A 282004-nucleotide genomic window follows, 5' to 3' on the forward strand; every position below is an offset into this window, starting at 1 on the left:
TCTAATGTATATTCCTTCCTTTCCCCCACATGCTTGATTTGTATTTACTATATCATTTATATCTTTTTTTTTAACCCTGTTTGCTAAAATCCTGCTTACAATTTTATAGTCAATGTTAAGGAGGGAGATGGGCCTTCGATTTTTTAAATCTTCCATTTATGTATTAATGTTATTAAACCCTCCCTCACTGAATCTGATTTTGTGTCATTTCTTAGCAGAATGGTATTATATAAACTTTCAAGAATCGGCCTGGGGATTTGTAATCATCATCATTTACATTATAGACGTTTTCGCCCATACGGGCATGTACGTCTGGTTAACGTCCATAAGCGGACTATTTAATTGATCCCGGGGGAAGGAATTTGAGCTTCATCCCACAGGCATTAATGTGCATAAAAGGCACTATTTAACTAAGCCGTCAGGTCTTGGGTCAATATGAATGGCTTCATAGACCCTAGCGACCTGAATGTAAGGTTATACTCGAGTGGGGACAGACCCAGCACACGCTCGAGTTAAAGGTAGCAATTCAGTCTGCATTAGCTGCGCTAGATGTCAATCAGGCAGTATGTGACGCCAGTAGCAATCGGTCGTCACTATGACGTCACATCGGGACACCTAGGTGTTTAGTCTTGTGTGGAGGGTTAATTAATTGTTCATGAAGAGAGGAAAAAGTGCCCCTCCCTTCATGTATTTAATATGTGCTATGCACGTTTATTAATTTAGTGTCGTGCAGCGGGGCCTGATGGTCTTGGACTTTTTAGACCACCTTATATATTCTTGTTTTTTGGGTATTATCTAGGTGTTCTAATTGTTTGTAGTGCCTGGAGGGGAGACTGTGCCTTAGTGCAGTTGCGTTTGTTGTACTACATATAATCCGCGGTCACCTTGCGGTAGGAAAAGATATTAGTGTCCTTAATTTCATGTTGTAGGACTGTGGTGCCCTAGAAAAATATTTAATTATTTTCTTTTATAGATCAATGGTTGTTGCAGTGTGTTTCTTTCTATATGTGTGGGTTTAGTGTTGGGCTAAGTACTTGCTAATCTATCTTTATTTTTCATTTATGTTCCTTCTTTTTTGGATGAAGCTATTAGTATGCTATTATTTTATTTTCAGGCTGTCTATTTTATTAAGACAGATATCTTTGCCGAATACTCGGGTCGCAAAGACATGTCAAAGAGATCTGATCTTATTTATTCCCTAAGTTTAGGTTTATTAGCCTGTCTACTAGTCCCCCCCCCCCCTTCTCATATCCTTTTTTGTACAGTTCATCTGCTCTCTGTTTCAACGATTCCCACGTGTTCTCCTGCATTATGCATTATTACTTCACTACTCCTACCAAACCACAGTTGATTACGCCCCCCTCAATTTAAGTAATTAGATAAAGGGGTGTTATGTGATGCTATTTTGACACGTGGAATACGTCCATAAGATCCACGTATTAAGTTTCCACGGACGCATTCTAGTTTTCAAAGTATGTATTAAAATATAACATCCAGTTCACGTCCATCAGATGATAATCTTAAAGAAAGCTTTAAAGATTGCATCAATCCCCACCATGTTCCAAAGATCTTCCATCTTTTGTTCTATTTAGAATTGGGGTTCGTAACCTCTAATAAAAACCTACTCAATCAGTACATTTCTCTATATTCAAACACTTTTGGAGTGCAATATCCTATGCGTACATCTATGGGCTGCCATATATATATATATATATATATATATATATATATATATATAGAGAGAGAGAGAGAGAGAGAGAGAGAGAGAGAGAGAGAGAAAAAGAGAGAGAGAGAGAGAGAGAGAAAGGATTCTCTAAATTTGCAGATAACTGTCCAAGTCGAGAGCTGCGCAAATCGAACTCAAAACTTACTTCAACTAGAGAGCTCTAAAGATTATAGACGTCTCAAAATTAATTTATAATGTAACGTGGCCCTCTTAGTAAGAGTGGTGGTTAATTGGATTTGGCTGGCTTTATCTAGAGGATGACCTCCCTCGATATTATAGCCCGGCGGGAGTGAAGAAGAATGGAATTTCAACAGAGAACTGTGCGATAATACTGTGAAGAAATAAAGCAATACGAAGACCCCTTCGACAAGAAAATAAGAAATATAATTAGAACAAATTAATAACGGCGATTCCAATTCAAGTTAGATTATATCAATAGAATTTAAGAGGAGTGTCCAATGTGGATTTATTTCATCATCATCCATCCTTTTGACCTTATATCAACGTCTCCTAGTTCATTCTTCCTAAGCTCTATGCTTTGCCCCTTCCTTTTATTCTGACCTCGTCCTTCTTTTCCTCGGATTTTTGTATTCAGACTGTCCCGTCATTCCCAGAAAGCTGTTCCTTAAAGGACAAAATTACCCCATAATTTCTGTATACCCCACTCTCTAGAGTTACATACACATTCCTCACGTTACTCAGAGCATGTTGGCTATCCACACACTGCGTACATTCTGACATAGTACGGTAGGACATTGATCTCGCTTCCAGCGGCAGGTCTTAAATTACCAAGTGAGCGTCTATCGAATATTACTGTATTCTTTTACATGCCACTACATGTTAGATTACTATTGCATGAAATTCACAAATTGTAACTCGCAGCAATCCTTAACCTATAAGATTATTCAAACATTCAAAAATCAGATAAAATTAGGTAAGTATCGTTAACTCACGATAATCTGTTTCGTCCTAACAAACAAAGGAAGTTATTTCATATAACCCTATGAAATCCTACACATATGAACATTTCGATCGAATGCAATCAATTCTACCAATGAACTAATAACTAAAATTAAAAGGTAACTTGCATAACAATTCTAGCATCAACACTTTCCATGAAAGTGAATAAAACAAATTGAATAACAACTCTAGCATCAACACATTTCCATGAATTGAATAAACTATACATAATATGGAAACCTAGTCATAGCAAATATATTTGCATAAAACAAACAATCAAATTAAAGAATATTACGTGAAACTAAAATTACGTACCTTATTGCTGTTCTCCTTCAGAACTTGTGCATCCTAGCACTAAAACCTGTCTTTCTTTTCACAAGACGGTCACCTGGTCCCTTTCTTGTTTAACGAGGAAATCATTTTTCTTTAGGCCTCCCACGGAGTCAAGACTCTTATCCTCTTTTAGGAGATTTTCGGACTACGGAATTTCGACTAAGGTCGTCATTTTAAAGTCTGATTGCTTCTAAAGTGTACACCTTGATTGATTCTGCCCAATCGTAGGCAGCGGTCCCTAATTTTTCCCAAAGAAATAATTCCGTACATCAGATTTAGACAGCTCAAAATATGTGAACGACAGTGTGTAACAAGTTAAGTGGACATAGGTTCCTACCAAGCGGTTAGGGTTGGTAGCTCAAATGTTTACTTTCTAAGGACCGTGTTAAGATACCCCGGTCAATTTCACTGAATTGGAATTCTGCCCCTTTGAAGTTTACACTGCCATGGGGGAAGATGAACGAAGAACGATCTAAGTGACTCGTCACAAAGACTTTTCTGGCTTAAATGCGATAAAAGTTTAATGCTTAATGCATTCAACTTTAAAGTACACTGCCATTCAAATTTCGACACTTCACATATAGCTTCAATATTTTGCTCTGTTTTGTAGAAATCTAATAGAATTGTACACCTGTAATAAATGTTTGCCTCCTTCAAATCTGAACAATTGTTATTTACGTGACATTCTGTGTGGTTAATTAGCAGTGTTCAAAATGTGGTTTCCACTGCCATTTAAAGCATTTGGACACGATATATGAACGTCATTTCATACTGAAATATTTTACATTTTTACTACGTTTAATATTTTATTATAAACAAATTTTAAGAAAATATTACAGTCAGTAAAACTGTGACCTTTTTGCTTACGTCGACGTCTTGCTGAAGCCCTGGACTAAAATGGAGACGAACACCTGCTTCCTGGATTAATCAGAATATAATAAGCGTAACCAAGTGCAGGAAGGGCCGGAGTAACATGATATGGCTGTAGTCAGGAGCAGGAAGGGTCGGAGTAACAGGATCCGATTATAGTCAGGTGCAGGAAGGGTCGGATTAACAGGATACAACTGTAATCAGGTACAGAAGGGCCAGAGTAACAGGATCCGATTGCTTGTCACAATAGTAACACCATGCAACATGTTAAAGGCAGTCAATCAGATTCAAGGCAGGTTAGGGTTGGAGGTAGCGAAGGCACAGAAAGCAATGTCTTGAATGAGAGGTTTACTTATAATTTAATGAACGGTGAATGAATCTGGACACCATACCGGGAGCTCATAAAGTTCAATCACGGATCAAGATAATGATGAACACAGATTTAAAGAACTGAGGCAGGGAAATGATATTTTTCTAAAACGGAACTAGAAAATGAAAACTTCAACGAGTAAATAAACAATAATCAACGTATGGTACTTGTCAACAGATATTACTGGTACATGACTGTATCACTACGGATTATCAAAGTTTATAATTTATACACAAATATTAATATATAGGTATCAAACTTAATGTTTTATACACAAATATGAACAATGTACGATTAATATTACCAAGAGTGATCCAAGTAAAGAACTTGTAAAAAAAATATGAATAATGTTCTTTTGTCCATAAGTATGATGTATTTATTATTGATTATCGCTAGTAGAGCGATATTGAATAACGATTAAAAATTGATTATCGCTAGTAGAGCGATATTGAATAACGATTAAAACATTAACAACTTATCTCGTGTGGCGCTTGTACCTTTTACCTCTGTGAAACGTCACACTCAGTGACATCACTTTCTAATAGCCATTCGGACAAGGCGAACCGGCGTAATGGCTTTCAGTGATCTTTTCTGTGGTATTGTTCTTAATGAAAACCATGTACCAGCTGTTGCATTTGTTCATATGAATTTAGATGTGCAGTCCAATATTTAGTTAGTGGTAATTAAGCCTGCATATAGTATTAGTCATATAATCAGATTTGACGAATCTTTCTAGAACAGTATAATACACAAATTGCTTGCATTTCATCACCGATACATATACCTTGGATATTTTGAGATGAAATTTCCAAGGGAACTGCACCCCTACCTTAAATAATGTCGATGAAGTATTCTGATATGTAATACATGTTTTAACATATAAATAGAAGGGGTGTATGTCGGAAAGTGACTATTTCTTATATTTTGCTAAGCGCATACAGTTTCACTGCTTAGTTGATGTGATGTTATGCATATAGAATCTAGAAATGTTGCATAAATATTCCATATATTAAAAAAATATCAATGTATGTTGGTTTTCTTTTTGTTAGTTGTTTTTCTTCATTGTGCATTAGTGATTTTATTACCCTTTTCTCATTCTAATGTGTTAATCGGTAACAAAGTTAAGAAAAGAGGATATAAAATTTATATGTTTATTTCAATGTCAGATTTACAAACGATCATAATTTCGGATGACAGTTTAGAACATTTAAGAATGCAATATGTTCATTAGAGCTACGGTGTTGAAAAGAGCAACACTGGTTGATTATATCTATACTACATGGATAATACATTTCCTTAATTAAAAGATATACTACGATTACATTTTGTCGGGATTTATAATTGTATGCATGTATTGATGGAAACAGCAATTCAAAAACTGCTGTCCCTAATGACGACAGCTACCCTTATAATGATGCTCATTTTACAGCAAACAAAACTAACTAAAAAGGAAACAAAACAGATATAAATGAATATTATTGGTTTCAACGTATTCACGTGGGACACACACACACATACTCACACTCTCTCTCTTTCTCTCACACACACACACACATACTCACACTCTCTCTCTCTTTCTCTCTCTCTCTCTCTCTCTCTCTCTCTCACACACACACACACACACACACACACACACACACACACACATATATATATATATATATATATATATATATATATATATATATATATATATATATTCCTTTAATGAGTACATACAAGAGTTTTAGTCAACATAGATTTGAAAACATAATAAAAGGATGACAAAGAGATAAAATGTACAAAATTAGTTCTGTACACACTAGTATGTTATAGTTGATTAAATCAAAACATTACATAGTGAGGGAAGTGCAAATAAAAGCAACATTATTTTTGCCTATATGTGGTAAATTACTACGTGTTACTAAGCGTCTCTCGGTGCCTTGTCCGAAAACAATATGGAGGCAGCCGAGCACTGTGAAATCATCGTGTATTTTTAGCACAAGGTAGATTTCAGTAAAAGCACCATTGTCCCGTTGACGATTACGACGTATTTTCGGTTGGGCAGCTCTCGTCGAATTGCCAAGGAGCCACCAGGCATGGCCCGTCACTCCCAGACTGCCAAAAGATCCATCAAGAGTCTCCTTATTGCCTGCAGATCCACTGGTACCATAGGTTTGGTCTCTCACTGCAAGTCAACCCACATTGTCCTCTGCGTCAACGTCACCATCGATCGTATCATAAGGGTTTCACTAAACTCTGCGTTTTACATCTCTCCGTCACCAAAAAAAAAAAGATTAAACAATACTATGACTGAGCCGTGTAATACACGAGACGCTATAAAGTACGACTGCAATAATAATAATATATAGTAAGCATTCACGCACACGAATTGGCTTCGTTGCACATAAATTATTTCATCGGTACTAATGTACAGAGATTACTATCATAATAACAACATTCGTAAACGAATCTGTGTCCAACAAGAATAATCTCACTGAATTATAAGAACTCGAACATTGCTCATCATTTAATGTATGTAACGTATACATGAATTCAATTTGTCCAGTTATCAAAATGGGTAACTTGAAACGGACTATAGCCTGTCTAATAGCACGGCGTTATATATATATATATATATATATATATATATATATATATATATATATATATATGTGTGTGTGTGTGTGTGTGACAGTAGGACGTTTAGGTCCGCTCCGATAACCTAGTGGTTAGAGCGTCCGCTTCGAATGCGGTAGGTCGCGGGTTCGAACCCCAACCGAGTCATACCAAAGACTTACAAAAACGGTATTAACAGCTACCTCGCTTGGCGCTCAGCATTAAGAGGTTAGTGTTAGGACTGATCGGTCTGGTGTCAGGATAATGTGACTGAGTGGGACATCATGCTACATGTCTGCGGCATGATGCCCCAGTGCAAGACATCACTATAAACTGCCACGCTGCAGACATCGTAGCGATAGGACTGAAAAATTGTTAAAGCTACGTTACAAATCTAAATCGCACACACACACACAGGACGTTTATGATCATTTTGGATTTAATTCACAGTAGTGTAAGTTTTTCTTAAATTTCACTTTGTAACCTTGAAAATAAATAACTTGTTAATTTTACTCAAATAGTTGGAGTCACTTTCTTTCTATTGCATATTTTAAGGCATACAGTCACAACAATTGCTACTAGGTTACTATAGTATTCTGTACCATGTAAAATTATTTTTGTTACTTAAAAACATCTAAATAACAGGTAATTTTGATTACGTTTTCTCTTAACACAGAAAGCAGATACAATTTTAAAAAGCTACTTAATTTCCGTGTTACGAGTACGTACATTAATTGGATCATTAAATTGATTGAATATTAAATTTTGAGCCGTGGCATTTCCATTTAACAAACGATCGTTCCGTTTTATATTTTGATATTTTGTTATATTGTATCAACTTTAAATCTCGCTTTTTTTGTTCTAATTAATTTTTTCGCCTTTCTTTTATCTCTTTTTAAAAATATCTTTCTACATATCTTTTTACATATTTTCATTGAAAATTTCTTTTTTCTTTATTTACATCTTTCACCTACTCCCTCATTGTTCTCCTCGTGTTTTATATATCCTGGTTAAATGACAATGCTTAACAAAAAGACTTCACTGTTAAATAATTTAGCATTTTTGTCATTGAAACTTAATAACCTCCATCATATATTGTTATGTATTTAAAATTTTGTATCATAAAATGGAGGGAAAAAAACACATTGTCTTACGTTCTAATCCTTTACCTTCTACACTGTACCTCTTGTAATCTCCAACTAGTAAATTTTATAAACCATGTTTAAATAAAATCTTTATTAATTTAATTTGTTTGTAATTCTTGTTCCTTAAAGTTTCCTTCAACATTTTAGTAATTTAAATCATTCATTTCATACACAAGGTTTATATGCCTGATATTTTTTTTTATTTTAAACAATTCTTCTCTCCAGTTAGAAGGGACATTCCTTTCGAATTTTTATTTTTTTCAAGTGAAATTCTTACCATTTTACCAAGTTTGCATATTTGGTTTTCCTTCTCTTTCAAAAACATTTTGATCTAAGCAGAGCAAGCTATACATTTATAAAATCAAGTTTTTCAATTTATTCTTTTTTCTTGCCTCTTTAAGAGTCATTTTAATACTCCTGTGTTTTATGTTATTATTTTCATCTATCATTTCGGGTAAAACATCCAAATATTTATTTGTGTTGTTTGATGTGGAGTACTTCCACATTATATTTGTTAATGTTCAAGTAGTCTTTCAAGAGTCCTAATCATTAGCATGGCACATTTCACTAATGTTTTCATGCAACCATTTTTTAAAACAAATATAAAATTCACTGTCATGGTTGACTCATAATTGTTCAGGCTTCCTCACGTTTATGATTTTTTTTTTCTAAAGCATTGGTTACATCAGTTTCAGTTTAAGAAATGGTATACTCCATGCGTATTTAAAATACATGTATCAATAACGTTTGATAAATATTTATATCCATTATTTTATATACTAAATGTTTATTGGCTATACACTTCTTGGTCTGCTTAGACCAAACTTGTTGGTTTGCTTAGATGAAGCCATTTTGCTCTGCTTAGATCAAGCTTTATTGATTTACTTAGATCAAGCTTTACTGATTTACTTAGATCAAGCTTCTTTGGTTATCCTAGACCAAACGTTTTTGGTTATCCTAGACCAAGCTTTCTTTTGGCTTGCCTAGACCAAGCTTTTTTGGTTATCCTAGACCAAACTTTTTTGGTTATCCTAGACCAATCTTTTATTGGTTATCCTAGACCAAGCTTTTTATGGTTATCCTAGACCATGCTTTTTTTTGGCTTGCCTAGACCAAGCTTTTTTGGTTATCCTAGACCAAACGTTTTTGGTTATCCAGGACCAATCTATTTTGGGTTATCCTAGACCAAGCTTTTTTTGGTTATCCTAGACCAAACTTTTTGGGTTATCCTAGATCAATCTTTTTTGGTTATCCTAGACCAAGCTTTTTTGGTTATCATAGACCAAGCCTTTTGGTTATCCTAGACCAATCTTTTTTGGTTATCCTAGACCAAGCTTTTTTTTGGCTTGCCTAGACAAACCTTTTTGGTTATCATAGACCAAGCATTTTAGGTTATCCTAGACTAAACTTTTTGGGTTATCCTAGACCAAACTTTTTTGGTTATCCAAGACCAATCTTTTTTTGGTTATCCTAGACCAAGCTTTTTTGGTTATCCTAGACCAAACTCTTTTGGTTATCCTAGACCAATCTTTTTTGGTTATCCTAGACCAAGCTTTTTTGGTTATCCTAGACCAAACTCTTTTGGTTATCCTAGACCAATCTTTTTTGGTTATCCTAGACCAAGCTTTTTGGTTATCCTAGACCAAGCTTTTTTCTTGGCTTGCCGAGAACAAGCTTATGTTTTATACTAACAATAGGTCTTACAACAAACATTTTAATTATTTTGTTTCCATTTCCAGGACCACAGTAATTAGAAAGTAGCATCAAGCCTCTGTTGGTAACAATAGTAAAATTGATGTATGAAAATCTAAAATGTTTTTGATGGTAGAAATCTTATTTTTCTAATATTAAATATTACACAATCATATTTCATAATATTCCTACCAGTTTTAATTTGTGTAATTGCTTCAATATTTTTGATCAGATTATTTTCTGCATGTCAGGTAATTTGATTTTATATTTATATGATAAATAATATGGCATAGTTTCTTGCATATTGTTCTTTAAATGTTTATAAAAAAATTGGAACATATTGATTAACAGTGGACTATGTAATACAGACAATAATATCTAAACATAGCTGAATCAGTATGTTGTATATGTACACAATAATAATGCTTAAATATTTACATTGTATCATATACAGTTTAACATGAATTGGGGGACAGGCCAAATAAATTATAATATGCATTACATCTCTCATTGTGTTTAGGATCATTATACAAAGCAATGCGATATGTAATGTTTCGTTGATAACAGTCGTTGATATAAACAACCAAGCTTTCTTTTGGTTTTATATTTTTTGCAAGAAGTCTTTGCAAGCAACTTTTAAAATTGTTGTTTTTGATATTCTTTTTCTAATAATTCTATTATTCTGTAAATGTATCATTTGCTCCATCTTTGAAAAATATGGCCGTATTTTTCCAGGTAAACAAAAAGGATCTGCGACCTTTGTTTCCATCCGTTTCCATGTGTCTTTTTTTAATATTAATTCTTTGTCTATGCCTAATATACAGGTACTCGACTTCCAGCAAACAAGGGACCAATAAAACCACCTTGTTTGTTCTCTTTATTTAGTATCAAGTACATGATTACCAGTAATTAATTTTGCTTTCATTTAACTTTTTTGTATATTTAGCCTAAGTGCAAGATTTGAGGTGGTTTTGGTTGGCATACTCTAGTAATTATCTTTTGATGCTGTGACTCAATACAAATAAAATATATGGCATCTAACACTGTTATAATGTTTTCAATATAGTTAATTTTTAAGTGCCTTCTGCCCTGGCTTCTATCCAATACCAGACTCAGATGATATGAATTTTTGCATTGTCTAAGTTATCGCTCGAATAGCCTCTGCTAATCCTAGGGTTGGCAAACATTTGCCTAAAGCTGGCTATAACTCTGGCATTAGGGATTTGTCATATAAATGATAAAAAAAGAACTACTAAAACCTCCTTGTTCTGTAAGGTTGATTCATCGGTATTTTAAGCTTATATTCAAAATGGTAACGCCTTTTATGCTACATGGGACTTAGAAAATGTCTCAATATTAATGTTATTTCTCTTGGTCGATCTTTGCAAAAAGGCTCTGACAATAAAATCATATTGATACTGTATTAAATATAAACATGTGACTTTAATCATGATCTGATAAAACAATAATAATAATTTTACCATTAAAGCATTCCATACAATATATCTATCACTCAACACAACATAATATGTAATATGCTCCATTAACCCCATCAAACTGAAGTTTTCTCCAAGCTGCCATGTTATTTCAATTTTAGATGGAGAATTTATTATTTTCTTCATTAGTAATAATTCATTTGACAAGAAGAATCATGTCATCATCTTCAATATCAACACAACGGTTTATGGAATCTTTGTTTACCAAATAAAATGATGAGATCACCATTTTCTCAATTTTATGAAAATTGTTTATGGAATAAAAATTATTTTAATTCATATTTAAATCATTATATTCTTATTTCTTAAAACACTGTTTCTTTATATATAGCTAAATTATAATAAAAACCACCCATATCAATGGATCATAATCTTGCTAAGTTCAAGGTCATTTTCTTGCATATTTCTACTTCACTGAGCTTATTAACACATTGGCATATAGATATACAAATGAAATCTGAGCAAACGTTCTATTTAGTTATATTCCAATAAACAAGCTGATAGCATTATGACAAACCTTTAGATACAGGGTCTCATCTCATGTTTTTAGCTGTACTACTGAGCATACTGGGTCTGCATGAGACATCACAAGTATGAATGTAATTTTTTTAAACCCATTTTTGTAGAAATATGTGAAGAATAAATGAACTATTTCACTCAGCAATAATTTCTCATGATCCTCTTAAAGTACATGAAACTGAAGTAGAGCCAATCATTTCTCATGATCCTCCTAAAGTACAAGACACTGAAGCAAAGCCAACAATTTTTCATGATCCTCCCAAAGTAGAGGCAACTGAAGTAAAGCTAATCATGTCTCATGATCCTTCTAAAGTAGTGGCAACTGAAGCAAAGCCAATAATTTTTCATGATCCTCCCAAAGTAGAGGCAACTGAAGTAAAGCTAATCATGTCTCATGATCCTTCTAAAGTGGTGGCAACTGAAGTAGAGCCAACAATTTTTCATGATCCTCCCAAAGTAAAGGCAACTGAAGTAAAGCTAATCATGTCTCATGATTTTCCTAAAGGAGGACAATTTAAGTAGAAGTGCCTTGCCATATGTGAAAAATACATGAGCGTGAGTGAATTGGAGTTTTAAAGTAGCTTTAACAATTTTTCAGTCATACTGGTACAATGTCTGCAGTGTGACAGCTTATAGTGGTGTCTAGCACTGGGGCATCATGCCGTAGACATGTAGCATGATGTCCCACCCAGTCACATTATCCTGACACCAGGCCAACCAGTCCTAACACTAACCTCTTAACACTGAGCACCAAGCAAGGCAGCTGCTAGTATCATTTTTGTAAGTCTTTGGTATGACTCAGCCGGGGATCAAACCCACTAGGCCACCGGAGCAGTCCAAATTACTGAAGTGATCATTGACAGGATTAACATATTGTTTAGCGATTATTGATATATCATTAAAAGACTTTCTGAGTTACATCAATGTGATATATCACGACATTCCAAATAATTGTAATTCATTCTGATTATATATATATATATATATATATATATATATATATATATATACACACACACACACATGTAATAGTAGGACATTTAGGATTAAAAGAATAAATGAAGTATTTCATTTAGTAAAGCCAATGATTTCTCATGATCCTCATTATAGTTTGACCAAAATTCTGATCAGAAATAGAGCTGCTTGAGAATTGAAAAAATCAGCCAATCAGATGCCAGACCGCCTTATTAATATATGTGGGTCATGTTCATAAGCACTCAATTACAACCCTGATGATATAAGCCTACTGACCATTTCCGATCCAAATCCTCTCTTGATGATGTACGCATATTTACCAAGTTTAATCAAAATTCAATGAGAAGCACTGCCCCTAAAGGGAAAACAAGCTTGGTCAATGGGATTCATAATAATATCATCCAGGCATGTGGATCTTGCTTCTTATGCAACATGTCTGAGAGCTCCATGATATTCAAGTTAGTCTATATCTGATCAAAATTAGACCTGGAATTTGGCCTCCAAAGTAGTATTGTCCCTAGCCAATCAGATGCAAGATTGCCTCAATAATAAGAATGAATCTTGCTAAGTATCAAACCTGACCAAGGTCCTGATGATATAAACTTACATTCTATGTTTGATCAAAATCTTGCAAGAAATATAGCCTCCAGAGTGGTAACACGATCACTCAATTAATAAGCACAGATATCGCTCATTGTTCAACATGCCCATATCACAAGTTTTATCAAAATCTGATTAAAAATATGGCCTCTAGAGTGGCAGCAAGCTACTGTTGACAGACGGACAGATGCATGTCATTATCATAAGCTTCACTGGCCTTATGGCCCAATGAACTGGGAATGTGCAATATGTTGTCACAGATACTAATATATAAATGTCACAATGCAAATAATTTTAAAAATTATGTTTACTTTGCAACAGTTAATAGGTCAACTTCATAAATGACATACAAGATTAAACATTTTTTAAAAATTTTAATAAATGTTTACCACAAAATGTTCACATGAACAACACAAATATGAAAACTCATAGTACAGTCTAAAATTACATTTTAAGGTGCTCAAGACTGAGTATCGAACAATACTTTTCCTTAATTAACACAAAATTGTCAGTGGAAAACATAGAAAAGGCTTTAAATTTACAATCAACACTCTTAGATATGATTTATTCTCTTATAAAAAAAGAAGCTGTAATTGGTGCATTTTGTTTAGACTACAATCCTTATCATTAAAAAAATAATCAACAAATTTACATGCAAATTGTTTCAACACAGCTGAAGACATGTGAATGTCCTTTATCAAAACCTCTTCAGAGTTAGTTGTCTAAAACTATCAATTGCCTGTTAGTTTATATACCACATGTACTCATTTATAAGTCAAGTCCAACTGCAAACTGCACAGACCTAGATCTGCTATTGCATCATGCATTGGCAGATCTTGGTCTGTGCAGTTTGTTAGGAGTAATCTGTGGAACAAACAACATATACCCTATTGTGCAGGTGCATTATGCTATGGCAGATCAGGATCACTGTTGTTTGCAGTTTGACTGGACATATAAGCTAGTACAGATGGTACATGTTGTAGTTTACTGGGAATATTCCATGTACATCGATTAATGCAAGTTTTCTACCTATTCATAACGCTTTCCATATATTTATTCATATAGTGGAAAAACTGGTTTATGAGTTTGTATGATATTTGTGAATGGAGAAGTAAAAAAAAAAGAAACCATGTGGGCCTGAGATGATTGACCTTGCTTGTATCTACCTAAAAATCACATTTAAATCAGTTGGCCAAGAAATCTGAATTTGTTGGATGTATTCTGTCAACATTTATAAGTGTTCTGTTGACTGGCTATGGCTTTCTTTACTTGTATTAGCCTGAGCTCCATGCCATTTTTTTTCTTCTCCAAATTATAGCTAAGTTACAGGCAGTTAGTCTAAAAAATATAGGTAAAATATAGGAAATTTATTGGAGATCATAAAAACACAACATACAGATAATAATGTATAAATGTTACAATTAAATACCCTATTTTTAGGAACTTGAACAAAGTTATTAGCCTAATTTAATAACACAATGAATTGAAACAATTACTGAAACAGAATTCATATTTTACTGCTACTTTTTTCTCTACTATCTTGAGAAAATCAATCATGATTAATATTTTGCAAAAAGAGATTCTGAAGAACACAAAGGCCAGGGCCTGCATGTGGAACCACTGATCAAAAGCATTGCTAAAATACTTGATCTAAAAGCTTAGCAAATTGTTGATAATGCTGGTGTAAACATGAATGCGATGTCTAGCTTCCACTAATATGGGTTCCACAATACTATGCATTTGCTTCTCCCACAAAATATAGGGATTTGGAACAAAAATGTTTGGGGAAAATATCAGGATCCAAAATATATAGGAATATTGTATGGACTATAATCAAAGACAGGGTATGGCTGAGAGTCCAGCATATCTGATGGCATCAGCTGAATAAAATCAAAAGGTCTTTAAATGAGGATGATTCTTGTCAAATTTGTCAAATGATATTTGCGTAGTTTTTGAAAGAAATTCACTAAAAGAGCAGCGAACTTTGATTGGAGATCTACATTATTTATTATAATTTAAAAAAACTGTAAATGCTTCCAACTGTCTAAAATGCTTCCTGTCAGCTTCAATAAAATTAAATTGATCGTGTTTGAGAATAAATTGTTGCAAGTTGTAAAACATATATCATCTATGACCATACTGGATGGAAGATCACTATCATTTGTTCAGACTTAAAGGTCATTAAGCAAGGACGCCTTCTGTCAAATCTCATCAAGTTCTGTTAACCAGTATAAGATATCACAGTTTTTTTAATCAGTTTTAGGTAATGGCAGCCATAATGAATAATGGATCAGCATAATTTGTAATACATCTGATACCAGGATGCTTTTTGTTAAAAATCTGGTAAAAACTGTATTGGATAGTTATTGAAAAGAAGTCTACCGATACTTTATATTAGTAAAAACAGCCATAATAGGGAATGATTAGCATTATTTGTAAATTTTTAAAAATCTTTTCATGTTAGGATGCTTTTATGAAATTAAATTGAATTCTGCTCCGCAGTTTAGTAGATGCTATTTGCAGAGTTTTCTAATTTCAGTTAGGCAGGCCGTGTTCAGATGCTCAATCAGCATTATTTGTGCAGACTGAAAGGCTGTATGACCAGTATATTTTGTCAAAGTTGATTAAATTCTCTGGGGTGAATTTTGAAAATTGTCGAAAGCTCTTTTAATTGTCAGTAATTGCAACCCAGTGGGTTTATGGATTAGCATCATTTTCACAAATGTATCACTTTCAAGGCAAGAAGCTATCTGTCAAATTTGTCATCATTTGTACAAACTCTAAAGCCCTTGAAATGTGACATATGACCACAATACTGTCAATCTCTTAAAAACAAATATTAGTGGAGATGACATTTTGTGGATTTGTTATTTGGAAAACAAATCACTATAAAATATTATAATAATATAGTCATGTATATTTGTTTAAATGATTATACTGTCATTCACTTCCACACATTTCTGAGCAAAGAGGGTTAATCCCTACTGCAGTCATTGGGTTAATTTGGTAGTTATTCAATGCTAACACTTAGCATACAAAAATGAGGAGTGCTGAATCAAAGAAGATACTGATATCCTTCTGCATGTATAATTCCATTGCTGCAATTAAGGTTGCAATTAAGTTTATCAGTGTTCTTAAAGACTGGTATCAAAATACTATGGTTAAGACAGGAGACTTGAAGTAAAATTTCCTACTGTTGTGGATTTACTTCATTCTAAAGAGTCCTCTATTTGTTGACCATCATTCTGATACCATGTAAACTCCCTTAGTATTAAAAGAAGGTGGTAGCACTATGATGTTTTTGAGGCACATTACAGGGAGAAGCTGCTGTGTCATGTATAACACAGTTCCCTCAAATGGACCTATGCTTTACTGGCCACAAAAAATTTGATACATTTGGTTAAATTGGTCCACTTGTTTTTGAGAAGCACATATGCTGCCAGGATTTTATCAAAAGGAGGATGCTCCCCCCTTGTCCAAAAACATAACGGGGGAGGAGAACAGAAAGGAGGGTTAGGAGGAAACAATCAATATGCAATATTTTACCCAACACTTTAATATCTATCTCTTTCTTCCTGCTCAACTCTGTTAGAGCTACACTGAAATCAAAATCTTTAAAAGATGTCACCTCCAGTTGTATAAATATTAATTTGTTGATTGTTTCTCAGCTTAATCTGTTCATTACCCATATAAGAATATTATTTTGTGACGAGAACCCCCTTTCACAGTCTGATGTCTGAATGGGCATAAACATAGCTATCTTATCCTGCCGGAACAAGTTTGAAAACTGTTCTTTATGGTTGTTATGTATAATTTTCCACAGCTCATAGGTATTGTCTTTTGGATACTTCTACTCCAAAATAAGATTTTTCACTAATATAAGTTCTGCCAAAGTTTCACTTTCTTGAGTTGGCAATATACTGAGAACTATGCCAGATTTACTTTTCCGTAATGCTGTATTGATATTAAGTCCATTAATTTCATTGCATACTTTTTTCAGACAGAGGTATTTTATCAAATAAATATCTTTAGCTCTTAATATACTTTTCAGATTTTTAGTTATCAAATTCACATTAAACCTTGTACTATGGCTATATATTTTGCACAATTCACACAATCATGCATCCTGGCAGCATCTCTGGAGAAGATGGAAAGACCAAGTAATGGTGAGCAACAAATGACAGCCGATGATGCCACTGAAACACTGGACATGAGATCATACTATAAGGTCACTTGGTCTTAAGTCAAGGAATCACAATGCAAGTACAAAATATTTGTACTGTATTTGCCGGCCTACAAGACGATACTTTTTTACCAGAAAATCTTAGCTCCCTCTTATACTCCAAATCAACTTATATATATATATGGATTATGTCATCTGAATTGATTTATCATATTTTTCGTACAGAAAATATTTCTCCAAGAATACAAAAAATAATGTGCAAAAATATTTCATTTTGGGGAAGAGATCGTGTGTGAACAAATATAGGATCCCACAGTATTTTAAACAATTACATGATCATTGTATTAAAAATTAACATAGATCAGATGTAATTGCGCTAAAGCAGCATGAACCAGTAATGTATGTCTTTTGTAATATACATGTTTAAATTTAATTATATATGTGTGCATTAGAATTTACGTTAGAAGAAGAATAACCATGACAAAGACATATTCCATCACAATTTTCTTCTTGCACCGAATGATCAAATAATCTGTATGCCTCATTGAAAGAGAGAGAGACAGACAGACAGACAGAGAGATGTCTTCATGATTGTAACTCTGCATTATTCACTTACCTGATGACTTATTTTACTTGTGTACAAGTGTAGTACCATATTCCATTATCAATTAATACCATTAGTTAAGCGATTCCTTCTAAAAAAAAATCCACTTCCATTATTACAAGAATCACATGGCTTTGTAGTGGTATTTACATGCTAATTAAATATGCTATATTCAGTCATTCCAAGATAACACCTGTTTGAGGTCAATATTCTGCAGACCAGATTAGAGTATCAAGGATACTAATAAGTAAATGAGGCTACCCATGGATATTATGCATACCGTACCATATAGTTGAAGGAAATGCCAGGTGGTTACTATTGTAAATTTCTTAGCCAGTGACATTTTTGAACTTGCCGACAGAACCGACAGCAATTTAAAGTTCATCTATGATGAACAAAGATCAAAAACAGTTGCTGCCTAAGTACAGGAAGAGTACATGCACTTTAAAAAAATCTTACTTGTTGGGAATAGAGAGGTCATTATACTTGCAAAGAAAATTAGCATACAAAATGGTCATTCTTGGGATTTAACCTAATGGAGACTATATGGATATAACTATTGTGAATATTTAAACCCTGATAGTTTACATTTACAGTTTTCATTTACGGTTTACAGTTTCATTTATTAATGTTTTCTTTCTCTGACAAAAGCTTCAGCAACATGAGGGCAATAAATTAAAAAAAGAACCTAAAAAAAAGCCACAAAGAGCTGAACTTTCTCTCTCTCTCTCTCTCTCTCTCTCTTATATATCAGACCATATTTGATTTTGATCATGAACTGCAAAAATAAAAATGCGATTGAATACATATGCATCCTTCTCTCTGCATCTCTGTCCCCCCACCCACCCTAGGAAAATGCATTTTAATATTAGCGATGCAATTTCCTTATTGCTGGTAACCTGAAATACCATACAGTGATACTTTTAATATTTATGAAACCAGAAGTTATTATAATTTAATTCCACACAGAATTGCAAGTTTTATCCTATCTGTAACTCAATAAATTTTCTGGTCAGCATCATTATATATAGCTAAAAGTACATAATATGTTTCATATGCTTCTTGTGAAATAAAATAGGTATTATTAGTTACATTTAATGATCCTCACTGGAATGGTTATTGAGTTACAGGTAGGATAAAATTTGCAATGCTGTGTGGAAAGTGAAAACACAATCTGAGTTGTTGATCTGGCCTCGTCTTATACTCAGCATCGACCTATATAAGGATGAAGGATGGAAAATTTGCCAAATTTGCTGATTCGACTTATACTCCACATCGACTTATAGGCCTGTAAATAAGTTAATATTCACGTTGATTGTTTTGCCATAACATACCACAGGAAACCAACAAAATTAAGAGTTTAATATACCAAGAGACAATAACAAAATGCCAATATAAGCAACCGCTAAAATTCATCAATCCTAAACAAAGGCAAAAATCATTATGAACTAGCCTTAACTGGTGAATAAGTCTATCCAAAATTAAAAACAAAATACCACAAACAGAATTTGCTCTTTATATATTTCAACTAACTTCATATATACAGCTTACAATAAATAAATCTGACATTAAAATAATTGTATTAAAAAAATACTTGAATAAAAAAAAATATGTATGTTTCTTTCTCTTTCACCATCTCTCTCATCAGAAGGGTTGTATTACAGTATTAGAATGGATGGATACAGATGTGTTAGATTTTAAACAAACAGATTACAGTCAGACAGTCCATAAACTAAAAAAATTCAAAAGTCAACAGGGCATTCCTTAACAATGAAATAACTACTAAAATTCCAAAACACACCCTGGTCATAGATCACAATTTTTCTTTGCTCATTGAAAGAACTGTGTTTTTAAGAAAGGCCTGCAGATCAGCTGTCTCCAGATCCACCTCAAGAAATTTACTGACAATCATTACACACCTGCAAACAGGATAAAACCATCCATGAATTGAAGTGAGGGGTAAATGAAGAAGCAAAAATAGGGATAACTATCATAATAAGCAGCTAGATAGTTCATTTATTTATGTCATTTAAAATCATACTGATGAAACAGGAGACAGAATTTAAACCATAAAAAGCTCTAATTTAATTTAGTCACATTTTAAAATAAACACATTAAAAGGTACCTTTGATTTAAAAAAAAGGGTTTTCTGTATTAACCACAATTTTCAGAAATTAAATTATGTACAGAATTTATTGTGCCAACTTAATGAAAAAGGGCACTCAAGCTGGTTGGACTGTAATGATCACTGCAAACAACTGCAAAGCACACTGCTGTCTTTAAGGACACATACTAGTTAGTGAGATTTATAAACAAAGTGACCCTGTATTAACCACAATTTAAAGAAATTAACTTAATACATTTCATCCATTTAAAGAAAATGGCACTCAAGCAGGCTTGACTTTTATGATCATTACAAACAATTGTTAAACACATTACTTTCTTCTTGAAAAGCATTGTAAAAGGTTATCTTTAAGAGAAGCATGTGTTCTCTAAATATGTTTACCACAACATATGCACACAGATATGTTATGGCTAGCACTACATGTTATTGATTTTGTTAAAAATTGAAAGTTGTTTATCAATATTTAAAGCTTATTGAAAATTCATCATAGAGTCTTTAAGCCAATCAGTGGAGCAAGACATTTTCTAATAAATCAACTTATTTACCATTAAAGGAAAATAATCTCACCTTCAGTCAAAATTCATAGGCAAGAACTCATCAAAATATTCTTGCCCACTGCTTTTTATCTTCAGGTAGATTTTCTTTTTGTTGTTGTAGGATTTAATGCCAATTTTCAGAACAAGATAGACTATACATGGCAGCCTGTATAACTGGAGGAGGAAGAACCCTGGAAAACCCAGGGAAGAACCACCAACCCACAAAATGCTGCTGGCAGGCTTTCTCACGTTTCCACATTAGCCAAGCCTGAGACTCAAACCCACGCAGACATAGGTGAGATGGCAGTGATCTGGAACGGTGAGCACTTTAGACCACTCGGCCACTCAGGGTCCCTGATCTTCAAGTGGAACATTTATATTCCACATACATGCATACATAAACAAGTGATTATATCAATGCTATTTACCTTTTATACTGTGTCTCAGTACTTTCTGAATCTATTCTATGAACTGGTTTATTTTGTCTAATCATGTCAGATACCTACCAAAAGAAACAAAAGAGGTAATGTGTAACACAGTTTATTCTCAAAACCTTCTTTCTGCATGGCAGCAATGAGAATAGAATACAAATAACTCAGTTAATTCAATTTTTTTACATGTTGACACAATCATGCTAAACAAGTCAACCTTTTATATGTTCACACAATCATGCTTAACAATATGATACCATAAAGTCATTTACTTTCATGGGAATTTTCATGGTTTTGCATATTTCTTAAAAAACACATATTTTTCATCAATACTTAAATTTTCAGTTTGGGGAAGAGGTCTGATTGTTTACACTTTGGCATTATTGTTAAATCTTTCCATTTTTGGCTCAAAGTAAACACAGAATCCACAAACATTATTACCATGCAAAAACTGGTAACCCTTGAAAATCGGTTCCCCATCAAGAAATTAGTATCCTAAGAAGGTGAAATCAAACTAATCCCTGTTGAATTCTCAAGCTCTCTCTCCATTGCAGATTGAGTTCAGGCAACAAAAATAAAAGGCCAATAGATACATAGACAGATGCATAGACATAAATGATGAATAACAATAAATCCAACAATGTGTGATGAAAAAAGAGAATACATGGTATAAACCCTTTGAATAGCATTAAGCAGGCAAGACAACTCTTTGTGGTGTCAAGCCTGTGCATAGTATCAAGCAGGCAAGACACCAATTTGAGTGGTGTCAAGCATGTGAACAGCATTAAGGTGGCGCTCTACAGTTTTATATTTTGCATAGGGTTAGATTGTAAAGAAAATGAATTTCACTAGATTTCCTTACTGGTTATACTAGCTTTTTAAAAAAAGACCTTATATATTTTTGATATTGTTAAAAGAACTTTTAATTCCTTTCATTTTGGCGTATGACTAATTGGTATAGTATGGATTATAGAATATACACCTTAGCCTTACTTCAGATGTGCATGTATAGAAAAACTGCTAGCTCCTCTTGGTCATTTTCATTTCCTAGACTTTAGAGGTAAATTGTAAAAAAGAGCTGATAACTTTGTTTTACATTTTATATATTTGGAAATTCATTCATTGCACTTTTAGAAGCTGTACTGTCTAGTCTTGCAAAATTAATTTTCCCTATTTTATTAACTGTAAAGGTAAGAAAAAAGTGATATAAAGATAGTCTAGCATAGTGGGTATCAGGATATTTCTTTGCAGCTACAGCAATAATACATCTCTACATCTGTTTGACACAATACAATTGTAAGAATAAAAATTATACGCCAGCAATTTTCCTGCAAAAATGATTTGGCATGATTTAGAGTATGAAAATACATGAATGAAAAAAACACCCATACACAAACCTGAATATGTTTTATTTTACTTAGAAAGTTTAATTAACATGAAGGCACTGGGTAGCTTTCATTCAAGCTTGAATACTATGAGCAAACATTTACATTTGCTCCAAAATACTTGATAATATCACAAGAAAGTATGACATAAAGTATCAAGTACCATATTAAATTCTCTGAATGGAACCTGTGTTTAATTTGATAATGCATTCTTTTATTTTAGAACAAATTACAATTAATGTGCAAGTTTGTTATGTTTCTTTTTTAAATGTCTGAACTGCTAGGTACTTATTAATTACTAATACTGATCATGAGATAAATCAACAAGAAAGTTATTAACCAGAACAGGGTTGGATGTGACATTATTTCTTGCCCTTACCACCACTGATGTATGACATACCAAAATTGCAACATAAAAATTTAAAAATTTATGCTGAATCTGTCTTTATTACTTCCACTCCAGGAAAAGTGATACCCATATCTTGACCTGCAGACAAGACATATAAAGTATTTAAAGCATCAATGGCTTTGATGGCTGAAGTAATTTAAGCAAGATCATAAACAAACTTCTTGAATAAATATTTTAAACATTTCACTTTTTGGACCTGTCACTAGAGAATTTATGATAACATTTTGCACATTATGTAAGGAATTATTGTGATGATTTCCTTTTAAAAGCATTTTCAACTTTTGTTTCAAGTATTACCCAAATATGAGCTGCCTCCCTTGCAGAACTGCCAACCCTGACGAGTAAGACAGTTGATTTTTTCCGTAAGTTTTACCAGTTTTAAGTAAGGTGTAACAAAGTGTCAAACACTGCTATAATTGTAAAGCTGGAAAACGTAATTAAAAGTTCAGCATTTGAAACATGCAGCAACGATAAACATTATATTCTACTGTATTTACCACTAGTACAGTTGCGCAAACTTTAGTTCCAAACCCTATGCAGCTCAATGGCATGTTGCTGTCTCTCAACTTGACGTAATTTTTTTATATTTCACATGAAGATGGAAATCACATCTCCCACCATGAGTCACACTCAAATGGGCATGTGATGTCCAATACAATTAATTGTGTCCCTTCCAGCTTTTATCTGAATATTCCTTTTTATTTTTCTTTGTTGATTATTAATACTTTTCAAGAGGCTTATTTTCTCTTTCATATTAAACATGCATCGCTAGCTGGAAGCCATTTTAAAAAAATAAGACAAGCAACAGGTTAATCAAGCAGACACTTCGCATGAACAAATAGGTGCAGTTTAAAGCATCTGAGGAACTGCTGAAAAGTTAGTCTGGTTTCCTGACTAATTACACTAATTCTAATATGAAACCTAGATCCAAATCAAACACGGATAAAAAAAATTCCTTTTTTGTTGGCAATGATAATTTTACCCTAGTTTTTGCTTTTATGCCATTAAGTCCATATTTTAAGGTTAATTTTCATAAGACCTATGGTAAAATCATAAGAGTTGGCAGGTCTGCCCTAGTCCACTGACATAGAAAGGACCTGAAAGACAAATGTCTCTAATACTCTGTTACTATTTTTAATAATACCAAATGGTTTGAAACTATCATTATTAGCAACAGAAACTATATTTCCTAAATGAAAATAAATAATATTCCACAGACATAAAGGGATTTTAACAGCCCGCCCTGCAAACCAAAAATGTCATTGAAAGTATCAAGTGGAAAATGATTCTTCATTTAAATAAAATAAGCTGTAAGGAGATAAAAGTCAAGAGACATGACAAATCTAGCCTTGCAGCCAGGTGTCCCATTATACTAATCTTCCTAGGAACACTTTGTAATCATATACATTGTACAAGCATACATTGATAAAAAATAGTCCCTGAATACAACTGTTATCTTTAATGCAATTAGTAAACAGAGTACCAAGGTTAAAAAGGAAGCATGTTCAAAATGATATCATCAAAGTGAAACTGCGCATTTCTAAATTTGACAAAGGGCAATGTCCTCTTTAGGGTTTAATGGATTTTTTGTACAAAAACAAGTATCCTCTGTCCACATGACATGACTTTATTCAGAGGACAATTATTCAGGGATTTACATCGAGAATTCTTTAAACCATCTTTTATGGACTTGTGTCTCCCAAATAGCTATTATAGCGGCAAGTTTTGCTGTGTAGTAAAGACAATGTAGACCATACCGCAGATCCCCTCTGTACTATCTCTTTTGGAAGTCCTGCTTGGGCTGCAATATGGCTGGCATAACTTGAGCTGGTGTGTCCCTCCACCAGCTGATACAGAAAGACCAACTCTTCCCCATTGTGTAAAGATTCGAGGGTCTATCAAATGTAAAACAACATATATTATAGGCGTCCAGAAAACTACTAACATGTAAATGGAACAATATTTACCCCATAAAAATGCCTAAAACTTACCTAAACGCAAAAATGACTGGATAACAAAATGGATAAGAATACTCTATGTGCCTGACCCTAACACATTCATAGCAGGACATAAAAATAATATGTTTATCAAACTGATTTGGTTTACAAACTTTATAAATAATGTACATATACAATTACCCCACAGTATTTCAGCAGAATATTTCATTTAGTCAATGTTAGATCAGAAAACAGCGCATAAACAAGAAACTACCTTGATCATGTCATTTGAGGTCTTTATAGCCTCCCAAAATTATTAACCCTGTACCTCATAGAGTTTATGGTTCTTTAGCCCTTCTATACACATGTAGCAAAGTTACCCAGTGCAGTGTGCTATAAACAGAACACCTGTTACCTATTCGACTCCATACACACAGGCCTGCTTGTTAACTGTTAAACAGCATAGTGTATGTTACGTTTAACAGCAATTTTAACCATTTTACATTTTTGGTACACATCTATTATGTACCGAAAAATTTAAGAGTAAAGTCTGATCGTTATAGTTGTGTAATTATTTTTCACAGAAGAATTTTTATGTGCTTTAAAATCTTGACAAAACTCATCGCCAAGTCAGTGAAGCAGTATGACCGACCGTAGCTGCCATTTCTCATGTTCAAAATTTACAAGTTCTTTGTCTGTGTCTAAATCACTAAGTCATCTGAATTTGATAATTTATAAAAACTAATTGCTGCCTTCATCAATATCAGAGCCTTTACCTAAGTTATTAAAGCTTTCATAGTTGTGATTCTAATTGTGAAAACTCCGTCAGTACTGAACGAAATCCACGACCTCCATTTTGGAGAGTGGAGAATACGACCCAGTTACTTTAAATAGCAGATTTCGAACAGAGCATAAACAATGACCACGTGATCTGATGTAATGGTCATTCACAACAATGAATGTAGCATCTAACAGAGTGTTTCCCTTGAAGGTGGTGCTATGAAACCCCGCTCAAAATGGCTGAAGTTTAAAGCAGGAGTCAAAAGGCGCTTGTATGCAAATTGGGTAGAGGCATCCAAAGGTGCTTGCATGAGGTAAAGGGTTAAAATTATACCACTGATCTTTGTATTTGTTTACATAACAATCTGCATTCTTACATATCAAAGAACCCTGCAATCCAAAAGTCATTAATCTACATCTGTCCCATTCAAGACCCTTTAGCAAAGATGCACCGTCATTCACAGTTAACAATTTTTAAAAAAATATTTGCTATTTTCATGTGAAATAATCAGACAGGTTGATTAAATTCAAGCTATATTTTGCACAAGCCTGTAAACATTGGCATTACTCAGAGATGCCAATCAATCTGATTTAAGCTCAACAATTTCTGCTTTTAAATTCAAATTAAGCCCTTATCATCACTGCTGTCAGTTTATAATTTTCAGTATATCTTAAATGGCTAAAGGTTATTTTCCACAATTTTTCAATACCGAAGGCAATCACTTGCAATGTCTGATTGTAATTCTTAAGTCCAGCAACTTATTGAAAGAACTTGTCTCAGAAATCATGCCAACTTAGCACCCTGATTCACCTGAGTATGTCAAGAAAGATTTAAAACCAAAAGTGGTCAATGAGGAATTTACTTGGATTAAAAATCTTGTGCTATTGACATTCATTCTAAATGAAATATGTAAGGCCAATATGATGCCTTTGCAGTCTTTTTTTCAATGGACTGCAGTTTATCACATGGTTGGACACATGCCTGCTGGAAGCACTCGGCAAACTATAACCAAATTGAATCAGGCAAATTTAATGCTTCCAATAAATTACTCTACAAAAACATTTGAAATGTTTCCATTTTTTTAATCTTCAGATTCTGGTTTTCCTGGCATTTCCATTTCACATTGACAGGGGCTGGCAGCTCTGATTAACTTATAACTTTCATACAATTAATATGCTGTCAAAAATCACATCATCCTCTACTGCCACAAACCATGTATTTTAAGAAGGGAGATGATGGAAGTAGATGCTGGTGGATGAGACTGTGGAAGTGAGTAGAAACAAACACATGTGGGCAACTGTCCATGCCTAGCCAGTAGGTCAAACTGGAACTAAGGAGAGCAAGGCCATCAACCTGAAAAGATAAATCAACATGTCACAGCTAAGCCTAGTCTTCGTGATTTTCTATTTTAAACAACCCCCAATCTAACCCCTTGGGATTGGATGACACTATTCCAAACTACGATTAACATCAATAAAGACCTCACTCTTTTTAATCTCAAGATTTCAAGCATCCAGCTTTATTGATGACAAATAGTTGTTCCATATCATGCAAGCACAAATTCATGCTTGCTTGCATGGTAATGTCATCACCGCAACCCACCTACCCGACCAGACCAATGAAGGAGAGTGGGATAATCAAATACAATAATATATTAAGCACTGTTGACAGTGCTAAAGATGCTTTAATTAATTTTGTCATCTTTTATTTTATTACAGCTTTTGGAAGTCTGAAGTGTATCAGTGTAAGGTAAAACTTTAGTGAGTTTATCAAAATGCATATTAAGCAATAGAAATGGTTCAGCATCTATGAGTACCATACCAGCGCCTTTTATAAGATCAGGAGTCTGAATGCAGTTCATACTGACTTACATTGGTTTGGTGGAGAGGTGCTTGAGGCACTATCTTCCCTAAGCAAAGACACACACACACACACACACACAAACACACGGATGCAAAAAAAAATCCCTACACACACTCAATCTCCAATGCAATGATTAACAAATGAATGTTACAACAAAGTACCAGATCTTCAAACAAAAATGTGGGAAAAAATCTGAAAATTGTGTCAACTTAAATACAAAATAATGACAATGGTTAGTGGTTACCATATCTGTCCCTTTTCCAAACTCATCCACTACAACCAGAGATCTTTCTGTTGCATTTTGAAGGGCTGCAGCCATCTGAAATTAAACCAAATTAAATTCAGGGACAAATGTTTTATGGAATAAAATTCAATCTTACGTGAATATCAGGCTTAGTTTAAGTGTGGAAAAATATGTCAGTAGAGCTTATATTATCCCACCTCAGATGACAAGCCCAAAGGAGGAGACCCCATGACACCCACACAAGTGAGTGTTGTATGTTGAGTTAACCCTAGCAAACTAATTACATAAAACAATTTATTTCATATGTGAACCTAATTTGCTATAAAAAAAGCTACAATTTCATGCATTTCCTATTTAGTCACTACATATGAGAAATCCATTAATGGATTAACACTCACTACTATTTCTGTGTCTGAAGTGAGTAAATAAATTATTGTGTTTCAGTGCTGATATGGCAAAATTACGATCTTCGTAATATATATATGAATTGCTTTTGATGGTTATGAAAATGTTGCTATAGGTAAATGAAGTTGTGGATTCGATAATCGATTTGAACATAATGAGGTCCACAATAGGTTGACCCCATTAGGTGCTGATTTGAATGAAGACCCAGTAGTGAATAGAACATTCTGCATGAATCAGTTGATTCTGTCTGGATAGCAAATCCACAGGATATTCCGACTTGGGCTTGAGATGACACAGACTTGAACAGGGATTTGTCAACACCGCCTATAAGAATCATGGTCAAAGCATGACACTGGAGAAAATAACTGTTATCTGACTTTCATATCTGCCTCTTAGCAAAACTTGACTGCCCTTACAAGGTTGCATCATGTATTTGGGTAGCATGTTTCAAATGTAATATAGAGGTGGAACTTATCTCAATATGTTTTATGAAAAATTTCTTTCATATTTTAAGTCTATTACAATTTGATAGCATGACCAGTTTTTTCTTAACTTAGACAGTTTCCCTGCCTCAAGAAAAACAGTGAAATAGAAAAGTCAAGATAAGGTACCAATCTAATTCCAAGCCTAGAAATATTATGGGATATATCAGCACATGAATATTTCTGGACAATCCATACTTTTGCTACAGTATATATTTATATATAATTAGGAACATGGGGAAAATAGGCAGGATGAGCATAGGTGTAATCAGAAGGATTGTTTTATGGAATTTGTTCATTTTTCCTTAAAACATTCAGTGAGAAATTAGGATATTTAATGACTGGTTGTTACCACTGTCTCAAATTAAAGGTAAGAAAAGCAACTTGTTCATTTTTTCTGCACCACTTTAGTTGTATTGAATTTCTATTATTGATAGACATGGATTGCTAATCCCATATGGGAGCATCATGGCTGAAACACAGGTGTGTGAGTCCGGTAGAAGGCAAGATTGAAGTTAAATGGGAGTTGTGGAAAAAAGGTCCACTAATGTCTGAAGCACTTGCAAGGCATCAGCAACTCAACAAGACTGAAAGAACAGGAGGAGGCAGACGGACATACAGAGGCACAAGTGGGAAGACTTCTTTAATGGATGCAAGGAAGACCAAGTCTTCCCTGGATACCATCTGACTGAGCAGAAGAGATGGGAATTTCAAGGATAAATCTCGGAAGTCAGGGGTGTTGGGTAACAAAATGACAGCCAACAACTGAGCTTCAAGGAATGTAGTAAGGGACAATTAACACTACTGGGTCGCGATGAAGCCAGGCCTGGTGATGGACCTCATTGATCTAATACAGACCTCTGAGTATGCATATCAGGAATCCAAGAGTCAATTTTGCAGAACGTAGGCAACTGATAACTCAAAAACTATAATATCTTCAGATTTTGTCAAATAAATTAAATATTAATAAAATTATGGTGCTTGTATTTTTTTTTTTATTCAGTAAAGATCTGTTGGGATCAAACTGGTTATTTCTTTAATTCTTTTCTAAATGACTGCATCCAGAGTGTTCTCAAAATGAAAGTCAGTCTGCATATATAAATTGTATAAAGCTGCTAAAATAGACAACGCATTATTTTCTGTAAAGTCTTCGGTCTCAAATGTATACATAGCATGTTACTCTGTCACTGGCGGAAACAGGTGCTCTTCTAAGAAAAAGGAAACTTCTTTTTTCAGCCACACGCTGTGTCACTAGAAGCAACCTATATAAACAAGCCACCCGCACGAAGTATCTCATAGTTATTCTGGCATTGTAGCCGAGTGGTAAGTTCAATAATAGGTACGTCATTGGCATTAAGGATGGTGTTGTATTCAGCTTAGGACATGGTCCAAGCTATCAGTGTTACCTGTAATAGTTTCTTTTTGTTTATTTGTAATGTCTACTGAAAAGGATGAAGCTCTCTCAATTACCGACCTTGAAGCCAACTCAGAATTTTTGGGTTTTGGGCCTGAGGATATTTGCAGCCTTTTGTGAAGTTGAGGCAACTTCCTCCAAATATAGAGGAGTTAAAAAGCCACAGAAACAAAACTAAAGAGAAAAAATTGAAGTTGGTTGCGACTTAAAGTTCAGAAAGTGGCAAAATGCAAGCCTGTTATGGTACCAAAAAGATGAAAATGTCAGAAAGTCAAGGATGTCCAGTCTCATAGACGTAATGAAACAGATATTCAGTTTTGGAAGAAAAAATTGGGCCTAAATGAAATGCAGCCTGTTATGGCAGATGACAATGAAACTGATGCCCTTTACTGTGAATGCTTACCTGAATTACATGTAGAAGTTGAAAATGAAGGGCCATATAGCAATCTTGATGTTACCCCAGCAGAGGGTAATACAAGTAGACCACTCAAGTAAATTTATTGAGTGGAAAAATAAATGGGGTATTGTTTGATGTTTTACAACCTGATTACAACTGTATTTCTACTAGCAATGTTGATAATATGTGGCAGTTATCCAAACTGAGAACTCCCCAAAAAGGAGAGCCAATACCTAAATCCTAGGCAGAGCTGATTAATACTGCATGCAATTCATTATGTGTAACAGATGATATTGTCCAGAAGTACAAAATCTCAGAAAACTGTGATAAGGTGGGTCCCCCATTTGTCAATCAAGAAATTTGGAATGACCTTATCAAAAGAGTTCACTCCTATGACAAAGCCTTTAGGGATATACAAAATCTTGTTGCTACAGGCATTATGCCAATTGTCCAATTAGCAGAATTACTAAAGTCTCAGATTGCCACTAATGAAAAAGCAAAGACTCCTAATTTCAGATGCTATTACCCTTATGGGTCAGGTGCAATATCATGTCTCCCTCAGAGAAAGATATATAATTCGACCACGTTTAAGAAGGAAATATTCCAATATTTGTAATCTGCATACCCTCATAACATCCATGGTTCTGGGGGATGATGCGGCTAAGGAAGTAAAAAGATGTGACACTGGGTTTGCACTTAAAAAAGAAAATTTTGCCCAGACTTAGAGATTTCAATGGAGGTTGTGGTGCTAGAGGCAGTGGACCCATAAGAGGTCCAGGTTTCAATCAGAGGTCAAGATTTCGATCTCAACCTTATAGCGCTCAAAATATGTACAGGTATCAATACCAAAATTCCAATAGAGGAAGGAGACCTGCTTATACTAGTCCCCCAAACAAACCCACAAATAAAAATCTATAGAAGTAAGTTCTGTGGGAAAGCATAAACACTACTGCTCTATGGAATAATTTCAATCATGATCCATGGATTTTGCAAACAGTTTTGGGGTACAAATTAGAGTTTGATTCCATGCCTTTTGAGTCCTTTTTTCCAAAAGAAATTCCCTTTTCTGATGAGCAGAGAACCATTATTTCCAATGAAATAACTTAACTTCTAAACAAAGGAGCTATACATCCACATGCAAGGTAATCAATTTCTTTTGAACATTTTTATTTGTTACCAAACCTAATGGAAAATTTCAGCCAATTAAGCTGAAACAATTGAATAAATTTGTTCATTATGAATATTTCAAGCAAGAAACATTTCAAATTGCTTTAGATCTCATCCAGAAAAATGATTTCCTTACTTGTATTGATCTGAAGGATGCTTTGCTTTTTTTAGTATTCCAATACATATAGATGATTAAAAGTTTCTAAAGTTTATTTGGAATGGTCAACTTTTTCAGTTTGTATGTTTACCATTTGGGCTTTCCTCTGCTCCAAGAGTTTTTACGAAGATCCTAAACCCATGTATACATGGTTTAGACATCAGTGCCTTAGGTGTTCCTATTACATTGATGACTCTGAATGTGGATGGTGGCAGTCACATTTGCTTACAAAATGCAAGGACTATTATTGAAACATTAAAATCTCTTGGCTTCACTATCAATCTCGAAAAATCAGTGCGTATTCCATCTCAATGAATTACCTTTTTTGGTTTTGTTTTAGACTCTGTACAGTTTAAGGTTTTTCTTATGGAGGAAAAAGTGGAAAAAATACATGTTCTTGCCAAGGAGCACATTGATAGAAAGTATGTTACAGTACAAGAGTTGGCATCATTTATTGGTATGCTTATTAATGACTTTTATGCAATCCTGGAAGCCCCAATGCACTACAGATATTTGGAACATGATAAAATAAAAGGTCTTTGTAAAAACAAAAATTTTGATAATACAGTACAGTTATCTCCAAAAAGGATCCAGGAACTTAAATGGTGGTAACTAAATGTTGCATACAAGAATGGAAAATTTATCAGACAAGACATGATTGCTTTTACTATTCAAACTGATGCATCACCCTTGGGGTGGGGAGCTTATAAACTTGATTTAGACAGATCAATCTCTTGTAGATGGGAAAAGAGTCAGACCATTTTTTCCATAAATTACCTTGAGTTGTTATCAATTTATTAAAGTAACTTGTGTATCATTTTGCATCATTTCTTCACCTCATGAATCAATAGGAGAATCAACAGTAAAAATACTTGTCTGAGTACTCTTAAAGTTGCACTGGGATATCTAAGGTCTGGTGGAATTTAAACATGCTCACTCATAATACAGTACATAAATAAATTCAGTGGATGCAAATGTAAACATGCTTCTGCAATAATTTTTTATATTTAAATGTTTTAAATGGAGTTAAAGGCAACTGTATATTTTAAAACTAGTAATGTTTGTGAGCTGAAAATATATTAAATTATTTAAGAATAAGGTTCATATGCTGCTGCAGTCTGAAACAGAAACTGGAACCCTCATACTTGTAAATCTTCACTCATATAACAGTCAACCACTACATGACCTCTGAATTATGGTATGTTTATAGAAACACTAACTAGTGTCAGATAAACAGCCAACAAATAAAGGTCAGATTGTTGTTGTTGAGTTTAAGTATAGTGGCGTGCGCACAATTGTGCATGCGCCACTTTTTTCTGACTGCACCACAGCTAGCTAGTTGTTCCTGGGGAAGGGAATGGTGTCTAATGATTTGTCAAACAATAACATTAGCTAAGTATTTTTAAACACTGACGGCTTGGAGGCTTTAGCCAAAATGGTAAATAAAACAGGATCAAACTAAAAGAACATAAATTGCAAGAAACATGATTCTATTCCATTTTGATGATCAAAAGCAAATACCACTATGCCTCTAAATGCATGTAATCAAATCATGTCTGTATTTATTAACTGAGAATTGTTTAACAAAAATCATAAAATATTTGGACAGAATATATTTAAACAACTACATTTATGATTATTTGGTATAAATATGGTTCTGTATTGAGTACTACAGAGAAGAGGTAAAAAATATGGAGAGGTAACCACTCTGAGTCTAATCCTTTCATCTTAGGATTAGACTTTGAGTTTTGCCCCTTTACATTGCTGAACCAGCTTTTCAAGGCCTAAAGGTCATTAGACATAAATACTGAAAGCGCCACATTAATTCAAACATTATCTATTCTTAGTGACAGTAAAGCTGACAACATACCACTATCATCTAATGGACTTAAAACTCTTCAAGACAAATAAATTTATTGAGGGTTTTTTTCCTGTGACCCTGTAACACTACTAATAGAACCCTATGACCATGACATCTGGTTGACCACCCTAATGCAAGAGATATTTCATTTCCTGATTAAATTTAATTGTAAAATCTTAAAACAATTTCTTGTTGCAAACAGAAAATCATATAGCCATTTCATAAATTTTTAATAATTTACCTCTAAAGCTCTAGAAATGAATCTGTTGTAAAATATCAAAACTAAAACATATGCCTATCATGATAGACTTCTGACCAATACCTGTGCAATTGTGTGGCATTATGTAATATGGGGCACTCAAAACCTGCCAGGCATTCACATTTAGAGTCTGTCATCTACATGACTCACTATACATCATATAAATTTCAAAAGGTCAATACTATCCATCCAATTTTCATGAAATTTTCCGTTTATGCTAATTATTTCTTTTAATTCATGTTGGGACTGTTGGAAAAAACAAATGTCCTAGTTTAATAACTATCGGCATGATGCTAATTGCGGAGACATAATTATTTTGTACTCTAGAGACAAGCTGATTTACCTGTGACCTTGATCTCTGTCATCCATAACACCTATGAATGTTCCATGTACACTGTTCCATTTACTTCAAAAAGTCTGATGCCCTATCCAGGTTACATTATGCTAGAGGTAATTTCAAACTCAATAAAACATCAACAAATGGAGCAATGTGACCTTGAAATTTCACTCTTTTTTTAATCCAGATCCCCAAGAGACATTTTATATTCCAGAGTAAATTTCTTTGGAATATCTGATTACTTTTAATCCATGGCAACAGATGGTAATACTACAACCCTATGTACCATGTGAATACTTGACAAGGTGGCCTTCACTTTATGACTTCTTTGAGCTGTTTTTTTTACTAGACCCATATGTACCATGTCAACAGTTAGCAAAGCGGCTGCCACTTTTGGCCTCTTTGATCTCAATACATGTTCCTTATTCCCTAATGAAATTGTTCACCATGTTCATTGATGATGCAATAATGAATACTGGAGACGTCATCCTTAACACATTAACCCCTGGAGACAAGTTTACGTGACAGGAGGTGGTTGCCTACTGCCAAGCTCTGTAATGTCAAGGTCATGTAAGATACACTAAAGTGGGTGGTATTATAGAAAGGTAGACAGATGTAGCTCTTCAATGATACCAAATAATCTGGAAGTTCTAGTTGCACTACAAAATACAGAGGGAAAAACCTCATTTTTATGGACCTGATTGTTTTCCACCCAAAATTCACCCGATGAAAAAAGATGTTTCTAACGCAACTAGGCATTAGGTTATTGGAAAGTCACCTGGAAGTTGATTATTAGAATGTATTCAGAAATAGCTTTCAAAATGTGTTCCCTACTTTGAATTTCTTGCGAAAACAACAAAAACCTACAGGGGTTAATGTGTTAACAAAAACTAAAAAGCAATGGTAGATGCTGGACAGATGGACAATAAGATGGGTGATTGTATGAACACTTTGACAGCTAGCCTTACTCTTTGCAACATCAGTACATGGTGAGCACAAAAACATGGAGTAAAATTATCCATTTCTGTGCTAATAATTGTATCATAAGAATTGCATATGGGATGATCAAATAGTAAATTGGGCTGGCATAAATATGTGTATTTGTGGTCATTGTTACCTTTAAGCAGCTACTGTCCCTTACATTAGTCAGCATTCAAACATACCATCTACCCTGAATTTGAACCTGCCATTTACCCAGCAGCCCAAACCCAACAAATTTCAAAGCAAATCAGCAGTAACTTTTGAAGAAAATTGGCTATTTATGTCAACAGTTGATAGCCTGATGTCCAGAAGGTTTAATGAGTTCATATCAACAATGTGACATGCATTCAATACACATTTCTGCACTCCTTAATATTCCATACCCAGAGGTTGCAAATGATGATATTAGGTGACATTGTTTTCTGGTTTCCTCCATAATAAGGGATACTTAAAACCACCTGACCACTAAGATAACTAACTATAAGCAGATATTGTGCAACTGACATTAAATACAACTAGAAATTTGTTGATAAAACATGCTCTATCACAGACCCTGAAGATTGATCCAACTGTAAAACTTGACTGAAAAGACAAATATGATGGAATAGGGTAACACCATATGTCTGTTCCCCATTTATGGCTGGGCATAAACATTTAATGCAATCCTTCTGATACCTGATTGATATCTATCATGAATGTTGAGAGACCAACAGAAACACTCTCAAGGGAGTGGATCCTTGTGAATATCCGGTCGATGGGTCCAATCTTGGCACTTTCAGCTGGGACAAAACATCCAATGTGAGCCATATATACGATGAGTCCAACCTGTAAGATATTAAATCAGTCATGTTTACGATAAAAATAATCAAAACATTCTATAAAATGGGAAACCTGGAAACTGGTTAACTCATCCCTTTCAGATCTTTTTCTATGTTTCTACATACATAGCGAATCTATGGATCATAAATGGTTTAAAGTTGATTAATTATATTCAGTCATTGGTTGCATTACTACTGCTTACTACTTGATTAATTTTAGCTGATATTGCTATATTATCATTATATCTTCACCAACAGCTATTGGTAAAGTGGGATGCAAAACATACATCAGCAATGGGATCAACTTGATGTTTTGCTTTTTTTTCAGTTATGGGCCCACTCAAATAACTTTAATGTTTGCTCAAGCAAACACTAAAGTTATCTGAGTAGGTCAAAAACTCCAAAAAAGGTAAAACAGTTTTCAATAAATCCCTTGTTTGTAAGTTGGCAGATACAATTCTACATGTTTACATCAGCAAACAATATAGATTTGATAGAAGACATACATTTAATGACAAAAGCTATAACAATCACTCTAGAACTATATGTCAAATAGTTCCACTTGAATCCCTTTTACTAGAATACATTTTAATACAGTCATGAAACTAAGAATCATTGTATGATAAAGACAATTAAAGGATTCATAAAAGATTCTTTTTTCCATTTAATATGTAAAATTATAAATTGTAGAGTGCTTTAGGTAAATAGGAAAAATGGGGCATTCATCACTTCTCAAAAGGACATTCCCTTGTCTCTTGGTTATGTGCCTCTGTCCATATGAAGAAATCTCTAAATAAACTGATAAATACTCTGTTAGTTTTGCTAATGCTTTACAATTTTATATTTTTTAAATACCTAGAATGTTAAATTAAATGACTACCTCTTTCTTACAAGTGGTCTAAAACGTATAAAATGTGATGTCTCTGTGTTACTGCATTCTTGCAGCTCCATCAGCCCAATCATCATACCTTGGATACACAAGGAATAGATGAAGTTACTACAAGAAATGTTTTAATCACAGAATAAAGACTTCTGGAGGTAAATAACTCTATCTTTTTTACTCTACAAAGAAATCCTAGCTAATGCACTAATACATTAAATGCAACTTACTTGTTTCAGATAGACACTTTTGCCACACGCATTTGGCCCTGTAAGAACTTTGATCTTCCCATAGTTGTTATTACTGACTGTGTCATTAGGCACAAAGGGACTACAGCATACCTCCTGGAGTGGGTGTCTGCAAATCAATTATAAGTGCTGTTTAAAACTCAAACCAGCATTAATAAAGGTTCTATCTCCAGTGGAGCATTGCAACATGTTGTTTTTTTTAAAACCACTATTCAGCATGCTTGAATACTAGACAAGGGATCTAACTTTTATATAGACAAATAGCTGGAAAATAAAATTTGAATAAAAGAAGAAGAAAAAATTCATTTCTCTTAAGCATTTAATGCATTTTCAATTGGAAAACACTGGTAGAGTTAGCATTGTCAAATATCACCAGACACACATGATCACAACCACAGAAACATTAAGGAAATAATACACAAAGCTTTTCTCTTTATTAAATCCATAGGAAAGTGAAATACAGTCAAGAATTGAAACAAGATTAAGTTTTTGCTGCTCCCAATAGATCAGTTGGGGTGGAAGGGGTGTTGAACTGGTCATCACAATGTCATTAGGGTTATCTATGCACTCATCAGAAACCTGATGATATTATCAAACTTTCCAAAAGATCTTGTTGAATTTCTCAGCACATAAAATGATCTCCAACTGCACTGCTGTGTGGGAGCATTGAACATGCAATGGCCATACTAGTTTGAATGTTTAAATGTTTGTTATGTTTGGGATTAAGATCTGCATTCATGCACTGTCCTGATGCTGGATGGTGTTACTGTGTGACTGTGAATGGATGTTATCTACTCTAGAATGACTAATGTCAATATGTAGCTGGCGCCATAGCAATGGGACCCAGAGATAAAATGCTTGCACTCTGTTGTGCTAATGAGTGAAAGTAAAAGGAGGAGAAGGTATTACGGGAGTGCCAAAAGGCTGCTTTCATAATATCCTCCAGAGAAGAATGATTAAAGTAGGCCCATGAGGTAGCAATGACTCAAACCTCATGGGCTTTAAGTTTCATAAAGGTGAGGTCTCAACCGGTGAGAGACTCGTAGGCTCGTTTGATTGACAACATTATCCACCAGGAGATCGTGGCAGCTGAAATGTCTATGGAGCCCTTAATAAGTAGAAAGAGATGTTGCCAATCATTTCTTTTTGCTTTGGAGACATTAAGATAGAAGAGAAGAGCACAAATGGGGCATGAAAGTCTATATTGATCATCCCCTGCACATATTTTTTACTGAGACTGAGAATCTCTATGGGTAAGGGGGCTACTGATGCTAAATGATTTTTTGCAAGAAAACCAGGTTGGCAGAGAAGGGAAACAGTCATAGTTCCCATTAAACCTAAGACAGCCAGAGTCAATGGACAAGGCATGAATTTCACTTCGTCATCTCGCTGAGTCATGGGTGAGAAGGACTACAGTTTTGAGAGTGAGATCCAAAAATGAAGCTTCACTCAATGGTTCATAAGGTGCTTTTGTTAATGACCAAAGAACGAAGGAAAGATTCCATCTGGGTACAAGGGAGTGAGAGACAAGTCTCTGAAGCTCAAAAAACTTAATAAGATCAGCAAGATGCAGATCTGAACCGATGTCTGTGCCCTGCAAGAATTTAAATATGTTGGAGATTGCAGCTTAATAGCCTTTGATTGTGGATTGTGGATAATGAACATCTTTTGGTCTCAAAGAGAAACAAAAGGAAATCAGCAATGGAAGTTAAAGAAGGTGGATAGAATCAATGTGTTTCCTACTATACCGATCACAGAAGATTCTCCACCTGAAATCATAAACTTTGGATGAAGAAGCTCTCCTGGCTTGAATGATGCAACTGATGACTCTGTCTGAAAACTTGTTCTGGCAGATAGATCATTTGAGATGAGCCAGGTGTGAGTGGAGAATGTCTGGGTAGTTGTAAAGAAGGGATCCCCAGTGTTTTGACAGGAGACCCCTCCAGTGTGGTAGAGACCTTGGTCAATCTATCAAGGGGTCTTGGGGATCATTGAACCATGGTTGTTGGGGCCACAATGGGGCAATGAGAATGATCCGAGCAGTGGAAGTTCATACTCTTTGCAGAACTTGTGGTAGCAGATGGAAAGGATGGAAGGCTTATGCGAATAGGCGATCCCATTGGAAGATGAATGCATCGACTACCCATGCTTTCTGGTCCAGGACAGAAGGTACATAAAAGGGAAGTTGTTGTTGAGCTTGGTTGCAAACAGGTCCACTAGAGGTCTTCCCCCAAGTGAAAACTGGGACTCTGTTACTGCGTGGTGGAGAGACCATTCTGTGAGGATGGCTTGGTCTGTTCTGGACAGGCATAATCCGCTAATACATTCATCTTGCCCAGAATGTGGCAAACTGAGATTTTGACATTCTCTAAGGCTGCTCAGAGGAAATGCTTCCAGACCTCTACACAAGAGAAGCGGCATGTGTACTTCCTTGATGTCCTATGTAGGCTATGACAGACGTGTTGTCTGAGGAGACCATAACACATTGGCCCCTTATTAGGTCGATGCACTCTTGCAATGCTAGAAATACACTAGGTTGTTGATGTGAAGAGACAATTTGGCCGGAGTCCAGGCACCATGGAGAATTATGCCCTCCAGCTCTAAACTGGCTCCCCAGCCTGAATCTGATGCATCTATGAACAGACAGGAATGGGGATCGGATGCATGCATGGGTACTCCCTTCAGCAATCTGTCTCAATTCATCTACCAAAGCAAATGGTGGTTGAAAACTGGTTCTAGAGGGATTGGGGTTGACAGAGAATCTCTGTGAGGTTTCCACCTTGCCTGAAGGAGGAAATGCAGAGAATGCATGTGAAGACATCCTAAAAGAACCAATTAGAGAGAGACGTTCAAGGTTCCGAGTAAGGAAAGATAAAGGCAAGCAGATAAATTGGTTTTCACTTGTAGTGTCTCTAGGAGAACCAGGATTTGATCTACATGATCTAAGGGAACCCGGGCCAAATTTTGATTTGTGAGGAAGTTCCTCCCCACATAAACAAAGGACTGTGATGGGTGTTGTGGACCTGATGGGGGAGGAGGTGAATTAACAATTTGTGGATTGGACTGAGGTTGTGCCTGCTTGAAAAATATTTGGCAGATGGTCCCTGAGAATGATTTGCCTGACATTATTTCCTGGTTGATTGTGATGGACCAGGAGTGGAGTTAAAAGATTGATCTTGGTGATCGAGTAAGTCTTGAGAAGCCACAGTAGGAATGATGCCCACAGAGAGGGTCTCTGCTTCTAGAGGAGCAGCCCTTAGAAGGTATTTACTGTGGTTAAGCAAGACCCTCGAGGAGTCCAATGCAGCATCATGGCAGATGTGCAGAAATTCTGCTGATAATGCCATGGCAACAGACAGAGCATGCTGGGACATTTTGGCCACAGCCTCCAGCACATGTTATAATGTGGCTGGATTCAGGGAGGCTTGTTTCAGCATACCAAAGGAAGTAGCTGAGAAAAGGTTGGCATGTGAAGCTATAGTTACAAGTAACCTGGTTTTCTGTTCCAAGTCATCAATTATTTTGATGGGAAGGTGTGCCCAGGATCCCTAAGAAATACCCCAGTTGGCTGCATCAGTGTCCAAAGGAGTTGGTTTAATTGGCCACTTCAGAAAATGTACCTGGTAGCTTGAAGAAGAGATAAGGGGTCTCAACGTAGAGGGAGGAACAGACCTCCCTCTACATTGTCTAGCAATATTTTGGCCTTGTGAAAACCTCTCTGATATTTCCTCAATCGCAGATGAATGTGGGAGAAGTAACAGGTTCAGTTGAGGTGGCACACAAAGATCTTTTCCAAACAGGAAAAGATCTTTTTGGGTGTGTGCCAGATGGTTTGGTGCACAAGTCGGTGGGTAACAAATGGTAAACCTTGTTTACTGCCTTATCAAAGGACCAGACCTCCTCTTCTTCTTCATCCACCTAAGATGAGGGAGTGGGCCTGAGAGAAGGTGCCAATGCCACAGCTTCTGTCTCAAACTCGTTGGAGTCAATGAGGATGGAGAGACCACTGTCATCCTCACAGTCAAGGACACTGAGTTGGAGAGTGGCTGGGCATCACTATGTCCTTTGATGGAATGGGCATAGGAGTACTATGTAATGCAGTCCCTGGTTGATCAGGAGGCACAGAGGGTAGACAAGAACATATATCTACCCATGATGTCTTCAACATTTGAATGTGACCTGTTATTATTCCTAGAACATAGGGACTTACCCGTACTAATCAGTTTATATTTTAAGTAAAAGTGTCTACCACCACAGGTAGAACACAACGTAGATTCCGAATTCCTGCAAAGAACAAAGTTCTAAGGGGGCTAAAACAAATAACTACAATACAGTTTTTAGAAACAAACGGACAGTAGTAACACAGAGAATTATTAAACACTGTAGAGAAAGAGAGACTACTAACTGCAATATATTAGTTGTCCACATGCATAATTTCTCACAATGGCTTCAAACATCTGTACAGCATGGCATCCATGAAAAGAATGACATATAGGTACATCTACCTACTGTGCATGACCTGTGACAGAGTGGTGTGCAAATGGATACAATTTGTAGTGATATCAGTTAAAGGAGAGAAAAGTAATTTTTATTTTGTTGGCTATCTTCAACATTTTTGTCCAGACTCAAGCATTTCAAACTTGATTTCTATCATTTGCCTTCCAACTTATAAAAGGCATCATCTAGTAATTGCTAATTCTGTAACATAAAATTGCTCAGGCTGTTGCTTTTCATCAAGTTTTCTAGACAAGCTCTAGTTTATTGTATTTCTTTGGAAAAATGAAAGCTTATGACATATTTGTCTTAAACAGTTAATACCATAAATTTATCTTCTACCAAACTACTTGAAGAGGTAGGCTAAAATTATTATAATTTTAAAGAACCTGAAATACAGTGCACTAAAAGTGTAAATTTAAGGGCAGAATATAATCAAGTAGAAAATATGTGACTTGTATTATCAACACTATTTTCTAAAAAAAATTGTATATCTGAAAAACTTGTGCAATGGTAAAAAAAATTGGGTGAGGTTGGTAGTGGTTTGGAGCAATAAAAGGATCACCTTGTTAATAATCTAATCAGAAATATGAATGCCCAATTTGACAGGAACTGGCAGTTGCCAGGATTAAAATCCATAAGTTTCACTGTACTTGACATTTGCGTTAACAAACAGCTATAATTCGGGATCTGGCTGTGCAACTGACATATAAATACAAAAAATCAAATGAATATTTTGTTCCAAGGAAGAACGAGTTTGATATGACATGAAGGTTGTAGAAATTAATGCCACCCGACAAAATGGAAACCAGCGAAAATGGTGACATTTTTCACACCCGTGACAGAATGTTGATGAGATTATTGGCCCATAGGACAAAATGGGTGATATCATATTTTCAGATTAGCAATAAAAGTTTATGGAAAATAAAGTGCATTAAATTTGTTGTACTTATATTGCTTACAATTAGGTGTCAAAAGCTTTATTTGATAAAATTATGAACAAGACTTTAATGATATCTTTCCCTCTGTTTGGTCTCATTAATATCTGTAATGCAAATGTATATGTAACGAAAATGATATAATTAACCCTTAGGCCGATGAAAGCAAATATAGTAATGTATGCAAGTAAATGGCCAGAAATGCTGATACCACAACAAACATGTAATGACAATAGCAGTGTTTCCTTCACCTATGAATACAATGAAGCCAGGCCATCCTTATTGTGGGAAAGAAAAACACCTCGTGTATAATAAGTATGGTCGGTGTCATGCCTTTAAATTGCATGTTTTTGTAAACATGTACTTTGGCCAGAATTCAGATACCACAACAAACATGCAAAGACATGTTCTTGCGAGAAGTGAGCTTCAACCGATATACATTTTAAGGGATTTTCTGTCACAATCCAATTTACAGAATACTTTTTATTTGTGAATTTAGTTCCATTTAATGAATGGTTTAATTAACATTTTAAGCCATTTTCTGCTGTAATCCAATTAACAGATTACTTATGGTTTAATGAACTTTAATTTCTTAAAACTTTACAATCTGAAAATACGATATCAATATTTTGTCCTATGGCAATATAATCTCATTATCATTTTGTCTGGGGCATGAAGAGTATCGTCATTTTGTCTGGCACTATTTTATCAGTTTACTGGCATAGGGTTATGTAAAGGCATCAAGGAGAGATGTATTCATGCACCTTAAAAACAAAGTACCTTCCCTTACTCAGTGAACACATGAATGTAATTCTGTATACATTACATACAACCTTCTATTGTTTTCCAAATATCTTCCACTAAATAGTATGAATGGAACTTGAAACATATTTGAAATTTAAAAGTTCAATCGAGTGTACTAAATCATATCAATATGTTAACAATAGCTTCGTAGCCCTACCTTCCTCCTTTAATTTCTACGACATTTTCATCTGTCAGTGATGGTCTAACATAACCAAACTCACGTGTACACGCTGCCAAAGCCAACAAACTAAAAGAAATAAAAACATAATGTACATGAATAATGCATGCTTTATGAAAATCTCTGAATCTTTCCCTACCTTTAATATTTTTTAATCCTGAGTTTCATATTAGAGTGGTTCCACCTCTAAAAACATTCAACAAGAACATCTCAGACCTTTCTGTGTGTTTGTCTCCATGAGATGGTTGTGCATGAAAGCGACTTTCAGTGTGATTTCAGATGAAAAATGTATTTGCATCTTTGAGTATTTCATTAAATATACAGTGTAAAACTTTACCAAAAATATATGGGATGTGTGTGCAATTTACAAAATAAGCACAAGAACCAGATAGAAATACAAAACATTTGGTGGATTTGTTCATTCATTTTGCTCCAGCCTACTTATCAATGCTGAAATATCCCAAACCAATGCCAATAGAAAAATATTCTCAATATAACAGAGAGGTACTCTTGTTTAAGCTACCAGTAATGGTATATTACAAGCCTACCCCATGTTTAATAGTTTGCTATGAAGTTGGGCATGGCTCACTTGGGAAATTATTGACCAGCAGGTCTAGATGACCTGGCCTTTTGGTCAAGGTATGAATTCTTGAACAAAATTTGCTGTGTAGAAACCATCTTTTTCTTATTTGACTTAACAATAACTATTACCTGTGATCTTTAAAGCCCAGCATATATAGGTTTCTTTATAACCCATTAACAATGTCTAGTCAAAGAACTTACATTAGGACAAAAGTTACACTGCAAAACCCATTGTTCTATGAGACACAATGACCATGACTGTTGACCTCATGACCCTAAAATGTATCTGTAAGACCTTAAGTGCAAGCCCTACAGAAACACTGGTCAAGATGCATAGTCTAGAACTAAAGTTGGTATGCACCCGTCTACTTTCAGTCAGTGACCTTGACCTTTGGCCTGAAAATCAATAAGCTTCTTCCACACATAATGTGCAAGTCATCCATACATTTTTGTGAAAGTACAGTCAAGAACTGTACATCTGTATGTCTGTATGTATATATGTATAAAAGTATCCATATATGTATTAGTGTTTATTGGCACCTCAGCTCAATAATGATTATACACTGCTATTCAAAAGTAAAATTCTAAATATTTGAAAATGAAAAATTGCACAAAAACTTTGTGCAGGGGGCTAACATTATTGTGCAGAATCCATTTTTCTTCCTTCAGTCACATTCACCTCAACTCCTAATTCGATACTCTAATTCCTAACTTCATGTGTAAAACTGGTCCTAATGTAATTGTGTGAAAAAACTCTTCAACTTTCAGATGGAAAATATAAGACAACATCTTCTGCAACATGGCTGGCATATAAAAAACATCTTTATGTCAATTCTGTTGAATATCTACTAAATCTGAAACTCTTTACCAATCAAGTTCAGCAGTGTAATCCATCACTGCCATAAGAATCTGTGATTCCTGTAGAATTCTGTTTTGCAATTTATGCATGATGGTCGTTTCCATGTCTGTTAAAGAGGAAAATAATATTTTAATATTTTTCTTGGAGATTATGTAACTAATAATGCAATGCAAAGTGATTAATTTATTCAGGTCCTCTGTATGATACAGTATTGATAAATAATAATTGCCTTGTTAAAGCAATTAATGGGTGACACCTCCTACAGGTGTTTCTCCTTCAAGACTCAGGCCACTAATTCATGTCCTACAGAAACAATGTTAACATGTGAAGAAAGAAAAAAAACAACGCATAATACACTTTTGTTCTCTAGACGGATTAGTACACAACACATCTGCTTTATAATTGATGTTAGTGCAAACTTTCTAAACAATCAAATTGTATGCTTGTGGATAATGGTTTGGTAGGGGGGATTAAGTTCCTTCTGCAGGTTAGCGATAAAAGCTACCTTAATCAAGAGTTTCACATCGGACAGACACATGATAATTTTGGCCTGCTATGGTGGCGCTCACCAGATAATATGTACTTTTGAGAGAGTGACGTATGTAAGGTGAAGTAGTTCGCATTTAAAACATGCACAGTGGAGAGAATGTTTGCATACCTCTATGCTACATTAATGTAATGTGGATGATATTTCTTTTGGATATTGTACTTTTGGAAATTTTACATGATTTAAGCACACTGCTAACTAAAATGACTGCTCCCTTGTGTTAAAAAATCAGTCTGAATTAGTCTAAAGTACACTATACATAGCAGCTATTAAAATAGGGAAAATGAATTTTGCCAGACTAGACAATACCAGCTTCTGAAAGTGCAATGAATGAATTACCAAATATATAAAATGTAAAATAAGTTATCAGCTCTTTTTTATACAAATGACCTCTGAAGTTCAGGAAGTGAAAATGACCAAGTAGAGCTAGCACTTTTTTGAAAGGTGCACATTTGAAGTAAGGCCAAGCTGTATACTCTATAACCCATAGTACACCCATCAATCATACACCAAAATAAAGGGAATTAAAGGTTCTTTGCATTATACCTAAGATATACAAGGTCTTTTTTAAATAGCCAGTATAACCAGTGAGGAAAGCCGGGGACATTCTTTTTCTTTAAATTCCTAACCCTATGCAAAATGCGAAACTGTATAGCGCCACCTTAAAGAAAATAAAAAAATGTTTGCAATTATTTTTTTTTATTTTCATATAATTATGCATGATGTTCTGAATAAAATGGTACATTCATATTGCATTTAAGCATGAAAATAAGCTAATTATGATCATTTTTCTCTTGCTTACATAATTTGCCATGAGGTATGTTTGTGTGAGTAGTGACCTTAATTATGGGGAAATTAGAAGACTTAGAATATAGGAATAGAGTCAACTTAAATTTAAAACTGTTGCAATAAGTGACAGAAATATATGTTGAAAATGTTTCTTTTCATTTATTTGCAATGAAATAAAAAATAAATGAAGAGAAAGTGAATTCGCTTCTTCCATATTAAACAATAGGCAAATATTTTACATTTTGACCTTTGACCTTTATGAAGCTGATGAGTTACCTCCCTTTTCTAATTGTAAAATTCATTGTTGATATCTCAGAAATAATTCTGGCTAGTTTCATGTTCCTGTCATTCAGCATAACATTGGTTGCTATGTTTACAAAATGTAATGTGCATTCTTAAAATAGCTCACTTTTATCATGGGGGCGGGGAGGCTGGACTTGTTAGAGACTCTGACACTCATAAATACTGTTCTGTGGGGAAAAAAGCAGGAGAATTATTCATAAGGATTGTTTTGATGCTTGCGACTTAAATGTTTCAGCCATATAAACATAATTAAATCATAAAAAATAATACCTACATCTTCTTTATGGTGGCGCTCACCAGATAATATGTACTTTTGAGAGAGTGACGTATGTAAGGTGAAGTAGTTCACATTTTAAACATGCACAGTGGAGAGAATGTTTGCATACCTCTATGCTACATTAATGTAATGTGGATGATATTTCTTTTGGATATTGTACTTTTGGAAATTTTACATGATTTAAGCACACTGCTAACTAAAATGACTGCTCCCTTGTGTTAAAAAATCAGTCTGAATTAGTCTAAAGTACACTATACATAGCAGCTATTAAAATAGGGAAAATAAATTTTGCCAGACTAGACAATACCAGCTTCTGAAAGTGCAATGAATGAATTACCAAATATATAAAATGTAAAAAAAGTTATCGGCTCTTTTTTATACAAATGACCTCTGAAGTTCAGGAAGTGAAAATGACCAAGTAGAGCTAGCACTTTTTTGAAAGGTGCGCATTTGAAGTAAGGCCAAGCTGTATACTCTATAACCCATAGTACACCCATCAATCATACACCAAAATAAAGGGAATTAAAGGTTCTTTGCATTATACCTAAGATATACAAGGTCTTTTTTAAATAGCCAGTATAACCAGTGAGGAAAGCCGGGGACATTCTTTTTCTTTAAATTCCTAACCCTATGCAAAATGCGAAACTGTATAGCGCCACCTTAAAGAAAATAAAAAAATGTTTGCAATTATTTTTTTTTATTTTCATATAATTATGCATGATGTTCTGAATAAAATGGTACATTCATATTGCATTTAAGCATGAAAATAAGCTAATTATGATCATTTTTCTCTTGCTTACATAATTTGCCATGAGGTATGTTTGTGTGAGTAGTGACCTTAATTATGGGGAAATTAGAAGACTTAGAATATAGGAATAGAGTCAACTTAAATTTAAAACTGTTGCAATAAGTGACAGAAATATATGTTGAAAATGTTTCTTTTCATTTATTTGCAATGAAATAAAAAATAAATGAAGAGAAAGTGAATTCGCTTCTTCCATATTAAACAATAGGCAAATATTTTACATTTTGACCTTTGACCTTTATGAAGCTGATGAGTTACCTCCCTTTTCTAATTGTAAAATTCATTGTTGATATCTCAGAAATAATTCTGGCTAGTTTCATGTTCCTGTCATTCAGCATAACATTGGTTGCTATGTTTACAAAATGTAATGTGCATTCTTAAAATAGCTCACTTTTATCATGGGGGGGGGAGGCTGGACTTGTTAGAGACTCTGACACTCATAAATACTGTTCTGTGGGGAAAAAAGCAGGAGAATTATTCATAAGGATTGTTTTGATGCTTGCGACTTAAATGTTTCAGCCATATAAACATAATTAAATCATAAAAAATAATACCTACATCTTCTTTATGGTGGCGCTCACCAGATAATATGTACTTTTGAGAGAGTGACGTATGTAAGGTGAAGTAGTTCACATTTTAAACATGCACAGTGGAGAGAATGTTTGCATACCTCTATGCTACATTAATGTAATGTGGATGATATTTCTTTTGGATATTGTACTTTTGGAAATTTTACATGATTTAAGCACACTGCTAACTAAAATGACTGCTCCCTTGTGTTAAAAAATCAGTCTGAATTAGTCTAAAGTACACTATACATAGCAGCTATTAAAATAGGGAAAATGAATTTTGCCAGACTAGACAATACCAGCTTCTGAAAGTGCAATGAATGAATTACCAAATATATAAAATGTAAAAAAAGTTATCGGCTCTTTTTTATACAAATGACCTCTGAAGTTCAGGAAGTGAAAATGACCAAGTAGAGCTAGCACTTTTTTGAAAGGTGCGCATTTGAAGTAAGGCCAAGCTGTATACTCTATAACCCATAGTACACCCATCAATCATACACCAAAATAAAGGGAATTAAAGGTTCTTTGCATTATACCTAAGATATACAAGGTCTTTTTTAAATAGCCAGTATAACCAGTGAGGAAAGCCGGGGACATTCTTTTTCTTTAAATTCCTAACCCTATGCAAAATGCGAAACTGTATAGCGCCACCTAAATGAATTTAAAATCCTGTAGATACACAGACACAATCTATACAAAGTTGAAGGCACTAATAATAGACTTACAAAGGATATTTTACAATCTGATATTATAGCCAATGGTTTGATCTCAAAGTAGAAGGAACTGTATTCAATGTTTATGCACTTTGAGACCAAAAATTTGATTTTTCATTAATTAGTCAAATTAAAAAATATGTTACATGCAAACTCTGCACAAATGTAATTGTGTTTCAGTCCAAGTTTTCATGAATTTTTAAATTTAAAATCTATGCAATTTTTGGGCTCCATTAAAGTGATCAGTTTAAAAATCAACACCTCTCCCTCAATAGCTTGTGCAAAATGGGGTTAAAAAACACTGACAGCACTTTAAGCGAGGGTGTGATTTTCTGAGGGACCTCTAAAACATAAGAACGGGTTGCATTCCTGGCTAGACATTGAGAAGACTGAGGAAGGGGGGAGTTTCACTGTATAGTGGCTGAATATTCATTTTATAACTGCACTGGGAAAAATTGTTCATAAAAAGCTGTTCTAATGAACAGCTAATGAAATTATTTACTTTTCAGTTTAAATCACCTTTATTTTAAAGATAACCCATCTCTGAAAGATCATGAAAACCTTAACTCCAATAGGTTTCAACACATTACACATACGTGGTCTTTGTTGTGCACTTGCAAAACATTATGCATTGCATCACTGCCTTTTGCACAAGTAAAAACAAGATTCCTTTTATTCAAAAAGTAGAGACATTCGTTTCATGAAAAAAATGTCAACTTTGAAACTCAAGTTTCTAAAATTGTTTTATTAGTGAATGATGCTGTGAATTCATTGCATTTCATTTCAGCAAATCTCTGAGTGACAATTCGTTAAGTTTACTGCAAACTATCTAACTTGGTTCTATATAATGAACTGGATATATCAAACAAATCAGTACTTTCTAAAAACAAATTATCTCCTACATCAACACCAATCAGATTTTTTATTAAACCTTGAGATACTGTGCATATCAAGAAAACTGATAAATGACTTGACACTGATTATAGTAACATAAGGTGATCAATGTTTTGTTTAGATTAAAAAAAAGACATTTAACCATGCTGACTTAAAGTTACTTATTAGAAAGCTTATTTATTGCAATTTCAATATTAATAAAAATTCTGAATACAATAAAACTTAGTGACAGACCCCTACGCATGAAGCAGAAAAGTACTCTGTCAAGTCCTGGTCCCATAAAAGGACCTATTTTTAAATCTGTTATATATTAATGACCTGCCACTGTATCAAGAAAACAAAACTGAAACTGATAAGCGTGCACGTGATGCAATATATTCCACCAATTATGTTAAAAAAGTAAGAACAGCTGTAGCAAAATTATTAAAATTTTCCCTTACTCAGAACATAAATATCTTATGTATCTAAGAATTTTAAATTTTTGGAAATATCACAATGCCTTCATCAACAACTTTTGTTGATCACATAACTTATAATAGTCATGTGATATGAGGAGACTAGAATAGATGCCTGGTAATTCAAGCCCATTGTCTCTATTTAGTATTGGCCTCCACTGTTGAATTTCAAGCCTCCTTTCACCTTCATCTTCCTCAGATGATGGAATGTCCCATGACTACAATGCTCATGCATTACAGATGACTCTCTACAGATATGTTCCCTTAATCCTTGTTTCTAACACTCTGCCTGTTCCACCAATATAGGCATTCTCACAATCACTACATTTGATATGATAGCATCATCTTAATGATATCAGTAAATGGAAACAAGGCAATGGAATGTATACAAATACCAAAGAGATGATATCAAACAGTTTATCCAAATAAAACCCATCTGATTGTCTGTAAATGATGAATATATTTGATGTTGAATAGCCATAGATTACTTAAGGAGTATGTGATGATGATAAACTAAGAATCATCACATAGATCATATGTGTAACGTTATAGTCTCAAACACTGCTGGAAAGACTGAAGAAATATCTACCAATTCATGCAAGGAAACTACTATATTTCATTTGCATTATGGACTACTGTTGCACAGTATATGATTCATGTATATAAGCTAATATCAAATGTATAAATAAACTTAAAAACATGCAGTTTGAATTATGCAAAATGTTAATCCAATGACACCACCTGCTGACATGTTCAAGCCTTTAAACAGTTCCCTTTGGATAAAAGAATTTCATATCATAGATCTATTTTGATTTAAAAAGCCCTTCATAATTTAACATTTCTTTACCTGAATATGTTTGTAAAGTCATAAATGCATTTTATAACGCCTTTCATAATTTAACACCTAATTAGCGTGAGTATGTGGGAAAGCCTGCCAGAAGCTTCTCATGGGTCGGTGGTTCTTTCCTGGGTTTTCCAAGGTTCTTCCTCCACCAGTTATAGCCTATCCTGTGCTGAAAAATGGCATTCAACCCTAAAACAACAACAACCTGAATGATACGCATGTCCAAACCACAATACTGCCTGTGTACTCTATAAGATCAGCATCAAACCTGTGCTTAAAGCTACCAAGATCAAGAACTAATGCACTGAAAATATATTTGCATATACTGAATCCTTCTGAATGGAATCAGCTATCACTTGAACAAAATTTATTTCTTTTTTTTTTCAGTTACTGTGATACTGGTCAATTCAGCTTTTGGAAATTGTTAGGAATCTTCCTTACTCCAAATGCAAGTCATCCACCACATATATTGAATGTAGATCTTGGATAATTCAAATTATTGTGCAGAAATGAAATTTGTAAGAGACAGATGGTGTGTGTGTGATTTAGATTTTTAACATAGCATTAACAATTTTTCAGTCATATCACTAGGATGTCTGCAGTGTGACACAGTTTATAGTTATGTCTAGCACTGGGGCATCATGTCACAGACATACAGCATGATGTCCCACCCAATCACATTATGCTGACACCAGGCCAACCAGTCCTAACACTAACCTCTTAATGCTGAGTGCCAAGCGAGGAAGCTGTTAGTACTATTTTTGTAAGTCTTTGATATGACTCAGCTGGGATTGAACCCATGACCTCTCGCATCCGAGACAGACTCTCTAACCACCAGGCCACTGAAGCAGTCAAGAGACAGATGGACAGACAGACAACATCATACATAACAGGCTCTGCATTATGTTGGTCATATAAAAACATCTTTTCCAAGATGTGGAAGAGTATGGTTGTTAGACTGTTCAATGTGCCTATGATACAGAATATAAGGGCTCTGTGCTAGCCATAACAACTGAGGTATGTTGTTCCTCCATTACCATTTGTTTGTATTAAACAATGCACGGGTGCCCTATCATCACAGTACAGGCATTAGTTGTCTGGGAAGTGACAACATACTTAGCATTGTTCATGCCACCATCTACTGCACAATGGCTTAGACTGATCACACAATGAAAGGAAATACAACTCCACATCATCAACTTCATCTCCCTTCCAGGGCAGAAATTTAAGTAATCATGCCACTGCTCATTCATCAGACATTAAATGCAATCTTTCTCCTGCACAAGGTGACACATATTTTTTCTTAATGATCTCTTGCACACCAATTTTTTAACAATTCCACAGAATGCAAAAAACACTGCTGGATTGTAATCCTGGCCAAACTCTGAGATATATATTCATTAAATAAGTTGGTAATTTCCTGCAAAGATTGCCTCTGAGTCAATTTAATGATCAAGTTTGTTCCAGCCCAACTGTCACCAGTGCAGGTCTACTGGACCAGGTGCTATGTATGTTTTCTGCATGATCTCTTTCAGGTGGGGCCCTGAGTGGCCAAGTGGTCTAAAGCGCTCTCCGTTACGGATCACTGCCATCACACCTATGTCTGCTTGGGATCAAGTCTTGGATTCGGTCAACATGGGTATGTGAGAAAGCTTGCCTGCAGCTTCTCGAGGGTCGGTGGTTCTTTCCAGGGATTTCCTGGGTTCTTCCTCCACCATTAATACTGGCCACCATGTATAGTCTATCGTGTGCTGAAAAATGGCATTAAACCCTACAACCACCACAACCTCATCTCTTTCAGTAAATTTGTTTGTAAACCTTTCTTACAAACTATAGATGGGTCAGTTCCCAATGCACTTGACACTTCACTAGATTTGGTCCTTCTTGAATCACAGACATGATGTTCTGTTCTGTTTTGACAATATTCTTTTCTGAAACCTCCCGTACTGTATTGTATTGTATAAACAAAGTGCAGATAAAACTAATTCCTGAAAAGTACTTATGCTTAAAAAAGACACTCTCTAACCTAACATCTAACAGGCACACTTTCATGGGGACATCGTCAGCCATCTTGAAAACTGAAACAACCCAATTCCTGAAATTGATACCCCTGATTTTCACTGGCCTCATTAACATTAAACGGCCGATAGCATTCTGGTGAATTCCAACAATAATTAAGGGAGTTACTTTGTGGAAATAAAAGCATGACAATCATGGCTTTGTTAAACACTGAAGAATGCTGACAATCAAATATCGTTAACATCTAATTAATAACTAGCTGCACATTGAATTGGGTTGAAATATAATAATAAACAAGGAATTTAATGTGTGTAAACAAGAGTGGGTGAATCAGACAATTTAGGGGCTACGACTCAGCTAAAAAATAATGTAGAATGCTGAAAAATGATTACAGCCCAAAGCTCATCTTATCTAGATGCACACCAACTTTGGATGAAATCCAATAATAATTAAGAGTCAATATGCAGAAACAAAAGTTAGTGGATCCAGTAATGAGGGACAATAACTGTGCTAAATGGTGATATAGGAAACAGAGAATCAAACTCAGCCAAGGCCTCATAAATATCTATAGTAAAAGTCATACAGGTCATGGAGGCATTCAACTGTGACTATTGCAGTAATGGGTGTAATTTTTTAGAATTTGATTCAAAATACCTTTAAATAGCAATTATTCACTTTGTTTGGGTATTCATTCATCCACATTTCATTGGAAGTTTATTATTTTTATTCCTGAGAAATACATATGGCAAAATCAATGTTAAAGCACAAAGACATTATTAGACAAACCAATCAAAAAGTGTGATCTGGTACAATCTGGATTGAATGTCATGCGCTGTGATGTCAATATGAAAGCTACACATGTTTACAAAAATTCATACAACTCTATATTGCTATGATTAAACTCAACATGCTCTTTTCTTGACACAGTCTAGTACCTGGTCACCACTACAAAGGTTTATAGCGATCAATAATTTTCATCTGATGACAATTATGGTGCAGAGCTTTCAATAATCATTACTGAAAAGACTTTAGTTAAACAAAATTAGTATTAAATTTTAAAACATCAATTTATATTTATGTTGAGTAAGTGTATATACATGATCGGTATGACTTTTACTATAACTGCATACCAAATCTGGTGGAAATACAATAATGTGTAAGCACAGAGAGATGGATGGAAAGACAGAAATATGGACAGGCATAATTTAATATCAACATTTTCTATGAAAGTAGGGAACAATTATGTCATCTAAGTTTACATGTTCTTCAGTTAAATCTGTGATGAAGATATTTTTTTCAAAGCCATTAACAACTTTATGTGGATATTGATCAATGATGAAAATTCATCAAATTTTTAATTCTAATAGTGATGATGTGTCATGTTAATATTGGTAAACTAGCAACAATTACCTATTATATCACACTGTATGTCACCAAATATAGCATCCAGCTCTGAAATAAAGAATTTGGTTTAATTAGTGACTGGTATGGTAAGAGGAGATGCAAATCAAGTTAGAAGTCTTTTTTTTGTGGAAACATGGCAGAAAAATATATCCTAACATCCAAGTTCCAAACTGAACAATGCACTGAAACACTAAATGTATTACTAGAAACCAATATAGCAGTATTAAAGTTTATATAACTGTATAAATAATTTAACTGTATTGAAATAATATAACTTTGTGTATTGTTCTGTATATTTAATCATGTACTTTACTTTTGTCCATTATTTTAAGTTGCAAACAGAATGTTTACATAGCTAACCTTTGTCCATGATTATAATTTGTAAAATAGATAAAATAGAATGTTTACATAGCATTTTAGTTAATGGCCAGTCTAGTTTACAATTAAACTTTGACTTTCCTTTGGAGTGCTATTACAACTTAGGTCAAGTGAAAAACATGCTTAAACAGGGATTTGGTAAACAAATAAATCAATTCATTCAAGATACTTAAACAGGGATTTGGTAAACAAATAAATCAATTCATTCAAGATACTTAAACAGGGATTTGGTAAACAAATAAATCAATTCCTTCAAGATACTTCTTAACTGCATTGTATCTGGGAGGAAAATAATAAAGAATGTTTTTTTCTTCTTAACACTTTTGACTTTGAAGAAACAAGAATGATTACTCCTGAATAAAGACAGTGATATCAGCAACAAGGGCTGTTCCATTTACCAAATACTTCAGATATTTACATCACTGAAATGATCAAGTTAAAATGCAAGTGTTCTACTTTGGCTGGCTCATTGAAATCTAACATAAAAAGGACCGTAAGCACTGCAATTTCAGATATTCTACCTCTCATCTTAATTAATGAAGAATATATGCATTTACAAGGTTACAGCAATAGAATACAAATATATAAAAGTCTGGCCAAAAGTTGTATAGGCATTTAAAACACACTGACAATTTCAGTTTAAGGTCTAAAATTAGTATCAGCAGAAGACAGTGCTTCGGGGTGGGGGGATATCAAATCAAAGTTTAATAACAGCAGATGGCCCACATATAAAGTTAACGGGAAATGCAACATTCAAAAACTAAAATTAATCTTCATTTTTTTTTACTTTCACAGATACAAACATGCTTTGAAATAGCGACTTTACAATGAACCTTACATCAAAGGTTTACCACTTTATAAAATGGAAATTGTAAAACTTTGCCCCATGTACTGTTCCTAGAACCAATGCCAGAGAGTTCCTGGCTAGGCAGGACAATATCCCTCCTTTCCCTAATGTTACTAACATTACATGTGTTGTTTCTGATGTGTGTTATGGACAACATGGGCAGTTTCCCAAATATTTGTGATTTTTGTTAAATTGGCCCTGGTACAGACTTTGACTTGCATGTGCCAAAGTTATCAATACAGCAACTGTACAAGTATATCAACTGACTGATCAGTTCCAAAACTTCCAAACATACAAATAATTTCAACAGAACAATTTAATTCATTTATAAATTAAACTACAGCTTATATTTCAATTTTGTATTCAACTGATCTATCTTGAGTGGCAGATGAGCAATCTTGGTTTACCACCTGCTTTGATCCACTGTTACAAAATACTTGATATTTCCAAGTCTGAGGAATAAACTTATTCTTTTTTTAGACTATTGCCATTTTCCTAGTATCAATGGAAACCTCTTTTTAACAGAAGCTGTAGTCATGGAATATATTTACAATATTGGTTATATCTTCATGGCCAATCAAATCCCATAGCCCAACATCTCAGACTTTTCATTTTCAAAATCGGGGAAGTAGAATGTTCTAAATCAATTGTCCAAGGTAAGTCTATTTTTGCATTCTTTGATCACTTTATCTATCTTTATCTGGCCATTTATGTCCTCAAAGGATACTGAATCCTTGATTATAGCCCTTTCCATGTATAACATTAACATCAGGTGGTCATTGATGAACTGTTCCATGTGTTAATATTCTATTAGTGCTTAACTGCATTTTGGACATAGTGATAAAATTAATGACAAAACATGCCAAAGAAAACAAACCAGGTATCATTAATTAGCAGTGTTTTAAGCGGTTTTATTGTATCATGTTTACTCAAACCAGTTCCTCACAAACAGCGCAGCCTGATTTTAATCCAGTCAGTCAGTGTAATTAAATGAATGAAAGGAACTTTACTTATGTTAGTGTCTGTGTCCTTTATGAACTGATTAAATGACAGTAATAATTCTTTTATTATTAATTGATTATAATGAGGATTAACTTCCATGTGTGACACTGTGTTTGAAGCAAAATAATTATGCTAATTAATCAGCTGTCTCTGTTCAGATTTAAACAACCAAATGTATGTCATGATTACTAAGTGCAACTGTCAAGCAAGCTGAAATTTACTCCACTGATAAAACTAGTTTATTTTTGCATGGATATGCCAATAAGGAAGATTCAGAGAAAGGAAATGTGGAGGGATAACAGGTAAGACTGCCACTGAATATGGGGTAACTTTTTCTCCCAAGGGACATAACCAGAATCTGCGACAGTAGAAAATGTCCAATCTAACATAACTAAAAGTCAGAAATTCTCAGCTGCACTTGGTTAATTGTTATCTCTGGCTTGAATTTACTGACCTATCAGGAAAGATGTTTTGTAGTTATTGTAAACAATAACTCAAACTGGCACAGGATCAAAATTCAACCAATGTATTTGCCAGCAGCTCTGATGAAATATAGGAGGGAAGATTTTTACATTCTTCTAAATTATCTCAAAGTTATTTTCAAACTGAAAGACCATCCTGCCATTCATTAGCCATTCATCAGCAGTATTTAGAGTTCAAAGTGGACAGCATATAATCAATCACCAAATCCACCTGATGAAATTCTTAGAACACACTGAATGAACACACCACCTTTCTCAGTCTGTTATGCAAACTTTTAGAAATCAGATTTATTATAAGCCTGTTCACTGCCAAGTGTGAACAAGGATTTAGTTCAAGGAACTTAATCAAGACTTCATTAAAGAATTTCTTAGACCATAAGACTATACAAATTCTAATGAACATTTCAACAAAGGGACCAGAGCTTGAGGACTTTAACCCAGACTCATATCTCAGCTGTGTCCTTAGCACTAGTCTTGGTGGCATACCTGTAAAGGGACATTTTTTTCAAATCCAGTAGCTACAGTATATATACCACGTTGCCAAATGTGTAGTTTCAAGCAATATTTGTGAAAAATTGGATTCTTTCAATAAATAATTATGTTGTACATTATTTTATTTATTATTTCTATGAATTAAAAGCACATACAGGAGCCCCGAGTAGCCAAGTGGTCTAAAGAGCTCACTGTTACTGCCATCTCACCTCTGTCTGCGTGGGTTTGAGTCTCGGGTTCGGCTAATGTGGGCATGTGAGTAAGCTTGCTAGTGGGTCGGTGGTTCTTTCCAGGGCTTTCCCAGGTTCTTCCTCCACCATTTATACTGGCCACCATGAATAACCTATCTTGTGCTGAAAAATGGCATTAAACTCTAAAACAACAACAACAACAACAACAACAAATGTACATAGATATCTTCAAATCTTGACAAGTGATAACAATTTTGTGACAATAAAAAGTAAGGCAGGACAAGTGAATTTTCTGAAACCACTTGTCCTGGTGGAGAGGGTGAAAACAAAATCTGATCCTTCTTAATTCCATTCACTTAATTTTAGTTTTAGCTAATCAGAACTAATTATCTTGTAAATTAACATCATTTAAAATTCTATTTCAAGGTTTATTTGCACTAATACAACAAATCCTCGCTGAAAATACTTCTGTATAAAGTATTCCCAATTACAATACAGGTCATATTCTATAGTCAATGACCATACATGAAGCAGAGATCCTAAAATTGCTGCATAATTTTCCAGATATGACCAACAAACGAACTTGAATGTCTATCTGCTAACTTAACATGCTGGACATTGGCCATTTTATGTAAATAATTATCACATGCAACTGTTTGGTCATTTTGTTTTCCCAATTGTTTAAATACTTTGTAGCCTCAAAGCACAAGACAAAAGAAGTGTGCAAGTTTATCTTCTGTACTAATATCAAAAGCCTACAATTGAACAATTGCCACAGGGTTTGTACTACAGGCATTACATCATCCCCTTTACACCATGTGCTTTTCAGCTACATAGTGTTGCCATGTGGCAAAAAATATGAGACCTTTTCACACAAAAAACTGTAGCCTAGGCCTTAATTGAACAGAAAAAAAATTAAACAACAAAGATACTAGTGACAAACTCTAATTTCATTATTATCCTCCAAGATTAATGTGTGGACCTGATCAAATAAAAGCTGCATCAGACTTAAACATCAATTAAATATTGTGTATTTTCAAAGTGGAAAGTCTACTTGTTGTCAATTTAGTCATTTTTAAAAGCAGCGGAATGACACAAAATGTTGATAAGTGCAATTCTAAAGCATAGTTTTGTTAAAGAAAAAAAATTTTTTTTTATAACCACAGACATGTAACGAAAAAGTGGTCAAAGCAAGACAGATCAAGAGATCAATGTGGTCAGGAATTTATTATTTCGACCTAAAATCAGGAAGACTATCATCAACCCAATTTTAAGCATGCAAAAGGACAAAAATTACAAACTTAAAAAAAGATTTCCCTTTTCTATTTTAAAACATGCACATCATCTGAACGAACAACTCGTTTCACAGTAACCTGTTGCCATTCATACTGTTGATATATACAGCAAACAGAATTTTAGTCTTTCTTAGTATATATGCCTGGATTATAATTATAGTGGCAACTGTCATCACTCTTGATCTCAACACTTGAGAAATAATTTATTATTTCCTCTGGAGTAAGCCTGATTTTCCTCAGGACAGAAAGTGGCCTCTCACTGTTGTACTGGAATGAATCAAATTACTATTACAACTCTATCAAGTCCACTAAGAAGTTTAAATTGTTCTCTGCCATGAGTAAATTCAGGTTGCTGACTGCCTGATTGATTTGAGGAAGTTCTTCTTAAAACTGAATTTACTGGGGCTGGCAGAATATTCATGTCACTTTGACCTTGTTTCCAATTCCACTAAAATTCCAGTTTTCATCCTTTTTTGAAGTTAGTATGATATTTTAGTTTCTTTAGACTTTGGTGTTTTAGCATTGGGAGGTAACACATGCTTAGATATTTCTTCAAACTTTAAACACCATATCTAAACTGACCTCTTTTATGAGCTCTGTAATACTGACTAATCTAGCCATAATCTATTAATGTCTTTAATCCTCACTCATTATTTCTTATCATATATAGTATAATCCATCTTGATAAACTGTAAACACCAGAGACAAAACATAGACTCACAAAAGAATCTAAGTAATGTTAAGTATTTTATGCTGAAAATACTACAATGAAAATAAGGTGTGACCAGAAATTTTCAATTCTGGAATATTTTAAATAATGATTCTGAGCACGCAGGAAATTTCAATTAGTATTGAGAAACACCCCTCATCCTGGCCAGTAGAATCACCTGTATAAAATCAGCAGTTTGAGAGATTTCTAATAAAGTCTGAAAAGATAATTCCTGAAACTGAAGCAACAGTAAATCTGGAACTAAAAATGACATATTTTTCAGTCTGTTCAATAATTAAAAAAAATCAATATCTTCTTTCTTATTACAAGTTTTTTTCTAATCCTTAAAATGTTATATTAGATTTTACAAATATAAGGATGCCACATTATTTTGGGGAACAAATGTTTTGCAAAAGAAATTAGAATTTTGTGATCCCTGACATGCAACTGTAACTAGTTTTACATGTACAAACATGCATATTTGTACGTAAACTTTAATGTTGGGAGTGCCAAGGAAGAATAGTGTCAACAGAGTTACAATTGTCAAAGAATATCTTTTAGTAAATTATGTTTCTCCTTGAATACTTATGTGATCAAATTAACATTAGGAATATAAGCACTACTACCTTCCAAATCCAGCCCATCCCAAAACACATAAATTTATCTGTCTAGAATATACAAAGAGCAATAACTCTTGCCCATTCCCTCCCTTTGCCACATACTGGTGATACTAGTTTAAGCTAACGGAACATAGGTAAAAGGCAGAGGGAATGTTGAGCATTCAATCTATACCCAAGGTAACCTCTAAAAGGAGAATAATGGATTCCTCATATGAAGATTAACCCACTCTCTTAATTGCAAACAGCAAGCATAACTGGATGCAATGTGGTTACATCTGGAAAGAGGAAATAATGTAATCTTCATACCACATACAATTTCCAAAAGAATCCAGCAAAGCTGCACAGGTGCTCATCCACAGGTTGTTCTAATGTCAAATGGGTCTGATAGCGGTTTGTGTGACTGAGTCTACCAGATCCAGAGTTTGTTCCTGAGGAGCCAAGTATTGTAGATAAAAATCTAGAAGGTCAACTGTGCACACCAACTGATGGCTTTGACAGCATTTTTGATAGAGATTTGATGGTCATAGTATTAAGGCTCACAGAGATTACTTTTATTTCATCAACAGAGATCTTCAAGGCAATTCTAGTGAAACGTCTGAGTATGATGTGCATTTTACCCACTTCAATCACGATGAGAGGGTTTGAGGGGTCATGTCCTCTTTCCCTGAGGTTTAACTGAGAGCAAGAGGCATCTTTGAGCTCAACAAACTCGCCCAAACTGCTTCAGATAAAGTTTAAGCAAATATACCAGGTCCGTTTTGAAAGCCTCTTGGGTTGTGTAAATACAGGAGAATGGTCATATGATGAGTTTTTGAATGCCCACGACATCAACAATTCCTGGTGATCAGACTTGATTGCATCATGAGGACAACCAAGCCATCTGATTGAAACTGAAGGTCAACAGCGAAGGAATGTAATTCACCGAGTTAAAAATGCCTGTACTCCCATTTAGACTAAGATGTTAATCCCTACTGGCTGTAGAGTATGTAATTGGTACATCAAATAAAGTTCTCTATCTTTTCTAAAACTAGTGCTACTGGAGAGCTCTGGATCAGATTAAAGAATTTCTATTATCTGATATTTAATACAAGCTATGTTGTGGTCAGATCAATTAAAATGCTTAGACACCGGGGAATCTTTATGATTATGGACATCCCTCGAGTGCTCTTTTATTCTCACTTGGAATTCCCTTTTAGTCTCACCAACATATATTTCGTGCAGGTGAGTAAATAGATGACATTGTCTGTGGTACAGTGTATTCCTAATTTTGATGCTTCTTGGAGGATTGTGTTCCAAGCATTGCTGAAATTGGGAGAATTAGTGAATTTTGGACGTAGATTAATTTCTAACCCTCGAGCAATTTTCCTTTTAAGGCCACACTCTTGGAGGTAGTCAGATACCTTTTTAATTTCACATATTTGGAAAGAAGTTTTCTTGCTTCTTTATAAAGTGGAATTGATTGGGATGGTAGAAGCAAATGCTTCGCTTCTGGGCACTCTGTAACTGGTTCTTCCAGTTTTCTCTTTTTCTTCAAAATCTCATTTCTCCTGAAAACTGTATGTGTAGAAGAGCCGGACAAGAGTACTGATGCACTCTTGTATAGAATCAATAGAATCATTGGGCTCTCATTGATTTTGGGATCTTGTAGATTGGACTCCTGCAGAGGGTCACCTTTACTCCCAGTAGAATATAAACTTAGGGAAGATAATGACTGTTTGGACATGGAAATGAATCCTCCTGTCTGCCGGGGTGTCCTAGTCACCCCCTGTCCTTAACTGGTTTTGTTACTATTCTAACTCAGCATAGGACATAATATGGGTTGATTCGTTTGTTCAACTGATCACTTTGTTATGTCAGTGTGTGGCTTATATACCCCTTTGTCTCCAGTGCAGCCAGTATAGATACCTATAAAGTCATGTGACTAGTATTGCTGTGACTTACAGTTAAGGGACCACTATTTTAATTAAGGGACCACTTTTTTACCTAAGGGACCACTATTTAAAATTCTATGAAAGAGACAGCACTGTTTAGCAATATAACTGCTGTGTTTTCATCCCCAGTGAGGTTAAACCTTGGACTTTTGGCATCAGAGACCAGCTGATAATAATGAAGTTCATGGCATAGGGGTTCACAGTACAAAAAGAATCTACTTAACTTATATTTGCAATTTGTTTTCTTAAATTATCTAACAGCAAGATATCTAATACAACCATACATGTGATAATTTCTGGGCATTATTTTGTGAATATACAGCAAAATATTTAACAAAGTTACACATGTGATAATTTCTAGTCATCTGACTGTGAAGTACTAAAAAAAATTTAATAGTCAAACATGAAATAATCTACAGATATCAATCAGACTGTGAAATACAGTAAATGTTTAATATGGTCACACATGCAATAATTTCCATGAATCAGACTGTAAACTACTGCAAAATATTTAACACGTTCATGCAATTTAACATTCCAGGCCTCAGAGTGTGATGTACTGCAAAAAATTCTGAGTTACTTGAGTGTGCTCTGTTAAATTTTTATTTCTCAGATTACTTTTAAGCTCAAGGATAAAAAATGTATACAATGTTATTTTGGAAATTAATTTTACCAGGCATGAAAAAGCTACAGTTTGCCTGCATCAATAGCTGAAATTACTTTTCTCTGATTTATGCCTCTCAGTAATACTTATATCTGACTGTTGGCAGTAAAGAGCAGAATCAAAATGATCTATGTCGTATTCATCATTACAGTCTGCATATGGAATAGGACACTGCATAATCATTACTTTATTAGACTGGATTTTTGAGCTACAGATATATATTGTGCCTTACCATTAGTGTTTATTTTGTACTGTTAAATTTTTATTAAAAAAATACTGCACATTGTTGGAATAAGTAAAAATCCTTAGGCAACTGATTCCATGTAGTAGCTGGTGCAGACCCTCTACACATTATTTAGGCATTATTCAAACTTAATTTACTGTTCACCAAAATGTTCAATAAAAAAAGAGAAAGATAAAATTTAGCACATGAAAGTTATTCTCTGTGCGAATCATTATTAAGGAGCAGGACTTTAAGATTTGTTGCACTCATTAATAGAACAGGTATAAAACTTTGGCTGTTTGCAATAGTACATGTATACACAATTCAGCTCTAGTTCCTTGCATAATGGTTAATCTACATTCATCATTCGGTTAAATCTACCAATTTTTTTTAATTAAACCTTGCAAATACTATAATCATCAATGACTTAGAACAGTTACATTCAGACTAAAAGCACTTGAGACATTCGCGTCAAATTTTCACAAATCAAAACTGAACACAACTCAGTTAAAAAATAGTTCTTCAGTTAAAAGTTAATTCAACAAGAGGCAAATGAACAAATAAATTTACTGACAATTGCAATGTCAGTTTGCCCTTTTCACATTTACTAATGACTGCTCTGTCAGACAGCCCATTTGTCACATTTATTAATGACTGCAATTTTAGACAGACTTTTTCACATTTACTAATGACTGTGATGTCAGACAGCCCTTTTTTCACATTTACTAATGATTGCGACGTCAGACAGCCCTTTCACATTTTACTAATGACTGCGGTGTCAATTAACCCTTGTCAGATTTACTAACAATTGCAATGTCAGTTAGCCCTTTTCACAACAGCAACCAAGCATTGAAATGTTGTTCTTACCTCTTGTACTTGCACTCTTATAGTGTAACATATTGTTGGAGAGAAACTATCAAGGAAGAAAGAAGCAAGATACAATCATTTCTACACATGGTCTTAACATTACATTTTTAATACAGTGAAACCCTCATTTGCTGTGGATATCTTCATATAAAAACACCTGCTCATAAAAATATTGAGAAACTGCTTTTTTTGATCTGTGTTACATATTACACCTCTATACAAAATCATGTACAAGTCAGATCCAACTGCAGACAACACAGACCCTGAACCATCATTGCATAATGTGCTTGCAGATCAAGGTCTAGGCTGTGTGCTCTGCAGATTAGTCAAACTGCTGAGACCAAGATCTGCCAGAGCATTATGTGATGGCAGATCTCTGGACCTATTTTTGCACTTGGATATTACTTGTATGTGAGCATATATGTGTCCACAAAGGACAAAATTTGTGGTCTCTTTTGATCCCTTTTAAGGCAGGTTTTACTAATTCCAGATTGATGCATAAAATTATATACACTTCACAGTACCAGTTAGAAACAACATCAAACTTGCATTTACACAAAGAAAATGGTCACATGGAATTCTGTATTTAAAAAGTTATTGATAATTTTTCAAACAAAAGGCCAACATTTGCCTAAGAGCCAAATGCAAGAACAGTTGGCCAAACTATCTGCATCATTAGGGTGCTTTCTACAAAAATTCTTCCAATTCAATTGGTTGCACATTATAAAAACAGTTTCTTTAAGGTTTCTCTATTCTGTTACCTTCATCCATAGTCAACGGAACATCAACATCATTTGTACAATACTGAAAAGCCTTAATGCCTGAATGCTTTCTGTGAATGTTGGTCAAATTATGTTAAACAGTTATCTGAGATAAAAATCGCATAAATAGTTTTCTAGTTTAAGTAATAGCAGCTATATTTGATGGCAGACTAATATCATTTACATCAATTTAAAGGTCTTCAAGCCAGGATGCTGTCAAATTCTCTTTAGTGGTCTTTCAAAAGTGGTTCTTTTTTCTATTTTTAGTAATAGCAGCCATATTTGCTGGCCAATCATCATCATTTTCAAATATTTTCAAGCAATTCATGCCAGAATGCTTTCTGCCAATTCAGCCAAATTCTGTTCAGTAGTTTTTGAGAAGTCATTTAAAGGTTTTCTAGTTTTAATAATGGTAACTATATCTGAATATGAATTGATAGTATGTGCACAAAAGCCCTTCCTGACAATATTGTTTCTGTCACAATTATTCAAATTATATTCAGTGGTTTTAAAAGGTCATTTAATGGTTTTCACTTTTACTAATGACAGCCATATCTGATGGCATCTCAGATTTATTTGTACATACCTGCAAGGCTTTCATGCCAATTATGGTCAAATTTTAGTTATTAGCTTGTGAGAAGTAGTTTCATAAAGGGGTTTTCTATGTATCAGTAATGATGCTTATATTTGACAGTATAGTGTTATCTTTGCATACTACTTGAAACAGCTATATGGTGGAACTGGAGCAGTGATTTATGAGAAGAATTTAGAAAGAACAAAACATCATGGATGGTCCATGTCAGACACAAGACATTATCATCAGCTCACCTGGCCTTTCCACCAGGTGAGCTAAGAACAACATTTTCTCTCTACAATAATGAGTTGAGTTTTGATGAAATTAATATTTATACAAAATATATGCCTGATTTCCCTAAAACAGTGGTTCCCAACCCCCAGTTGTGACCTAAATCAGGGTCAACAGGATGTTCTGAAGGACTGTGGATGGTCTCCAGGATTTTGTTCTGAGGGTGGCAAAACTTATCAAAATGTGGAAATGGGGTCATGAGGCTCAGAAAAACTAAAATTTAGGGTCACAACTAAAACAGGCTGGGAGCCACTACCATACAAACTATCACGTGGAGAAAAGATATCAACATACACTTTCAAAGTTTAATGTTTCCTTATTTTGATGCATTTATATACTGATGAAGCTAAACTTAAGAGATCAAGGCTCAAACACTGACATTAGTGTTCATTTTGTTGCAGTGAGTGGCATTTTGTGTTATTCAGTTAGTTATTGCCATTATTATTCTTATTCATAAATTTCATGTTAAATAAAGAGGAGCTTCAGATTCTATTTATCACATAATGTGAAGAACTTTGCACAGCTGAATGACATTAGTGTGTAGATGGCAGTGTTATGAACAATATATGAAATTGTGATGCTAATACAGGTGGATGTTATGTGTGGTATTGCATAGTGTTATAGGACAAAGTGTGGTAAACAATTTTCATGACATGTAGTCATGATGCTAATACAGGTGGATGTTATGTGTGGTATTGCATAGTGTTATAGGACAAAGTGTGGTAAACGGTTTTTATGACATGGTCATGATGCTAATACAGGTGGATGCTATGTGTGGTATTGCATAGTGTTATAGGACAAAGTGTGGTAAACGGTTTTTATGACATGTAGTCATGATGCTAATACAGGTGGATGCTATGTGTGGTATTGCATAGTGTTATAGGACAAAGTGTGGTAAACGGTTTTTATGACATGGTCATGATGCTAATACAGGTGGATGTTATGTGTGGTATTGCATAGTGTTATAGGACAAAGTGTGGTAAACAATTTTCATGACATGTAGTCATGATGCTAATACAGGTGGATGCTATGTGTGGTATTGCATGGTGTTATAGGACAAAGTGTGGTAAACGGTTTTTATGACATGGTCATGATGCTAATACAGGTGGATGCTATGTGTGGTATTGCATAGTGTTATAGGACAAAGTGTGGTAAACAATTTTCATGACATGTAGTCATGATGCTAATACAGGTGGATGCTATGTGTGGTATTGCATGGTGTTATAGGACAAAGTGTGGTAAACGGTTTTTATGACATGGTCATGATGCTAATACAGGTGGATGTTATGTGTGGTATTGCATAGTGTTATAGGACAAAGTGTGGTAAACAATTTTCATGACATGTAGTCATGATGCTAATACAGGTGGATGCTATGTGTGGTATTGCATGGTGTTATAGGACAAAGTGTGGTAAACGGTTTTTATGACATGGTCATGATGCTAATACAGGTGGATGCTATGTGTGCTATTGTGCTGTGTTATGACACAAAGTGTGGTAAACAATTTTCATGACATGTAGTCATGATGCTGCTTATGTAGAGGGATGTGTGGTATTGCATGGTGTTATAGGACAAAGTGTGGTAAACGGTTTTAATGACATGGTCATTATGCTAATACAGGTGGATGTTATATGAAAACACTATTTCCGTGTTGTTATCTTTTGATCTTTTTCACAGCTCTGCAAACATTTTTATACAATTACTTGAAATACACATATCAGAAGGTGAGTAAACCTTTTCCCTTACCATGAAAGTCAAACCTTCTATTTCATAATTCTCTAACATTTGACCTTCTGGCTTAGGAATGGCCAACAGATATCCCAACTGAAAAAAGATAATGATGAACAGATAAACATAAGAAAGATCAACAGCATACAATTTTACATCAAGAAATGTGAGAGGAAAAAAACTTACAACTCAAGGCTTCAAAAGGTTTCAACTAATCAATTTTGATGAAATAGTTTTATCTACAAAGTCATATTGGTGCTGCCCTCCTGTGAAATTCTGAACAAAGCTAATAAACTTTTCAATGTATTAAAATAATAATTCTGATAAAGCAATCATTGTGCCATTATTTAATAAATAAAACAATAAAATGTCTAATTAATCAAACTCAACACTAGTCCATATGGTTTATTTAACACAATGTGAATAAATTAATTTGTATTTTCCAATTTATCATTCAAAAGGATAAAAGTTCAACAAATTTAAAATCAGATGGTAGTCCATTTGGCTATGGGAGAAACACCAAATATATAAGCTGGGTGAACAAATAAACAAAACATATCTACCTTGGAGGTGAGCTAACAAAAACAAACCCCACATAAATTTCAAACTAGTTTACCTGTGGTAGATACAATACAATGCACTCTGTTATATTTTCACTCAATTTCTCCAACTCCTTTTTGGCTACCTGAGTCATGAAGTCAGGTAACCCAGCATATGTTCGCTTTTCTGTAATTATTACCAAAAAAAGAAAATCAAAAAGGGCTTAAGTTTATATTACTGTGGATCTATTTCTTAAATTTTAATGATTTTCCAAATAATCATTTTTTTGCACTTAAATCTGAATACTAGGAAAATTATCTCTTATTGTTTCGACAAAAGGATAATGATTCACTGGATCTTTAGATATAAAAAAAACACTGAAATGGACTGAAACAACATCCGCATCAAAGAATACAGTTACAAAACCCCAGAACTAGAGGTTTAAATCACCAAAATGGACTTAAATACTGAGACAGAAGCTGAAATTACTGAAATGGAGTTGCACATGACCTAAAGGGCTTAAAATCACCAAAATGAACTTTTAAATCACTGAAACACACTCCAAAACAGCCAACATTGAACTGTACATAACCAAAATGGGCTTCAGCATCACTGAAACACACTCCAAAACAACCAACATTGAACTATACATAACCAAAATGGGCTTCAGCATTACTGAAACACAGTTGCAAATCACCAAATGGTCACAATATTCAAAGATGTCTAGGACTATTAAAAAATCCCATCCTAAACAGAATTGTATACATGATGTAAAAGCCAAGGATGCTATATGTACATGACTGCATCTGAAAAAGTAAAATTAACCATTAGTGTGTATGTTTGTGTTATCTTATGTGTGTTATCTTATGTATGACTAAATGACTCGGTTAGTAAAAGATGTTACAGTACTCATTTACTTGTGTACCCTGGTAACTGCTGCGAAGTGATGTTGCCCAGCAATATTAAAATAAAACACAGCTATTTTACTGGTTATGACATCAGTGGGTATTTTAAGAGTTACATTATAGAATGTGCTTATAGATTTATGGATAACATGTTGTAAACAGGAAGGTCAGAAGTTTCCATATGGTAATGTGTGATTTTGAGTTTCGTTATTGTACAAAAGTAATTTTCTTCTTTTAGTGACCTTTTAAACCCCAAATTATGAGACATTCTGTTGCTTTTTTAAATTGCATGTGGCAGCAGAAATCGTTGCTGCCATCATGAGCAATACTCAAACCAGCATGACAATAATGTCCAATAAATTTACTGAACTAACTCTCCTGTATTTTTCCAATTTCTCTGAATATTCATTTTATATGCTTTGCTCACTATTTGAACTTTTCAAGAGGTTGATTGTCTCTTTCACTGTTAATGTGTTTTCATTTGTTAGACAAGATTTATGGATTATGTTACAAGTAAAATCTTGATCATGCAGGTGTTTTGCAGATGGATTGGCTTTTTGACTGGCAAAGGAGAATTTTGTAAAGTAACTGGGGTGGTCATCAGTGTAAACATTCAAAATCTGAAAACAATTTAAGGTGGTTATGGCCACCCCAGTTACCCCAGTACTAATGCTCTTGAATCCTAGTAGATAAACAAGAGTCCCTTGAAGGGATTGATGTACTGCATTTTGTGGCCACATTGAACATCAGATGGACACCATTTTCATTTTGAACCAACCAGACATTTTAACAAGTTTTCTGGTATAAACCCCAAGGCAATATTTTTTTCATTCAGGAGGATTAGCGATAACAAGATTTTCAAGATGGCCACCATGGTACCCATATTGGATATCATAATATCATTTAGGACCAACTAGAAATCTTCTGGTGAAAACCCCCATGTCAATACTTTCCATCCACGAAAGGTAGAGATATGATTTTCAAGATGGTCACTATGTCTGCCATATTAGGCATCAGATTGGCAATATTTTCACTTAGGACCAACTAGACACATCTAGTCTTTCAGTGAAAACCCAATATTGTTTGTGTGATTTGGATTTTTAATGCAGCTTTAACAATGTTTAGTCATATCGCTATGTTTGCAGTGTGACAGTTTACTGTTATGTCTAGCATTGGGGTTTCATGCCACCAACATGTAGCAGGATGTCCCACCCGGACACATTATCCGGACACCAGGCTGATTAGTCTAAACACTAACCTCTTAATGCTGAGCGCCTAGCGAGGAAGCTGTTAGTACCATTTTTATAAGTCTTTGGTATCACTTGGCCAGGTTTCGATCCCATGAGCTCCCGCACCCAAGGCAGATGCTCTAACCACTAGGCCACTGGAGCAGTTCCCAATACTGATATGACCATGCTAGAAGTCTGAGTGACAGCATCTTCATTTAGAATCAACTATACTAAGCATGTGCAACTTCCTCTGGGGAGCAGGCTGGAAAAGGTAATTTTAAAGCCACGCTCTATGATGCAAATAGGCAGATAAAACCAAGTCATGGGCCAGATCTGACCCATAGACTACTCATGCCTGAACTAGACCATGGGATGAGTATGTATGTCAAGTTTCATGGCAACCTTTAAAGTAGTTTAGGCGAAGTGATAACAAATTTGGGTTAATGGATGGTTTGACAATGAGATGACAGACATCAGACAACAGATCATACCATAAGTTCTCCTGGCTTATGAGTTTCTGCTCTAAAACAATCTGATCCAATGAGGAGAATTTCTATATCCTGCATCAATATGTATTTCACTGAATCAACTTTTATGGATTACATTTACAATTACAATTACATGGATGAAAGACTGGAAAAAACACAAAACTGAAAAGCTGGCCAGGGGCCAAGGGGGCCACTGTGGCCCCATCGTGGGTCAAGGGAAAAGCCTTTGGGAGTATAGGGGAAACTAAAAAAAGAGTAATTTTAACACTACATATTTGCTCAATATTTTTTAATTGAAAATGCAACTTCTGATTATTTAATATCATGCATACAGTCACTGAATTATTAATACATAAATTTCTCATTGTAAATTTTGAAACAAAACTCTGTTTCCTTTATCTTAACACAGTTTTTCACTTATAAATGTAAATATGAAAATTCAGGGGCTGAACATGGAAACATCTGATGCATTATAAATCAGTGTTTACTTCAATATATATATATATATATATATATATATATATATATATATATATATATATATATATATATATATATATATATATATATATGCAACTGTACTGAATTGGTGATAGAATGGATCCCAAGATTTTCCAGGTATTTCCAGGATGAAATTAATTTTTTCAAGGTTTACATATGACCATTACTGAATGGAATCAAAAAACATTTCAGATTATAAAACATGCATTTTCTAAATCTAAAGATGGTTCTCTTTCAAGACTCTCCAAAACATGAAATCAATAGGAAAATGATTTATTTTCTCAGAAATAGCAAGTATTATAACCATTATGTCTTTAATCCACTGACGGACTAGACGTAACTTCGGCACTGATGAAACCTGACCCAGTACTAGCCATATGCATTACCAGTCACTTCACAAATCTCAAACGATGACATCAGAAGTTCATTAGTCAGGTGATATCAACAGCAAACTCCATTTTAATGTTGTTGTAGAAAAACTCAATTATATTAAATGAAAGTCAGATACTTTTTGTAAAAACCAGGAATCTGGTCAGCCTTATTTATGAAGCAGAAAGCACATGTCACTGTGGTAGTCCTGTGATACAACAAAACTCCAGAAGTTGTTCTCAGAATATATAAAATTTGGAAAACTGAAGCACAATGACTAAATCAAACAAAGGGTCATAACTTGCTAAAATTTTGCCGGAAAAAGGTGAAAATCACATATAACCTAGGTCTTCTTTATGTAAAGCTCATACTGATTTTGATTTTTATCTATTAAATTGTTAAAAAAATTACAAAGCATACAGAAAACTGAAAGGCAATGTCCAAGTCAAACAGGGGCCATACTCAATTCTGTTTTGCCAGAAATTAGAAAAAACATAAGTTAACTTAGATTGTCTTTCTATAAAGTCTCATATGAAATTTTATTTTGATCTATTACATCCTTCAAAAGATATAGAGCAGAAATGAAACTTGTGAAGGGATATGATAGGATGAACTGACATAGGTAACACTGCATGCCCCCTCCATACATATTGCACTAGCAAAAAAAAAATGTTTTATGCAGATATTGATGTTGAACCATTGCAGTATATTCACATTTGTTCTGAAGAAATGAACATCTCTTAGCTACTTGCTGTATATGAGCTGAAACAGTCACATGAAATAAATTACCAATTCATTTCAAAATGAAAAAGGAGTAAGGACAGACAACTTTCATGCTTAAGGATAAGAACCATAAAAGCAGTTGCTCCTGTTCTAATTCTCAATTTTTCATTCTGTACTGATGATAATGTTATTCACACATATTAAGATATATATATATATATATATATATATATATATATATATATATATATATATATATATATATGTTTAAACCAATATATGTCTCATACATTCCATTGTGTATTATATTCATCATCTTTTTATCTGTTGTATTTAGGTCAGCTAAGAAAAATGTTTTACATATCAATCTTCACTGCTATAGTTCATATATTGTATATGTGTGCATCTTAACAGTTTATCTTATTTCATGCTTGTTTTGTGGCACGCCTCCCATCTGCATGGCATAATTTACAGAGCCCTGTGGTAAGTTGATACAACCCACTTTTTTTATTTAGCCAAAATCATGTTTTCCTTTCTTCTTTGCTGACAAGTGATTACTGCACATGACCATTATCAATCAGGCACAAAAGAAAGTGAAAATAATGTATGGTTCTGTTAGAAGGTGACTAAATTCATAACACATGCACTTCCAATAATGCTAAATCACTTGTTTCACAGATGCTTAATCCACTGCAATTTCAGGGTGATGCTGAATCTGAAAAAGTCTCTTCTCGACTGTGACATGTATCAAATGGCATGTATAAATAGGGTTTAACTTCACATCAGCATAAACCGGACTACACAGTGCCAAGCATAAAATGCAAAAGTCTTGCCAAATCATAAAGAGGCTGATTCAACCCTTCCAAAACCTGAAATTAATATGTACCCTAAAAAGACATATAAAACAAAGGTAAAGACCAAAAATTGTCTAATATCCTAAAATCTTTTATATAAATCACACTCTTTTAAATCATCCAGACCTCATTTGGAACATTATCAATGGATGCATACCAGAACACAACAGGTTGCCTCCATTAGTTGCCTCTTACAATATGCTGCGGTCACATCAGGTATAATCTCATCCCCAAGCCTGCAAGGGGTGGGCTTGGGAGGGTGGGTGTGTATCCAACGGAAGAAGATACTAATCTTAATTGGATGAATGATCTAATGGAATACAACCAAGATTAACAAGTTTTACATGACCTTTCAAAAATTCTGGAATGGAAGAATTGATGCTAGCAGTTCCATTAAAACTAATAGGTAAATCTGCACCATCTAATGGCTTCTATTTAAATATTTGTAGGTAATGACATAACGTAATTTTACTTTCATCTAACTCTGCATCCACATTGGGTTTGACAACAAATCTTCTCTGAAGGCTGGACCATTCAAAATCAACCTGGAATTATCAAAGAAAATTCATTAAATGTCATTCTAAAGCTAATAAATCATGCTATACTAAATAATGCATTGATTCAAATAAAGGACATTAATGAAACCAATTATAAGAACAAATTAAAACTTATGTTTTACTGAAGACTATGTCTTGCCAAGGAAAAGCCTCGAGATGTATTACCGTATTACATGTATTTTTTCATACCCTTTAATTTTTCGTACATAATCCAGTTATCAAAATCATAATTACTTAAATGTATCATAATTTTTCGTAAATATCACTTTGTATTTTTGAAAAATCCATTAAATTATCGGACATAAAATTTATACTAAGAAGATTTACATTTGTAAAAAAGATCAATAATACCGTATTGCCATTTTGTTTTTACAAAAATTAATAATTGTTGGTGAGAAATTCAATGATTGATGCATAAGCTCTCTTATTGTCATTACAACATCTACTGGTTTATTAACAAATGGACAAAGGATTTCACAGACCATACCTTTAAATATTATTGTTAATTAGTTCTCCTTATGAAGTCCGTCACCGTAACAAAACACCACGTGCATTTTAAAATGGAGTTCTGAAGCCCTTTGATATTTTTTATCCAACAAAAATTACATCTCAGTACATGTTAAAGTGAAGACCATGGACCTTTGGTCAACTAGTCTTCTTGTATCATTATAGTCATATAAATGTAAAATATAAAAACTTTGTCATTTTCTGTCATAAATTTGAAAGTTACAGACTCCGTTAAATCGATTTGTATATATACATATACTATTTTTTAAGTACTTGTTCTGTTTTGACTTGGATATAATTAATATTTTATTGCAAATCTATTCAACAATATACCCCTCTATTATCTTTATTGGCGAGTTCGAATAATAAGTAATGCGTATGATCACTTGTCCTTAAAACAAATTTTGTATGGACAATGGCTTCAAGAGCATACTGACAGATTTTCATTTTCCTAAAGAGAGCCTTATTTCCCTACTGGCAGCCTCGCTGATCTGACCAATTCTGTCGATTCTTGCTTTCAATCTGGTTTCAACTTGAATAACCAAAATGCTAAGCATGTTTATTTACCATGTAAATAACACTGCATAGCCATGTGGTTGTAGTGACAATGTACATCGTAATTAAAACAAGAATGAATTGTTGATTCAGCGGTGTTTATTGATAATGGACTATAGTAGGGTCATAATACCTGAGGATTATCACAATCGTCAGGTAACTCAAAATACAGTCTTTTTTCTCTTTGCAAAAGCTGCAAATAAAAACCGCCCTGAATAAATACTTTCTTGTACATGGACAAATTTTTTTTCATCTCTCTCTTGCACGCATACACACACACACACTCATGCTCATCTGCATTAACTAAAACATGATTTCAAGTTCTTTTTTTTTTATTGCAATTTGATAATGAGATTTTTGCTGCTGTAAAAATACAAGTTGCACTTTATTTCTTGACAATGTGCACTCGTATGGTACTATTTACCAATAAGTAATACCCTTAGCTAATACATGTTCAAACCATCTTAATCATTTTGCTAGACCTACATGTAAGACCTTGAAGCTGATATTTATGTTTGACTTTTGTGCACAATAAAACATAATAATATGTGATATGTCTCATATGTAGGACTATCATTTTGCCAACATTACACAACATAACAGCTACATGTGCTCTAAATGCAGACGAACTTTCACATTGAGACATAATCCTCTCCCTCTTGTTCACTAACAACAACAAAAATCTTTTTGAGTACTTTTATTTTTATTGTTTGCAATTTGATTCTTGAGTTGGGAGCAGAATGAGACAGAAAATATACGTTTACTTTGTACATTTGTACCGTTAGGTTGTGGAATAGCGTGTGTTCCATAGAATTTGTTCAGGCATGATCCCTTTATTTTTCATACACGGTCAGAACTGCAAAATGATAATTATTTATTTTACATACAATTTTTTGTACACTGAAATTAATAATCATTTTTTTTGGTGTGCCAAAAATTACATGAAATACGGTATGAATTCATTGATGCCAACCCAAAAGCATGTTTATTTGGACTGCTAGCATCAATTTTGGGAATCAATGCAGGTCATCTAGAATAGATAAGACATTAATGAAAAGTAAAAACCTTGTACAAATTCATATTGCCTCTCATGATGAGCCTATACATGGTAGAGTCAGTAACAATAAAGATCTTTTGTGAATAATGGTGCATTCATTCCTTCTAATTTCAGAACCCTGAATTCCATCAACATTCTTAGCCAAAATAATAGTACTGTAAACATTAGCTTTTTCATGAATTAGCTGTATTTTATTTTTCTCTTTAGATTTCTGCTGATTTTCACCTAAATTTACAATCTAACTGATTGATTTCTTCTTATCTAGTGGATGCTTTTCACAATGAGAAAGTAGATTCTACATATTAGTCAATCATACTGGTGATTAAGTACTTTTCTCCTAAATGTATCCACAAAGAAAACTCCAAATCAAAATTTTATCTTGGATTTTCTGGAATTTATTCCTAATAATTTGGAATGTGGAATTTTCACTAAATTTTGTTATAATTTTGCATTAACTAGAATGGTTGGCCTCTCTGCATGAACTCTTTGTACTAAGAACGACTTTTCACTGGTACTTCAATTCGAGAAAGTTCTTGAGACTTAAAAAATAGAATTTATGGCCCAGACAGTTTGTGTTTGTTATAATAAATGTGTGGTTTAAAGCATTGAAGAAATCCACTAAAATATGTATCCTACAAACAGAAGTAATTCAGTGGGGCTATTCCTGGATGTGTGATGACATAATTCATGCTAATTTAAAAAAACCTACAACAATTGGTCTATCAAACATGCAGAAGTCCTATCTTTATTTACTTAAATAAATTTCCACTTTTCAGAATAGGAAATTTTGTAGAAAATTGTTTTTTAAACTTACCGAATCAAATTAACATTAGGAAATAAACTACACTATCTCCCAAATCCCTGAATCCAGCCCTCCCAGAAAGACAAAAAATGTGTCTTCCTGTTCTATATTCAATATAGGCACTTAAAAAAGTACCTATATGAAATAACTCTTCTAGGATAACATTATAACCTCCCCTTGCAACTGCCACACTACCCATCTCCCAGATGTTCTCCAGTTCAAACCTATGCAAAACAACAAGGATGTTTACACTACCAAGGATGGGCAGGTGGGTTTAATAGTAATGTCATCAGGAAGTATTCTCTGAGAAACATAACACACCATAAATATTTTCCTTTCCTGTTGAATACATTACCCAGTCATATTAACTTTAAGAGAATAGGTATAAGAAGAAAATGCATCGTCATCCATACTTATCCTATAAAAAGCAATATTACTGCAACCTAATGAGAAGGATAAAGTCCTCTCCTAATGTGAAGGCAGCACAATCAGAATGATAACAGAACAATATTATGAGGAAAGTCCCTTTAGGTCACATAATGAAGATGTTGCCTTAATGATGTCTGGGAGATTCCAACAAAAGCAAAAAGACCACACCCAGAATCCTAACTGTGCTCACATGAACACAACCAGGTGATCTAAGGCCCCACCTAAACCACAAGGTCAATTCTTTTAAGGTTATATCGTGGTCTGCTTAAGGAAGAGTCACAGATGAAACTTTTACAGATGCCTTAAAAAATACCTTGAGTACACAAACCAGGTCCTGCAGCTTTGCCTGCCCTGATGGAACTTATGGCAGAAAATGGCCAAGGATATCAAGAAAAGCAGCAATGTTTCTGATTGACTCTGCCATAGAGGCAGGCATATTTACTGCTGATGTCTTTTGACCAAACTTCCAATGTCAGTCTACACAACATTATTCATGTCCTTTCTGAGATTTGTGAGCATGACAACTTGATGTGATTTGTTGCAAACCCAATGCCAGCTTCACATGACTTTGTTTTTACTTTGGCCGATCCACAAGGTGAAGCCATCTCCTACTTTATTGAGTTGTCCTTCCTTAGTTTGGAGAGTTTCACTCAGGGGTATCTAGAAGCTGAATCTGGCCAGTTATCTACCATCTAGAGCTGTTCTTCTCTCGAGTCTCTCTGCTGATGTACTGTCCAGGCACAGATAGTGAGCTGCATCCCAATCAGCTGTGGCATGCTAACCAGGGATCAGATGAAGCATGCAATGGTTAAGGCACCTTTTCTACACCTTCCTTATGCTACAGTGGTAAGCAGTGTGATCCTAAAAAGGGCTGCTCAGTTACCCAGGTGACTGCCGAATTCCACTGCTGCTTCAATCCAATGAAAAGTGAGCCTCTGCCTGTGTGCAGGTCTGCAGATAAAGCTCCAATGTATACCTGTTGATTTGCCACTCGCATATTTCCATAGGAATTGAAAATATCTAGTATGGGGAGAGGAATTATGTCACGACTTGTATGAGATTTGGATTTAAGTGTGGGAAAGTTGCACAATGTCACTCTTACTCTCTTATCCAGACCTATTTGAATCCAGTGGTACAACAATGTTGGGACATCTGGAGACAATTCCAGTTGCAGAGGATGGCCATCAGGTCCTAATGATCCTGAGCTAATGCCTTGTGATATCCACACAGCTCTTGCCATCTGCCTTCATGGCTGGGAAGATCAGCATATCTGCTTGGCCACCTGATCTGTGAGAGAGGATTTTCCAGAGGAAGCCAAGTGTAGCTGTCATCTCTGGGTCAACAGTCACTGGTAGTACCTTCTACTGTTACTTATGGCAGAAATCATAGCCTGACCTGACACACTTATAAGTACTCTATGCAGTCATCTTTCAGTGATATGATATAGTGTGATCTATTGCCCATTATTTTTATCTCTTTGAAACCAAATTTACTAACTTCGCTTTCAACAAAATCCAAAAACGAGTTTCTCAAAGTACTGATGCTTAGTCATTCCAGGAATTCAAGATATGACCATTCTTCTATTTAATTCCAGAGTGTTGAAAACATCTCTGATATTCTTGAGTAAAAATATTTTTAAATTAGCAACTGTGAAAGCCAAACTGAATGTAAAATTGGCACTCTTTTCATTAATAGTACAAATATGACTTTTTGTGAAGACCCAAAGATATTGAGATGACAGATTGTCCATTCTGGAAAAATAGTGACAAGATTGTCAATATATTCATTGTGGCAGCCATATTTTTGATGTCAGATTGGCACCAGTTTCATTCAGGACCAGCTAGATATCATAATTAGTCATCTATTTAAAACTCCACATCGAAAAGTGTTGGTAGACTTGGGTCCCTGTGTGCATGACCTAGTATGAAATATTCTATGGCTCAGTTCAACATTATGGGCTCAAGCAAAAAATACTGGAAGATTCGTAAGACAACTGCAGCATACTAGCATTCAGTTTACTGGTGGTACTACATATCACTCTAATCACACTGAATCTGTCTTGTCCAAAAGAAGCACTGACAGGGTCATTTAGTATCTTATGATCTATTACTTCTTGTTAGAAATCTTTTTAATTATTTTATTAATGTTTGCAATCACTGAATTTTTCTTTAAAAAAATCTGATGTTCTTCTTAGGGCTGTTCCATTTAAACATACCCTGGGAAGGCAGTGTTTTAAAAATATATGCGCCATCTATATACAAGTGCCTTCCCTGGGACCCAAGTGTTTTACGGGTCCAGTCCTTAAATCAAATGTTGCAATCTTTTATTCAGGGGTTGCAATGTACTGCAATGTGATTTTCAATTCAATACCCAATCTAAATTTCAGGATGTAGGAAATGTAGGCAACAAGGTGAAAACCACAAATGGAAAACTTTTAACGTTTCAGGCTATCGTATGTACTCTCTTATAAGTTGAGTCAAATAACAAACAAGAAAGATCCTGATCTGCCATAGTAGGGTCTATATTGCTTGCTCTACTGATTCCTACTAACTGCAATGACCCTGATCTGCCAGTGTATTATACAACAGCAGATCAGAGTCAGTGCAGTATGCAGTTCATTGGACTGAAGATTTATCACCTGTTTATATACTCAAAAAATTACCTAATTTCTTAAATTACATAATGTAAGTCCTAAACTAAATTCTCAACTGTATCTCAATCATTTCTAAATCAAGCATGTACTAATACTGTATATTATTACTGACGAATTCATGCTGTTTGAGATGTAATTCTTTGAAGAAAATGATATTACCACTTGGCTGATGAAAGCAGCTAAACTGTGAAGTCTGTCACTGAATGCCACTGATATCTGTAATAACACCAATAATAAGGTTAATGAAAAAGTTACAGAATAGATTTAATAGTTTCGAGATATATCTTGGTAATCTCTCCTGTGTATTAGAGAGTGGTATGAAACATCACAACAATATAAGTCAAAATTTGTGTGGGTAGTGCAGTGAAATCAATATTGTTGAAGTTCCTCACTACAAATTCTAACCTTCATGGGTGGAATATCTCATCTTTAATGAATGTATAGTGCAATTCCCATTCTCTATGTTCCAATTTTGAATTGCTGTGACCAGTCCAGATCTGGTTTCATTTGTTTGTTTTAGTACTATTGAACATCATTATCACCATGGTCCTAATCTTTTAAACCCTGCTTATAAAGTGTTTGATAGACATAGACTAGACATGCCTAATCAATAAAATGACTATATGCAGCACATAATATGCTGCAACTAATCAGTCTTCTTTAAATCCATCATATAAAAGCAAAATTATTAAGCTCCCTATCAAATACAAAAATAACATCTGTTCAAGACTACCCAATTGTGCTAAAATAATACAGTAGTGCAACAATCTTTCAAAAGCAAACCTGGTTGTTTGCCTTGGATTCTCATTCAAAACAGTTACTTCTGCAATTCAAATAAGAAACGAAAATGTAAAAAAAACTTTCCAGCTGACCTTCATTTTTTCAGTATGAAACTTGAACATAAATCTGTACAAATTTTTTCATACCTTCTAAATAATCAAGCATAATCAATACATAAAAATTGTACTTATTTTCTGCATTCTAATTTTTAAGATAAAAAAATGCATTTTCATAATAAAAAAGAGCAAACACTGATGCCCAAGAATCAGGTGAAAACTGTGATTTACCTTTTCGACTTGTAATTAAAAAAACTAATTAAAAATGTTGACCTAACACAACCCAAGATTCTAAAACTCCAGATGTCATTTGTAAACTGGTGGCTTCAACAAAACGTGCTGTATCCAATTTCAAACAAAGTGTTTTCTTGTAAAACACAAATCCCCTTGCTAACAGAGTATCCCACAAAATAGACTGGTATGATGGATTGATCCTGTGACTACTGAAGTTAAGGGCCTTTCAAAGAGATATACCGTGAATGCCAATTCAGGCTGGTCTGGACAGCATTCCAACCCAGTTCAATTTGGTTGCAAGACTAAGCTAAGGACTAAGCCACATTGTGTAGGAAAAATAATATTACTGCAATATTATGTAAATTTCATTTGTAATGCATACTGGCTTTTATCCATGATTATATGCTATGTATATTTCATTTGTATTGTGTGGTTAATCTTGGTCACTAATTGTGGGTAAAGGCCTACCTGACTCTTATTTACCATATATATTGGGACACCATATTTACAGAGACATCATAAATTAATTTTTGAAGTACTTTTCGTGTGCACTGTATGTTCTAGGACACATCATTTTTTTGTTTCTTTTAGTCATAAATTGTGTGACATCTTATAAATCAATTGAAAATTACATGTCAGAAAATGCACACATAATTAAATATATATAAAAAATATTTGACTGTGTACTTGAGATAAAACTATTTGATCCACTGCAGCATTATCTCATAAACCCAACCCTTCTCCTGTACAAGTACAATCCATCCATTTGGTGTATGAACATTTCTTAGCTCTCTCATGCCATAAAAAATTATCATTGTAGGCATCACATATCCTGTTTCAGAAATTGCAAGGAGTAAAGTTAAGATTTTTTATCTGCACCAGTGGTGCTGATTCTCATTTTTAACCCACTACTTATCGACAGTCTATACAGGAATAAAATCAATGTACACTGGAGTTTCATCCATGTTAATGACCATATTGTCCCCAAAATCTTTTCTTCTGGCCTTCACAAATTCATTGAATCATTTTATTTTCTCCTCCAAATCTTCTGGGAGATGCTGGGTCATTGATGTCTGTGCAAGAAGTACTAGATTGTGTCACTGTAAAACCTGGGCTTCTATTTGTTTGCCATCTGTAATCATAACTGATATAAATGGGCAATGATGTCTACAGGGTAAATAGTATTCACAGCATTAACTTGCTTTAATGTACTTTTTGTAACCTACGCAAGCAAAAGATTGTCATTTGCACTCACAGTGAATGTATTTTATAATAATGATTTTTATTTGCAAGATAATGACATATTGTTAACCTGGATATAATACACTCTTGGTTATTTTGGACTTAGCACCGTGTGATGCATGAACAGCAGGTGCCTTCGAGCAATGGGTTGATATTTTTCTATCTCTCTCTCTCATTTGTGATTTCAGTTTTCAGTCTGATAACATTCAAACCTTCGAGAACAACCCAACACGATTTGTTCATCGATATTCATATCAATGACCAACATATCACATTACCTGACAAAAGCGATATACACTATGGATGCATAAGCTACTTATACACAGAATGTTGATATATTTTTGCCTTTAATAAATTGCTCAGGAAGAACAAAAAAGTAAATAAATGCTACAATACAAGGTTAGTTTCTTTCATTTTATTATCAAATAAGCATTTTACTTATCTATTTTATTGTAGCATGCAGTGAGTGTGTGTGCGTGTGTGTGTCTGTGTGTGTGTGTATGTGTGATTGTGGAGAAATCTGGGCAAGGAAACAAATTATTTTATTGTGTCCCAATATATATATATGGTAAATATAGTACTCATATCTTTAGAGTTTATTAATTAACATACTACATAGCTAATACATGTCTATGATTTTTAGATGATATTTTATGATCAATAATACTCAAAGGTAAACATGTTTACAGATGATGCATTCAAGGTCAAGCTTTATATTGAAATTAAGAATTGTCTAGAAGCATGTTGTTTATGAATTTGAGGAAAATTCTATTAAGATGACAGAGTATTTCCAGAAAATTGTTACTATGACATAAGTAGAGTGGAGCAGTATACAAATTTGTCTACTTTGGAATTAATAATTCCTATCTTAACATTAGTCTTTAGAGGAATCAATTTTAGTTGTGTTTTAGTTAATATTTAAGAGGATTTATTTAAATTATTCATTGGAATTAAAAAGCACTCTTTGACTTTGCAGACTAAATCAATATTTTGAGATTAATGTGAGTTCAATCATGGATATTTTGGATTATATCATTCCGATACACCCAGACTGTTGGCAGATTAACACATTCAAGACTACTGGAACACAGCACATTCTGAACCAGAATTCATTTAGAACATGACTGGAATTCATTCAGAATATTCTATACTTCTGGACATGTAATAATACTTTTAAGATTATTTGTGATTTAATTCATAATAGTTCTTTTTATATTTTCACTTTGTTTTCTTGCAAAATAAATTATTTGCTGAATTTTAATAAACTTGTTGGTTTTCGTTCTTTCCGTTACTTAGTTTAATACCATAGAGTCATAACATACAAGTTATTAAGCTGCATGAACAAGTTTCATTAGTGAAAGGCGGAAATAAAGTTTGATTAGAAATAATATGAGTAGATTCATTGAGGATATAACAGACATATCATTAAGATGAAAATGTTATTCAAGGATGAAAATTTGGTCAGAATGACATCGTTTTGATATAAGTGAGTTACTCTCATGAAGATGTACACAAATATAAAAGTTCACAGATGTCAGTAAAGAAGAGCAAAGAAATTGGGGTGTAACATATGAACAGATCAAAATATAAACTAAAACATATTAGATAACAGTGCCTGACTTTTGGTATGGTTGAGTTACTCTCCTTATGATGCATCCACATAAAATTTCATGGGTGTAGGGAAAATATTTTCCAAGATATTGAGGGAGTAATCAATGAATAGTTGACAATTAACAAGTCACTCAAGTTTAAAAATGAGCTCACACTGATCAAGCTTTTAAAAGTTAAGTTGCTCTCTGAGACACATCTACATCTCAATTTTATGAATACAGATGAAACAGGGTAGAAGGTATTGAGAGTGTAATGAATTATTAACTGAGAATGTGCAAGTCACTCAAGCACAAAAGTTAGTTGAACCCACTGTGATGCAGCCACATACCAGCTTTAGTGAGACTAAATGGAATAGGATCTAAGATATTAACAGTTTAACATATAAATGATTAAAATAATTTAAGTCACAAAATCAGGAACTTAGGTCAGTGACCTAATTTTACTTGGTTTAATACTTTAAGATGCATTAATCAGAGGTCGTTACAAATAAATAGCTTAAAATACGAAATCACTTAAGTGTGAAAATTACATCACAGCAACCTAGTTTTGGCATGGCTGAGTTACTCATTCTGACATGCATCTATATACCAAATTTTTATAAGTGTAAATGAAAAACATGGTCCAAGATGATGATGGTGTAACAAATGAAAAGTTAGCAATAAAAAAGTCACTAAAACATGACAATTATTGACCTAGTTTTGGTATGGCTGAGTTACTCTTGTTGAGATGCATCCACCTATCTGTTTTTATGAGTGTAGGTGAAATAGATCAAAAAAATTGAGGATGTAATGAACGAATGCCTGAAAATATAAAAATCACACTAGCATGAACATTAGAGATCACAGTAAAACCTGTTCTGATATGGCTGAGTTAATCTTCCAAAAATGCATCCACATGCCAATTTTCATGAGTGAAATTAAGTAAGGTCCAAGATATTGACAGAATAACAAATGAACAGCTGAAAATAATTAAGTCACTCAAGCATGAAATACAAGTAGAAGTGGCCTTGTTTAGTACAGCTCACTGACATTTCTGGAGATGGATCCATATACAAATTGTAATGAGTGTAGGTGAAGTTGGGTCCAAGATACTGAAGGAATAATGAAGAAACACACAATCGAACATACAAACAAGTCAACAAACAGACAAAATACCATATCCTCTTAACTCCTATTGTGAGGGAATTATAAACATGTAATCAAAATTTAAACATTTTTCTTGACTCACCTTTCTGAAAATTTCAATATTCTGAGGCTGTGCTCGGCAGATGTCACCAATATAAATGGCATGATAAGCTGTCTGAAATATCATTAATTATAACAATGATAATAATGAACACAGATGAAAAACATCATGAAAATGATTATAGCTATTAAAATTTGATTACAATTAACTTAAATAATAAGGCTGCAATGTTTACCAAAATGTTGAAATATATACTCAGTTTATTATAACCAAAACTATATTTTATTTAAATGATCGGAAACTTTCAGCCTCTCCACTATCTACTAACTAAACTTAACGAGTCTGCTAAGCTTACTGAATAGCTGATGTGTTATAATGAATATGCCACACTTCACTCAGTTTGTAATTGTTTCATTTTCTGTACATGTATTTCCTTTACCTCTTATTATGATAGGATATGGTTGGTAGACGTGTCTATGTTTCATATATTAAAGTTTCAGCAAGACAACCCTGGGATTGTAGCGATATTATTTCCTACTTTACATATATGTACAATACGAAAAACTTATCATAGAACCATCTGTACTGGGCATATTCATTTAAATGCCTACCAAGTTTGTAAATCTTTACAGACATTGAACTAAAGTATTTACATGTGTAAATGTTGCAGCCTTAAAGGTTTAATAGAGTGTAAAGCACACTATGTATCAGAATGTTCATTTTTCACTAAACAACTCAGAAATGTGCATTAAAAATGCATATTTTAACTCACAGAGAAGAAAACAAAGATAATGTGTGCATTTATCAATGTTTTACAGAAAACGCTCTGGAAATATTTGTATACTTCTGGTGATTATATGATTTTTGGAAGTGATGTACTGTACAAGGCGATACACTCTATGGCTCTCATCAACATTATAATGAGGGAGTACTGTATCATGTACTTCATTATAAGGTGGTTTCTATACAAGGTGGTACTCTATGGCTACCTACATCATTATAATGAGGGAGTACTGTATCATGTACTTCATTATAAGGTGGTTTCTCTACAAGGTGGTACTCTATGGCTACCATCAACATCATTATAATGAGGGAGTACTGTATCATGTACTTCATTATAAGGTGGTTTCTCTACAAGGTGATACACTATGACTACTATCAACATCATTATAATGAGGGAGTACCGTATCATGTAATTCATTATAAGGTGGTTTCTGAACAAGGTGGTACTCTATGGCTACCTACAACATCATTATAATGAGGGAGTGCTATATCATGTACTTCATTATAAGGTGGTTTCTGAACAAGGTGGTACTCTATGGCTACCTACATCATTATAATGAGGGAGTACTGTATCATGTACTTCATTATAAGGTGGTTTCTATACAATGTAGTACTCTATGGCTACCTACAACATCATTATAATGAGGGAGTACTGTATCATGTACTTCATTATAAGGTAGTTTCTATACAAGGTGGTACTCTACGGCTACCTACAACATCATTATAATGAGGGAGTACTGTATCATGTACCTCATTATAAGGTAGTTTCTGAACAAGGTAGTACTCTATGGCTCCCATCAACATCAATATAATGAGGGAGTACTGTATCATGTAATTCATTATATTGATTTCACTATAAGGTGATAAAATCTATGTCTCTCATGGATGGCATTTTAGTGAAATAATACTGTATCCTTAATTTTATCACTACTGTAAGTTGTGGTGCTCAGCAATTAGAATTTGTTTTTTTGTTCATTTCAAGAGAAGCTGATTTACAAAGTATGTCTCTTTATAGCTGCTTACATCAAATTATAACAAGAGCACGGAGTCATCTAAATCAAATTTCTTTTTTGTCTGGACTTTCACGGACTGCTAAGGACAAGTGCTGTATCTTTCGAACACTGGAGTTGCATCATCAATATCCAATCAGACATCCAATTGGTGCTTTTGTGCTCAAGCAAGTGGTTTAGAAAACTGGGTTCCACTGTTGCTATTATACCACCATGCTAAACAGGTGATATTAGAATTTCCATGTTATGTGATCATAGTAGGCATGTAATTGTCTGTGAACTGAGATACACGAAATCTGACTGGACATCAGTTTATGAAAGGCAAGTGTTGTTATGATACAGTACAACTCCTATGTGAGCTGTAAAAAGTCCCAAAAGAAAAAAATTTATGGATATCCACTGCTGTGAAAAAATGTCAGTGTTCAAAGACTGAAGGATTTGGTAAAGATGTCATACATTGGCATTTGTATTTACAAATAATAAAGTAAGTAATGGGCATCACAAGTTTTGCTCTGAAAACAGATGTGTTGGTAATGTAAGGATGAATAGACAAATATAAAGATAAAAATACTGAGAATGATGAATAGAAGAAAATGTTTATCTGGACCACTATTATGTGTACAAAGTTTAATAGAGATATCTTGCATTAAGATTTAGGTATCCAGCATGCTCAGGAAATATAAGTGTAAATGATGGATGTATGCCAAATTTAACAGACATATCCTAAATTATAGTATTACAGTCTGGCCAGGGAGGGAGGGAGGGAGGGATAAAAATCATTCAAAAAATTAAAACTGGAGAAATGTGAACAGCTGAAAGGTCATTTGGACTACTAGTCTAATATGTGTACCAATGTTTCATAATGACATCTTGAACCATTATGGAGTTATGCTCCTGAAACAAATGTGTGGCAGTTGGACAGGTGAAAGCACCTAATTAGTTTATATTTTCCCAACCAACTTTATTCTTGGAGGGATGAAAACAATCCTAAAATACTAGATCATTGCTCTAGGCAATACCTACATGATGTGAAGAATGGCAGCATTAATTCACATGATTCATGGATCTAACATACAGTAGTCACTTTTATGAGGGGTACCTCTTTAAAGAGGCCACCACCTTGCCAGATAAAAAAAATTATATATATTTGCCATGTTGTCCACCTAAAGGGAGGCCACTCCCTTTAAAAGACTGAGCATGTCAGTGCAGAAGAGATGGCCTTATAAGATGGGGGCTATTGTGTAATCTTATCATGATGATAATAAAGACAATAATAAATGCAACTACCTTATAGAGTACCTGCCAGTCTCCAAATGAAGCTTGTGACTGGGTCATGCGCATCAAAATTCTCTGAAAGAATTACAACATTATATCTTAATTATGGACTTGCACACCATCTTCACTAACCAAGAGCAGTTGATCCACTTTATTCAACATCAACTATTTATGCATGTCAAGAGTCAATATGGAACTAACTAAGCTATATATGCCAAGGGTCAATATGGAACAAACTAAAGCTACATATGCCAAAGGTCAAAATGTAACAAACTAAAGCTACATATGCCAAGGGTCAATATGGAACAAACTAAAGCTATATATGCCAAGGGTCAATATGGAACAAACGAAAGCTGCTACATATGCTGAGGGTCAAAATGTAACAAACTAAAGCTGCTACATATGTCAAGGATCAATATGTAACAACCTAAAGCTGCTACATATGCCAAGGATCAATATGTAACAACCTAAAGCTGCTACATATGCTGAGGGTCAATATGGAACAAACTAAAGCTATATATGCGAAGGGTCAATATGGAATAAATTAAAGCTGCTATATATTCCAAGGGTCAATATGGAAGAAAGTGGATCAAATATACTTGGCTAGTGAAGATGTTAACACACATGTAGAACATAGTTCACTATTATTCTTGGATTACCAAAATACTTTGCAGACTCAAAAAAAATTTATAAATCATAGAAAACATACATCTTATGTGATCCTTCCCCAATCACTGAATACAGAAATGGGTGAAATGTGATTTTTTTTGGTAAAGCCATGAAAACTGATGTCCACACAAATAAATGATTTTTTTTAAATTAAAAAGAAACGAAAAGAAACTTGAGCAATTATGGAAAAATAAATGGCATCAAGTTAATTTTAACCAATACCCAGGCTGCTCTATCAAATGACATGGTGTATCTTTGACTCTTGGAGTGAGTTCCCTTATGAAATGTTCGTAAGAAGTTTTCAATCTCATATTAATACCTCAATGTAGTTTTCTCCAGAACCCTTAAAACTTGTACACGATCTAGATGTGACTAAACATGACCCTTATCACTAAAGAAAAATGGATAAAAATGATTCACTTCCTTTAAAGTTTTTAGACTTTTAAACCAATCATTTTATCTTGGTGGAAACACTGCTGTATTCATTTCTATTTTAAATAAAAGGATTTCTGAATGTCACACCTGTGCCATTTTAGTCCTGATGATTTTGATGTTTGCTGATTATCATGACCCATCACGTTTCTTTTTTTCAACAAGTGAATCAGTTTGAGCTGACAACAGTGAGCTGTTTCATACTAACTAGCTTCAGATACTGCTTTAAGTGGCCATTTTGCAAAATGGGCTTTAATGTAATGTTTGATGGAATTTTGTATTGTTATTGTGATCTTGGACAGTGTGATGCAATATATATTAGAAAAATTTATAAAAAGCACAAAGTAATATTATATAGTGAGGAAGATGTTTGATACAACTTTAATTTGTTTAAAATCTCTTTCAATGAACAGTGACAGTTTTAAAATTGCAACATTCAACAATTAACATACACACAGCAAATTCATCTACTGTAAGGTACTGCCCATATAATTATTGGGGCGATGGGGTCTGTGATTTTCACTTGAGCTGAATTCAATATATTTTCTGTTCTTTTATCTTAAAATAATTAACATTTGTTCCTAATAATATCATGGATATAATATGACTGTATTTTGCTATAAATCAGAGAAAGATATTTTTTCCAGCTATTTAATGACAGAAATTTAACAAAAAAGTGTCAGGCAGCTGCCCCAGAACACTGAATTGTTGGTCTCTAATACAATTGCAGTATACCACAGTACACTGGAAATACCACTTTATATCACAGTATAAACGTTAGCCAGAACCCAGTTCTAGTATAAGCTATCTAAGCATAAATGTCATATGCTGTCATGAGTACTGAGTACTGAGTATTAGCTGTTAAGAGAAACAGTAGGAGCTGTCAAGAGTAAATAGAATGCACTGCCAAGACTATATGGTATGAGATGTTGAGTTCATGCCATGAACTGTATGAACTGTGAAGAGTATATGGTAGGATCTGTTAAGAATGTATTGCACGAACTGTCAGAAATACATACTATGAGCCATAAACAGTACACGGCATTGACTTCATGACCTATCATAAGCACATGGTATAAGCTGTTGTCATGAGTAATATTGTGAGCTGTCAAGAGTACACAGTATGAATTGTTATTTCATAAGAGCTGTGTGAGTTGTCAAGAGCAAATAGTACAAGCTGTCAAGAGTACATGGCATGAACTGTCAAGAGAACATGGTATGACCTGTAAGAGTTGCCAACAGTATGCTAAAGAATGCATGTCTAACATTTTGGAACTTGTTGGACAAAAAAAATTAAGTTTAAGCTTTAGTACACAGGAAACTGAAAGTACTGACCGAGACATTCTTGATATTCTTCAGATTATCTTGATAGCTTGACACAACCTCAATATTTCTTGGATTAACAAAGAAAGAAATAGCATCATATCTCTGCTTAAGGACAGTCTGGTCTCTTGAAGGTCTCAAAAACCAAAGTCTGAAATTGAAATAAATTAATTTCTGTACAAGTCTGTGAGGGCTGCAGATATAATTAGAAACCAGCAAACATTTTTTCATTGTTGCTATCACAACCTAAAATGGTGCTCAAGCAAAGTATTATGTTGGAAATTTTAAGATACTTCTGACTATAAACTATATGGTAATGGGCACCCCACTGATGCCTCTATCTTTTTATCAATATATATTATTACACCTAAGTTTAAAAATCCATGTCAGTTGTTGAAACTCAAAGCCACAAATTGTCATATTGCAAAAGAGAAAAAAAAAAGAAATGAAATATCCACAGATGTGCATATATCAAACTTAAGGTCACATCACACTACCCATAACTGTAAGCCATATTACTCTCACATTACTGTCGTATCACCCTAATATAGTTCACAATGATATTTCACAACTCAAAAGAAATTCCTCAGGGTCTACTATTTTTCTCTCACTCAAACGGTTTTCTTCAGTATTATTAAACACTTATTGCCATTGGTTTTGAACTAAATGACACAGTGTCCATTATCAACATGTCAGCTACCTTAATTTGTGTAAAGCCCTCTGATAACTTAATATATGCTCTATATAGTTAATTCATCATAACCTAAAAACAAGGGTGCAGATGCAAGTAGGAGAGACTGACTGTTTTTTACTGTCAACAAATGTAAAATTATATAGTTTTACATGATATTTTGATGGTTTTGCGCTGCATGTTTATATATTTATGTGAATAAATTTAATTATATGGAACCACTACCACACTCTTCATATATGGTATAAATACCAATTTGTTCCAGTAAAATATATTTCTTCGTTAATAGTTACCTATCATAATACCTAAGGAGAACTACTAGTACCACAAATCCAGTCTCACCCAGATTAAATCTTTTTAGCTAAAAAGCTAACAGTTTCTGCCAACCTATGAGGGAGTTAGAGTGATCTCCCCTTGATACAGGGATTTTGCACAAAATCCAGCAAATTCTTCATTTACTATCAGAGCAGATGGCATGCTCTCCATATGGATGTAACTGTGGGGAGGCTGGGAGGGTTTATTATAACCAGGTAAATATTATTGAAGAAACATTTTTCTAGAAAAAATTGGTTTCTTCTTCAGTTATGTTACCCAACCATAATACCTTAGGATAATGGGTAAGGGTTGAAGCGAGATATATCCCCTTACCCCAGAGAGACCATCTCTGGTCCCATAAGGTAGGTGAATATATGCCATTGTTTTCATACACCTTTATGATGGAAGGCTATGTTGCTTAAGTGATTTGTCCAGCATTGGTTGTGAGAACTGTTTGCTCCTGAGGGTATATTTTTTAATAAGATCCAGTCAATCAGGTTCAGCAATTTTGGCCCTGTCGCCAAGAGGTCCATCATAGGTCAATCCCATCAGCCACCCATTGAATGAAAATCACAGGATGAAAAGACCATTCCATTTGTATAAGTTAGATCTTGCAGGAAAAGTCTGCTAATAGGTTTTCCAGCCACCAATGAAAAGCTTCAGAACTGTCTATATCTCGAGAATGTTGATGTGTAAATAATGGTCCTGAAGTGGCCAATACTCCATTGCTATCTCATGATGATAGAAGGAGACTTGTTCCCACCAGTGTTCTGTTCGCATAAATACAGATCATGACTGCCAGATGTTGTACTTAATGCAGAAGTGTCCCTGGTGGCTTGTTTGCAGATTCTATCAGCCTGATCAGGTTGCAAGCATAGCTTGGTCTGTTTATGTTCTTAGGAAAGGTAGAGGTAGGGTGCATTGAATCTCATTCCAAAAGTTGTAAGTTTGTAGCTATTGTTACTGTGATGGCCATGTTATGATGGGCCTCTATGTTTAAGAAGTGGGCCATTTTATACACAGGCTCTGATACATGTCTGGTTAGATTTGGGATGAGAGAATGTAAGCTGTATTCTGCCTATTGAACGATCACCATAGATAAAAGCTCCAACTTTGAGCCCAAAATTACAATGTTATGCATCAACTGCTGGGTATCCCCAAAAGGAAAACCACTGTGCGAGGATTCAATAATCACCAACTCTGATTTGATGTAAAGCATTGGTGAGATTTGTTATTGACCATATAAGCAGCCCAAAGTCACAACTGAGAGTAGATTCTTCCTTAGTCAATGATCACCTGATGTCAGAAATGTAGACCAGGCAGATATTGTAGAGGAATTAATGGGACAGACCTCCAATGGGAGTAGATGAAAAACTTCTTCAGTCTTCAGACATCAGAGTAATATCTAATAATGATGAGGGAACTTAAGAGCCAGTTTTGTTGCTTTTAGATAAAAGTGGTGAAGCCGATGTCTCTTGTTCCACCCGCAAAGCTAAGTAGCTGGAGAAGAATGTTGAGGATAGTGGCTCACTACACTTGCAGCACATCATGAGTTAGATCCCATTACTTCCAAACTGTTGCCAAGCAAAGGCTCCATTGGGGTGGCAATGGCTGGAGTACAAGTAAAAAGACCTCATGGAAACAGGCACCAAACAGGACATTCTGGAAGTGTCTTGTGGCATTATAAGGGTTAAACTTGACCAATAAGAGTGACTATATAAACTGGACATTGTCTGCTGGACATTGTCTGCAGGAAGTGCTTGGCAGCACTATGATGGTTAAAGACTGATCCTGTATAAACTGGACATCATCTGCAGAAAGTGTCTAGCAGCTCTATGTGGGTTACACTGCTGTACAACTGGCTTCATGAACTGAGTTCTTGGGTAATGAGGCACTAAAATGAGCATCATGTGCAGGAAGTGCCTAATGGCACTATGTAAGTCATGAAACTGGTCAAAGTTTTTTCTGGTAGCTGATAATGTAAGATTGATTGTGGTCATGGCCAACTGCAATCAGAGGTATACGGCTGAGTCTGGTCGAGAAGTTGGGACTGGGTACAGGATATTGATTCATGTAGCCAGTCCAAAATTCTGATTGCAAGATGGTAACAGAGATTGTTATTGCTTTCTATGCCCAACCCAAGTAAATTATATGGTTTTGAACCATTGTATGCAAGTTGAAGACGTCTTGATCCCTCAAGAAATGCTTCTGTGCTTTCCTCAGAAGTACTCACAGAATTGCTGATCTTCGACTTCTGTCAATAATATGCAAGTTTAATAAGTACTCAAAGAATGACAACAAGACTAAGCTACTACCCATAGTCTAAACCTTTAAGACAAAAACTGTGGAGCAGATAACTATACAGGTGCAGTGCAGCTCACATCTCTTGCTTTATGACTGTCCATGCCTTGCACATACTACAACAATTACAGGTAAATGGGCATAAGTGGCCTGTACAGGTAGAGAATTAGAGCATCACTATTATGAAGTGGGTACTAAATTATCAATTTTGGTAACAAGTTACCTGTTGGAAGGCAAAGTTTTGACTGCCGATATAGTTAAAATCACTGAAGTTTTGTTTCTAGTAACTATGCAATGGATTCTGTGAATAAAGCACATATACAAAACTTATCTGTATCTTTATATGTGCCATAACACACTATGTCACATGAAAAACACAATCCTGAACAACCAAAACCCCGCCACATTCATGTTTCGAAAAACACAATTTTCAGGAATCTTGACCACTACGATCTATAAATGTAATCTGTAGTATATATATGAACAGTGAACAGTCCTCTCAAAGCTCATGTATCTCTAGGGCATACAGTTGATATTAGGCAATTAAAAGTTAAGGTGGTCAAGGATAAACAACCACCTTTCAGATATTAGCTAATTCACTGACAATAGCTAGGGTGATGTGTCATGTCAAATTCTGTTGTGGGTGAGTCCTTTTAGCTAATGTGCATAGTTAAAGTACACAAAGTAGAACAACCCAATTCACCTGAAATTGATATGAAAGAGGTGTGCTAAGAACATACTTCACGTCACTGTACTGAATATAATAATATATATAAAATGAAAAACACGATTATTTCTATTGTTGGAATAGTGTTAAAGTGTGATTCTGGAAGCAATATACTATCAGAAAAACCTAGCACAAATAAATTTCAAAACTCCAGGCTGATGGAGCTAAATTTACTTTGTCAAGCACATCAGAATTAGAGAACATTTGGTTCTTCGACATATTGCAAACATATTGACACCAGTATACAACATCCACCAAAATAGAAGCACTAGCTATATGTAGCATATCTGACATGTGAACCAAACATTTTCATTACCATTATTCATTATCTTAATCTTGTTAAAATGCCAACTGTTACTGACACTATGATGATGCTTTTCAGGATGATTTTAGAGATGAAATAGATTGATTGAAAGACAAAAATAAGGACACACTCATGTTTGCACAGTTTAGTTGAGTTGATAAATTGTTAACACCTGTACTAGACAAAGGCAATTATTACAGCTGTATTACCTGTAAGGCCCCATTAAACATGAAAATATTATGTTACCACCTTCCCCCAGTGAAATGGTCAGTCCTAAATGTAACAAATATTCATTTTTCTATAGAGACAAGCCTATCTTGTGGTCAAACTGCATCAGATACAGTTCTGACAATGCTCAAGTCATGGTTGTCATGAAAAACTCTGTTCTGACAAGGATTCACTCAGAGAATCCAGCTGGTGAGTTTGGACAACAGGACTATCCAGTCTCTAGTGAGTGCAAAGTGAACACTTCCATTATCTTCAAACCCCCTATTGAACTATTAAAAGTAGCAAAGACTGCATCAAACTAAGCATATGTTTTGCCATCCAATAGATTTTAAAGATGGAAACTTGATGTATGTTTCAATTTAATATCAGTGTGGTTTTGATTACGTTAGTGTTTGCGAGTGGCCGAGTGGTCTAAAGCGCTCTTCGTTACGGATCACTGCCATCTCACCTCTGTCTGCGGCGGTTCGAGTCTAAGATTCAGCCAATGTGGGCATGTGAGAAAGCTTGCCAGTAGCTTCTCGTGGGTCGGTGGTTCTTTCCGGGGTTTTCCGGGTTCTTCCTCCACCATTAATACTGGCCGCCATGTATAGCCTATCATGCTGAAAAATGGCGTTAAACCCCACAACAACAACAACAACAACGTTAGTGTTTGCACACATGTATGTGTATGGCATTGATATCTGACAATGCTATGTCTACCAACGATATCTTTCTTAATTTAACTGTATTAAATGCTTTGGAAAAAAACTGAACAAGTTGACTGTTTGTATTCAGATTTGAATTTCCAATTGTTTTAATGGGCTTATGTAAAAAGGTGGCTTATTCTCAATTCAATGACACCAACTGTTTTGGTCAACAGCACTGACCCCCTTGGGATCTCAAAACGAAGATTTTTAGTCTTAAAAAAACCCCAACAGCATTATAAATGTCTTTTCTGTAGTATGCACCATACCTGCACATAAAAAAGGCACTGAAGAAACATTATTGATACTTACATAGTGATGTTCTATTTAGGTAAAATCAGTAAAGCATAAAGTATATAACTATGAAGTGGATGCAAAGATTAGATAATACAGAAAACATATTGTTGTTGTTGTTATGGGGTTTAATGCCATTTTTCAGCACATGATAGTCTATGCATGGCAACCAGTATTAATGGTGGAGGAAGAACCTGGAAAACCCCTGGGAAAAACCACCGACCCAGGAGAAGCTACTGGCAAGCTTTCTCACATACCGACATTGGCCGAATCCTAGACTCGAACCCACACAGAGGCAGAAAACATATCTGTATGTATCTGGATGTAGCAGAATTTATACAGTAATACTAAATGAGCTTTCTATATCATGCACTTGACCTGCACTTATTAATACAGTTATGGCAATATGAAAGGACACCATTTCAACCAATGCAGTGATGCACTAAGGGCACCTATGTGTGTGAAGACAGCAAAGTGATAACACTGTAAAGTCAGAAACTTTGTTGTCAATGAAAGAAAGAACAAAAAATTTAATTTATAGATGGAGTATACTTCCCTTTCAAGATTAAACTCTTTTGACATGTTTAACCCTGAGACAACAGCTAGGCATTCCAGTACAGCGTACATACAGAAGGATCACATAGACAGTGTTAGCCTTACCAGTTCCTGTATCCCTAAGACTCACTGACAGCACCTGACTAGCTGATTTTTAAAGAGGGGGATACTTGCAATAAATTAGTTTTTTGGCTTTGTATTCATTCAATTAAACTGAAATTTGTCACAGATGTTCTCAGTAAAATTATGTACATAATGGTACAAATTTCATGCAACATCAGAAATGAAATTCAGGCATACAGGTAAAATTAATGATTTACTTACCAATTTGCTCCTTGTATCATTAATAATCCCTAAAATCCATTAGGAATTCACACTGAATTATTCGAACCTTCAACACATCAAATAATTCTATTTTATGTTGACCGAAATTCCACTTGTCATGTCTCTTGCAACCTTTAACCTCATGTGAAAACTGCAAACAGACAGGCATATTTTTTTTGCCCTTTTTAAGTACCTTTCTTCCTTATGATTCTTTCCTAACATTTGAACATTAACAGAACACTTTAAGCAAACTCAGAAATATGTTGAATTATGCTAACTAACTTCATTTTCACAAACATTTGCCCAGTCTTCAAAAGATCTAGAAAATTCTCCATCAGTCTGCAGATAACATTTTACTCCTTGTAGCTGATTCTCATCATCTTGCATTATTTTCTAATCTAAATAATTCCACTATTTCTGGTGCTACTGAAGTCCAATTTTTTCCCCTTTGTGCTGCAGTGTTTCTTGTATCTAATGTAAGCTAAAATTTAACTGGTTAAACTGCCTGCATAATGAAGAATTCACTTGAAATCATTCAATGGTTTGTGTCACTTTAACTCATTGTGCGGGATACAGACATAAACTAATACTGCCAATTAAAAGTGGCACCTAGGATACAAAGTAAACTCCACCACAGTATTGAACATTCACAGGAATTGGTGCCAATCCCAATGTCAAGGGGAGATCACTCTAACTGCCACCTAGGGCAGATAATTTTTAGCTTTTTAGCTAAACAGTTGTAATCTGGGAGGCATTGATTTGCAAGGTAATAGTAGTTCTACAAAAGTAATATGATAGGGTTTTAAAGAAAAATTACATATTTTCTTCATGCCAAAAATTTTACATGACCATATTTGTGTACAACTGTCTAAGCAAGACGAGTTTTTCACCCACAAGATGAAATTACTATTTTGTTGCAAGCAAATTTTCTATTTAATTTATGCTTAAATGTATTGGATATCAAGATGTAATGTGTGAAGTCTTTGTAACAGATTAAAGTAGCAGTACTGAATCCAATGTGATGTCTGAGGTTTACCTTGATTTATGTGTTGCTACATCTTGTGATTATTCACACAGAAAATGTAAATAGTTACATAATTCTTCCAAATATCACATTAAGGAAAACAAAAACATTCGTGTCTTGTTAGGTTTGCACTGAGTCAGCTTTGAAGCGAGGCAGCCAGTCAACAACACAGTCAAGTAAGCTTCAAAGAATGCTCATCTTATAATTGATGTGGCAGTGAAATTATTTATCATAATTTATTTCAGTGAAATATCACTTTTAATTCGAAATTCCATTAAAACATGGCCTAGCATAAAATAATTAAGTTAACCGTACCAAGACATTTTGCATCACTATACTTGACAGTGTATTCATGTAGTAGCTGTAACTTTACATGATCCTTATAATGATCAAATGTTGTGTTAATGATTTCAAATTTAATCAGTGATTTGAAATGAGCAACCTTAGAAAACCATTGGTGTTGTTTCAAAGTTGCAGTCTATATTGCCTGATATGGATCTAAATGTGTTTATGCATCTTCAAATACCTTATACATATGGACTATTATATGGTACCATTGATATTTATACACTAATCCTGCCTATCTTGATACTGACTTTCAGCAAGTAGTGTCCAAATATGTGAACATAATACTCTTGTTAATAAAAAAACTGGAAAGAAATTATCAAACTCTTTAACCTAATACAATGTAACAATTCAGAAAAACATATTAGAGGATATCAATTTAATAGGAATGTGGATATGTAGATTTGAAGAATAATGAAAATATCACAGAACAATGGTTACACAGGCAGTGATGTTCTGGCGTTTCCTCAAACATTCACTTTGAGTTTTTCAAATAACAAAAGGGAAACATTTGCAATGACAATCTGAGGGCTAACACAAGATACTGCAGATCAGTGGCCTCTGAGATTGCTACAGCAGAGCTGAGGACCAAAAAGGAGTAACTTAGGGACAACAATGATCTCTCAAAACTAATTTTAAAAATCTGAAAGGCAAACTAAATGATCTAATTGTCTTTACAGATGTTGCATTTCTCTTAGAATATTGTGGAATACTGGAGAGGAAATTAACAAAATTATGATGGACATTGCAAAGGAGCTAAATGAACATTATGACAGTGATACTGATAGATTATATTGTCTCAGAAGGTAAGACCCGGCAAATAATAATAAAATTTGCAACAAGACTTTCAAACTCATAAATCCTTGAAAGTAAGAAACAAGCATAAATCAATGAAGAATAAATGAATACAGGTAGTAATGTTATGTTTGAAGACACAACTCATCAAGTATGGTAAACGGCATGCAGCATAGTGATCTAACAGAAAGCAGTAAGTTGTTTATCATGAACAATGCAAAGTAAAAACCTGGATGACCTAGTACCTTAAGGTTAATCTTTTGTCTGCATTCATGTCTTGTTGGTCAAGATTTTATTATCATTTTCTAACTGTTGTAATATATAAATGAAAATGAATAGGATTCTTATAGCTTTCTGTTAATTTAAAAGTAGACATTCAATTAAATGAATACTAAACATAATGTTGTTTTGGGGTACATCTATTATATATTTGTTTCCATTAATGCAAACACTTTACTACTTTGGTGATTACATATTCAACTATCTTCGATGAGACATATCCATGTATCTATTGTGTCATGCTCTATTATAAGCAGGAGATCTAATCTAATCCTGACATCAGTTACAATCTTATTGCTTTCGACAAATTGAAGTATCTCTGACATAAAAGATTCTACAAAAAATCTGTTGTTGATTCTGTATCACATCACTCATAAGACAGACTTAATACAAGAAGAATGAAATATTTTGACATAATGATGTTTACTTGATCTTGGCTAGACAATGATATTAGTAATGATGATATTCAGCTTGCAGGATCCAAGGAACCATATAGGTGTATATGATGGTCTGGGAGGGGAGTAACTAGAAGGGTTCCTCATATCATTCAAGTTACTCCCTGCAATGACTGACCATCTTCATGACATGTATAAGGCTTATTGTATCCTTCATGGCGTATCCTTATATGTGTGATTGAGATGGCCATGGTAGGGAGTAACTTTTCTTGGACTGAGTATTGTTACATAATAACAGTTGCTATAACTACCCAATCTGACCGTAGATGTTAGATGCTATGGTGTGCAAAGCTAGAGAATAGAACCAAAGCAACTAAACAAAATGCAGTTTCTTCAGGTTACTTAGATACAAAAAGATATAGTGATATACATGAGATGATATATTGACATACACGGCATGATATGGTGATGTACACAGCATGATAAAGTGATGTACATGGCATGATATTGTCATGTACAGGCATGGTACAGTTATGTACATGGCATGATATAGTGATGTACATGGCATGATAAAGTGATGTACATGGCATGATATTGTGATGTACAGGCATGGTACAGTGATGTACATGGCATGATATAGTGATGTACATGGCATCATGATGTACATGGCATGATATTGTGATGTACATGGCATGATATTGTCATGTACAGGCATGGTACAGTGATGTACATGGCATGATAAAGTGATGCACATGGCATGACAATGTGATGTACAGGCATGGTACAGTGATGTACATGGCATGATATAGTGATGTACATGGCATCATGATGTACATGGCATGATATTGTGATGTACATGGCATGATATTGTCATGTACAGGCATGGTACAGTGATGTACATGGCATGATAAAGTGATGCATATGGCATGACAATGTAATGTACAGGCATGGTACAGTGATGTACATGGCATGATATAGTGATGTACATGGAATGATATAGTGATGTACACCTCTCCCTTGATAACCTGCACACAACAAAGTAAAAAAGATATAGATCACACAATAAACAAGGTTGCAAGTTACCAAGGGACCCCCAAAACATAAGTGATCCCATCCCTGCTGGACAGTGAGAAAACTGCAGCAAAACAAAGCACATGAAACAACCTACTCTGCAAACTGGCTGGCTCAACCTGGGGCGCTATTGTTCAGACACTCAAGACATCAGCAAAGGCCCTCTGTTATTTGACAGCCAAATACTGCACTCCTGTCTGGGCTCAATCATCTCACACTAAGTTAATTGATGTCCAGTTCAGCACAACAATATGCATAATCTCTGGAACACTACATCCTACACCTTTATCATGGCTAATGGTACTCAGCAACATTCCTCCTCCACATCTTCATTGAAAGGAAGCAACCACAAAAGTGTTGGCTAAGGTCTATGCCAGTGAGAAACTTCCACTGTACATGGACATCACCTCACAGCCAGCAGTCTGCTTAAATCTGAGATGCCCAATCTGGTTAGGTCCACTGCCAGAGGATATGACAGCTATTTCAGCATAGAGTGTAGAGGGGTCTTTAACAGAAGTTGTAAACTGCTCCCTCATAGCTGAGCCATCTGTATGCCCTCCTGGCTTCAACCTTCCATGTCATCTGTGGACCACACTGAACCACTTTCAGACAGGACAGGGTCATTGTGCAGTCAACCTTGTCCGATGGGGACAGGCCACTAACTCTTCCTGCTACTGTGGAGCTCTTCAGACCATGTCATACATTATGAAAAACTGTTAAAATACATAGTTCCCCAGTGGACTGCTGGCTCTGCACCTTGCTGCTGCTGTTGTTAAATGGCTGAACATGCATTGCACATGATAATAATAATAATAGAGAAAACTGCATAATAGAGAAAACTGCAGTAGGAGTGTGGGGCGTGTGGGGTAAATGTACCGTTTAATGGTTAGTAACTTGTTTTATAATGAAGTTATTCGTTATTCTGTATAAATTATATTTGTTTTCAAGATGCCCAACATCTGAAAGATTAATATTATCATTCCAACCAGTTTCAGACTACATTCACATATACACGAGAACACGTGTTACATCACTGCTTTCTTGTTGTTGATTAGTCTGGTTTCCTGCTTCATATATGGCTACAAAATATATTTAATACAGGGCACCTATGAAACAAAGACCAGACTAACTACTAATACACCAGAAAACAAGATTCCTTTTTCTAAAAACTAGCAACATTTATTTCATGAAACAATCGTCTACCTCAAAACTAAATTTTTCTATTGCTCAATTAGTAAAATAATGATGCCATGATTTCATTGCAAATATTAGTGATAGTTATCATCCTTGAGAATAACTCAAAGTACCAACTCAGGAATTCTCTGAAACTTCCTTCTCCACAATAATCGACAAAGTATTCATTTCACTTGGCTGCCTTGTTATCTTTGATCACATTTATGAATGAGTAGGTTAACTTAGGGTAGTTTAATTATATTACATACACAATAATATTTATAACTGTGTTCAATTGATCAATTGGAATGAGTTCAACCAATTTATAACCAGGTTTGCTAGATCTTATGCATGTATGATTTGCATGTCTTTTGACTTTTATTTTACTCAACCTCTCTTATTTGATACAAAAGATGTGAGTGTGTGTGATTTGGATTTTCAACATAGCTTTAACAATTTTTCAGTCATATCGCTACAATGTCTGCAGTGTGACAGTTTATAGTGATGTCTAGCACTGGGGCATCATGCCACAGACATGTAGCATGATGTCCCACCCAGTCACATTATCCTGACACCAGGCCGACCAGTCCTAACGCTAACCTCTTAATTCTGAGTGCCAAGCGAGGCAGCTGTTAGTACCATTTTTGTAAGTCTTTGGTATGACTTGGCTGAGTTCAATGTCACTAATGGAATCATCTCCTTCTTCTTACCGTCTTCCTTTTCAACCTTTTTCTTCATGGTGGCCACTGTTGCAGTAAAGTTACTAAAGAACAGTCACTACACTTGGACACAAAATAAAAAAATGCTTTATGCACACACACGTGGTGACAATACTATAGTAAACAGTATACGCTCACACGAGTGTTGACCATACGCGTGAGGCATGCTGACTGAGACCAAGCATGGGAGACGATTACCCACAATCCTGCAGCGAGAGAGAGAGAAGAACCATCGGCTCAGTTGTGATCATGTGACGCTTGACAAAGCGTATACGTACACTCGTATTGCAAGACCTCGCTCATTTATCAGTTAAAATTAAGTAAAAAGTTTTGCTCATCTTGCAAAACACTCGCAGACCACAATACTTGCAATCCAAGGTTTTACTGTATCTTCTTATCAACAGCATTAAACAATGAAGAGAACCTTTTTCATCCATTACTAATGTTAGCTAATGATTTAGTTATCACGGTTACACACACACACACATGACTTCATGGTGGATCTTTGTTCTCTAATTGAAATGTGAGATTGCTCAAGATTTCTAAAAAATAACTTTTTTAAATTATAAAATATATGGAGTCTGTCTTACCTCAACAGTTTGCTACCATTCTGACATTTACATCTGTTCAGAATACCTGAAGAAGAAAAAACATTCACAAAATAGTCATACAAATGTCCCTCTCCCAGCTTGTGAATCAATTACCATAACACAAAACTTACCCAAAATGTAGCTTACCAAGGGTGAAACAATTTGAATTATCCATTACTACCTGCTATATCTTTACTCTGTGTCTGTCTAAGGCATTATTCCCTCCTCCAATTAGTAACTGGAGGATTCGAATTAACACAAGTCTCTCAAAGGGACCAATGCTCAGTGAAAATAATATCAAGGAATTCAGGATAGGCAATTTCTTCATTTTACCTGTCATGCGTTGAAACCATCTCTGATATTCTTCAGTGATAACAAAATTGTCAAATTAACTGCTGTGGTACAAATACTGGATGACAGCTTAGTACCATTTTCATTTAGGACCAACTAGACGTTATAAGCCATACTGAAATGCACAAGAGGCAGCCATGGTGGCAACATTAGGTGCCACATAGGTTACATTTTCATTTAAGACTAGCATCATAAGAAGTCTTCTGGTGAAAAACCCACTAATATAACTCTATGTTAAAATTGTTAAGATGGCTTCCGATGTGGCCATATTGGACATCAGATCTGCACCATTTTCATTTAAGGCCAGCTAGCCATGATAAGAAGCCTTTTATTGGAAACCCCATTTCAAGATGATCATCCATGTAGCACAAGTAGCAATGGACATAATGGATGTAAGATCAGCATCATTTCCATTTAAGACCCATTGTAAAAAGTCATTTAGTGAAAACCCCATGTTGATATGACCATCCATTCTGGAGGAGTAGCAATAACAAGATTTTCATGATGCATTCATGGTGGCCATATTGGATGTCTGAGCAGCACCCTTTTCATTTAGGACCAATCAGACCATGAAATGAAGACATGTTGAGTCTCATGCCAATCTTTCAAGTAGTATAGGAGGAGTAGCGATAACAAACTTGTGTTAATGGACAAAAGGATGATCGATAAATGATGATAGATGACAGAGCATCCTATAAGCCCTTCTGGTCTATGACTATTAGAGCTTAAAAAATGATCCCAGTCTTTCATCCTAGTCTACTTCTGGCAATTGTCTTGCTTAGTGTATGTTGGACATCTGAGTGAGAAAGAAGAAGAGAAACATGCAATAATAACAGGTAAGTATTAAATAATTTAAATTAGTTTTACCCTGCACAAAAAGTATATTTTAACAGCAGCAATTGCTGATTTTGCCAGCCTGATGGGAGGCAGATGGCCTGAAATAAGCTGTAAGTTAAACTTACCATTGTTGTCAGTAGGATGCTCTACTGCTAGTGTTCCATTTATCAAAGGTAAAATGACTAAAAAGGGGAGAGAGAACACCAGAAAATGGCTCTCATAAAAAGATTATCCAAACAAGAATCATTCAAAACGGACCAAGATGCAACTATAGCCCTTAATTCAAAGGCTTTGATTTTCATGAAAGAGACATATATTTCAGTGGGAGATTAATAAACATTTTTAAAAGTCTGAATAATTTTTTACCAAGATGGTGACTGCCAAATATTAGAAGTACATTGTAAAGGGAAGAAAAGATGGTTACTTTTAACTTTACATTTTTCTTTTCATTTAAATAGAATTGCAAATATCTACCTGGGCAAAGGAGTCTATCTTGATCATCACCAGTACAGATAACGACTGAATTTGGCAATTTCAATAGAAATAGGAGCTAACAAAGATGCCAGATGACACGTGTTCAGTGGCAACCTTGAATAGATTTCACAAATTTTACGATCAAAATGTTACTTACAAAGCTCAAGCTCTGCTTCTAAATAAGCATCCACATATGACTGTGAGGAAAAGGAAGTCAGACGACTGACAGGTATCTGGTAGAAGTTTTCAAAATTTTTGAAACCTTTACTGGCAGCAAAGAAGGACTGAATCATAGTTATGTGGTACAAAAGAAACATAAACAACCTGATCACACAAAGTATGAATTTCACTCCTTCTCCTCCTGGATGGTAGGGACAGAAGACTGATTTACAGGTAAGGTTCACAAAGGATGCTTCATACAGAAATTCATGAGGTTGAGAATGTAACCTAAGGTAACATCTGAGATTCCACCTCAACATTATCAAGTGAGAGACTGGTCTCTGGAGCTCAAAGTACCCAATCAATTTGCAAAGATACAAATCCAACCTACAGTAGAGCCCATGGAGATCTTAAGAGTAATACTGTAGAGAAGGCTGCTTTAAAACCCTTAATGGTGCCTATTGAGCATTATTTTTATCTGAAGCGAAAAGGATAATTTTTAACTGCAGTTAAAGTGAGGCAGATAGGATCAAATCTGCTCCTAATGTACTGATTACTGAAAGTGATCTCCTCTAAAGCTGTATGATGGATATGGTTTTAAATATCCAAGCAGAGTGAAGGGGTGAGTGTCCCCTTGGTGTCTGAGATATGCACTGACCAATGTTTTGTCTGTAGTGACCATGATGCAGTGATATCTGACGTAGTTGATGCACCCTTGAAATACTGGAAAAACCCACATTTCAAAATTGTTGATGTGAAGAGAAGCTTTCCCCCCCCCCCCCCCCGAGTCCACAGGCCCTGCTGGACTACTCTCACTTGGGCTCTTGCACAGTCCCTTGGCCTGAATCTGAGATGACTGCATAATGGAAGCAGTAAGGATCCAGAACATAAATTGGAACTCCAGCCAGAAATGTGTCCTAATTGCTTCAGCAACTCAGATGGTGATGAAATCTGGATCCTAAGGAGATCCAAGCAGATAAGGGTCCTTGTGAGGTCTCCAGTTCACACCAAGTGAACAGCATGCAAAACGCTTTTACTGTGATCTAGCAAAACCAACAAAACTTGAATGTCTCCAAGGCCACAACCAAACAGAAGTGAAGGAGCTTTAGACAAAGTGCTATAGGCATGGAAAGCTTGTGTCTCAATGTCTTGACCATGATCTCTAACAGTCTCTGCAAGACAGTCGGAAACAGATTTTTCCTCAAACAGACAGAATGAGGCATTTGATCAAAATTAGCATGGTAAGGATGTGCTAACTAGTATCTGTGCCATCAGTTTCAAAGCCAAGGAGCCTAGATAGGGAGACTGACACAGGTTGCCACTAAAATTCCAAAGTCAAAGGTGGGGGACTTAAGGGTCCAAATGGGCAAATGGATCCAGATGCTATTTGCTGAGACCAAGGGCCAAATCACAGATGAGGAAACAGAAAAACCCTTCTGCTGTCAGGCCCCACCCTGGTCTTCAGACAATATTTGAGGCAGCTTCCTCACTACTGCTGAGGAGAAAAAGAAGGTCCAACATGGACTATGTGATGGACAGTTCCTCCATAAGTGAAGAAGTTTCTAGCCTCTGATGAAACTGAAGGCTTGGGACACAAATATGGGGAAGCAGGTGGTAAACCACATTTATCCCCTTGTCAAAAGTCCACACCTTTTTCTCCTTAATCATCTGACCCATTGAGTGGAGCAAAGAAGGCAAAGCCAATAGATGAGAAGGACCTTGTGTGATAGGTTCTTCCTGCAACTCATCTGCATCCACAAAATTAATAGTTCATCATCCTGTGTTTATTATTTTGTCTCATCTCCTTCCTGGGAAAAGGGGACTTTTGATTTGAGATAAATCATTCATGTCTGCTCATTGGAGAGAGGACAAGCATGCTGGTCATCTCTCCAGGCAAAAGTGATCAGCAATTCCCTCTCAGCACAAAAGACAACAAGCTATAGTTTCCTTTCCTTCCCTTGAAAACAAGGCTGGAGGTGGGGCAGATCTTGAGGATGCCCAGTCTGCCGATCTATGTCAAAATTGCTGGCTTTCGACATGTTTACTGAAAACAAAACATCTGGTCAAAATTAATTTGAATATGTACAAGTCATTTAGTTCATTTGCTCAGTAACGTACAAAACTACAAGCAACAATCATGGACTTGAGCCTAAGATCAAGTAGGTTTGAATTTTCAAACTTATTCATAACTGTGCAGATGCTGCTGGTTAGATCTAAACCATTCTGAATGAGGACCATTTACATATTGCAAGGTGTTTTAGCAAACATCCCATATTAATGCCAGCATTCTTTCAAGAGGAGTAGTGATATCAATATTTTGAGCCATCATAGTCACTGCAGGGCTGGATCTGGTCAAGTGTTGGGTGGTTTCTCCAAAATTTCAAAAGGGCCCTGTCTTCCCTCGAAAAGGCACCAAAGCAAAAGCATGTGTATATTTATTCAAAGTATGCACAATACCCAATAAACATGCACAAGTATAAAACAATGATCGAATTTATGTGACAAGTGTTTGGGGGAAGTGTAACCTTAGGGGTCTGGAAACCGTGGAAATCTATACTGCTTTTGTTGATTTGGAAAAATTCGCATTTAGAAGTGTGATCAGAACCTGATGCAGCAAAGGCAAACATTGTGTTCAACTGAAAAGTTTGTTAATTACATTTAGACCTTAATTACTGCCAGCAGTTTCAGGAACTGCAGCTCAAACCCCATGTAGCTCAAAGACTTCCTTGAAATAATCTCTGGGTTAATTTTGAATTGCACATCGTGATGGCTATTATCTTTCTCACCATGACAGTTCCTCAAATCAATATAGTCTCAGCAAATGATGGTATGTGAGAAAGCTTGCAAATATATTTTAAAATTGTCTACTATGGCAACTGTACTGAATGTCTGATGTGTGCCATTTAATTCAGGCCAACCAGACACCCCAGTAAGTCTTATAGTGAAAACCCGATGTTAACAAGACCATATATTATGGAGGGGTAGTAATAACAATATTTTCAAAAAAATAACTACCATAACACCCATACTGGATTTCCAAGGGACACCATTTTCATTTAGGACCAACCAGACATCAGACCAAGTCTTTCATTAACAACCCAATGTCAACATGACCAACCATTAAAGAGCTGCAAAAACAACATTTTCAAGATGGCCATCTTGCCCACCATACTGGACATCAGATCAGTATCATTTTCATTATGGACCAACTGAACATAAGAAGTCTAAAAAGACCAACAGCACCTTGGGTCATGGCAATCCTCCTAGTAGTTTAGGAAGAGCAGTGTTAATAAACCTGTCCTGAAAATGAGTATGTAAAACAGGCCATTACATAGGCTCTTCCACATAGCTAAATTCTCCCTGGATTTATCAGTGAAGAAATATAGTACCCAAAGAAAAGGCAGAAAACTCATGATTTAAAGAAAAGTCACAAGGAAATACAACATGCACTAATGCTTTAAATATGGGTCATATCTATATCACTAGGAAAATTAAACGAAAACTGTAAAAATTAATGTTAGATGACGTTGCTTGACATTACATTTTTGTGGTACATTTTTGCAAAATCAGGTTTTGCTGTACAATATATTATTTTGCTTGGATTTACCAAACAGGCTGAGACCCTCCCGGACACTACTACTTGTTCCAACTTTGTAGGCTGATGGGTGAAACTCCTTCTGGAAGATCTGCAATGCACTTAAAATGAAAAAAAAAGAAAGGGTAATTAAAATGGCTAACTCAGTGGTTATTTTAAACAAGTACTATACAGCTGAAGCAAAATGAAAACCGAGGAAATGAAATAATTATACCAAACAAAAAAATACACAACCCAGAGCTGTATTTGAAACACACATTTGAATTCTACTAAGGCACCATCTTGTGTATAATTTATATTTCAGTGTTTAAAAGTTAAAGGACAAAATATGATTTGAGTTTGTAAAACACATCTTCACTGCAGTCAAAGTTTCATTCCAAGGCATAGTTAAACTTAAAAATTTCATTTAGAAAGTACAGAAATCAAATTAGATAATTTACATTAGACACACCCTGACCCTGACCTAGTCATCTTTATAATGTTTTTGGTATCCCTGGTCAATGTTCCCATCTTTCTCGTTAAAATGTTTTGAATATTTTTTCAGAGGCCAGGTGGTTTCTGAATAATCATGCCAGCAGGGTTTTACACTCATATGTATAATGAGAAAAGATATCAAAATCAGTGCCTTGACATGGATTTAAAGTGATGCTGAAAAAAAAGGGCTGAGCAACTTTTTTGAGAGCCACATGTCTAGGACAAGTGTAAAATGTCAAATATCCATAAATCTATTATCTTGTCAGATTGTTACCTTACATGTGCTGCTGTGTTATGTGTACCTGTGCACCAAATTAGTTCCACATTGGACTAATATGAATGAACCAATAATTACCATCATTACAAAACTATAATTTGTAGGATAGCTGGGTTTATTAATAAGAAAAACCAACAAGTAGATTTACTGACGTGTAATTCTTTTCTTATTAGTGCATAAGAAAATATTTTTCAAAATCATTAAACCAAAGTAAAACTGGCAAGATGCCATATTTGAACATTTAAACCAATGTGAAAGACATGAGAATGAAGCCATTTCTGGATAAAATGACAAAAATATATGAACATTAAAAAAAATGTTTAAGCGTGTATACAAGATTTAATGTACATTTCAAGCATATTTTATCACTATTGGTGTCACTTGAAATAATATGCCTTCATTTCCTCTTCAATGAAGACACACTCCTGTTGCCCTTTGCATGTATACCATTAATGTACTGTGCAGTTGGTGAAAGCAACTGAGACTGACTTCTGTTTTGAAGACATACATATTTGCAGTCATGGATCATTGGATTTGTTGGAAAAAAAAACAACAACAGAGAATTCATAGAAAGGATTTGATTGTCATTCTCTTGCAAAAGAACTAATGGTTGCTGGTGGGACTATATTACTTGTGGCAGGCTGGAGGACAGATGATAATGCTGGTGCATTGGACAAATTGTTTGAAATATTCCTAATTTGCTTAGGGTTCAAGTTGTCATAATTATTTATTCAGTTGCTATTCTTATGTCCTGACTGTTATGGTTATTTATTTTAATTGTTTGTTCGTTAGTTTTATTTTTTTTAATTCCATTACATATTATTGTAGTGTAACATTGTTTTGCTGGACTTAACCTTGTCCAAAATTTAGTTCATTTCTGTTTGACTTACTTGAAGTTTTTACCTTTTTTTATTTCATTTATGTAAACAGCTAATAATATCTTCATTATTCTCCATGTGTATGAGCTTATTATCAGGATTATTATTCAGGCAAACAAAGAAGGAGTAAATATGTTGATCAGGGTCAGAGTTTTGGAGACTCCTAAGTGAATTTTGTAGCTATTGTGTTGTAAATAAACAAGGCTCATTAGTTCGCTCTATAAAGTTATTTTCCATTAGGTAATGGTTGTTTTTAGAAAATGCTAATTGTGAACTGAGGTCAAGCAGAGAACTATATTACCTTGTGACTGTGAGGATTTTACCAGTCGTGTTTTAATATATAGCACTTTAAGTTGTATTATGTGCTGACCAGTTTGGGCTCAATTTTATTTTAATCAAATTACTGAATTCAAGTGATTATTTTCTCTGGATTAACAAAAGTGTTCTGACAAAATTCTTGGATAAAGAAATTCATTGGAATTTATACTGAATTCAAACCTGGAATAATATTTCTGTGATTTCAACAAGAGACAGCTGACACATCAGCACTTCACAGGCATAACAGACATGTCATCACCTTCAATTTTAGTTCTCTTCAGGACTTGAACTGAGTTTTAATCGGGACTTTTAATTACTAGGACTTGTGTATTTAATTCTTGGATTATTTTTGGATTTAATTTGCAATACCTTACATTCTTTTTTCTCATTTTTCACTTTTGTATTCTAGGGAAATAATTTATTTGTTAAATTTTACAAAGCTTGCTGTCTTCACTCTTTTCTGTTACTTATTTTAAGAGCATAGACTAATAACACTGATATTTAAATTATTTGATTTGGGAGAATACCTTTATTATTTAGCTTCTGGATTATGTGTTTTTAAACACCATAAATAGAAATTGTAAACACTTGACATTTGTCAGTCACATGTACATACTGGTGTTCATGCTTACACTACAGATGATTTAGCTTTTTTTCATTCTTACAGTTATTCCCATGTACCTGCCATGATAATGGTATAATGCATTATTACTGCATTTATTACATTATTGGAAATGTATCGCTTCATATTATGCTAAAGTTCTGATGACAGTTTCAGGTTAGGAAAGACTATCTTACATATTTTGAATTCAAGGATTACTTTGATGAGGTTACTTCTTTTAAAATGTCAAGAACTTTACATATGATCTATAAGTATTTCGAATTTATCTGTAAGGAAATATATACTTAACACTGAGAAAAAGACCTGCATCAGCCATCTTTTCACTAATGATACCATATAACTTGTTGATCTTCATGGGTATATTTTTGCATCAGCACTATCCAGGTTTAGGGTTTGCCACATTTATTTAGAGGAAAAATGGACTGTTATTATCATTCATCCCTTCAGGTCACATGCTTTGTTTTTAAGACCTAGAGGATCTTTCTGAGGGTTTTTTGGGTATGGCATATGGTCTTTGTTTCTTTTAGTCTGAGAAATAGAGTTATGGATTTTATCAAATTCTGTTTCTTTGTGCACAAGTAGGATGAGTCGGACTAATGACAACTTAAAATCTTTGTTGATTAAAGTTTCATTTTTAAGATTATGATGCATAATTTTTTTTTTCCAGATCTGTATTCAATTTTGTCATCTTTTAAAAGATATGAAACTGAAACCAATGCTTGCTAACTTGAGTTTCTTTCAGGTACTTTGCTTTTTGATTTAAGTATACCAGGAACTCAGTAACAGTATAGTATTCAATGTGCAGCATTGTTGATGAGTTTAATTCTTTATGCACTGGAGTGACAAAAGAAAACTAAAGGTTATTTTTTCAAGCAGGTAAAACCTTTTTTAAAAAACTTGCTTACTTTCTACTCTAAGAAAAACCATAGAAATGTATAATATTCTGTTTTACATCCAGCACTTATTTATGTTGATTTTGTTTGAAATATTTCAACATTATTCAAAGTGTTTGCAATAATCCATTACCTTGCATTTCTTTCATTAACCCAAGTTCTTGTTTTTCTGTGTCTTTCAGTATTATAAACAATGTGAAATTTGAAAATCAATATCTTGAAAATTTTCAATATCATTTGTTACAGCTGACAGTCATAGTTTTACTGCAGTTTCACCAGCACTCAGTTTTTCCATTATTATTTTTGACTGATGATGCCATAGACAGGACAGGGACTTATAGATCAGGAAAAAGTAGTTGAAAATGAAAGGGAGGTAAGTATGATCTTACCAAAAAAAATAGTTCCATCAGTGAAACAATATGAATGATCATTCATTCCAGTGAATTATAAAAATTATTTTTTTACAAAATTGAGTAATCCATTGCCTAGTATCAAATAATTGCAGTATCAAATCACACATAACACAAATGCCTGTTAACAATAAGGGATATTAAACCAACACCTAAACCTATACTCAACCTGTCTGTGTGAGTAAACATCATAAATATATTTTCATGGCAAAACTTCAAGGACAAAAAGGTTTGAACAACACCTCGTTTGCATACTAAATTCTCTACAATTTTAAGTTCACTTATTTACAGTACTTTTTTGTTATAATTCAATAATTTTATTTCTTATAATAAAATAGCCTCAGCAAAACAAGGTTTATCAATTTTTTTCCTGCAAATAGTATTTTTAAAATGATATTTTTTTGTGTAATACAACTGATCTATATCTATAATACTGGAACAGAATTAAAAATTGAATTTATCCTTTTTTTATCATTATGTTAAATTTATAATATTTATGTATTCATGATAATGGAAATATTGCACTTTTGCTCTCTGATAAAGTTGTACAAATTGGTGACTAAATTCACAATCATAAACAAGATCCCTCATAATACTATGAATAATCAGGTTTACAGGACTGAATACATTAGTTGTTTTATGCACAGGATAGCTTCCAAAGATCCAATTAACCACTTTATTTGCTATTATCACAAAAACCCTTGGTCAGCATGTTTTTAATACGTATGAACAGCATTGTATAGCTGAGATCAGGTCTATTTATCCTCACAGATGTCTTTCAGTACTCACCCTACCCCTAAGTCCAATCTATAATTTAACCATTTGTCAATAGTTTTCCTTTAGTACAAACACTGATAGCTACTCTTACATAAACAGTTTTGAAGAAGTTCTGGAAGAATAGTAAGCATGTGGCATTGAGTGCTATCACAGCAGTAGATAGGCTGGCTGATGGCAAGTAAAAACAGAGGTTTACTGAAATATGATATTTTGTTAATTGGTTTTGTGCTATATAACAAGAGTACATTATTTGGTGATGAGGCAATTGGAGTGAAGTGACTTGCCCAAGGACACACCACAATCAGTGACCTGGACTGACCCAATGGTAAGATTCAAACCTGCACCCTTTTTGTTTTGAGTCTGGCACATTAACCACTGAGCCATTAACATTCCTCTGCATCCTTTAGTCAACTCTTGTGACATACAGGTCACCAAACCTATTCTAAATACCCTAGCCTATAAGGGACATCAGAATTACTACTGTGACTGTCGTCACAATAAATTTGTCCAACTCCCTCTATTTGGAACAAACTAACTTGCACCAAGACAAGCACCTATGAAAGTACCATTAGCACAACTATAAATATGCCTTATCCTGAAGATCAAGCTACATTATTTGCTTAACCCTGTTTCAACAACAAAGGGAATCTAATAAGCCTATTACTTCTAGACTTCAAGTAGTTTTTGATTTAGTCAATCATGGTGTTCTCTCAACTAAGTTAACAATGCTATAAACTGTATACTAATGCCTTAAACTAGTTCTCATCCTATCTATGCAATGGAGTGCAAAAAAACACTAATGGAATTATTCAATCTATCTCAATGTAAATTAATCATGGTGTTACCCAGGAGTCTACTTTAGGCTCACTGATTGTTTCTTTTTTTTTCTTTTTTTTTCATAAATGACCTTTCTCTGTAGACAAAGCACTGAAACACAGACTTATTTGATGCAACTATAACAGCTTTATGTAGTGATGTGATTACTGTTGAAGCTCTTCTAGATTCTGATAAAAGAAATATTGAGATGTGGTCAAAACAAATAAAATGGTTATAAATGAAACAAAAACAAAAAGTATGGTAGTAGTCTCATCAAAGAAACATTCCACTTCTGAGAAACTGCTAAATCTGATAATAATTAGGCAATTCATTGAAAATTTTGTTGAAGAAAAACTCTTAGGAGTGATGGTTGAAAATGACTTCCAGTGGGACAAACATATTGGCTATGTCTGTGGAGCTCTATCAAGCAAAATAACTCTATGTGCTAAAATTAAGAAATACATTCCCATACAAGCTAGCAAAATGTACTACAATGCCTACAATTTCCCAGGTATTGACTATTGTTTAACAATATGGGGAAACTGACCCAAGAGACAGTTAGAAAGAATTAACAAGATACAAAAGAGAGTAGCTCGCCTAATTCTGGATGCTCCTTTCGACACACTGTCCAAGACTATTTTCCATTAACTGAAATGGCTTCAAATAAATAACAGAATAAACTTTGAAAAGACAGAACTTGTCTATAAATGTATAAACTGTAATATGGGAAATATTCTTTATGGTCAATCTTACATTGCCACTTGAACTAACCAAAGCACCAAGACCAAACAATACTGATGTTGTCTTAAATATTCTGAAACAAATATATGGAAGTTTTTCCCCACATCTGTTAGATCAGCCACTTCTATTGCAAGTTGTAAAGAAATATACCTCAAATACTTGAAACAATATTTAACTAATTTCTATATGTCACTATATCTGGTAAAGTCTCCTGTCTCTACTCAACTGTCGTGCATCTGTGCATGCTAATCTGTCTTTTGTTTCAGTATAACTGATATGTCCAAAGTAATGTTAAGTTGCATCACCTGATCATTTCTCTTTGAATGTTGTGAATATACATTTTCTAAACATTTTATTAGTAAGATTCATGCATGCAGACTGTTAGAAAATGCCAACGGGCCTCAAGGGAGACTAGATACATATGCATTCTTACTGGGCTACCCTATTTAAATAAAGAATTATTATTATTATTATTATTATTATTATTATTATTATTATTATTATTATTATTAAACATGGAACATGACCCAGTTTTTGGTACTGTGAATGCATTTATCTGTGGGTATCAATTTTTGTGGTTTTGCATCAAAAATAGAGATATTATTATCATTACTTAAATTTGTGAATTGGATAAGGGGCAACAGTTTCCACAGAGATATGAAAAGGTACTACAGTTTGGACAGAAAGAAGTGATAAGGTAAATTAGTTTCCACTGATAAATCATTATTGGAGTCTTAGGTCAATTATAGATGCAATAATTTCTATAATATCATGCCGAAAAATCAAATGAATTCACAAATACTGTACATAATTTTGTCAAGGCCTACCTTGCTTACTTCATCAGATCTCCCCTACATTAAGAAAACTTCCCCCTTATTTCAAATCATAAGGGAAATTTAAAGAGCTGGGTCTTGAAATCCCCCCAAAGTTGGTACACAACAATAAATAGTGAAATTGCAGCAGGCATTTGCAACTTCTTCCAGGGCCAGATAGTGATTTTTAAAATGTAACCGGATAAAACCAGGTCATGCGCCAAATGTGACCTCTTGGCCACAGGATGCAATTGCTCGATTTACAGTATGCAACACCCTTTCATTCTAAGACTCAGCCACAAACATGTAATGCTACTGGTGGTAGGCCAAAAATACCATTTTAAAAACCATCTACTGCATAGAATCTTTCAAATGTGGAATGTTTTTTGAGGTGTTGCAAGTAATAAAGGAATAACAGGTGGTCACAATGTCTTCTGGCCCTTTGATGAAAATTGGCAGACCTTTCACAGAGTGAGATAAGATGGAGACCAACACTAAGATATTTTTGGCAAATATACTAGTTTAAGAGTAAGTGGTTTGAATTTTTGTCATGTTCAATTTTTATTGTATTTTTCAAGATGTTTTGACAGGAATATTTAAGGGCAGCTCTCACATATGTTGTTCAATTCATGGCAAAAGACTGAAATGTATACTTTCCCCAAATGCTAAGAAACCTCTGACTAAAAAATATTACAAATTTAAGAATGCATGAATATCAGAATTTAAACAAACATGTGCAGGTGAGTAGTAAAGGTCCTGAGTTTACACTGTATCTTCAAAAGGTATGCATCGTTTGTATTTCATAAATGTTTGAAGTTTTCATGCACATAAATAAAAATCAATCCCTACAGTGGATAAAATATATATTAAGAACATATTAGAAAATAATTAAATTGGGGATAAATTATTCAAAAAACCATAAATTCACAATGTATTTTTTTCATTTATTTCAAATCTAAATCAATCTTTATATTTTCTTTTTCTTTCTTTCTTTATTTTTTACCGCTCTGATGGCCAAGTGCTTAGAGCGTCTGCCTCGGATGTGGGTTTGATCCCCGGCCGAGTCATATCAAAGATTTACAAAAATGGTACTAACAGCTGCCTCACTTGGCACTTAGCATTAATAGGTTAGTGCTAGGACTGGTTGGCCTGTTGTCAGGATAATGTAACTGAGTGGGACATCATGCTACATGTCTGCAGCATGATGCCCCAATGCTAGACATCACGATAAACTGCCACACTGCAGACAGCATAGCGATATGACTGAAAAATTGTTAAAGCTACGTTAAAAATCCAAGTCACACACACACACACACACTTTCTTTATTTACAGTAGTGAAACATGCCAGCACGTTTTTGGATCTGAGCCAAGAAGAGAAAGACAATTTGAGGACGAGACTCCAAAATACATATTAAGTCCAGGTCGGAACATCCTCAATGGGATCAATGTAACTTGGATGATTATTGTAGAGCAGTCAGTGACCTTACAAATCCAGCAACAAGAAAACTAAAGTCAGAACATCTTTGAAGATTGAGCAAAGTCATCCTGTCATTCAATCCAAAATATAAATCGATTCTGGGGCAAATCTGGACCAGAAAATCATTTAGAGCCCAATTTGTAAATACATATTATGACTAAAATGCACTTGTTTTGTTTTCAGTCTTCCTAAAGAATGTATAAGTCATGCCAATAAAAGATCTACTGGTTTTGAAGTCAATCTACTGATAAAAATTTATATATCTACTGGTTTGAAATTCTGGTCATGTCACAGATCAAGTCTGATCTCAATATGTGTACTGCAAAAAGACCTACTGGCTGGACATGGATGGCAGATGGAAGACAGTTGAGAGCAAATGACAAACATAAGACTCACCTGAAGGCTGTATCATCCATTATCAACTGATTTTCTCTAAAACAGAAAATAAATCTCTGTTAGTTACATGTAAATTCAATATACCCCTTTGTGATCAAGAAAAGGTAAGAAGCTTTCAAAAACAGCAAACTTTGGAGTAAAAATAGGAGAAAATACTTCTGCAGGAGTGACAAAGAAAAAAATCTGGAACCTTTTTCATAAAGATCATAAACGATGTTAGCAAAACTTATTTTCTCTGTTTCTTACCATCTCTAATCACTTATAAGTCAGTCAAACTGCAAACATCAAAGATCCTGATCTGCTGTAGCATAATGTGCCTGCAGATCAGAGTCTATGTTGTTTGTTCTACTGATTACTCCTAACCATCTGCAATGACACAGAAATGCTGGTGCATTATGCAACAGCAGATCTGGTTCCATGCAGTTTGCAGTAGGACTTGTCTTATAAACAAGTACATATTGTAATGTAAGCCTCATTATTTCAAAATAAAAGCTTATTAGTGTTGTAATATTTGGTATATGATAAATATACAAAGATAATATGTCTGCGCATCAATTAAGCTGAATAATTCATTAGCATGCCAAAGATCATGGAAGTCACAAACGAAGGCAGTGAATGGGTTACTCGATCTTAGACACGAGTCTAGCATGTATAATTCTTTCATATATAATGTATCAGGAGGCAAATTACTTCACACCCGTCTGTTCGGAGTCAAGAAAAATATAAAATATGTGCAGATCATTTCAATGTTAAGTAAATGAATTTACTGTGGCAACCATTAAAAATAAAATTATGACTGAACCATGATCTCACAACAGCAGACGTATGAAAGAGCAGATGTCATGTCATCATATGACAAAGTTGTTAACAAGCCTCTCACATTTCATCTAGTTCTAACAGAACTTGACAGATAATTCCCAAGTGAACCTATTTTAATAATTCAATGAATGATGTAATGAGAATGAGCAAAGATAAATTTTGCAGTAAAGTGACATCATGTATATAATGAGGATAATTGATCTTTGCATAGCAATCATGCTTAATGTTTCATGAGTGCCTAAAGATCACAAAACTCTATAGCGAAATGCAGTGAACGAGGGAAATCCTTAATCCTAGGCATGAGTGAATTTTTCAACATAATCACATTACTAAAATGTGTAATTCAATTTAATAGTATTATTATTACTACTGTTATTATTATCATTATTAATATATCTATAGGTGGTCAACTGGTCCAAAGTACTCACCTTTATCGATCAATGCCAGCAACTGTCTGCATATGTTTGAGTCTAAGGCACAATCAATGTGTGTATGTGATAAAGCTTGTGAGAAGCTTCCCATGAGTAGGTGGTTCTTAATGGGGTTTTCCTCTACCAGTTATATTGGTCACAATGTATAACATATTGTGCTCTGCAAAATGGCATTAAACCCCAAACAACAACAGATTCTTTTTAACACACCGAGATGCATTACTTTGGCCATTATTCAGTTCAACTGGATATACATTTTCAAGTTTGACCACAGCTAATTTAGGTGCTCTTTTTAGTCTACTGCAAATCTGGAAGTACCTGTACTATGCAAACTTTAAAAGATTTAAATTTTGGAGGCACCTATGTGAGAGGTTTCAGCACTCATATATTCACAAGTAAAATGATTGAGGTGCTAAATGATGACAACTACAGAACTACATTGCATGCATTACTTGATTCTTCAGAGCATTAAAAATCCAACTCCTTTTTGTTTATTTATTAGCTTATTCCTTGTGTTCAATATACTTGAAATAATGCCATCCAAGTTTCATGTCAGCACACTATCATGACAATATCTACTGCTTTAGCTGAATAACTTGGCTTTATTAAAGGGGTAATCAAGTTCCACTTGTTCCTTTAATAAATGCTGGGGGTAGTTACAATCAATTGTTCCAAACTTTTAACTTTCCATGCACTACGAAACCTGACAGAAAGTACATGCTGCCACATGTTTAAAAAACTTCAAATGGAATGGTACCAACTTTGGAGTGGTACCATAATCAGAATAAACATGTTAGCTTTTTATTTTGAAATTGGTAGAATTAGACCTTTTCTGGCCATTTTAAAAAAGAAGAGATCTCTCAGTAAGCTGCAGATAAAGCTTATTAATTTCAAAGAATGAAAAAATGGTTACAACCCTTTCTTTTTCCTCCTGCTTTAGACAGCCAGAATAATAAATTTCTAACTCAGCAAAAGGGTTTATCTTAATCATCCTCAGCACAAATATAACTAAGACTGGAGATTTTAATAAGAATAGGAACTAACAAAGGTAGCTGATTCTGCGACAGTATCCCCAGTTGGCAAAGAAGAGAAAATGCATGTGCTGCTAGAAACATATAAAGAGAAAGCTTTTTGTTCAGCTTCATTATAAACAAGTCTACTATTGGCCTTCTGCACAGATGAAAAAGCATCTCTACTACCAACTGGCATAGAGACCATTTTGTGAGGACTGATCACTCGTGTGTTCTCAAGCTGTCCACCAAAATATTCAATATTTCCCAGAAATTCTGTGAGAAATATGCTCCAAAGCTGTCCAACATAGGTTCCAATTTAAAGAGTAGAGGAAGAGCATAAGTGCCCTCTTGGTGTCTGAGGTACACTAAGACCTATGTGTCGTCTGTAGCAACCACAGACATTGCAATGCCTTATGCAGTTGACAACACCCTTGAAGTCTTAAGTACTAGAAAACAGCCTGTATTTCTAAATCACTGATGTGGAAGAAACCTTCTTCCTCAGACCATCAGCCCTGCAGAACTACTCCTTTGGGCTCTAAATTAGCCCCCCTGCCTGAATCTAAGATGTGGGTAAAAAGGAAAGAGTGAGATTCCAAAGCAAGAATTGGAACTCAGGTCAGAAACCTGTCCTGATTTTTCCACCAACACAGAAGGTGATGAAAAATCCTAAGTGATCCTAGCAGAAAGGGGTCCTTGTGATGTCATCAGTTCACATTAGGGGCCACATATAAAACCTTCCATCAGGAACTAAGTCTGCTGCTACATTCAGAGTCACCTGAAGAGAGATGAAGAGTTGAGATGAGATCTTCTCATCCAGTCATACTAAGAAGGCAAGTATCTGTAAGACTATGTCAAGCCATGTAAAGAAAATTCTGAAAAGGGATAAGATCTGACTTCTGATTGTGGATTAGGCCTAGTCAAGTAACCATCTCCCAAAAGAGAAGCAGATACCTCAAACGTGTACGTCCAAGGGCATTGCACATCAACCAGTCATCAGAGCACTGGAAGATAAGAAACCTTAAAGACTTTAAATAAGTTGCTATTATATCCATCACAATGGTGAATGCTCTAGAAGTGGAAGCTATGCCAAAATGAAGAGCCCAATACTGAAAAACTTCCTTTGCCAGACAAAACTGCAGAAATTCCCTGAGAAGTGGGAATACAGAAATGTGGAGATAAGCATCCTGGAGATTAATGATGGGTTTTGTTGGATCAAGCAAAACCATGGATATCTCCAAAATTGTAACACTTCAGAGGTGAAGTAGCTCTGCACTGACATTGAGAGTGTGGGTCTCAAAGTCTTGGCTGCAGCCTCTAAAAGTTGCTGCAAGGCCACCGAAGACAAAGATCCCTCCTTCAACATACTGAATGAAGCAAAACAACAACATGGCATACAAGGCTATGTTAACATGTGTCCTTGCCTTCAGTTCCAGATAGGTAGCTGTGTCCAAGTCCCTGCTGAAATCAAAACCTGGGAGGCAACATAATCCAAAGTGGTGGGTTTAAGTGCCAGTCAGATAACACTGGTCAACAGTGAAATCATTACTGACTTGAAAAGGCCCTAATCTGTAGTATTTTGGTGTGCCGAACACGAATATAACCGTGAAAAATTTGTATTGGCTCTCGTTTTGAAGATATTCATATACCTCATTTTCTATGTTTCACTGTGTAAATTTCTCCAGTAGGACTGCAGCAACATCCGGAATAATGATGTAACATTGCATAATAAGATCATCATCACATCATCCACAGTTGATTGCATCATTTTCTGATGCAATGCAATACTAATGCCATGCGGCTGCTGAAGTAAGTTGACGTCAGCAGTGTACTATACATGTGTAGGCCTATTATACTAATGCCAGGCGGCTGCTGAAGCTGACGTAAGCAGTGTACTATATAAAGCCCAATCAGATAGGTTCAGCATTTAAAATATTTTAGACGTTGTGTGAGACAGTTCAAGCTACTGTTACATAAAACTTATTATTTTATCCATTTACGTACAATAAAGAACAGTAATGCCTCGAAAGTGTGTTAATACCGCGGACAATTTTTGCTATATTTGTGGGGAAGTGACATTTGCCAACCAGAAGAAAAGTATCAATTCTCAAGTGAAGAAGGCATATCATCTTTACTTCGGATGCAAGGTTGGTGACCAAGACAAGCCTTGGGCTCCGCATATATGCTGTGCTACATGTACAACACAGCTTTCACAGTGGTTGAATTGCAAAAGGTCATCAATGCCGTTTGCAGTCCCAATGGTGTGGAGAGAGCCAAGCAACCACCTAAATGACTGTTACTTCTGCTTGGTTCCTCCTCTTTCCGGCGGAATAACGAAGCGAAAGAAGTCGAGAATAGTCTACCCAAACATTCCGTCTGCATTGAGACCAGTTCCACATGGTGAGGGACTTCCTATTCCAGAACCTCCAGCAGAATATTCTCTTGATTCATCTGACGAAGACAAAGGTGAGTCGACCTGTTCTTCTCCTGGTCCATCAGCATGCAGTGATCCAGATTTTCACTGTGGTGCATCATCAACCCCACACAGAATAACACAGGAAGAACTAAATGACCTGATTCGTGATTTGGACTTATCAAAGAACAAGGCAGAATTGCTAGGATCAAGACTCCAACAATGGAATCTTCTAGAAGAAGATGTCACAATTACTGCATATCGAAAGCGCCACCAGCAATTGGAGCCTTTCTTCAGAAAGGAAAGTAATCTGATATTCTGTTCCGATATTGAGGGCCTCATGAATGCTTTAAAAATCACTCATGACCCACAAGAATGGAGACTATTTGTGGACTCTTCGAAACTGAGTCTCAAGGCTGTGCTTTTGCGCAATGGAAACATTCTTCCATCTATTCCAGTAGCGTATGCTGTCCACATGAAAGAGACATACGATAACTTAAGGCAGCTACTGAATTCCATTGAGTATAACAAGTACAGCTGGCACCTCTGTGGTGATTTGAAGGTAGTTGCCCTTTTAATGGGACTGCAGCAAGGATATACAAAATACATGTGTTTCTTATGTGAGTGGGATAGCCGAGCAAGGGAAATGCACTACATGAGGAAGGAATGGACTCACAGGCAGAATGTAGCCATTGGAGAGAAGAATATCCAACACCCAGCTCTGGTTGAGGCTCAGAAAATCTTGCTACCACCCCTTCACATCAAACTAGGTTTGATGAAGAACTTCGTGAAAGCCATTGACCGGACTTTGCCAGCATTCCGATACCTGCATGAAAAATTCCCTCGACTCAGCGAAGCAAAGATTAAAGAGGGAGTTTTTGTGGGTCCTCAGATTCGAGAGCTTTTCAAAGATGACCGGTTCAACAACTTGCTGGAAGGTGACGCGAAACAAGCATGGAATGCTTTTCGCCTAGTTTCTACAAACTTCCTCGGAAATGTTAGGGCAGAAAACTATAAGGAACTAGTAGAAGACATGTTGATGAAGTATAAGAAACTTGGCTGCAATATGTCTCTAAAGATTCACTTCCTTCATTCCCATTTGGATTTCTTTCCTAGCAACTGTGGTATTGTTAGTGATGAACACGGCGAACGTTTTCATCAAGATATCGCAACAGTGGAACAAAGATACCAGGGAAAATGGTCCACTACAATGCTGGCTGACTACTGCTGGACACTCCTCAGAGATGCTCCCGAACAGCTGTACAAGAGACAGGCGAAGAAATCTAAGATGTAGTCAATGACTTGATTTTTTATAGGTAGGCTATTACAGTTGACCTTTTACTGTTGGAATGCATTTCGTTATGTAAACATTAATTTCTTGCAGATTACAAAAAAAACTAGAGCCAATTTTGCAATTTGACTGTCATATTCGTGTTCAGCACATAAAAATTGATAAGAATTGACTAATTTTATTTCAGTAACATGACTTTTGTAAAAATTTGTTGTCCAGTGTAAATGGACCATGTAGCTGATGCAGAGACCAATGAAGGAGCAACAACAGATTCAAACTGAAGGAGATCCAAACCTCTGAAGATCCTGCAGTTTGGGACATGTATGTTGGGGAAGCAGGGAGTACTGTATTTACTGCTTTATAAAAAAAACCAGACCTGACCTAGTGGGTTCAATGAAAATGGGGAACCCAATGATAAGATGGACAAAGTGTGTCAGGTTCTTCCAATAACTAATCTGCATTCATAAAGATTAACAGTTTGTCATCCTGTTTTGTCTCATTTCCTTCCTAGAACTGGATACAGGACTAGCTTTTACCCTCTCTCTTTCAAGTAACGGAGTGGCAAATCCCACTCTACACTGGAAGTTGCGAGTTGTATGTGGGAAAACCTAGATTGTGGATGTCTCCAATTAGCTTTGTAGGTGTTGAACAGAAACATGGAAAAGGAAAAGGAAGGAGCACTGACCCAATTCCGTCTTTCAGATCAGTTTTATAGATAAGAAGGTCATTTCCCCTAGGAACTGAAAGGTAGCATACAGTAATGGTTGTTATCAAATTGATCCCTCTTCCTGCTGTCTGGTGGTCAAAATTTAGTACCTGGTGCAAAGACTGATGTATGATGCCTGGTGTATGTAGATGAATGCTTGATACCTTGTGATCCATGACTGGTGCTCAGTGATTCGTGACCAAAACAGAAGATTGGTACCATCCATTATATTCAGTGACGGGGACATGGTGCCTTGTAGAAGCTGCCTGGTGTCCAATTACAAATTCAGTCAATTACATCTTGGACAATGCCTGGTGATCAGTGTCCAAACCCTGGTGTCATAGTGACTATTACTGTCTAATGGTGGACCTTCTATAAACGTCACTAAGCATTAACATGACCAGTGTCAGGCACCTGATGTCTAGTGCCCCAGTGCTCAGCAACACATGTTCCATGACTCGTCTGCAACAATACTTGGTGACAGTGCCCAGTAACTAGTGGCCTTTCACTGGGCAATGATCCATCCAATGATGTAGAACTAAACGCAGTGTTTCTATTTGGGAAACTCAACTCTGAAGAACAAGATCTTGCTTTAATTTGAGATGATGATGGTGCTTCCTTTGCATTGGGCAGGCAAGGGGCTTGTTTTTTGCTCTTAAAGGTCTTGCCTTATATTACTTCCAAACTCTGACACCTTTCTCATTGAATCAGGTGAAGAACCATTTTAGAAACAGGCTACTTCTGTACAATGGAAAAAAAACTATACCTGCAGGTAGCTTCTGTACACAAGTAAATGCCACAGCAAATTCTCTGAGTCAGATGACTTCTGCACACTAGGAAGTGCAGTCACACAAGATTGTTCTGTACCTCTGGAAGTGTCATATCTGCAGGCATCTTCAATAGACTGATCAATCTGCATATCGCCCTTGCCACAGTACTGAAACTACTCTTCTAAAAGTAGTTAATGACATTCTCTCTGCATTGGATAGCAGAAAGATTAGTCCTCACCCTCCTTGATTTGTCTGCAGCATTTGACACAACAGACCATGATATATTACTTCACCATCTCCAGCATGTATTTGGCATTCATGATACAGCCTTACTGTGGTTCAAGTCCTACTTGGTCAACAGGACACAAATTGTATCTGCAAATGGAATACACTCCAGCCCAGTTGATCTATGTTGTGGTGTTCCACAGGGGTCTGTTCTCGGACCTGTTCTCTTCGTTCTGTACACTCAGCCGGTCTCTAGTGTCATAGATCATCATCCAGTGTCTCACCAGTTGTACGCTGATGACACCCAAATATACAAATCTAGCCCCCCAACTGAAGCTGATGCTACCATCCAAGGTGTAGAGATGTGCATTTCTGATGTGAAATCATGGATGACATGGAACAAGCTGCAGATGAATGCTGATAAAATTGAGGCCATTCTGATCACAACACAAAGACTTTCTCATTCACATCCTTTATCTCAAACAAAAAATATCAGCAACACTAACATTAAATTCACACAATCAGTACAAAACCTAGGTGTTACTCTGGACAGTACTCTCACATTGCACCAACATGTCATGAACATATGCAAGGCTGCATATCTTGAGCTGAGATGCATCAGCTCAGTTCGCAAATATCTTTCAGTTGATGCCACTAAACACTTGTGTGTTCATTGGTACTTTCAAGACTGAACTATTGTAACTCAATTCTGTCTGGTTCATCTCAATATCTACTCCAGAAACTTCAAAAAGTTCAAAACACAGCTGCTCGGATCATAATTAGAGTACCACGATCAGAGCACACCTCCCTGCTGCTCTTTACCCTACACTGGTTATCGATTTGAAAAAATTCAAACACAAAATTTGTTCTCTGTGCTACGTTTCACTGTCAGACTCTAGTCCAACATACCTATCCGATCTCACCCATGTGTACACACCAGCAAGATACTTACGCTCCTCTTCTGACAATCGTATACTCATTATTCCCACTATTAAAACAAAGTCATATGGACAGCGTTCTTTTGCATACCAAGGCCCAGCAACATGGAATGAATTGCCCACTGAACTTAGACACAAAGACACAGTGATCACATTCAAGAGGGCTCTCAAAACTCACTTATTTTGACTGCAAGAACAAACTTAAAGACGTAATAATGTTTCCTACCTGAAATATTCTCAGCATGTTTTTTTTATTTTTGATTGTTTTTCTAATTTCATGGTGTTTGTTTTTGTAATAATATTATTATATGTTTTATATCTTATAGGTGTTGTCTAATGTTGTAAAGTGCTTAGAGCTTCTAAAGATTAGGCGCTATACAAAGTCCTAATTATTATTATTATTATTATTATTATATAAAAAAGATGGATGAGATAGTCCCAGCGACTTTCCACCAAATCCCAAACTTCTTTGGGACACAAACAATAATGGAGTAACCATCCATGCCAACACATCCTGTGCATGCACAACATATATTAGGAGTGTATCATGCTCCTTTCTATGCCCAAATTTTCCAAGACATGAAAAGACAAGAAATAATTAAAATAATTACCTTGATTATGTTTACTTTACTTTCTAACTTTGCCACTAAATAATAATAAATTCATAAAAATAATTCACTTCAATACATTCAAGGACAAAATTTTCAAATGCAAAACTGGATAATTATGGAAGTTTCAACAATGAGAACAAATCTTTGTCTAGTTAGATGAAAAAATACACATAGAAGAGCTTATGGTCAAGGATTGGAAACTTGAACATTGCAAGGGCAAGCCTGTCAATGTGGATTTATTAATTAATAAAACTAAACTTGTAGGTATATACTTAAATATATACTGAAAACCTACAGAGAGAAGATTTTGAGTTCCAGGATGGGAACCCTGACACTCTGTTCCTCCAGCTGGACACCGATCCGCTTTCTCTCCAGATATTTAATTAATCCTCCTACAGCTCGCACCTGAAAAATTCATGTTAGACAAATGCACTGAATATTATGCTTAATCAATTGTAAATTTGTATGAAAATAGCTGCTCTGTAAAATTTGCTTATTTACTGAGAAAATCATTATTTCCATGTGACACTGATGATGACACCGAAGATGATAAAGATAACACCAGTATTACAAAAAGTTTGGCTCTGATAGGAGACTAAGGTGGACTCAATATAGCAAGAAAGAAATAACCAAGAAAGGAAAAAAGTGCTAAACTACCTTTAAGACATATAAAATGCATAATAAACACAAATGATTTTTTATAATTATGTTTCAGAGCAAACTTTGCTTTAACATAGCTCATTTATCTGACTGACTACATCACACAGGTCAAACATGCACATCTAAAAGTGAGTTGTCTCCCTTGCACTATTATTCCAACCAATTTGTTCAAATTCTTGTTTTCTGTACAGCTAAAATTTTAAGTCAAGACAGATGACCTAGAACAATTTAAAACAAGTCAGTGCTGACTATCAACTAGTTCCCTGGAATAAAACTAAATAACAAGTCTGGTCAAACATCATAAGTATATGTACAAGTTATTGTTCATAAGCTGAGTGCTGGGAGAGCAGGTGTTTCCTCTGAGGTAATCTTCTGGACTCATGTGCCAACAGGATGTGTAGATCATTGAACACGGCAGCTGTGACAATAGCGCGGCTAACAGGTTAATCCATCCATGAAATTCTGACTTAGTGTAGAGCTTTGAAATTATTTTAAAGTTGGAAGGAGTAAGCGTACCAAAGATCCCACTTCAGACACAAAGCATCCGACATCCAGGCTCCCTGATCTGGCAAAGGAGAGACACAAAGACGGAGCTTGCTGTTCAGTCTTGTAGCAATCAAGTCACTATTGGCCTCCTCCATGGTTAAAAAAAAGTGCCTCTGTGAACAAGAGGTGCAGGAATCATTCTGTGAGGACCAGAAGGCCCCATCTGGACAGGGTGCCCACCAGTATATTTCTTTTGTCCAAAATATGGCAGTGATCTATTCTGACACTGCCCATCAATACTTGCCCTAACACTGGTGCTAAAAAGGTGAACAGCAGAAGCACCAATTCTTTGCATAAATCATTCAAAATTACAAGAAAAATGTAAGAAACCACTCAAATTTTTTACGCAAGAACTGGGGATTAAAAAAAGCTCAGTCAATACAAAAAGTGCAATGCCTAACCAAAAATGCAGTTAACAACAACAGCAGTGGTTACATTCATTGGAGCATCTTGACATGCAAAATTTGCAATGACTGCAAAACAACTGAAATACTCATTAAACTTTATTAAAATAGTAAACAGTTATTTATCTGATTCAGTAAATTTGTCATTTGTCCAACACATTAAAATTGTTATTTGTCTGATTCATTAAAATAGTTGTACAACTATGTTATTTTAAAAGATGATAACCTCAAAATTCAGTTACTGTTAGAATCAGGTGACACATATCGAGGTACAACTTCAACTTTGATAAACTGAAATACAAAATAAACTTATTTACTTCTGCACACAATCGGCCAATAAGTCTCCACAGAAGAGTATTTGCTCTTGATTGTTGAACTACAAATGTATAGAATTTCACTCACTTCAGCATGCTTCACTTGTAAATATTAAGTGGAATCTTGTGGATTAAAACATTAATGCATGTATAACTATTCATTGAAATAGAACAAAAGTTTTAAAAATGTGCAAAATATGATGTTTCAACTGTTTTGCATTGGTTATTAAACAGAAAAAAGACACAATAGAAGGTGATTTTGCACCTAGAAAACTTATGCACTCACTGGCATGAAAAAAAAATGTAGTGGGGACATCAACTTGAGAAAAGAAAAAGTCAACTTCTTTTCTACAGTATATCGGGGCAAAAACACTGGCTTCTTCCTAGCAATTCCACATTTTATGCAAAAATCATTCATCATTTAAGAAAAAATCTTACTAAACAGTGTTCTTAAGAAATGATTTAGAAATATATGATTTAAACTGAATGGGTAGTTCCTGCAACAGTGACAACCATGTGCATGTTCATTTACACAGTAACCAAATTTGAAGCATTTACTGGTAGCAAACTAAAATAAGCAATTTACAAGCATAAATCTTGCAGCCCTACTAATCAACCAACACAAGCCTCCTGCTCCCCTCCCGTACCAAACATAGTTTGCATGATTGGCTGATGCTGGTCAGAATTGTTGGTGCACATATTCATTACTATTCGGACCGTCTTTGCCACAGCCACACTTACAGGCTTGACCTCATGCTTGACTAAACTTAGTGCCATAGTGTAGTCTCCACAACTTCACTTATAGAGCTGAAGAGCTAAATAAATAAACAGAACTGTGTTAAGAAAAGACTTACCCTACAAAACAGATACCTTAAACTGATGCCAATATTTTGATGATATTTATCTTAAAAACTATTGTGAAATAAATGCAGTCCTTAGCTCTGATTAGAGGCATTTGAGTCCAAGTGGAAAACAAATGAAGAAGATTCTTTGATATGGGTTTCATATACTAATCATTATGAAATGGCATGTTTAAGGCCAATTATTCATTCAATTAGCAAAGCAACAGATTTAATTTACCATGCATGCATTCTCAAAAGGCACAAGGGATGACATGTAGAGAGTCCGCTCTGTGACAGTGTAGTGTGATGGTATTGAAGGCAAATCCAGTGATAGGATACGTCTTTTACACATCTCCAGGGCTGAAAATAGAATATAAATGGTTGGGTCTTTTTTTAACTTTAAAAAATACTTCCAGAAACATACCTGAAAATCACACAAAAGAAAATGAACAGTATTTCTTCAACAGCTTTGACCGAGCATACTGGCAGCATGGTTAAAAAATACACAAAAATCCACTTACCTAGTAGGAAAGTACCAAATTTTTTTCATTGCCCAGAAAATACCCTAACTTGATCAACTAGTAATTATTAAAAAATAAAACTTGACAAAATTGTTCTTCATAATACTAATACCCGGTGTAAGTACCATATATACTTGTGTTATGTATATGTAATTTAATTGTTGTTTGTTTTTTAATTTTTTTTATTCCATTATATGTTATTGTAATGTAGCACTTTTTGCTGGGACTGACCTTGTCCAAAATTTAGTTCATTTCTGCTTGACCTGACTGACATTTTTTTATTTTTTTTATTTAATTTATGGAAACAACTAATAGCTTCATTATTCTCTATGTGTATGAGCTTATTATCAGGATTATTATTCAGGTAAACAAGGAAAGAGTAAATATGTTGATCATGGTCAGGGTTTTGGAGATTCCTAAGTGAATTCTATAGGCTATTGTGTTGTAAATAAACAAGGTTCATTAGATCATTCTATAAGGTCATTTTCCATTAGGTAATGGTTGTTTTTAGAAAATGCTAATTGTGACCTGAGGTCAAGCAAAGACTATATTATCTCATAATTGTGAGGATTTACCAGTCGTGATTTAACATCTAGCTCTTTAAGTTGTATTATGTGGTGACCAATTTGGGCTGAATTTTATTTTATTCAAATTACTGAATTCAAGTGATTATTTTCTCTGGAAATATAGAAGTGCTCTGATAAAATTCTTGGATAAAGACATTCATTGGAATTTATACTGAATTCAAACCTGGTATAATATTTCTGTGATTCAACAAGAATCTGTTGACACATCAGTATTTTGCAAGCTATAAGAGACATATCATTGCCTTCAATTATGGAACTCTTTGGTACTTGAGCTGAGTTTTATTCAGGACTTTTTATTAATAGGATTTGTGTCTTTAATTATTGGATTATTTTTGGATTTAATTCGCAATACCTTATGTCCTTTTTTCTCATTTTTCACTTTGTATTTTAGGGAAATAAATTATTTTGTTAAATTTTACAAAGCTTGTTGTCTTCACTCTTTTCTGTTACTTATATTAAGAGCATAGACTCGAAACACTCACTTATAAGTTGAGTCCAACTGCACACTGCACTAACCTAGATCTGCCATCATATAATGTGCCAGCAGATCTGGGTCTCACTGCAGTTTATTACGAGTAATTACTAGAACAAAAAACATGTACCCTTGTCTGCAGGTGCATTATGCTATTGCAAATCAGGATCTTTGTTGTTTGCAATTTGACTCATCTTATATGCAAGTACATGTGGTAATTATAAATTTAGATCAGTCTTTTCTACCTCTGGTAAGTATGTTAGATTTGAAGAGTGAGAGTGAAGTTTTTGTATAAGCTTGACCAAAAACAAATGGAAAACAAACTTGAATCAACAATGAACCATTTTAAAAATTCATTTCACTTCAATTTTTATTTATCATTTCAAGCTGCATGAGTGAAGTTTCAACCTCTATGTCTACTTACAATTTTTGAACAGAAATAGCCATATGCAAGTATCAAGTTGACAGATAAAGTTTACTCTAAGTAAAATTTATAAGTTACCTAGTGTTTTTTTCTTTTTCAGATCATTTTTTAATTTTAAAAATTATTTTCATATTGTTTTGTTCCTTACACATGGAGCTTTTTATTCTAATATAACTATATAGGGTTTCCAAAGCAAGAAACTGAGTGCCTTAGCTTAACAGAGCATGCTGTTTATTTAAGAAAATGAAAAGGGCAGAAAACAGTGGAGTGGAACTTAATGGCTGGACAAATGCTATAAATGTGTAATTTCTGCAGAATAACACTTGTAAATCTGAAACCTATAGGCATTTTTCAGAATGATTATCATGTATTTTTCCACAGAAAAATATTCATAGAACCAAAGTCTCAAACAGTATATGTCTACAAGACCTCCACCAGTGTTATGCCAGAGTAAAAACGGGTCACTTCTCTGGATGTACACTTGATTTTCTCAACATATTAATTTATGTCATCATCAAAGGATTGGTTTCGATTTTTACAGTACATCAATACAAACTGGCCATTAACTGCTATGACAATAGGGGTAAAGTGGCTTGCCAATGGATACACCATGGTAGTCAACTGTAGCCAATTGATTGTATGATTCAATAAGTCCAGCACATTGACCACTGACTGCCATGGCTGGAACCTGACAGCTTTAACATTTAGTTTTGAGATGTGTAAATAAATTCCAGGCAGGGGCGTATTAACCATTAAGCAGACTAAGCACGTGCTTAGGGCACCAGGGCCAAAGGGGGCACACAAAGTTGAGAAAAGGATGAAAAGAAAAAAAACGAATGAAGATTTGTAAAAAAAACTGATAAAACTGTGCAAATTGATGATAATGTTCTGTTTCTTGATCATGGTGCACCCTAGGGTTATCTTCCCAGGTGTACCTGGAAAGGAGGGGGGCACCAAGATTTGTCAGTGCTTAGGGCACCAGTGAGCCTTAATCCGCCCCTGATTCCAGAATTTAATGACGGATGACTAAGGTCAATGTCAGTAGAGTCAGAGGTCACAAATGTTAGGATGCTACAAAACCTGCAAAAGATGATAAATTAACCTTGTTTATCATCAGGCTTATTTTAAATGCAAACTATCTATTTACATCTCCAGTGTGGATATCTACGTTCTTCACAGAATAAAGAAAAGTAACAATCATGCAGTACCTGGTAACTTGCACCAACTGGTGCAGACCCTCTTTTTTTGTTGAAATAACTGTTATTGACATAGATATAAATACTAAATGCATGAGGGGCCCCAAGTGGCTGAGTGGTCTAAAGTACTCACAGCTACAGATCACTGCTATCTCACCTCGTTCTGCGGGGGTTCAAGTCTCAGATTTGGCCAATGTGGGTATGTGAGAAAGCTTGCCAGTAGCTTCTTATGGGTCAGTGGTTCTTTCTGGGGTTTTCTCGGGTTCTTCCTCCACCATTTATACTGGCCACTATGTATAGCCTATCTTGTGCTGAAAAATGGCATTAAACCCTACAACAACAACAACAATATGGATTTTAAAGTTAAAAGACACCTCAGGAAATATTATTGCTCCTGACATAGAAGATAAGAATCACCTAATAACACTTATAAATATGTATTGCCCTAATGAATGTAACATAAACATGTATTGCCCTAATAAATGTAACATAAATATGTATTGCCCTAATGATCGTAATATAAATATGTATTGCCCTAATGAATGTAATATAAATATTACCCTAATGAATGTAATATAAATATGCATTGCCCTAATGAATGTAATATAAATATGTATTGCCCTAATGAATGTAATATAAATATGTATTGCCCAAATGAATGTAATATAAATATGTACTGTCGAAATGAATGTAATATAAATATGTATTGCCCTAATGAATGTAATATAAATATGTATTGTCCAAATGAATGTAATATAAATATGTATTGTCCAAATGAATGTAATATAAATATGTATTGCCCTAAAGAATGTAATATAAATATGTATTGCCCTAATGAATGTAATATAAATATGTTGCCCTAATAAAGTTTTTCCAGCTTATTTGTTGTAGTTGATTTAGTTATCAAGTACAAAAATCCCACCACCATCATCTGTGCAGACTGGAACTTATTTCAAAACTGTGATATAGATGTGTATAACTATAGAACATTAAATAATATAAAAGCAAGAAAGAGAGTTACTAGACCTGAAAAAAAAATTGCATCTTTGTGATCATGGAGACTTTATAACTCTGATATAATTCGATTCAAAAAAGCTATTAAAAATGGCATGTTTAGATGTTTTCATGATAAACAAAGAGAATTTAAGTTTTATTTATATCAAGAATATGCAAATATGTCCCAGTTATAGGTCTGACCATTTACTGATAGTGCTCACCTTTCAATGTACCAGTACCCAATTTAAAAAAGGGACCAAGCTTTTGGAAATTCAGGTGTTGCTAAAAGACAAAGTATACATAGAAAAGGTAAAAAAGAAATTAGAAGAAATACAGTTACTGTTTGCTACTATTACTACTATGACTCTGCCAATGTGGGTATGTGAGAAAGCTTGCCAGTCTCATGGGTCAGTGATTCTTTCTGGAGTTTTCCTGGATTCTTCCTCCATTATTTATACTGGCCACCATGTATAGCCTATCTTGTGCTGAATAATATCTTGGTACATTATTTAAACCATAAGACAAGCAAGCAGAAGATAAAAGGAAAGAGGGTAATAAAGATAATATATCAATATATATATATGAAAATATTAACATTTCTTCACAAAAAAAGGACAGCATGCATTAACAGTCATATTCATGAGCCAAAAACAGTAATACTGTATACGCATACATACACATTAAATTTTATAATACACACATGCATATGCAGATATGTGCCTACCTGCCCATATACATATGAGAAAGAGAGTGAAAGAAAAAGGTTATTTTCTCAGAGTCAACACTTCATTCAGTAATTATATTATTCAACTTTCACAGGCACTACTCTATTTCCCTATAAAATATGTTTTCACATGATTCCATTTGGTAAATAACTTTTGTACTTTTGGATCTCCCTGGTCAGACTTACTAGCTGTAAGTTTAAAATGAAATATCAATTCAAAGAAGAACTTTTGCAGGTTTGGTTTTTGTTTTGAAAGTTTCAACTACATATATTTTGCTAGTAGTAATACCAGATTTATAAACTTTGACTGGCAAGATTCATTTAAATCTCCAAATAAAATAAGATTTTCAAAACTATCAAAATTCACTCCAATCTCTCATTCTATCAAAATGTGAAACCCAACCCAAAAAATGTTTCACAATAACACAATTGAAAAATAAATGTTTCATCGTTTCTTCCTCACTATTACTGAAAAAACAACTTTTAACAGCTTTAAAAAAAATCAATTTTGAATAATAAAAACTATCAGTAGTCATTATGTTATGGTTAATTCTAAACTGGAGCCAACATAATTTTGTATCCAAAGTAATTTTACACAGAGACAAATTTACCCGTTTCCACCAATTCTTGTCTTTTGGAAAGCTGAATTTAATTTTTAAAAAAACATCCTTTTTAATTCCCCAGTTGAACTTCAATATTCTTCTGGAAAAAGGGTGCAATTTTTTTTTCTCATGCTGCAAATTTAATCTTTTTAAATATAGTCTGATTGCACTTATAATACCGTAATATTGTGCAATCTGGGGTGAAAAATCATATAGATCACAGAACCCTTCATATGATAAGTATAGACCTTGTTCATGCAATAAATGATAAATAAACTTCACCCTGTAGGATAGCCATAATCAGTACAAAACTGGTCTGTTGTAAATCAGTATATTGTTATTTTTCAAGACACCCTCCTGTGAAATTTCAAGGCTGTATCTATCTTTCTCTATTGTTATAAATTCTGCCCATGTTAAAAAACATCCTTCCAAACAAATTTTTTATATTTCTGGATAATCTCAATATTTGCAAAATCATTTAATTGAAAAAAGTTTAATGTGACAAATGATATTTGTTTAGAAAGTAGTCTATCATATTTTGCCATTCAGAATGATTAGTTAAGCAAACACTTTATCTAAGATATTTTTAAAGATTTGTTAAACAACGATAGTTGTTTCATCCACAATTCCCTTTCTTCTAGATTATTAATAAATGTTGTCCTACTTATTTTATCAGGACTGTTATTCACATAAATTCACATAAATCTATATATAAAAAAATCATTTCAGAGCACATGCTGTTGGATCTGGTAACATTAAGAATAAATGTGTCAGTTTAGATAAGGCTATTGATTTTAGAACAACAATTTTCCTATATATTGTTAATTTTCTTTGATTCCATTTCCCTAACAGTATTTGTACATCTTGAATTTTGTTTTCAAAATTCATTTCCACATTATCTTCTACATTCACAGATAACTCCTAATAGTGAGAAATTTGAAATCCAACAAGCAACAATACTATCTAAGTGATCTGTGAATGTGTTTTAGTTCTTATTTCAAATAAACATCGGGGTTAATCTTTGCTTTTTCCTACGAAATTACATCAAATTTTAAAGCTTTACTGCCTTTTTCTTTTTCAATCATCTGATTTTAACGATAATTTTCATACTGCTGTGTTCCTTGAACATGAATGTTTTTTATACGTACACACACAGGTGAGGTTGCTAGATAGAGAGTATCTGAGCTTAGAGGAACATGCTGTTTAAGACCATGGAAACTAAAATGAAGCCTCAAGTATTGCTATAAATAAGCAGAAAAACAAACTTTATATTACCATACTGCATTTCAACTTTGATGTATTATTTTCCTTTCAATGTAATTATTCATGGCTAATACTCTCCCCAAACCCTGATTAATACAGTTCCCAACCACAATTAATACACAATACATTTAAACATCGGACATATTCCCTCTGATACATGAAAGTGTTTCTAGGATGAATCTACTTCGAGTTGTATCTGCATGCAAATTGTTTCCTGTTTCCTACCCATCTCTAAACAATGTGTTTTTATGTTCAAAAATAAACAGAACAAATGTTCAACAAGTGACCAACGGGAACTTTGGCATTGTCAAGAATTTACTGATGAAAGATTACAATTTCTATGATCAAGACCTTTCAAAAGGGTGACAAGCAAAAATGTGTAAAAAGGCACATGTACCTAGATAAGACAATATAAATATTAACCTCATGACTTTATGCTGAATGACTGAACTGTGTTGATTTAAACAAACTGCAAATTAATGCTGAACACACCAACTCATTGCCAGACATGATAAAAACTGTAAAAATGAAAAAGACCTGGGAATATAAAACCGCTGAAACCCTAAAAAGGAAGATTATTAATGACTTGTGCCAAGTCTTATACTGTTATCCTGTTAAAAACATGAAATGCTCTCAAAATATCTTACACTATTACTTTTAGCAATGAAACTGATGTACCTCCCACCAGTCTAACATTTTTCACTAATTCAAAATGATATTTGTACAACCTGAGAACACATAAATATACATGCAGTGGTGCACCTAGGACCACAAGGGAAGAGGGGACACAGTGTCCTCATATCCTCCAAAATTGGTAACATAAAATTTCAAAGGGAAACAAAACTAGACTAGATCTATGTTTGTAAAACACGGATGCCCCATACTGCAGACATGCAGAATATAAAGTCAAAATCAAAACCATTCAAAAATTTACAAAATGTAAAATGATGCTGTGAATGAATGAATGAAAATTGTAATTAGGTTATCTACCCGTATGCATATCAAGGATTTGTCTAAGATTCTAAGTCTTTATAAAGGATTCAAAATTGTGTTTAAAAAATTTAAAAACTTCATGCAATGGCCTGAAAATGCAATCAGTAATCTGTTATAAAAACAACAATCCTAACAAATATCATATATGTACCTCAAGTGGTTTTCACTTAAATGTTCAAACAAAGATATTGTCAGAAAGGTATCATTTTTGCTCCCCAAAAAGTAACTTTTACAAGATTTGTGGCCATAACATGAAATTCAAAATTACATACTGTATGTCAGCTCAGCATCATTTCCTTTATTACCAAATGGACATAATAAGAGTTCTCTGGTGAAAACTACATGTAGCTATAGCCATGTAACAATAAAATGATTTGGGAGATCTAATGTCACCATTTTCATTTATAAGTTTGTTTGAATCATATGTATTTTACTGAAAACCATATATGATCAATATGATCATCCATTCTGGAAGAATGCTATGAACAAGATTTTTTATGACTGGATGTCTGAAGGCATGTTCAACAGGCACCATTTTCATCTTGGACCAACAGGACTTCATAAGAAGTTCTTTAGTGAAAACCCGATGTCAATAAGACCATCCATTCAGGATAAGAAGCGATAACAGAATTTTCAAGATGGATGACACGGTGACCATACTGGATATCAGATTAAAACTTGTATAAATAAAACCATCTGTTCAGGAGAAATCATGATAAAAAGATTTTCAAAATGGCCACCATGGCATCCATTTTGGATGTCAGAATGGCACAATTTTCATTTAGGACCTTCTGAACATCATAAGTCTTCAAGTGAAAATTTGATGCCAGATATATAGTTTAAGTAGTGAAAGGTGTACATATATCTAATGAACCTATATCACAGATCTGATATGCAAGCATCTATCAGACTGGAACAGATAAAGATAGATGACACAAATGGTGTGATTTAAATTTTGTGTTGGCCTTTGTTTCTAAAGAATGGAATATTTCAGCAAAAAAGTCTAGTAATTATTACAAACAAGTACTAAGACAAAATAGTGTGAAATTAAAATTAGTTTTGTGCATCTTTCACGATAATGCAACCAAATAATGTTGGCCCTGTTGAAAAATAATGCATAATGGTTCTCTGCAGAAAAACTGAGGACTATGAACCCAATAAGGGCATTACTGCAAACTTGCCAACCCTGACATATGCAAGATCTTGTCAAAAAGCAGGCAAAATGTTTCCATTAGACTTATTTTAAGTAAAATGCAATGAAATACCAAGTACTGCTATCAATGACATGAAAAACATGCATTTGAAATGATTAGAAGTGTGATCTTGTGCATCTGAAATGATTAGAAGTGTAATCTTGTCCATTTGAAATGATCAAAAGTGTGAGCTGATGCATATGAAATGATTAGAAGTGTGATCTTGTGCATTGGAAATGATCAGAAGTGTAGTCTGATATATCTAAACTAATGTTGCATCCCAATGTAATGGTAGTCAATCTTCTCCATTCAGCCATGAAAGACTGGAGTCAACTTCCTACCAAGATCTGAGATAAGGGTAGAATGTGGGGCCTGTATATAAGTAATCTACAAAAAGATGGTCTCGTGGAAACTCTGCTGGAAACGATGGACATCCCTCTGACGGGGCCCCGAGTGGCCGAGTGGTCTAAAGCGCTCTCCGTTACGGCTCACTGCCATCTCACCTCTGTCTGCGTAGGTTCGAGTCTAGGATTCCGCTAACGTGGGTATGTGAGAAAGCTTGCCAGTAGCTTCTCGTGGGTCGGTGGTTCTTCCCGGGGTTTTTCCTCCACCATTAATACTGGCCGCCATGCATAGCCTATCATGTGCTGAAATATGGTGTTAAACCCCACAACAACCAACCAACCAACATCCCTCTGACTCTTCAACTTAGTTTAGGACTAGTAGGACTGTTTCCCAGAGGTATGCACTCTAGGGGGGATGTCCCTGCAACCTTGTGGGTTGCTATGTAAATCCCTCTGCTATTACAATGATTGAGAGGTATTGTGGTTTGTCGCAAATTCTGTCAACCTGATCATTAAAAAGGAGATGTCTGGAGGATGTGAGCATTCCTTGGGTGAAGATTGGTCTGTAAGGTGGGGTTAGAGAGCTAAATCTCTTTCAGCTGTTTTAAGTTCACAATTGCTATTATGGCTTTAGTAAGGTATTATGAAGTGGACAATCCTGTGAATATACACCCACTTATTCCATTGAGATCTGTAGTAGAAGGACATAAGCTCAAGTCTGCATATCAAAGATCATCAAATTATTCAATACAAAGTTGATCCTATAGTCATGACATTGTGAATCAATTCATGAATATTCAAATGGAAAGCAGGAGGTATTTGGGATAAAATACATCCATAGATGTTTGGAACTCATAATTGATGATGTACTCAGTTTCAAAATGTCAATAACTGTTCAGATTGTGCAAGCACTTGAAAGCAGAGTCTTTATGTAAACCTGGCAGGTGATGTAGAAAAACAAGGACAAAACTAATGACCAGGGAACCTGAATGCCAATTTGTCATCTACTGATTGAGGAAGTGTAGTCGACATCTCCTGCACTACCTGTTAAGTACTTGAAGAATAATGTTGATGATGGTGGCCCACTATACTTACAGCATGTACAGTCAGATGATGTTACTTCTAATGTGTCACTAAGTAGAGTCTCTTTGGGTGGCAGGGGCTGGAGGGGAATGAAGAGACATCATTTGAAAATAGAGGCCCCGAGATGGAAATAGTATGCCAGAAGTATTCTGAGGTGCTATTGTATGTAAGATTGATCCATGAAGATGTCTATATAAACTGTACATCTTCCACAGGAAGTGCCTAGCAGCACTATGTGGTTAGTCTGATCCATCAGAGTGCCTGTATAGATTGGGCATCATCCGTAATAAGTGCCTAGCAGCACACTACAAGTTAGATTAATCTATGTATAACTGGTTTCATGAAGTGGGTTCATTGGTATAAATGGCACTAAATGGGGCATCATACCTGGTAAGAACTTGTCAGTACTATGCAAGCCATGGAAGTGGTTAATTTTGTTTTCTGGTGACTGATAATGTGTGACTGATTGTGGTCATGGCCCAATGTGGTCAATTATATGGCCAAGTCTGGACAATAATGAACATGACCATCTTGACTGGCATGATGTAGTCCAGTTCTTGAGGCTGTGACAGAGTACAAGACATTATTCCACATGTCCAGTTCATAATTCTGATGTGTGAGACTGTAAATGAAGCTTGTTCCAGCTCTCCATCTCACTGCCCAGGAATGATATGGTGCAAACCCTTGTGTGCAAGCAGTGTTTTTGTCCCTCAAGCCATGACTGACTTCTGTACATAATATGCAACTCTGACATATACTGCAGGAATGACAAACAGAGAAAATTACACATGATAAATGGTTGTCAGACAGATCTCACCCATGGTCTAAATCTGCAAGACAAAACTGAGCAGACCCTATATACTTTTAGTGTACTGAGTGTCCTGCTTTGAACTTGTAAGAAACTATGCAGGGTTACTCACTTTGACAAACATCTGTAAAGGGGTGCATGTGACCTATACAGGTAAAATAATATCCTCAGTATTAATAATTAAAAGTGGATGCTAAATAAACAATCTGATTCACAAATGACCTGTAGGCAAGTGAATTTGACACCCTGTGCAGGTAGAATCACTGGAGCATTGCTTATAGTACAGTACTTACATGTACCAATTTGAAAGCAAGCAATCAATTCTAGTAACAGCTTACCCATGAGAAGGCCAATTACTGAGATGCCTATACAGATAAAAATAAATCAAGCATCACTTATAGTAATACTGCATGAGCTGGACACTACTGGGTAAACCATGTATAGAAAACTGACCTGTACTTATCTGACCAAAGATGGAAGCTATATAGTAATATAAGCAAGTTTTCTATATCACACACAAAAGCCTGCACATAAAAAAAGGAACTGAAGCAACAGCAGGGAGGTTGAACAGACCATTTTTGGAGCAAGTCTTCTTTGAAAATAAAGCTTCATACTAAAAACATGAAAATACAAGTTCAATAACATCAAAATGAAGCCTATAACGGACTGAGATTTTCTCTTAACTGGGTTAGCTCATTTTGTTACACTATCTTTGTTGCTCGTGTTTTCAAATTTTTATGTGTGTTTGTTTACCCACCCGCCCACTCACTGTTGGTTGTCACCCTTCCTGCTGCTGTTTCTTAACCAAAATTTTTATCAAGACCTAGACGATCATGACTGAGGATCATGTAAATTTATCATGATAAATCTATGAGGGATAGCTTGCACACATGAAAAGAAGTTTTTGAACTTAATCATATCCATATCCCCATAACACCAAATCTGATGAATATTTTGCAGAGTATGTGTATCAAGTTCATTAAACACAACTAAAATATTGCAGTTATCTCTGATCACTTTAGGTATTTGTGTATATCCCTGAGTAACATAAATCACATCCGTGTTTTTGTGTCTGCCTCAAGAAAATATCCGAGCTGGATTTGATTGTTTGTTCAGCATCACATCATCATATACTACTAGATTGTTAATAAATCCATTGAGGTCATCTACAGATGGGGCTTCATCAATATCGGTGATAAAATCAATAATATCATTACCATCCTCATCCAACAATTTTGCATTTTTATTAAAATCTTTAAACACATTGTAGCATCATTCATCATCTACGGATGGTGCTACTAAATATAATTTATCCCACTTGAGCCATCTCATTATCAGATCAAGCAGCAACTGTGTCTTACCAGACCCTGATGGACCTATGATAATTGCTCTGATAGAATTTGGTATCACTGAATGATGCTTTAGTGTCGCTGAGAAATAAATGATATCCATGTTGTACAAATGTAATAAATAATATGAATTTATATTGTGTTGAATGCAGCCCATAAACCCCTACAAGTGGATTAACAACAGTAGTAACAAAAAATAAAAAGCATGCGCTTACGGGCAAGTGTGTGAAATGTGGTACAAAAAAATACAAATTTATCTCCCTTGATAATTCAAGGAAAACAGGTGGTGATATTGCTGCTTCATTAGGAAAATTACCAGAAGCTCCATGAGCTAAGCATCCAGGAGAAAAATATCTTCCTGTATATAATTATTGTGGTCCTGGAACCTGACTTGATATCCGATTTGATGAGAAAGATCAACCAAGACCTGGAGAGTGTCCAATAAATGTGATTGATCAAGCATGTCACATTCATGATGTAGCATATAAAAATAAGGATTTTACAACAAAAACATATTGCAGATGTGAAGTTGATTCACTGATTAAATTCAAAAAAAATAAATCTCTCAGAGAAAAACTTGCTAGCTTCCTAGTAAACTCTGCGATGAAAGTTAACTAGTATTAGGGGCTGGTAATTAATCAACTGATTATTATTATAATGGAATCAATTTATTATAGCCCAACTATACAACAGAGGTGCTACAATATCCATTGTGAGACAGCTTACCTTTAGGAATATGCCCAATAGGTTCTATACAGGTAAAGTTAATAAAGTGCTAGCAGACAGCCTAATGAGGGCAGTGTAGATAAACATTCAATGCACTGCACTAATTATAATTGGAAAGATGTGGAAGATTCTGCAAGGTGTGAAGGACTCACAGTAATGATTCAGTTCCCATAATAAATCTACGCAAACACCATGATATTAAAAATTCAATAACTTTAACTTTCTAAGTGCTCATGATCGATCCTATATTTATCAGACTGAGTATAGATGAAACCTGGATGTCAGCTTCTGTTTAGAGGAAAGGATATGAGCCGTTGCATTTTCTGGACCTGCATGTGTTAGAGTCAGTGCAAATTTTAGTAAGAAGTGTTCCAAATTCAAGACTGTTAAAGGACTGAAATTCCATCAATAAAACAATGTCTCTACTTTTTTCAATTACAACTAGGATAAGCTCTAAAAAGATTCTTTTTTCTAAAATATAACTTAAATTATTAAGCAATCTTGGACAGCCAAACCCATATAAATACTCTATTTTATGTGCACCCATTTCCAGGCTGGTTCCCATTTTTCCATCAATTAGTACTGTGTGTCCTGAAGCTGCCACCAAAACATCATGCACAAATCAGATGATGACAAGACAAAGAGTTATCATAATATGATCAAAAGAGAGAAAGAAAGTACCAGAAAATGCTGGGAAAATGCATCTGATGGCTTATGTATGACCCAGGAAAAGCCGTGGTGTTGTGCTCTTTCTGCACTGAGTATTCACAGAGATATGAAAGTCTGTCATGTACTCAATCCAATCATGGGTGTAAAAATTTCATAAATTATCCCTGGAAACACACAAATGATGGCATTTCTCAATATAAAAACAAAGGACATGACAGACAATAAGACCTCTGACCATGGCATATTTGGCCTCCTGTGTGGGTTTAAATAAAAGTAACATTAATAAGCAAACAAGAATAGAGACTTTACAATAACTACAGCATTACCTCATCTGGTAAAAGCAAATAACTTACTGAGAGAAAGAAACAAAAGACCTCATTCAGTCTGATCAATGCATACTATAACTCCACAGACAATTGATTTAAGGCAGTACCCATCAGACTACAATGTACCACATTTCATACAGGGTAATAAATAACTCATGATATTATCTGCGTTGCATGGGTTTTACAAACAAACAAACAATGCAAGCTAATGAACTGTGTCCATCACTCCTAATCCCTTAAAAACAAAATGGTTAATTGTAATAGGAATCTTGATGACTATGATAAAAAAATGTGGTTTTTTTTGTGACCCATATCTAAGTCTGGTTTATGGTCTTTTTTGACATTCAAATTTATCTTATAAATCCAATGAAACTGATAATCACACTCAACTTCTTGCCTCATTCTTTGTGCATCATGGTTCAGAAAATCAACATTCCCCCATAAAACTCTACTCAGCAATTTTGGTTACAAAGGATTAAAAAAAGGTCTTTAGAGTTAGTTGTTCATGGCAAACTTGAAATATATATTTTGCCGCAATATCATCACTAATGTAACATTTAGCATTTAGTTGCTCCAACCAGTGCATTATACAGTAAAATCAATCCATACATGACAGCTGAGATTGTAAATGACAGGTATTCACTCATAATAGAATTCACTCAGATCAGGTTTCACTATTCAGTAATGACATATCATATACCAGCTATATTTGGTTAAATCCATAATTAACATATATAAAAAATTTAAGGACTTACTGAACTGGCATCATTCAAGGTATTCTTCAGATATATCCACAAACTGGGTTGGACAACATCTATTTTTTTTAATCATGCATACAATGCATTACAGAAAAACTCAAGACCTTAAACTTTGAAATTTAGGGAGTGATTACAGAGCAGCTTTGGCTGATTTATCTGCCTCTTTATTAACCTTAATAACAAAGTGATTAAAGCACAAAACTGTACAAAATACGTTTCAGATTTTATGAGCAAATCATGTTTCTGAAAGATATGGGATATAAACAGATTGTCAAATATTATGTTTTGTAAATTTTTCTTTGTAAAAAGGGACTCTCAGATGATGAAATGTACTATCTGAAAGGTTTCATTGCAGTTCAAAAGATTTTAATGTGGATGTAATTTCTGCAGTAAAAAAGAAAGTTTTATCTGGTAACTGCCTCAAGGTCATGCCTTGGGTGTTTTTTGAATGACATTTGCAAACCATCTGTATACAGGGAATTATAGCTAAAGCAGGAGTCCCAGATTCCATTGACAGTACTCTGAAAAACAGGATGATTGGTTGAATACTTTTGAAAAGGAAGAAGAAAAAAATCAAATTTGGGGGTGGGGGGTGGAGTGGCAACAACTAAAATAGTGTTTTGGGAACAAAGAATTTTGAAGTGCTGGCAAGATTGATTTTTGTTGTTTCTAGAGGTTGAATTCATGCATAACTTTACACTTACAACAACTAATTATTGCATCAAGTGTTTTAGTGGGGGAAAAAACATTGACAATATTACCATCTGTTCTTCAAATTTTTTTTACAATGGCCTCCATGGCAGTCATCTCATTAGGTCAGATCAACACCATTTTGGGCAAAGTACATACTGTAAGAAATGTACCTACAGGAAGTAACACTGTTGCCATTTTTATTTTGGGCAAACTACATATTACATGTACAAGTGTTTTTGTGAAAATCCCATGTCATTAAGACCATACATTCAATAATAATTTCAACATGGTTTCTGTCTTGTGAGGTCAGATTGTCTTCATTTTCAAACTGGGTCAACTAAACAACAGAAGTGATTTAGTGATAAACTCCATTTTAAAAATGACTATCCATTCAACAAGAGAAGCATTAAAATTCGAAAATGGCTGTCATGCCATGTGGACATTAGTACAGTACCTTTTTGTTTAGAACAAATTAAATATCATAAGATCTGAAATAGTTTGTTGAAAATTACATGCTGATGTGACAATCTGTTCAAACACAGCAGCAATATCAGAATTTTCAAACCAGCCACCATGGTGACCATGTGGGACATCTGAATATCAAAAGAGGTTTTTTAATGCAAACTTCATACTGATATGGCCATCTGTTCAGGGGGAGTAGCAATAATATTTTTCAGGATGCCATCATGGTGGCCATAAAAGATGTCAGAGGGACACCATTTTAATTTAGCACCAATTAGACCTCAGGATGAAAATGTCTATGAAGTATCATGACTTCCTTCAAGCAGTTTTGGACAAGTAGTGACAGACAGATATCAGACCATCACATAAACTGTTCTGGTCTTCAACCACTTCAACCACTAGAATTAAAACCCAACATGGTCTTACATAAGTCTATACTGGGCAGGAATTGAAGTCTTCCATTCCCTGCATTATCTTCACTAAAACCATCTGAAAAAAACCAAAGAACTGCAGTTTTATTATTTAATACTATTATGTTCCAATATAATCATAGAATACCAAAAACACAGATATTGTTTTCTGTCCAAATACATTGGAACCAATTCAGTTTATTTTCCAATGATCTAATATGTGCTGATCTTCACAATTTCATTTCATGTTGTCTCACCATGATGTTTCATTATTTGAGGCATTGTTATTTTTCAAGAAAAATAAACTTTCAATGCAAAAATTAATATAGATGTGTTCACTGAAAGCACACACAAAGCAAATTTTTTAAGTAAATTATGTTTCTCTAAGAATACTTACCCAATCACATTACGTTACGAATATTAGCCTGCTACTTCATGAATCCAGCCCTAATAAAAGACGAAAATCGTTTTATTGTCATTTTTCAGATAGACAAAGGGCAGTAACTCTTTAATTGAGAGGGATTTTAAGTAATGTGGTTGGGTACATATTCTCAGAGAAACGTAATTTAATTTAAAAATTTGCTTTCTCCTTCTAATACATTCCCCAATCACATTACATTAGGACAATAAGTAATAGGAGGAGGGGATGCTAAGCATGCAGCCTCTACCTTGGGTATCCTTCTGGAGATGAAAGGCTGGATTCCCCATATGAAAGATACCCCGTACCAAAATATTCACTGGCAAATCCAGTGAAGCTAATGGGCTGTGTTGATTGGTCTTGTTGGGTCTGGTGACTGTCTGTGCTGCTGCCACCGGCCCGACCAGATCCATTGTTTGTCTCTGCAATGATAAATTTCTGAGGTAAAAACTCGAGAAGGTTGACTCTCCATGCCAGCCAACAGATTCTATAATATCTCGGACCTAAACACTGCAATCGAAAGCAAGGCTCGCAAAAATGGCTCTAATCTCTTGATTTTTAATCCTCATAAGGTGACTCTGATCTTGAGATATCTCAGAGTATGCCGAGCATTTAACCCACTTCAACCACGAAGCAAGGGCTTGAGGGGTGATGCTTTGTTTTCTGACCTTGACCGGGAGGAAGTGATATCTGTGCAGTTCACGACTTGTCCCTGTGTCTCAAGTAGTGTTTGAGGATGCAGACATAAGTCTACTCTGATCAGGTGAGATGTCAAGGTACACCAAGCATATGACCCTCTTCAGCCATGAATAAAGGGTTTGAAGCAAGATATCCTGTGTTCTGTATCACATAGATTGCTTGAAACTTCAGAGCAATAAGCCAAATGAGAAGAGACATTGCTCGTGTCACGACTTGTCTCTGCAACTCCTATAGCACTTGAAGGTGCAGACAGGATCATGCATGGCTGCCTCTTTAGACTTGTCTATGGAAAAGGGAGGATGAATGATGATTTGTTAGTTACCTACGGACTGCAACTGATTCTTGGCAACTAAACCTGGTTGTGTAAGGAGGACTACAGAACAATCCAAACTGAAAAGAAGATAGTTCCGGTCGACTGAAAGGGCATGTAGCTCACTGATCCTGCATGTGAAAGCTAAAGCTATCAGGAAGCTTGTCTTGTATGACTGGAAACTTTAGCGAAGCATGAGCAAGAGGTTCAAACTTGCTCGAGTTAAGCCAAGTTAGAACCAAAGACATTTAATTCCACTTTGGAAACAAAGTTATGGATTTTGGTTGCTGGATATTACATTGACAAACAGAGAGATCTTTACCATCCCCAATGTCACATCTGCCATGATGTTGGAATGTATCCAAGATCATTGATCCCTGAAGGCATGAACAGAATCTTGCATGGCTGCTGTTCTTGACCTGGCTATGGAAGAAAGCGAGCAGGGACAATGGATGACTACCAACAGATGGTAATCTGTCCTGGGCTATGAATCCTGATGGTATCTTGTGAACCACCGAACCCTCCAATCTGAACTGAAGAGAATTTCAGTGAACATAAAGGGGGATGCAGATCTCTTACCCTGCATGCTGAAGCTAAAGCTATCTGTAAACATAGTCTGTATGTTAGTGTGTATAGGCTAAAAGTTTGAAGGGGTTCAAATCTAGCCATGTTAAAAAAGACCTGATAGGATCCCTTTGGAGACAAATAAGGGATTTTGTTCAAGGAGACCAATATTGTTGAAAAGATCCAATAGGTCTCTATGTCACACAAACATGTTGCCATGATCCCAGAATTTGTCCAATATCATAGGACAGTAGCCTTTGGTAATGATTGGGGTCCAACTGTTTCTCCTCCAAGAACAGAGCCAGAGAAAGTCTGCCATTTGAGGGATAGAGACAAGCAGATGGGTGATATAAATGGTCACTCTCGAGATTCTCTCCACAAAAGAATGTATGAATTGCCTGACTCACAAGGCTGTATTGGTAAAAACTGAGCATTTAGAAGAAGAGGGCAGTTGATTCAGGTTGGCCAGAATCTTCCTGGCTGTATTATCATTGGGAAAAATAGATCAGTGTTACAGGGCTTGTGCCCTCAAAGAAAGGCTATCAGAGTCATCTTGCCATTCTGACCCCATAACTGTAGCAACATAGGAGGGGTGGCACAGGCACACAACCCCTCCCAGATGGCTGAAACTGCATCTCACGGCCCAAGCTGCTGGTCTGGAACTGGGGGGACGAAGGTGGGTAGCTGTTGATTCTACCTTGTTGCCAAGCGATTGATCATCGGATGCCCTTGAAGTGTGAATCAGAATGACGACCAACTGATACAGGGGACATTCCATGTTAAGGACATGACCCCTTCTGTACTGATTCTCAGCAAAGCCACTGTTGCAACCAGAAGGTGTCTGAATTGTAGGCTGATGTGGAGATTTTTGCACCCATGTAGAAAAATGTCATCAGAACACAGGACAAGTGGTCTGGTACCTCTCTGTTTGAGGATATAGATCACCACCACAATAATGTCAAATCAAAAGAGGACCGTTTCATCCCCAGGATGGATCTTTACAGAAATGAAAGGTATTGATGACAGTTTTCCTTTCTAGGATACTAATGCATACAGGCCATTCCCCAGGTACCAGTAACGGTAGTGAAGGACAGCAACAGGTGGGTACTCCCACCATGTGTGCTGGCAGCAATACTTTGTTATTTCTGCCCAAGGTTCTTCAGCAGGATTCCAATAGTTAGCAAGCCTGGATTGCTCCACTGACATGGGAATTATTAAATTTCGGGTGTGCTCATGACTGCTTGATTAAGACGACATACAAGTCCACTGCCATATAATAGCCAAGGAGTTGCAAGAACTCTCCTGATGAAATTCAAGTCTTGATGGAAACAGACTCGATGAGTTCAATGATTCTGAACACAAGGGGACCTGCGAGATTTCAGCTGATTAAGAAGTCCATGCCAAAATGGATGAAATTCTGAGATGTATGGAGGTCTGAAATTCTCCAGTTCATGAAAAGGCCTCAATGATCCAGCAGAGACGGGAGATCGTTCTGCCTTGGAGCAGGATAGAACTTACCATGTGTTTCTTTAAGATGCTACCCAGGTACAGTGCTGTCTATGTAGATGACGATGCCCGGAACAGGGAGATGGCAGATTCCCTCGTGTGAGTGAAAGCCCAGGGGTTGATGATGGCTGAAGAGAAGAATGGTGAGTTGATAATGGTGTGGTAGTAAATGTGGAAACTAGCAGAAGACAGGGTGGATAGGGACATGGAAGTATACATCTGTCAGATCAAGACTAACAGCATACTCACCATGTCTGATGGGGAGGATGAATGACATTGCCTTCCCTGTCTTGAACATGATGAGGAGACTCCAGTCGATGATGAGCCTCCACCTGCTGTTTGCATGCCAAATGCATGTCTTGTGTAACTCATTGTGGAATATGTTCTTAGCACAAGCTCCAATGCCTTTTATGTGTGAACATATCCTCTGTTATCGAAAGGCACCCATCTCCCCCTCTGACATTGAATCGTATGGAGGGGCAAGGGGATTATTGATGAACAAAACCTGAAGCCCATCTGATTGACCTGGATCAGCCCCCCCTCCCCCTTCTTAGGGAACAGGGAGGTCAAGTAAGCTCAAATTGGTTTCATACAGCCACAGTACTATTGCATGATAGAGGTCAATGTGGTTGCACATGTGAGTATCCATAACTTGTCACCCTTACTGTGCACCAGGTTTTCATCTGGCTCAGCTTCAAGCTCAGCATAAGACATGCTGAGTGACCCTGACAACTCCGCTCAGTCGTATCTTTGCAAGGCATGAGATCTCCTTTGAGTATAAGCAACAGTAACATGCACCCCGACTTACCGGCCTGAAAGCCATGCTCTAACATATGTGGATGCTTACCCCATCTGTGTTGCCTAAAAATGTGGAATATTCTCCATATGTTTTGCTCAGATTGAAGATAGTGCAGCTTTGACTGCTGTACCGCCTGACGCATCTTATCCAGTGATGGATGGTCCCCTCTTTTATCCCCTCCATCCCCTGATGTCATGGAGTTTGCTGGTTCCATGTGCCAAACATTAGCCTGGGAGTGGGGTGGATTACAGCGACCGCCACATGGCTTGCCACTGAGGCTGATTTAGGGTGGAGACTAAAGATGTCACAGGTATCCTGCTGTGACCGCGACTGTCCCTCTTTCTTCTTTGCCGCTTTCTGAAGTACAGTAGTGCACGTATTTTCCAACCAAACACTGCATATTTAGCTCCTTTCCCTCAATGCCGAAAAGGACGATCTTTGTATGTCATGCATGTAGTAAACATTCCTCCGGAAACAGCACAAGATGAGAGAAAATAAAGCATAGATCAGCAAATTAGTATGTGACTAACTAGCTAATAGTATAAATCATCTAACTTGGCAGCCCATACTACATATTAAAGATGCTGTATATCAGAAACAATATATACATAACACAGCAAAGCTGGAGTCACGGTGGACTTAAATGCTTTGAAATTTCATATAGATTGATTAAATAAATATTCTGTGGAAACAACACAAAAGACACAGACAAAAGCAGAATCTAGCAAAGGGTTGAAATTACTAGGTTGCTAAAACACTGCCATAACAAACCGACCCATAAGTGGGTTGTATCATAAATGTATGTCCTATATAATGCTTAAGCACAATGCATAGTAAATAGAGAAGGGACAATGTGTACATACTATAATTGAACCGGAGTCATGGTAGGCTTTCATGCTCTGAAAAAAGAAACACACCTAAGCAGAAACTAGTAATATGCTGAAATTACTAGGTTGCTGAAAGAAAACACTGTCATAACCACATGTTATGGATGCTGTGTAACAGAAACCATGTATACATAACATAAACAAAACAAGAGACATGGTAAACTTGTGTGCTCTGAAGTGGCCTGTAGAAAGTTTAATTTATATATGCAAAAATGACACAAGACACATAAACTAAAGCAGAAACTAGTAATGTGTGAAATTACTAGGTCGCTAAAAACTCGTAACTAACAGATTGGTGAAGTGTCATATCAGAAACATATGGCCCTGTTTAAAACTTATGCTGCACGCTTGGTTAATAATAATTCTATCAAAACAGCATGAAATACGAATAAATTAAGCTTCATTATTAAGCAGCACTTCAGAAGTCGCTATTAAGAGCTCCGTAGTGGATGGAGTAAGCGAATAAAATCAAATGTATGCTAACCCATAATGACCTTGTGTAAGGTCAACAATAGCATAGTGGGACAGTGGTCCTACAAAACAAAGTCCCAACAAGTGACAACTCTCTCAAAATATTGGCGGAAATTGTAAAATAAAGCATTCAACCTGCAGTAGATCGATAAATCCACATCATAAAAGCAAAATGAACGTTGGACACAAAAAAGGGCTGGATTGTCGAAGGCCATTGCACTGCATGTGTCTCAGGACACAGTGAAGCTAAATCCTGGTGACACCTGATGGTATCAATTGGAGTTAATGGATAAGAGTTACTGCCCTTTGTCTATCTAAAAATAGACAAATAGACGGTTTTCGTCTTTTAGTAAGGCTGGATTCGCAAGGTAGCAGGCTAATATTCCTAACGTAATGTGATTGGGGAACGTATTCAAAGAAGTAATGCATGGTGATGTGTTTTGTTAAAATGATGATAATGATTTATATCAATCACTTATAAAGCTACCTCAACTGTAAATGCTACACCAAGAAAACTGCAAATGAAATCTTGCTGGACTGCAGATTGCCTTTTTTACTACTCACAACACAAGTATGTATCAAAGTGTGCATTAATCTGTGAACATTAGTATCAGTGAAACCCTGTAAAAGCTAATAGACAAATTACTCTGCTTGATATATCAGACAAATATCCTAGGATATTCTGACAATCTGATTAAAATCAGATCTTCACTGTTATACATGAAGATCTGACAGCAACAGCTTAGGGGTCTTGTTCTGCTGTATTACCATAATCGCTAATTTTATCAATCAATCAGATGAAGTCTTATATCTTCACGTTTGGAAACTGAACAGTGTGGATAAACAGCATGAATGTGTACTGAATGATCTGATTCACTTTCAGACATTTCAAAGCTGCATTTCCATTGGCTATTTCAAAGGTCACCAGGCCATGACTGTTAAGCGGTCATTGTCAGATCTTCACGTAGGACAGCGGAGATCTGATTTTAATCAGCTTGGATATTATGAAGGTGTTAGTACTCTTACTAATGAGAAGCCTTAGTAATTCAGTGGTTAAGGCACTGGAACTGTGGCCAGAAGGGTGCAAGTTCAATTCCTACCACTGGATCATTCTGGATCTGCCACAACAAGATCTTAACTCTGCTTGCTCTCAACAACAGAACCTTCATGTGTTGCAGTACCATGAAACACCAATCAAAACCAAACTAAAGCAAATATTATTAATGCATCTACATTTTAAGTCAACATTGAAGAAACTGAGCTAAATGCAAGCTCTATCCAAAGCACTGATACCAGATGGACACATAGGGATAGACGAACAAACAAGCATTATCAATCCATTAGCAGGAGTTTTGAAACACAGATAAATATAAAAGTAGATGATGACTAGCTATAATGTCAGAATCTCTATCACTAACGAAAATTTTAAACAACATTCATGATGTGTATAAAACTTGTAAATTAACAAATTCTGTTATTTGTGACTGATTATGACAGGATATTTCAAGCATATAATACAAGAACAAGTTCTGGAATTTGTATAGTCATCCCATATTACCTTGTCCCCACATGCAACTCCCACTTCACTTCACCTTGGCTTTTATGCCCTGAATTACTTTTTTTTAAAAGTTCTCCATTGATGCTATATAGTGATTCACATATTAGCTATTACCATTTAAACACAATGAAAGCAGTGAAAAAAATCACAAACTAAAAAACTACAAGGAAATTTTGCAGCAAATTATGTTTCTCCAAAACTACTTATCCAATCACATAAACATTAGGAAATAAGCCCACCTACATCTCAATTCCAACCCTAACAAAAGGACTAAAATTTCTATCTTTCTAGTGTATATATCATACAATGAAATATAATTACCTCCCCTTGCCACTGTTAATTGACCACCCATAGTGAGATTTATTCAGTTTAAATTTGAGCAAAATATCAACAAGGATTCTTGGATTTATAGGTCAGTGGGAGAAGGCTTTCATAGTAATGTGACAGAGTAAGTATCCTCAGAGAAACAATCTTCTATAATGTTACATTTACATTAATACAGTGTATCAGGAGAATAATAGGAGCAGGAAATGCATGAGTAACCAACGTTCAAAGAACATATGACTAGGCTCCCTGTGTGAAGGAAAACACTGTTGCCACAACATAAAGACAATACATATGAAGGTCACATGACACGTAACATTGACACAACGGTAGTTGGAAATGAAATAATTTTCTTACGGAGGAAAAACTCGGGCCAAATTCAATGAAATCGATAAACCCATACATGTGCAGAGAATGTGCTGTCATATCTGCTTGATCACCTGGGCAGCAGCCACTGGACCCACTAGAATAGTGAATACAAGCCTACCTCTTCAATGCTATTGTGGATCAAAAAGGTATGCATTCAACTGCAAGGCTAAAGATACGACTCAAATCTCATGTGCTGAAATCTTTGTGAAGCATATATGGTTTCGTGAAATGTCAGAGTTTGCAGAGTGGATTTCTGACTTTAAACTAGATACCAAGCTTTGAGGGATCATGTCATGCTTCCAGACCTCTACCAGAAAGAAATGTTATAAGGCCACACAGATGTTTTCCATGCATTCCATGTAGTGCCTGACAACACAGGTCAAGTCTTGCAGACCTATATTACTGATCTAGGAGAAAGACCATCTCCTGATTACCTGCAGATGGCAACCTGTTCCTGGCTATAAAGCTATCATTGGAATAAATGAACCATCTGACTGGAACTGGAGATAGCAATTCACTTGCCCTGTTGACCAAAAACTAAGGCTATGCAAAAGCATTTTTTTTAAGACAGATGCTTAAGAGAGGTTCTAGTCAGAGACCCAAACTTGTCAGACTTGAGCATAAGAGAAATTGACCAGAAGTCCAACAGGTTTTTGTCATGGCCCATATTCCACCTCCCATGTCAGAGTGTATAAGAAATCATGGAGAGGTAACTCTTGACAACAATCAAAGCAAACTTCCCCTTACAGAATCAGAGAAAAGGTTAGAGAGATTGCAGCTTGTAATGGGACAATGATGCCTTTGCAACAGTTAAAGATGTGTCAATTGCCCTTGTACATCTTCAAATTGCCTTCTACCTGGCACAATCATCAACACAATTTAAGAGCTGAACTTATTTCTACACAAGACTCTCCTGCAAGAGTTAGGCATGTATTGTCCAGGCTGGGATGGAAAGCCAATGACAGTTAATGGAGGCTTGGAGAAGGAGGAACTCATCTTTCTCTCCCCTTTATTAAGATGTTTAAAAAACATGTGTGCATCTTTCCACCTAAATTTGTTTTATTGGTCAGTTGCTGAAACTGCTGTGTTGAATGGGATTCTGCCTCCTATTATTTTGCCATGATCAGATCTCTGTTGTGGCTGAGACTGAAGCAAATGAAACACCAGAAAAGGGGGTAAGGAGAGCTGGCAAGGCATCTCATGTACTGCCTACTTCCACACATCCTCAATTTGACTGCCAAAACAACAGTGGAGAACTGAAAGGTATTGAACACAGAGCAAGTGAGTGATGCAGTTTCAATGACAAAAAGCAGAGAAAGGTGTCTTGTCTCTCTAAGTGAAGGTTACAAGATGCCTTCAGGGGGAGTGGTCATTGAGTGGTGGGCATTCGATTTGCTGATAAAATAAGTTGATTCCTGTGCATATTCATTACCAGATTTTTCAGCCAGATGAAAAAAATCACAAAAGATGCCTGGTCAAGCATTGAAAACATGTTCTATATAGGTTTGGATGTCACGTGAAAAATATTTTAAAATGGTGGGGTGGTCATATTAGAGTTCCCTAGTCTTGCATTTTGTCTGACATACAATTGGAGATCTCCTTAATCTTCACTGTGTTAGTTGATGGAAGGAGAGGTGCTCATCTTTATCATCAGAATCAATCATGGTCTTGACCATGTAGACCTAGCTTGCCGACAGTAGCAGAGGGCACTTGACTGATGATATAATGCAGAATTCATCTCAACTGTAAAACTAAACTCTGTATATTCTATCATTGGTTTGGAGTGGGCCAACTGATCCAGGTTAACCCCACCATCATTCATTGCAGGTGGGGATATCCTATTCCAGCACAAATTCAATGTTTACAAATATCGAAACCATGTTCACATACATCATATCCAATGGAATGAAAAGACATGGCATCATCCTTGAGTACAATGTGGTATCTATCCACACAGGATATGCCATCAACTTCAGACCCACTGACATAATTGGCAGACCAGCAACCAACATAGTTTGTATCACTGGACAAACACCAGGATGGATGGAAGGGCAGCAATGCAGATGGACCAGTTGTGCAGGTCCTCATAACATGTTATACACAACTGGACAGTTTGTAGCACAATTTGTCAAAACATCTGACTTCAGGCTGCTAACAATTATAGCAGGCCAGCTGAATTGGCTGGTTGGAAATGTTTTGGGCAAATTCTGTTCAGCATTTCTTGCAAAGTAATTTAAAACTATTTATATTTTTAGCAATGGCAGCCCATTTTAAGAAGAATCAGTATCAGCTGTATGAATTTGAAAGCCCTCTATGCCATGATGCTTTCTGCTAATTTTAGTCTCATTCCGTTGAGTGGTTTTTCAGAAGTCTTTTAAAACTGTTTCTATATTTTTTGCAGTGGTGTCCATATTTGATGACATATTGTCATATTTTGTATGACTTGAAAGGTCTTCATGCCAGGATGTTTCCTATCAAGTCTTGTCCAACCTTATTCAATTGTTTTGGACAAAAAGTTATTTAAAATTTTTTAAATTTTTATAATAACAGTGGCCATATTTAATGGCATACTGGCATTGTGCATAAAAATTGGAAAGGTGTTCTTTCAGTCAAATTCTACTCAGCAGCTTCTGAAGTCATTAAAAAAATAGTTTTAGCAATTGTGGCCATAACTCAGCAGACTGGCATAAGTTGTAGAAATCTGATGAACAGACATATCTTTGCTCAAGTGAGCTTAAAATAAAAAAGACCAAAGTTACCATTGTCTTTAAGTAAACATAAATATCAATACTAGACCAAGGATGCATGGAAATAAAAGATGAATTTTTAAGGGATGTTGTGATGCAAGAGCAATGCATTACTGATCATATCGCATAAAAACTGTAAACTGAATAACATCCAGTATATGGGCTGCCACCTAGCAGTGGCAAGGTGAGACAATTATGATCTCATGAAGAGAGTTTTCTTCCCTAAGATGCTACTTTCATACCTACATAATGTACAGACTGGAAAGACAAACAAAACTGCATTCAAGGTACAATTCAATTTGAAGGGAGAGGAGCATAATTCCTAACATTAATGTGTCTGTATTCAACACATACCTTATAAACTGACCTGAAATCATCATTTAAATGACATATTTCGATGGATGGATGTTTAGGCAGACAAGGTTAACACAATGTTAATCCTACTATTGTTTTGATAGGGCATAAACTCAACAAAAGATGCAAAAGATGTTAAACTTAATTAAAATCCTGTATGTTATACAGCAAAGACCTCATAAGTCACTATAAGTGGACTCCTGTCTAATCATGTAACCTGGAGTTCAATGCAAGGAATGTTGGTGATCAACAGTCATGAAGCTTGGGAGTTTTATCTCCTTTTGTCTCACATTTTGCACAAACAACACAGAAATATACTAATTTATCATTCTTCTTTCCCTTTTTCAGTACAACTGCAGTTGTTTACACTTAGATGAACAACTGCCACAGGCCTTGAACTTAAATACCTACAATGTACCATCTGTTTTAGTATTTAACACACCCAAGTGCATGCATTGTTAGACTGAAACCTGCTAATGCATCATTAAAATTATCAATGATAGACTCTAATCTGCTGGCACATTATGCAACAACAGATCTGGGTCTATGCTCTTTGTAGTTAGATGTATATTATACACAAGCAAATAATGTATGTATATACTTACAGAAGCTTTTAATCCTATTCAAAAGTCTCTCTTCCTGTTTAGTACTTAGTATCACTTGTGAGGGTCCCACTTGCTTCAGGACTACAAACAAAAATCCCATTGTTATTAAACACTTGTGAGGGTCCCACTTGCTTCAGGACTACAAACAGAAATCGCATTATTAATAACATTTGTGAGAGTCCCAATTGCTTCAGGACCACAACAGGAATCCTATTATTAACAAACGCTTGTGAGGGTCCCACTTGTTTCAGCACAACAAACAAAAATCCCATTATTGATAAAAATTTGTGAGGGTCCAACCTGCTTTGAGAGTGCAAGAAGAAATCCCATTATTACCAATAATAAACACATGCGAGGTTCCCACTTGCTTCAGGACTACAAACTGAAAACCCATTATTATTTTTGCTTCAGGACTACAAACAGAAATCCCATTATTATTAAACCATTTGTGAGGGTCTCACTTGCTTCCAGACTACAAACAGTATTCACATTATTATTAAACACTTGTGAGGGTCCCACTTGCTTCTGGTCTACAAACAGAAATCCCGTTATTAATAGACACTTGTGAGGCTCCCACTTGTTACAGGACTGCAAACAAAAATCCCATTATTAATAAACACTTGTGAGAGTCCCACTTCAGGACTGCAACAAAAATCCCATTATTAATAAAACTTGTGAGGGTTCCACTTGCTTCAAGACTACAAATATAAAAAAACAGTATTAATAAAACTTGTAAGTGTTCAACTTGCTTCAGGACTACAAACAAAAATCCCATAATTAATAACACTTCTGAGTGTCCCACTTGCTTCATGACTTCAAACAAAATTTCATTATTAATAAAACTTGTGAGGGGAACAATTGCTCCAAAACTACAACCAAAATTCCTAATTTTAATAAACACCTGTTTAGGAATACAATCCACAATAAAATTATTCCAAAACTGTCACCAATTTATATTTAAAAAGTTAGTACTATTAGCAATTGCATCTGCTGTGGGAAAATAAGACTTTTGCTATTGCAACTGTAACTAAGAATTATTAAATGGGGGGAGGGGGAAAACTTCCTACTGAGACAAGAAAAACCAAAGTTTGCCCCAAAGTATTACTAAATCATTGATCCCTCACTAAGTGCAAATTCTAATAAAAAGTGTATCACAAGCTTTCTCTACAATGCAACTATATCAGTTCACTTCAAACTCAATAACAAATATGAATTTTTGCAAACACAATTTCTAGCACATGAGCTTGAAATGTCCACATGCATGCTATTGTTATGGTATTATGTATTATCAATACTTTTTGTAACTCTTGGTCCATGACTGTATCTATATTATGTGTAGTTTTTATTCATGTCTTAAATCAAGATATTAGAGAGCTAAATTTTTGTACTTGGGTATAAACTTATATTTAAAGACATTACAAGTGTGGATTGCATAGGATCTATAAATAGATGTCATGTTTCCAATAATAAAACCTGCTGACAACTTTGGGATAATATCTTATTGGCTGGAGGGTTTTAGAAAAATTAAGTTATTTCCCATGGGAGGAGTTAGGTCACATGAATAGTTATTTTGAAATATTAAATTGAGTAGTGTCATGTGGGGTATATTGCAACATATATAATCAACTCTTGAAGGTGTATATAAGGACAGAACTGAGCAATCAGATTCATTTCTACTTCAGATTCTTATTCCATTTGTTGAAATCAGTCTGCAGATGTGTTCGATGTGTTTAGATAATTTGTGAGGAGACATCTGCTAGGATTATTTATTGGAGCTACAAAGTGCTCAATGGACTAGAGTATTATTCTGAAACAATTGTGAATTATTCAAAGGTGTTCTGGACAATACTGTTGTGATATGTATATTTGAGGATCTGAAATTTTCTCGAAACTTAATTTCTTCGGGACTTGATTAGAACCTTTTGAGATTATATTTTTTTCAATTTATAATACTCATTTTATAACATTTATATAATTAAATTGTTTGTTAAGTTTTACAAAGCTTGTTGGTTTGGCTTCTTTCTGTTACTTAGTTTATGACCACTGAGTTGTAACACTGTATTAAAATAGATGTAACAGTAAGAAGTCACCCAGAAACAATAGCCTCACAATCAAAGTGAAGACTGCTGACCTGTGGCTGTACGTTTAAAGATCTGACTTAAAATCATGCATGAAGCAGCCTTGAAATATTAGGGTACATATCAATCTTAAATGAAACAGGTATGTAATTTTTAGGGAAGTAAATTAATTTTATTTATGCAATACTTGCCCATCGCTATTGTTTACTCTTTTATGCCAAAAAACCCATCATCCATTGATATGAATACAACCTCTACAAGAGTGAAACATTGTCAGTATGATGTAATGCATGCCAAGTGTGAGCCCACTGGATAGACTCCCAATGTTGCTCATAATGAGGTGGTTAAGGTTTAAGAAGGGGATCTTGGCCCAAACCCTATTCCCATACCATGAAGCCACAGTATGATGACAGTGTGATGATCAGAGGATAAAGGTTTGTCAACAGATGGATCACTCAAAACGGTGTTGTGGTGATCTCTCCCATAGGGAGTGTGTGGCTCTACCTCTGAAGGGATGCAACAATATTTTCCTTGTGCATTTTGAACATTTAATAAAGTCTGGTTAAGTATCCCAAGAAGATTTTTTTTGCGGCCACATTTTCCCACTGAATTTATTGACATTATTCTGTTACCAATGAAGACTGACAATAAATAATTTCGTAGCTTCCAATGATATCACAGGTTCTTTCGTACCATGGTATTCAATGTTTTCTGTAACTTTCTGCACAGCACCACCTATCATGTACTTATCTTATATACAATGGATAAACATAAGTTACTAGTTCTGCATCACAAGTTTTATTTTGGGAAAATGTTGGAACTGCAGGCAAGTGCACTATTTTATAAATGCACCCCGAATTTCACTTTTTCAAAAATTGGTTATACCCATTGTTCTAAAATAATATCTATCAAGTCCAGAAGAAATTAAGTTTCGAGCAAATTTTAGATCCTCAAATTTCACAACGGTATTCTCCAGAACTCCTTCACAATTGTTCCAGAATAATATTCTAAAATCTGTATCTTCTTAAAATCGATGCTACTGTAACAATGATTTTATGTAAGACTCTGATCACATGATTACCATGTGATCTACAAATCAAGAGACCGAAACTATGGTAGCAAATATGAGTCAAAATGTGAAGGATGTTAATGTTGTTTTCCAGTGGCTTTCACAATTGACAGGTGTTGACTTAAAAACTTTGTTGTACACAATTTATTACTTTGGGTTGAAACACCTGGTTTTGTTTAAACAGTCTGGTCAACATATAGTTTCATGCTCATGTTGATGTGCCCACTGACAAGCTCGTACCCCCTCCCCAACAAATGGTTGTACATATGCATTGTTATAATTCTCTCAGTTAAGATTTTGTTGTTGGACGTGACAGAATGAGAGCCACAGAAGCAGCATCCAATTTTCAAACCAATTTACAATTTGTGTAGCATATACAACATGAACCTAACATTAGTACAAGCATAGAACATCGTAAAGATATTTATTTGGTATCAATGCAATATCAGAGTGATGCCCCTTGCATAACCTGGAATCTACATGGCATCTATTTATCGATGTTTCCGCACAAACATCTGATTTAAACTGGAAATTAAATTGAATGTCCTAGATGTCCTTAACAAACCGAGTAATCAGCTAGGACTCCGGTCCTAGATGTCCTTAACGAACCATGTAATCGGCAAAGACTCCGGTATCTTGCTAAATAAAGTATAAATAACATTCAATCTCTAAAAACATTAATAAATAAATAACTTAAAGAGGCAATATCTAAAAACTTATAAATAACATAACGTAGGAAGCACACCCTAAACACCTCGACTAGCAATACCATAATAACCTTGAAAATCTCTTCATACATGATTTCTACTAAAAACCTCTATAAACAGCATAGAACACCCATCCCTTTTTGGAACATTTTGAGAAGAAGAAAAAAAAAGAAAAAACCCACCCAAGAAACACCAGGAAAATGCAACAAGAAACCAGTGATGTGAAGCAACCAGGACCATTCCCGAGCTCTCCTTCCCACTAATGACAGCCAACCATTCAACTGTAAGGGACCTTTATGGACCCACAGATTGAGGCAAAACTATCAGGGTTCCTTGAACCCATAAAAGCCTGGGGGAGGTGGCACCATTCCTTTCCCCAGGAACAACTAGCAGGCTGCGGTGCTATCAGAAAAAAGTGGCACATGCACAATTGTGCGCACGCCACTATAATTAAACTCAACAACAACAACAACAAATTTACATATTCCCTGAATGCTAACTTTAAGACCTGTGCCATATCACTCCAGTACATATATTTAATGTCAGGTGTAACGTGCCTGTTTGTATGTAGTGTGTACAGAGAACACCCCTATGTTCTTTTTCTGTGTAAGATAGAGATGTGTGTGTGTGCATGTGTGTGTGTGTGTGTGTGTAAAAGGCATGAAACGGGGACATTAGTGTGAATACACACCAACAGACCGGCGACATAACTCGAAACGGGAACATCTCCGTTTTGTAATGTCGGCTTCAATGAAATGCAAAGGCCTTATTTAATGATACAAACATTAAAATAAGTGTATCTGAGCATGTCCCCATTTTGTTGGTATTTTTTCACATCATGCTATATACAACAATACACACATCCCACTTGACTCAAAACCTAGTGTGTATCAGTCGGAAAACTGCGTCCCCGTTTACACGGTAAAAATTCACACTGTTATGCTGTCGGCTTGCACATATTGCTTGTTTCCAAATTACTGTCGAAAGATGGTATCAAGAAGAGCTAACAGGATTTAAATCATTTATATAAACATAGTCACATATATATCATATATTTTCTATTTCAACACATGGGTAGTCCAATGCTCACAACACATTTCACCAAATTAGATCGGGAACCAAGAAAGCTGAATAAAAGGTTTCATGCAGATATTATGCACAATTTTTAAGATGGACAAGAGATTCTAGCAATTCATCTGTGCTTGTAAATTTTATTTCCTATTTAACTCTGAGCCATGAATATATGGATAAGAAATACACTGGAAAATATCAACATAGATTTAAGTTCATTCAAATGTGGTTAGAAGCATAATAACAAAAAGTCTACATGGTAACCACAACAGAATACCATTTCTTTCCTACAATTAACCGCATTAGAGGTAAATCCGACAAGTCAAGATTGAGCCAATAGGAAAAAAAAACAACTTTTCTAAGTCCTTGTACATGGCGCCAGTCATAACACTGAAAATACCAGCCTTTATACTCAAATTTAGTGTTTCTCGATGTATCATAAATGTGCATGCTGGCTGAAGCATAAATAATGTGAAAGAAAACAATCTGATAAATTTTTTTTGACTCGGAGGTAAATTATAAAATATGTCACATTCTGTTCTCGTTTAGTCAGTACCTTTTTATATTCTCTCTCCCTATCTCTCTCTCTCTCTCTGCTTCATTACTTCTGTCTGTCGTTCTTCCTTCTTGCCAGTTTCATTTCTTTCTGGCTGTACGTCCCTTGTTTTCCCCTTTTTCTAAGGATCTGATGATAACAGTTGTCAATTTTTCTCCAATCAATCAATGACAACAAATACGCAACATTAAAGTTACAACTGACTTCACTAAGCGAAAGGCAGAACATTAATAATGTTACATACAGAGGTCTCTTTAGTGAACAAATCAAACAAACTAGAATAATTTTCCTCTAATTAATGCATGACCACCAACAGCACAACTACACATTTACATCACAATTTCACAATTGCCTGCCTACCTCACAAATGCATTGTTTCTCCTTAATACATTTCCGTAACATAGAGCCGGTACTTAACTACCATAAAATACAAATCACAACTCAAACACCAAATACCAGGAACTATTTTTTCAATCGCAACCTAAGTCAGTCAAATCATGATTTTAAGCCTCATTTCGCCTGTAACTCTACACTATATTTACCATCATAGTAAGAATAAAAGGCGTCTCCAGATAATGGGGCAATCCCTTCTTGATCATTCAACTGTATGGTTTACCAGTCACTATCATGAATACTGCACATGGCGTCACACAATCGATCCACACAATTAGATTTTAATAGGGACTATTTGGCTCCAGGGATTATGCGGCTCTGACCTGAGCTCACTAAAACTAAACCCTGCCATCATACAAAATAAACGTTTGGTGTGTTTCATATTGAAGAGATCTTATCAAGCATGGGCTTATTAATGAAGGGATTGCACTAAAATGGAAAAATTTTGTACACCTAAGATAAAAATGTGTTACTGTGTGGGACATTTTAAATTCTAAACCGTAGTCTTGTCAATAATATTATTTTAACTGAAGACTGCCATGCAGATCTTTGATTATTTCATTTTAGAAAAAGGGACACATTCTTTGTATTTTCACACAATTCTGACAATTCAACTTCTTCAAACTCCTGGACACCATTTTTACTTATATATCCAACCAGGGCCGGCGCTACCATATAGGCAAACTAGGCAGCCGCCTAGGGCGCTGATTTCAGGGGGCGCATTTCTCCAAATCAACAACAGTTTTGAAAAATAAATAAATAAATTTCAGTTTTATTGAGGATTGTTTTTTTATCCTGGTTTATTTCATACAGGGACAAATAATCAGGTATCAAGTAGTGCTTTTTTGGGGATGTCCGAACATTTGAGCGAAAAAAAATTACCCTTGGTCTGTGCTCAAATGATGAAATTTTTAAAAAATTTTTTTATTGTTTATAAATTTTGAAATTGGTATTTTCCTTGGGGGTGGGGGGGCACCAAAATCTAACCTTGCCTAGGGTGCCAGATAGTCTGGCGCCGGCCCTGTATCCAACAAACATTAATATATAAAGATTCAACATGATAAGTTTAATTTAGTTTATTAATATGGATGGGAACTACATGTATCAAGCGAAATTACTGCAGTATTTAGATTGAATTGATTTCTATTTAGAATCAAAACACATACTTATTGAATGTCCCCTATTTGATTGTATAATTTCTAACACTGTGTATATGTGTGTGTCCCCATTCTGATGGCAAAGATTCTCATAGCGTTTCTTCGAAATTAGAAATGATATGTATGTATCAAATGCATATTAAAATAGATCTTTATCGCTTATAATTTGTTAAAATAAAAATGTCCCTGTTTTGATGGTAAAACTCATATGTCCCCATTTTGTAGGTTTTTCAAGAATGTGTGTGTGTGTGTGTGCGTGTGTGTGTGTGTGTGTGTGTGTGTGTGTGTGTGTAATTTGGATTTTTAATGTAGCTTTAACAATTTTTCAGTCATACTGCTACAATGTCTGCAGTGTGGCAGTTTAGAGTCATGTCTAGCACCGGGGGATCATGCCACAGACATGTAGCATCATGTCCCACCCAGTTACATTATCCTGACACCAGGCCAACTAGTCCTACCACTAACCTCCCAATGCTGAGCGCCAAGTGAGGTAGCTGCTACAGTAAAACCTGTTTTGAGAGACCACTGCTATGAGAGACCACCTGTCTAGCACTGGGGGATCATGCCACAGACATGTAGCATCATGTCCCACCCAGTTACATTATCCTGACACCAGGCCAACTAGTCCTACCACTAACCTCCTAATGCTGAGCGCCAAGTGAGGTAGCTGCTACAGTAAAACCTGTTTTGAGAGACCACTGCTATGAGAGACCACCTGTCTTCAGAGACCAGGTTCTCCATGTACAGATTTAGAGATTATATAGTGTTATAACCTGTTATGAGAGACCAACTGTCATGAGAGACCATTATGTTTTGGCAGAAGGGGTGGTCTTTCAATACAGTTTCCACTGTAGTACCATTTTTATAAGTCTCTGGTATGATTTGGCCATGGTTCGAACTCATGAACTCAAGCATCCAAGGCAAATGCTCTAACCACTTAGGCCACTGGAGCAGTCTGAAACTTTTAGTGATTAAAAGTAATAGACTCCCGTACAAAAGCAATGAGAAGTGTGGACATCAGAAGGAAAATTCAACATATGGAATAAAACAACACAAAAAAAACAAACTGTATTAATACTTTATTCCATTATCAATCTAAACCAAAGAAATACAACTTTTTCTACTTTAGCAGGCTGTCATTTTCCCATTTTCACATGACTTATCGTTACCTAGATAAATGAGATAAAGATAGAAAAGTGTAACCAACTCTATGGTGTGGTAAACAAAGCAAACCATGACCCTAAATGGAACCAAATTCCAGAGGGAAAAAAGATTACCTAATATGATTTGTAACAGCAAACAGATAGCATAACACTATTAGAGAGAAATAATTGTAGAGGCCCCGTCGTAAAAGCAGATAAAAAACACTGCTACATGCAAATATTTTCTGTTGAATCATGGCATCAACACAACATCCCTAAAAAATATAAACTATCTGCATTCTTTCTGCACATGACCATACCAAGGGCCAACAAGTTGCACAAGTGGACTGCATCATTCTGACAATTCTACACTCTAGAGGAGGATATATTCAAATCAAATGCATAGTGGTTTGTAAACAATATCAATGAACAAGCAACTGCTGCTATGAAATTTTGTTTTTGTTGGTTTTAATGGTACTTTTAACACATTATTGGTGCAACTTGAAAATATTTTCACTTTTTTTTAACTTTACCTTTAGTTTGGAAACATATAGCTACTATTGTGCTGAGGTGCCATAAAATAAAATGCTAATAAAGATATATATATATATATATATATATATATATATATATATATATATACAATAAAAATAACATGGCATTTAAAGTGTTGGTATAAAGCAAATTAATTGATATATCAATACTACTGGCATATCAAATTGAGACCAGCCCATGGTGCAATAATACAAATATATAAACATTCTTTCAACCGCAGGTCTATAGATCAATGATGAATTTCTACTCATTCATTTATCATAGATGACATATAAAAATAACAAAAAAAAGTATTAGTAGTCCCAGTTTTCTAAATGATATTAAAATGGTACATAATTTCATCGGGATCCTTTCTTTTTTCCATTCCACTCTCATGCGTAAATGACAAAATATGCGCAAATCTGGAGTGTGAGAGTAAAACATTGCGCTGGAAGAAAACATTAAAACTGAACTTATACCAAGTAACCTACATTAATTTGGATCATCGTAACGGTATGTTTACGCTTTCCTTGGGATCTATCTACAGTGTTCATAATATCAATGATACATAGTTGCAATAGCCAGTGACACTAGGCCTATATGTTAAATTTGTCAACTACAAGGCCCATATACTGTATTGTGTTTTAATACCTTGTTGTTGTTTCTTAATACAATGTTCTAAAAATCGATTATTAATTATTAAATATAAAAATGTCCAAATGGTTGCCCCTCCTGTCTCTCTTTGAGGGTTTGGGGATTTTCGCTTGTGTCATACGACGATGTCTCTGGACCTATGAATGATGGTAATGTTAGTCAAGCCATCCAAAGAATAAGAGACAGAGAGAGAATTTATAGTCTTTAGAAATGTTAATTAAAGCAGAATAATGACTTAGATGAACTGTCAATCTATTAAAATATTTTAATTACCTCTTGTTGGTTCATCATTTCACTTAGTTTCTATTCCATGCTAACTTCCATATGCCAGTATGTGAATGCCTGACAGTACAGGTTCAGTGTACAAGAAACTAACCATGTTTGCAGTGCACTACTTTCTTCACAAAAACCCTATTTCAAGTTTAAATCATGAGTGTGTCTTATATTGATTTAATAAATGTGAATAAAAATAGAAAATGAAAATGAAAACAATCAACTTATCAATTTGTACATGTCATTGTGAATAAGAAGAAAAATCGTAGAACTACATTTTGTAGTAGACACACTCGCAGGGACGTGAGTTGTTCATTCACTCTGTCAATACACAGTTGCCAGGAGCATATCTTAACCCCATTCAAAGTGCAAATATGTGTATTTGTATGTAATATAAATAAACCCTAGTTAACTTTTAATGAAAAATTTATACATCTCGTGGTATATCACTGATACAGCATATATACTATATGTACATTCTATATATATATACACACGCACACACTCTCCTACTGTCGACATAAAATACACTGAATATTTATCAATAAAGATATAGTTATTCAATATAATTTTTAAAAGTTAGTTGTTGAGACAGCCATCACAGCCTTTTCCTGTTGACCAATACCAGCCTGATAGCTTTTTCTTTTTTCTTTTTTTTTATAATCCATACTGAAATTTGTGTTTAGGGCCTGTACACAACACTAGTTTCATATATGAGGACTGTCTTGAGAATAATCACCCTAATTTACTTAATGTATGGAATAACACCTGTCCTTTTCCATCAGAAGATTGGGGCCCGAGTGTCCGATTGGTCTAAAGCGCTCTCCGTTACAGATCACTGCCATCTCACCTCTGCCTGCGTGGGTTCAAGTCTCGGATTTCACTAATTGGGTATGTGAGAAAGCTTGCCAGTAGCTTCTCGTGGGTCGGTGGTTCTTTCCGGGGTTTTCCCAGGTTCTTCCTCCACCATTAATACTGGCTGCCATGTATAGCCTATCGTGTGCTGAAAAATGGCGCTAAACCCTACAACAACAACCATCAGAAGATTTGTTGTACTATGTCAAGTTAAACAGATCAAACAAACATTAAAGGGAATCTTGTCATGTTTCAATTGTTACATCTGATAAAAGAACACTTGTTAAGCCCTATGAGAGCAACCATGAGAATTTTCAATGTTCCAAAAGAATAGTAATGGCTGTGGTCTTAGTGATTTGTCATCAAAATCACTAACCTCATGTTCATGGATTAATAGTAATTTCAAGTCATCCAATGACCAAATGACAAAGGAAAAACCTTGCCAATGATGTAATGAAGAACACATACATTTGTGAACAAGTTGATGATTATTCATTTTGAGAATCTTCTAATGTGTTTTCCAATACTGATTTTAATATTAAATATACAGGTAAGATTGGTTCTTTGGTGTCCCTGCTATCACAGTTGGATATTTTAAATGATGTTGCAAAAAGTTTAAGACATTAGCTCCCACTGGTGTCTCATGATCTTTTGCTGAATGAGAAAGAGGTTTTTTTGGCATAATACCCATATGGAACCATCTCCATTCACACAAATAAACTGTCTCTAATCTGGTGTTTCAAAATAAAGTAACATGGGCAACTTATAATAACTATGAAATGTTTGGAAAACACAGAGTTTAGTATGAATTTTATCATATAATCTTTTTTATCATGTCTTGAGAGACAACCCTTTCTGCCAACAAAAGCATTCTCTCATGACAGGTGGTTTCTCAAAACAGCTTTGAGAAAGGACCAGTTTTCAAGGTCAAAATTCAACACTGTTTGAAAAAGATTTCTCATCATAACATTATTGCCATTGTGTGGGTTTTCACAAAAGATCCGTCTATCCAGTAGCCAGACTCATCTTTTCCATTGTGGTTTACAAAAGTCTTTACTTTTTAAGCACTCTAGGTTACAAAAAGTTAAATAAAAGTTGTTCATCTCTGTTCTTGTGATCTGCACATTCTTGTTTAAAACAATCTTCACACTGCTTGCAGACCCATATAAGCAGTCATTTTTACAAATGATTAAATCACAATCAGTGGCTTTTATAACGGTTTTTGTGATGTGGTTATTCACAGCAGTAACAAAATTCATATTCTGCCTAAAAATCATGTTAACCTGTTGCATTCTGCAGGCTGTCACTAATGACATAGTATTTAAATAATAAAATCGATCCATGCAAAACATTTGTGGTAATAAATGACAGGTGGTCGCTCATAACAGAGGTCACTTAAGACTGGATTTACTCTACTATATATACCAAATGCAAGCAATGAAAGTGTACAGTTGATCTGAATACAAAGGATCTCACTGACTCAAGTTGTTAGCACTCTAATACTTGAGACCACTTATTAACCAGAATACTTTCCAGTTCTTATCAAATCTGTATAAATCAAAAGCAAATTCTACAGTTGGATAAATGACTTTTTGCTCGCGCTTCAGAATTACAAGTAAAACATGCCGTATCTGGCATGGTCATTAATAACAAAATCAGAAATTACATTTATGTTTGCCCAATAAGCATCATAAATCCATTGCCAAAACGATACGGCTCCAGGCCCCAACAAGGTAAGGAAAAGTATGTAGAACACCACTTAGTTTTAATTCAGTTTTACCTCTTTCAAGGAGTTTGAATTCATCATTTTCTAGTGCATCGAGCATCATGAACATCTGTGTTGTATCCACATCATAGTATGCCACACCTAGCTTCCCACCATGCCACATCACTGACATATACACCTGAAATAAATTTTATTTTACATGGATATGAAAGTACCTACATAAAAATAGTCTCTTAAAAACACCTAGACAATACCAAAGAATTCATTGAATGCTAAATCTCATCCAGCATGAACCCAATTCCTGTACCATCCAATACAGCAAGGGTGATTATCAGTTCAACTTATTCTTTGCATGTCTGGAATTCAAAAAACAATAGGAAGTATACAATGATTGCTACCTACTGTAAACTCTGGAAGCTAAATGTCTTTACAAGTTGTTTTTTTCTTCTTGCAAAAGTATATTAGTCTGAAAGCAGAGGAAATTCTAGAAATTACCCAAAATTTGGCACACCACTATCATCTATGACATAATCAAATCAACATTTTGCTCAGTCACAAAGATGTTGTAAATAGTTTTAATTATGTAAATATCAGAAATGTCAACAGCCTGAATTTTCTCCAACTGATATTCTTAGTAGCAAAACCTTGCGAGCATCTTGTTTACCAAATAGCATAAGCACAAACAAACAGCCATACTGCTAACTGCAACTGATTATTTTGAACCCTGTTTAGATATGCAATAGTGTCACAAAAACAATGCTAAATGCAAAAAGCTGACGTCATCACTAAAGAGAAAAATATATTTGTATGACCTACATTAACTAATACAGTGATACTAAGACCTCTCAAAACTAAAGCCTCAGTAAACAAAACTTCCTTGTAAGATGAACTGAAATCTTTTCTTGTTCCTGAATTTGTAATCTATTTAATTTCAATGAAATTAACTTGGTAAAACGCAACCCTCTGCTCTGAAAACTGACAGAACACTTTTGTCAAAAGTGTCATTTTAACAAACTGAAATGAAACCTGCAAGACTGAAACTTAATGTGTCTGTTCAATATACCAAATTTAGCAAAAGACTATAAATGTAGTGATATATGGCTAGTGAAAACAATAGGTAATTAACAATCTTTAGTCGATATCTAGTTGAAATGCCAGCTTTCAAAGTAACTGCATAATTTATATGTAAGCACACACAAAAAAATAAGTGAAACACCAATGCACATGAACTGTAATAGAAAAATTATGTTGGACATAAATAATAACAAAGCATTAATACACGCTTTTCATATAAGGAGCTTTAAAATGATGACATCTAATCTCTGGATGAAAATCAAAGAACCCTAAGTAAACCGAAAGTACCTGAGCTGCAAAATTAATAAACTGTAAAAGAAACTATTTTTAGTAACAGCAGCCTTATTTGATTGTGGATCAGCAACATATGTACAAATATTAAAAAAGCCTCTCGTGCCATGATGCCTTCTATCAAACTTGGTGGAAGGTGGGTGGGTTTGGAAGTCATTTCAATATTTATCTTAGTAAGGCAATATTTGATGGTGGATTGTCATCAACTGCACAAAACTTACAGCCTCCACTACAAGAATACTTTAGGTTATTCTAGTCTTATTATTTTCAGCAGTTTTTGAGAAAAAAGTTCAACTGCTTGTTTATAATTTGTAGTAATGGTGGCCATAATGTATAGCAGATTGGTGTCAGATATTCAAATTTTGAAAGTTATTCATGCCAGTAGGATGTCAGATTTGGTCACATTCTGATAAGCAGTTTTTGAAAGGAAGTCATTTAAGTGTTTCTCTAGAATTATCAATGGTGGCCACAACTGATGACTGATTGACTACATTTGTAGAAAACTGAAAGCCCTTCATAAAATAATGCTCTCAGCCAAATCAGTCTAAATTTCCCTGGCGGGTTTTAAAAAGGTAAAACAACAAATACAGATGGGTGGTGCATGGTGCACAACACATGCAGGGCCATAACATATAATCACTTTGCTTTATGGCCATGAGAACTAATAAAATTAAAAGTCATTGTTCGTACTGAAATTTCAACTGACTATATTGTTATGATCATGCACTTTTTCCTGATCCCGGTATGATTAATTTACAATATACAATATGGATTTCAGACTGATATGCTGGTAGATGCACATGTTTTAGTTGCAAAAAGAATAGTTCTTTAAATAAAGAATCCTCTTAGTGGCTGTTTTATTAACTTATGGCTCAAATACCTTACAGACCCTGTTATCAGTAAGTCAGTATAATAATTACTGTATTTACTCACAAGTTAAGCTGCAAATAACAAAGATCCTGTTCTGCTGTAGCATAATGTGCTTGCAGATCAGGGTCTGTTGTTTGTTCCACTGAATACTCAGAACAAACTACACAGTCTCAGATCTGCAGAGCATTATGCAATGGCAGATCTGGGTCTGTGCAGTTTGTAGTTGGACTCATAAGCGAGTATATATCACACATTAAGGTAATATCATATCTGGCAATCTGACATTACTTATGACTAACAATTAACAATTAGTGAATATAAACATATGATGAATTGTTCGTTTGTCACTGTTTAGATGACAAACAAAAAATATATGCCACATGTATATTCACTTACAACTGCTTAACACTAGAACACAAGAAATTTAGTCTCAGTAAATGCAATGAGTTTCTGTACTGATGGGAAATTGATAACAGATGAAGAGACTGGCAGGCACATGAATTAACAAAATACACTCAATATACCATCTATTTCTCAAAACTGGGTATATAACATGAGTACTGTGATTGGTACATTGTAATGCCTGCCATGTTTTATAACAGTCTATGTTGATGAACTTACATATCTGTGCAGAACCTGCTTTTCTTCTTTCAGCCAATGACCTTTACCCTTAAACTTACGGGCTTCTTTTCTCCATGAGTAAGCCATCCTCAAGATTTGGTCCAGGTATATTATGTAGAAGTAATGTTATTGTGCAGAAGGGGCCCCGAGTGGCCGAGTGGTCTAAAGCGCTCTCCGTTACGGGTCACTGCTATCTCACCTCTGTCTGCATGTGTTCGAGTCTCGGATTCAGTTGATGTAGGTATATGAGACAGCTTGCCAGCAGCTTCTCGTGGGTCGGTGGTTCTTTCCAGGGTTTTCCTGGGTTCTTCCTCCACCATTAATACTGGCCGCCATGTAAAGCCTATCATGTGCTGAAAAATGGCGTTAAACCCTACAACAACAACAACTACACCATGTGCATACCATCCATAAAATTTGGTAGCTGCAGATGAAGAAGAACTGATGTTATTGGGTGGAAACCATTTTTCTACTTTGATCTTTAGAATTTTGAAATCAACAGGCTTCTTCCTTACCAAAAGTGCAAACCACTCACAAAGTCTTGTAAGCGTTGACAGAGAACTCAAATTATTGAGTGGAAACCATCTTTCAGCGACAGAGACCATGACTTTTGAGTTGGTAAAAGACAAATGGATGGATGTAAGGACAGAGAGACATCAGTACATAATATGTTCTGCCTTATGACTGGCATTTAAATTTTTTTAAACAAATTACTTATTTGATATAATTGTATTAATGTCTTTAATAATCTGGATAACTTATATAAATTCATTATAACCATAAATAATACATCTCTAAGCTACACAGTTATATAGCTAAAACACCAACAGCTGTCCCCAAGTGAGTAATCTGTAAAATAAAGTGTCATTTCCTATCTCATCATTGTTTCCTTGGCCCCTACTTGAACCATTCATTTTCCCATTCAACATTTTATAAAACGAAATACCTTATTGCCATATAGATTCATGCCTTGACGTATTCAGCATGTACAATACTTTTTTCTACACGCATCTGCATGCCTCAAAAAGTTATTATGACTTTATGGACTTACAAAAAGTACTAGAGCAAACAACTATAAGTTTTGTAAAATTTAACAAATAATTTATTTCCATAGAGAATAAGAATTGAAAAATTTAAAACTAACTAGTATTGCAAATTAATCCCAAAGAATCCTCAAATTTCTAACAAAAGTCCTAATGAATAAATACTGAATCAACTTGAGTGGTATTCCAAATAATTTCCAACAATGAAGGTGCTGATGTGTCTGTAGTGGCATGTAGTCTCTGATGTACTAATGTTCCAATGGCTTGAACTGTAATAATGTGTCAACAGTCTTCCGTTGAACCACAGTAACATAATCCAAGGATTGCTTGTCTGAATTCACTTTAATTCCCAGATAAAGTCTCTTTCCAAGAATATTACAGAGCACCTTGTATTTCCAGAGATAAAAAATTTGAATTAAATAATTTCACCCAAATCAAACAGTGAACACAACAAATGATTCTACCTCAAGATCTTGTAGCATGAATAAATAATTTTCCCAGTAAACAAGATCATAAAGCACAATACATGGCCTATTGCACAATTAGCATTTTCGATTTTAAATAAACACTAATAATGAAAATGTCAGTTCAAGTAGATTTGGTTACAATAACTATAATGAAGAACATGGTAAACACAATGTCCTTGACCCAGATAAAAATAAATATGTTTACTTCTATTCATAATGATCCTAATACTAAACCTAACCTATACTCGCTGAGAAAATATTAGCTAAGTATTAGTTGTTTACAGAATTTTTAAAAACTCAATGATTCTGGTCAGGTAGACAGAGAACTCAATTTTGAACACGGTCAGCTACAAAATACAAATTTACATAACCCATAGCATATAATGAATAAAATAAACTAACAAACAATGCAGATTAAATATATAGATCAAAGTGCACACCCCTCTTTGTGAAAATCCAAATAAAAATATTCCTAATTTATAAATGCATGTCTCAGTCCTTGCATTCCTCAAACACATGGTATCATTACACTCTCCATTCACCCATCCACCTGTCCATTAAACTCATGGCCGTCCATCTGCCTGTCCATGTCTGTAAATTTATCTTTTCCAAAACTGCTCAGTGGAAATTCATAAAACAGGGCACATTGGGTGCCTACATGGTATCCATCTGCAAAAGGGGTTTTAGGACCTTTCCCATGGGTTCCTGGGCAGTGTCAAAGGTCAACTATATGAAATCTGCAATTACTGTTACATTTCTGAATACAGTTTTGTAAAATGACACAAGCATGTAGAGACTAACAAAAAGCACTTCAAGAAATCTGTATGGATGGACAGAATACACAATTCTAGCATGTTATTCAATATGCAAGGAGACAATTACCTGAGCATCAGTGGAAATGTCCAATTCATCTGGTTCTGCTGTATTATTCATGTTGGGAACACTTCGTATATGGGTAATATTAATATCATCTTCCTCTGTCTGCACATCTAATGTCTGATGTCCCCTAGCTGAGGTGGAAGCATAGCTTCTCATCCCTTCCATGCATGTTGTAACCTGCCCATTCCGCCTCACAGTTACTGAGGATGGGGTTTTCAAAGAGTTGATCATTTTAACTGAGTCTAACTGGAAAAATCGGGAGGTAGAAGACCCTTTTGATCTGGATGGTGTGCTTTGAGAACTAAGGAGGGGTTTCTCTGTTAACGTCGTGGATACCCTATTTGAAAAAAGATTTTGGGGCCCTGAGGATGTGTCTGTGCCTATGACATCACCAAATCCTGATGTAGTATTTTTGCCTTGAGGACATGGTGTTTCCAATCTAGCTGAAGACTCCTTGTTTGATGAGAGATCTTTTCTTCCTACTGGTGTGCTCCTGTTAGGTAGCAACGTCTTTGACTTGGTTAATAGGCTTTCATCTTTTGAAGAGTCAATTTGTTCAAATGAAGTGCCTCTAATAACAGGACAAGCACCCTCAGAGAGAAATGAATGCAAGTTGTTGGTCGAAAGATCCTTTAATCCAGATTGATAACTTCTGCTGGATGGGAAGGGTTTCTCTGAAAGCCTTTTCACTGAAATGCCTGTGGGTCCATAACGAGTATCTCCACTAGGAGAATGCAGTTTCTCATACAAGTTTGAAGGTATTTTCTTGTGAGGAAGGGAGGGATTTATGTCAATGGATGCACATCTCTTTTGTCCAATACTACTTGACTCCAAAAGACCTTTCTTGCTTGATGGACAATATGGGGTTGAGTTCACAGATGAAATTGGATACTCCCTCAATGAAAAACCTTCAATGCTTTCTGTACAATCTGACCTGATGGGATCATAACATTTGCTCCAACTGCCATTCTGAAGAGTCAAATTTTTTTCCAAACAACTTTCCCAACCAGTAGATGATCCCCTTATATCATCAGTCCAAATCCCTGAAGGAGCAGATGGTGAACTAGTTGGTCTAGTTGGATTTTCTCTATGATGCGGATGAAGAGAGTGAGTCGTTTCAGAGACAAATGATCTACTGAAAGGTGTTTCTCTTTTCTCACTGCCAAATCCATAACCACCTGATCTTGTACAAGATGGGCTGCTAGAGGAAGATGAACTTAAAGCCGAGTTTATATGGAGAACCTTCCCCATGATCTCCATAGTACATCTACCTCTGGAAGGTTGAGGAGTTTTGATGGTAACCTGGTCTCTTTCAGACAGGTCACAATTAAGGGGCTGACCTTGATCCATGATAGTTTTTCCATTACCAGCCCATTGTCATTTCCAAGATGCCTGTTAATTCCATGAAAACTGCTTTAAATCCTGTCAGATTCAATTTCACACAAAAAAGTTAAATGTAACTAAAGTCAGTCTCCTACAGAGTAGCTGAGATTACTTCTTCATGTTTTGCAAGAGACAGACTTCAGCTTTGTCATGTTGGACGATAAATGAAAAGCTCACTCTTAGCACAGATTTTCCAAAGACATGTGGGCAACTTTGAATGTCCTCAAATATGTATCCTGTAAAAGAAATAAATGCTATCAAATTATCACAAATGACTCTTTCAATCCAACTTTATAAAAATTTTGAGTAACCTATATCGGAAAGATAGTGGTCAAGTTTTAACTTTATGGGTGCATGCATATTAATTTTATAATATCATTAGTATGGTATGATTTAGCCCGTTTTATAGTTTGATACATAATGTGCAAACATATTTAGTTATGGAATAACAAAATGATGTCATTATGTCACAGACTGGAGAGATGTAAAATTTAAAACATCAAAAGACATATGTTTACATCTACATACAATTCATTTCTTCACGCTAATCTGTGGATTTTATTGACAAAAACTTTTCATCTTCTTTCATGAAACACTGAATGATTTCACCAATCCTTACAGAAGACAAAAATCATTAAATTTACTTAACTACATGCTTCATCTGAAATAAGCACTCAGATGATATCTTCCATTAAGTAACAACTTCAAATAACATTATGTAATGATGACTCAGATTTTGACAACAGGTGATCTCTAAAGTTGGTGACATTATGGCAAATCTAATGGAGACCAGACTCAATGCCTACCCCTTAGGGCATGCCAATGCTTGGGTCTACTGCTTGTTCACTTTTGATTGTTTATGTCTGCTGAATGAAAAGCCAATTAACAAGACTTTAAAGCATTTAATTATAGTATTTGGGGCTAAGAATCCATTCAAAGATTAAGATCTTTTGTGACATGGTCAATACTAACATGTTTAAGGATCTAAAATCTGAGTACGGACTAAGCTAAACTGCTGACTCAGTGATCCATAATAAGTTTCCGTTGTATTTTTTGCACAGCATGAAGCAATGGATACATTTCAGAGGTATTTAAGCTTTCCACGAAATCTTTTCTTCTCCTAAGCAGGACTGTAAAACAACATTGTAGCATCTTCATATATACATGCAAGGGTGCTACAAGGTTCTACACCATACACTTTCTCAGAGAATCAAACAAATGTCAATGAAATGAAAGCTTTTCAGTTAGAGTATGCAAGTGCTAGACTATACATCATGTATCACTTATGAGCTACTCCATTTTCTTTCTTGTATAACTCTGTCTATTCATTAGGCTGTCCCCCCTTTCATCTGTTCTTACATTTATTAGAAACAAATGCTTTAGTACTGAAAATTATTGAGTGAGAAAGAAATATTTATAACGTTTACATTATCTTTCTTTTTGTTTATTATTTATCATTCCCATAATTTAGAAGAAACAGTGGATTAGTGGTTAGTATGCTGGACTCATGACTTAAAAGGTGTGGGTTCAAATCCCACCACTGGATCAGCCTAGTAGGTAGGTTAACATTAGAGCCTGGTACCATGAAAACTTGTGTACCATGGTATATTGGTATTTAAGAATGTACCACAATAAATACCATGTCATGCTGCAATTATAATAACAACCAACACTTTTTATTTAATTTCTATGTCAGTACCTGAAGAAAAAAAAATTATTTTAGTGTGATTTATTACAAAACCACACCATATTATATCAATGTTATTATTTGGAAAAAATATTAATTATCTTGAGTTAAAAGATAAAAAATTCAGCAAGAAAATCACAGGTCCCACTCACTGAAATTAAATGGGCAGTATCATAGATGAATTTGCTATGTGTATGTGTTATGGATATCTGTATCATCTATTTAATTTATAATATAGTTTCATTTAAGTCATTTGAGTTTGTGACATTTATATTTTAAATTCTATAATTCAGTGGCTGGCGAGCACTATAGTAAAGTACATATACACTACTGTACATTGTAGGAATCTTATTCATAAACCAAAGCCGATTGTTTAGGACAAGTCAACAACTATTTAGGTTAAATACACTATGCATTAATTTGAATGGAAGTAATGTAAACATCACGTGAAATTAGAAGCGCATTTGCCCTGTTGAGCTATCATGTTGATTAGTTCAATAGTTTGAGAAGGTCATAACATGCCTGTTTAAGTTACTTCAAAATGATGCAATTTAATTATTTGAGAATCTCTAATAAATCAGATTCTGTTGATCTGATGCATATATAGAGACTAAATAATGTGAATACATGCACCACATATTATATTCTTCAGCCTATGCCAGTTCTGCAAGAGTCTTTGAGAAGAAATTGTGACTTATCTATGTTCATTGCATTTAGAAGAGTGAAAAATCTTTAATGTAAACAGTCAGTATATATTGGTTCATGTGAATTTATTCAAGGACTTGAATATTTCAATAATTCAGGTGGATTATGTTAAACTTTCAAGGTCTTCAGTGATATTCTACATTCACAGGATTACCTTGAAGTAAAACCCTTTGGATTTATAACTGTGATTTTTCAGTGATGATAGCACATATGTACAAAAACACATTAGAACAATCATTCGGAATACCTTTGGACAGTTTCTGGATTTTGAGAAATCAGTGAGATATTCACAGTGCAATTTAGTCAAGGAACTCATACCGTGTAAGTTATTTTTAATTCTTTCACTTTGATTTTATATTTTATTTAAATACATTTATATTTTGGAAAATTGAATACTTGCTGGGTTTACATAATGTCTTGTTACTCAAGTTTAAGCCCCTAGACATAACAGTATGTAAATTATTGCACAAGTTGCAATCTAAAAGCTGTAACTAAAGTTGGTTGATTAAACTTACACTCAAGCTAATACTGTGAGAGCTTACTAATAAAAACAGAAGTGCTGATACTGAAGCATACAATTTACGAGCTACACTACAGATGTAATAGGCAGGGAAACTTTGAGTGTGATGCCAACACCCAGGCAAGATATTCATCAGTAAGGGCCAGCAAACATAAAACACTTGCTCAGCAAATGAGAAAATAATGGACTTGAGAAATTACATAAAGTTCAGACAGAAAACAAGTGTGCTCCTGAAAATCAAAGGATGATTCACAGTCATACCATGGAATACATATATTTAACACATTCACATGATAGCAAATAAATAAAACATGACGTGTTGTTTTCTAATTTGGTTTTTTATTTAATCCAAATATTTTTCCAACAGTTGGATCTGGACTGAATATATTTCACAACATATTCCATTAGTCACAGCATTGGCACATGTGATCCATATAAATCATGTGATTAAAAAGGATCATAAATATAACTACATTTGTAATATTATTCATTAATTTGTGACAGATACAACTGTTTTGTAGAGATCATTTTTTTAAACTACCGTGTCATGAAAAATCACTATTAATATAAAAGTTCTAACACGTTTCCTCAGGAATTTCCATACATTCCTTACTGACAGAAACAACCAACATACTGATAGTGAAATAGTACCTTGATATGTACTACTGGAAAAAGGTACTGCAGTAAACCTGTATACTGCTCACCTTTAATTACTCTGGCACATGATGTTAAGGCATTTTTCTTCAGTTGCTAAAGCACTAAATCACCTAGTAGTGATGCTTTGCAGTAATACACCACAGAAAACCACACCATCCAATAACTAAAATTATAATTACTACCTTACAATACTGAATCAACTGATTGGAGGAAGGAATATTTACCTTGGATTGGGGATTCTAAGTCCCAGAAAAAAAAACAATGCAGTAGTAGCTGGAAATCCATTACTATTAAAATGTTGGTACATGTATATCACTTGTATTATAAAGCAATATGAAATTGTTTTTTTCAAATGATGAAATTTTTTATCAACCACAGAAAAATTATAATCACTAGAGGTTTGAGGTACACAGTATTACTGATATACCAGTTTGCCATATTTTTTTTCCAGTGGTACATATCACAGCACCTTTCAATTTTACCACTATTTTTGAAGTTTCTGTCTGGATGAACCATTTAGAAATTCCAGAAGAATTTTGCTAATAATTTAATTATATGAAAATAAACACATTTCCTTTTTCATTAAAAAAATAATTTTTGGATTGCAAATTAAATTATATTTATTATCCTTTATACAAGTCACTTCATGGCCTGGGATGTTGTGAAAAATATATGGGCACGTACAACTTCTGAATAAATTTTGGATTGAAAAAATATTTCATTATTTAGTTATTTACTTGAGTATGTTCATGTGTTAAGTATATGTATTCCTTGCAAAACTGCAAATCACCCTAAGATTTTCAAGACAGCAGTTGTTTTCCATTTAAATTTTATATAATTTCTTTAGTCCACTAAATATTGTCTTGTTTCTTGAGTTAGTGTATTTTATGTTTATGGTCCTATTTGATAAATATCTTTACAGAATTGGGAGTGGCTGCAATTTTCTTTTGAGCTGAGATATTTAATTTTTATTTTATCTCAAGATAAATTTTTTCTAAGATATTATAATGGGTATAATGTTGTTTTATTTTGCTATAAAAATCAGAATGAGATATTTTTCCAGCTATTGACAAATGGAAATTATTTTTTTTTTAAAGTCCTAGGCCTCCGCCATTGAACATTAAATTGTTGTGTTCATCCCTAATATAATTGTGATATACAGTGGTATGTATCACAGTATGTTCAGCATGCTATGGAACAAACTTTTTTCTGGTATGCAGCACTATTGTGAACCTCATCAATCAGTAACAAATTGTGCAATGGGCAAAAGGTACTGAATTACTGCGGCTGACATGTATTGGACAAAGTGTATCAGTTTCATAAAAAAACAAGTCTGCTGAACTGAATCGAGACCCAAAACCATCCATCAGTATCAATACAGGCTTGGGGATTGATTTATATGAACAGACTTTTACAGGTCGTTTGGAATAAAGCTTGGGCCAACATTTTTTAAAATTCAGAACTTGATCTGCATGATTTTAAACAAGAACAATTTGGGGAATTGGGGTCTCAGACAATATTTGGGACTGGTTACTTTTTTTTCATACAAGAACCCCTTTAAAATCCTATATGCAATCCTTGGTAGTAAGTATGTTCACTTCATTGATTAACTTTTACATTACTGGTAGAAGTGTAATCATATCAGATTCCACACACACACACACACCATAAACTGAAGTCTATTTTATGTTAAAAAAAATATTCTCCAAACCAGCCATAATTCATTTTTATCATAAATGCCACTCATCCCCATTACTTACATTTGTCTGAAAACCATTCTCTTAACATATGATTTTCTGAAGTCAGGGTAGGGGGATGGGGTCCAAAGACAGAATTTCAAAATAAGCTTGTTTCTAACCACTAACTGATGTGACTTTTCCCCCATTAATATATATTAAAAAAATTGCTGAATATTTAATTAAGTTTACTACAATACAAAGGGTGCAATATGTGGGTTCGCTCTTTGAAAGAATCTATAAGACTTTAACCTATGTGTACCAAAAGTAAGCTGTGTACACAATACAAATTTTACAACAAACTCTAAACTACACCTGTTCCTATGATCCTTTATTATCCCGAAGCCACTGTGGCTTAGTGGTTAGCCTGCTGGACTGATCAGAGGAGGGTGGGTTTGAATCCACAAATCAAACCAGGTTGGCTGCCATAGTGTATCCCTGAGCAAAACACTTTACCCCATTTGCATAGCACTAAATAACCCTCCTGTTGCTGTGCTCTAAAAAACCCAAATCAAACCATTTACTCAACCCACATATACACTACTGTAATACTAGTACATTTATTGTGCTAATCTTCACTTGAACAAACGTGACTCTGGAAAGATCCTACCCATGATAACAATCAGCACTGTCAATATTTTGTGTCCCATGGCCAGGCCATTCATTCCATTAACTTCAGCACTAAATAACCCTCCTGTGCTGCCATGCTATGGAAAAACTAAACCAAAATATGTACTGAATTCAGGTATGCAATACTGTTATACTGGTATATATATATATATATATATATATATATATATATATATATATATATATATATAGTCTTCACCTGAACAAATACCACCCATGGGAAAGATGTACATGCATGTTGAAAATGTATTTAGGACACATGACTGGTTGTATACATGTACATATTCCCACAACGTTTGATGTATAAATCAGCATAGATCAGACACCCTATTCACTATGTCTACTGAGAAAAGTTAGTATAGTACTATAATAAACTGTAAAATCATCAGGTTTTGGTCCATTGGTCAATAATTTAATCATAACACAGCCAAATATATCATTATTAGCTATTGTAAATCATGATAGTATTATACCAGGAGGCTAAGTCAGCATTCTTTGGGCAAGCATTGGTTATAAACACCTTAGTAGTGTTCATTCAACAGTAACCTAACCCAAACAGAAATGCTCTCCTCTCTGACTAGATTGATACTATCACACAGACTACTGAATATGATCTGACCTATGTCTCTGTACTTGAATTCTATTATGTTGCAGTGACATTGAATGTACTATGAACTTTGCAGTATTCGCTCTGGATCTTGTTTATATTTCTAAATTTTTAATTTATATGTATCTTATATCACAAGATTTGTATTCACTAAACAATCACAAAAGGAAATTGTGTGAACTGCATGAAACATTAAAAGTCTGATCACCAGATAAAACTGACAATATACAAATACACTAGATAGTTATCTACGATCTCATTACACATCAAATGACAAATCACATTTTCAGCTGATACTGAAATTCTCAAACAAACTGACTCAACAAAATCAACCATTGTTTTCAAAATTTAACTGATACATGTAATACAGTGTCAACTGTCAAAGTGTCAGACCATCTAGGACAGGCATGTACAACTTCTTCCAGGCGTGGGTGGGATAAGTGATTTTTAAAGACACTCCCTTTGATCTGAAATAAGCAGATAAAAACAAGTTGCAGGGCCGGATCCAGCCCCACATGACTGATCTGGGATAAACTAAATAAAACTGGTGCCATTACATCAATGAAATGGATGCATAGTAATTTTTGTAGCATAAAACATGACTCTGAATTCGGAAGTTAAAACTACAGCATGTCCTCAAAGCATTATATCAGGAATAAATATAAAAAAATCTGCATTAGTACTGGAAACATCAACTATCCAAATACCTCATACAATCTGAAAAACCTCATACAATCTGAAAAACCTGGCAGAGAGTGTAATTCTCCATAAGCATACCCAGCTGATAAATCATGTTTTTCTGATGAAATATTTGCATTAACTTTCTTTCTGTACAACATCTGTGATTGTCCGCATACTCCCTGCAGGTTCTGGCATGTAGCAGAGACCTGATCTACCATACTGTATGTCATCCGAGGCAACTAATGGAGACAAGCGCTATAGTGGCACAATGGTTTGCATGCCAAACTTGCAACAGAAATGGTACAGGTTCAAATTCTACCACAGAATCAGCCCTGGCCACAAGTTCCAGTTTATTTTAAAGCCAATCACTTTTATTTAAGCATTATGGGATTGTGAACTACAAGCAATATTTACTTACCTCTGAAATTAAAGAGCTTTACAATGCACAAAACTTAACACACCTCTGAAAATGAAGATTTGACAACAGAAGCGCTCCAATAAACACAATTTTACACTTTGCAAAAACACATATTAACACTTTCTTTAAAAGAATTGTGCTTAGTTAAAAATTACTTTCAAGAGATGTGTTAGATTGGCTTCATAAGGTCATGAAAATTAACAAAGTAATGGGACCATGTGTTTCAAACTAATTTGTTGCTCTTAATATAATGACGTGACCTCAGAGTTGTTTGTTAATATCAGAACTGGACAGTAAATCACCAGATAACAGAGTCACTTATTTTGTGACTATGGTGCACTGCAGTCCTTGGGCAAGCCACATTTCAATAAATTTGCCTTGACACTAAATAACCTACTTTGTTGCTGTACCATAAAGCACAAACCAAGCCAAACACTTCAGTATTAGTAATCCACATATTGCAATAAGATTCTTTTAATTTCAGTAATCATTCTAACCAACAAGTGAGTTTTTCATACAACCTGACAAGTTCATGTTATAAAGAACTGGTTGTACTGAAAGTTTCAAAGTACCACATTTATATTGCTGAAAAAAATAAAACTGTTGGATGTATGCTAACACTAGATCATGTAATCTGGGGCAACATTTTCATCAACTGAATATAAGAGGAATAAATCTTTTATTCGCTAGAAAATGTGGGCCATGTTCAGCAAAGGCTCATGCTTTTGCACTGTTGGTGCATAAGAAAATTTGGCACTAATGAACAACCCATCTCTATGGAGGTATTAACATGGTGGATAAATGCCCTCAGATGAGTTGGCACAGTAATCAATTTTTCAATTTTTATGGTCTTAAAAAACGAATCAACAAGAATAGTGAGCAATTTGTTGATATAAATATACCCTTGACCTCAAGCTCAGTGATGTATTATAGGACCCATGGTGCTAATGGTATGGAATATGAGAACCAGTCTAGAAATGGGTTAAGATAAAAATAGAGTATATATGGGTTTGGCTGGAAAGGATTGGTTGACAATGAAAGTTTTTAATAAGGAAAATCTTTAGAAAGCTTATAGACCTTGTAACTGTAAAAAAATAATACATGTTTAATTGATGAAATTTCAGTTTGGAATACTCATTACTGAAATTAACACCTGACTCTTTGGTGCATAATTTAAAACCACTCAGGTGGCCTTGTGGTTAGAGCATCTGCCTCAGATGCAGGTTCGAACCCCGGCCAAGTCATACCAAAGACTTACAAAAATGGTACTAACAGCTGAGTGCCTCACTTGGCGCTCAGCATTAAGAGGTTATAAGTGTTAGGACTGGTCGGCCTGGTGTCAGGATAATGTGACTGGGTGGGACATCATGCTACATGTCTGCGGCATGATGCCCCAGTGTTAGATATTACTATAAAATGTCACACTGCAGACATCCTAGCGATATGACTGAAAAATTGTTAAAGCTACGTTAAAAATCTAAACCACACACACACACACACGCATAATTTAAAGAACATGTTTCAAACACACATAAATCCAGAAAATGCCACAGTTCAAATGGTTTTCTCCTGATAGAAGCTGTCATTAAGGATGTGTCTATACTGATAAATATAAGTTTTATCACGAGGCCTCAGAAATTCAAAGTTACTGAAATTTTTTATATCATGGTGTTTGCATAGGCAGTGCTCAAAGCAAACAATTTTTAAACACAGGCCCCGGGCTGGTGACAAATAAACTCACAAGCCCTGACTGAAATTCCACGAGCCCAGACTCCAGTTTTCAGGTGCCAAAATGTCCCCTTTTGTAATATTGTCACACAAATTGTAATAGCTCCAATTCAAATATAAAACCAATCGGGTTCAAAGGAATTTGAAGGTAACGCAAGTGTCATTAGTATTCATCACTATGCTGGTGTGCTTCCCAAAAACAAAATCCAAGAGTTCTGAAATTTTTGTTGTGTTTTCATGATAGCTAATTGCTTCATAAATTGGTTTAAAAAATAAATTACACAACTGAAATGATCATGCTTTGAATTAGATAGTAAAATCCGACTTCAAAGAAACATTGCCACAGTTCATAAACATGTCAAAATATAATACATATGGCTTAAACATTCTAATTCCAGGCCACAATATGTTATAACTTTTGTTCTTGTACATGCATCTAGTATGTCTTCGATTTACCTATCATGAGTTATTCCACTTCCCAATCCTACCTATGCAATTCAGCACAATGGGCTCACCCACTCCAGCATTCAAACACATCTCACTAGCTACTGTCAGCCAATTAAGTGATTTATGAAATGGTGGTTTATACCTGACCTCTTTGCCTTTAATTGCCGCAATTGAAACTGTCCACGGGATAGTTTGGCATCAGATCCATCATGACTGTTTACCGTTTATACATGCAACTTTCTTTTTTTTTTTATTTTTTAAGATTACTGAATTTTGTGTTTTCTTTAAACATGCCTGTGTCAGGGGGTTTGGGAGTACAAAATTGTAATTGTCGCATGACATGCCATGCTTCAATCTGATTAAAATCATATCTCAATTTCATGTAGGAGAGTGGTGATCTTATTTAGATTGCACTGTGTTATAGCAGGTATGTCAGCATCTTGAAAATACATTTACACATTTCATCAGCACGATCAAAGTTTCATCAGGCAAATAATAATGTATTTTTGACAAACCCGATACCTCACTTAGGATACAAGATGGGTTTGGTCTAAAATAACAGGGGCCCCAGGCATCTGGCTATCCAATTTTTTGAGCACTGACAGGTTTACTATTGTAACTGAATTAGTACTGTAAGTCCTATGCACCTGATGCACCTTTCTGCATGTTGTAAGAGGCCATTAAAGGACAAAAACATTTTGTCCTGAGCTGATGTTCCATCTGAGGTCTTAAACTTTTTGAAAGAGTGCAGTATATATCAATAACCTCCCTCTGCATTTTAAGGATAATGTTAGCTGTCTAGGGTAGGCAGCAGCTACATTGGGTAATTAGCTGGTAAAGCAAATAAGCAAATGTCAAGGCTACATATTTCTTCATGCAAATTAATATATTTTATTGGTGTGGTCCCTCTCAGACTTGCATCACAGAAGGGATCCCCTAGTGCTGAAATTTAAAGGATTTGATGTGTTTTTGTTTTCCCCCATCATGTAAGTTTGGTTTGTATTATGTTTATTAGAATTTCGATTTAATTAATTTTGTTCTAGGGTTTATACACCACCTTGTGACTCTAGTGTTCAGAATCTCCTTGACTCTGGCAGATCCTGGAGTTTTAATACAAACAGCAACCCTTGCCAGGGATCAGTGTTGTCCAGTTTTTGCTATATGTGTGTGCTATTTGTTTTGTAAATTATCCTTTGTTTTTTGTGCAGACTGGTTATTAGAGATCAAATTCTTTAAGTTGTTACTTGATTAATGGTTCTGTACTGGGGCTTGGGTAGTTCAGCAGTGACACTTGTGAGCTTTTTGTGTTGGTACCGTCCTTCCCGGTCTTTTTGGTTTCTTTTCACTGTACCAAATTCAAATTCAAAAGCTCCCACTAACTATTTATGCCTCTGTATATATATATATATATATATATATATATATATATATATATATATATATATATATATATATATATAAGCCTAGTGGACTTCACAGGAGACATCCTGATATCATATTTCTATAACTAGCTTGATTGTTCTGGTACACAGATCTGTGTTTCCTACATAGTAAACTAAACATTTGATATCTCACTAATGAGTTGTCAGGAAGTTGATTTGAAAAGATAGAAGTGATCATATCTGATCAAACTCACGCTCACTTTAAACCTCTCCCTCAAAATATAAACACTAAATAAATGTAGTTTATGTGTAACAGCTGGCAAAGATTGTCAGAGTTAAGTATAAAATATCTATATCTTTTAAATCTATAACTAAGTTACTCTTGCTAATTAGAGAAACTTAATCTAGTATCTTGTCTCTAATATCATCAGCATTTTCAAAATCTAAAACTTATTTTAAGTCCTGTAAATAATCATTTAATTAATTAGCATAAAGACAAATGCCTATTGTTCTCATTTACTACATAGACCAAAGAGCTAGACCTGCTAAACCAAATGATTAATGCCCGTAAGGCAATGGGATGAGTGTGCTGTAAAGATTCTGCTTGTATTGTTTTAGACTGCAGAATGCAGAACATTTCTTGTTGTTGTTGTTGTTGTTGTTATTGTAGGGTTTAATGCCATTTTTCAGCACACGACAGGCTATACATTGCGGCCAGTAATAATGACAGAGGTGAGATGGCAGTGATCCGTAACGGAGAGCGAGTTAGACCACTCGGCCACTGAACATTTCTTGAATTGTGGATTCTATCCAATATGGCTATGTACAAGACAAGTAAATTGGAAAACAGTTCAATCATATCAAATGTCCCTAGTACAGAAACCCATTTTTTGCCTTATCTTTGTTCTGTATGCCTTTTTGAGGATATATAAACTTGCTTTACACTATAAACCCAGGACTATGCTGTTTAATAGTATAAATATAGATCTGCCACATCCTACACCTACCCTTATGATGGACACAAGTCTATGAACAAAAAAATAATGCACAACTATTCTGACAATATTGTGAGTGCAATGATTGGTCAATTAGATGATGACCATAACTGTTTCACATAAATCCATGGAAAATTGCAAGAACAGTTGCATTCACATAATTTTGTCATGTGTTCTATTGATCTGTATGTCAGATCAGCACAATTTTTATTCATGACCAGATGCCATAAGAAGTCTTCCAAAGAAACCCCATGCTGATATGGCCATTAATTCAGGAAGAGTAGAGATAACAAGATTTTCAAGGTGGCCACCATGGCAGACATTGGATGTCCAAGTGGAACCTTTTTCATTTTGGACCAACTAGACATCATAAAAGTCTTCTGGTGAAAACTCCATGTTTATAATCACTTTGCATTCCTCCAGAGGAACGATAATAAGATTTTAAAAATTGATTCCTTATTGGCCAAACTGGATGTCAAAGCAACACAAATTTTATTTATGACCAATTACACCTTGGGATGAATGTGTCTGCATGGATTTCATGGCAATCCACTATGTATTTTAAATGAAGAAGCAATAACAAACTTGTGCTGCTAGACAGAGAGTCATCAAGTTACAGGCAGGTCCTTTCTATATATCTCTTCTGGTCTATAACCAGCAGAGTTAAACAGGAGCAAAATAATTTGCTAATATAAGCATCTTCAGATGACGACTGCATTTAACAACTTTCATGGCATTCCATCAAAAATAGCAGGACAATTTGTGCTGATAAGACTGTGTCACACTTTGTTACAACTCTATGGTCTTAAACTAAGTAATATAAAAGTGCGAAATCAACAAGTTTTTAAAAAAAATCTACAAATAATTTATTTTCCCCTGAATACAAAGAGAAAATTTAAAAAGAACTTACAGTATTGTGAATTAAATCTCATATAGTCCTAAATGTTTTATCACCAATAATAACAAGAACTGGGTTAAAAATCAGGAAATAATCAGTTCTATAATCCTTCCTAATATTGCAAACTTTAGTAATATCATGTGTGTACTCACCTGATTATTACATCTAAAAAGCTTCACTCTGTACAATATCTAACTTAAAATCATGTGAAGTTCATGCCTTAAAACTGAAACATTCACAAATTTTCAAAATAATGGTTCTCATAAGTTTGAAGTTTAGATTTGAGAAAAAAGAAAATAATATAAGAATCTATGTACTTATTTGGTTTAAAAAAAAGTCATTAAGTACAAAATGATTTTAGCTTAACAAGTGACTTGTTGCTGGACAAAACTATTCTTACTTGTCTAATGTCAGCGCATGAAGAAAAAAAGCTGTTTTTCCAGCTAATTGTATATATATCTACTGGTCAAAAATGTATAATATCTCTTTTTAATAAAATTTATATATATTCAGGAATTTCCAAGTAAATTTCAAAATCTTTCTACTGCCACACCCTTGTATAGCTAATATTACAAGCAGTGTGTTTGTGCTAACTCTGGGGTGTGAGGAAGACCTCTGTGACAGTGGCTGATACCTCCTCTTCCTTTAAATACAACAAAAGAGATCTTTTATCTGCAAAGAATAGGCCTCTGCAAGCACATGGGACCACCAGTAAATGTCCCCATACTACTTATGCAACATTGTTAAACATAATTCTTGCTATTCATTCTAATGGAAGCACTTGGATTATTAAACAGTACAGCTTCATGAATCCTGAGACTGAAGTATGTACCCCAAATTTCAAAATCCAAACAAGCAAAATATGGCATACCAGTAGTTCCACCTGAGAATTTATGTTGTACATTTTCCTACAGAGTGAATATAAGCCTAAGTATTTTCAGCAATGGTGACCTAGATAGCTGGATGACTCACTGTCAGTTTACCTACATGTATTAACAATTTACCACTGACTTCAATACACTGCTTACTGTTGCTAAAGATAGCCACTAAGGATTCCCCCTTATAGGAAAAGCCAGTCTGCTGATTTGTGGGTGTGAGGGTGTGACTAACTGGCATAGTGCCAGTGAGAAAAACTGGCATAGTGCCAGTGAGAGAGAAAGAGATAGTATAGTAAATGACCACAACACACACACACACACACACACACACATACATACATTCATACATATAGCTTTTATAAGAATGTGTCCAGTACATCCTTGTATATTTCTTAGCTGTTTTTAACAAGCTTAAAGATTTGAAGTAACTTCTCTAACCAGTCAAATATACAAGGAAATCATAGGTTCCCATTAGTGGTAGTCAAAATATAATCACTGGCACCTAATTTACCCAATGGCAACATTTTTATCATAATGTCTATTTTGGCTAGTTTTTTCCTTGTGTCTATCTTATCAAAAATGGCCTTGAATTGTGATTAAACATTTTAAATTATTTTAGCTACTACCAGGAATTTTGTGAACCCAGAATAATAATTACTTTAAATACACATTTAAAACTTCGAAATTTCCACATCTAATTAGACAACACATTTTTCCCTTTGCCCATTATATTTATAATTTTAATCCAATTTCTACCATTATTAAATTTTCACAATCAACAAACAATAACCTTTAACAATTATTTTGGAACTATGACATGTATGTAAAAGGAATTGAAAAGAACTGTGTAATCATTCATTTATTTTACATCTATAATATTATTACAGTTTGACAGTTTGGGATACAATTAGTTTAGAAAGATGAATTTGTGCCAACAAAGAAAATGGACATCGGTTGATTTACATAAATAATTAATAAGGAGCCATAGTGTTTGATGCAGTGAACTCATGACCAAAACTATGTGGGTTCAATTTCTATCATCAATTTATTCTATCTGCCTTGGCATGTTATAACCTTCAAAGTGCTCTTGTGCCATAAACATCAAACCAAATACCTACTGGTTAAACAAGTTAAAACACAACTTACCAGTTCACCAAATTAAATGCAATAGCAATGCACATGTGTGTAATGTCGTGACCACAAAATGCAAAAACAAGTGACTAACAACAATTTTAGGTAAGAAATGTTCTGCTTATACTGGTTTTACTTACATTATCTTGCTTTATTCGATGTTAAATGTGATACTTATCAGTACAGATAACTTTTCAAAAAGCAGAATACAAAACATTCTGGAACTCCTTTGATGAAAAAACTATAATCCTATCAATCCTATTTTTTGAGAACATATATATATATTGCTATCTTCCATACTGGAACCTTGGCTAGTGAAGACGTATGTAGTCTGATTAGTACCAGGTATGATACATGCATGCAATTGCATTTTTTTCCCTCTTAATTCATCTAAAAATGCCCAAATTTGTGATGTTATTTGTATCTCTTGTTGAAAAAGGATTTATTGAGGCTTTTCTTCTTAAAGTGTCATCAGGTTTTAATCCAATTTGGGGAAAAAATACTTGGACAAACTGTTTTGCTGACTTCAATTTTAAATTCAAAACGGATATGAAGTTTGTGTCCAACACAGAAGTCGAATATTATATATATATATATATATATATATATATATATATATATATATATATATATATATAGTGGAGACTATTTATAAACTTAATACAAGCCAGGTAATTTCCTCTATTTAATTCCCTATATCCTTTCAAAATCAGATGCTTAACATTTATATATGAATACACGCGTGTATCACTAATTTATCTAGAATATACTTGGGGTTCTTGGGGGGGGGGGGTGTTTCGTGTTTCATTATGTATGTTGCCTGCTTGTGACCAACCACGTACCAGGCTATCGCCATCATGAGAATCGGAGATCAAGTTACGGGTTCTCAAAAAAAAAAAAAGAAATATATCTCAAAAGTTATTTAATTTTAATATAATAAATATGTCTAAATAATCATAAAGAAATCAATCAGATCCAAACATGTAACATTAAACTGATAGTGACATACCGAAGAATCAGAGTGTCTCCCACCCAACGTCTTTGTAAAGGGCGGGAAAATGTTTACTGGAAATGCACAATAATATAAATTTCTGGCATATTAAATGCTCTATTGTACTCCATGCCTATTTATCTTATTTCTGGGAGAATTTAACACTGTACGGGATTGTTTAGATTCAACTCCTTCAGTCTCGGTTCATTCCGTCCATCGATCGTCTGGAGTTTCAAGAAATCATTCTATCCTTAGTTTCGTATGAAATGTAAAATTGGGAAACCCCACTCCAAATATGGACAGTTTACTACGTTGCAAAATGACGTAGCGCCTACTTTCCATGTAAGTAACAATGTATCCCACCATGCACTGTTACATTTCTATAACAACGATTTAATATTCTGCGTAAAATAAAGACCACATGATAGTGATGTCATCAACAGCCAATCAAAAATCTTAAAAATGATGTCATTCTAATTTTAGCCCGTGAGTCATGGTCTTATAAATTGGGGCCGTCCGTCTACAGTTTAGACCATACTAAACTTTGATAGCGAACGGAGTTTCTGGTAGTATTTAAAACATAGTGACTCACCAGACTTTTAAAGCTTGTGAATCAGACATTGAGAGAACACCAGGAATTAGTTGCTGTTATTAAGAGAGGATTTGTGAGTCAGTTTTAGCCGCAAACCAGTGCGTGTGTATTGGAGTTTCTTTCCGCACAAAGAAACTTGTGTCAAGTTTTTAAAGTGGCGAATTCTGGTAAGAAGGAGAAAATGGAGGCCACGCTTTATAATGATGAACCAACACAAAGTCAGTCCATTGTCAAACAGTTAAAACGTACTATGACACTGGACTTTAATGGCCCCACGGGACAGACTAAGAAACAAAAGATTCAGTCAGCGGTTCTACAGTCGCCAGATTTGAACATGTTGAAATTGGCTTCGCCCGAACTGGAGAGGATGATTATTCAGGCCAACGGGATGGTCACAACTACACCCACCCCTACGCAGTTTTTGTTTCCCAAAACAGTGACAGAAGAACAGGAAGCCTATGCCCAAGGATTTGTCGCTGCTCTCGCCGAGTTGCACAACGGTACGTTGAAAAATGTTCCCATTTCCTCTGCAGTGAATTCGCTCAATAATACATTGAGTAGGCAACTGAATGGTGTAAATTTCACATACACAGCCCCTGAAAGTGTTACTCAAACTTTCACAACAACAACCTCATTGCCGGGTGGAATTTTAAGTCTCAGTGACAATTCAAACATTCCGACAACATTGCATGGAAAATTGGGACTTAATAGTAGATCTATGTCGCCACTTTCAGTAGTTACAAAAATCAAAGAGGAACCACAAACTGTTCCATGTGGTGTAAACTCTCCCCCAGCCCCAGTGTCACCAATCGACATGGAAGATCAAGAAAGGATAAAATTGGAGCGAAAAAGAGCGAGAAATCGAGTTGCTGCTAGAAAGTGTCGAACAAGGAAATTGGAAAGAATAGCACGGTTGGAAGATAAATTGAAAGACCTCAAAAATCAAAACAACGATCTTGCAGATGCTGCCTCAAAACTCAGAGAAGAGGTGTGTGCATTGAAAAAGACAATTATTGAACACGTTAACGGTGGTTGCCAGATTATGATGACGTCCAACTTATCATTCTGATGAACTTTTCTTTTGATCTGTGACACTGTTTTTAAGTGATATTTATTATCCTAAAAGCATGGGATATATCTTTTTACAGCCAAAGTGCTTTATATTCATTTGTATATTTAAAAAAGGAAACAACAAAAAAAAAATGTAATGTGAATATAAGGAAATATATATTTTGGTAAGGTATACATCTTTGGCAAATAATCCAAATTCATTCAGTTTTGTGCTATGCATATTTGCTAAAGGCTAAAGTGTTCATCTCATTGTATTAATTTACTTCATTATACACAATATTTTCATATTTGGTCACCAGAATATATGCTTGTATGTAAGGTCTGAAGTGAATGTGGATATTTTGCTTATATTTACCTTGTTCATATTTTGTACATTTATTTATAACAAAATAAGATTAAAATTTGAAAAACATTTGAAGTTTTTTGTAATTATATTTTAATTGAAGAACGTTAATTAATTTTTTACATACAGATTTTTGGGATGCTCCTTACTTTAGTGAGGGTCCAGAGGTGTCACACAGCATAAACAAATAGGCAAGAGTTCTTTGGGGCAGATCCATGTTAGGGGACCTGCATTAGCCTTTGCATTTTAAAAATGTCCAGGGCACAAGTTTAACAATCAAACTTCAGTGCTTGCAGACACATTGTTAATTACAATTGTAATAATACAAGTGTATGCAGAAATTAACTCTAAATTCTATTGCTAGTGGTATTTTGGATATGACTTTATATTTTTATTTAAGATACAAAGTATGCTTGTGAACATTGAACATATCTAGTTGTAAATATTACAATCAAAATACTGCCAGTACTGAAAAAGTTGATTTTGAACCATGAAACTGGAAAGAAAACTTGTTAAAGAATTCTTTGCAGTATATTTTCTAGTGAAAGGGAGTTTTCTTTAGCCACCCATTTACCCCATTCATTTGTGCTGCATGGTGCAAATGATAAATGCTAGAATTTACATATTTCCATTTACACCCACAAAACTCCATTAGTAATATATATAGCTACATTCCCCATTAAGATGTATCCATTTATTGGTTACATTTTATATATCTCCTTTTTTTTTGCTACATGCAGTTAACCCTGGTGTACAAGCATATACAGCATAGTTTGCCCTTGTACAACAAACTTGCTAATTTTCCTGTCCAAATATATATTCCATATCACTCTCTAAATTGCCAAGAAGCACAGATGCATCACTTTGTCTATATACACCAGACCACACATTTACATTTTGCATATAGTGAAGTCCATTAAATTTTTTTTAGCAAAAAACAATTATTGATCTGTACCTACATATGTACCACTCTTTCACATTGATAATCAAGAGATAGGGAATTTTCTCTACTTAGTGGACCAATTTGGGGTGGAAGGTCACTAGCACTTAAGCGAGGTGTGATACCGACCATAGCTTGTATTTCTTCGCTACTTTTATCGTATTTATATCACCGACACAAAGGCTCCACCTTGGTTTGTACTTCAAACAGAGATTGATATCTAAAGGAAAAGAATTTCAGTTTCTCACTGGTTATCAGTCATTTTCAAAACGTCTTCTACATCATGGGTATTGTTAAAATAACTTAATTTCTTTATTTTGAATTATGATTGATGGGTGTAATTTGGGTTAAAGGGGATACAGCTGCACCTTCCTATGAAGGACATTTATTTTTCGAAAGGTTAGTACTTCCACTTGGTCATTTTCACTTTCTGGGCTTGATGTGTAAATTGGAGGGAAATATAGCTGATTACAGGTTTTTTAAAAGTTTTTCCCATGTATTTTATAATTCATTCATTGCACATATAGACGATTGTGTTGTCAAGTTTGGATAAATTCATTTTCCCAGTTTTAATCACTGCTAAAGTTGGTGTATTTGACATGTTAATGTTCATTTCTCCTGCACATTGGAGCTGCATGCTTTTGTCAGCATAAAAATAACTCTCGGTATTCTCTTGAGTGTGCTTGTTGCAACTGGACATACCCTCACATATAAATCCCTTTTTCAAAAGCACCTAATAATAGAGAACAACCAATTAAACATTCAGCACTTTCTCCTTTGGAAAAGAATAACAGTTGCTGCGCAGTTGTTTTGTGCACGATTTTGTAGCCTCCACACTTGTGTGTATATGTATGTGTGTGTGTGTGTATATATATATATATATATATATATATATATATATATATATATATATGTGTGTGTGTGTGTGTGTGTGTGTGTGTGTGTGTGTGTGTTCTAGATATCAATATGTATCTTGATAATAATCCTGAGAGGCAGATGCTGTAAGTACACATATTCCTCAAAGATTAATTTTCGTTGTAAACATAAAAAAAATATCTAAAAATTAGACTTACAAAATTTCCTCCAAAGCAGATAAACCACGGAAACTAAATTTTGAAGTCTGTTTGAGACTATTCATGGAATCCTCGCTTTCTCAGATTTTAATATCTTTCGCTGGTACCTTGGAAACCAGACCATCATTACTCCCCATTCATCTTCCCCACTGCACTCGCTGTATATATCAATATATCAACCAGGAATAAGTAAATTAGTGATCCAATTTTATTTTTAATTTGCCGGTCTTATAAACAACGGCCCAACAATAATTGCGCGAAGTCACTCACCTTACTGTTAAAATGTGACTCTCATCGGAAATGTGGTAAAAAAATGTGTTAAAAGAATTTGTCTTAAAACTAGTTTATTGTACAGTGATCTACCTAAAACATATATACTTATGTGTATGAATTCAAAGTTCCAAATCCGATGGGGGGTGGGGTGTAAGTCACATACCAGTTGATGGAGAGGGGATATCATTTCAAAACGGTTATATATATATATATATATATATATATATATATATATATATATATATATATATATATACACACACACATACACACAGGGGCTCGTCTCGTTGCTTACAATTTACCTGTCATACATGTACTGCAAAATAACTAGTTTTTATATAGTACATGTACGACAGGTAAATTGTAAAGAGCGATACGAGACCTTGTGATACATAATGGATAGGGTTTTTTCTTCTTCCATAAATCCGATCAAGAATACAAGAATATGTTGGGTTTTTTTTTTTTTCTTCAAGTTGTCCTTCAACATTATTTCTTTCCTTCTGAATCACGTCTATTTAGACGCACATTATTGACCTAGTTTGAAAATAGTCGATATATACGGGAATTTCCCTATTTCAAAGTAAGTCATGATCTCATGATTCATCGCGGAAATAGTAGAACCTATCTTTAGCGATTACGTCATCTTCGGTTTAACAGGGATTTACCAATTGTACTCGAGCCAACTCTCTCTCTCTCTCTCTCTCTCTCTCTCACACACACACACTGATACATATGCGTTGGTTTAAAGCAATTACTTTGTTTAGACGTTGGTTAAAAGAAATTACTTTTTTAGACGACAGAAACGAGTTATCTCGCAGAAAATAACGGGATTGTCTGCCTTCTTCTCAAACTTTGACCTTGAATTTCAAATGAATGGCATTTCCGCTGTATCTATTACACGTCATTTTGTTCAGACTCTTATTACACCTGATGGTAGGAACCAAAGATTTTCGATCACCACAGTACACATAAGTTATATTATTATTATTATTATTATTATTATTATTATTATTATAACATTGCCTATAAAATTTATTTTAATGTGTATGTGCATACAGACCTCCGTTCGTGACACTGCCATCAAAACAGGACGCATTTACTCACATCCTGAATTATAAACTTTGTGATGGCTGGTGAAAGCTACCACTCCTACCACATTTCGTCACCAAAAGAGACAACAAGAAAAACATCAGCAACGATATGCAACAGTTACTAGGGAGTTGATACATACCAAAGTCGCTGATTTTACGCATCGTGTCTTTACTGTTGTGGAATGTATAATTTGTTTTGATCGGGGTGGGGGAGTGATGGTTCGATCGAATAATATAACAAGAAATTGAACATTAAATTGGCCTTCTCTCTGGTCCACTTGGTAATTTAACGGTAATGATAACTGACATGATAGACAATCCAAGCTCAAGTATGTACGTGACTGGCCCAGCATACCGCTGTTATCGAATGTATAGAGGTCTTCAACAGTTGAAACTAAGGTAAAAGGGCAACCTACTCTCTCCTCTCTCTCTCTCTCTCTCTCTCTCTCTCTCTCTCTCTCTCTCTGCTTTGAAAATCTCTTGATTAAAAACCGTTAAATTAAAGTCTTCAAGTGGATTCACATATGTCCTGCGGTTCAATTGATGCAAATTACTTAAATTTCATGCCTTTAGAAAAATCTAGCCTCAATCTCTAAATTAGTTACGAAACAACATGGCTTTTATGAAACAGAAGTTCATTTAATACTCGTTTGAAAAGGTTGTTTTCGGCAAAACTTTATTTATACTGTTGTTTCGTCTTTCCTCTCTCCAAACTTTTTTATTTATTTTGTTTATCACTGCATTAATACGCTGTTATCGCAAACTGTAGTACAAACTAACTCGTCTCCAGTTTTCTCGCGGCATTAGATAGTACTATACCAATTTACACATATCTTATAAAGTCTCAACCTTATAATATATCTTGTAAACTTTGTAAGATATATTGCAAATTTAATGCAAAACCTTGTAAAATGTACATGATATATATTATATCTTCATTTAATTTGCTTTATAAAATATTGTATAATTTTAATATATATATATATATATATATATATATATATATATATATATATATATATATATATATATATATATATACATATATATATATATATATATATATATATATATATATATATATATATATATATATATATATATGAGAATGCAAGACCTTAAACAATAAGCGATGAATAAATACTGCGTGTCCTCCATAAACCACTTCTTATTACGATTAACATTTATGGTCGTTTTGTAGAGGTGTCCAGTATACAAAGATTTAATCATTATTAGATTTGCACTCTAGGGACCAAAATATGTGGCGAAGACGGAAATGACATGTACTCCTAATTTATCTTGATTTCAAAAATATTATTTAGGTTTTGCCTGCAGTGTGATTTCTAAAATCAATATATAGGCCATGTGTGCATAGTGATTGATTCTGGAATCGTTACACGCATGTTTTGGGAATATATATTTTATTACGTAACACATAACTACACATGGGTTTTATCCAAACAAAGAAAGACAGCTTGATTTCCTTTAATATAACATGTACATGAATCCATTAAGCGAACCTCATTAGACTTTTGATTGTACCAACCTAAGTAAGTTTTACACACTGCATATTATTATTATTATTATTATTATTATAACAAAGTCCATTCCGATATTAAAAATTTGTACCGTAAAAAAATTGGTACAAAAGCTTAAAATTGACAAAAAGCAAAGTTTATTTCTTTCACGGTACAACAAAAGCACACAAGAAGTTAATGTTTTCTTTCTTTCGTGGTAGAACAAATTCACTTTTGATGAACAACAAACTTCATGCTGGGTTGTTGTTGCTGTTGCTTTTCTTTGTGAAACAAATTGGCATCTTAAAAAGGACTGTGTCGTTTTCGTATATTACAACAAATTTGTACTTAAAAACAAAAGCAACAAAGTTCATGTTTTATGCCTATTAAATTATAGACTTTTCTAAAACGTCAAAAGAAGAAAAACAAACATTGGCTCAACAAGAAGAGGAAAAGAGATCGCAACAAGAGGAGAAGAGAAACAAAAATTGAATAACGAACTAAGTGAAAGATGTAAACGAAAATGTGTGTGTTTTGCAAGACATCTTGGCTGAGTTAAAACACTTAGGTAATTGTATCAAACTTCTTTGGGGAAACGCGAGTGAATGAGACCTACACCAAAACACTCCGCTTCTTAGACGTCAGCAGAAACAGAACCACTGCCACTTCCAAAGCAGGAATATAACTTGGACGGGAAAAAGGTGTAATGCAGTTACAGTTTATGATATCAAGTTCATACATTTTTTTTTCAAAACCCAATGGTACTTTTCAGAGCCACTAAGTTCTCTTGAAACAGCGACACTAATCAATCGTTGCCAATATAAGTGTTTTATCTTGTGTGTATCTTTGTCTTGAACAAAAAAAAACATTTAAACAGCGTACTCCTCCTTCATGATATTATATAAATATGTGTGTGGCTATGGTGTGCGTTTGAATTCCTACATTGCACATATTTAAAGACGGACAGAAGATTATTTTCTTACGAAATACAAACGCGTCCTGTACGATGCATAACTTCCTTTCTCTCCATCGTGGATGTCTGCAGAAGGATCCGTTACTTATGTTTTAAAAAAATTCAAAATGAAGAATGGAAAATGGAGAATAGAACTTCAAGATACGAAAATCAAAATATTCAAAATCAAGGGTATCATTTCTTATTTCATCCCCCTTCATTTACACCCCATCCTTGTTTAGTTGGTTTAAGATGTTTTTAACCGTAATGCCATGCTGGAGAGTAAGTGTGGGGTGTTGAATAATAGATGCCTAAGTGTTGGTCACACCAAGGACATGTTGACGATATTAGGATGGTGTTGGGTGGTGAATCACTGGGTATTGGTTTCATCAAGGGTATGTTGCTGTTATAATGTGGGTATTGGATAGTAGATCACTGGGGTTTTGATCGTAGATAGCTGGGCGCTGGATAGTAAACAGTGTGTGTGTGTGTGTGTGTGTGTGTACATACAACACTTTCTGCTAAGAAACTTGTAAAATGAAAAAACAGTATTAGAAAATTTTAAAACCAAACTTGACTTCCATACAGGATTTACAACAACAGATTGAAATTTTGGGCACCAAAATAATTTTTAAAAAATTTAATTGTGATATTATATAAGCTGACGTCAGCCAGTAGATACTAAAACTATAGGATTAGGCAAAATAACTAAAGAATAGAATCTGGCTGGTTTGACACTTGCTGTTTTCGCAATAAAACATGCTGCCAGATGTTTATCAAGCGACAATGGGTAGTAGCGTTAAGTTAATGAATTCAAATCTAGGACTCCAATATCATGCACGATTAATGTCCATGTCGAATATATGTGCTTTTATTAATAAGTCAGTTCCCTCTTCATATGTGTGCGTCTGCGTGTGCGTGTGTGTGTGTGTGTGTTTATCCATGATGTTAATGTCTCTCCCTGCATGATATTAATGTTATGATATTAATGTCTTATTGTCGGGATTGTAGGAATTATAAAGGTGATAGAACTCTCTCTCTCTCTCTCTCTCTCTCTCTCTCTCAACTGATAAATGGAAATTTACCTGACTTGATACTAAATATGTTTTAAATACAACTTGCTGCCAATTGCATGAGTAACAATCAAAGCATAGCAAGACTCTTACATTTAGGACACTCTTAAAATTAGGACAGTCCCCTCCTGTGCAACAATACAGATTTTATAAAGAATATTTGAGATTATAAAAAGTAAATCATTTCACTGTTATTAAATACATGTTTACTTTAATTTTCATACTATCTTTTCTCTTTCTTCCATGTATGATAATTTTGCTAGGATTGTAGGGATCATGGCCAGGGAAGGAAAGTTTTATTCAAATAGGGTCTTATGTCACATGTTTAGACTCGAATAAGCAGTAACACAAGAAAGAGAGAGAAAGAAAAAAAAAAAACAAGCTTTGAAAAATACAATAATTTATTTCCTTGGAAAAATTCTGTAGGAATGAACAAAATATGAACTTACGGTTTTATAGAATCAAATCCAAAAATAATCCAAAAATACTCCGAGAATAAAATTTTAGTAGTCCTAATAACAAAATATTCTACTGATTTCACGTTCAAATCCAGACGAAGAATCTAAGATCGAAGACTATGACGTATGCTGCAATCTGTAGTGTTAAGTCTACAGTTCCTTGTAGAAACAAGAATTATCACTCCGGTTTCTATTAGCTGAATAAATTTTTATAAAATAAGAAAACTGTTCTTTTTCCACAATATTACATAAGCACACGTATTTTCCAGAAAAATAACAGAATTAATCCTTTTGAATCCAAGTAATTTGAAATAACTCCAAACAGCACAACATACAACTAACAGTTCAACAGCCCAGCTTCTACCGAGATTAATTCTCCAAAGCATGGGTTATTTGGGCTTTCTAAAACGTAAACAAGGGTCACGTGAAGTTTATAGAATCAGGTACTTGTTACAGATCACGTTTACACAGGATGATCCTGACAAAAACCAATAATTTTTACTCTTAGAAATAAAAAAATTGTTTATATCTTAAAGACAAAGTCCCATCATGACCTTGGAAACAACCAATCATTTTAAAATAAAATAGAACTTGTTGACGAAGGTTGCTACAAATTCTGACACAAGGTCAGGAGTCAAGGTCTAACTATTTTCTAAAAATAATGTATCATCTCTAGTGAATAAATTTACATTACAATATCATGTAATGATTTTGTTTATATAAAAAAAATGACAAACAATTAAATATATATCAAATCAGATATAAGTAAATCAAATATACATAACAGGGGACGGTAGGGATAAAGGGAATATGGATATGACATTGTGAGGGAATCAAAGGGAAGATATAAGGAATATGGGAATGAAACGTGTGCTGAACAGTAAGTAGATTTGGGACGTTGATAGTGTACAACTTGATGCTGAATAGTTGTTTAAGTCTATGATAAGTTATACACGTTTCTAACGTTACATTTCCCGTTAGAGGCCAGAAAGCCCCACCATGTTAGAGGACACCGTGTCATTTCCATATTAAATTGTTCTTATGCCTCATTACGCAACTTCCATGTTAAATTTCCGTTTTTTAAGTGCCACATTTGAAACAAAATAGTATAGAATGAATGCTAAATTCTCATTAGAGGCCAAATAGCCCATAATATTAAACCAACTGGTATTTTTAAAATAGCATTTCCTGTTTGAAGCTATAATCCATGGATCAATTTTAACAAGGCATTCTCCTTTGGGTCTTACGTGACTTACTATACTACTCCCACCTTTGCAACATAGACGTAAAAGAGTATTTATCAAATGTAGAGTGTAACCATAATTCATGAAATATTGTACAACCATTTTCAAGGAAGAAGTCTTTTATGCTAGGGTAGATAAGTTTTTGTAACAGTAGGAAATCTATCATTCTTTTATTCTTTGCCTTTGAATAGAACATTCAATCTGGAGAAAGAAAAGAAAATAAGATGATATTCCAATGGAATCCGAGCACTGGATATGTAAACATAGTGCTACCATAAAAAAATCGAGTACTCATACCCGCTCCCCTCCCTCTTTTTTATTTTGTTGTTTTTCTAAAATAGAAATTCCACTTCGGTAGATTCTGATAACGTCGTTCACAGATGGTGCTGCATTGAAAATCTAACAATTGGTTAGAATTAACTCTTTTGTAAACAACTATATTATCGGATGTACATAAACTGGAGTGCCCATTTTTATACTTCGTTTTCTGCAACAACCGTTGTTATACTTCATTTTCTGCAATACCCGTTGTTATACTTCATTTTCTGCAATACCCGTTGTTATACTTTATTTTCTGCAATACCCGTTGTTATACTTCATTTTCTGCAATACCCGTTGTTATACTTCATTTTCTGCAATACCTGTTGTTATACTTTATTTTCTGCAATACCCGTTGTTATACTTCATTTTCTGCAATACCCATTGTTATACTTCATTTTCTGCAATACCCGTTGTTATACTTTATTTTCTGCAATACCCGATGTTATACTTCATTTTCTGCAATACCCGTTGTTATACTTCATTTTCTGCGATAATCTTATATGTTCATGATGTTCATTACATTTAAAATCTTATGAAAGCAAAGAAAAATTGAAAAAAGAAATAGAACTAAACTGAAATATGTATGTCGCAACACTCCAGATAACGCATTTCTGCATCAAAAAGAAGTGTGTGTGTGTGTGTGTGTGTGTGTGTGTGTGTGTGTGATCCAAACGATGTAAAGTTTCTGAATGCAACGTAGATTGACATCAGATGAATTCGTAAACATGTATGCCAGCAAATGAATCCTCTTGGCGTGTGCAAAGAAATGCATGTTTTACAGTTTCATTCTTTATCGGTTTGCGATTGATATCTACTTCGACAACTGAAACTGCTGTAACATAAAACATGCATGCCCAGCCTACACCGACACGACACCGACACCGACATCGACACCGACAGGACACAATACTTTTGTATTGCAACTTATCTGCACTTCTTCTCATGCAGTTGGGGTACAATTTTCATAAAAATGGCTAAATTATCTTCAGCAATTAATAATGTTGGCACAGAGGAAAACATGTTCATTGAAACAGCAAAATTTGCTCCTGTTTTATAATTGCATATCATACAATGTATAAGAATGTCGATAAGGTAAGTATAGTGTTTGTAAAAACTGAAGAACTGACGCGTCATTTAAAACATACACGTTACCAAAAAAAAGGCTCAGTGTAGAAATATATTGTCTGCCCTCCGCCAGGATCAGTAAAAAATAAAAACAAATTATCGCTCGAAACGTTAGAAAACAATGTGATATACACATTGCCAACAGAACTGTAGTGTGTCCCAGACAAGGTATATACTCCAATAGTCGCTTCCGAAATGCTAAAAAAGCGACACGATATCACCTTCCCGTGTTGCCGTGCCGTTAAAACCAGTGTCTCTCTCTCTCTCTCTCTCTCTCTCTCTCTCTCTCAGACCGCTCTGGTGACCTAGTGGTTAGAGCGTATGCCTCAGATGCGGGAGATCGTGGGTTCAATCCCCGGCCGAGTCATACCAAAGACTTACAAAAATGGCACTAATAGCTGCGACGCTTGGCGCTCAGCATTAAGATAATGTGACTGGGTGGGACATCATGCTACGTGTCTGCGGCATGATGCCCCAGTGCTAGACATCACAATAAACTGCCACACTGCAGACGTCGTAGCGATATGACTGAAAAATTGTTAAAGCTACGTTAAAAATCCTAATCACACACACACACACACACACACACACACACACACATTCCTTATTCTTACATCTGAACCTCGGGCAAATTCAGTGGGACCTCAATGTAGATGGTACAATAATACATCAGAGTGACATGTTTTAGTGTATTTAAGATAATATAAACATCGTTTCTTTACCGGTGTTGTGAACATAATCTATTCATAAAGAAAAAGAAAGATGTTCATTTCAAATTGGATATCTATATTTTTACATGTGCTTGTGGGCCTTATTTTTTATTAATACTTTCATTATTTGTGATTTTGTTTACCTTGTTTAATATATTGTGTATGCCAAACCATTTATCATTTTATTTTTCTTTTTTTCGTTCGCATTTGCGAACAATTTTGACTTCATTCGCAAATACGGAAAGAAAAGAAATTTATCAATGTCAAATAATGTTTCACATACGTGCAAAGAAAAAGAATTACACATATGTGAAACAGTCAAGCATGCTCTTTATAAATGAGCATTTATGCAATACGAGCGAAATATTATGATGCACTCTGTAACTAGAGAAAGCCCCAGAACACGTGCATCTCACCAAGTGCTCCGTGGATAAGAACCCAAATCAGTTAAAATCGACACGTTTATCTTGTTTGAACGACTGTGTTGGTGAGATCGCACGTGACATTAATCTAGTAAATACGCAACCAACGAACAAATGATAATAAGTTCATTTGGAAAATGTACAATATTAAATTTTCCATGTTATTAATTCCTACCTTCCTTTCTTGTGTAGTATACTTTTTAGTTATGGGCCATTTAATATCTACAACAAAGTAAATCTGTCAGCGAAAATTTATTTTTTCATGAAATATTACAGGACTAGAAATTAATGATTATGCCTTTGAATCTATATTCTGCTCTTAACAAACGCTATACAAATCCGAGATTAGCGAAGTTCTAAATCAACAAAAGGAAAGGCGGAAGTGTATGTGTGGGAATGTGATTACAGTTCAACAGGTGGTTGTTACATTTGGAGATTGCATTTTGTGTTCATCTCTCTCTCTCTCTCTCTCTCTCTCTTACACACAAACACACACACACAAAGAGGGAATCAAGTTTTATAACTCCTTTTACGTTTATTTCCATATACTCTGCATGCAAATACTATCCGATGATATTAGTACCTGAACATAAATTTGGTAATAACAGTACATTATTTAACTATTTTGTTTGTTACACAATAGCGTATAGTCTATTGATAAATTCTTCATTCTTGTCTTGAATCACTCTTTTTCTTTAAAAGTAGTATATTTAATGTTGTATTCACACGCTTTGCATACTCATTCTTTCTACTTCCTTCTCGTCAATACGAAGCCAGTAACATGTTTTATGTAGGAAATGCTAGGAGCGGCTATCAGAACGTGATTGATTAAAAATGACAATGTCGAACGTTAGCTTTGTTTCCTTTTAATGTCATATCTCATTATAAATGATAATTAATAATCTGAACTATTTACATTATTCTCGTGTCCGTAGACCGCTCCGGTGGCCTAGTGGTTAGAGCGTCTGCATCAGATGCGGGAGGACGTGGGTTCAATGCCCCGTCGAGTCATACCAAAGACTTTCAAAAATGGTACTGACAGCTGCCTCGCTTTGCTCTCAGCATTAACAGAGTAGTGCTAGGCCTGGTCGGCCTGGTGTCAGGATAATGTGACTGGATGGGACATCAGGTACATGTCTGCGGCGTGATGTCCCAGTGTATCACTATAAACTGTCACACCGCAGACATCGTATGGCTGATTTTTTTAAAGCTACGTTAAAAATCCAAATCTCTCTCTCTCTCTCTCTCTCTCTCTCTCACACACACACACACACACACACACACACACACACTGATCGTAATCATTAAACAACATCCAGAAATAAATAGATACATATAATTAAACTGACAATGACAATACACACGTTCAGCCAATCAGACAGACAGAATGACAAACATGCCAGCAAAAATTACGGAAGTATATGTAAGTTTATACCTTCTGCAAGTAAGAACTACATGTCTGTGCATTCTACTTACAATAACGGGTAACAAGAAAATAGTCAATGTTCAAGTGTCATAAATATATTTCCCCACAATACTATCAATTAATTTATTTATTGCTGTTCATTACATGGGAAGGGGAGGGGGTAATATTCTTGGTCGTAGAATGAATTGCATTTCTAACATATTTCATTGTTCAGAAAGAAAGGAAATAACTTTGATTAGAACGAAAGTCTTTCCTTCCTGGATTTGATTTGATACCGTCTACAGTATGTGTGAGGAAGTGGGCTGGTTTAGCGGGAACGATATTGTACTTACTGTACATCAATTTTTCGGTGTTCGCTTTTATCCTTTTGTCTGTTCGTAAAGGGCGTTTTAAGATGACGGTCGAGAACGAACATTTTTCATCTGGTTTCAAATAAATACGAGATTTTGAACGTAACGATGATACAATTTAGCCGATTTTTTAAGCCATATGTAGCACCAGACCTGTAATTTTAGTCCGATAATTTGTCTTTATTACTTGTCATGTATGAATTGGATCATTTGAAACTTATCGCATGCAATTATCTTCATGAGCTTATTGATATTTGGTTAATGTAAATGGAGAGTTTAATGGTACAACGGTACATAGAGCCAAATCAAAATCCATGATTAAAGGTAGCCACGCCAAATCAAAATTCATGATTTTAGGTTGTGAAGCCAATTCAAAAGCCATGATCATAGGTAGTCACGCCAGTTCAAAAGTTATGCTCGTAGGTAATCAAGCCAAATAAAAGCCATGATTATAGGTAGTCAAGTAACAGTAAAATTTGAGAAATACAACTTCCAAGTAACGCTTAAAAGAATATATATATATATATATATATATATATATATATTCATTTATTTTTTGTGGGGTTTTACGGGAATTTTCAACTGCAAAACCAGGTAGTTAGCCAGACCCTTTTTCGTCATACGCAATTATAGAATGACGAAGGCATTCCCTTGGTCGCGTAGCAACGTGAGGGTGAGGGAGGGGGTTACCCCTTCACGCTAGTGTGGTTCTGGGTGGTTGCGTATGTTCAGTGTAAACACTGATGATGAAATCACTGAGTAGTTTTTCTCTTATCAAAGTTGGTTGCAATACTAATAAATCATTTAAATAATTGGTTTGAAGTGCATTATTTCTTGTCAAAATGTTCGTACGCAGCTGCGTATCTGCGTATAGGCAGCTACACACTAAAGAATGTATTAGCTAACAATTACAAAGGTAACTGTGTGCGTTTCTTTCTTTGTCTGGTAGACGTTAAGATTATTTGATAATTATTATAATTGTTGGCTGGTTGGTTAAGTAGTTGCAGTGCTGTTTGTTTTGGTTGTAACGTTACTTTTAGCATATTATCGGCGACATCATGCCCACGAGATTGAAACTATGTGTCTTTCCCAAGGACACGCTGAGGCAGTCGACCTAATCCGGCCTGTGCGAGTATTGAACCCGGCGACCCTTGCCCGGACCTGCCGCAGTTCCTTTATTATAACTGTACTATCGCTATCGTATTTTCTCCTTACGAAATCAAATTCAGTATGAGAATGCTGTCGATATTCGCTTCTACGCTATGCCAAATGTAGATGGTTTCTATAAAAAAAAAATATTGGAAAAGTGAGAGATTTCTGTTATAAGTAGCAAATATTTACGGATGTATGTTAAATTTAGATAAGTATCAGCATCTTGCTCATATTTGGGACGGAGTTAAAGAATTTGTTTGGGGGTCGGGTAGAGAGAACAATTCCCAGACAAATATTTATAAATAAAGCCTTTCACCATGAGTAGTGAAAACTGGAACATCGCAAGAAGCTACAGGTAGCTTTAGCATACCGTCAAACCTTTCAAAAATGTTACTCAACGTAGTGCATAACGTAAATATTTGCGATCATTGTACATTCTGCATAGATGAATCCAGTGACATTATTTACATGACTTGAATACCGCTAGCGGCCAGGTTTCGTGGCCCTTCATGTTTACCTGGAAAACAAAATAAATAACCTATCAAATACTTGAGTGATTAAGATTTCGTTTTTTCCCCTCTTGCCATCGGATTCCCCCACATATATGCCGTAAACATTCTTTTATAGCATTCAAATCAACGGCTAACCATGTAGACCCTGATTAGTCGGCATGTTAATATATACACTGTTCCTTCCAATTATTATTTACAGCTGCTGTAGTAGACCTGATCTGTAAGCTTAGTATGCACCTGTTGTTCGCTGTTTATTATCAGTTAAAAAGTGTAAATATCGTATCAGTCAGACCATTCTTTTATTATTTATGGATTTTATACTTACCACGGATAATATTAATCAACGTTTGGAATGTATTCACACACACACACACACACACACACACGCGCGCGCGCGCGCGCGCGCACGCACCCACCTGCCTGTCTGCCTGCCTACCTACCTACCATCCTAGATACCTATCTGTACACATACATACATACATACATACATACATACATACATACATATCTGTTTGTATACCTATCAACACGTTGTGTTCTAAATAGCTATGGTTGAGTTGGAGAAATTTCCGTGATCAATCGTCAGTATCTGCCATGCGATCAATGATCAATTAAGAATCTGTTAATGCATCCACATGATGCTTTGTTAAAACTAGGAATAATTTGCAAATAGTTTGAAGTCCGAAGAAGATGGATTGTGCAGAAGTAAATTTCGACCGAAATCAATCACGGAAATCGTAATTGATTAATTGGTAGTTTAATTGGAAATGACTGGTGCTTGACCTAACCGACTGGTAAGAATCTATGTGTATTTTCCTTTTATTTGCATATCATCTGACACACATTATAATTCGTTACATGTACGCTTATTAGCAATAACACGTTAAAGTTTATTTAGATGTGTTCGTTTATTTTATTACTCATTAAGATGTTTTATTTGTATATTTTCTTTGTTGGAATTTCCTGTCTAATTGATACACACGGGTTTGGTCTGCATCCGTATGTATGTATGTATGTATGTATGTATGCATGCATGCATGCATGCATGTATGTATGTATGTATGTATGTATGTATGTATGTATGCATGGATGCATGCATGCATGTATGTATGGACAGATGGATGGATGGATGTAAACTTGGGATCGACAGTTTGTCCTTGCATTCACATGCTTAGCACTAACTCTCCCGCATTATATATGCTTTAAAAATAACATGGTTATATATATATATATATATATATATATATATATATATATATATATATATATATATATATATATATATATATATAATATTCGGTTAGTTAGCTGCATGATGATGTTTTAGTCGTCTTGTCTCATAATCCTTTCACGTATTACAGTCGCCATAATAAAAAGGAGAAATACAATAGATTATAATAGTTTTGTTTTCATTTTTCGTCTTTCCAAAATCTTCATAGCTCAAAAAAGAGTTCTTAAAGAGAGAGAGAGAGAGAGAGAGAGAGATTTAATGAAAGCCACTTTGCTGACTCGGTTCGTTCCATTTTCGTAAATGGGATTAACATTTATAGTTTTAATATCTATGCATTTTTCATCATTTTTATATATTTTGTTCAGAAATACGTGACACGAATTAAAAAGAGAACAAGTGCGTTTTGACTAAAACAAAACATCCGATGTTCGACAAATATCAGATGTTAAATTATAAAACTGGCTTTTGTCCACGTACAAACATTGTTCAATAGGATCTTGAACATCAAGTAACTCGATATAAGGGAGGTTATCTTCTATACATATTTAATTAGAATTTAGTAGTTACATCCCTTGCAACCGCTTATGAAACTGATTTACCGTAATTGGAACCGATTAAATTATGACAATAAGTAACAAAATTGTAATCTAGAAAAGCATTCAGCATCATCTTCTGAATTCAACTATCGACATTTTTGTTTCTTCTTTTTGTTGTCTTTCAGTTCTTGAAGAAAGAAAAAAAAAAAAAAGAACTAAACAAACAAAAATGGTTTAACGAGATCTTCCAACTGAGATAGCTGCATAACATACCCCCCCCCCCCCATGAAGAAATACTTGAAAGTATTGGCAAAGTTCGTACTGAAATAGCAGATGTGAGAAAAAGAACTTGCACCTAAACCTAAAGTAAGAAAAGAAAATATTGAACTGATTAGTAAATTTAGAGAAGGTGTTATTGAGGAACTTATAAAGAAAAGTTAAAAGGAAGGATTTTTCTCGTTTTGCATATAATAGTTCTTCTCAAAAGTCTGAAATGTTAAAACCCGAGTATGTTAACATAAATACTGCTAGTTATTTTAAATGGCTTTGTCGTATGTATTATAACAGACCAGAGGCGAGAAATGATGATGAAGTATAAAATGAATATATTAACGACATAAATATATTTTTTCAGAACAACTTCAACGACAAAGACTACAATCTCTCCAGCAAGAGCCTTCATATCAACTTCCTCCACCGCGGCAACAAATAGAACGACAACAATCTTCTTCACAGCAGCAAGGGATGATGTTGGAACTTGAAAAGTCTAGAGAAGAACGGAAACAGGGAGAAGAAGAAATGAAGCAGCAACCTAAAAAAACAAAAGTAGAAAGATCACCCTTCAGACTATGGAAGAAAAATGCGGATCAAACTGCAAGTGAGGAAGAAGGAGCAGCCGGAAGTGGTTTCCTACTCAAGGAAGTGGTCTTATTGCTTCTCCAACAATGTTCTTTCTAACGTAGAACGACTAGAAATCCTCATAGGAGGGAAACGTGCTGGAAATTATTCTCCAGAAATTATTAATGAAGCAGCTGATATTTGTCGAAGATTGTTTACAGGCGGTATCATGGACATCGATGTTTATCGGTCTCTTATCGATCAAATCGTTGATGATTATCACAGTGATGACATAAATAAATAATAAATAAGATGATCGTACATAATGCTCAACGTGGACCTGTAATGGTCAGTGTGATAAATTCGCGATTACCTACTTATGAAGCAATTTACGGTGATGGGCTCGGCGATGTTGTTCAGGGTCTATTTAGAAAGATAGCCCCAAAAGCAATACCGATTGCAAAACAACTAGGAATGAAATATATTGATTGTGTTCGTGAAAACATTTCTAGCGCTGTTGGTGATGTCGCCGGTAATGCATTCTCAGCAATCAAGGATAGACTAGCACGATTAATACGACGAAAACGACAGCCACCAGTGACACTTGCCAGCACTGAAGTTATGCCTGCAAATGTCAGTAAAATAATAAATCAAGCCGCAAATAAAAAACTATCAGAGCTGGCTGGCGTACCACTATCAGAAAAAGAAAAAAAAAAAATATAATTGCAAGTCTGATAGCCGGAAGTGGTTTTCGTGTTAGACGATAGCAATTATAATAAAATGTTATGAATCGAATTACAAGTTCAGGATACAAGTAAATATTTTTTGCCTGCTGAGGCATTTATCGAAGTCGAAGGTAGACTTTTAAAATCAGATGATACAGCATACGGAATTGGTGATCGTGTTGGTTTTGTTAACAATGGCGTTATGGCGTTATTTAACAGCGCTATGTTCATGATTGACGGAAAAAATATTGAAACCTGTGTCGAAAACGTCGACGTTGCCACGACGATACTTGGCCTTGCAAGATACAGTAACGATTAGACGAAATCGGCCGGTCCAGCCATGATGTTTTCAAAAGATTTAACTGATCAACTAAAGAACAGATATGTAACAACGAATGTAGATGGAACTGTAGTTGCATCAATGAATGAAAATTTCAACTTAGGATTTTCCGCACGTCGATTAATGTTGAACGGTGATGAAGAGTTTTCATGCGCAATTCCACTGTCTAATATTTTTGGATTTTGCAGAAATGTTAGCATGGTTATACTTGGCGCTAAACACACTGTGGTTCTTGTTAGAAGAGCCACTGACAACGATGCAATATGGCGTGATGCTGCCGTTGGTGTAGGTAAAGTAACACTAACAAATCTGTCGCTGTGGATGGCAGTAATGATTCCATCGCTTGCTGAGGAACAAACATTACTTTCTTTTATGAACTCAGGTGGTAAATCATTGTTATCATGGTTGACAATGACCACAGACAATATTCAAGGTAATGCTGCTGGGCTATTCACATGGCAGATAGCATCACAGCAGGGAGTGTCGGCACCACGACATATATTCATCGCATTTCAGGAAAATGCCAGATTAGATTCTCAGGAACGAAATCCACTGGTATTTGACTTGGAGTTTCTGAAGATGCTTTGAGGATAAACGGTCATTAAGAACCTCCTGAAGAAGTGCTGCTGCATTTTGAACACAATCGTGTAGCACGTGCATATCATCGGTTGATGACATTCATGGGGCGTGATCAAAATGTTGACACTGATTTGCAGATATCTCAGTGGATTTTACAACGCTGTATCCGATCTATTATTTTTCGTTGGAACATTTAGATTTATTCAGGCAATCTGTTGTTGATATACACTTTCGATCTCGTGTAGCTCGACTACCCGCTGGTAGTTATATAGCAATTTCTGTTATAACTAGTGACAAATCAATGTTACTTGATGGGGTTGGTGGAAGAATGAGAGTTATTGACGCTCCAGTGGAAAATATGTAATATTTTCTGAACATGTAATTAAATCGCTCATGATATTGTAATGTCATATCAAAATGTTAGTGTCAGTCTGATTCCTGGTCAGATTAAAAAGCTTCAGTCAAATTCAGCAAAGAACTGTGGAATGAAAATATCACTAAAGCGATATCAGATCACAGACGGTCTAAATAAATTATCGATTACAGAACGTCAACTCAAGCATTTCAATAACGCCAAACAATAAAAAACCGGAGTTAAACTCAATCTTTCTGTGGGTGCCATTAAAGACTCAATTAAAACAGGCGCTATATTTCCACTTCTTGCGGAGATACCGGCGTTAATAGCAGCTGCTGCTCCAGCCATTGCAAAAGCGGCCGTATTAGGTGCTGTCAGAACCGCCGCTGGAATGACATTAAAAAAGGCGACAGGAAAAGGAATAAAACATTATCGATACGGATAAGGTCTGAGACTTCCAGGAACAGTTCGTTAGTCTTTCCAATGTCAAATTTTGATTTACTTGATGCTGTTAAAGAATTAAACATCAAACATGTTATAGGTGTTTTTATGCGCGATCAGTTACTTTTTAAACCAAACAGTATTGAAACAGGCATTATCAATCTTGATAAAGGTACCGGCGTTGGCACTCATTGGGTGGCATACGCAATTGATCCACGTGGAATTGTATTTCTTTTTATTCGTATGGGTTGCTCAACTAAAAGAATTTATGAATTACGTAAACACAATAAAAACTACAGTCTGGTATTCAACATTACCAACACAGACAATAACTGATCCGCCAATATGCAGCCGTGAAGCAATTGCTGTACTTGACGCTATATGAAAATCAACATTACCACCTCACCAAGTCATGCACGATTATACAAGTAGACTATTGAAACAGATCTTAAAGTATAATGGTAGATATTTACGGAAGATCCTCTTCATTCAAAGAGAAGAAAGATGAACTTGCCGATATTATGAACCTCCCTGGAGTTGACTGAGATGAAGTTGTTGTTTTCCAGGATAAATACAATGTTTAAAAGATGAGTAATATCAAATGGAATTACATAGTTCGTAGAGGTCTCGGTGCTACCACTGATAATATTCCAGTATTTACTGACGGTGGTAGAATCAGAGACTTAAACAGAAACATTTATACTGGAATCAACTGATAAAAGATTAACCACAGCGTCTTACTGGTTGTGTCTGGAATTTGTCGCTGAAACACCTCAATTGATTACTAAATAAAATATAATGAGCCTTCCAAACGTGCAGAATTTTAGGTACAATCAAGTGCCTAAATAGCAAACAAAACTAAAAAATATCGTTGACGAGTATTAAAAGTAAAAGACATATCGTAGACGTGTCGTTGACGTAATTGTGTATTCGGCGTCTGCTGTTATTGCTGGAACCAGTGTAGTAAGCTCAACCAACCCTGAATTCAGTGTTGTTTTTCCAACTGCAATTCCAGTGAAAGAAATAGCTCTTGCACAGTTAAGAGTGTATTACAGCTGGCCCAATATTAGATCATAATCATTTGGCAGATTACTAGCAAATAATTATCTTGTGTTTGCAAATAGAAATCTCGACGATGGAACTCCTGACTGGCAGGTTGAAGGAATACCGACAGGTAACTATAATATCGAACAAATCAATGATGAATTTCAGCGCAGATTAAAATCTATAACAAAAAGAGAATACAAAATAGCAATAAAAGAAAAAGGTCTAGCAATATTTTATTTTCCTAGATATATTAACGCGGCTGCGTTAAATAAACCAGTCAACGATGTTATCGATGAATAGTTTCCTAAAACACTTGAAGAGTGGAAAAAATAGCCCACCGGCAAGTATTCTCCGATATAACAATAATCGATACGGCAAAGGTGGTCATATTTCACCAGGAATTGTAAATATAACTTCAACGATCGCAGTCAATCTTGTATATGATGCAAACGATGGTATTTATCAAACAGATTTTGAAAAATCAAATCAAGTTCAGCAATGATATATTTTGTATACTTTTACGCCTCACGTACTTCCTGGATAATTGATCGTGCAAGAACCGATCAATCCTGTCTATCTCTGGTGTCATAATCCTATATTATCAAGGATTCATTTCAAACTAACTGTCCAGACCGGACACTTGTTTAATTTAATGAATGAAATTCTGAGTATACATTTATATGTAAGATCATAACTATTTTTAATCGTGTAGAGTGTTTTACAAATTAATTATTTAATCAAGAGATATTATATAATGTACCAACATGTGAGAATTTTTATACACGACAAAGACGTACTTGAAATTGCCATCATAACAATAATGACACCGTCCCAAGTCAATACAGAACAATTCAGTGTCAATATAATTATTGAGAAATGCGGTAGTGAAACATTTTTGTTGACGCAGGAGCAATTAATTGAACTGCAGGGAGAACATAGTACTATGAATACGTGTGGTAAAGATCAGATTCAGAATTATGCATATTCTTGTATTGAATTTGATCGGCTTAAAAAATATTATCTGATTCTGAATAATAATCCTTGACAAGGTCGAATCAAATAAGTATATTATAACATAATTTTTTTAATTTGGACTGTGTTTCAAGAAAATTTATTGATAAATCCTAAAAACATTTAGAAAACTGCAAATCAGTGAAGAAACGATGAATTTTTACTAAATTTCACTAAAATCTCGCTTTTTTTCATGAGAAAATCAGAATAAATAAAAATCGGAATCGGAATAAAAAAATTAATCGGAATAAAAATTGACTTTCACTTTCATTACTAAAGTAAATGACAGTATTTTCATTTTCTGACATAATCTTTCTTAATTGTCTCACACGCGTTTTTTGTTTCGTATTCGTGAGACAATTCTGATCTAATTTTCTCGATCGCGCGAAAGTGAGGCGAATTTATTCACTTCTGTTTCCTTGACCGCAGACAAGGATTGGAACATAGCTTGTTGAATTTGCTTAATGAATTTTTACTCCGCTGGTAGTGTATATCTATCTCAAGGGAAATAATCAGGGTACTTTTTCATCGACGAGTTCATAAAACATTAAATTACTCTGAAGTAAGATACGTTTGTTCGTATCTCTCTGAAAATACCGATTTGGTTATATTATTTGTAACGCCGATTTGCTTGTTGTGCCGAAGGAGAGAGAATTAACCAAATAAACTAATTTATTTAGAAGCGAACACTATTACAAAATACAGGCGATAACTCTTTAACGCTCTACGTCTCCATTACAGAGTTATCTTCTTTTTATCTTTTTGTGTCTAACACAATCAGGAGATAATCAAATAATACGTTTTGTTTATACATTTTTTAATACGCCGATTGCGCAATATTATTTGCGACACGTTGTACCGAAGGCATGTAAATATCAAAATATTTGCCAGCTGCATACATTGATTGAAATATTATTTATTCACCAGTCTCTGTATTTACGGATTTAACTACCCTATGATTATTTTACATATATTTTCCAGTATTTCCAATTTTGCAATTCTCGCTCTGTGTGATAGCTCGAAAATTATCTAAAGAGTTATCGAGTTTAATGCCGTTGATATGACTGATCGCAAGACCACCCCCCCCCCCGGCAAATTTATGACAAAGATAATTTTTCTACCCCTCGGATGTGAACATAATATACCATTATTATTAACAAAGACAACTGGCTTTCGTTTAGTCGATAGTGTCTGTTTACACCATCATGAGATGCTTCATTATTCTTGATGATAGGATGTCTCACAAATTCATTTTGCTCCATTTATATATAATAGTATTTGTCTAAACAATTATTTGCAAATATAGCTAGATAATCATTCACATTTCTCATAACTTTATTATTGTCGGTGTTATTTTATTTAATCTTAATATCGTTTCAGCTCTCTGAATGTTTTACCACCATCTTATACACACAACTGCGTTTTTCTTCTAACTCAAACACCACACCGTAAGCACGGTTTTAGTCCTAGACTTCCACGACGCACGCCTTTTAAATGAAATCCACATAATTCATTTACGCAGGCTTTGTTACAGGGAGTTGTAGAGCCTATCATTAGCCAACTACATTTGTTCTTTGTTTGAATCATTATATCCTTATGTTTGAATCATTATATATATATATATATATATATATATATATATATATATATATATATATATATATATATATATATACACACACACAATATTTTAATTTAAATACTTATCTTAATTATAATATAGAGATATTATCAGCGATTAAGATTAAACCCTCTGAATATAGATTCGGTCTTGACAGAAGAACCCATGACACCGATGCGAGCTCTGGTTGATCCGACGAAAACTCTGATTATTAGTATTCGAAATGCTAAAAAAAAAGAATTTCGCAACGATGATGCATGTGACGTGTGGTCAACATTTAAAATCACGCCTAACACCGATGGTGTCATCGATGCTACAATGAACGATGATCGAGCGAAAACGATTATTAATTATCTCAACGATCAAAGATATTATTTCAGAAGAAAGTGTATTGCATTAGCAGAATCAGACAATAATACTTGGATTATCCGTGACAAACGTGACCCTGTCCTTCATAATGAAGAAATCGTCGTATTAAGTAAAAATTCCAGATCTGGAATGTTGACTGGTATTGACAAACTATATTATGAAAGAGCGTATCCCGTGACCGCGGATTTTTTATGGAATTTATTTGCTAATTGATACACCCAGCGTTAATGATCTTGCACCCATGAAATTTAAAAAAATAAATTGCGAGTAACGGAACATTTTACAACGCGATATGTGGAAATGGTTTAACGGATCAACGATGTGAATAAATATACAAATGGGCTGAATCAGTCAAGGATACCGGAACTACAATCAATGATGTTGTTGAATTAGGAAAGAAATTAAAATTCCCATATATAGTAAAAACGATTACCGGGGAGATTTTGTACGAATCAAAGAATACATCGAGGGGAGCTTCAATTTAAATTACTGATCATAATGCGCTTGCGTGGACTAATGCAGTAACAATATTTCCACGAAATTGAACTGCTAAATTTTAGCAAGGATATCTGTTCGATATTATTAACGAAATAAGTAAGAACGATCCCGTATCAGTATGGTTATTTCAGAGTTCTGAAAACGACGATGAATTGATTGGACCAGTTGGAAGTATATGTTTGAAAGAAAAAAATAAGTTTCGATCAGTTTGTAAGACCTAGCGGTGAAATATATCGTAAAGAATCACTCCACGATAAAATGAAAAGCTTGCGAGGCGATATTTATCGCTGAATATACCTCATGACCCTAACGATGTCAGTTCTGAACAATTACTGATAAATTGTTTTACCGTTCCGTCAGTCTCGGCTCATTTTGTTCAAAAGAAAAATTCGTGGAAACCAAAATCGGTTTGATTTTCTTGAAGAAATACAACGTACATAATCTGGACACGATGAATTGTGGAATACTAAATACAGTTATAGCGCTGTTATCTCGGTTGATATGATTGCATGTTATCCGGGAATTTTTCTTGGTATGGGAGAGTGTTCTGAGTATTTTAAGAGATTCTGATATCCCACACACGAGACTACCAGTGTATCGATAGATGGACCATTACCGGATTTTGACTTGACTGGACTCGCCTGTATCGAGTCATTCGAGTTTGATAAAGTTCTTCATCCGATTTGTTATGTCTGGTTTGATAAACACTTTTCAGAAAAAATGTGGGCACCAATAGTTTTATTACGATATATGCTCGATGTGGAAATACTGATAGCGTTAAGTGAAGCAATTATATCATATTGTTCTCAGACATAAGTTTGGTTACCACCACAACAGGAATATTCTCAAGAAGATCCTGATATAACTGATTTTGCGAATAAAATACCAAATTATCTTGGAAGAAAATAATCAGTAAATTCTCCCAAGGAGGACGATATGATCATAAACGACATTGTACAAGATTAATTATAGATGATGACGAGCAAGATTTTATAATTACTGATACAACGAATAAAAATACGTTTATTAGTCGAGAAGCAGTTTTCTTGCCATATGGAACTAACTTAGATACAATAGTGAGTTTTATGGATGGTGAGTCACCACAGTTTACTCATTTAAGATCTTCAATGCTTGCGTACGTTTCGATAAATGTATTATCGATGATAAATAGAGTTTCTGAGTTTGCTGTCAGAGTCGCTACGGATTCATTTTATATCAATAAGACTACAAAATTGCTAGAAGAACTACATATCGGCACTTATGCAGCATGGGGTGAATGGAGAATAAAACAAGAAAATATACTTGATTATTCTGAATCTGCTGATGTTTCGATTAAAGATATTTATTACCAAAAAATCAAATATGAAAAATGTCATCAGCACCATCGGTATATGATCCTGTAGCTAGACATAAAACAGTTTATATCAATGGACCGGGAGTTGTGGTAAAACAACTCGTGTGATCGGATTATTTAGGAATTTTGATACAATTGTATTAACACCTACACACAGACTCGCAAGATAAATGAGAGAAAGAAATACTAAATCGTGCACTTATAAATTCTTTCGATGGAAGGGAGATAACTGGACCCATGAACTAATGTGCGAAAAATACATTCCAAGGATTATTGTTTAGGATGAAATATGTAGTGTCGCTAGAAACGCTAAAAATAATTCTTGATTGACTGTTATTGAAGAATACTGCTGTAATAATGTATGACGATCATGGTCACCCACCGCCTTTTGTTAGATTGTCTCCACACGGATGGTTAAAGAATTTTGTAGATTATTATGAAGAAATAACTGACGATCATGGATGGAGTCAAATAACACCATTGATAAATAATAAGCTTGGTCCACGAATCATAAATAATATGTAACTAACCTGATACCGCTGCTAAATAATTTCGTATATGGCAACATCAATATCAATGACAACTAAAGACAAAATTCAGTTCAAAGAATTTTACATATATTCGGCTGGGTACTTAACTGTCTTCGACGTTTGTGTTTAAGATTATATTCAAAATATGAGTAATGGATTCTGACTATGGTGATGAGAATGCGGAATTTACCGACGGAACGTTAGACCGAATGTTAGCGGATGCTAACATTGATAATAATTTTATCCTACATTTCGAAGAATACCTGCGTTAGAGTAGTGTTACCAGACCCTCGTATACACCCAAATATAATGACGTTAGGCAACAAATAACAATTGATTGTTGGGATTACTCTGATGTACTACAACCACCTTGAGGCAAGATTGGTTTAATTGCATTAGGACCTGAAAATGCTCAATCGTTGACCGCAACACTAGGTGGGAAAACACTCCGGAACTGCTTCTCCAACAACAAAGTGAATTCACTCTGTACGTTAATCAACGAACCAACATTAAATCAGCTGAGATCTCGACTATTATTAGCAAGGACGCACTTGTCCTTGTTAAAGTTAGTGTGCGATGATCATGTAATACACCAGGCATAGGTGTTACTAGTATATTTTACCGTAATGCTAGACTCCAAGAACGTAGAAAACTTAAATACACTTCAGGCAGAAATTTTTGTAATTGTATGACAGATGTGCCATTAAAAAAGGGTAATTGGTTAGAAACGCGTGTGCGTATTGCACCTGGACATGATGAGTCCAGGTAGGGTTTGACAGTTGTGAAATTGTACTACGCAATTATACGTTTAATTGAAGAACTATAAGACCCTCAATATTATAGTAACGGTGTCTGTTGGTGCTAGCAAATTAATTTTTGTGCAATTACTTTCACAAATACGTGTCTATTATTAATATCTTGAAGCGGCACCAAGTAGTTTCAACATGATTAGTAAACTATTCGGTGGCAATCGAAGATAAAATAATTTGTGCGGGCGAGTTTGATACTATATTGGCGGAAATGGAAAATCACCGACAGTCAGAGCACAAATAAGAAATCGCGTGGTTGTGGAACAGACAGTCGAGTAATTTGTATTTAAAAACAAATAGGATATATAATCGCAAAAGGTGCTATCAAACCTTTCGCCACAAACTAATAAGGAAATACAGCACATGAAAAGTTCTGTTTCAGTAAAATACATCCAAGAACAATATAGACCAAGCTCGACGTGATTATATCATATATGGAGTGTTCTCAAAGATCGCCCTGATGTAAAAACATCTAATAGCAATCAAAAAGATCTACTGCTTATAACTAACAGTATCAAAACCTTCGTTCAAGAAACTCTATCGACTATGTGTCATGATATAAGTAAAATAAATGAAATATCCAGTGATAATACAAGTTTCTAGTAAATATGGACCAAAATGTATCAATATTGTTTCTTCCTTCACATTTGTGGATTATTGACGATAATAGTCCACGGGTTGCACATAGTATGTGGCTTGCTTGCTGTAATGGGCAAACTTGGATAGAGGCATTGACCTAGAAAAGTAACCGATTTCCCAAATTTCTACAACCATTCTACTAATGTACACAGATTTAAAAAAATCTAAGACATGTCATATGTCAATTTTATTTGTTAAATATTGTAGCAATATAAAATTCATATGGGTGATAAAACATTGATAAAATATGTATCAGATCTTTTAAAAAAAAATTAATGTTTGGTTTATAACAAGAAATACATTATATATTTCAAATCGATCGCTTAGAATTACAATCACGTTACGAATGAAGACGAGAGAGAGAGAGAGAGAGTTATTGATTGAAACTGCACAGTTTGATCTTCATATAGATGGATGCAGTAGCATTTCAGCATAATTTAAAAGATCCCTATTTTATTAGTGTGAAGTGTCAGCTTGTCTCATAAAGTGCTTTAATTAATATTTTCACTCTGTTGCTTGAAAAGCAATGATGTATATCTACTTATGAGAGAGAGAGAGACAGAGAGACAGACAGAAAGAGAGAGAGAGAGAGAGTGAGAGAGCTATATCGAAAGTAGCAGGAACATCCATTCGTCGGAGATAGATGGTCTCCTTTATAGTATATGTTGTTTAGCATGGTCTCCTTTATAGTATATGTTGTTGAGCACGGTCTCCTTAATAGTATATGTTGCTTAGCATGGTCTCCTTTATAGTATATGTTGTTTAGCATGGTCTCCTTTATAGTATACGTTGTTTCAAGAAGAACTCACGCCAAGGTTGTAAAACGTAAACAACGCAAAATCTAATTCCTTATTGGAACTGAAGGGACAATAAACGAAGATTGGTGAAATCCTTTTCAGCATTTATCATAGATATATAATTCAAGATGATGTCTAGTTTTAAAATATATAACATATTGTATACAGTGACCATAATAATAATTGTTACGATTCTTCTAGCCATGTAATACAGATTTAAATCCTTTTTTGATGAAGGCTGCTGCCACAAACTCCACCGTAGTAGTAAAACTACAACCACTCCATCATTCGCATCTAGCATTCTAATTTATACAAAACATGATAGCAAGAATGACAAAAAGGTAGATGAGCAAGTTATCTTTAAGATATGTTTTCTTTGCCACTATTTTTCAAAAATAGCTAATGCTATTAGCGAAATTGATCATTAAAAAAATCCAAAACAACAATGAGTATATTTTTTAACTATGAATAAATCTCTGATCTGACAAAATTTAACTCAGAGTTTCCCATATTAAGTTCATTGTCGAAACAAGAAAGTCAAACTTAAATAATGCGATTTTTTCAATCAATTATTAAACTAGACAATCAGTCAATGTCGGTCGATCAATCACTCTATCACTTTTGATGTTTTTAAGACTACATATATGCATTTAGGAGAAAATATGAACGCAACAGTCATACACAACGGTGTTCAGGGCAAAAGTGTTCACCGAGAAAATAACCTCTCGATCGCATCGCTGCACATATCACAGGTTAACTTGCGTGATGTGGAAATATTATTGTTGCTAAAGTCCTACGTGCTAGGACGATATGTTTCAATGCTTGACAACCATATGGTACACACTCATCTCACATGATCGCACAGCCTTTTTTGCCCACTAGTTTCTCGTACTCCTCTAACTCTTTGAGATAAGATAAAGGCGGCCATCTATTCTCCTCCACGTATTCCTTGTTCTCGCCTTTCAAAAGAGAGAACTCAGGACGACGCTCAAAGGGGATATAGTTGCTGGCAATGAAATGTAAACACCATCTGGACAACTGCTGCGCGTTATGAAGCTGAAAAATGAAATAAGTATATAAATACAATTACAGTCGAACTGACAAGAGTCGAATTTGGGAAATTTCCAGGAAAGACATGACACCCATTTTTTGAAACTAAAATTACTCATAAAGGTCTACGTATGTTGTTTTGTTTGATTTAAAATTCAGTTCTTCCTTAGCGCTTCATTATAACCGAATTTTCCTTGGTATTTTAATAAAAAGTAGAAATCCTCAAGACAGGTGAAGGATGTCTTATTTTTAACAATTATAATGAATAACAGTAGATATGTCAATGAATGGGACCTTAAGAATTATGTGTTTTAATAATTCTAACATTTAAATGACTATCAAAGGTAAGGATAAAAAATAAGATGTCTAAGATATCATTGTAACCTCAGTAACTGTGATTATTTTGTTGTTAGGATGTAAATTCTTTTACGTTTTATGCACTATGTGTTTCCAAATGAATAATTATGATTTAATACGATTTTATATCACGTAACAAAAAGTTATATGTTTATGGTTCTTGTTTTCAACCTTTTGTGTAGATTATCGCGTGTCATAAGAAACTCCATCTTCGCTAGTCAAGGTTCCGATATGTTAATCTATATTCACCTAGGCGGACCGATCACATATTTCAGCCCGCATCCAATCAAAATCAAGTTGTTCAAAACTGAACAGGGGAGCACACAGATGGAATTGACTCATGAACAAGCAATTTTCCAGTGCCGGTCTGTGTTAGCACAAGCGCATCCTTTCCATCAAATACACCTGCACCTACTTTGATGTTAAATTTACAAAGTATCCTTTTGAAGTAAATCCCAAATCCCCAGTAATGTTATCAAATGTCAGAGTGGAACTAAACGTCTATTAAGATCGATTAAACGGTATTCACTCGTCTTTGGCGTTCATTTCAGAAAGCCACACGAAAGTCTGGCTGAAGAAAAGGATTTGGGGATCGTCATGGAATGAACACATTTTCTCTGTACCTACCTGTGATGTTAGAAGAAGCCCAATGACGTCAATGTCTGTTTGTTTCTCTATTCTTTTAGACACTTTTCTGTCGACCTCTTTGGTGATATAGAGTTCACACAGGTTAACAAGTCTCGTCTGGCAGTATTCGTCTGCCAGCACCATGATTTCCATGGAGTCATTCTCTTCAATGGGGGCGTGGTCAGTGTACAGATACTCGAGAAAAGCCAAGAATGTCTCCATGTTCACGTTTGGAATATGAAGCTTAGAATGGAAATAAAGAATGAAAATGACAATGCCTTCCAGAAAAAGGGAGGGATTTCTCGTAATATTTCGAGTTATACTATAGGGTTTTCAAGCAAGATTTCATATTTTTGCCTTACATGGCCAGATAAATGAATGCTGCTATTTGTTTTCTTCAGATCAACAACTATTAGTGTTCGTTTTGTTAGGTGTATGTTTTTAAAAATTGGAAATAAATAACAACGACAAATTGACTAGAAAAAGAGTGTTCATCATGCTTATTACCACATAATTCAAGTCCTCGTTGTTTATATTTGTAAGGTACTGCATTTTTGTGTGTGCAGAACTTCTCTTTTGGTAAACTACCCATCACTCGCCTTTAAACAATTGTATCAACCCAAAAAATCAGTGTGCTGAACTAAAGGGTTACACTCAATTGAAAGACAGTTTAATAGGCTTTCTAGCTGTTTTATTTTATTAGCCATCTCGAATTTTGTTACTGGACTATCATGAATTTGCAAATCGATCGTATTTTTCTGTAGTTGAACAGTGTGACGTCTAGAAAGAAAGCAGTAATTTGCATGCGATTAGATAAAATGCACTTTGAGAGGTGACCGATGATCGATAACGTTTCTGGATTTGATATATAGTTTACATGTGTGCTACATTTTTGGGATAATATTTCAAGGTGACCAAATGGACATATTAGTTTATATCAGCAAAGAAGTTCAATTTTGAAAGGGTGTAGATTGATCATTTACCTGCGTTAAACCGTTATTGCTTTCGATAAAATTTCCTCCGAACATCGCAGCCATTACATCGCTTCTTGCACACAGGATACATTTATGAGCATATACAAGCTTTCCTTGAAATAAAAAGAAAAATAAATGGTTCAATAAAAGAGTTCAATAATCACATATACGCAAATTCCAAACTGAGAAGATATTCGATGAAATAAAATGTAAAACTTATTCTACTGGTATTAACACCAGCATGGCCACAAAGGGACTAACGGTTAGACAGATCAAAGAGTACTTGCAGTGTACGTGCATAACGTATTTAACATGCTATATTAAAAGTTCAGGATCGCCTCTCCCAAATATGTATATAGATTGCACACAGAAATCTGAGCAAGCCATACGTAGAAGAAACCATAGAGATTCGAAGCAAATGAACGATTGTACTCCTCACAAACTTACGCTAGGCCTGACGAAAGCCATATATCTTCATGTATCCATAAATACTAGTAATAACAAACATAGGATAAAGATTTGGAAATTCCCATCTCGTGAACTATACCACAGTCGCCTTTAAAACAGTGTAGTGACTGACAGAGTCAACGTGGCTTTAACGATTTAACTTCAATCGAAAGAAGATTCAACATGGTTCTTATATATGCCTATTTTATTAATAAACTATCTCATTTCTGGATTTTGGAGTAACGAGAATTAGCAGATTGGTCCTATGTTCGTTTAGTCAGACACCGTGACGTATCCTCTAATTTGCATATGACTATAGCAACATACAAGACATAACGTAATTTTAAATGACTGACTATGTTAGATCTATTTGTAAATCTCCTTTCTGATATATTTATAAATTTAAATTTTTGAATCATTTATAGAAGAAGAATTTTATTGCCGTTAGACCTACTCGCACTCGAACATAAGTATATAAAACGATAGCAAATTTCATGATGGCCATACACATACTATCTACATTTAATACATAGTTGAAAGAGGAAATATATTATCTTCTATGCAATATAACTAATATCTTAAATTGTAGGACATGTATTGTGACAATACACAATCTGAGCATACATCAATTATAACTCGTAATAACGCAAGGGCTCATTGACATGAGAGAGAGGGAGAGAGAGAGAGAGAGAGAGGATATTCATCGAAGAAAGAAAGATTATAACTGTTGAAGTACAATGTTATTTATATGTATGAATACTTTGTAGATATGAAAGTATTTAGAAGTACAGTATCATTTCTATGTATGCATGCTTTGTAAATATGAATGTAGTTTGAAGTACAGTATCATTTCTGTTTATGTATGCTTTGTAGATATAAATGTCTGTAGAAGTGCAGTATCATTTCTATGTATGAATGCCTCGTAGATATATGTCTGTAGAAGGACGGTATTATTTATATATATGAATGCTTTGTAGATGTAAATGCAAGCTCTTTAAGGACTTCAACAAACCAAAATTTCAAACATTTATATGAAACGTTTTGAGTTAACACGGCTTGATTATTTTATCTAATCAAATGAAATTACTCCTATATTTGTCAGTGTCACAGCATCTGACAAAACAAATATACGAACGATTTGCAAATTCATGAGACTCCAGTAACAAGAAACGAGAGAGAGCTGATAAAATAAACGCCACTGGAAAGATTATTAAACTGTCTTTCAACTGGATGTAACCCTTTAAAGTCACGCCGATGTTTTCGGTTGATACAATTTTATAACAAAGTTATATTAAAAAATCGTACTTTTTTGACTAAACAATGCGTCCGACATCTGTCAAGAAACTAAACAAAACGAAAACACAAAAACAAGAAACAACAAAACATACCAGATACGTTGAAAACCACGTCAGCAAGTCCCGGATCGTCGAAGAATAATTCTTTCATCTTTGCTCCGGTTTCATCATTCATGTACGTGCCTATACTTGGATTCAAAAATTCCTGTTCAGCAATAATGTTTTCACATATTGTTTCCAATTGGGTCAATTTAAATAGGGAAGCGACTCTCTTTATTTCCCGGATGTCCCCCTCAGGTATATCATCGCTTATGTCAAATCTTGGAATCCCTAAAACGAAGAAGAAAAAATCATCTATACTTGCATCTAATGTATGCCTTTTGTAATGAATCATACAATCATTATCCCTTCTTTGGATTTGGCTATTTAAGACACTTGAGACACTGCGAGTCTTTCTAGAAGTATATTTTACAAACAAACCAGAAAACCATTTTGTAAAATGAATGATCAACTCGATTCTAATCCTCAGATCCTCGTTGAAATTAGCAAATTCAGGAAAAACGAAATAAGATTAAGAACGTCATGAAAATGCTTGTTACAATGCCTTTTCTGCTATATAAAGCCAGTGTTGCTTATATATGTAAGTAAAGCTCCATTAAAACTGTTGTTTGTTTTCATTGAATTAAACAAAGATTGAGTAAACCATCATATGATCATAACATAACACATACTGGTGAACAAGTACGTTGCAGCTTAAATAGATTCGGTATCTTGCATGCTGAACAGACGTGTAGATCAACGATCGCCATCTACATACCAGAAGATATGTCAACCAAATTTTATATCAGGTTCGTTTGCACAACTAATATATTGTCTAAAGAGACAATGAATTTTTAAAATGAGATAAAAGCGTTTTTAGAGTTAAGGTGGTAAAATATATCTTACCCGAGTAAAGAAATTCGAGGACACGAACAAATGTTTTTGGTTTGATGTCAGCACTCAGTTCTATGGTCATTCGGTCTGACTGACCTTTCACCTCTCGTTTATATGCAGCCGCAACGCCGGGAACCATCCCTGAATTCAGTTCCTCAAGACTGTAGTTCTCTATGGCGTTAATCTCACGCAGCTGGTTGTTCTAACAAAAACAGATTCATTGACAATTTCAGTTTAAGTATAGCTGAAGCATTGCAAAGTAAACTGGAATGGTTCTTCTATTGTTTCCATGCTTTGTATGTTCTACCATCATTAAGAAAAGGACAGCCAACTCCAAATAAAATTGCAACAACTTCAAAATCGATCTGAAAATGAAACTTTTACAACCGAAACACAGAGCAAGGAAGTATCAGTCGGTTTTGGAAGGGTTCAATTGAATCCGTTATCCAGTTAAATTTTACACTCTTTAAATACTAATAGGAAAAAAATCGGCCATTTAATGCAGAGCGAACCACATTTCCAGCTCGAACCCTTCAAGAAAATATTCTGGATCCGCCCCTGCTTTGTTACATATGAGACGACTTAGCTTAATCACCTTCATTGGTTTGGAGATTCCAAATATCTTTGAAAAGACCTTTGAGGCAGAGCAGAGAACAATTCGATGAGCATCCAGCTGATGACTTCCTTCCAGCTTGAATGTGACATCCGGATACTTCGGGTCCTGAAGCATTTTGTACCAGTCGTCTGCAAATGTGGACGTTTCGATTTCTATCCATGGCGCTTTTCCTAAAATGAATATTAAGGGGGTTTGTTTAAAATAAAAAATATCATTTCTGAATGATCAAATTTCTTCAATAGAAGCCCCTCATGTCCAATCATATGTTTTTGTTTCTTCTCTGTTTTTTCTTCACATTTTCCTCCGAAACAATTTCCGTTGCATTATCAGACATCTTCATTAAACAACCAAAATTTCTTAATTCCTTGCTAGATGCCTGAGCGATTGTATGGTGAATAAGAAGGTTTTAAAACTTGTTAATAGATGATCACAGAGATAATCGACTTTAAATTGATGAGAGATTATCGAAGAGATAATCAGCTCAAAAATTGTTGAGGGACGCTCACAAAGATAATCAACTTGAAAGTTATTAGGTAAACTAGGCAAATAGTAAGATGAGGAGATGGGGAAATTTCTCAACAGTTCCTAATAATCGTGAGCAACAGAGTATCCTTGGATCTCGAAAATGTATTCCCCTTCTTAACTGTGATACTTCATCTCCTTTGAATCCATATTTTGCTCTACTCAATCGGTGCGTGAGAAGGTAGCTAAGTATTCTGTAGTGTGGACATTCAGTTCATTATGCACTATTCTTCTGCAGACACCAGGTATGTAATAAAACCCTATGCTAATGTGGAGCTCTAGTATTTAGAAGCATCGTCTCAATCTAAAATGTTTATTACGTTTCTCCTTCTGCTAAGAACACAAAGATAAACAGAGTATGATGTCATCTGTTCTCTTCCTCCTCCTCCTCATTATTATTATTATTATTATTATTATTGATGTTGTTATTATTATTATTATTACCTGCCGGAGGCATTACAGGGGGGACAGGCCCAGACTCTTCCTTTTTGTTTCCAAATCCAAAACCGAATCCTTTTCTTTTAATATTTTTCGGGCCATTGAGGGCAGATCGAATCTGAAAATCAGACAAAGATCAATTATATACATGACGTATTCAAATGAACGTGTAGTCTTCCTAACCGCCACCTATCTCGACTTCCTCTTTAAAAAGGTAGGGGAGGAGGACAGCATTTCTTGTCGATTTTGGAGACTTCAAAATGTACAAATTCTCTATGTACTTTTAATGTCAGGGAATATTCCATGTCCTTTTTACGTCAGAGAATGCGCTATGTATTTTTTATATCAGTGAATACTCTATGTAATTTGTACATCAGTGAATACTCTATGTAATTTGTACATCAGGGAATACTCTATGTACTTTTTGTATCAGGGAATACTCTATGTAATGTGTACATCAGGGAATACTCTATGTACTTTTTGTATCAGGGGATACTCTATGTACTTTTTGTATCAGGGAATACTCTATGTAATTTGTACATCAGGGAATACTCTATGTAATTTGTACATCAGGGAATACTCTATGTAATTTGTACATCAGGGAATACTCTATGTATTTTTTATATCAGGGAATACTGTGTAATTTGTACATCAGGGAAAACTATATGTACTTTTTGTATCAGGGAATATACATACTGCTTCATCAAAACAGGCTTTGACTCCTTGCTGAGTAAGAGCACTTGTCTCGCAATATTTTATCCCCAGTCTTTTGGCCACAGAACTTCCCTCCTCGTACGTGATTACAGTACGACCCGTTCTTAGGTCTGTAAATATAATTTGAAATAAAAACATTTTATTGCTTGCTTTTGTTTTAAAATCAATGATACACGGTTAAATAGCGCAGCAACATAGCTTTGTCAACTCACTTTCTATCGCGTATTAATTTCGCAAAAACATTAACACACATGCACTCGTCCTTGCGTAAGAACAAAATATATCTCCTGATTCATGCCTATAACTATAACACACACACACACACACACACACACACATATATATATATATATATATATATATATATATATATATATATATATATATATATATATATATATATATATATATATAAACACACACAGTGGAAACCTGATGAAGTATATGTAATATCGATGGAGAGTAAATCTGATAGGTATTTCCCAGAAATATAACTGGAGAACTTCCCAATGTATCAGTACTACTAAAAGCTACTTAATCAAAATACTTGCTTTCTAAAAATTAGGTCCAGACCATGCTGCAGAAAAAGAAAGAAAACAATGGCAACAACACATAGCATTTGAAAAGAAACTTTACCTGCTTTACAGCCAACTAGAATTTTTGGAACACGTGGACAGTGGTGATTTACTTCAGGAATCCATTTGCTGTCTATGTTCTCTAAAGAAGATCTGTTATCCAGAGAAAAACAGAGAAACATAACGTCCGTCTGGGGATAAGAGAGTGGACGTAGTCTGTCATAGTCCTCCTGTGGAATGCAAAATGTTATACATAATATTTGTTGAAAGATTTAATTTCTGTTAATAAGTATGGAAATATTTACATACGTACCTGTCTGTCGCTGTACAAAATAAGGTAGTTATTTGGGTAAGATGTCTGCTGCTCAAAGCTGTTATCAAGTACAATTTGATTAGCACGAAAGTCAGTGGATATGTCTGTCTATCTGCATGTCTATTTGTAGGTATGTATTTATACATGTACTTGCAAACAGATTTTAACTCTTGCAAGTATTATACCTACCCTAGACCCATCTATTCGGTACCGCGTACTGGCAATAAATGTCTTAACGGTACGGCACACCTGACATCACGGCTAACTTGCACCACTATATGTAATGCTTGTTCGGTAATATGATCTTTAGGTAGTACTGCTGCATAGTAGGTATGTAAAGTCAATTAATAAATCATATACAACAACAACAACAGCAACAATACTACTACTACTACTACTACTACTACTACCAATAATAATAATAATATGTCATGAGCATGTTCTTAAAATATGAGTTACATTACGAGAGAGAAGTGCAAATGACCTGCCCAGCAGTGTCCCATAGACCCAGATTGACTGGTTTCCCATCTACAATGACATTAGCGGAATAGTTGTCAAACACAGTGGGCACGTACTCGCCGGGAAAACTGTTCGTGGTATATGAAATCAAGAGGCAGCTTTTCCCCACAGCACCATCGCCAACAACTACAAGTTTAATAGCTTGCATCTTGAACACTACCTGCAATATAAAAGAGAACATTTTAAATAACTGTAACACTGATTGAATGAAAGTAATATAAAACGAAGGCTTTTTGGAATTTTTTTCGCGCTAGCACACACACACACTCATATGCATTGAAACATTTTCAACGTATGGTTCAAAAATCATTTGGGATAAAATTGTAAAATAGGTGTAAAGCTACCTGCCTCTCTTTTACTGATATTCATGTCAGAACCACTACTCAGTTCTTACTTCTCACGCAATTCATGCTGCACCACTACTATCACCACCACCACCAGCAACAACAATATCATGAGCATTAACAACAGCAGCAACAGCAACTACTCTACAATTACTACTGCTACTACTACAGTTTGCCTATTTTTCTGTTCTTCATAATTCGAACTAAAACGTGTGACAACATACAGGGAGCGTGAATACTCCACTCGATGTTTTCCAGAAAACATAAGAATTAATTTCAAGAAAGTGTAAATAAAATTTTCAACAGCAACAAAAATAATGCATTTCCAGCTCAATTTATCAATAATTCCAGTAAATTACTTCAGCTATCAAACGTCGTTTCTTTTCTGTCTTTCGTATTATTTTGCAAATGACTTCGACCACAAGGAAGGCATCAAAATACTACGAATCAAAATTATCAATGATATCGGAAAAATTAATGACTAGTTCGGAAACAGTAATGACCAGTCACTGGTACCAGTGACTATTTAATATAGAAATACAATGTTATGTATATGAATGTATCAAGTATGTATTACACTGTATACACGCATTTACTATTAATATATTGTAGTACTGCATTAGTATAGTTTGACACAGGTGTCCGAGCAGTGTACCCACCTTATAATTTTACTGTCATCAGACTGCTTACCTGCATTCAATAAGCTTGCACATAACCTAATATACCCATAAACACGAAACTTAAAAATAGCCACCAATGATTTGCGACGTATTTATGTTGCTATATATAGCCACTATTCATCAATGAGCAAAAACGTTCATCACCAGAAGATATTAATAACTTAATTAAGACGCTAAAGCGTATTTTTGTTTTCGTATTCTAAATATATTTTTTAAAAAGATTTAGCAATATTTTTTTTATTCTCAGTCTTAATTTAAATTTTAATTATTAATCTCTGCGATATAATCGCTCGATGATGATACAGGGACATAATCATGTTAGAGACTGCACAATCGCATATGAAAGAGTTGTTTTCCTTAGACATAAGAGAAACCGAAAATTGTAGGATCGATCATAGTTTTTGTATATCTATTAGCTTGAGAGCAAAATATGTATGTATGTATGTATGTATGTATGTATGTATGTATGTATGTATGTTGTTGTTCTAGGGTTGAACGCCATTTTTCAGCACAAGATAGGCTATACATGGCGGCCAGTATAACTGGTGTAGGAAGAACCTTGGAAAACCCAGGGAAGAACCACCGACCCACGAGAAGCTACTGGCAGGCTTTCCCACATACTCATGCTAGCCGAGCCTTGGACTCGAACACACGCAGACAGAGGTGAGATGGCAGTGATCCGGAACGGTGAGCGCTTTAGATCACTCGGCCACTCGGGGCCCCTGTATGTATGTATGTATGTATGTACGTACGTACGTACGTGTGTGTGTATGTGTGTGTGTGTGTGTGTGTGTATGTATGTATGTATGTATGCATGTACGTACGTGTGTGTGTATGTGTGTGTATGTATGTATGTATGTATGTATGTATGTACTAACATGAAAATAATTGAAGGGGGAGGACAATAACCACATCAACACCCTTTTATTCTTATTTTCTGTTGTTGTATTTAGATGCATAGGAATGACACACAAAACAAACTAAACACATAATATTACAAAGTTTTATTTATTTTCTCCCTTATTGTTTCTCCCACTTATCTGTTGATATCTTGTGTTGCGTCTTGGGTCTTGGTTTGAGTTTCTTAGAGAAAGTAGGTTCGTCTTCTTCTGAAATCGCGAGCACTTCTTCGTCTTCTTTCTTTTTCTTGCCTTCCTTTATCTTTCTTTCCAATTTTTGTATGGGTTCGAGACATTCCGTAGAGCAGAGTCATTGCATGAGACACACAAAACACTTGTCTATTCTTTTGTCTTTCTACATGTTTCTTTTTCTTTGGCGTTGTAGATATTCTGGTGTCCAGTGCACTTTCTCTTAACATTAATTATCTCGGGAGTAGTTTTGAGTCTCCGCATTCGTTCACATCATGCAATTTTGAATCATTTTCTGTAAATCTTTCACAAGAATGTTTGATCTTTCGTTGCGTTTCATTTTCCATATGCTTCAGCATCACCACGACCTGGAGTAAAGATATTCCAAGAGTCAAAGTTGCTCGGTAGTACCCGATGATTATTTCCATTTTCAGTCAATGAACAATGTGACTTCCAGATAATTTACGAACACATTCTACAACTACACAGTTAAATTTAAGTCGCAAATCTCCGCTGAGTAATTTTCATATTTAGTACGGACTTACTGGATTCCATGTTATTCGAGATGAAAGCAGGATGTGGAGCTTGTGACACAAAACATTCGAGATAGCTGGTGATTTTCAATCACCCGTGATAGTTTGAAATCTCTCAAATAGATCGAATTTAGCAGATCTGCAGAATTATGAGTTTCCAAGATCATTGATAACATTCAACACGTCCAACAATTTAACGAATAGTTAGACATCATCGATGAAAAAGCGAATGTTTGTGCGACATTTCACGTGCTACAGGCAGCGGACATGGCAAAGAAAAGGTAAACGGGGTGGGAGGGTATGATAACTTACTGACGTGTTTACGATTGGACAACAACCCTTACAAACTAATGCATAGGGGCAAGGAGTTTATCATGGAATGAGATATAATATAAATATTTCCAAACAAAATAAGGGAAAGGAACAGGAGAACGATATTGTATGATGACTACGGAACACTGATATTTAGACGCCAAAACACATCCTTACAAACCAATGCATAATGGCATAGATGCGTTGTATGGTGTGATGATCAACACCTACACGTACAGACTTGCATAAGTCATTACAATCCAAAATCTAGGAGGTATGTGTATGGTATGGTATGATAACAACACTCACTCTTGCACACAAATACTAGTACTTGTTACAGTCAAAAACTGACTCTCAAAAGCAAACGCGTAAAGAAGAAAAGGGGGTATGGCATTTTTAATAATTATAAGTTACTGCATTTGTATGTGAAAATATGAACGAGTTTTTCGGATGGAAATACTGCACGACCATGGGAATGCAGTATATCCATCCGACAAAAGGAGTTCATATGTCCCCATATAAATGAAGTAACCTTTTTATTATATGCTCATTTTCGTATTCTACCTAAGGCTTAATAATGTAAACAAAAATACACTACACGAAACAAGTAACTGAATGTATGCCGTAATCCAAACTAAATATACAAGCGCAGTCATCATTACACAACAACAACATTACTAATGCGCACATAACTCCGCCCAGATAAATTTGAACTTAGTCGCGCGTTAGACATAATGTTCGAAATAAAATGGCGTTTTGGTCTACTTAAAATTGAAAGTTGGAGTCATATTGTGAATGAATGCGCATTCCAACAAATGTTCCATTTGATCTGGAATGAATAGATTTTGGTATTTTTATCGTTTCTACGAAATTTTCGTGATTATGGACTGGATTTATCCGTGTGAATTATATATGCAATACATCGGATTGAAGCAGAGAATTAGAAGCGTGTTGACATCTGCAAGTGTATTTCTATTCTATCACTGAATGTTTGAAATCATAATGTGGGGAAAATATGAAGTCTTTCAAATGCAATTATCAAAATGACGTTATGGAATTTAATGTTTATTTCATTTTGAGTGCAGTAAGGAGGTTTTAATTGCACTTGGATTATAGACGAAATAATTACAGTACAATTTCGAAATGTGTAATCAAGCTTGAGAACCCATGACATGGCTCATGTAATATGGATTTGCAGAACTAAGAAACTATATTTTGAGGAAATTCTGGATGTAACACTGTAAGTATATTTTTTGCCATTCTTATTACCAGCTAAAGAAGACAGTATATGCCTTGTCCCTTGCATGTTATTTGTAAGGACCATGTCTGGCGTCTCTAGCTAGCTTACATCCGAAACATTATATCAAAATAGTTGATGAGGAATGTACCAAAGCAGCTGATATGTGGCAGTCCACAAAACATCTCGTTTAGTTCATTCAGAAACAAATTTAATTGAACAGCTTTGATTGAACAGCACTCATACTTACCTATATTCCTTTTCTGACTGGCCAACACCCATTCATCTACTGACCACCGTCCACACCTCCAGACCAATACACAGTTTGACTGACCAACATAACACTTATTAATGGTAGGAGTGGTAATACATACATAAACATAAAATCATCAATAAAAATGTACTAATATACACATCAATATACTTATATACTGTAATAAACACAAATATCCAAGAAAGGGTATAAGTGCTGACACACTATACACACAAACATACTTGTATACAATCACTCATGCATGGATAGAAGTGCTCACACAGTCTACAAAACAAACATCCATGGGGGTTCATGTTTTAGTTGTGAAAACAAACATGTCTTAAGACATGCACATGTACAAATGCAGAATTTTGGCAATAGTATCTCTGTTTTGGGAAGATCTAGGTGGCACTGATAGGGCCTGTTGGGTTTTGCCCTGTATAGTTGATGTTATTGATATCCAGGACGAGCTGGGCAGCAATAATGCATTTGATCGACGTCCGGCGATCTGCTGACAAAGACAGACAGCCTGCAATTAATCTTATCTGCCTCCAACTCCCAGTTCTTGACCGGTGGATCTAGAAGTAATCGCGGTTTCTACTGCTGCTCTTTCAACCGATGCTTCTCTCTGACTGTCTGTCTGTCTCTGTCTCTGTCTGTCTGTCTGTCTGTCTCTCTCTGCATCTTCCTAGGATTGATTCACCTCTTCTGAGCCCCTATCAACCTCCTGTGTTCTCTTAATCATTGTCGTCTCCTCACCTGGAACTTACCAGCTGAGCCCCAATCGTTGCTATTAAATAGTTTATCTCCCTCTATAGTGGTGGTCTGATTATACAACGGAAAACGTCCCCCAGAGTTGAGACGCAGCCCTAAAGGAAAACATCCATCAGGACGGGTACGCCGACTTCAATGAAAACATCACTTTTACAAAATCAAAGATGGAGAGAGAAATTGACTAGAAATTTTGATTTAGCAACTATAACAATAATTATTGTAGCCTAGTGGTGAAGAGAACAAGACGCAACATTTTGTTCTTTGCAAGGCCATCATGACGCCATGACTGTGTCTATCGTTTCTTATTCTCCACTTGTAGGTAGGCTCTTTAACTAATAATTTTTGTTCTGGATGTAAAACATAATTTTCGTCTATGTCAATGTGGTCTAAGCTTTTCTTTAGTAGTCTAGGATCACGTTTCTCAGACTGTTGATTATCAAAGGTATGCATAGAAGGCGGACCACTTTAACCTGATGTTCCATGCGTATTTAGCCTGATATCACAGATGCCTTGTTCTGGAGTAAAATCAAAACCCGACAAGGATATTGTTCCTCATAATCGTCATTGATTTCTAATTGTCATTTGGCTCGAATTGATTGTTGTCTTTTGGAGTGAGTAAAAAAGACGGTTAGCTGCTGGTTTCTTGTTTCAAATTCAGAAACTCGTTGACGTAGCCTGCAAAATCACTGGACTCGAATAGTTGTCATCTTGTTAATTATCTAAGGTAAACAAATGCCACTTTTAATAATCGGTATCCACTACTGAGAGCATTAAACAAAATAGACACTAACCCACGTTCCTGTCAGGATACATTCTTGGTCATAGTGGCGACAACGTTTCTGTTGATTACACGTTGCGGCACACGTACGACACAAGGTCAATAAAAAAGGCAATGGTTGAAGAACTATATATTTGGTCAAACCTTCATGTGTTCGACGTCGATGTGTTCTATAAAACGTTAATGGTAACTGGTACCAAAACGAGCATATTTACACATCCAAGGTTTCATTGATTTGTTCTTGAAATTTGTCTACTTCGTACATCAAGAGTTTAGTATTGGTCCATCTTCCATACAAATTAGCGTGGATAAAATACTTCGATGTCCCCAAATTGGTTGTCAACAATGCGTCGAGAATTAAAACCTCAGTGTCTTGAGTTAAGTCTTCAACTATGAGCGAAGAATTACAACCACAGTGTCTTGAGAACATTCAAGGTCAGGAAAGAGAAAATTGACACAATCTTTCCGTTTCTTTTGTCTTATTCAGGTCATTTAATAATTCCTTAAGCTCGTTCTCCTATCCATAAATGTATCATTGATGATCCAACTCGACCCGAAAAATACATCATTTCATTTCTGAACAAACGTGTGACTTATTAGTGCGAGCATGATGTCCACAGGTGGGACACATTGTCACTAATTCGCAAACACGTATATATTGTTGCCATTGTTTAATTCATTCTATTTCGCTTGTAACATGCGGAACTTATGAATGTTCATCTGCAATTATAGCATCGAATCATTTCGTGTCCTTCAAAAAGACAATATTTGGACGCTAAACTACCATATCTTTTTTTGATAATACGTATGCTGCTTTCGGGTGTTAAACCCGTGGTCACATTGGATACAATAGTAATTGTGCCTATGATATCCTTTGATATACTAGTTATGGCATGAAAATAATTTTGATTAAATCAGACATTAAGATATTTCATGTCTGGAAAGGTAGGTCCTCCTAATCAAGAATGACCTGAGGGTAAACGTTCAGAATATAGCGAGATGTGAGCGCATTTTGAGTTGTCTATATTTCAGGAGCTCCGCTCAATCTCATTAAAACTTCTTGCTTGTTCTATAACGATTTCTGCTTTTCTTCGTTGTTAAGGTAAGCGTGATTTTCGGATTCTCACCCATACTCCATTCCCGTGTATTTGACCGAACTACATGAGCTCGAGCCACGATGATTGCACGGGCTACAAAAATATATGATCTTAGTCGTTCGTACTCGGGAGTTGATCCACTGATAAAACTTTGCGTTTCCCATTGGTCATGTCAGACTCCTCATTGGATTTTACACGTATTGAATGTTGCTCAAAATATCGGAAGAGGTTCATGTGTACTAAATGTGATGAAAATGGGAGATTTGAATGTGTCGTTAGTGATGCAGAGTCGCAAACGATCTTGATTTATAGCTTAGCGCTGTTGTATCATCTCCTTTAACGTTAACTCCAATGAGCTGGTAATGAAGACAGCTGTGTTCTTTGGCGGGAGTTTCGACTTGAAATCTTTGAATTTGATGGTGTAAGTGTAAGTAGCCGTTAATTTTCTATAACTGACGTTTTGGATCGCTCGATTGCGCAAATAATTTCGGGAGCTAACAAACAACCTTCTTATTGGCCAATCTTCACTTCCACGACCTTGAGGAGGTGGATGGTGTTTGGTAAGGATCCATCATATCCCCTTCAGATTTCTTTAGTGGAATTTTACACAGAAAGTCTTCGTAGCTCGGCTTCTAGATTCTCCATGGAAATGTATGATGGTCTCGCGTCTTCGTAGCTTGGCTTCTGGTTTCTCTACGGAAATGTATGATTGTTTCTCGTCTTCGTAGCTTGGCTTCTGGTTTCTCCAAGGAAATGTATGATGGTTTCTCGTCTTCGTAGCTTGGCTTCTGGTTTCTCCATGGAAATGTATGATGGTCTTGCGTCTTAGTAGCTTGGCTTCTGGTTTCTCCATGGAAATGTATGATGGTTTCATGATGGTAGAGGCTTTAAGTCTCATTTACCTAGAATGCACTTTCTGTCTTTATGTCTGTCTGTCTGTCTGAAGGAGAGAGAGAGAGAGAGAGAGAGAGAGAGAGGGAGAAAGAGAGAGAGAGAGAGAGAGAGAGAGAGAGAGAGAGAGAAAGAAAGAAAGAAAGAAAATGTTTTGAATTCTCGGATTGTAAAGGTCTCCTTCTCTTATATGCGCCTAAATGTCCTTTAACAAAGTGATAGTTTTGTTTTTACTCTGTTCCTTCCGTTAGCTACTTAGTGTTTTCCTCTTCTGATACTGTTTTCTTTTTTCTTATTCTTCTTGATTTCAAGTAAATGTCTGTTGATCTTTTTGGTTTTGAAGAAAACTTTACATATTCTCGTTATGTTTATGTTTAAATCAACATATGCGGCAATGATGGGTAAGTAGATGAGGATGGTACCGTTAAAAAGCCAAATTCAAATCCAGGTCATTCTTCTCTGTAATAATACTCGCTACAAAAACTATCGCTTCTGGTATGAGAAGTATCTCTTGCTCGCTCATCCGAACACAGTGTCTTCAATTGTGCCATATTATATTGTACTCACACTGGACAATACATATACATGTCATGCTTCAGTTGTATTTTGAGTGGAAGGTAGAAAATACACCCTGATTGAATTATGTCACACCTGTTATGATTGGTCGAGTCTGCAGATCAGTTCCATTCCGTCTGTATTATGTAGTACGTTTACCCCATGTGTCATCCTTGTTTAAGACGAAAAAGGTGTTCGTGAGTGTAGAGATCTAGACCACTATCTCAAATCAGTTGTTTTATACGATTATCTTGATCTACCTCACAGTCTAGCTGTTTTTAACAAAAGGTTATGTGAAGAGATAAGGTTTCTCAAAAGAGTGTTAAAATATGGAACGTTGGACAAAGAAAACTAAAGAGATCTAATATTTGATAACCAGTTATTGTTAACGACCCCAACAGTCCTCGTTAACGGCATCGAACTCTCTCAGAATATATATATATATATATATATATATATATATATATATATATATATATATATATATATATATATATATATATATATATATATATATATATATATACTTCTCGATATTTACCAGATTTATTTTTTATGTTTTCGAACGTCTTTATTCATTTTTTGTCTTTCACAACTAATACTTAACCCCATGGATGTGTTCATATATAATTGTTGAATTAGAATTGTACTTTGACTCCCAGTCACATGCTAATCCGATGGACATTTTAACATGGAATTCCCATTGGAACTATACTCCAATAATTTCAAGAAGGCGGTCTAATGTTAATTTCCCTTGTACCTAGAAACAGTTGTACCGAGCGTAGCCCCATATACTACTTACTGGTACCAGGGCCATAGTAGAATAGTGTAAAGGTCTGCCTATCCATACAGTGGTTTGAAAGTACCTAGATACATTCCATTTTTTGTAGCACTGCATGATAAAAAAACTTGGTACTATTTTATGTCAACAATACTTTGAGAGCTACGGAGATACCCGGTGAAATTAGAAACATCACCAAAAAGTTTCAGCAATTTTACACACCACAGATGGTCATTTACGGACAAATATATTTTCACCCTTTACGCAGTTCTCTTTTTAACATTCAGACTCTTGCTACACCAAATAGGCAACATATGCTTGAAATTGCTAATATGATTCTATGCCTACCAATGTTCGCAATAAAAAATATATCTACCCCATATTAAGACGTAATATATTACAGTGCATGATCATTTATGTACACCACATTAAGATGGCATATAATACAGTGAACGATACATTTCATTTAGGTACAAAACATTAAGACGTCATGTAAAGGTGCATGATACTTTTAGGTACGAAACATTAAGACGTCATATACTACAATGCACGATAATTTTTCTCACCCATGCGACGGAGGAATCTAGCTGTTTTGCTAACCTTACTTTTCTTATCTCAGTCTGGTTGTATCAGACAGGTCGTCTCAGTGAAGGTGTCTACGCGATAATAACTACGTTTTTTAAAAAAGAAAATCTTGTTGTCTTCTGCTTTGTCTGACGTAGCTGATCTAAAATCTATATATAATAAAAATATACAGCAACTTAAGGTCTCTCTATCTTTGAGAACACACTATACAAAGCATTTTGAGACAGACAGACACGCGCACACCAAGTCGAGCTATTTGGTGTCATGATAGAAACTAGTTTGTTCCACACAGCATGGGCATTTTTTTCCTATCTGGAGGCCTAACTCAGTAAATTTTCAGTCAGAGTCATTAAAGGTAGCTAAAAGTTCTTAACTAGTTTTAAATACTTTGCCTGAAATGAATTACATACTGTTAGCTACATTTAATGACGCTGACGCAAATATTTACTGGGCTAGAGATACGATACAATTCGCGATGCTGTGGGAAACGAACCTTAACAGAAAACACTAATCCATGCACTCCGGCTATAAACATCACTGACTACAAAAACAAAAAACAAAAAAACTGTCTCAAGAACTACCGTAAAGACGGCAACACCATGAAATGTGTTTTGTCAGACCTGCATTCTTCAAACTATGTAAATCACTCCCAAATAGCTCTGTTGAATAAAACATTGTAAACGAATGAAGACTCCTGCACTTAACAATAACAGCAGTTCATTCATCAGTCTACATGTTATTCCAGAAAAAGATTTTCGTGTAGCGTATCAATGCACTAGTAATAGTAACACTTGCCATATTTCCTAGAAATAAAATAGTTATTTCCAAGAATATCGTGAATTAGATATCCCCTCCCTCACTTCGCCCTAAGAAACTGTACGGCACTCTATACCCAGTAATGTATCGTACCATTTCCTACCTACCATTTCCCTCATTAACATATTCGTATCAATGTGCAGTACTGTATTTTGAACAACAAAGCACGTGGTTCGAGACGCTCGTTGGGCAATACTTTTTTCCAACAACTAACAATTATAACTTTTTTTATAATCATTTTTTGAGAACGGCGTATATAGCTAGATTCTACTTAGATAATTATTCAGATCTTCAAAAAAGAGTACAACACCGTATAACCTTTATACAGAGTGAGAAGCAATAACAATACCTGACGAATACTGTGTTTTAATCTGTTTAATTAATTGCAAAAGTGCAGGGTTATTTTAAATGAATTGGAAACAAAATGGATGAGAAAAATAATCTATGTCGGCGTTTGTATCAAGACAAGGAAATCCCAGTCGCGGGGTTACATTAGTATCTCCTCACAAGGCATAGCCTCGTGGGGAGACAAATAATATAGCCTCGTGACTTGTCTCGGTCCTAACTCCAACTTAGATTTAATTAATCTACACAATATTAGACGTCATATAATACAGTGCACGATACAGTTAGGTACAAAACATTGAGACGTCATATAATTATAAGTTACTGCATTTGTATGGGAAAATAGGAACGAGTTTTCGGAATGAATACTGCACGAACTTGTGAGTGCAGTATATCCTTCCGACAAAACGAGTTCATATTTTCCCACACAAATGCAGTAACATTTTTATTATATGGTCATTTTTTAAATTCTACCTAAGGTTTAATTATATAAACAAAATACACTACAAGAAACAACATAAATGAATGAATGCCGTATTCCAAACTAAATACGCAAGCGCAGATTTGACATTACAAAATGATATCATTATTAATGCGCACATAGCTCCGCCCAGATAAATTTGAACTTAGTCGCGCGCTCGACATAACTTTCGAAATAAAATGGCGTGTCTAGTTAAAATTGAAATTTGCAGTCATATTGTGAATGAATGCGCATTGCAACGACTTTTCCATTTGATCTGGAGTGAATATATTTTGGTATTTTGTTTCGATTCGACGAAAGTTTGTGATTTTGGACTGGATTCATCTGTGCAAATTATACATGAAATACATCGGATTGAAGTGGCGCGGGAGAAGTGTGTTTACGTCTGCAAATGTGTTTCTGTGTCTGTCATTGAATGTTTGAAATCATAACGTGGGAAAATATGAAGTCTTTCAATTGCAATTTTCAAATAGACGCTATGAAATTAAATGTGTATTTCATTTTGAGTGCAGTAAGGAGGATGCAGTTGCACTTATCATCGAAATTACAGCACACTTTCGAAATGTGTAATCCAGATTGAAAACCTATGACATGGCTCATGTAATTCGGATTTGCAGAAGTAAGAAAAAACATTTTGAGAAAACTAAGTATATTTTATTTTGCCATTCTTATCACCAGATAAAGAATACAGTATATTCCTTGTCACTTGTATGTTATTTGTAAGAACATAATCGTCCGTCTTTTATATAATGTAGCTAGCCTAAATCCGTAACATTGTATCAAAGCGGAATGTGCCAAAACAGCTTGTTTTTTTGTTGTTGTTGTTTTTTTGTTTTTGTTTTTTGTTTTTCTACAGTAAACGAAACATGTTTTAGTTCACTCAGAAACAAATTTAAATAACCACAACGGAAAGAGCCTCTTACCCGAGTGTATATGATTTGTTTACAAATCAAAAGTGCTGGTGTCTGCGTCAGTTTGTTTACAATAGAAAATAGTTCCTTTATTCACGTGAATGCTATATGTGTATTGTCGCGCGCGTTCAGTATCGGGGAATACTGAACGATTCCGGCAATGTAAAGTTAGCGGGGAAAAAATGAGCATATAATAATTTAGTATATCTAACATTTGTGTACACCACATTAAGAAGTCATATAACACACTGCACGATACATTTAGATATGAAGTATTGAGACGTCATAAAATACAATGCATGATATATGTATCTACACTTCATTAAGACGTCATATAATACAGTTTATTATATGCTCATTCCCCCCCCCCCTTAACTTTACATTGGCAGTATTCCATCCCAAAACTCGTTCATATTTTCCCATACAAATGCAGTAACCTATAAGCACGACACATTTTGTTACTCCACATGGAGACGTTATATAATTTAGTGTATGGTACATTTTGGTGTACCATATTGAGACGTCATATAATTCACTGCAAGATAACGTTTTCTCACCCTTGCGACAGAGAAATCTTCTTATTTTGCTAACCTTACTTTTCCTGTCTCAGTCTAGTCATCTCAGACCAGTCGTCTCAGTCAAGGTATCCACGCGCTCAAAACTACTTTTAAAAAAGAAACCCTTGTTGTCTTCTGCTGTGCCTGACGTAGTTGTACTAAAATCAAACAACAACAACAACAACAACAATTATATAACAAAAACATAGTAATTTAAGTTAAATCCATGTTTGAGAACACACCATACAAAAACATTTCGAGAGAGACAAAGACAAACGAATATGATGTCGAGCATTTTGGTATTATGCTTGTTCGTTCCACACAGCATGGTCAGTTTTATTCTATATGCAATCTTAGCTCAGTACAATTTTAAATCAGCGTCATTAAATGTAGCTAAAGCTACCTAACTAGTTTTAAATACTTCGTGTGAAACAAAGTATATACTGTTAGCTACATTTAATGATGCTGACCTGAAAATGACCGTGTTACAGATAGGATAAAATTCTCAATGCTGTGTGAAATGAAAATATAATAGAAAACACTGCTCCATGCATATAGACTATAGACCTATACACTTCATAGCCTCACAACTCTCTTAACAACTACGGAAAACTTAGTAACAGCCAGAAAAGTGTTATATAAAACATGCTTTTTATCTAATTTTGTTAAGCATCTCCATTGTGCCTCGGTTGAATCAAAAATATACCTACAATATTTAATGACAAATATTACACTTACCAGCCAGAAGGAATCATTTATTCGTCAACACATAATTCCATAAGCAAATTTCACTGTAGCTCTTGCCATATTTACAAGACAGAAAAATAAATCTTCAAAGAATCCGTGAACTTGAAAGTTTAGCACATGTTTATCCGCTTTTGGAGGGTCTATTATACACAGAGGTAATTTTTCAAACAATATTAAGGACAACACAAGTATATCACACACAGTTTCACCTCCTCCTTCAAAAAAAAAAAAAAGAATAGTTATATACGATGGTGACACAGATCTCTAATTCTAAAGAAAGATATTACTCTTCGTTACAGCTTGTACTAAGTATAACTACAGTAGAGCTGAGTAGCCAATATCGTTTTATTATTTGCAATATAACTTTTCAAAATTGGAACTGATGAAAATAAAACAGTTTCTTGTAATAAATATTAATTATTTATTGTCAATTTCATATAACATCCAAATATTAAATATGATAATACCTAATTATTATGCGACGTTTTATGTTGTTATTTTTCTTTGCTCACACGTATAAACTGTGTACTTCGGACGCAACGGTAACACCACAGCCCTCTTTAACATATTTATATTAATGCGCCGCATGTAAACATTGGACGTGAACATTAGTGCAGAATTCTTTTTACTTTAAAGGAAAATATTGGGCGAGAAAAATAATCTACGTTGGGGTAGGGGCCGAGACAAGGAAATCCCAGTCGCGGGTTTATATTATATGTCTCCCCACGAGGCTTGTCCGAGTGGGGAGACATATAATATAAACCCGCGACTGGGATTTCCTTGTCTCGGCCCAAACTCCAACATAGATTCTATATATCTACACCTCATTAAGACGTCATATAATACAGTGAAAGATAGATTTTGGTACACCACATTGAGACGTCATATATTTCAGTGTACGATACATTTATCTACACTTCATTAGGACGTCATATAATACTGTGTATCTTATATTTATCTGCACCACATTAAGACGCTATATAACACTGTTACGAATCTATGGACTTACACTAAATAAAATGAAGAAACAAAACCAATATGTTTTGTAAAATTACTAAATAAATTTATTTTTATAATTCAAAAGGTGAAGCGAAAATTTAGGAGGAACTTACAGTATTATGAATTAAATCACAAATAATTCTGAATGTTCCATCAAAAGACTAAAAAATGTATCTATGTTCCAAATGAATTTCAGAATGGAATGTGCAGATGTATATGTAGTTTTGAATGTGCAAATTTAACAATAGTCTTGATATATCACAATGATATAAACCCGAATGTCTTGAAATGAATTCACAATAATCCCAAAGTAGCGATTTAGTCAGTGAGTACTTTGGAATTCCATTGAATAATTTAAATAAATGATTCATCTCAATTTATATTTGAACAAAATAGTAAATAATTCCGCAATTTCACATCACAAGCTGAACTTCAAACAGGGATGAATTGTCTGATTGTAAGTTTTAATTTTTTATTTTTAATTTCACTACATGTCAATGTAATGTAATTTTGTTTACTAGGTATTTGATATTTTCCAGAAAATAAGTTTGACCTTAATCTTTTCATAATTACCTAATAATAGAAACATTGTTACTATTTTTGACTTAGTTTCCGACCTTGATTCAGAAATCACTGAGACAAGGTTACAAATATATAGACTGTCACGTTTGCCTGCCCGCGATTACGTAAGTTTGGAACAAAGGAATAGATTAGCGCAATGAGTATGTCGACCCTGCACTGTTGTGGCGATTTTGTTTGTACAAGAATACCCCCCCCCCGGTCAGGTGTTGACACTAGCATATAGATGTTAGAAGCTTTGTTCTAAGAACAAAGGACCCTCAACGCTATTGTAAATCTCCCCGCTTTGACAGATGGCCTGAGGCTCATCTGTTAATCTGGACCGACTGGGGGTAGAATTGATATCCAGTCAGAACTGAGGAAGGGTGGGGCCATCAATTCGAACCAGAACTTAACAGTCAGTCGGACTGATAACGAATTAGTGATTTGTAAGCCGTCGTACTGGTAAAGCAGACTATACTCACTCCGAGGGAGCCACTCGTGATTTGGCGGGAAAACTCTTAGAACATTCTAAGGACAGAAAGCTTCGTAAAGGTCAGTGAGTTATTTGCAATATTGTTGCAGAATGTTACGGCATTGTAATTGTAATTAAGTGCAGTATGTATATTTACTTACTAGAATCGTTAGTACGTAGAATTACCTTTGATTGTTTAATTTACATGCGTACTTGAGAAATGAGCTATGATTATGTAGATTGCTCGCTCGTCAGAATTGATATTGTAATACGCTATTTAGTTACTTCGTAGTAAACTAGTGTATTTATTCATGTGATAGTCTAGATTTTGCCATTGTGAATTAAATGGGAGCTTGTAAAATGGTTGCAGTGTGTAAATTTAAATAATATGAATATTTGAATATTTGTGTACACTTGTGGGAATGTAATGTTCAGAAATGCGTCGGATTATTGTGATATTGTTGAGAATAATGAGATTAAGGAAATATATATATTGATGTGACGCAATTTAGTGATTTCTGCAGGGTAAGTAGGATACCGCTCTTATTGCAACGTTGTTTTTATAAGAACGTGTGTGTTTTTCGATGTGCACGAATGCGTGACCAAAGATGTAGATAACCTTGATTTGATGATTGATTGATTGTTGATTTAGTGTGAGAGAGATGGCTAACATAAATGCTAACGTCCTTGTGTTTTTCGTAGGAAGCTTTTGGGGACAGAGTAGTCAAGTCCCGAGTCTCAGAGAGACAGGATAGAAGTAGGCGGAGAACAAGCTTCATTGAAGGAGAAATAGAGAATAGAAGTAGGCGGGGAACAAGCCTCGTTGAAGGAGAAAGAGAGAAAGAAAAGGAGGAGGAGAAAAGAAGACAAAAGGGGAAGAGGACAGGAAGAATCGGAGAACCCCGGAAGGAGGAAAGCAATTGGCGTAGTAAACACAGATGAGTAGAAACCAAGTACAGGGGAAGCCATCTCACACTATAATCACGTGATGAAATAGGTTGTCACACGGTCGAGAGCGAGTAGATTGGTTGAGAAATTAATATCGTTTAATTTGTATTAAATTGTTATTCTTTTGGATTTCACCTTTGTGTTCTTAATAATTTAATTGTCGGTATTGCTGACTGGGGGCTCGGAACTTTACCTCTCTCTATCACTAATTTCACTTCCTACAAAACGAGCCAGGGTGGGAATTCCACAGTAATTCAAATAAATATTGGGAGCACCCCACCCCAACGCATAACACTGAGTCACATAGAACTTCATATATATATATATATATATATATATATATATATATATATATATATATATATATATATATATATATATATAATGGAACATTCCTTAAAATAAGATTAATGTACACAACATTACGACGTCATATAATATATTATGTGCACACCACATTAAGACATTATATTGTACAGTGTAAGATATATTTCTGGTAAACGATATTTTTTGTCGCGCCATATTGTGAAATTTCAACAAATTTTATTGCAGAATTTCATTTTTCGAGTTCTGCCACACTTACTTGCCAATTGAAATGCTTTATCTATATATCGATTGGGAAGTTTAGCATACGTTTTAATTACTAACAGTATCATCCCCGTTCATCTATTTCGAAATTTACTTTGAACGCTAATTCAGTCTAGAGTCAGTGAGTATAGTACAGAATACAATCCGAACAAAGTGTGATTTAATTTTCCCCCTCGATGTTGTACAAGTTTCAGTCGTGTTTATGCAAAATATGTAGCTGTAATGTATGTATTCGTTGCTTCTGCGTGAGAAAATTTGCCTTTGGCATAGAGGCTAAAAAGGGACTCCATAGTGTAGGTTCTTTAGTTCAAAAGTAATCTTTTAAGCAATAGCACCGGAAGAATTACATTTATCCTTGTCGAAACCTTCAATGGCAAAAATGTTTTTTTTTTTTTGTGTGAGTGAGATAACAAAACTCCAGGTAAAAAAAGTAAGCTCACTTGTACTGAACAAAGCAATCCATTGCTTTGAAATGTACATACAGATATCGAATAGCTGAAACTTTTTGTCGGACCATAATGAACAGCTTGCCGTGTATCTGTCTGTGGGGTCATACTTTACAGCGCTTGCCATGTATTTGTATGTGTGGCCATACTTTACAGCTCTTGCCATGTATCTGTCTGTACGGTCATACTTTACAGCGCTTGCATGTATCTGTATGTGGGGTCATACTTTACAGCGCTTGCCATGTATCTGTCTGTACGGTCATACTTTACAGCGCTTGCATGTATCTGTATGTGGGGTCATACTTTACAGCGCTTGCATGTATCTGCATGTGGGGTCATACTTTACAGCGCTTGCCATGTATCCGTCTTTGCGGTCATACTTTACAGCGCTTGTTATGTATTTTTCTGTGGGGCCATACTTTACAGCGCTTCCATGTATCTGTCTGTGGGGTCATACTTTACAGCGCTTGCCATGTATCTGTATGTGGGGTCATACTTTACAGCGCTTGCATGTATCTGTATGTGGGGTCATACTTTACAGCGCTTGCATGTATCTGTATGTGGGGTCATACTTTACAGCGCTTGCATGTATCTGTATGTGGGGTCATACTTTACAGCGCTTGCATGTATCTGTATGTGGGGTCATACTTTAGAGCGCTTGCATGTATCTGTCTGTGGCGTCATACTTTACAGCGCTTGCATGTATCTGTATGTGGGGTCATACTTTGCAGCTCTTGCCATGTATCTGTCTGTGGGACCATAATTAACAGCTTGCCATCAATCGGTCTGTGGGACAATACTAAACAGCGTGTCATCTGTCTGTGGGACCATAAGGAACAGCTTTAGTTTGCGTGTCCATATACGACGAATCTAGTATGTTTTTCTTTCATAACATTTCCAGGTTCTGGATTCCGTGTGTTGTTGTGAAATATTTTTGGGCTACTTCCGTCTGGTGGATTCTGTATGAAAGGGTTTGTGACCGCAATGGTGAAAATAAAGGTTAATTCGCCGGAATGGATTAATGACATGGTCGTCCGAGAGTTATGCGTTGGTACGTCACTGTCTTTTGAATGCATATGTGCAGTTTTTCAGTCTCCTTGCGATTTGAAAGCGATAAAAGACGATTGAAAAACGTCGAATCGAGCGGAGGGTTGTGGTCACCGTTGCACTCCTTGCGTTCATTTATATTATCGATAAGGTGATTTCATGTTGTCCGAGATTTCGTCGTACTTATTGATAAAACGTCGGACTCCTGTGCTAACCACTGAGGCATGTCTAAAGTATTTTGACACATACTAACCGACAGTGGCATGTAAAATATATTTCGATCCGTATTTACTCCATGTTAAATGTATTTCGACACGTACTAACCCACAAAGGTATCTCTGATACAGGGTTCTCAAACATTCGGCCCGTTCCTGCATGCGGTCCGCCAAGCCATATCCTGTGGCCCGCAAAATGATTGGCGTCACGATGTGTTATGAGAGAAAACAAAGGTGGTGCGGTCCTTGGGCCATCAAAAATGTCCTCATGCGGCCCTCAGGATGGTTTGAGTTTGAGACCCCTGCTCTATGTATATGGACACGTACTAACCCACCGAGGCATGTCTAACTTATTTTGACACGCATTAACGCACTGATGTATGTCTAATGTATTTTTACAGTTACTAACCCACTGAGGCATGTTAAATGTATTTTGACACGTACTAATCCAGTGAGATATGGTTAATGTGTTTTGACACGTACTAAATAACTGGTCGTTTCTAATGTACATTGACACGTAAATAATCAACCGAGGTATGTCTACTTTATTTTGAAACGTATTAACCCACTGAGATGTGTCTAATATCTATTGACACTTGCTAACCCAATGAGACATGTCAAGTCTTTTTTGACTCGTACTAACCCACTGATATATTTGACACGTACAAACCCACATATGTATGTCTAATTTATTTCGACACTCACTAACCCACTGAGGTATTTCTAATGTATTTTGAGGCATGTCTAACATATATTTACACGTACGAACTCACTGTTGTATGTCTAATGTATGTTGACACGTACTAGCCCACTGGGGTATGTCTATTTTTGACACGTGCAACTAAATAATGTTTAATGACACTTACTAATTCACTGAGGTATGACTAATATTTGCTGGCAAGTACTAACTCACTGAGGTATGCCTAATGAATTTTGACACGCAGAAACCCATTGTGGCATGGCTAACATATTTTGACACGACTAAACCACTGTGCTATGTCTAATGGGCGTTGACAAGTACTAACCTACTGAGGTATGCCTAATGTATTTTGAGACATACTAACCAACTAAAGTATATCTAATGACAGATACTAAATCAAGTAGGTATGTCTAATGTGTTCTGACACGTACTTACCCACTGAGGTATGTTAAATGTGTTCTGACACGTACTTACCCACTGAGGTATGTCTAAAGTGTTCTGACACCCACTGAGGTATGTTTAATGTGTTATGACACGTACTTACCCAATGAGGTATGTCTAATGGCATTTACTAATTCACTGCGGTATGCATAGTATATTTTGACACGTACAAACCCACTCACGGATGTCTAATATATGTTGATACATACTAACCCAATGATGAATATCTAATCCATTTTGACATATACTAACCAAATAAAGTATGTCTAATGACACATACTAATTCAATTAGGTTTGTCTAATGTATATGACTGCTCCAGAGGCCTAGTAGTTAGAGCATCCGCCTCGGAAGCGGAAGGTCGTGGGTTCGATCCCCGACCGAGTCATACCAAAGACTTACAAAAATGATACTAACATCTGCCTGCCTAGGCGCTCAGCATTAAGAGGTTAGTGTTAGGACTGGTCGGCCTTGTGTCTGGATAATGTGACTGGGTGGGACACCATACTACATGTCTGTGGCATGATGCCCTAGTGCTAGACATCACTATAAACTGCCACACTGCAGACATCGTAACGGTATGACTGAAAAATTGTTAAAGCTACGTTAAAAATCATAATCACACACACTCTAATGTGTATTGACAGGTACTAACCGAATGGGGCATCTCTAACGTATTTTGACACGTACTAACCAACTGTGGTTCGTCTAATGTATGTTGACACGTAGTAACCCACTTAGATGTACTTAATGTATTTCGACACGTACTAACCCACCAAGGCATATCTAATGTCACTTACTAATTCACTGAGGCATGTCTAATGTATTTTAACACCTAGTAACCCAGTAAGGCATGTCCAATGGCATTGAGGTGTCTAGTGTATCGTGACACGTACTAACCCACTCATGTATGTCTAATTTATTTTGACACGTACTAACCCACTGAGATATGTCTTATCTATGTTGATAAGTAATAATGAACTGAACGTATTAACCCAATGATGTATGTCTAATTTATTTTGACATGTATTATCCCACTGTGTTTTGACATGCACAAACCCAAAGCGAGATATGTCCAATGTCCAATGTATTTTGACACGTACTCCCCATCTGAGATTTATTTATTTCAGCACGTGCATTCAGAGCTTTCAGTTCATGTTTGATTCTGATCAATGAAGTAGTTTTATCGTGTAAATTGCTCAAAATGTTTTGAAAGCCTTACTGGCAGTGTTTATGCATGTATGTATGTATGTATGTATGTATGCATGCACGCACGCACGCGCGTAAGTACGTACGTAAGCATGTATGTATGCACGTACGTACGTATGTATGTATGTATGTATGTATTTATTTATTTATGTATGTATGTAGGGTAGGGGAAAAAAGGACCTTTTTGAGTTATCTTGTTGGAACAGACGGTACTAACCTTCTTCCTCACAAGGTTCACTCTCGCAGATTCATTTCATGTTGATGAATTACTTGGGCAATACCCTCTTTCATTTGTTGGAACTCCAATCCATCAAATCAATATACTTTCTATTAGCTGTGTCCTCTGCTTAAAGAAGCTATTTTAGTTTGTGTCCTGATTCTGTAATCTCTTGTTAGGGAGAACACTTTGTGTATTTGATCCGATTCTTTACGTGTGCTCTGATATCGGTTCTCGGAGTGAGTGTAAAAACATATATAGAAAAATGGAAACCAGTCTAGAAATAGGTAAATATAAAACACAGTATATACATGTTTGGTACACGATTGATTGATAATCAAAAGTAACATTTAGTGTAAAAGAATCTTATTAGAGCTTATCCTATTTGAAACTGACAAGAAAATAGAGAACTTGTTTTTTTCATGCATTTACTGTCCTTTTAAAAGACTGACTTTGAAATATTCGTTACTGAAATCAGAACCTGATTCTTTAGGTGCCGATCTGAAGAAAAAAGAAACATGTTTAAGACACATGTAGATGAGGAATTTTGCCGCGGTTCATACTGTTTTCTCCATGCTCAAGCTGCTTCAAGGCTGAGTCTATACTGGGACATAAAGCTCGCATCAAGGCTAGGTCTATACTGGGACACGAAACTCGCATCAAGGCTGGGTCTAGGTTGGGTCTATACTGAGACATGAAGCTCGCATCAAGGCGGGGTCTTTATTGGGATATGAAGCTCGCATCAAGGCTGGGTATATACTAGGACATGAAGCTCGCATCAAGACTGGGTCTATACTGAGACATGAAGCTCGAAACAAGGCTGGATCTATAATGGGACATGAAGCTCGCATCAAGGCTGGGTCTATGCTGGGACATGAAGCTCGCATCAAGGCTGCGTCTATACTGGAACACGAAGCTCGCATCAAGGCTGAGCCTATACTGGGACGTGAAGCTCGCATCAAGGTCGGGTATATACTGGGACATGAAGCTCGCATCAAGGCTGGATCTATACTGAGACATAAAGCTCGAATCAAGGCTGGGTCTATACTGCGACATGAAGCTCGCATAAAGGCTGGGTATATACTGGGACATGAAGCTCGCGTCGAGACTGCGTCTACTGGGATATGAAGCTGCTTCCAGGCTCGATCTATAATGGGACTTGAAGCTCGCATCAAGGCTGGGTCTATACTGGGATATAAAGCTCGCATCAAGGCTGGGTCTATACTGAGACATGAAGCTGTTCCAACGCTGGGTCTGTACTGAGACATAAAGCTCGCATCAAGGCTGGTTCTATACTAGGACATGAAGCTGCTTCAAGGCTTGATCTATACTGAGACATGAAGCTCCCATCAGAGCTGGATCTATACTGGGACATGAAGCTGCTTCAAGGCTGAGTCTATACTGAGTCATGAAGCTCGTATCAAGGCTAGGTCTATACAGGGACATCAAGGATGAGTCTATACTGAGATATGAAGCTTATTTTAAAGATTGATCTATACTGAAACATCAAGGATGGGTCCATACTAAAATATGAAGCTTACACCAAGGACGGGAGAATACTAATAACGAAGCTTGCATCAAGGATGAGTCTATACAGAGACATCAAGGATGGGACCATACTGAAATATGAATCGTGCACCAGATATGAGTCTATACTGAGACATGAAGCTTGCATCAAAGATGGTCAATACTGAGACACGAAGCTTGCATCAAAGATGGGTCTATACTGAGACATGAGAATCAAGAAATGCAATGTTATTGAATTTTTAATATGATGATATTTTCATCGGTTTCCTGTGAGAGTCTACTTTGTACCAACAGTCCTTCAGATCTCCAGCAAGTAGACATTTCTTGTTGCTTTTGTTATCTCTACGTTTATTGATTGGTTTTAAGGGCACTTTGAAATCAGCGGCCCTTTAATTACGAGACCGACATTATACTATACGAGTTAGCAAGGCTACCTACCTATTGGACTCTATATAAGCCACAACGACTACCTGCCTACCGACCTCCATATAATCCACCACGACTACGTACCTACTGGACTCTATACGACCTACCAGGGCTACCTACATATTGGACTCTATATGATTTACGACGACTACCTTCCTATTGGACTCAGTAATGAGCTACCGCTACCTATTGGACTCTATATGCTACCGCGGCTACCTACATATTGGCCTCTACATGAGTTACCATGACTGCATACCTACTGGACACAAAATGATCTACCACGGCTACGTACCTATCCGACTCTATATGAGCTACCACGGCTATCTACCTATTGGAATCTGAGTGTCATGCCAACAAGTTAATAGAAGATGCAGTATTTACCCTTAATCTTTAAAGCAACTCAAAATGAAGTGTCAGCAATCCTAACCATTTGCTTCCTTACCACAGATGTCTCCACTTTTCTCAAATGATACGTTTTATACTTTTCTTTTATCAGTTTCTATTTTTTATTCTACATATAAAGCAATAAAGTAAATGAGATGATATCCACTGTAAATGTGGCGGAATCAGCTTAATTTAGAAATTTCAAAACTTCGTTCTGATAGTTTCATTTCTCTTACTAGGAAATTACACTAGGAAATTACTATTCCAAGTAAGACTACACCAAATGTCAGATTTTGAACTTTGTTTCAATGGATATGTGTCATGAACACAAATCATTAAAGACTTGCAATCCATACAAAACACAGGTTGATTCGCATTCCAAACAAACGTTGAGGGAAAAAATTCCTATTACAAATCGTCCTCCAAACAATGGTCTAATTCCCGTTAATCAATATTTCATTACAAACACGCAGAACTTACAGTGTGCCGTTCTTTAGTCTATTTGCAAGGAGATTACTGATTTGTCGGATGGAACACGGTTTGATACACCGTTAATGATTACGTGTCAATCTGCTTAGAAACTAAGACTCAATTGCCTTCAATCCTATTTGCTCTGTATGAACATCTCCAGTTAGTTGCGTTTTCAAAGGCATCTCGAAAAGCAGCTGGAGCTGCAGCATCCATGAATGTATTACTGCAAATTACTTCACCAACGGACAAAGATGGTTCCTTAAAATGAGCTTTCATAAGTTCGTACTGTTCTTTTCACTGTACACGCTGCCGATATGCATTCAGGACACATGGTACTAATGACATAGAATCACGGGTATCAGCCTGGAAATGGGTGAACATAAAATAGAGTATATATGGGTTTGGCTGACCAGGATTGGTTAATAATGTAAACTATGTTTTAGGAAAAGGAATCTTTTGAGAGCTTATCCTAGTTGTAAGTGGAAAAAATAGAGACATTGTTTTATTGATGGAATTTCAGTCCTTTAACAGTCTTGAGTTTGGAACACTCATTACTAAAATTAGCACCTGACTCTTCGGTGCGGAATTGAAAGCACATGTTTCAAACACATGCAGGTCCAGAAAATGCCGCGGCTGATATTTTTTCCTCTACGCCAAATCTGATATCCAGGTTTCATATATGCTGATAAATATAGGTTTGATCGTGAGCACTCAAAAAATTTTAATTATTGAATTTTTAATATTATGGTGTTTGTAAAGGTTTACTATGGGAACTGAATTAGTACCATGAGTCCTTCAACAAGCCCTGAAGGATCAAGATCGTTATAATGTTTAAGCTGCCGCATGATGTCAAATATCCCCCCACCTTATTTATTTTGCTTGGGTGTTCATGTTCTAACCACCCAGTGGTTCCCGGTCAATAACTATTCCAATAATTTGTCTTTGAACATAATATTTTGTTTATATTTTTTCTCCTCAGAATTTTTTAAATTTATTATTGCAAAAATCAGAAAATTACAATGCAGACGACAGTAGCACGTGATTGTTCAAGACAGCTCAGACCTACTTCAGGTTACTCTTGTGTGTAGAAAATGTATATTACGAAAGCCGTGAGGCTTTAAACTATTTATTGGAATGCACAGTGACTACGTTACTGAGTAAAATAACTATGTAAATGATATTACATTTTTTTTTATTCTCACGCAAAAAGAGAGCCATATATTTTGGACGCAGCATTGTTACCATTTGCGTTGTCATTTAAATTATCCGCAATTCTTGAAAAAATAACAGACTTCTCAATAACAATATAACTGGCTTTGCTTTTGTAGAAAAATACTAGGGCCTTCATTTGTTCTGTGTGGACTAAAGTGGAATGAGTGAGTAGACTATGATAATATACAATAATAAATTTCTTCCCTTCAAATTTTACTCAGTGGTTTAGGGTACTGACACTCGCGCTGTAAGACATTTTCTGATGAAGTTGTGTTTGTTTATAGATCTCTCAAGATGAGACGCTATATATGCTTTGTGCTATTGGAACAAATGGTTGTTCATTGTAATAATGTCACCTGCTTGATAGTGAATGTTCGGATTTGTAATGTAATTCTGTTATCATTATCAGGTTGGAGGTTTTGTCTACAAAACATTAAACGTGCTGTTACAGCTTATGCGTTTCTATCCACACAAAAATCTTGAAATAGGGCGTGGCTTGCTACATTGATATATTACTTCGTGATTATCTGATATGTCTCATTGCTAATCTTTACATCAGCTTTTGAAGAATGGTTTACTATGTTTAAATTACGTAGAAGCAGTTCTCTGGATGTATTCCCTGGTGAAGGTGCGTTAATCAGTACTTTGGAATCAAAATCTTGAACTTGGTTGTCATCGACAGCGTTCATATGTTATAGTTCTAACTAATCCCGACCTCCTTTTAGATCTCTATACTCGACTGTGATGTTTTACCCCAACCCCTTGTATTATACATGTATTTATAAGTCTGTAAGTGGAGCCAGGTAAGCTTTGTTTTTCCAAGTGCCTAAGTTGGCTAATCCTCTTACGTAACCCAGTCTTTGTTTGAGCTCTTGAGTGGAAATCTGGCGGGAATCTTTGTACATGGGAACACGTGACGTAGACAACTTCAAAGAGCCGGAAGCCGACAATGGTAGGCTGGACAGTACATGGGGACACACAGACTGACATTTTTATGATTGACAGTTCGATCAAATGACCAGAGTCCGTCGCCATCCAATCGGGATGCGTTGTAGGTGGGACTTGATTCGAGAAGCTGGAATAAGACTTGTACAAGCCTGAAATTCGTCAGTTGGTGTTTAAGAGTCGCAGTGACACACACTCCGTTAGCCATTCGTAAAAATTGGCGGAATTTAGGAAATTCATGAAATAGCTTCGATCAGGTAAGTTTGATGTTACGTTGATTCTGCTTGATACGACTGCTGTTAATTGAAGAGAATTTGTCGTATGTATACATTTTACTTGTATTGAAGTATGAATAGTTAATTATGACCTTAATATTTTGCATTTTTTTCATGACTTTAGCTAGTACCTTTGTTTACGATTGATTACGATGTTGATTCGTTGCATCATTATTCCTAATGTTACTATGTACACCTTATTTGTGAGGCGAAAATGTTCTCTTCTTTCGCTAGTAATATGTGTGCATATTATTTCGTGGATTATTACGTTTACGCCCTTTTGAAAGGACGATTTGTATTTGTGAAGAATTGTATTGCTCGCTAGCCGCTATAAGAATTAATATTTCTTTGCGTAGTTATATTTTGGTAGACAAGAAATTTGTTTACGTAATGATAGATTTTGCCATTGAGTAACGGATTGCCGTTTATCACCATTTGAATGTGAATATTGTGGATTTGGTACGCTTGTGTAGGAAATATATAAATATATATAAATATATAGATAGTCATATTACTAATCGTAGTAATATTTTAGTACAATCATATTTGAAATATTTTGTATGTATATACTGATAGGGCTCAGTATGTAGATATTTGAATCCTTTGTGTGATTGTGTTATGGCGCCATTTTTGTAAGCGGCGGAAGTGTATGGGAATTTCGATGTGTGCGCATGCGCGACCCAAATGTCCCGCCTTAAACTGATGGTTCAGTTCAGTGACGTAGTGTGAGGGAAGATTTTTATAACCCTATGCTAATGCATTCTACCTTTCAACAGGAAGCTTTCGGGGGACGAAAGAATCTCAGAGAATTTCGGGGGACGAGAGAAGTTCAGAGAATTTCGGGTGACGGTGAGAGATACCGAGTGAATTTCGGGTGACCTCAAGGGATACCGTCAAGGGTTCCGGATACTAGAAGAGGAACCGGAAGTCAAGATAACGGCAAGGAACAAGGATAATAGAAGAGGAAGCGGAAGTGGAGATCACGAAAGGAGAGAAAGACAAGGGAACGAAGAGATTTAGATGAGTAGCACTCAAGAAGGGAAAAATCTCCTCACACTGTGAACTCAAATGATGATCAAAGGGATCATTGGGTGAAAGAGAGACATTGATTACTTTAAATTCTTTTAAATTTCATTTATTAAATTGTTATTGTTTAAATTTCATCTTTGTATTTCTTTTAATTTAACTGTCGGCATTGCTGACTGGGGGCTCGTAGCCATAAATATATTTAGTCAATAAATAATATAGTGTCCCGAATTAACCTTCTGAATAAGGACCAGGGGAACTTCTCATAATTCGTTAAAGTCTATAAGAAGAACCCCACCCCTAGACAACCACTACACCCCCACAGTGGGCGCTTCGTCCGGGATATGAATTAGACATATATATTATTTTGGGACTTAAAGTTATTGGTAGAAGTATTAGTGAACAGTGTGAGATATTTTCCATTCTTTGTATCTGAAATTTTGTGATTTTCTCATCTTGTATTTTTATTGTCATATGTGCAGGCTTTGTAGATCTTCCATTCATAGCAGTACGTGTGAAGCAGATATCGAACAAATATCTTACCTGAACGAAACTAGTTGTTGTCGACAGGTAAGTATTTAAACTGGTATTACAAATATCTGTATATTGTTTGAATTTTGAGACAAGGTATCACTTTACATTAGTATAATGGCTACCGAACGACAAATGATAAAGGAATACCGCGCCATGGGGTCGGAAGATCTTGGATACGAGGGAGATCGCCTGGCAACCTTTGTAGAAGAAAGGATCAAGGAATGGAAGGCCGAAAAAGCAGCGGAAAGAGAAGCCCAGAGAGAACTAGCCAAGATAGCAGCGGACCAAGAGTTAGCCAAGATAGCCGCGGACCGAGAAGCCCAGAGAGAACTAGCCAAGATAGCAGCGGACCGAGAAGCCCAGAGAGAACTAGCCAAGATAGCAGCGGACCAAGAGTTAGCCAAGATAGCAGCGGACCGAGACGCCCAGAAAGAGCTGGAGCTAGCCAGACTCGCTCACACTCTGGAGATGGAAAAGGTCAGAGTTGAAGCTAGGACCAACGGACGGGACGACGCCAGTACAAGCTCTGGAACAACCGGCCGACCTTTCATCGACCACCGGATAGTCCAGATCAACATGTCACGCTTCAATGATAGGGAGGAGGCTATTGACGATTTTCTCGTCCAGTTTGAGAAACTCGCACGCGCTCATCAGGTCCCTGAACAGCACTGGGCCATTAATGTCTCAGCCTTTTTGCAAGGTGCAGCTCGGGAAGTCTACCACGGCTTAACTGCAGAAGAGGCTGATGACTACACTGCCCTCAAGAAGGCGCTTCTCTGCCATTATCGGCTGACCGCCGAGACTTACCGGAAACTTTTCCGGGACTCGGTGAAAAAGGTAACAGAGACCCACTCTCAATTCCACAACCGTGTTCGAGGTTTATTTGAGAAGTGGATGAAAATGGCCGAAGTCGAACGCACGTACGAAGGGCTACGCGAGGTAATACTCAAGGAACATGTCCTGGGTACTTACCGTCGCGAGTTGACAGTTTTCTTAGCAGAAAGAGAACACCGGACGCTCGAAGAGATCGCTAACATGGCGGAGCGATACGAGCAGGCGCACTCGAAGAGTGGAGGTTCCGGGGTTGCTGACCGACCCCGACCCTCTGAGTCGCGTCGTATGGGGGAGGTTGAGCCGGCTGTCCGTAACCGTCAGGGCGACGGGAAGGTCGGAGGGGCACCTACAGGTAGGGCTGCCGCCTATCGACCTGGACAGGCCTCACCCACGAAACCAGGACTTGCAAGTCGGCGAGGGCCGCCGACATGTTTTAATTGCAAGCGCCTGGGGCATTTTGCCAGGGACTGTCCCAAGGGCAGGCAGACCCAGGTGAATGTCGTAGCTAAGAAGGAATGTGTGCCGGAAGCGAGTCGCAACCCAGCCAACCTTGCGGCCGCAACTGTCAATGGTGAAGGCGCCACCATCTTGTATGACACTGGGTGCAGCGTCCCCGCGCTTGTCGACAAGAAATATGTCAAGCCGGAGGACTATACAGGGGAGGTAATAGAAGTTCAGTACGCGAACTGCGCGCGTGACTCATTACCAGTAGCTGTCATTGACCTCGATTCACCATACGTGAAGGGGAAAATTGAAGCTGCTTGCTTGGAGGGGCTATCACATGACGTCATATTGGGTTGCCGTTATGTGTTACCCCAGCCGAACCCCGAAACCTGCACACCTATGCCAGTGAGTGCTGTTGAAACCAGGGCCATGAGTCGACAGCCGAAACAAAAGCCAATCCAAGTTACATCGACACCGGTTAGTAATGTTATTCCAGCGGAGTTAAGGAAGCTGCAACAGGAGGACGCAACTCTGGCGCAGTTGCACAAACACGCAGAAGCGGGAACAGAAAGGGAAACTCCGAACGGCGCGGTGAAGTTTGTCTACAAGAAGGGAATCTTGTATCGCCACGCCAGGAAACACAACGAACACTTCAAGCAAGTCGTCGTGCCAAAGGAAAAGCGTTGCGAAGTACTGAAACTTGCACACGAGAGTCTCATGGGTGGACACATGGGAATTGCTAAGACGCGTGACCGTCTTGTAAAAGAGTTTTACTGGCCAGGGGTCCAGGGAGACGTAAAACGGTTCTGTCTCTCCTGTGACAAATGCCAGAGAATGGCACCGAAAACGGATCAGCGACCCATCCCTTTGGGGAGTACGCCCCTTATCGATGAACCATTTAGACGTGTTGCCATGGATTTAATCGGACCGATAAAACCCGCGTCTGCGCACGGAAATCGATATATTTTAACGGTTGTCGATTATGCTACACGCTATCCGGAGGCCGTTGCGTTGCGTAACATTGACACGGAAACCGTCGCGGAAGCTCTGTTTGCGATCTGGTCAAGAGTCGGAGTGCCCGACGAGATCTTGACCGATCAAGGAACACAATTTATGAGTCGTGTGATGGCGGAGGTGAATCGTCTCATGTCGATTAAACACCTCACGACTACACCGTATCACCCCCAATGTAACGGATTGGTCGAACGGTTTAATGGGACCTTGAAAAACACGCTCAAGAAATTGTGCGAAGGCCGCCCCAAGGATTGGGACCGGTATATTCCGGCCATGCTTTTTGCATACCGGGAAGTACCGCAAGCGAGTTTGGGGTTCTCTCCCTTTGAACTCTTGTACGGGAGAACCGTACGCGGCCCAATCGCCGTACTGAGACAGCTGTGGACAGACGACCACGCTGTAGAGGAAGTACGCACTACCTACCAGTACGTCGCGGACTTGCGCAACAAACTGGAAGAGGTTTGTTCTCTCGCGCAAGAAAATCTCAAACGAGCTAGGGCGCAACAGGCGAAAAATTACAATAAGCGCGCAAAACCACGTCAGTTTGAAGTAGGGGACAAAGTGTTGTTGTTGTTGCCCCAGGAACACAACAAGTTGCAAGTTTCCTGGAGGGGTCCATACGTCGTCACCAAGAAGGTCGGAGGTCAAACCTACCGGATACAGCTACCGACGAAAGAGAAATTGTACCATGCCAATTTGCTCAAGAGGTACCGGGAAAGGGAGACCGCCAGCGATTTTGTTGTCGCAGCGATAGTCACCGAGGATATCGAAGGCGATACGGAAGGTGCTAACACTGTCCCGAGCTGTCCATTAACGAGGGCCGAGACTCCGTCGGACGTGGAGTGTGACCCCATGTTAACTGAAGGGCAGCGGAACGAGATAGAGACCTTGCTGGCCGGATATTCCGACGTGCTAACAGAAAAACCCGGGAGGACGACGCTTGTCGAGTTCGGGTTAAAGATGGTGGACGACCGACCAGTTCAGCGTAAACCCTACCCCTTGCCCCACGCGAAACGACAAGTTGTAAGGGAAGAAATCGAGCAGATGATTGCTCTGGGAGTAATCGAACCTGCCGACTCTCCGTACAGCTCACCAGTAGTCTTAGTGCAGAAGAAGGACGGCACCCATCGGTTCTGCGTCGACTACCGGAAGCTGAATCAGGTGACAGAATTTCAAGTTGAAATGCTACCTGACCCCGAACATATCTTCGCTTCGGTCTCGAAAGCGAAATATTTTTCCAAACTGGATTTGTCCAAGGGGTATTGGCAAATTCCGGTAAGGAAAGAAGACCGACCGAAGCTTGCTTTTGCTACTCCCGACGGGACATACCAATGGTTGGTGATGCCGTTCGGGGTACAAAACGCGCCCAGCGTCTTTACCAGAATGATGCGGAAGTTGTTGGAGCCCTTGCGCGATAGGGGTGTCCACAACTTCATGGATGACCTCTTGTTAGCTACAGAGACATGGGGTGAACACCTCGCTCTGTTAGCTGACGTTTTGGAGCGGCTACGTCAGGAGGGCTTGACAGCCCGCCCTTCCAAATGTCACCTTGGTTTCAGGACATTAGACTATTTAGGACATACCCTGAGCCAAGGCACGCTGTCTCCAGAGAAGTCGAAGGTGGAGCAGTTGAGAAACGCCGCACGCCCCACCACGAAAACGGAAGTGAGGTCATTCCTGGGACTGGCCGGATATTACCGGAGGTATGTCGCTAATTTCAGCGCGATTGCGGGCCCGTTGTCTGACCTAACCAAGAAACGGACCCCGAGTAAGTTCGTTTGGACAGATGCGTGTGAGCACGCATTCCAAACGCTAAAGGATAGACTTACATCCGACGCAGTTGTTCGTCTACCGGACTTGGATAAAGAATTCGTTCTGCGCACCGATGCATGCGACACGGGACTGGGAGCAGTACTGCTCCAGGAGCATGACAAGACGCTTTTTCCTGTCGCATACGGCAGCCGGAAGTTGTCTGCTGCCGAGAAGAATTACTCAGTATCGGAGAGGGAATGTCTCGGAATCGTGTTCGGCATATCACGGTTCGAGCGATACCTATATGGACGTAAGTTCATATTGGAGACCGACCACCAACCACTCGCCTATCTGGCGCAGGCAAAGTTGTCCAATGGTCGATTGATGCGATGGTCGCTGTTTTTACAGCAGTACCAGATGCAGATCAGATACGTGAAAGGATCTGAAAACGTAGGCGCAGATTTCATGAGTAGAAGCGCCGAAATGATATAGATCATTTGTTATATTTTCGTGTTCATACTCAGTTTAGCATTTAGTTCATTTTGCTGATTTTGTTCTTTATATCGTGTAACACTTTTGCTTTTTTAGTTTGAGTGAATAAAATCCTGATTTTATTCTCAAGCGTGGGGGGATGTGATGTTTTACCCCAACCCCTTGTATTATACATGTATTTATAAGTCTGTAAGTGGAGCCAGGTAAGCTTTGTTTTTCCAAGTGCCTAAGTTGGCTAATCCTCTTACGTAACCCAGTCTTTGTTTGAGCTCTTGAGTGGAAATCTGGCGGGAATCTTTGTACATGGGAACACGTGACGTAGACAACTTCAAAGAGCCGGAAGCCGACAATGGTAGGCTGGACAGTACATGGGGACACACAGACTGACATTTTTATGATTGACAGTTCGATCAAATGACCAGAGTCCGTCGCCATCCAATCGGGATGCGTTGTAGGTGGGACTTGATTCGAGAAGCTGGAATAAGACTTGTACAAGCCTGAAATTCGTCAGTTGGTGTTTAAGAGTCGCAGTGACACACACTCCGTTAGCCATTCGTAAAAATTGGCGGAATTTAGGAAATTCATGAAATAGCTTCGATCAGGTAAGTTTGATGTTACGTTGATTCTGCTTGATACGACTGCTGTTAATTGAAGAGAATTTGTCGTATGTATACATTTTACTTGTATTGAAGTATGAATAGTTAATTATGACCTTAATATTTTGCATTTTTTTCATGACTTTAGCTAGTACCTTTGTTTACGATTGATTACGATGTTGATTCGTTGCATCATTATTCCTAATGTTACTATGTACACCTTATTTGTGAGGCGAAAATGTTCTCTTCTTTCGCTAGTAATATGTGTGCATATTATTTCGTGGATTATTACGTTTACGCCCTTTTGAAAGGACGATTTGTATTTGTGAAGAATTGTATTGCTCGCTAGCCGCTATAAGAATTAATATTTCTTTGCGTAGTTATATTTTGGTAGACAAGAAATTTGTTTACGTAATGATAGATTTTGCCATTGAGTAACGGATTGCCGTTTATCACCATTTGAATGTGAATATTGTGGATTTGGTACGCTTGTGTAGGAAATATATAAATATATATAAATATATAGATAGTCATATTACTAATCGTAGTAATATTTTAGTACAATCATATTTGAAATATTTTGTATGTATATACTGATAGGGCTCAGTATGTAGATATTTGAATCCTTTGTGTGATTGTGTTATGGCGCCATTTTTGTAAGCGGCGGAAGTGTATGGGAATTTCGATGTGTGCGCATGCGCGACCCAAATGTCCCGCCTTAAACTGATGGTTCAGTTCAGTGACGTAGTGTGAGGGAAGATTTTTATAACCCTATGCTAATGCATTCTACCTTTCAACAGGAAGCTTTCGGGGGACGAAAGAATCTCAGAGAATTTCGGGGGACGAGAGAAGTTCAGAGAATTTCGGGTGACGGTGAGAGATACCGAGTGAATTTCGGGTGACCTCAAGGGATACCGTCAAGGGTTCCGGATACTAGAAGAGGAACCGGAAGTCAAGATAACGGCAAGGAACAAGGATAATAGAAGAGGAAGCGGAAGTGGAGATCACGAAAGGAGAGAAAGACAAGGGAACGAAGAGATTTAGATGAGTAGCACTCAAGAAGGGAAAAATCTCCTCACACTGTGAACTCAAATGATGATCAAAGGGATCATTGGGTGAAAGAGAGACATTGATTACTTTAAATTCTTTTAAATTTCATTTATTAAATTGTTATTGTTTAAATTTCATCTTTGTATTTCTTTTAATTTAACTGTCGGCATTGCTGACTGGGGGCTCGTAGCCATAAATATATTTAGTCAATAAATAATATAGTGTCCAGAATTAACCTTCTGAATAAGGACCAGGGGAACTTCTCATAATTCGTTAAAGTCTATAAGAAGAACCCCACCCCTAGACAACCACTACACCCCCACATCGACCATTCCAACCTGTTACGTCATCAGGTTAAAGACAGTAGTCTGTTTAATGGAAGTATGCCAATCATTTCCTGCCGATTGATAGTGCTTTCGTTCATATTATATGTGTAAATTCATGATTAAATTACCTCTGTGGTTACGACTTACGTCGCTGTGTTAGTGGACGATGATACCTGAACATTCGTATTTATTTATATATACTTTTTTGTTGATGCATGGGAACGGAACAAATCTTTCAGCATAAAACGCGTGACGTTTTAGACCGGAATGTGTAATGGATTATATCTACATATTATTTTATTTAGAAATCAAGAATTATGGGGGACAACTCTATATCATTTTAGAACACTGCATGTATTCCTACAACATTTCGCCAATGTATTGCTTTTATAAAAGGCCCCGAACTTTGCATATTTGGACATTTAGAATCAGGAGATCAATATAACATTACATTGCGTTGGTGCCAATCAGATCTGCTTAATAAACAGGTAAATCCGGATCTTAATCATAAAATTGTTGGTAATCGGTGGTAGTTCGTTTTTCAAAACAACGTGGGTATTTGGGCACAGTTACGGGCTTTGTTTTTCTTTTTTTTTCCTTTTGAGACAAAATAAATAAATACAAAATATGCATAACTGTCATCTAATAAGTGATGTTAGTGTGCGTTCTATCAATAATATCTGAGAAGCTGATGGTAGCTGTCCTGAACTAACTTTGTCACAGACCCTCTCCTATCAGATTAGGAATATATAAACTGAAAACTCTTGTGCACAACGTTTTAATGGGTCAAAAGTACAGAGCCATTGCTTAATCACTTCAAATATAATTTCATGTATATTAACCTAATCGGATCAGTAGAAAGAAAAATGGAAAGATAAAACGAAATGAGGTACAGTAAGCTTTCAATTCCATTCTTATAATTATACTTGCACATTAACTCTATTAATGCTGAAAGTTATTTCCATGCTCTTTTTAGTTCATTTTCAGTCTTTTTGGTGGAATTTCAGGCATAGCAACTGTAGTTCCTGCTTACCGTAACTAGTTGTGTATGTGTATGTGATTTTGATTTTTAACAATGTTCTAGTCATATCGCTACGATGTCTGCAGTGTGGCAGTGTATAGTGATGTTTAGCAGTGGCGCATCATGCTGCAGACATGTAACATTATCTCGACACCATGCCGACCAGTCTTAACACTAACCTGTTAATGCCGTGTGTCTAGCGAGGCAGCTTTTAGTACCATTGTAATAAGTCTTTGTATGACTCGACCGGGGTTCGAACCCGGGAGCTCCCGCATCCGAGGAAGACTGTAACTGGTTACACTGTTTAATAATGATAATTATAACTAATACAACAAAGTGAGCAGATGTGTTTTTTAATACAAGAAAAGACTATACAGTTTGCTGAAACTGTACACATTGGAGGAAGTGACTGGAAATATTAAAATGATTATGAATTACACCATAAGTTTGACCCCTTTCAATATGTTGAAGATATCAAACTGCTGGCAACTGTCCGGTGATTTCCGGAAATGGGTCCCTGTACTGATACAGTACCACCATCATTTGGTTTCTTGCTTTTGGAAAGATACTGTAATCTCCTATCTGGAAAAAACAAATGTCCACATGGCTCTGTCTGGATTGATGCAGTTATTGTACATCTCTTTATTAAATTGGAAACATAAGTGTTTATCCGTTATGTCTCTATACATCTAATTGTCGTGCATACCGTAAATATCTTCGCGTCCTCCGTTTTTCTTCTGTATGTTCATATCACAGGTACTTGGAAGATGTTAGAGTATTTTATGGACTTTAGGGGCCGACAATTTAGTACGAACACAAGGAGTGGGGAGAGCGAGGTTAACCGAAATGCATATGCTTGCGTCGGGGGGTGGGGGGACCGGTTCTACTGATAATGTACGTAAACATAGGAAGGGGGGGGGGGGGTCGATAATAATTTGTCTAATACGTAACCTGCTCGACATACGTAACCTGCTCGACATCGGTGGACTATCTGTTTCATTGAACACGCTAATATTATTAATTCTTGATCGTTTCTGCGTGGATTAAATATATGCCGTTCTATATAATGGGGGGGGGGTCAAGAGTACGTACGCAGGTGGGGGGGGGTGTAAATAAAAAGTACGTATGTGTACAGGGAGGGGGGAGGGATCGGGCTTTGCCAGAATTTGGGTACGTACTAAATGGATGGCTCCTTACTGAATAGTTACACTGATAAATTATAATGCTCTAGTTTTAGAATCATATCGTCAGAGTTTATCACACTCAGATAGCTCTTGTTGGAAAGACCGGTAGAAAATCGATGAAACAGGGCCAAATTAGCTGTGTACAATTCTCATTCCCTCCTTCGATATCTTTCGCGGAATGGTTTAGCTGGTGATTTATAACAACCACGTGTATCTCGGAGAGAACAGGTTTCATTTTCACGCATGCGTATCAAAACAAACGCATAACTTCATTGTGGACTCCGATTCAGACAGAAATCCTATAACAATGATGGAAAATGTTTTAGCTTCAGCAATGTGACGACTTGGAGCAAAAAATGTCAGCAATAAAGTGTGTCAAAGTAGCATTCATCATATTTAATTTACTCTTTTTGGTAAGTAGCTTTATATTTCATTAAACCTTCTGTGCTTACATTATTCGATTTGCGTATGACTATTCACATGCAAGACAACTGTTGTGTTTTAAGCTTCTTTTTTTTATAAAGATCAATAGCTAACATATTGAAAAAAATGCTTTTATAAAATGTTAAATGGGAATGGATGTTGTATACGTTATTTTTTTAATAATATCTAATGTCTCTTACAGTAGTAGTAAATTCCGTATTTAGACAAGTTGGCAAGTCATGAGATAATTGCTTCCGTGGGTTTTAACACAGAGACATTCGTCAATTTATTTGTGCTTCATTTTGCGAATTTTTACATCTTAACTACTTCTACCCTGGCATTCACCGAACCTTCCCTTTTTTAAGAAGCTTCAATTGAATTATCTAAACTTCAAGTCCTGTGACCTCTATATATATAATTTTTGGGAAGCCGTGGTAGCTCAGTAAAAAGAGCGTCGGACTCGTAATGCAAGGTTCGATACCCGCCCAGACAAGACCAGATATCATGCCTTGCTGTGTCCTTATTTACTCATTTCCTTTTTTCAAAGAGCTTAATACTATATTGAAACGATTTTTAGTGGGCTGCCTGAAAAATATTTTCACATTATATTATTATTATTATTATTATTATTTATGTCTCTCACACGGAAGTTATCATACCCCCAACCTCAAGTTAAATCTCAAGTTAATGTTTAAGGATTATAATTAACGTAGATGATCTTTTATTTGTTTAAAGTAGTTAAGGTACAAAAACAACAAAAAAGTGCCAGTACATAAAATTTTAGGACTACATGAAAGAATTCATCATATATATATATATATATATAACAGTAAAAGTGATCTTTCTATGACTTCACATTTTCTTTTAATGTTTTTACTTCTTTCATTGAGATACAAATTTATGGGTTACAGGTCCACTCTTCTAAAGTACCTAAAGCTTTCTAATGTTTCAATAAAATTTGCTGATTTAATCAATACTCAAAACGCAATGATTAAGTACTAGATTTCCTGACATATTTTGTGCAACAAGTGGAAACGAATGTGAGTGTGTGTGTGTGTGTTAGTGTATGTGTCTGTGTGTGCGTGTGTGCACGAGAGAGAGAGAGAGAGAGTGTGTGTGTGTGTGTTTGGGATACGGTATGCTTGAGTCCCATATAGTGCCTGTTGTACCTAATGAGACCCCTAAGTCTAGGGGCTTTCACATCTCTAATCAGTGACCATAACTGTTTTACATTTTACCCGTGTATAAAAAGGCTATCTAAGCAAGAATTATGTTGTAGCATATAAAAATCATTGAAACTTTGATACAGTATGAACAAGTAGGTAACTGTCACCTACATTTACCATAGTTAGTTATACCCTCCGAAATGAATACACCCATAAAGTTTCATGGCTGTACATACAACAGTCGCAGATGAACTAAGCTTAATATTAAATCTTAACATAAACACTGCAATGTGAAAAGTAGGTCACAATGACCCGATTTTCCTACACTGAATAAAAGCCTTCAAGATGAACACATACATCAACTTTCGTGACTGTATACATAGAGATATTAGAAAACACTGAGGCAAATGCACACTTAACGTAATAATCGGTGTATTAATATTATGTAGCTGTGACCGACTTTGTCCCTTAGAGAGTAGTACACTTCAAGATGAATATACTCATCATGTTCCATACTGTATGTACAACAAAGAGCAAACGCGACAAAAAACACTGTTGTGAAGACTACGTCGCTGGAATAATCGTATGTAGCACGGGAGTGCAATATGAGAATAAGTATTATGTCAACAAATGTTGCAAATTTATGTAAACAATATGTTTCTAAGGGACCAGACAACCTTACTGAAGAGCTCCACTTGAGACTAATATATGTACATACAGTCTCTCATTTCACACATTTAAATCCTGAATTATGCGTCGGATTTGGCATTAGTTTCGGAATGAGGTTGAGTTATTAGATTGCACATATTTAGCACACAAGTAAGATTAAGGTCTTTCTCTCTGACAGGAATACTCAGGAACATGTCTGCTGCACCTGAACGGGTAATGTTTAATCAGATCACCCATTCCACTGCGTATTGTTTAGGGCCACAAGGGGTACACCATCTTCGCTAGCCAAGGTTTTGATAACCCTATCAATACCTTGGCGGATCGAGCAGCTATATCAGTGCTTTGTCCTAGCAACATCTATTGTATTTCATTTTTTTGTCTCTTAGTATGTAATGCCAACTAACCAATAGCGTGGTGCATTGTACATCGACCGAAAACGCTGGTTGCAATTGACCTAAACAGGATACTGTGTAATTTTATCATCGAAAGTATGACTATGTACCAAAGGGAAGCCATTACAGGTGTATCTGAGTGAAAGGTATTTGTGCAAACAGGGACCGGCGCTAGAAAAGTGCTTGTTTATAAGTCCATTCAAGTTGCGTACTCCCCTTGTCTCGATCACGTAGGAATAGTGTTCAGATTTAAACAATGTAATTTTAATTGGATGCGGTGGCTTGCCGCCGCATCAAATGAAATTCACAGACCCGAAGCACATCGGCTCGATATGCCAATGTAGGGTTTGATAGGGTTATCGGAACCTTGGCTAGCGAAGATGGGCTTACTTGAGAGTACTCTACATGTTATGTTTGTTTTACTCTCTCTCTCTCTCTCTCTCTCTCTCTCTCTCTCTCTCTCTCTCTCCGTGGATTAAAGTACTCGCCTTTACCGATCACTGCCATCTCACCTCTGTCCGCGTTGGTTCGAGTCTCGAGCTCAGCGAATGTGAGCATGTCAGAATGTTGCCAGTAAATTCCCGTGGGTCGGTGAATTTTAACGGATTTTCCCCTGGTTTTTCCTCCAACATATATACCGACCGCCATGTATAAGCCTATTGTAAGCAGATAAATAAATAGCGTTACCCCCCAACTCTCCCAACAACAACAAACATCTCTCTCTCTCTCTCTCTCTCTCTCAGTGGTGTAAAGCACTCGCATTTACCGATCACTGCCATCTCACATCTGCTGTCCAATCTCGAGCTCAACGAATGTGAGTATGTCAGAATTTTGCCAGTAAATTTTCGTGGGTCGGTGAATTTTAACGGATTTTCCCCAGGGTTTATCCTCTGATATATAAAGGGGCAGGTGCCAGTTTTTATGTACAAATTTAATACCGCAATCAGAGACCTAGCATAAAAAATCATAAAAAATCAAATTCACAAGTGAGGTCAAAAAGGTCCATATTTTTAGATACCTATATTAAAACAAAGCATAAGAATAGTATTCACTTGACCAGAGAAGTCAATGGCAGTTCATAGCAGAAGAAGTTTATGTACCCCAACCCCTATTTTATACATGCATGTTTCACATCCAAAGGCCATTTTTGACAGCATGTGGTGCTCACAGTGCAAACGCAAGGTCTTTCCCTGCATGAAAATTTTTAAAAACATCGTCTACTAAATAGTTTGATGCAATTCAGAATAGTTGTCATCCAAGCCGTTTTTGAGATACTCTACTTGCCTTGAACCCACGTGTCTACTGCTATGGGTAGCTAGCTCTTCTTCGTAGCCGACTATTGGTATTTCACTATCAACATACTGCAGAGCAACTATGGAAGGTGTACATGCCTGACATCAATTTCAAGAACAACACAAGCCCGAAACACCTAGTTCACAAATATATCCATATCTATAAATAGTAAACAATAATCGCTGAAAAAGTCACACCATAGCTTTAAGTTAAGAAATTTGCCAGGGGCCAATTTACGAAACTGGACCCTGCCACCTGGACTGGCCGCCATGTATAAGTCTATTGTAATCAGATAAATAAATAGCGTTAGTCCCCCGCCCCCAAGAGAACAACAACAAACATCTCTCTCTCTCTCTCGTAAATCTGTCTCGTAAATGTGAGCTAAGTTCGAGCAACGAGTGCGGTACATCGGGCACATATCAATAATTTCATGCAAGTTTCATCGCGGCGTGACCAGTGCTATTGTCAAGTTTATGACATTCCACTTATCTTGTTTCCTCTCTTTAGTCTGTGTACTGCTTGAAAACGGTAACAAATCTAACCGTGAACTCATCAGTGTGTAGTTTGGTGACACGCTCCTTTAAGTATGTGTACTGTCTGGAAACAGTAACGAATCTAACTATAACCTCATCAGTGTTTTGTTTGGTGACATCATCTCTTTAGTATGTGTACTGCCTGAAAACGGTAATGAATCTAACTGTAACGTCATTAATGTGTAGTTTGATGACAACCTCCCTTTAGTTTGTGTACCGCCTGAAAATGGTAACGAATCTAACCATGTCCTGATCAATGTGTAGTTTGTTAACATCCTAACCTTTGTGTCAGTCTCTTGTGCTTTTTCTTTCAAATCGTCCGTGATTCCTCTGATAACCAAGTTCCATTTCTGCCCCAGTGTTCCCTAGTTATGGCAGAAGCGGTCCGTGCCGATCAAAATCGGTAGATAAAATTAAAGAAAGGAATTTTTCTTAAATAAACAGCGACAAAGTGAGCATTTGTCGAAGAAGTTATTAAAACCGTTTGAGGATCGGTTTGTCTTCGTGTTGCAAAATGTGTAAAAGATATGTATAAGTCAGCAATTTATCAAAATGATGGCCATTGTGGATCGCTCAGCCATTATACCGGAAGTCCAAGCGAGACAGTAGTTCTGCAATAAATATAATGGATTAAGATATCACTTTAAAAATTGTAAAATAAAAAATGATTTTAAAATTTCACGTGAACCCTACACGAAATTAGATAAGGGAAGCGGATATCAAGAACAAAAGTTACATATCTGAATATGTGACAATCCAAAATACTGATTAATATGACATGTTTTATATTTTTGTGCTTATTTTTGGTTCTTGATGATGTTGTTTTTGTTGTGCCGATTCAATTATAATTTATTCAGCTCTGTTAAAGTATTGATCAGAAGAAGCTGGAATAGTTAGCATTAAATATGTGTTTCATTTTGTTATGATTCACTATTGTAAAAATTACGATGAATTATCCGCTTACATTTCATGCTGCCTCTCACGCTTGCCTGTATGATTTAGTTTTGTTTGCATAGCGACTAAACATCTGTACTATCCGAAAAGACCTCCAATGAAAAACAAGTGCATACCTCATCATCTCCCACTATCATATTCCTACACACTGGGCACTGGGTATATTTCATATTTGGTCCAGTATGATCTTCTGATTAGCACTAGAATGAGCAAATTGTTTGTAAAGACGGCCATTGACATTAGCAAAGTACCTAATTACGTTCAGATTACTGGAATATAAATATTGTTCCGGTAAAGTGTTTGAATATACATGCGTCTTATGTATTATTTATCGAAGAAGGAAGTTTTTGATCGCCGTGCAAGTTTTGTAGGTGAGGGTGAAACTGTGTCGTAGGCCAAAGATCCAATGAACGCAATTATAGTAAGAAATATGTACATTTTTATCATATCATTTGATGATGCAGGTTTACTGAGAACTAAATTTGAATCCATTCAAAAATGCAAGAATCAGAATTATTCTTTTCCCCAGGACCTCTATTTTATGAAGTATAAACTTTGTTAAAGTGAATGCGGCCGTAGTGAAATTTGCTGAAGAATACAGCGAAAAGGCTAACATTTTCAAAATCAGAGCGCTCGTACCAAGAGCACAATATTATCATTGCCTGGCATCATGCAACTGATGGAAAACAAACTTTAAAAACAAACTACATAGGAAAAATATCTTTTGTAACGTCCTGTTTGAGTCGTAAGTGGGGCCAATTTTGGTCCCTTGTGAATATAACCCTTTCTTGCCTTAAGGAACAATCGAAGACCATTTGTTGCTTCTTTATAATTCGTATCACACAAAATTATATAGCTCTACAGAATCAAATTCGTTGCGTTTGTTCCACTTTAGAATATCTAAAAATAATTTTAAAGTTTTATTTGGGGGGGGGGGGGATAAAACTGCCATAATTGGTTAAGGTATACTAAAACAACGCGCATTTACGTTGATATTCGAGATTATAAAGTTCACGATAACTTAAACATTGTAAGGCGCGACCCATTTGTAACCAGGGCATTTTGCACGTGCAGATCATAATGAACGCCCCAATATATGACGGCAAATCAGCAACTACGCTGTTCGCAATTTGGTGTTCATTAATAGGGTATAATAGACAGTGACTTTATCGAAAATTAAAGTGTGATGTGATGTGATTTGGATTTTTAACGTAGCTTTAACAATTTTTCAGTCATATCGCTACCATGTCTACAATGTGGCAGATTATAGTGATGTCTAGCACTGGGGCATCATGCCGCAGACATGTAGCACGATGTCCTACCCAGTCACATTATCCTGACACCGGGGGGACCAGTCCTAATACTAACCTCTTGATGCTGAGCGTCAAGCGAGGCAGCTGTTAGTACCATTTTTGTAAGTCTTTGGTATGACTCGGCCGGGGATGAAAATTAAAGTATAGGAGTTCATGTTGTTATAATCGTCATGGTGGCAAGGACTGGCTGTAACATTGTTTCGTCCTCATGTTTATTTACTAGTAAAGCATTGTCGATATAGTAAGATAATAATGAACAACCTATTTTATTCCACATATGCGTCCGCAAGTAAAACTCAGAACCAATTTTAAATGTTCAATGGATTCATGATTTTCGTTACTTACTAGCTAGCGCTCTAGCTCCTTGTACACCAACCTGTACTGAGTTTAAGCCTGGTCTTTAAGGCATTTTATTGGCCAATATTTGAGGACGACTTTCAGTATCATCCAATCAGAATGATGGATTAGAAACTTAACTCTTAGTCTAGCATATAGTTCTGTTTGATAAAATAAGTGGAAGAATATATTCGGTTTACTTGGTCCTTATCCTACATATATATTGCACAAAAATGTTCAAGTTTAGTGATTACTATTTTGAAAATAATAATTAGGAAACAGGAGGTATTGATTATCAGTGCTTCTTTTGAAAAACGATTCTCTTACGTCTTACGTCAAATAGCGCTGCTGTTTAAGGTTGTTGTTCAGCGTTGCCATTAGTTAATCTGTTAGGATAAATGCAGAATCATTGATTTGTTCGAATGCCTTAATACAAGGAGTGCCTGATATATCTGTTTTCCATGGTATTTTTTTCCCGTGATACGTACCATGATACTTTATCACAGTATCGGTACTCCGGTTGTTACGGTCAGTAAGTAATTCGCGGAAATTCTGAGTAATCTTGTTACGAATTTAATAGTATTAAAAACACATTTTCACTTTTCATGGCAAAATGATTCACAATATTTTTTTTTTACAAAATGGCTGTATCTGTCACACTTTAATTTCGAATGTTGTAAATATATTTATGCATCTTTAATTACATGTTTGAATGTGTGTGTGTATATGTGTGTATGTGTGTGATTTGGATTTTTAGCATAGCTTTAGCAATGTTTCAATCACATCGCTACGATGTCTGCAGTGTGGCAGTTTAGAGTGATGCCTAGCACTGGGGCATCATGTCACAGACATGTAGCGTTATGTCCTACCCAGTCAGATTATCCTGACACCAGGCCGACCAGTACTAGCACTAAGCTCTTAATGCTGAGCGCCAAGCGAGGCAGCTGCTAGTACCATATGTATGCGTCTTTGGTATGACTCGGCCGGGGTTCGAACCCACGACATCCTGCATCCGAGGCGAACGCTCTAACAACTAGACCACCGGAGCGGTAATGACATGTTTGACACATGTCACTTATACCAACGCGAAGGCCGAAAGGGATGTTGTGACAGATATTCGAGCCTAACCAAGTTTTGAATTAAAGCAGAAAGCGAATATTGTTTTTGTATTATTTATTTACAAGCGTTTTTTAATCTGTTAAGTTCATGTCTTCCTTGTAAGACTGTGAATCATCCTAAGATTTTATGACAGTAGTTGTTTTCTGTTTGACTTCTATGTAATTTCTCTCGTCCACTATATATTTTCACGTTTGTTGAGTCAGTGTATTTTATGTCTGTATCTGTCTCCTAAATGCCTTGCCTGAGTGTTGGCATCCCACGCGAACTTTTCCCGGTTTAGCAATGACTAGTAGGCTTCAGTGTCATTATGTTCTAGTATTATCAACAAACTCTATGCTTGCAGCACAATGCCTTATAGGACACACGGTACTAATGGTATGGAAAAATGGGAACCAGCCTGGAAATGGGTGCACCTAAAATAGAGTATATATGGGTTAGGCTGACCAGGATTGGTTAATAATGTAAGTTATGTTGTAGGAAAAAGAACCTTTTGAGAGCTTATCCTAGTTGTAAGTGAAAAAAAAATAGAGACATTGTTTTATTGATGGAATTTCAGTCCTTTAACAGTCTTGAGTCTGGAACACTCATTACTAAAATTAGTACCTGACTCTTTGGTGCGGAATTGAAATCACATGTTTCAAACACATGCAGGTCCAGAAAATGCCGCGGCTCATATCCTTTCATCTACACAGAAGCTGACACACAGGTTTCATCTATACTGATAAATATAGGTTTGATTATGAGCACTCAAAAAATTTAAGTTATTGAATTTTTAATATCATGGTGTTTGCATAGGTTTACTATGAGAACTGAATTAGTACCGTGAGTCCTATAAAAGGTGTAAGCTAACTTATATAACAATTATTGCAAATAGAAATTCATCTATTATGAGGTTCTGACCATATATTTTTCATGTGGGGCTTGGAGGGGGTAGGCGGGTACGATTTTTTTCTTCAAGGCGAGATATTTTATCTTTAATCTCAATATAATTTTCTTTCCAATAATATAATTGTCATAATACGGTGTTATTTTGCTAAAAGTCAGAGGAAGACAATTTTCCAACTATTTGTGAGCTGGGAATAAAAACAAACCATAGATCCTGCCCCTGAAAACAAAATCTGTCATGCCTAATATGATTACGGTATACCGTGGTACTCAATACAGTATGTTCAGAAATATCGTGGTGCAACATTTCTCATGGTACCGACATCAATGTTAATGACATACACCTGGTGATAAATGTCATTCGGTAGATGTTCTGGCAAACATGAAAACTTGCAATTCGAGTCTTTACAAACTTATGTAAGCATCATAATAACTATGTAGCGTGATTCTGCGTAATTGACCTATCGCCAGTTGTCAATCATTCTGCTCGATTGACCAATCAGCGAGCGCTATTATACACACCTGTTTACGTCCGCCATTTTCCTCCGACAAGCTGCTTCTGTCGATATCGACTCGGCTATTGTATATATTTACAAATTTCGCAACGGTTCGGAGAAGTCGCCCCACTTCGCCTGGAGAAGTCGCCCCAAGGATCATATATTGTAATTCTGAGATATAGCCACATGGTTAAGGCTTTATTTATTGTTGTTTTTCTTCAACTTAATAACTTAATAAATTTATAAAATTTGCAATTTTTCAACTTTTCCATTTGATCAACTCCGCTTCTGTACTTAACGAAAAATAAGTGTTATCTGTCCCTTTTGCTCTGCTCTTCAAATCATTAGATGCATTTTAATAATATTTGTAGAGATAGTGTTATCAATATTTTTTATTACATTTACATCTAAAAATGAAACATGCGTACTAGATGCAGTATAAGTAAATTTAATCGTCGGGTGAAAATGATTTAGGCGATCAATAATTTTTTTCAATTCTTCAGTTGAATGCTTCCAGATCATAAATATGTCATCTAAAAATCTGAACCAAAGAGATGGATTAAACTTTTCGTTTTGAATAAAATCCTTTTCTAATTCACCCATGAAAGGGAAGAGTATATAGGAGCCATATTAATACCCATTATCTGTATGTAATTCGTATTATTAAATTGAAAATAGTTATTTTCCAAGATAAGTTTTTATTATTTTACAAATATCTTCGCTAGATAGTGTGCTATTATTAGGATTGTTATCAAGAAAATATTTGCACGCTTCAATACCATCTGCATGCGGAATGTTGGTATGTAGTGATGTTACGTCTAATGATGCCAGGATTGAAATTATCAGATAGCTCTGGAATAGACTTCGACTTTTATTGAAAGTAGTTGTATATTTAATGTATGAAGGAAGTGATTTCATTAAAGGTTGTAAAACACTATCAATAAATTTGGATAGGTTTTCAGTATGTGAATTACAACCTGATATAATGGGTCGTCCTGGAAAATTGAAAGGTAAATTATGGTCAGGATTTGTATGAGTTTTGGGTAATATGTAGAATTGAGGTGTACGTATGTTAAGACGGAAAGTATCAAATTCCTCACATACGGAATTATTATTTTTAGCGATCTCATTAATGTATGTTGAATTTTTTTATTTAATTTCTAATTGACGTTCAACTTCTTTAACATAATCATCTTGATTCACAATAATAATAGTGCTTGACTTATCATCCTTTTGAATCACTATACTGTCGTCATTCATTAGATTATATACAGACGTAATTTCGTCCTTATAAATATTACTATGATATCGCTTTAATTTAGTTAATATCTCTTTTGTGATCGCGTACTGATAAAAATAGAAATATGAATCACGTAAAAGATGACTTAATTCTGTTATAAAAAGGTTATTTGGGTGACAAGTTTTGGGATGACTTCTCCAACCAATTGGGGCGACTTCTCCAACCACTCTGGGGCGACTTCTCCAGATACGTGGGGGCGAGTTCTCCGCATACCGACGTAACTTAGAGAAGTGCAAGCGATGGATAAATGCTCTTGCTTTCTGTCTCTGTCTCAGTGTTGTTTCATATGACAAATATTGCTCACCAATATCGTCTGGTATATCTTTTAATGTTATCACGCCCGCCCTTTTCACAGAATGTTTGTTGGAGGTTAAGACGTTGTCAAGTCACGTGTTCAGTAGTCGGAGCGATCCACCTTCTGGCGTAAGGTCAATTGTCTTAACCCTGACATATTAACAAATAACTTGTGTTATTCATAGAATTTTAAGTTTAGGCACTGATAATTCATTCATTGCTTTGAAATGAGTATCTTTATCTCTCTCTCTCTCTCTCTCTCTCTCTCTCTCTCACACACACACGTGCACACACACATGTGCACGAATGCAATTGCAATCTCATGCATACACTTTGCATAAATAAATAGAAACATAAACGCAGTTGATTTGTACTTCCACTTGCATTGTCAGACGACTTAAGTGCACCTCGAGCCCTTTCCTTCCTTTGACCTCTTTCCATCCTTTCTTCTGACTGGAAGGGGGGGGGGGCGGGGATGAGCGTTGGTTCGATTAGAGCAATTTGTACAAATGAGCTAGGCAACCGGTGCCGTTACTAGCATAATGGGTTTGATTCTTGCTTGGGACGAACGATAACCTTCTAACCTTATACTGGTGTCATTCAGTACAATTGCACTAAATTTTATGTTTTTTTCTACTTTTCTTCCTTATATTATGCGTACCAATTTTCAAACTTTAGCTTAAATAGAACTTTATGCTTTTATAAAGCGTTAGTTTTGATGCTAAACAGCTTTACTTTAAACTTTAGTGAATTCTATTCTTGTCTTACAAGTAGTAAAATGTGCAGCATTCATTTTATTTTTCTCTCAGAAATGACTGTCTTCCCTATGGTTTACGAAGGCATTACACACATCTAGCGTATTAATTCAATTCTCTTTGCTCCAATTTCAGCTCAGCTGTCGGTCAAGTATTAAATTCCAAAAGAAACAAGAGTAATGAATAAGCAGAATAAAAGTTTGTTTCCTACTTTGATCTTTACATGAGCTGTCTACCGGTATACCAAGACGTAGTTACAAGTTATATTTATTTTCCCAGACATGCACGTATGCAATGAGGTCTCGGAAAACCAAAACGACCCTTCTTTACGAAAAAAAATTCTAATTACATATGTAAAATAAATTCATTATTGACGATTTACGCCTAATCTTCAGTTATAACCTCAGCGTGGTATTGTGCAAATTAACGGTACTTGTTTAAAAAAACAGACATGCACAGAAGACTGTCAGATTGGCATGCGC

At 35.6% G+C, this 282004-nt stretch overlaps 4 protein-coding genes and 1 long non-coding RNA gene across 7 annotated transcripts; 3 read left to right on the forward strand and 2 right to left on the reverse strand.

Annotated features, from left to right (window-relative positions):
* Positions 1–13643: 13643 nt before the first annotated feature.
* LOC149807063 (mutS protein homolog 5-like) lies at positions 13644–176869 on the reverse strand. The gene is made up of 27 exons (XM_089961387.1): positions 175260–176869; positions 170066–170189; positions 157797–157877; positions 146202–146264; positions 129825–129946; positions 127116–127225; positions 117607–117642; positions 108727–108815; positions 103299–103344; positions 90498–90636; positions 88074–88136; positions 85036–85107; positions 80045–80101; positions 73798–73870; positions 68333–68442; positions 67735–67812; positions 64364–64409; positions 54669–54710; positions 45053–45149; positions 43582–43671; positions 37171–37297; positions 35918–36067; positions 27783–27857; positions 26888–27028; positions 24715–24852; positions 21161–21234; positions 13644–19990 (listed from the first exon to the last, which is right to left on the reverse strand). Exons 1-27 carry the CDS (start codon positions 176604–176606, stop codon positions 19885–19887), a joined length of 3696 nt encoding a protein of 1231 aa, XP_089817513.1. The 5' UTR covers positions 176607–176869; the 3' UTR covers positions 13644–19884.
* A 16371-nt stretch (positions 176870–193240) lies between these two features.
* LOC149807064 (transcription factor Jun-like) lies at positions 193241–194805 on the forward strand. Its single transcript, XM_089961400.1, has one exon. The coding sequence runs from the start codon at positions 193504–193506 to the stop codon at positions 194389–194391; it is 888 nt and encodes a 295-aa protein (XP_089817526.1). The 5' UTR covers positions 193241–193503; the 3' UTR covers positions 194392–194805.
* Positions 194806–198091: 3286 nt separating this feature from the next.
* Positions 198092–225156, forward strand: LOC149807065 (uncharacterized). 2 transcript variants are annotated; one of them, XR_016421731.1, is made up of 4 exons: positions 198093–198512; positions 211328–211508; positions 211777–215593; positions 225053–225156. It is a non-coding gene; the product is annotated as an uncharacterized LOC149807065 (long non-coding RNA). The 2 variants fall into 2 exon arrangements; XR_016421730.1 differs by lacking the exon at positions 225053–225156 and having other exon boundaries at positions 198092–198512; positions 211777–217549.
* LOC149807066 (rho-related protein racA-like) lies at positions 223187–233512 on the reverse strand. Its single transcript, XM_089961413.1, has 11 exons — positions 233478–233512; positions 232440–232634; positions 231704–231872; positions 231050–231177; positions 230360–230471; positions 229373–229563; positions 228790–228979; positions 227938–228174; positions 226112–226215; positions 225129–225371; positions 223187–224150 (listed from the first exon to the last, which is right to left on the reverse strand). The coding sequence occupies exons 2-11, from the start codon at positions 232620–232622 to the stop codon at positions 223944–223946; spliced, it is 1764 nt and encodes a 587-aa protein (XP_089817539.1). The 5' UTR covers positions 232623–232634; positions 233478–233512; the 3' UTR covers positions 223187–223943.
* Positions 233513–258845: 25333 nt separating this feature from the next.
* On the forward strand, positions 258846–267352 carry LOC149807067 (uncharacterized). Of its 2 annotated transcripts, XR_016421732.1 has the most exons (3): positions 258846–259302; positions 260097–266018; positions 266813–267352. XR_016421732.1 is itself a non-coding variant. In XM_089961442.1 (2 exons), exon 2 carries the CDS (start codon positions 260995–260997, stop codon positions 265414–265416), a length of 4422 nt encoding a protein of 1473 aa, XP_089817568.1. In that variant the 5' UTR covers positions 258846–259302; positions 260097–260994; the 3' UTR covers positions 265417–266806. The 2 variants fall into 2 exon arrangements, 1 of the variants encoding a protein (XP_089817568.1); XM_089961442.1 differs by lacking the exon at positions 266813–267352 and having other exon boundaries at positions 260097–266806.
* The last annotated feature ends 14652 nt before the right edge of the window (positions 267353–282004 follow it).

Source organism: Sinohyriopsis cumingii, chromosome 1 (assembly GCF_028554795.1).
Source record: "Sinohyriopsis cumingii isolate HCF-2022 chromosome 1, ASM2855479v2, whole genome shotgun sequence".
NCBI classification, from domain to species: Eukaryota; Metazoa; Mollusca; class Bivalvia; order Unionida; family Unionidae; genus Sinohyriopsis; species Sinohyriopsis cumingii.

Excerpts from the sequence above, each read along its gene's own strand:
- LOC149807063 (XM_089961387.1), bottom strand. The coding sequence starts at position 176,606 with ATGGATCAAGGTCAGCCCCTTAATTGTGACCTGTCTGAAAGAGACCAG. Across the intron at positions 157,878-170,065 it reads ATTCAAACTCCTTGAAAGAG|TCCTGAAGCAAGTGGGACCC; the intron begins GTAAAACTGAAT and ends TTTTGTTTGTAG. Across the intron at positions 36,068-37,170 it reads AAAGTGTCTATCTGAAACAA|GTTGGACTCATCGTATATAT; the intron begins GTAAGTTGCATT and ends AATATCTTACAG.
- LOC149807064 (XM_089961400.1), top strand. The coding sequence starts at position 193,504 with ATGGAGGCCACGCTTTATAATGATGAACCAACACAAAGTCAGTCCATT.
- LOC149807066 (XM_089961413.1), bottom strand. The coding sequence starts at position 232,622 with ATGCAAGCTATTAAACTTGTAGTTGTTGGCGATGGTGCTGTGGGGAAA. Across the intron at positions 230,472-231,049 it reads AAGCCTGTTTTGATGAAGCA|ATTCGATCTGCCCTCAATGG; the intron begins GTATGTATATTC and ends TCTGATTTTCAG. Across the intron at positions 228,980-229,372 it reads GAATCTCCAAACCAATGAAG|AACAACCAGCTGCGTGAGAT; the intron begins GTGATTAAGCTA and ends TGTTTTTGTTAG.
- LOC149807067 (XM_089961442.1), top strand. The coding sequence starts at position 260,995 with ATGGCTACCGAACGACAAATGATAAAGGAATACCGCGCCATGGGGTCG.